The following is a 211,675-nucleotide window of genomic DNA, read 5'->3' as shown; positions in this document are numbered from 1 at the left end:
ATTATAACAGCCTTATATCAAGGTCTCGTCATAGTAACAAGTAAGTGAGCTAGATAAGCGCCATTATTCTAATAAATATTTTTAATTAAATTAATATTTTATTGATCTATAACTCACACCATTTCAAATCGATGGCCATTCCAGCCCTGGACTTTGCCCACAAAATACAGCGAGGTATTTGCTTCACTCAATTTTTGTCAAATTTTTGGCGTTGTTTTTCTATTTTTAGTGGTTTGTGCTGACAAAAGTGTGCGTATTTGTGTGTGTGTGGGTGGGTGTGTACCCAAGAGGCGACTGGCGTGGGTGCGAACATTTTAAATGAATTTTACGCTTGATTTTGGTTTCAATTTCGATTCCGTGAGCTGTCGACGCTCGACTCAGATGCATTTTCATTATACCCCTTGCTCTTAGAGTAAGCGGGTATGCTGGATTCGATGAGAAGAATGTAACAGGTGCATATACCTCACTTTATGAACTTCGGTATCTCGGGAACTATAGCTTATGTTCATTCAGTTAACATCTAGAAGACATACAAATGTATCCACCGCTAGGTGGCGCTTTATTACACTTGCTTTCCTACTGACATGACTCCCTTGAGCTGATTAACGGGTATCGGATAGTCGAGAAAGTCGAATGGATCTTATTTTCATTTCGGGAGGAAGGGAGTGGCGGTTCGGTTTGGATAGAGACGAATGTAGAAATGGGAGAACGAATTCAATGGGCCAACAAAAAGTTGCAGCAAATAAAAGTTGCAAGTGTTTGCCAGCAGAAACAGGACGACAGGACGGCAGGACCCATGGAAGCTGGATGGATGCTGCAAAGTCAGGTAGTCGGGAACTAAATCTGTGACAGGCACATGGATGGCGAGGGCTCCAGAGGGGAGGGAGAGGGGGGTGCTTCAGTGCTTTAGTATCGAAGGGAAATACTCGGTCGGTTGGAGGCAAGTTTAAATTGAGTGACATTTTGCCGCAATTGACTGTGCCGAAAGTTTTGTGACTCCCCCGCGCCATCCCATTTCTCCATTTCTCCATTTACCCCACGATTGTTGGCCAAACTGGACTGGGACCATCCATCATGGCCACAATTTGTAAGGAGGATTGAATGGCGCAGATAAGGTTGGCTAGTTGGTTGGGATTGTGGCCTTGTGGGCTTGTAGGCTGGTGGCGCTGGCATGGAAACCCTGTTGCATGTGCCAGCTGTCACACAGGCGAATGTTGCACATTATGCCCGTTGGATGCAGGAGGCGGGTGGATGGTGGTGCTCCGAAACTAGATATCAATTAAACGACCTCCTCGGCGAAATTCAAAATCCATGTAACCTCACTAGCACAGCAAACTTCGGTGGCAACAAGCGCAAAACTCTATTTGTGTTCAGAAGTTAGACAGATTATTTGTGGCACAGCAGGATTAAACCAAATACAGTCTACAGACTTTTGATCAAATTTCTTGGGATTGGAAAAGCTCTTCAGTTTTCAAAGTGGTGAAATGTATTATTTAGTTTAAAATCGAGTATGGCAACTACAGTGGTTACCCTAATATTTCTAAATCCCAGGCGAAAGGGAGCGAAAGGGACCTTCACATATTCCGAGTGATTTGTGGCTTACGACGTGTGCATGGGGATTTTTCAGCTGTCCAATACGCATTTTTCGGGGATTCGAACTTCCCTCACTTGGCTTACGTCCGCTTGTCCGTATGTCCGTTTGTCCGTATGTTTTTGGTTGTCCGTATTCGCGTTTTTGTCCGTGACGCGGCTTGCACTTTTGCTGCTCCATTTCCTTTCGGTTTTGTTTTTTTTTTGGCCATAGTCCCCAGCAATTATTGATTGGTTTTTTTTTTGGGGTTTCTTCGGTCTAGTTCGGTTCGGTTCAGTACTATTTGGTTTAGTTTGGCTTAGTTGGGTTCGCATTGGTTTCGATTCGGTTTCCTTGGATGTCCTTGACTTTTGCCTGGCTCGCACTTTGCGAACACTTTTTGGCAGCCTCATTGCCATCGACCCCCCGTCCCGCTTCTGCCGCCTCGTTATTGTTGGCTGACCAAGTTGTGTGAGAGTTTGAAAATAGTTTGCTTTCTTTTGCCTTCTTTTTTATGTTTTTTTTTTATTATTATTTTTTTGTTTTTTCTGTTTATTTTTTTTTTTACACGTTTTGGCCGAGTGACTTCTCTTTGTGTGTTTGTTCGAGAAGGTGGGGAAATAGTCGACTTTAAGACAGTTTTTCGGCTTTGTTTCGCCTGCAGTAAACATTTCATGTTGTTGTTGATGGTTTGAGGGCCAAATTCAGAATTCGCCTTTAAACGACGGTCGGGGGCGTGTGCCAGTGCCAATGCCAGTGCCAGCGCCTTTGTCTATTTTGGAAACTCTTGTCGAATTGTTGGGGGAACATTTTCAGCCGAGTTCAGGCGAACTAAAATGCCAGTCGCACAGTCTGCGGTCAAAGTCAACGCTCCACGGGTAGCCAAAAACTGAGCATAAACAAGTTCGTCTTCTGGCTATAATTGCCCATACAATAAACACTGCTGCTCAGCTCTTCCCTTTTAATGGCGAGTCAAAGTACTTTGATCATTTTCTTTATTGCTCCAAGAGCTCTTTTTATTACATGGTTACACTCGTTTTTTTTTTTTTTAACTGCAAAAAAGGCAATTTAAAAACTTTATTTATTTAGTTTACGGCGCATTCGCTGCTTGTCACGGTCAAATCTCGGATTATCTCGTTGCCATAGAAAATATCATATAAAATAAACTACAAGGATAAGTTGGCAGACTTTCAAAAGAAAGGTTGCTAAAAAAGTAAACATTATTCAGGAAAGCTTATAAAATGGGAAAAATCTTACCAAAACTCATATCAAAAATGTTTAGCTCTCGGAAATAATACTTTAAACAAGAGAGAACGCTATAGTCGAGTTCCCCGACTATCTGATACCCGTTACTTAGCAAGTGGAAGGGAGAAGGAGAGTCTTAAACACAGTTTTTAGCGGTTTGTAGGCGTTATAGTGGGCGTGGCAGAAAGTTTTTTGGCAAATTGATAGACATTTACAAGACTAATACAAAAATGAAAAAATATCAAAACAAAGTGCGGGCGTAGCAGCTTTGGGCGGTTTGTGGGCGTTAGAGTGGGCGTGGTAAAAAGTTTTTTGGCAAATCGATAGAAATTTACAAGACCAATACAAAAATGAAAAAATTTCAAAACATTTTTCAAAAGTGTGGGCGTAGCAGCTTTGGGCGGCTTGTGGGCGTTAGAGTGGGCGTGGCAAAATTTTTTTTGGCAAATCGAGAAAAATTTGCAAGACTAATAAAACTATGAAAAAATATCAAAACATTTTCCAAAAGTGTGGGCGTGGCAGTTTTTTGCGGTTTGTGGGCGTTATAGTGGGCGTGGCAACATGATTCGACAAACTTGCGCTGCGTCTATGTCTCTGGAATCTGCATGCTGGATCTCAACTTTCTAGCTTTTATAGTTTCTGAGATCTCGACGTTCATACGGACGGACAGACGGACAGACGGACAGACGGACAGACGGACAGACGGACGGACAGACGGACATGGCCAGATCGACTCGGCTATTGATCCTGATTAAGAATATATATACTTTATATGGTCGGAAACACTTCCTTCTGCCTGTTACATACTTTTCAACGAATCTAGTATACCCTTTTACTCTACGAGTAACGGGTATAAAAATACGTCTAAAATGATGGCACAATTTTCGTTGAACCAATGTAATATCTTTTACTGCACACTTTTACACTGTTGCAGATAAAGTATCTACCGGAATGCAGATACTGCTGCCCAGCACTGTATCTCGTACACTTTGCGAGCTCTGACTTGCAACTTTTTCCCCATTTTGCGGCCCTGCTCCGCGCATTTTGGCTGCTTTGCTGTTTTATATTCTCAAAGACATATGCCGCTACTGCAGGACTCGTAGATAAATTTTTCCTTTTTGGTTTTGGTTTGCGTTCTTTTCACTCGCTTTTTTTCCGTTTTTTTTCTTTCTTTTTTCTGCGCAAGGAAAACGTTTCGCTATGTGCGAGTGCGGTAACTTTATGAATACATATGTATATACATATGTACGTGTACGTGTATAGAGCTGCCCCTGCGCGTTTTGTATTAAAAATTATCAAAAATAGCGAGCTGGAAAGGAAAAGTTTTTGGCAAAGTTGACCCGGGTCACACGTGTGCTGTCGGTTTTGCTTTTGCCATTGCCTTTGACCATTCGCCCTGCTGTTTTTGCCTTTATTGTTATTTATTTCATTACGCATTTCGGTCGTTTTGTGACCAAGATTTGGTTTCCCCCCTTCCCCTTTGCTAATTATTCAGCTCATTTCGCTGCCTTTCTATATGCACACGTGTGCGCGATTGTGTCCTTTTGTGTGTGTGTGTTTGTGGGAGTTTGTGTGCCTGTGTGCGTGGAATAGTCCCTAAAAGTATGCTGTGTAAATGGGAGACGGCTGTCTCATAAATCTGCCCGCGCATGTGGACAAATGTCCAAACAATTCGCACACAACAAATTCATTTGCCACCCAAATGAGCGGTGGGGCGCGGGTTGGGGCGTGGTCATGCCGCTGGCATCATTTGTATTGCATAATTACTTATTTACACACACGGAAAGCGGAATTAATAAAATCGGTGGGCGTTCTTGAAACCTGTTTCCAGCGAAAGGCAATTCCCAAACATCAATCAATTAGTCATTACAAAACGATAACATTAAATTTCATGTGCTAATTACAATCGTAAACAGTTTTAGGTAAACAAATATTAAACATCTTAACTGCAATTTTTTTAATTAATATTTATTATTAAGTGAAGACTCTGTACATCATAATATTGTAGGATTGCTGTACAAAATGGTATTTCCGCATTAATTCAGCTTTATTCAGTCGGATTTAAATTCGCCGCTTGCCTTCGAACACCTAAGTGACTTTGTGCGTCTTTTCGGTGACATTCAGGTTCCATACTATCCCTTTTGTGTCCTGTGGGAAATAAAGGAGCAGGACAAAGTCGGCGAGGCAACCGTTTCCCAACGAGAGTGCGTGGGTTGCCCTGAAAAAGTGTGAAAGGTCAGAGGGCGGCGGGGAGTCGGAGGTTAGAGCAAGACGACAGCCTCAAGTTAATTGCTTAATAGTCGAGACATCAATAAATCAAAGAAAAATGCGCGTAAGCATAAAGCAAAAAGCGGCGTCGACAACAAAGAGAAATGGTTCTTTGGGGGCGATGGGGGGCGAGGTGTTTTGCGGCTGCCTGCGCAAATGCAAACAGACTGATTGATGGCGGCAAGTGATTTATTTATGTTAATGCAAAGGACTCGCGGGGGATGGGGGGGGGGGTGTGAGGCAGCGACATGGCATCGAAGCCAACGAGTGCTGACAGGACTCTCAGTTGGGCATAGGAATCCAGGAAAATATCACATTCATATTCCCAACTTCACTTGGCACTCCATGGTATCAATCAAATTGGTCTAAATTCGTTACAAATGCTTTGCATATAAAGGCCCTTACCGAAATAATATCATTCTTACAGTCATACATCAAATTCATGGAAAACGTCTTTGGAAATTGCAGAATTCCGATCGACGATAACCAAAAACGATAAAAATGACATGCGAATAACTAAAAAATATTAAACTCAAACCAAAACGAAGAAAACCAAACATTATTTCATTTTAAATCAAAATATTCTACACTTTACTCTAGTTTTTAAGCTGAAACATTTTTAGGGAAGTTTGATAACTGTTTCAAAACCCCGATAGGCGATAAACAACTTCGATAAGGTCGCTCGTGTTTGGCGGGAAAATGGCCAAGATGCCAGCTCACAGATGGGAGTGGGTCCGAAGCGGAGCTTATCGTCGCGTAGGGCTTCCACACCCACATCCAAATCCAAGCCCACGCCATCCCATTCGCATTCCCATTCCCATTCCGCGGGCACTTTGGTATTTTCACCTGCGACATTTGTCGCTGTACGTGATTCGACCGACGATTAATCAACTGCGTGGGCGCCGGCGGGATTGGGATTGGGATTGGGATTACGGGATGTGGGATGAACTTCGGGACTCCGGCGATAACAGGAGCCAGGTTCCAGGAGCCAGAAGCACACGCACGCTTTCGATGACGACGTTTGGCAGATTCGAGGAGCAAACCGGCGCAGCTCTCATTTAAATGAACAGCCCGTATTCCATGGAAGCATACCAATCCTGAGGGATTTACCATTATCTTTAGCAACTGCTCATCATTTTTTGAAGCTCTTGTTTTAGAGCAAATGACAGCACTGTTTGAACAACAATTTCACAAATATGTATGTACTTGCAGGCCCACTGATTTAGGTGCATATTTGATTTTGTTAATTCGACGAGCTGCTGGATCAAATGCCCGATAAAACACAGAATGGGGGGACAGCCAGGCGACAAGAAAGACATCAAATGAATTTTAATACGCGCCAGGGGAGCCGTCAATAATTAATCGAACAAATGGGCAGCGGCGAGGCCGAAGTTTTTGGGTATACCAAAACTCATCTGGCTGCTTTATTGGCGGCGCTTCAATAATTGATTATGGCGAAGTGGACGGTGGATCTGCGGATGTGGCGCTTGTTCATTCAATAATACATAATTCCAATTCGCCAGCGACAACTTTGTCGTGTTGGTGGCGCCTCCACGGCTGCCCCCGAAAATCGCTGCAAAATAAGATTGGGGCGGCGGAATGGGCATGAATAAACATCAATAGGAATTTTATTGTGAAAATATTTGTCGCTGCCGGTACGGTAGGTCAACAAGAACAAAAACAACAGCAAACAAATGACAAACTCTGCACGGAAAAAATTCAAATAATATACATAGGTACATTGAATATTAAAAACTATATTCGATTTTCGGCTTTTGATTTATCATCGCTGTCAATCTGATTTTCTTTAGATTTGTAAGATTTATTTATAAATCAAGTAAAATCGATATGCTTTTGTTCGAGTGTACAGATTCCAGCCTGCCAATGACCGCAGAAATACAGAAAAACAGCAAAAGGAAGGAGAAATTATAGCGCAAACGAAAGTCATGGGAATTTATTGCTGTGCTGTGAACAAACAAAAAGAAAGAAATATCATACAAACAGTTCACTTTAATAGCGTACACTAGCAAATAATTCCCAAAGCCATATACATACATAGTTATATGTATATATTTGTATGTTCAAATGTACATATTTGTATTCAATTTTTCTATACGTTTCATCTTTAAATTTTGTAGAAAAATAGTTTCATGCCATTCAATTTAGTTTACAAATAAGAGCCAAAGGTTTCTCTCTTTCTTCGGCCATTAATCTTATAAATATTCTTTGTATATTTTCTAGCAAGTGTGTATTTCAATAAAACGCTATAAAACAATATTGCAGATTTGCGACTCCTTCTCCATAGAAAAGTGAGTGCAAATCGTACTTTGCCAGACGATCTCGTATTCTTCTTGTGCCTCGTGTGTCTTGTGTGCCTTTAGCTTGACCTTTTTTTTGTGGCAACGCGTGAACGATGACGTATACGCTCCGTACGCCCGGCGGCAATAAAATTGATGTCACGTTTTTATGACGCCGTTGATGAGTCGTTATCTTTGATTTCAGCACGCAGGCTCGGTCTCCATTTCCGTCTCCTTGCCACGTTCCGCCATTATCCTGCTCCACGCTTGTTTTGCGTCCGAGGCGCAAGCTTACAAAGCCGCATCCCCCACACATATACACTCACACACACGAGCAGGACACCCGCACACACCCACACCCACACCCACGCAGACATCGACAATCGCGTCAGGTGGCCGCGGTCTTGTGGTCATCATTCTTCGCCTCTGCACCGCTTGGCTTTTGTTGCTGCTTTTTGTCCTGTTTTTAATTTACGCCCAGTTCAATTTGCGCTTTTTGTTTTATCTCCGCTCATAATTTATTGTCTTTGTCTTCTCTCCTCGTTTCGCTGGCATTTGCAAATTGAAAACAAGAAGTGTGTCTTAAGCCTATCGTTGCGACTTAGGGATACTTGGTACTAAATAGTTGCGAGAGCGGCACAGAAAGCCTAAGTAACCTTTATATGTGTTAACAAGTATTCTGCAATATATTTCTTGATTTTCGCATCTTCACTGCATACTTTTATCTGTAGAGGGTATATCTCTGTTTAGACGAATGCAATTCACCCATATTGATCCATGAGTAACCGGTATAAACAGATGCGCGACCTTTGTCGTTGGCAAACAACGGCAACAATTTCTGCCGCCATTTGGAAACGGTTTCTTTTTACACGTTGTTTGTGCTTTTGCTGGCAAGCATGCTTTACGAGCACGGCAGACAACTATAAAACGCAGCAGCATCGTCGGAGATACAGCAAGCAAGTTCGATAGAAAATATCACTACTTAGCGGTTGATTGCCCTTTTTCGTTAACGAACTAACTACACTTTGCAGAAAAACTAATATATTTATTTAAAAGGGGATATCCATTTCCAAATGCAATAATCAAACAAGCGATTTATCGTTACGCAATCCTTTAAATTGATTTCAGATTATTGACTACCCAAGCTCAGAGAGTCCTTGTGTGGCTTTTAATCTTATTGACACGTGTAGCTAAATAAAAAACTATACTTTTTAATAAATTCCCAGAAGGATTCGGCTGTAATTGAATTGGGCAGCACAGAGTGGCGTTCCGTGTTATGAAACTTGCCAGCAATTATGGCGTGCCTAATACAAATTGCAATTAATTCCTGAAATGCAAATTCGAACCGAACTATGTGCCTGCATAGCTAATGGCCAACATGCATACATATGTATAAATGCATATGTAAATATATGTATATGCATATAGTGTAATTTAATCACAATTATATGCGATGACCGGCTTTTAGTGACAACTGCCTGGTATTACAATTCATAAATGCAAATCGCTTAAATGCTCCCAATAAAGTGGGTGTATTTCAGCTGCTTTTTTGTGACGAAAAAAAACAATGCAGCCATTCATGCGCTCAGTGCATTCGATAAATTTAACTCAATTGATTGAATTATAATAAAATTGACGGTTTCGCTATATACAAAAAACTGCTGTTCGTATTGATACGTTATTCGAGTTAAAAATGTTATTTTGCAACTGCCGCCATGTAATTTTGTACTTATTATCGAACAGATAATAATATTTAGTTCTGTGCAATGAGGCAATCAGAAAACCTCATTAATTCTGTTATTGTTTATTTCAAATTTAATCATACGCCCGATCAATTTTATTGCCATTGTCGCCTTGTTTTAATTGAGTCTGCTATATTTATTTTGCACGATGATTGTACCCATGCAATTGTTTGTTGGTTTAAACATGAATTCGGAGATGATGTTTGATGTTAAATCGTATCAGGTGCACAATATTTGGGGCACACAGTGTCCGCGTTCGTCGCGGGCATAACCCCTCGCACAATGGCATCCCGATGGGTTTTTCCAGCACCGCTGGCTGAACTCCTGGCAGAAGGACTCGCATCGACAGATCGGATTGCTCAGGCGGCACTCGTAGGGCCCACATCTTCCGGATCCGTCCAGATTTCCCCGAATGGTCACCACCATTAGAAGAAGGAGAAACCGAACTGCCGTCGAACGACTATGCATTATGGCCGCAATCTGATTAAAGCAGCTAGCTATTTATATTTACCATTTATATTTACCGAAAGTCACAAAACAACAGTTGTCAGGTGTTGCCATAATAATACCATATACTCTTGAAAAATATTTTTATCAAAATTAAATTAGGCGCCCATTGCCAGTGCAACTCTGTTAAAATGAATACAAAAGTATCGATGTTTCTATGTCCATGCTAAATCAGGGTGAACGCATATTCAAGTAACGGTAATTGTGGAACGGTGGAAAGTGGAGCATTCGGAGTTTTCCTTTCATATATTTCAATTTTATCAATTATTCAATTAATGCCTTATAAAATGCTCTGGAAAAATTGTATTTTACTCTATGAGTAAAGGGTAAAATTATACTGCATATTCATAATAATAATTTAAAGCTTTCGTCGAAAATACCGAATATTTCAATCAGGTTTGTGTCACGGATTACAACTTGACATTTGGTTCGTGTCTTTGAATTTATCGCTTCTGATATTGGACTGTAAGTCGATTCTCTCAAACACTGTTTCTGTTAATTAAACGGAATTTTCAGAACGATCGTATTTTTACGAATACACTGACAAAAAAAATAAAACAATTAACCCACATATGAAGTTTACTTGTTCCCACACCTACTGTTTCTCAACAACCGATAAAACATCGTCGCTACTTTGACGCCCATCGATAAGCAAATAAAAATAAACAGACGATTCAACGGAACGGCTGATGAAACAGACGGCTATCGGAACGAAAGTAAATTGGGAAAAAAGCACAAACAGGCGCACGCAGCTCTCTTTCGCACACACTTTACTTCACTGTGCGAGCGTGTGTGTGTGTGTTATTTTTTTAGAAAAGCAAAGAGAGCACCAAAAGAACCAACACCGATGCAAATCATTTTGTTGGCTTTATGGTTAGTTTTCCGTGAAAATTCAATTCAATTTGTGCATTGCAACTGAACTTGGCGTCGAAGTCAAGCACGACTAGTGAAATAAACAAGTGTTTTTTCTTCATCAAAAGTGCGTAGAAAGACAACAAAAAGTCATAAGCTTTTCGAATGTGCCTTTGTGTGTGTGTGCGTGTGTGTGGTAATACACACGTAAAGTGCGCATGTGTGTGCGCAGTGTGCTGGTGTGTGTGATTACCTTGAAAACAAAATAATCTGCTCTAAAACAAAACTGCATTTGTGTACATAATTTTTTGTTTTATTTTTTAATTTTGTCTTATCGACTTTTTGTCGATTTTACATGATTAAACGTGTGGGCACACCACATAGACACATTTAACAGTGTTATTCTGGCTTTTCGCTGTTAAATCAGCAGTTTGCCCCTGTTAAGCGTGCATATCAGTGTGGCCGTCCTGCTGAAAAATACCGCCGCCAGTATGACCGCGACACGACTCAGCAGGCTCTCCTATTGTCATTAGAAAATCTGACATATGTATTTTTCATTTACCAATAAAAAAACAGCCAGCACGCAGCGTTTCAACCAGCAGAGAATAAAACAAGTTAGTGCACAAAAAGAAACAGGAGCTGTGCACGAACTGCACCGACCAAACGTAACTGGCCACGCCACTGTGAGGGCAACAACAATAACAACTGGCGAAAAGGGCTGCGCAAAAACGTAAACAAAAGCAAGTTGAAAACGGGGCAAAGGAAAAGTCAAAAGCAAATGCAAATGCAAAAGTAAAACCAAAGGAAAGCCAGTGGAAAACAAAGCCTCGAGAACTGAAGACAAAGAGGAACGGAAGTGGAGCGGGGAGGCAAACGAGCGCAAGAGGAACAGGAAGAGGAAGAGAGAAGAAGGAGCAGCAGCAACAGCAGCAGCTGAAGCAGAAGCAGAAGCGCAAAACAGAAACCGAAAAATGGACTCGGACAATGACAATGATTTCTGCGATAATGTCGATTCGGGCAACGTTTCCTCGGGCGACGACGGCGATGACGACTTCGGCATGGAGGTGGACCTGCCGAGCTCCGCGGAGCGCCAGCTGGACCAAGATGACTACCAGTACAAGGTGCTCACCACCGATGAGATTGTGCAACACCAGCGGGAGATCATCGACGAAGCCAATCTGCTGCTAAAGGTATGGCAAAGCCAAAAGCTAGCGAGTACAGTGAACACCCGCTAGTACAACTGTGCATCCCAAACTCATAACACATAACATTCAATCCTAGGGCAACCCTAGAGCTTCATTCTTTACTCAGTGCAGACAACAATGATAAGCAAGGTTGCTCATACAGTCAGGCCTTCCTAGCACAAACCTTGCAAAGAATATGTTTACTTCCGCTTTCGTTGGCGCTTGCGGATTGCAGTGAAAGCCAATGTGTACAACCATCTGTTTTCCCCCCTTATACAGTCTATATTTTGACATAGTTTAGTTGAGTATAGCTGCATCCGTCTATCTATCAAAACTATCTGATCAGTTCTAGAAATGTTCGTCTATTAGAGACATTACTGTGCTGCACACAGTGCATTTGGGCATGTGTATCCGCGCATCGCGCTCCCCACCCCTCGCTCTTTCCGCCCACCGCCCTGCATGGGATCTGGGATAAGCTGAAGGTCGTCCGCTGATGACTGCCAGTGCCAGTGAAATCGGAACACAAACACCCAGGCGCACCCAAGGTCGTCAGATCCGCATCCCATATCCGCATCAGCAGATGACTTGCCAAAAGTTCACTATCAAAGTTTTCACTTTCCAAGCTTTCGGGGGATCCCCTTAAAAAAACAGAAATTCAGGGATTGTATTTGAAATTAATTACTTAGATTGAACAATTTCATATAATCCATGTAGTATGTGGTATTACTTTTTTGTTTCATTGACTTTAGAAACATCTGAAAATCGAACATTGCAATAATAAACGAAATTCACTTAGCTTGGGTGTTAACTTTCAGCATTAACACGCCTTTAATTGATACAGAAGGTATCTAATTGTTAGTTAAATAAAGCACCTATACTTACATATTTATGTATTTTTTTCGATTTTCAAGAAATCGTTTAGATATCAAGCATCCCAACAAGACACGTAGTTTTCCCAGCATTTGTAGAGCTTAGATTGCCACTAGCAAAGTGGTAGTTATAGTGGCAGCCACATTCGATTATTGTTCATCCTGATGTACATAAGTAGCTTCTGCTGCTGATCGCAAATGATTTGGCATTGATTTCGAGGCTGACTGGGATGCAGCCCCGCTACTTTCCCTCATGCCAGACCCATATATTTGCCATCATCCACTGACATTCGCTTTCTTTCGTTCTCTATGGCCACAGCTACCCACACCAACTGCGCGCATACTGCTTAATCACTTCAAGTGGGACAAGGAGAAGCTATTGGAGAAGTACTTCGACGACAACACCGAGGAGTTCTTCAAATGCGCACACGTCATAAATCCTTTCAACAACGCCACCGAAGCGGTCAGACAAAAGGTGAGCCAAGTGACTAAGACTCCATTTAATATTATCATCTAATGCATTTTTCCCGATTTTCAGAACACACGAAGTCAGTGCGAAGAGTGCGAAATATGCTTTTCACTGCTCCCGCCAGATGTAAGTTGCCATGGAGAAGGGATGGGTGCTGCCATGACCTAATTGTAGTCTAGAATACATTTCCCGCTGACCAAGCACGAATATTTTGGGGGAAATTCGATTTTGTACCTAGTCAATGGTGCCTTATCTTATGCTTAGCTGCACAAATCTATAATATTCTAAAAGTACTTGATTTGTATTATATCAATTATTTTATTGGCTTACGTTATCAATAATTTACTTGATTGATTTATAATTGTGGATTGCAAAGGGACATAAATGTAGTGGTCTGAGTACATTTTATATTATAGACAAGCAGCAAAGCTGACTAACAAATACTCTGAGCGTGGGCGTATCAAAAGTTTGAAATTACCCTGAACTGTGTAGGTGTATTTAAATTGTTGTAAGCTACCGTATCAAGCTCCTATAGATCCAGAGATCTCGAAGTATATGCAAACCGACAGTGATTCCGAATAACCTATAATTTATAGAGTCGAAACACAACATTGTACCTGTTACAAGTGAAAACTTCAATATAACTTATAATTTGGACTAATCACTCTTTTCTCTTTGTTCAATTTAGTCCATGACCGGGCTGGAGTGCGGACACCGCTTCTGCATGATCTGTTGGCACGAGTATCTGTCAACGAAGATCGTGACGGAGGGTCTGGGCCAGACCATTTCGTGCGCGGCGCACGGCTGTGATATCCTGGTGGACGACGTGACCGTCACCAAGCTGGTGATGGACGCACGGGTGCGGGTTAAGTACCAGCAGCTGATCACCAATAGCTTTGTGGAGTGCAACCAGCTGCTGCGCTGGTGTCCGTCCGTTGACTGCACCTATGCTGTGAAGGTGCCGTACGCGGAGCCCCGTCGCGTCCACTGCAAGTGCGGCCATGTCTTCTGCTTCGCCTGCGGCGAGAACTGGCACGATCCGGTCAAGTGTCGTTGGCTGAAGAAGTGGATCAAGAAGTGCGACGACGACTCGGAGACGTCCAACTGGATCGCGGCCAATACCAAAGAGTGTCCCAAGTGCAGCGTGACCATTGAGAAGGACGGCGGCTGCAACCACATGGTGTGCAAGAACCAGAACTGCAAGCACGAGTTCTGCTGGGTGTGCCTCGGTTCCTGGGAGCCGCACGGCTCCTCCTGGTACAACTGCAATCGCTATGACGAGGACGAGGCCAAGACCGCCCGTGATGCTCAGGAGAAGCTGCGCTCCTCGCTGGCCAGGTGGGTTATTCGACTGGGCACTGTGTCGCAGAATTATAATTACTTTTGAAATTATAGTAGTTGTGTAGTATTTGTTTTGCTTTTCGTAGTTCGCTGATAGTGCTCTTTGTGCCTATTCATTACGGCGTATTTTATCTGCTAATTTCTTTTTTGAAAAGATAACGATTGAAAGCCGTAAAATGAAATGAATCAGCTAATATTTGTAATTAAATTTTATCACTGATAAACCTGAAGTGCTATAAATGACGAACAATGTTTAAACTAGTCAAGGCAAAACACTACGCGAATACGCATAAAAGTGAAAGTCATTCTGGAGCAGAACTCACTGATATATTATCTTTTGCTAAAACCACAGATATCTCCACTACTATAATCGCTACATGAACCACATGCAGTCGATGAAGTTTGAGAACAAATTGTATGCATCTGTGAAGCAAAAAATGGAGGAGATGCAGCAGCACAACATGTCATGGATTGAGGTAAGTGGTGAAAATTCGTGACCATAACAATGCATATTCAACAAACTCATTGCAATTGCAGGTGCAGTTTCTGAAAAAGGCTGTCGACATACTTTGCCAGTGCCGCCAGACTCTCATGTACACGTACGTGTTTGCATATTACTTGAAAAAGAACAATCAATCCATGATATTCGAGGATAATCAAAAGGACTTGGAGTCGGCAACCGAGACGTTGTCGGAGTATTTGGAACGTGATATTACATCCGAGAATTTGGCTGATATTAAGCAGAAAGTGCAGGATAAATACAGGTAAGAAAGCGAGACATGTCTTCGACATACATAGTACATACGAATCATGCTCCAAACATTTGTTTTCATTCGATTAGGTATTGTGAAAAGCGGTGCTCTGTTCTGCTGAAGCACGTGCACGAGGGGTACGACAAGGAGTGGTGGGAGTACACAGAATGACGAGAGTCATGGCTGGATAACTAAGCTAAGCCTAGCGGCAGGCAATCGGAATGTAGTGCCCGCTAAACGCCTCCACATCCAGCATCCGAAATGCACCACACACTGTACCCATCCACATAGCGACCAATACCCACCCACCCTCACACACACACACACCCAAAACCCACACAGAAATCGAAGCCGAAGAAGTTGAACAGAAGTTAAGGATAATGCAGAAGCTACACAGCAAGGCAAAAGGAAGGAAACACGGAACTCCCGCTTGATAAATCCCCACACAAGAGTTGCAAAGCAAAATTGAAGCCATTTCAGAACACTGTGAAGCCAGAAGGAAATCAACATAATATTGTAATATATATAAATATATATAATTATATATATATTTCTTCGTAACGAGCAGCAGCATCAGGATACGAAGCAGGACACGATCAGATAGACACTAATACACATACACATACACATACACATACACACACACACAGAACCAGTCACAAGGATCAGCAGCAGCAGCATAAATATATAGTAAATAATCAACAGTTACAAACTTATTTGATGTTAACCGATTGCAAAGAGATCTTCATGTTATCAAAACCTAAAGAAAAACGAAACAAAAAACGAATTGAAAAATTAGTGAATTCAAAGCTACACGAATGAGAAAGCAACAATAGAACCTAAATTTATGTGAAATAAACTACACATGTATGCAGAAACACTCGCCCAGCTTCCCTCCCACCTGCCCAACTTCCTTCGACCTTCTGCGCCCCGTTCTAAACCCGTTTAGGCTTGAGGTTAGCGTTATTGTTCTTTAGTTTCAATCTCAGACCCAGTTCGATTTTCAAATTCGAATTTCTTCCAGTTTTTTAAGCTTTTTTTTTTTTGGAATGATTTTCCCTTTTTTTTATTTTGTTTTCTGTTCAATAAACAATTGTGCCTAGCATATATGGAATGAAAATGTTTGCAATTCGATCGAATAGGCCTTGCCTTCGTGGCGGGAGCAGAGCTACGCCCCCATTCTTAGTACGTAATGGCCTCTCGAATATTGTAAATGCCTAACGGAGTCAGGTGGATCGGTGGATCAGTGGATCAGTGCTCCCAGCCGCGATAATCCAAGTGAACGTTGCTCCAGCACAAATCGAAGAACATGCCGAAACCCGAGACACACACACACTAAGTTATATAGACGAGGATTGTATAGTTGATGGGGAGGGAGATGGGGGTCCCTGGATCCTTGCAGTGTCCTCCTCCTCCTTCTCGAATCGTTGTATATAAGAGAACAGTTTTGTCCATGGTTTCCTAGCCCGCCCACAAAACACACAAATTGACGCACGTACATCACGTGCGATACGTGCTGCACACCCATAACATAACTCGACTTGCCACGCCCCGCTACGAAGGCGTCGGAGCCTTTTACCATGTTTCCGTTTTCAGCATTCTCTATATTCTTAACAACAATAAATGAAGAAACAATTATATTTATAAACAAACTAAAGCTAAATGGAAAACTCATTGACATTAAATTGATGTAAAAAGTTAAAAGTTGTTCGAATTGAATGAAAATGAAATAAAGAAAAAGCAAACAAAAAAATACCATAATGTGGAATACAAAAAGATATATAAAAAAGCTGTAAAAATTATGAGAAACTATGTATGTATAATTAAAGATGAAATGTTGCAAAAATTAGTGAAAATAAAAATTTAAAAAATCTAGCCGACTGTTTTGATGTGATTGCATGGTACATATATGTATATAAAAAAGCAACCCCCAATAGGTTAATCTACTCGTAAATCACATACTTATTATTATCACTGAAACACATATACCACTGGTCGTTTTCCAGGAATTCATACCATTTTTTACTTATTTCTTTATTGGTTTCATACTTATTCAATTCTTGGGGGAAGAAAAAGCTATAAGAATGGGTCACAATCATGTTTGCAAATCATTTGTAGTCGACACAGCAGCACCACAATACAGAAGCAATGAAGAGTAAGACGGTTTTAATCAACACATTGTGCAAATATTCATTTGTTTTAACATTATTCGCAGTTCTCGGAGTTATAATCCTGTTCGTCATATGCGCATGTGCGTTTGGATTGCCACAGCTGACGGGTATCATTTGGGCAAATAAGTATCCTCCTGGTTATGGCCCAGTAGTAACCGGCATAAAGGCAGCCATCGCCCTAACTCCATGCACCCCGGAGCGAACTCCCAGTACCTTTAGCTTCCGCTCCAATGACGAATGCAACCAGAAGTGTCCCGGACATTGTGCCAGCTGCAATTCGACGTGTATCTTCGGCCACCGATGCGTCTGCGGAGCTAGTATCTACTGTACATGGAATCCCGACACATCCAAACTTCAGCCAGGAGCCCCGATCCCACAAGTATGCGAGCCCATTGAGAATTTCATAGGACGCGATTAACGTGTACTAATAATTAAATACAAAACGATTGAGTAATAAAATCCAAGTGGGCAGCACAGCATTCTGTATTAACTGCACAAAATCTTGAGCTATGTCAAGTGTCTCGACTATTAGATACCTGTAACTCAGCTAATGCGCTTGTTTCCGAGATTTCGCACGGACTTCACCTGGTGATAATTACAATAACATACTAATACTAAATCTCATTTACACTTTAACAAATTCTTACTAGCGCCATAGAGATTTCGGTGCTATGAATATGGTTGATTTGTTTTCCGAACTAGCGATGTACATATGTATGTATATCTGTATTTGTTTATTTTTAACTTACGCACAGCTCTATGAGAATGCGCAACACTCATCTTGTTCAAATCAGTGGTAAAAATCGTTTTTAAAAAGAAAAAAATGAGACGTATAGTAATATATGTTAACCATTATGTCATGCATGTCACAGAAACTAACACGTAAAATGATAAGCAAATTCACAAAAATGCAGTCTTCTATGAACATGTTAGAATATGTATTAAATTTACGAAGAATGCATTTAAATCTACTTTCTTACGAAATGAACTTTACGGTCACGCGATTTATGTGAAAACATTTAAATAACAAAATAAGTATACATGGAATTTTGCCTATACTTTGTATGCAATCCGGATGTCTATAATCTAAAAACTTTCCGGCATTTCTAGCTGAATTAAACTTGTAGATAAATGTGATGGATTTTAATGAAATTAGAAGGCACTAAATCTGCTAACAAAATATTTGTAAAACAAAAGTTACACTGCAAATACATTTGACAATATAATGAACATCTTTATTATATACAGTCCTAAGGTTTTGTTTATAATATAAATTGTAAGTTAATATATTACCAACTCTCACGTATTCTCAGAAAATTCCTTAGGTCCTTCGAGCTTTTAGATTTTAGGAAGTCTTAAAACTAATGGATAATTTAGGTACTTTGTGCACTTTCGGTTGGAAATATTGAACTATTCTTTCGATATTATTTGTTTTCGGCAAACGCTTGTAATAATTGCATTAGCATTGCGGCCTCTAGGGCTTCTCTGGGCGACGATCTGGGTCTCGATTATGGGACGATGGCTGGTTGTTGCTTCTATGGCCTCTTACAATAGCCGCTGTCACACGCACAAGAGTCTTAAGTCTAATCTTGTGCAGTGGCCAGCAGCTGCAATAAGTACCTTTCGGTTCGCGACATGGTCGGTGAATCACTACCATTACTGTTCGACTGGCACACTCATCATTGGCGGGGATTACAGTTCAACGGACATTGCCGAACCGAGTGCTGAATAAGTGATGATGATGTGCCCACGACATATGGTCGAAATTCCAGGCTAAAATGCGGTGGGTCCTGGCACGTTTTTGAATAATATATACCAATGTGTGTATATATATTTTATGGGTCTCGTTGGGTTATTGATTTTCAATTGCTAAATGCATTTCCCCTTTTCGTTGTGCGATTTAATATCCTCGTCACTGAATCACGTAAAAAAAATGTAGAGTGATGATCAAGTTTTACTATTATCCTGCGGAGCACTTAAAAAAAAATGTATTCTTTCGCAGACGAGCAGGATCCTTTGGCTGGTCGTTGGTTGTCGCTTAATTAACGCTATTTAACTGAGACATTGTTCGGTGCGGCGTTCACCTTTTATAGTGGCAGGTGGTCAGAACATCCCTCTTGCTTCAGCTTGCTTAAGTACCTTCCCTGTACGTGTTGGCCGAAGACTTAGATGTGTGTGTGGTATTATTAGGGGCGCATTAGTGTGTGTCCCAGTCGCAAAAGGCTGCCTACTTTTTAGCGCTGCGTTGGGGAGGCTAAAGCGGCGAAACAACAACAAACATAGGAGGAATGAATCCCAAAAAATCGAAAGCCAGACATTGAGGCAGGTTTCCTTTACTCTATATGCCAAGATACATATACATATGGCATACACATACATATACTGTATACTTGAGGTTCTTGACCAGAAGCCAAAGTGCCGCTGAGCGAAATATGATCCGAATGGAGATATGCAACTGCAACTGCAACTTGCAACTGCCACAATCAGTGATGGTGGTGGGCTAAGGCCAAAACCCCTGCTTCATCCCCAATTTTCCCACCCGCGGGCGTCACAAAAATTAAATAACATTTTTCCCGGCGGCTGAGTGGTGGCACTTGTATGGCATCTCTGGGTTTGGACTGCTCTTTGCACTGGTGTTCTGGGTTTGGGTTTGGAATGCTTCGCTGCTCAGCGCCCGTACAAAAGTGTGCCTGTGTTTAGTGGGGAATCTCAACAAGGTAACGGTAAAGGTAATGGTGGTAATGGTGGTAATGGTGGCTTAGGGCGTATCAAGTGACAGATTGTCTGCGGCAAGGAGGCCGGCGATCAGTCGATTCGCTAGTCGTCTTGGGAAACCATAATTTCCGACAGCTTTTCACAACTGTCAGTTCCCGATGTTGTTCTAAACGAGAAATAATAATTGATATGTCCGAAATATATTACACACTTTTGGTTTGGGGGCCACAACATCCATTTAATTGGTCCGTGCTGTAAGTACATTTAATAATATTCATTAAAATTCAGAGAATCTTATAAAAATGGAGATTACAATAACAGGTAACTGCTCCAAAGGCAATGCAACATTATGCAATTTCGAAAAATCTGATAATAATTAGAAATGTAAAAACTAACTTAAGAGGTGTTTCATAATGAATTTGTATGTGCCAACATTAAATGTAGGCGTAATGCAATTAAAGAAATGTGAAATTTTACTAGAATATGAAAGGTAATTGTTAAAGAACATGAACAGTAATAAATGCAAATAATACAAATTATAAAAAGGATTAACTTTTAAAATTCCTAACCAAATGAAACAGGTGCTAAAGTCAAGTTCATTCTCTTGGCTGCCTAATCAGATATTTGCAAAACTTTTTATCAATTTCACATCAATTTTTCCTAGTAAATTACCTTGCTGTTCAAGGTGGTTCCACTAAAGAATATTCAAATATTTATGTAAATATATTATTTAAACTCCGTTGTCTGTCATTTTAAAGTAATGTTCAAAAAATTAGATGCTCTAAAAACTTGACCAAACCAATTCCATATGCAATCCATTAAGTCTTTTATTTTGACTGACTATCAAAGTTGATTATAATCAATATGTATGAAATAACTTTGTTATTAAATGGCCACATATACTTCTATAAATTCCTGTAAGCGCGTCACACGTGTCCTTTGCAGAAAGAGAGGGGTATAGGCCGCGGAAAAGGGACGGGACGTGGTGGGGGGAATGCAGGGAGTGGGGTCGGATTCGCGACCTTCGCTGCTACGTCACAGTGCTTCAAGATAATCGAGAGCGGAAAGAAATGGCGAAAAAATCCTTGCGATGGGAAAATGCAAATGGAAAACAGTGCGCTGGGCGGTGGTCGGTGTGGCGCGGGGAGTGCGTCTAAAAATAGCAGCCCCCGAAAATCTAGGACACCTCGCCCCGCCACCGTGACGTTGCAGACGCCCCTTTTGCTGTTTTGGCACTGAGAGAAATGGTTCAATAGCTCAAAATAAAACCAAACGCAAAATAATCCCGGTAAAAAAATATTTCAAAAAGCAAATTAAGTAATGAAAAGGGTTAAATCAATTTGTATTTACCTGGTCTTCAGTCGGCTTGCTGTGAAATACTTAAACATATATTTTTTACAATATTTAATAGCATTTAAAATGTGTAATATTCATCACATTTAATAGTGTGATGTAGAAATGGCATTAATTGCACATTCAAAGTGTGCTTGTAATAATTGCGGGTAATTAATTATTGCATACTTTTAGACATCTGCGTAAGTAATTCAATCACTTATAATAGATAATCTCATCTATTATAAATTAGGTTGTAATACCTTATGGAAACTACTCCATTCTTGGTCTGTGTTTTTGGATTTTCTCGCTGTGTGGCCTGCCTTTTTAGCTTTCACTTTCTCCAGGCACTTTCCCATCGCCCCCCTCTACCCCCCGTTCAACTCTCCGCAGCCGCCTCGTTTCGTCTTCGGGGGGACTTCGTCTTGGATTCGGCACTGGGTTACTGGGTCTGCACATCGCAGCATCTGCTCGGTGGCGACTATGACGTCAGCGGCGGCGGGTAAATGGCCTCTGCAGGCTCGTCACATGTTGCTGTTGCGCCCAGCAACATCCGCCCCACGGAAAAGGGGCGCCACACCGTTTCAGCCTCAACAACAGGAACAACAACAGCAGCGAGGAGGCGCAGGGTCAACAATGTTTGGGCTGCCCCTGAAAGTAGGCAGCGATTTTTTCTGCACCGCGCTCCACGGAGAATAAACAGAGAAAAATGTCGCAGGCGAGTTTAAATTGCTTTAGCTGGACATTGCAAGAGTTCGGAGTTGGCTACATAACTTTACATATTATGAACTTTCAGTGCAAGTGGTCTTTTTGTTCGTAAACAATATAATTAGGTGCCTGAAAGAGGGCAACTCTTCGAGCGGAAAACTGAAAATAGTGGATTTTAATTAAAAACTTTGTTCTGGTACTTAGATTCTCAACTATGTGTTTTGTCCCCTGCAGGTTGTCGGTCAAAATTGAAGAGCATAGACTTTTGAATAGTATATTTCACTTTTTGTACAATTTATTAACATTTTTGTTTTTCCTATTTGTTCATAAGTTTAGCTTAAGTATTTATTACCCTAAAATTACCCTTTTCTGGAATTTTTTAAACTATCTGGAAACACACACTGATTAAATGTATTGATTTCAAATTGAAAATACAAGTTTCTTTATTTATACAAAATATTCATTTTGTGAAAATTTACCTAACTATCAAAATATTAAATTCTATTTAATACATTCAAAGCTCAAAGAAACGGAACTTAACTTAGCTACGAATTAAAGTGTATTAAATGCAGCTGTTTAATCTATCAGCAATCAAAATGATAAAACTGTTATTTTAATACAAATTTAATATAATAATTTAATAATAAGAACTTAAAACATAGTTTCACTGCCAGGTTAATTAAAGGATAAAATATAAATATATTGGCATTTTTATTACTTACTATAAACACACATGGTATGGAACTTTTTTAATTAAGTTAAGTTAAGACCATCCCACAAACGAGCTCAACGTGTCAAGTTTTTGTTTTTAAAACGATCTCAAAACTTGCTTAGTGGAACTCGGACGTAGGACAGAGGTTTGGGGATACCCCGAACACCATTGATGACGATTTTGAACTGACATCACTTGCACTTTCGGCACACTTTGAAAAAAAATTGAAAAAAAAAATGCATATTCATATGTTTTGGCGCCAGAGTTTTGGGTTTTCAGTTTGAATTGCGACTTTTGCAGGCTGGAGCCGTTCACGACTGTTTGGCTTGGAGACGAGTTTTCGACTGATTTTCCCAGATGCTGGCACTGCGAATGTAAACCCATGACCAGGCTCAAATTTGTGGCGCCCAACGTCGGCTGAGGCGGCGGCAGAGGCAGAGGCAGCGACTGAGGCAACGGCAGCGGCTGCGGCAGAACCAGCATCACATCGCCATCTCTGATGTCGCAAACAGTGTCCTTTGCAGATTATGTCTGGGGTCGCGTTTGGGGTTCTCTTTTGGGGCTGGGCTGGGCTGGGTCGTCCTGTGCGAAGGATGCGGCCTGCTGCCTGCTGCCTGCTCGCTGGCTGCTGAATGCTGGCTGCTGGATGGATATCCAATACTTGCTTTACTCAATGAAAATCTCAATTTGCAGCCCAGCAGCGCGGTCGCCATTGGATGCATGCCTCACATCCTGTGAATGAATGCCAGCCGTGACGTCACTGAGCCCCAAGCCTTCGTGCTCCTCGTTATTTCGACTTTCGACTCGGATATTTCGGCATTTGGCATTCGGCACTAGGTCACTGTGTTAGCAGACATTACAGGGCGAACGGAAGAGGGACGGGGATGGAAAGAAAGAGAGAGAAACGTAGCGACAGCGGGGGCGGCAGGACGAGGGGCATGGCCGGATGGCAGAAAGTCGGTAAGTCCTGTACCTCTTGCAAGAGCCCGCCTAAGCCTCCGTCTATAGACAATGGAGGAAGACATTCTTTCAAAAAGCCACAAAAAAAGGACAAGGCATGAAAGAAATTCTCCGAAAGGAAAACCCGACTGCCGAAAACTTTTAAGTTGGCACGAATATATTCGTGATTTCCAAAGCCAAAAAAGGTTAGAAATATTAATTTAATTTTATATATTTAATGTCATAATTTAATTAATATTTTATTTATATTATTTATAGTTTTATTAATTTTTAGAATCAAAAAGGACATTTTTGCGCTTCGCCTTAAAGTTTCCTCAACAAATTATCTCTTAAACTACTTGTTTTAAATATATAGGAAAGCAAAAGAATTCACCAGCATATATTTTGAAAAATTTCTATATCTTGGGCCCCGAATACATATGTTATATATGCAAGTTATATGTCAGGGTGTATGATCTTTGGCCCTCCGAAGTTGGTAACGCTTTTTTTTTCTAGCTATAAAGAACTAGAATCTCGCAATCTATGGGATGCTACCTATGTTTTTTATAAGATGCATGTAAGAAATGCCCCTTTTCTGGGCACCTAGAGTGCGGCACTTGGTTATCAATTGGAGCACGACTGGGTCAAAAGTTGGAGAATGGAGGGGATGATGGAGAAGCTGGAAACCGATGGGAATGGTAGGTGGATGGTGCACCATGCAGCGGCAATGACGTCGACGGTGTCTGCACACCTGTTTGCCATTGCCCATTGGCCCCGCAGATGAATGGAGCCCGGATCCCAGGCCATTTCGTTTCGATCCGATTCGAATCAAACCGAACTTAACCAAACCGAACCGAACCCAACCCGATTCGCAACCGATACGGATTTTTATTCGGTGGCTGCTGATGCTGCTGCTGCTGCTGCTGCTGCTGCTGGTGCTGCCGCTGCTGCGGTTGCAGTTGGCACTTTGACCTTATGCAGTTCGCTTCCTGCTCCCTTCCCCTGCGAAAGTACCAAGCCGAACATCACCACCCCCCCAACCCCAGCAAATCCCAGCCAATTACGTACCGACCTTCGCATTTATTTTTAGTGCACTTCTAAAAATAGATCGGGGTCAGCTAGAGCGGAGCCAGAAAATCAAAACTTTCACTTGAGAGTCTCGCTTCGAGTCTCGCAAGGGCAAACAGTTTAGCAAGTTGAACAATGAGGATTCCCGGTGCGAATTCCAGATGCCAAATAACCAGGTGTATAGAATAGAGTAGGTGGGAATATGGCCAGGAGGTGGCTATATCTTTAGACAAACGGACTAGTTGTCGCTGCCAACAACGAGAATGAGACGGGCCAATGAGACGGGCCAAGAAAATAGAAAGAACAAAAGTGTAGAGCTGCGTATTTTTATTATGCCACATATACATTGTATGGGCGTCTATGTCTATATAGACCCCATTCTGTATACCACACCATCCCATATAGCTGCGCCCGATTATTCGGCGTTATGTGATGTGCATGCATGGATTTCGCTCTAATGCCAAACACGATTATGTGCGTCCGTAGATCGGACTATATGCTATATATATACATACAGTCGTATATAGAGCGGTAATCTGTGGGCGATTCTCTCCTAGGAATGCGTCGATTGCTGTTCATGCAAGTGTCTGGCGATAATAAAGGACTTCCTGATTCATATGCTGCTATATCTGTAGATTTAGGATTGCTCAAACCTTACAATAGTTTTATATAATATGTATAAGAAAAAAGATGACCATATATTAAGTACAAGTTTAGCCGATAGGTCAATGGCAATGGAGCATTAAGAAGAGAAGAAGATTGGATCAATTGCATTGCAGCTGCAAATGCAAGGAAATCTAAATTGCATTGCTGGTGTCCACCTGCCGTTTTCCCTGCCAGTCCGGCCAGATAAGCTGCTCCGAGTCAGAAGCAATTGAGTGACAAACGGGACAAAGGGTGCACATTTCCATGGGCCAGGACATGGGTTCAGGACATTGGGCATCCACATGGCCAGACAGTCAGCCCGGCAGCTTAACTCGCCTGGCATTCATCTGGCTTTTACATTTCTGTTGCCATAGCGCCACGCCCACCCACAATCGGCATGGGAGGAGGCCCATTGATGACGCTGGCGACTTTCATTCACAAAACTGCAGCATTTCAAGGCAGGAACGGAGTGGCAAACGTCAGCAGTGAATGGAAGTGACAGCCATTCCACCACCACCACCACCCCCCTTTGCCACTTAATGAAAGTGTGGAAAATTGTGCAGCCCCCTCTCCCTCCTTTCTTGGATGTCCTTCGTCGTGGATGTGGATGTGGAGATGCTGGGAGGCAGCTAATGAAGACCAATGACGTCCGACAACTAACAGAAACACTAAGAACAAAATGCTTAATTATTCTGGAATTTAAATCGATTGCATTCATGTCTTTGGCAATTGCATTCATGTAACTGGCATTCCTTTTATGCAAAACAAACATTTTGAGCTAAAATTACTTTTTATTAGTCATTCCTCAAAGCACAAAGAACTAAAATGGTACATTAAATGGTGCGGATTTTAACTTATTATACAAATTCTCAACTTGAAAAGCCACGCATAAATAAGTAGATACAATTTAAGTATATACATTTGATATGTTGTTCAGCTAGAATATTATCAGAAGTGTGAATGGAAAGGCTGTGGAAATTGGGGCCCCTTGATTGACCTCAGCTTATTGGACCATCAATCAATTAGGCGCCATTTTCCCTTCCACGAACGCGTGCAGATGGAATCCGCATCATATTCCTGTGCCTGCACCATGTTGCATGTTGCATGGACTGACCTCGCTGCCTCCTGATGACGTCTGCCGTGGAAACAATGACGTCACTGGCGGCGAAACTAGTGCAAATACACTACAGGCTGCACACGCATGCCATCGGTGTGAACACCGCTGTCTGTGTGCGTGCGGCTGCACGTCATCAATGTTGAATATGGAAAGCCATAGAAAAAATACAAGGGTATAAACACAGGTCCCTAAAAATAGGCGAATATCCGAGATACGAACTGCTTTATAAAAACCACAATGGAAAATATTGAGATTGTTTCAAAGAGACCACAAAAAAGTTGCCAAATTTTAACATTTGTAGCTAAACAAAAATATGAAAAATAAATATGAGCAAATTACTTGCTACTTTTACACAGAAAAACACGCTACATACTCATACAAGTATTTGTGTAATTAAAAATTATTTTGTATCTATACAGATATTTAACAAAGATCTCTGACTTTAAATTGCATATAATTAAGTAGACCTCAGCTAAATAAATGCCTTGTTAATTGAATTGCTTCACCTTTCTGTGAAAAAGGCCAATTTGTAATTATATTGCCAGTTTTAAATGTTCCTTTCAGCATATTTGATTAGATTTATTCCGCAGCACAAAAATTTCGTGCTGTTTATCTGCCCTTAATGCAACAAAATAAGTTACTTTGGCCGACAAAGTTTGAAATAAATGCACTTAATCCTTGGGGATGTGCAACCAATACATGTGAAACGCATTTGAAACTGTAATCCGGTTAGTTAATTTAATTAAATTTGCGAAAACTTTGCCAACTCTGAGGCCAACTTGGGCAGTGTTATTTAAATATTTCGCAGGACCTTCCGGAGTAAGCGAATTCTGACGGCTTTCATGAGTGCCAGTACCTACATACATACATGCATACGCACGTACATAGTGCGACTGCATGCAGCATATATAAATATAAATACATATACACATATTTATATATATATACATATATATGTATATATGGTGCAGGGAGGATAAGGATGCGAGTGCCTGTTTGTGTATATATAACCCTAAATGGGTCAGCGCCAGCAGAGGGGGGTGTATGGGGGAGTGCGGCGGGCAGACGACGACGACGACAGCAGCGACAAATAGTTGTCAGGTAGAGCGAACATTACAAGGCCACGCCCACAGTGGGCGGCGCAGGGGGGCATATGACGTTTGTTTTGCTTTGACGCACTCGCAGCAAGCTGACCATCGATGGCCTGCCTTTAACCCCGAATTAAGCTCGATTGGCTAGGCACATCACACAGCCTACCTTTAGCTGCTCAATTCGGGCGAAAATTCTGGCCAAGTTACACAGTTTTGCCTTATTGAAGTGTACATATTTCGTTTACATTTAGATTCTTTGCAGTGGCTTTAATATTTGTCGGTTTTACAGCACCCCCGCACACCAATATTTCCTGTTTTCCAAAGACCCAAAAATAAAGCACAATATAAAAAGTGTTTTGAAAAGAAAAACACATTTTCGAAATTCATAAATTAAGGCAAAAATTGCTTGGGCGCGCATCGGAATTGTTTAAAACGCTCGGAACGAGAATGAAGGCGAAAATAGATTCGTCCAGACATAGACGAACTGATCAAGTTCCCTACGAAAAACGAAAACATTTTGCCCCAAGCTAACCCACTGCCCTTCCGCAGTCGCCATTTCGATTTCCCCCCTGGAAGCCAAGTTCTAAATTTAAATGGGGAAAAACAAAATAGAAATCATCGAAAATACATTTCGAAATAGAGCTAGAACAAGCCATACAAAAATCAAAAACAAGAAACACAAAATGCCAAGAACAACGAGAAGAGCAGAGAAAAGGAACATTATTTTCAACAATATTTTGTTGTTGCTTTCCTGCAAAAAGTTTATAGAATCGGAACATACGTATAGCAGTCTATGTATATCTAAATTCATATACGATATATATATAGACACGGTTTCGTGGATCGAAACGTTTTATTTCGTCTTTCGCTCGGCGAAATTCGAAAATTACTTTCAACAAACGTTGCAAGGCGCTTTGTCTACGGGGCGTATGCGTGATTTTCAACTTGCGGGCTTCGGCTTTAGTAGGTGTGTTGCAGCGTCATTCGCAGCGTTTACCATTATATATAGATATTATATATATGTGTATTTGGTTATATTCCGTATATACATTATATTTAGACTGACGATGCCAAAGTAATTCAGCTAAAACATTGATATTAACAAGACGGGCATAGCCTATATGTTTATACGATTCGCTTGGAATACATTATTCGAAAGTTGAAAGTTATGTCAGCGGACAACATGCAAGATAAATAGCCGAACAACATGAAACAGATCGTTAAAATGGTTTTTCTAGATCAAGTCCAAAGTGGCACGGCCTAAGGAAAACCTTTCAAATGAACACAAACGTAATAATTCCGTTGAATGCTAATTACTTGGAGATGAAGGGATTAGATATTATTAATCTAAAAATGCAAGCCAGCCTTGTATCTATGGGATTCCCCATTTTAAATATTATTAGATTGTAAAATATGTATTTACTTTTTTAGATACGTAAAACTATTTATTTAATATCAGGATTATTTACCTATTTTTCCTATCAAAATCCAGTCGTCTGGTGAACAGTTTATTCATACAAACGAAGTTTTAAAACTTATTTAATTCCTTTAGTAATTGTTAACTTAAATATTTGAATTTTCCTAATCCTCCCAAGACTAGTTTATCATAATATTCTGTTCAGGGCTGGCGAAACACGAGGCTGCAATCAGTCGCCGCCCCTGATTTTCATTGCAGACCGACTGCACCGCCATTGCGTAGTCTCCCAACTGGAGCAAAACTTATTTTTATCCATTGCATTGAATTCCAAGCGGCTCCGTTTACACCAGCACACACAGCGGACTGCAGATACGATTTAGTGAACATAGATGCCGATACAGAGATACAGAGATACAAAGATACAGAGATTCTCCAATCGGTATTTTCGGAGGGGGTTTACGGGTTACAGTTCGGAGGGGGCGGGAGTTACGGCAACGGGATCGGAATCGAATTGGGGGATTCGGAAACGATTCGGGTCGCCACTCGGCAGCCGAACAGTTTTCGGTATCCATTTCGATTTTGGTTGGGCTCTGCACTGCCATGTCAGTATTGGGGGGTCTATTTTTGGACCTAACGCCCAGATACATAACCCCGACCCCCGAACCACTCTCGCTCTCTCTCGCTCTCGCCCGTTCGTGAAGGACGGTGGGCAGGTGGGCGGCTAACGGTTGGCTTTCGGAACATAACGGAACCGAGCCGAACGAGACGATGCGATACGATCAACAACGATCCGTATCCGTATCTGTATCCGTTGGATGGCTAGCCGCTAGAATATAGTCTGCCGTGGATCGTCGGACCGTTCAGTCTTTTTGTGTCGTTCAGTATCATCCGATTCGTGTGATCGACAGCACAGCCGAATTTTTTTTCTTTTTTTTCTAATTCCTTGAAGGTGAGTGCTTGAAGCGAAGCAACATTCAAAAAGCCAAGAAAAACATCACCATCATCGACAACGAATAACGAATAACAATGCAAGAACAAGCGGAAAGGAAAAACAGAAAACTGCAAAATGCAAATGCAAAGAAAAACAAATGTGCAATATTCAGTCCTTTCTCATATGGCATACATATCTGTATATATATATATATGTATTTATATATATGCATCTGGATCTGACTAAAATCGTGACTAAAACCCCAGAGGATTCAAACATTTTTTTTAACTATTTTTTTTTCCTATTTTTTTCAAGTGATACAAGTTACCAAGTGTCTAAAATTGCATCGAAATACTTTTCAACATCATTTTGATTTGATTTCGAAAGCTACTTTTTTCTTGGATTGGTTTGCCAATTACATAAGAAGTTGCCGTGTGTGTGCGTGTATGCGTGTGTGTGCGTGTATGCGTGTGTGTGCGTGCCGAAAGCTAAAAATGTATCCCGCAGATACAAGATACATTTCAAAAAAGCTCAAACCGCTCGGAAAGTGCCTGAAAATAGAACAAAGCGAGAACAAGAGATCCCGAGAGAGAAAAATCACACACACACACACGCACACATAGAAAAACATACACTCACACACAGACAAACAAACGCACAAATTATCTGGATAAATACTCTCCGAACATTTGGACTTAATATTCGATACGAATATCGTTGTTCCAATTTGACTTTTTTTTTCCGTGAACATATAAACAAATTGTACGGCAAATCATAAATAGCTGCCATATTTCTCGCATCCGAGATTCGTGTATCTATCAACATGTTTATTTTTAAATCAGACAGATACTAGATACAGCAAAAGCCATCCCATTCGCTCTCACTCTCAGTTGTATGCTAAATGGAGACTTCCACTATGCTTAAACTCGTTGTGCATTTCTCGCAGTGTACATAGCCGAAGGTCGTCATTGTCAGAACATTTTCACGCCTTACCTTCGCAAAGGTGCGCAAAAAATTCAAATTCTTGGGGCTAAATATACGCCTAGCTCCCTAGCAATTCGTTCATTTGGCATTGTAGGTGTGAAAAACAATAATGGGCCAACTTATTCAGATTTATTCGAATTCTAACAATATTTGCTTGGCAATATATACACGTTTTGCAAAGGATTAAAACTCTGTTACGGATCACTTTTTGAGCCTTTGTAACTTAATTTAGTTTATTTCCTATGCTCATGGGATATTGAATCCGTTAAAATATTACTTCTAAAATAACTAGTAGAAGTTATTTACAGCAATACATGCACTTTGCAAGGTGTTAATTCTTTGGCATAATTTCAGTAAAAATGTATACATATTCATACGCCTTTATTTCTTGCCCATAAAATTTTCTATTATACGGATAACCTAGCAAATGGAAGCTGAAAAATTGCTGAAAATGTTTGCCCAATGTTTACATAAAGATTTCCAATATTTCCAATGCCTAAAATCCGTATAAAATGTCTAAAAGGGTTATTAGTGAGTTCAATCATCTGATGAAGTATGCATATGTAAAAGTAATTGTATATTATCGATTGAACTTTTAGCCTTATTTTAACGAAAACACATCGTATAAAAGTTTCCATTAACAAAATCAGCTGGCTGAGATCGGTCAGTTGGGAAGTGCTATTCTCTCTCTACTCACCTGAAATCGGATATCAAAGAGAGAAAATACAAAAAGCCACAAAGCAATACATTGGTCTTTTTCTGGCAGCCAGACGCCCACGCCAAAGTAAATGTGCGAAAGAAAAGCTATCGAAGAGAGAGGGAAAATGATCGTTTGCTGGGGTTGCCCCCCATATACGGAGTTGACCAATGCTGCGTATACGTAATGTGCGGCATAAGCCAGCAATATTGCGCATACGCACTGTGGAACCCCGGTGAGATCGTAGGCGTGTGCGAATGGGAGAGAGAGCGACTGATTTATGGAACATATATATAAATACATATACAGATATACTTATATATATATATATATAACTGCGTGTATACCCACATATAGCCGTGTATATATAGGGCAATGGAAATGATGTCATCGAACATTTCCATTCCCATTCACCATTCATCATTAACCTCCAGTTCCAGTTCCTTAAGTTCATCTCTCGATTTCTCTTACTTTCAGTAACCAAAAACACAAATCAAAATGGCTGATGATGAGGTGAGGTGAGTATCGCTAACGGCCCCCCTCCTGCCGCCTTTAACATACGGTTGATTAACCTTTGACCCTCTTCTGCAGTTAACTATTTTCGGGCATTTATCGCAAGCACTGTGTTGAAACATGGAGATGATTTGGACGGGATTACCCCTGACTGGATGTGTATTGAGGTAAGCAGAGTTCCCGAAAGATCCAGAAGCATCCACTTGCAAATCCCCCACTTGCAACCACGCAACATGCAACCCAAGCCTTTCTTTGCCTTACTCTTGCTTTCACAGGATCGCTGCGCTTTGCAACCCTCGGTATCCCAGCCATTTCTTCCTCTCGATCAAGGAGCACAGATAATGATAACTGTCAAGTCTGATTGAAAGCCATGTCTGTTATCGTTAGTGTGTGTCTATGTCTCCGTGCCTTGCTCTGTCCCTTCATTGTAATCGGTGCGTTTGTGCCTGGAGAAATTTGTGATCTATTAAAAGTAGTTTCAAATCTATGAAATATTAAAGGCAAACTCTCATATATTTTGAATTTGATTCAATAGCTCATGTATTTACTTTCAAATTTGAACCATTTTTCTCCGAGCAAGACGTACTTTTCCGAATTTGAGAACTGCAACTAACCAGGATTTCTTTACCTTGATTTCAGAAAAAGGCAGCAGCTCCGGCCGCAGCTCCAGCGGCGGCGGCCAAACCGGCGGCTCCGGCAGCAGCCCCGGCGGCCAACGGCAAGGCTGCTCCGGCGGCCAATGGAAAGGCTGCTCCTGCAGCCGCCGCTGCCGCCGCTCCTGCCGGTCCGCCCAAGGATCCCAACGATCCCAAAGTGAAGGCCGAGGAGGTACACTTGTGTACGTGTGTGCCCGTTCAACTCCACGTCCACGTCGAAGTCCAAGTCTCGTGCTGTGCAGTGCTGTGTTCAAATATCATATCTAGTGTTGTGTCCAGTTTTGGATGTGAGCTAACCGTGCTGATACCCAAATTGTTCGTTCGTTTGCTTTGCAGGCTAAGAAGGCTAAACAGGCTGAGATCGAGCGCAAGCGTGCTGAGGTGCGCAAGCGCATGGAGGAAGCCTCCAAGGCCAAGAAGGCCAAGAAGGGTTTCATGACTCCAGAGAGGAAGAAGAAACTCAGGGTAAGTTGTAGCAACCATTTTTTGTATAAGAGCCTGCTAATAAAATCCTCCCACTTGCAGTTGCTGCTGCGTAAGAAAGCCGCTGAGGAGTTGAAGAAAGAACAGGAACGCAAAGCGGCTGAACGTAGACGCATCATTGAAGAACGTTGCGGCAGTCCCAGGAATCTCAGCGATGCCAGCGAAGGTGAGTAGCCTCGGTCCTCGAACCGAATGGTTAAGATCCCTGAACAGGCGAGGGGAAATTCCCAGAGAGAATTCCCTGCACCTGGTCACGGATCGAAAGTATAAAAGTTAAATAAACGTATAATTGAAATAAACGAGATCAATCAGTAAAACAGATAGGCGGGTTATACATGCAATATGTTGGAGTCCGCCTGTCGAGAAGCATAAACCAAAATCGATAACTGAAAGTTGAACAAGTGTCATCTATCGCATACATACATACAATACATACCACACCAACACGGTGACACCAAAAACACACACACACACATGCACACATACACAGGATAACCGACCTCCCACATCGGATCACATCGACGTCGCAGAGGAACCATAGTCTTATTATGCCTGAACCACTGTGTGCAACATGTATCTAAATGTGTCTCTATCTCTATCTCTCTTTTGCCGCACCCATGCCCGTTAAATATCCAATCGATCCACACACACACACCACAACCACAACCACAACCACCACCCCACTCCAACACAACCAACACCCCATCCACAACCACAACCAACTCCGAACCACTCCGAAAATATAAACCCCATTGTGAACAGACACACTCAAATCTCTGATCAAGCAACACTATGACAGGATTAATAAATTGGAGGACCAGAAATATGATCTTGAGTATGTTGTTAAACGCAAGGATGTTGAGGTACACGAACACCACCAACTTTTTATACGCCATCTAAATACGCCTAAGTCTATCCTCGATCAAAATCAAAAGCTAACGCTTAACCACTACAATATAAACACCTTCTGTCAGCTGTCTCTTTCTATATATCTAAAACACTATCTCACTCTCAATCTGTTTAATGTATAATACACTCTATATTGTATGTTCGTGAAAAGTGTTATTTGCCCAGGCACTAAAAACTGTACAGAAACTCAATAGCTCAATTAGCTCCGTATGCGTATCCGATTATACTCACCCGATTAATGCAGGTCTCTTTCTATATGTCCCTCAAGTGAGGATGTGTTCTGTTTAAGAAGGAAAGTTTAGGTGCCATTTCTCGTGTAGACTAGTATCACAAAAAACACACTCACCCACTCCCACACCCAGAAAAACCAGCACACACACACACAGTCAAACAACACCTATCCAGATACAGATCGAACCGTTTTGATAACCACACTTCGTTCCGCAGATACTATTCAGAGTGTTTGTAAGGACTACCACAGTAAGATACTGAAACTGGAGTCCGAAAAGTACGATCTCGAGCACGAGGTAGCCAGAAAGGATTATGAGGCAAGCAGCTCCGGTTTCCAATAGTTTCAATCTCTCGCAGATCGTAGAACATGTCGATAACTATCTAAATATATAGAACTACTTCACTAGCCGAGGCAGCAGCACAACCAGCCCAAAGATATATGCAAATATTTCGGAGCTCTATATACACTAGTGTGTGTGTTTGTCCGGCGGACAAAACAAAAAAAAAAAGACTAAGCACTTCGTAGAAACCGTAGTTAACACCATATACTTTTTGAATCTAGTTTTCATTTTGGGAGAGAGCTGTGCAAACGAGGCCCCCCCAATAATATCGAGGTGTTTTTGGCACCCGAAAATCGTATATACCATATAGAAAGTAGAGATCTAGTCAACGCAGCTAATCCATAGTATAAGAGCTTTAAGATCGTACCCAAGTTGGGGGGATCGAGAATAACTACGCTGGCTTTACGTACTAATAACCCAAGCCGACTGCAACAAGTGCTGACAAAACCTATTTTTGATGTCACCTTATTTGTGGGTTTTTTGCTTTTTACGGCTTTAGCTATAAGCTTTTTGTGGCTACAAGTTTTTTGGCTTTTTTATTGTAGCGGAAAACACATGTACTATTTTTTGAATTTTTTTAAGGCTTCTACTAATCCACCAAAACGAAATAGTTTATTATGAAAAAACGAAACGGTTAAGATAGGGAAAAGTACTTTACTCTAGTGTGACCAGAGCTTAGGCAAACAGTCATCTCAGAAGTACAGTCACGCACGAACAAACAAAAGACACTGACACTCTTACAGACACTTCATGTTGCACCAAGAAACGAAAGCACAACACTGTCTTACACTTAGAACATTTGTAGGTGATAAAGATCGAGTTCAATCAATAACTTTATATTAATCAAATCTTAATCTAATCCTTCTTTTTCTCGAAAACGCGCCAACCAATCACTCGAACAATCAAACAAACCAAAAACGAACCACCAAACTCGAATCGAAACAAATAATGCGTCGTTGTCGTCGACTCTATCCGTCTCTATCTCTATCTCTCATTCTATCTCTATCTCTCATTCTATCTCTATCTCTTTCTGACCTTATCTAACTTTGTTTCTTTGACTATATCTGTCACTATCTCTCTAATTTCATGCCACACCTAATCTTCTCCCTACAATCTTACTCTCTTTCTCTTCACTCTTCTGTCTATACCTCTTCTTTCACTCTATATCTATCTCTCTTCTTTGATCCGTTACTCCCACGCACACATACAAACAAACACCAATACCAACACACTCAAAAATACATACAATACCAATGCAAAACGAACACTGTCGTTAAACGTCAACCGTTTACCGTTCCGTAACCGCTACTGTTACCGCTACCGTTACCGTTTACCGCAGCCGAACTGCAAACAATATGCAAACAATATTGGCAACGCGTATACAGTTTGGAGGGCGATAAGTTTGATTTAGAACACGTGCAGAAAGTCAAGGCCCAAGAGGTAAATTCCCCAAAGATTTACATAGTTTTGCCATGCACCCAAAAAAAAAAAAAAACGAATTCAAAAAAAAAAGAAACCAAAATCGAATGTTTTTTTCTTTCTTATCAAGCCAAATAAAATATATAAGATATTTACATATATATAAATCGATTATTAATCATAACTCTACTTTACGATTATGCCCTTGATTTAATTATTTGATTTCATTTCTAAATATTTCCTAATCATATTTTTAGTTTTTTACTGCGATACTTCTGTTCGTTTACCTAATTTTGATATTGTTTTAACTGCGCTAAACTACAGAAAAAAAAACGAAATCAGAGAGATCTTCTCGCATCGGCGCGTGCTTCAAACAGTCCGGTTTTTGGGGGGAAATAGTTCCCGTTCCGCCGTGTATATAGCCTATCCGTCCGGAAACGGGAACCGTCTTCCCCCGCCGTAACCCCCAAGCCAGGTCTTCGGTTCGCCGGAGTGGAAGCTTGTAGCAGAAAATAATGAGGAACTACTTATATTAATTGTCAAACCCAAATAATAAGTCTCAGTTTATCAAGATGCTCATGGAAATCACGCGTATCCAATAGGCCAATAACGTAAACTGTAACGCTCGTTTCCGTTTCGTTTCGTTTCATTCCGATCCGATTTTTTCCGTTTCATTCCGTAACATAAACAGTAAGAGAAAACCAAGCCAAAAATCGAAGAATAAAAACTCATCGAACACATAACATCTAATGAAGCTGCGAAACAACAAACGATAAGATATCGATAACCAATATTGCGATAAATCAAAAGCAAAATCTATAAACAGTAAATCCAATCATAACTACTATTAGTCATACGTAGATTTAGAACATTACCAAACGTCGAACGTCGATTTAAAGTTTAAGTAAAACCAAAAACCCAATCTCGAAAAATACAAATATTTTTGCAGGCGAATTGCAAGAGATTTGCGAAGAGTATTACGAGCGTATGTATATTTGTGAAGGCCAGAAATGGGATCTGGAATACGAAGTCAGGAAAAAAGACTGGGAGGTACTGCAACAATTTCAATTTAAATTTTCCAATCGTTCTCAATCAATCAATAAATGTCAAAACTCTGAATACAAAAGAACAACCAATCAAAAAAATAAAATATTAATAAGACCAACTCACCCAAGACAGAATGCAACAAAATTGTATCAAAACTAAAATCTTATTTGATTATCTAAAGTATTCATTTGAGTTCTAGTATCATGTTCGTTTCCGTTCCGTTCAGTTCCGTTGTTTCTTTCTTACTTGTTGAATGCGCATCTCAAAAAATATGTCTCTTAGTTTGTATCTGTTTTACTTGACTGTTTCACAAAACAACAACCACCTCGTGCCCCCCTGCCCATATATATATACAGAAGCATATATGTGGGTCTCTGTGGGGGCGCACAATCGTGACTATTTATTTGTACTACTCCCTGTTTGATTTCAATTTCGAGTTCCTAATGCCGTTGTTACTTACGTTTAACTCAAAAACTCCAGACGGAAACACGTATCCGCAGAGAACGCGAGGATTGCCAACCTGACCAGTCAATCTTTATCGAATCTATCGAAAAGTCTATTCAACTTGAAGTGTGACCAGATGTCGTGCCCAGTGAGGTTATGTCCGAAAATACACATAGTGAGGTTAAGTCCGCTATCAAGCACACGAACAAACATGTCACATGGCACCTCCTCACTTCCTCTTTGCAAAAATATCAATTTAACTGGCAATCCAAGTATGCTCATTAGTCACACTACACCCCAGACAACCAGAATCACAAACAAATCGAACAACAACAAGAAACAAGCAACAGTTATGTAGTATTAGTAAATTGCACAATAGTTACAACAACAGCAATATAACTAATTTGTTGCACCATTTGTGAACTTTGTTTTGTGTGTGTGTTATTTCTCTTTTTTTCTTAACTGTAACCAACAATTTGTTTGTGCCGCTGTCGACGCGTTACGCCATTACTCAACTGAACCACAGTCTGTGCGTCCGGTTCACAAACACAATTACAACTTAAAATTTACAAGCACAAAATTATACAAGCACACTAGCACAAAAGTACACGATCACAATTTTTGAACAAAAAAAGGAAAAGTACAGTCACGCTCACACGAAACGCAACGCACGCAAGCACGCAACATTTTGCATGCAGCAGCACATGAAAATAAAAAACCGAAAAATAAAACACCGAAGCGACCGACAAGCAACAGCCCACAAACCACCAATCCCGATCAGCCACGCCCAGTACTGTCCACTGCCCACCGCACTTCATTGTAAATAATGTTTGTGTAAATTGATCCCATCGCCGCTCACACTCTGTCTCCCTCTCTCTCTCTCTCTCTGTCAGTCTTTCAATCTCTCTCTGTTTCTATCTCTGTTTCTTTGCCACTTTACTCTGTGTTTCTATACTATCCTTTCCGCGAAAAGCCGCAAAAAAAAACAAAAAGCATAGCTGAGTTCCAAGTTGAAAAGCATAAAAGCCAAGCGTCGATTACTTCTCTATTGAATCACTTAATGCTAGTCCACTAAACGTGATATACCGATTACTGATACCGTTAACCGTTACACGTACCCGCCAAAATGCCAATTGAAACTGCGTGCGCAGCCGAACAAACAAATCGAAAAAAAAGAGAAACAAGAAAGCAAAGCAAAGCAGAAAATGCAACACAAAACAAAAAATCGAAGGGAGCAAGCAGAGGAGGCTGTAATTAGTGTTCCGATAACGATTACGATAACAATATATACAAATACCGTTAAGCAGTACCTCAGCCCAGTCGCCCTATTGGGTTTCAGTTTCGATCTCAATCTCAATTTCCGTTCCATTTCCATTGTAGTTGCAGCTAGGCCAACGTCGCTCGTTCCGTCTCACTCACTCCGACTATCTAGCTATCTATCTCTATCACTTGATCACTCTGACTATCTGTCTCTGTGTAGTGTATATATGTATAAACGAACAATACTCTTTATAAAACTACAAATAAAGCATTAAAGCAAAAGCAATCGACATTTGGATGTTATGCTGTTCAAACAACAAGAGACGCGATTAAAGCGCCAATCTATTGAACCACCAAACCAACCAATCGAACCGAACCGAACCGCAACCACCATATCCTCGTCTCGCTCCCACTAGGCAGTTTAGAACGCAGAGAACTTGGCTCGCTCGCTCGCTCGCTTACTCGCTCTCGCACTCACTCACCCACGCACGCAAGCATGCCCTAGTTTTAGCACCTGGTACTTAAGACTTAGTGGTAGTGCCCATGGTAGAGTATGCTTCTATGTCTGCAACCCATGTTTCCTGTTTCCTGATGTTTCCCATTGCATGCGTAGAAGAACCCCAATTTAGTGAAAAGAAAAGAACTTCTTCTTGCAGCATTTTGATCTTGATAGTTGCCCGCCGTAGCTGTAGCTTTATGTGTCGATAGACCGATTGACAATTGTCGATGAAATCATATTAATCGCGAACCCTCTTTCTTTCCAACTCTCTCAACGTGTTTGGCGTCGTACCACAGATCAACGATCTCAATGCCCAAGTTAACGATCTTCGCGGCAAGTTGTAAGTACAATCGAAATAATCGACAAGAACGCGATAACTAATCGACTGGATTCGAATGCTTTTAGTGTCAAGCCAGCCCTGAAGAAGGTCTCCAAATACGAAAACAAATTCGCCAAGCTGCAGAAGAAGGCCGCTGAGTTCAACTTCCGCAACCAGCTCAAGGTGGTGAAGAAGAAGGAGTTCACGCTGGAGGAGGAGGAGAAGGAGGTAAGTGGGGAATTTCCCCATTAAATGGGAACTTCTACGTCGGGGGGATATACAATTTCTAATCTTTATACGGCGATGAACGAAACACTTCACCAATCTTTATATCTCTATCTTCTCCGTGACGTTTAGAAAAAGATAAAAGATGCCGCTGTGCTAAATAAGGCCAAAAAGTGTAAGAACCTCAGTGTGTGCGTGTGACCCAGATCCTTCTGTTTGCCTTGAGCACCTGAGTGCACCTGCTCTATATCTTTCTCTCTATATCTGTTGTCGCACACTGATCTGTCTTTGTCTTTCAACGATCGTAGCTGTCCCTAGTCAGTAGTTCTAGTCACACACTTTCTCTCTAAATCACACGATTAAGTTACAATAGACTCGATGTGGGGGATGTGAATTTGATTGCTCAAAATTAACCATGGAAAATGTGAACTCATTGCACTCAAAATCGATCAAATCGAGCATCCCCACCATAACAATTTAGTTTGGAGCACACGTCACTTGTACATGTAGATCACTATGTAGTTCTTAGTGTCGGCACCGAGCATCCAGATGTTTTATGTGGCCATTGGCATGGAACATGAACCTACTAATACCGATTTGTTTTCTCCTCTATTCCGCCATGATACCCACATCCGGATGAGCAGAAGAAGCCCGACTGGTCCAAGGGCAAGCCCGGAGATGCCAAGGTGAAGGAGGAGGTTGAGGCCGAAGCTTAAGTGTCCACACGTCCACTAGTGTCCACTGACCCGTGACTCCCGCCCTAAACAATAATTGAAATTATTTACAACAATTATCTGAAGCAATACAATTTATATAAATCTATTAATATATATATATATCCGCAAATATATATGCATGTATATATCTCGCCATATATATGTGTCCACAATGGATTTGATCAAAAATGAAGTCAATAAACAACAACAGCAACAACTAAAACAACTCAAAATCAAACTCAAACTCAGACTCAAACTCAAACTCAACTGCTATAAATAATTCAGATCAACGATTCAAAACTACAGCCAAACATCTGAACACCTTGATGAATTATTTATTATATTTCATTATTTACAAATTATATTTTTTAATGTAAATTAAATTAAATTACAAAAAAAAAAAAAAAAACAAACAGACGGAGTCTCGCACATTTTTTCTCTATAACATTCTATATATTTCGATTTTCGTCCGGCACCCAAAACCATCAATTCCACACAAACACTCAGGGGAAATAATCTTTAAAATGGTTGAGATTTTCAGGAGGGGGGATAGGTTTTCGTAACATGAAAGCTCAGTCTCCCCTATGGCCGAAAAGTAATATTTTTTTTTAAATTATTTTTTTTAATATTTTAAAATAGTTTTTAAATATTTGACACACATGTTTATTGCATATTGTGTTGTAATGGTAATAATGCATTTTTAAAGGGTATCTGATAGAAAAAAAAAGTGTTTACGAACTATAAACTGTCTAGTCAAACAGTTTCAAATCGTCCAGACGTTTAAGGATGCATTTAAGGCTCTCCAGCGTGCGAGTGTTTCCTTCGAACATGAGCTGCACCTTCTGCCTGGCGAATGTCTCGTCGTGAAAGTTCTTCAGAGAGTTATCCTCGGAGTCCACACCGATCATGCTCATCAGCGGGAAAAATCCGAAAGCGACGAAGAAACCGTAGGCCTCGCGCTTCCTGATTTCCTCCATGATGTCCTCATAGCTGGGCAGGTCCTTGGACCAGGGCAAATGCTTCAGGCACTCCACCAGAGACCTGTAGTAGATGTCGATGAGCTCCTGCCGCCGGTCACGAAGCACCTCCAGTTCCAAGCTGGTGTTCAGGAAGTAGTTGATGTCGAAGCCCAGGCTGCCGTAGAAGCACAGCTGGAAGTCAATCTAAAGTGGCAGTTAAATGGGTGTCTATAAATCAGTCGATACGGATGTAAACCAACATTTTATACTTACAATTTTCACCTGCTGCACCGTGTACTCCGCATCGTACTTGAAGAATATATTGTTCACCCAAAGATCGCCGTGATTGAGGACATTATGGTTGCCGCGCAGTGGGTACACCGCCTTCAGGACTCGATCGGTGAAGTGCTCGTGGTAGCGGTAGAGCTTCGTGGTGATCCCACCGAATCCCTCACAGTCACCCACCAGGGCGGCCAGTTTCAGGAGCTGAGTGCCGAAGAGCAGCTTGAAGGGCTCCGACTTGATGGCATCCATGTGGAGCAGACCGAAAGGATAACGGTCCACTATGATTTCCGGCTCCCGCTCAGCCATCACCATGGTGAGCGCATGGTATTCGGCCAGCTTGGCCAGCACCAGAGAGGCGTGGTCAAAGTCCAGGCCCAGCTGGCGGCACTTCAACTGGTAGCCCTCGGCGCACAGGTCCTCCAGGATGATCGTCTGCTCCGGCTGGGTGGTGGAGTAGTAGTGCCTGCAAATGAAGAAACGAGAGTTACTCGTGGATCTAAGGCACTTTGCCGCTTGGAACCCACTTGGGAGCCAAGGTCCAGGTTCTGGGGCTCTGCACCGCCCTCCACATGAGTGCCTCCAGCTTTGGCTTGATGTGCATGTAGAAAAGGGTCTCCTTGTTGTAAATGTGCAGGCGGGCTAGGATGGCCTGCTTCTCGTCCGGCATGGACTTGACAATCAGGGATGTCTCCAGGACGCAGTTCTCGGCATTGCGATACTTAATCTGAGCGCGGTAGATGTTGCTGCAGTAGTTCTCTCCGCCACGCGTAAGATTGGTCAACTGGACACCGATAACCTGCAGGTTCAGCTGCTGCAATCCGTGCTCCAGGGTGCGCCTAAAGAACTGCGGCGTGAGGTACAGTGGTGGCTCCTCCAGTGCGTCCGACATTGTGCATCCGTAAATTGCAATTGTGACGGTGAATAGCCGGCTTTTTATGCAAAATCTCGGAGAACACTTGTCGATGCCTCATTTGTAGTCTAATTGATCTTAATGGACAGGGCACGACTGGACCTTCCTCAATTGCCTTGATGGAAGTGCATTTGCCGCTGGATTAGCGGTTTGCAGATTGAAGAACATAGCCGATTTGCAGATGTTCGAGTGCAGATCGTGTGGTTGGAGTACAATTTTATTTTCATACTTAAAAATAACACTTAATATTGTGCAATTTCTAAGAAGTTAGTCCTATACATTTTTTTCAGTTTCAACATAAAGATTTCAAATATGTAAGTATAATAAAAAATATATTAGTCCTCCAATTTTAAACTTAAACTACATTATAAATTTTATGAATGCACATTCCAGTGCAACTGTTGAAAGTTGCACAAAAAACAGAAGTGCTTACAATTTCTAACCATAATTTAAAACGCATTCTACTCTTAAACGCAAATTTTGGTTATCTCTAGAGTTGAGGGCGTTGGTATCGTAGGCGCTGTGGTGGCCAGACTCCTGCTGGGCATAATTCCGGGTGTGGGGCCAATTTTGGATCGCTTGGGCAGTGTAGCCGCCCGCAAATACGGATTATCAATGTTGGGGTTTTCCAAAATGGCCTTGTTTGTGGTGGAATTTGGCTTGATCTCCAGCTCGGGCTTCTCCTCCTTGGACTTGTCGCCATCCAGCTCCTCGTTTTCGCTATCGCCCTCTTCGCCGTCCTCTGAAAGAGTAAAAAGGGTTAGTATTTCTGGGAGCTGCCTTTTTGGGAGAAGCGCACCTTTGCTAGGCACATCTTCCGTGCGATTGGCCACCAGATAGTGGTACTCCAGCTCCTCGAAGTCAAACACCTGATCTGTGGGATTCAAAGCGGCTGCATAGGGAGGAAAGGCGGGTTTGCAGGCAATTACTGGAAGAAAAAGGTTATTAAACGTTAACTGAAATATAATGATGCCTCTTACAAGGAAACATGTTGTCCTCGGTGGGAAAGAGGTTGTTCGTCTCCGTGGTCTTGCAAAGGAATTTAGTGAGCGCCTTCTCGATGTCCCGCTTCTGGCAGGCGGCCTTCTCCCTAATGGCCTCGTACTCCGTAACCGGCTGCTTGTGCGTGGGCGTCCGTATGTAGGCGTGCGGATCGGGCATGGGCGGAAAATAGCTGGGCACATAGTGAGGATGCGTGGACTTGCTGCCCGCCTGGAGCAGGCTCAGCGGGCGCTGCTGCGTCTGCTGTGGCGGCAGTGGAACGGGCACGTGCGTCTCCTTGCGCATGTACGGATCCAGGCTGGCGATCGAGATGCCCATGTTGATTAGAGACAGACTGACATCGCCAACGGTGGGCATGGTGCGACCACTCAGCTCGCAGTAGTTGTGCGCCGAGTTGCCAATCTCCCCGATCACTGGAATAGCGTGCTAAATAGTTATCATGGCCTAAAATGGCAATTCCCACATCCACTTACGAGCCTGCATCATCTGCGTGAGCGTCTCCAGGCACTGGTTGCTCGCCTGGCCGGCGCCCTTGTCCACCAGCAGCTGGGACACCGCCTTGTTCAGCAGCCGACGATACGCATCCACATTGGGCACTGTTACCGCCTCCACCTTCTCCATGGAGACAGTCTTTAATTTGTTTATGCCTAAATAAAAACCGAAATTAATTTTGCCCCTATAGCGGCTAGTGATGGAACTGTTGAGCACTATCGATTACTGCTATCAGGTGCTATGCTGCTCACGAGTTCTAGCGGAACTCCACTGACTTTTTCAATGTTTCAGTAGAAAAAAAAAATACCCATAGTTAAAAGCAAAATTAACTAATATAAATCTTAATTTTGCCGTTCTCAAGGTTGAAAACATGCCACAAAGATTGTTAAATTAATGAGACTTATTGTCTTAAACCTTATTTAACAATTTTTATTGAAAACCGTTCATCTTTAACTAATTTGTAGTGAGCTGAATAATTTTATAGAATTTGAAATATGAAAATATGATGGGGTGCATCCATCGATAGTCGGTAGTCGGCTAGGAACAATCGATATGTAGAAAATAGTGAATCGCAGGTGCACCATCCCGAATAAATCAGTGTAATTTTTGTTGTTCCTTGCCAAACAATAGAAGACGAAGGTATTCGATAGTAAGCAAATATAAAATCGGGCGACCGGATCGGGCGTAAATCGTTAATTGTTCAATTAAATGCAGTTAATGACGCGCCGGCCTGCATAGTGCGATCGCATAGTCACCGAGTGGACCGTGGCCCCCTGGCGCTATAGTCGTAATCCGAACCCGAATCGCTCCATCGGGAATCGTTAATTGTGTACGTACATATATATATGGATGGATGTGTGTGGATGCTGTGTTGACTAATGTTTTTTTTTCGAATGGGGTATAGTACAAATGTATAAATGGATGGGTGGGGAGTTGGGGGTGCCACTCGAGCTTCCTGGCAATTTGCACTTATAATTGGAATCGTGTGCGGCCTTTTTCGAATGGTTTCTATTTTTAAGCTCTGTGTGGTGCTCCACTTTGGTTATCAGCCGGAGTTTCCCCAGGCTTTTCCATATATGTACTATCCGTAATCCCCTTTCTTTGTCTGCGCGCCAAAGCCAAAGAGTTTCCATTTCGAAACCTTAGAAAGTGTGTGCACAGGGAAAAAAGATCTTAATTAATGATCGATGGGGTATTATAACTAAGAACATAACTAACAGCAGTTTATAGTAGTGGATATTATATTTTTAAGTTGATGTTGTAGAATATAGCACAGCTGTAGAAATAAATCAATTATTAATAATAGGGTGCACTTTTACGTAATATCATATGATAAACTGAATACAATTCTCTTCATTGATCATATAATGGCACCTGTGACCTTTTTTCTTTTTCTCTTTTTTATCAATATTAACGTCATACAAAAACAAACACTTCTTTGTTTATTTGTTTTGTTTACGGCTTATTCTTGGTTCGACTTTTGTTTTGATTTCTTGTAAACGAGCTTTTATTGCATTTTGCAGTGGGTTTTTGCAGTTGCTGGATGACTCAGAACTGCCGGCAGTCACCTAACTTTGTATATCTTATCAGTAATTTAATAATAAACATATTGACAATCAGAGAACCGAAAAGCTATAAAAATAAGAGTCATCTTCTCTATATTCAATTGTAAAGTGCGCACTCGAACGTGCGGCTGAGTTTGTTTACTTCACTTCCTCGGATACGTGAGCATGTGAGTGGTCAAAGAGAAACTCGGACCTGGCCCTGGTGGGGCGACCTACAAAAGAATGCCATGCAAAAAACCCAGCAACACGATCATGAATCACTGGTGTGGGGCGGGAAAAAGCACCACCAGATCACCATCAACAAGACCACCACCACCACCAGAAATTAGATATAACTCGGTACCGGTACCGGTTTATATTTCAAAGTTGTTTGTGCTGCTGCATAAGTAGTTTTAGAAAATTAATTAACTCTTTTTTCATATCGGTTATAAGTATTAATATATATTCGTTTACTGACTTCCAAGAAGTTCATTTTAAGTAATCTCAGTGTCTTATTTGTTACCGGTTAGGCCAAAAGCTCAACAAGGTGAATCCAAACATCCACTTTCCCTCCATAAATTATACACATAAAATATTTTTTACTAAACTTGCATATTTTGGAGACTAATTAGTTGATTTACACATAAAGAAAGTGAATGACACCCACAAGCCAAGTTAACTAATTGTTCTGTCTGTGATTTTGCTGCAGGAATCCGAGCGATGAACAAGGTGGGCAAGCACATCCAAAGCGGCATCGGCGGGGCACCAAACTCGGCATTGTCCACGGCGGCTCTACTGGGTACTCCGCTGGAGGCGTCCAATGGAGCCGGGTCGGCCAGCACCACCAATGTGTTCAATTCCATTATGAGCTTCCTGCCGGACAATCGACCCATCACCTCGCTGCACATCGTCGAGGATTTCGAGCGGTTAGTGTGGAGTTGCCCGTGAAAATGTGATTTGTCCATACTAAAAGCTATTTTTGTTTTAGCTGCCCGAAGAACTTCAGTGCCATTAACCGCACCTACGACCAGGATTCGGATGCGGACCTATGGCGCGACTACAGCCTGTTTGGACGCCAGAACACACGCTACCTCTGCCTGTCCAAGTCCGAGGGCCTGCCGGAATACGTGGTGGAGACCCTACAGTGAGCTCTTAACTCTTTGGATTCCATCTCCCTTCGATGAATGCTAATTATTTTGTTTTCAGAGTGATTTCGGATAAAACGCCGCCGCCTAAGGAATTCTCTCAGGTCTCCCGCACTGCCGACAGTGATCAGAAGGCTTGGCGCAAGCGGCAGGTGATCTACAAGCTCTCCAAGCGCGGCACTGTGACCCAGGCGGTTACCGACATAATACTCTGCTCCAAGTTGAAGGCAGCGCCCGATGGCTTTAAGCTGGCCGGCGATATCAATGGAGTGCTCATCTGCTACAAAACGAGCGCGATCCCAGTGCGCCTCTCGCCACCAGTGCCAGGTGTGGGAGTGCCAGCTCCAGCCACCTGCGAGGTGGAGCAAGCCCTGAACCGCCTGAATCTCCAGGGTCAACGCAACTCACGTGGACCAGTAAGTCGTGCTTCTTGTTAATCCCGTCTTCAACTACTGACAATTGCTTGTCCATTTTACCAAGCAGCTGCCACAACCACCGACTGAACACCATGACTATGAGGAGATCCAAGCCAATTATCAAATAAACTCGCCACAGCGACCGGCGCCACCTCGGCCGGCGGGAGTGGGTTCCGGAGGAGGACGCGGTACTTACGGCGGAACGGGCACCTTGGGCACCTACACTGAGCTGGAGGGAGTGCCTTTCGTCATGGACGTTAGGCTGCAGCGCAACCAAGCTGTGAATGATGTGAGTGAAGCATCCAATAGCTATATACCTCTCGCTCTAATTCGATATTTGCATAGATACCTACACTGCCTGAAATCTCTACGCTGCTTAAGTCTCTGGACTATGACTTTCAGCTGGAACGTCAGATCTTGTGCACCATGAAATCATCGGCATCTAAGAACCCGTTTTTTAAGTAAGAGTGCAAAACTTTCATCGGGAGCATCGCAAATTGATTGTTGGGCAAATGTAAACAGCAAAGCAACAGAACCGGAAATGAGTGGTTTTTATATTTAGTTTAGCGTAAGCTTGATCCAATCGCATAATGATGCGCATGTGGCAGCTGTCATAATAAACCCAGTAGTTATTCAGTTGAAATTAAGTTCGGAGGTCCCCGACCCCTTAGAGTAAAATATGTGTAATATTCCTGTGCCTTCGATATGTATCTAATTTTGATGCTTGCCCGAGCAATCCATGCATCTCAGTTTTGTAAAACCCCTCATTGGAAAGCAACCGAATCAGAATCCTACCTATTTACATCATAGAAATCATTCATATACATGCATCGATTAACCCCGAATTGTGATCAGAAGAGAGCCAGCGCAATGTGTTGTCATTAATTTAGAGGCGCTACATCAGATGGCTTTACGAGTACACAACACATTCGCATATGTATACCGAAAGGCCCACGCATAAGATATATGTACATATGTACACCTACCATATATGTCCAAAAGTGTAATGTTAATGTTGAATCAAGTCCAGAAAGCGGACTGCTAATATAAACCTAGTACATACAAGCATATATCTAATATATATATATATATACACGTTTATAGGCCACATAGCACTTAAAACCAGTTGGTTTTTAAAAAAACATATATCTATTACATATTAGATCTAGTGACTATTAGACTGTATTGCAAAATCATAGATTCTTCCCAACTGCCTCCGTCCCCGTCACCCCGCATTCCCAGCTCCTTTCCGCCCACCCCAAAAAACACCCCACCACGTTATAAAGCAGTTAAAATAGAAGGAAAATATATATACGCCCGTGCAAATACAATATTGAGTCTTCTTTCCTCTTTGGATTATTCAGCGGCAGATGCGCTTTGGGATAAACGCTGCTCGGGTCCTCCCGGAATTTCGTAAAACCATTTGGGCATTAGTCAGCATGGATGCAGTTGAAATGATTATTGTGAGTCATAGAAAGGAAATCGAATTGACCAAAAAAATACTAATTATACGCTTTGTAAAGGTGGAAACCCTTTTAGTTTATTAAATATAAGTACAAAAGTTAGTTGATAAAGTAAAAATAGAAAAAAATAAGTTTAGGACACAGTTGCTAGTGGGCCCTAAAGTCATTCCATATGTACAGTGCTCTCTCTGGCATGACGGATCCATGTCATTGGCCCAGATCAGAATAGATTGTGGAAGAGCAGGTCCGGCTGCGACAGAGTCTTCTTCAGGTTGCGCATGCTCAGGCGGCGGCGATCGGCGGTGCATCTGTAGGCGACGTGATCGGGATTGGGATCGGAATCGTTGGGAATGGGGACAGGTGTTGCAGGTACAGTGGGTACGGGTTCAGGTTCAGGTTCAGGATGTCGAGTGGTTAGCAAAGCGATCGAAACAACGGCACAGTAGGTGAGCGGTTTGGATGAGGCATAAGCGGCTGGGATTCGGGTTTTGTGGGTAACAGTAGCGGGCACCCGGACACCAAATGGACCTTCACCTGGGAGACTGGGGCTGCTCCTCCTCAGCGGGGCTCACTTACTCGAATATGCGCCCCTGGTACTCGATCATCAGCTTCACGCAGTCGGCCAGAGTTTCGCCCTCGCGCAGAAGTTGCTGGATGTCCTGCATGTGGATGCCCTGCGGCACCGTGTGGAAAATCGAGGGCGTCACCGATATGGACAGCGTCTCCGCGCTGATCTGCTGCAGCGGCACCTTGGTTATTCTGCAATTCACCATGTATATAGTCATGTGCGACGGAAATTGTATTATGGTGATTCACTAACCTATTGAAGTGCCCGAAGATGTAATCCATGGTGTCCCGGTTGCTCTCCGGTAGCGAGCGAATCAGTCTTTTCAGGGAGTCCAACTTCACAGAAAGATCGGTTAACACTGCGGGTGGGAGAGGATTACAAACAGGAACTTGGAGAGGAATACTTTCAAGCTTACACCACTGATTGGGCTGTCCAATGAAGGTCTTGGCCTCGTTGACACTGACCAGCGGACTCTTGATTTCGCGCAGGAAGAGCTTCAGCACACCGGTCAACGTGTGTATGTCCACGTCCGGCTGACGCAGTGAATCATAGTCATTGGCGTCGATGCTGAAGCGCAGCGTTTGGATTTTATTGTAATCGCCGCACTGACGATAGATCCCCTCAATGGGCTGCGTGGATCTGCGGTACTTTTGCTCGATAAGATCGCAGCAATCCACGACGATCCGCGGCACTGTGCGGTGCTGGTCGTGCTTAAGAACCATCTCCAGGTCCGTATCGAAGCAGGGCTCGTCGAAGAAGATGCGCTGTTCCCGCAGCGTTTCCACGCTGGGTCTGCTCTTGAACCAGTTGGACAGGTTCATCCAGGCGACCAGGCGCGAGGGTCGGACAATGGGACTGCCATGAGCAGTTCGCTTGCCAGGCGCTGCAGCACCGCCTGCTCCTGCGGAGCGTGGTTTATCCTTGTCCCTCTCCCTGTCGCGTTCCTGAAGCAGTTCCGACAATTGGCGACTCATTTCGCCCACCTTTTGCTCCAGCTCCTGGCTGTATGTGGTCTGGACGAGCAGATCCTGATTCAGAGTGTGCATACGCTGCTTGAGATCGTGCCAGCGCTTAGAGCAGCTGCTGCAGCACTCCAGTCCACTGCGGCGATCCCTGCCTGACTTGGACCTACCCACCGCCGGACTGCCGCCAGAGCTGGAGTTCGAAGAGCAGACATCGAGACTGGTGTTGGACACCAGTACAGCTGTGTTGGTTGAGTCGTCCAGGAACAGGCGGGTCAGATCCTTGGTGCTGCTGCTCTTGAGTAGCGCCAGCTTGTTGGGTCTGGTTTTCAGCTCTCTGAGAAGGACGACCGCCTCGGGCCGCCCGGAATCCTGTTTTCCCGCCTTATCCAAGGTGCAATTGGAGCCACCACTGCCCTCCAGGCGAAACAGAGTGCCCGAGGTGACGCTGTGGCCGCGCATATAGGCGTGTTGGGCCTGCGACGATGACGATGACGTCGTGGAGCGATCGCGAAAGCAATTCATCAGGGTCTTTCCGGGCTGGCGTCTCTCGTGTGCCACGAATCCCGCGGCGCCGATTACAATATGCGCCGAGTCTGGAGTTCCAGGCGTTACTGGCCGCTGACTTGTTGTCTGCATGATGCTGGGTTCGGCTATCGGGTTCCCAACGCTCTATCCACTCTGGCTTCTTTTCGATTGGCCGCACTTGGGCTTATCGCTGCTGGGTGAGGCAGCTGGCCAGTGGAGAACCCTTCGTCTCCTCCTCTTGCTTCACCGCCCGTTGCCCAGTGACGTCAAGTGTAGGAACTGTGCAAAAAGAAATAATCGTGTTTATAATTAGTTTATGACCATTGAATTTAAGTAAAGATAGCAATACACAGTGGGCACTGGCAACTACAAATTGTGTTTCAGACTGGCTCTATAAAAGCACAAAAACCATTAAAAAATGGATGAATATAACATGACAATGAGCCAAACTAGTAAAGCGATATGAATTAGAGTTTCTCAATAGAAGTCGTACTCTTTAGTCGGTGCACACTGTGGTAAGCACCCACCTCTTCCGCTTTTTAAGAGCCTATTCCTGCCAAATCACACAATGCTGCCCAATGAAGTTGCAATTGCAACAGCAGCAACACCTTGCACACCAGTTGACCACAAAACACTTTTGGGGCTTCCGATTATGAGTTTTCCTGGGGTAATCAAACTTTTCCTTCGGATTCGGATGACGCAGTATCAGAGGCGCGATAGCCGGTCGGTCATGGATAGTGGATAATTCGCAGGCAGCTCCGATTTCAACTGACTGGCTGGGGCGAGCAGTTGGAATTCTATAGGCGCTTATCGCCATTCCAATTGTTCCACAGTCGCAGGCCACTCCGACACTCCAGATAAGATAGCAAGAGAACCAAACAAATGCCAAAGCACTCAGTACACATATAAATAAATATAACTTACTGTCGCAGAATTGACGTTTATGTGTGAAATCCATTAGAGAAGTAGCTTTTCTCCCTATGCCCACGATATACGAGTATATCCCACATTCATATCGCTCTGTTTTCACTAGGCAATCGCTCCTGTCGAGCTGCCGACTTGGACTTTGGCAGTTTCTGGGTAACTGGGGCAAGTCAGGCCCTTGACCATCCCATGGAGATATAGCCTATCGGTCGTGATGGGTAGTGTAGTGCTTTTTATATTTAGGAAGTACGAAATGCCCAATATCCGGTGGTGATTAATCGCAAATAATGTGATAGGTGGCTTCAAAGTGGTGGATCATGATTAGCCCACATAAAAGTGTATGTTTTAAATGGTTCATTTGAGCAGCATTTGAGCTCTGCTGAAGTTTATTCTAATCATCTGGAGACCTCTTCATGGATTTAGACTTTCTTTCTGTCGTGCTACTTTGTGTCCCTTAAGTCCTGCACATTAGACGAATCCCACGCCTCAGGTCTTGAACCGGTATCTCTAAGCGAAGGGCAGGCTATCATCGTGCTTGGTTCACGCTGTTTACCAGTTTTAAACGCAAATCGCGCTGAAGAGGCCGTTGTGGTCCTCCAATAGCGCCAACTTCTCATGATAGCGGGAACGGGAGGCAAATAGCTTGCCCTCCCGCTTGTTCTGCCGTCAGCGCCATTTCTCCACAGGGAGCATCGGTGGACGCAGTAGGCTGGAAGGCGGGAAAAAGTTTAGTTTGGGGATCATTAAAATATCTTGCTGGATCCTGGTTAGCCCATTTACGCTGGACTACAAGAAAACGGTCTAGCAATCGGTGTGTGACTTGTCCAGCAAATGTCCTTGTTCTGCTTCTCTTGAAATTCAGCATCATTTTTGCTGGGGATTCCTTCCATTTAAATTGCTCTGCTCTTGTGTTCTCCAGGGTCCATTTTCCTAGACATCCTCCTGATCTCAGCCAGCACAGCTACAAAGTTCCCGGCTAAGCAGAGCTGATATGGCGGCATTATCTTTAGGAAAGCGATTTTCAAATGGACGTTGTTTACATTTACAAAAGGAGCTGCCAACTTGCGTGAACAGTCGAAAATTTATAAAGGGCACTGACTTAGAGATACCCTTTTATTCAATAAATATTTTCGCTCTAATCTATCATTCTATATATAAAATAAAAATTGATAATAAACTAGCCTCTTATTACAAATACATGTTTGGTGTAGAATTAATTTTACAAATATAAAGTCTGTAATAATATTGACCTCCACCTGTTGCAATGAATACTGCAGCCCAATACACTCCAGTTACCCACTAACCGGCTGGCAAGAAACCAGTGTTGAAAAGCGACAGGCAGACGCGCCTCCAAAATTTTCAAATGTGACAATGTGTGTTTAATAGCAATTATTACATAATTTCGGGACAGATAATAAAACTTTTCAGCTTAACCACTAGACAATAGATAAATGCAAACTGATCGAGCCACTTCCAGAGATCCAAGACCGCGCGCAGCCTAATCTAGGGCATCATGCGCAGGGCGCCATCGATGCGGATTACCTCGCCGTTGAGCAACGGATTCTCGTAGATGGCCTGCACCAGGTGGGCGTACTCACTGGGCTCGCCCAGGCGCTGCGGGAACGGGATGGACTTGGCCAGGAAGGTGCGCACCTTCTCAGGCAGAGCGGCCAGCATGGGGGTGTTGAACAAACCCGGTGCAATTGTGCAGATACGGATGCCCTGGGTGCTCAGGTCGCGGGCAATGGGCAGTGTCATGCCCACCACGGCTGCCTTGGAGGCGGAGTAGGCCGCCTGACCGATCTGGCCATCGAAGGCAGCCACCGAGGCGGTGTTCACGATCACGCCGCGCTGTCCATCCTGGTTGGGCTCATTGGCGCCCATCAGTCCGGCGGACAGACGGATCACATTGAACGTGCCCACCGTGTTGATGTTGATCACCCGCTGGAAGTCCTCCAGGCGGTGGGCCACGTTCTTGTTGAAGTTGTATGTCTTCACCGCGGTGGCCGTGCCCGCACAGTTCACCGTCAGATCCAGTCGACCGAACTTATCCTTGGCCGTCTGCAGGGCGGCACTCACATCCTTCTCGGAGGTCACGTCCACGGGCACGAAGACCACCTTGTCGCCCAGCTCCTTGGCTACTTCGTTGCCCTTGGAGGAGGGAAGATCGGCCAGGATCACGCTGGCGCCCTGCTTGGCCAGGCGCTCGGCGGTGGCGCGGCCCAGTCCAGAGGCTCCTCCGGTCACCAGGGAAACGGCGTTCTGAGAAAGGAAAGGAATGAACTTAGCATATACTTGTTGTTGGCGGGGATCAGGTTGGAGGAATTTTTGGGAACTGCCAGAATATTGTAATCTAAAGCACAAGAGGCTAAAAATGCACTATATTCCATTTATTCACTACACAATATCAATGTTATAAGAGTTAGGGCTACTAACAAAATAGGCTTATAGAATTCAGAATGTACGTCCTGATGAACTAAGATCTTTCACTTTATCTGGCATTCAACATCTTGCTAATATAATTGGCATTAACATAAAAAGCTGTCTGAAAAAGTATATTTAGATATAGAACGATCCTCACTTCCGGATAAAAGCCAAACTAAACTCATAGTCCGATGCCGGTTTATCGTATTCTTAGCGAGCAGCTGACAGGTGCGTTTTGTGTCCAGCTCCCCGATAAGCAGCAGGGTGTTATTGTATAACTTGGGGGGGGAAGTAATGCTAATTATTGGATGGGTACAAGGTACATCGCTGTGGGCACAGATACAGTTATTTATGGGACTCCATGTTTATAATAGACACGAGTTCAGATCCCAATTGGACTTTGTACCCCGGCCGCCGTGTCATCGCTCGCTTTTACTGCGCTAATTCCCCTATAATCGCTATGTGATCCTTATTTACAGCACCCCACGTACCTTGATCATTATTTTTCAGACGAGTTGTGTTGTGGGTGCGAAAAGCGGTGGTTACTTAGTGCTCGGGAAAGCTTTTAAACAAAAACTTGTTAAACGATTCGAAACCGTGCAGTGTGACCGTATATGCGCCGGCACGAAATACGGCCAAAGAATACTGACTAAGAGGACTCATCTCATTGTTCTACTTTTAAATTTCAGTTGATTTAAAATCATAAATTTGGTTATAAGTAAGCAATTTCTCCTTTTTCAGCTTTTAAGATTATCAAGCGATTTCTTTTCTTTCAGCTTTCAGCCCTAATTTTATATTAGAAATAACCTCGAGTCGACAAACACCCAAGAATGTTTACTGGCACCCACTATTTATTTCAAAAAGATCATTTTTAAGAACTCGAACTTATATGCTATATTATTTTTTAAGTTATTATGTTTGTTATAGCTTTTGCTGTGAATTTATATTACATTTCTACTTCTACTTATAAAATATTACAAATATGAATGGGTCTTAGTTTTCACCACGTATCGTGTATCGTGACACGAGGCCTCAAGAGCGTTCGGTCCATCTCTAGTCCGAACTCTTATTGATAATACAATAACAATAATAAATGTCATTTTGCTAAAAATCAAATGTTGAGGAGCACAAAATGTCGGTTGGTGGCAGAAACATGCACACGGGAAAGTCATCAAATCTCCGCCTTTTGGACGACGACGAGCGGGATAAGTTGATCACCACAGCACGATTGTCAAATGGTAAGATTTCTCCCACAAAAACTACGCCTTTTCCAGAAAGACCAAAATTCAACGCACTTAACCGTGCAGCTGTTCCAGGAACGGGTAAGCAGCCTGCCCAGGAGCGCCTCAAGCGGCTGCAGACCCAATTGAAGCGGGTGCAGGACAAGAAACCCATCAGCAACAATGAGAGGGAGCGGGAGACCATCAAACGGAGCACTCGCAGCTCATCCACCTCTCAGATTAGCACTCCCAAATCGTCACCCGTTCGTCGCTCAAGTATATACGCATCCACGCCCCATAGATCCCTGACGGAGCGCCTGAAGGTACAGACCAAAGTGGCCAAGAGTGCGTCACCTAGGAATGCCTGGGAAAAGCCAAAAGCTCTGGTCGATGCCAGCAATCGCCTAAAGGCGGGACCTTCACAAAGTGGTGGGTACTCTGTGCATATAGATTCTCTTATATACCAGTACCTATCACTTCCTTAGCCAACCAGCGACTCACGCAGTTAAGGACTTCGCTGCAGCAGAAGCAGGGGAATGAGGAGCGCAACAACAATGATGTGGCCAAGATCAACAAAGAGGTCATCGGAAAAGAAGCTAAGAACTGCAACATCACAAATTCAAGTGCATTTAAAGGCTCATCATCCAGCGAAATAGAGCCCGAGCCCATGGAATGGGAGGAGTCTATTGAAGATGAGCCCCCGAAGAAGGATCAGGATGAGGCTGAGAAAGAGGACGACATTCTGTTAATGCGGCAGGCAGCCGATGGCGAGGAGTTGCCCACTCGGCTTGTGGATCATATGTATTTCGTGCTGGACACCAACGTTCTGATGCACAACATCAAGTTCGTGGAGAGCCTGACAGAGGTGGTGCTGCCGGGTACGGTGGGAAGCATGTTGTACATTCCCTACATAGTAATCAAGGAGCTGGACAAGCTGAAGGGTCAGTACCAATCGGACGATCCAAAGCGACTGGTTGCCGTGCGAGCAATACGCTATTTAAACACGAAGTTCGATGGGAGTTTGGAAATACAAGGTGGGTCGTGGACATGTACATGTATTATCTCTGAAACTAACCGTGATTCCCTTTGCTGCAGGTCAATCCGCCGTGGAGGAGGCGGAGCACCTAATTAAAGTCGACTGCCCGGACGACAGCATTATAAATTGCTGCCTGCAGCTGCAGGAGCAGGTTCCCAGCATGATGCTACTCACCAACGACGAGAACCTCCGCCTCAAGGCCAACGCTTCGGACATTCAGGTGTCCTGTCGGTCCGATCTAATGTCCACCTATGCGGATGAGTTTGCTGCCCTCGGCGATTAGCTAAAAGCGACCACACTACATAGTACATATAGTATACGAAAGACTGTGACTGCGTTTGTGATATGGGATCCTGAGGCAGTCGAAAGGGATCCACAAGTCAAGCCACTGCACCGCAGCATACATGAAGTACAATCAATCTTTTACACCTACATACATCACCTACATTTAGAAGATGGCCACTGGAGTGTTCACTGAATACTAAGAAGTTTCGCGTATTAGATATTACATATTAATGTATATTGCTACCTGCAATAAAGTTTGTTTTTGGATATATTTGCCTGGCGATTAGCGATCGAGATAGGGAATCCGCGGTCCCCGGAAGGGCTTCCTCCGATCGAAGGGGCCCGCTTGTTTGGATTTAATTAGCCGCACGCCGGAGTTGCCGACTTTGATTGCGGCTTATCGGTTGAGCAAACAAGATCGGAGAACCGGAGGATTCCCCACATCCGCTGCAGTTCACTTGGCCCGTTCCGCCGGCCAGTTCGAGCTCAAAGCGTGCGTAGCGTTCACCCAGCGCGGTGGTTTCTCTCCTCCGAACTCCCATGGTGGAAAAACTCTGTGGTTTACTCTCGATAGTGACAACTTTATTGCCGCACGATTACTTAAGCTATACAAAGTGTATGTATTTGGGATTGTTACATAGGGTGGATCAATATTTATAGTTGCGAAAAACATGGGAAAAAATCTGGGGAAATTCCAGCAAGGAAAACTTTCAGTTCATTAAGCAATAATGAATCTATTGAGTTAAAAACAAAGCTCAATATTTATGTACACAAAACCAAATTTCGCATGTGAAATCTACGAATATATATTAAATTTTCAGGCATTACAAATAAGTTAGCAAAAACTTTTAGGCTTACGAAAAACGTTACTTTGTAAAGAAAGCAAAGCAAAACTACGATTTTTTATAAAAGAACAGTTTAAAATAACCAAACTCTACTAGAAGATCTTATCTAAATAACTAATTTCACTTTAATCTTGAACTCTACATTCTACAAGCTATATATCTTTGTTAATGTACAGTCTGGCGACAAAGATAAGAATACGTGTTCGGAAGCTGGTGGAAAAAGACTCAGATGTGGCGTTTGACTCGAAGAAACTAATGCAAAACTTTTTCCGCCACATTGAGCGCATTTTCCTAACCATCCCCACACCTTAGATTGCGTACACTAGATACTACGTGTTGAATATCTTGGCTAATTTACAGTCTGGCGAAAAGAAAGGAGGCGAGACGGAGGTGGAACTCCTTCAGACGCACTGCAGCTTGAGGCTAGCGTCCCGGACCTGCCTCTTTGCCTGATGCATGGCCATTAGCTGGCACCAGCCCCAGGCCAGGGTCCTGTCCTACATCTTTGGCTCGAGCAGGGAGCTGCCGGCGCCGCCGATGCAGGGCAGATGCATCTGCATCCGCTCCAGCTGATCCGCCAGCAGGCGCTGCTCGTTGGTCAGCCGCAGAATCTCCTGCTTCTCCTCGATGGTGTGACCCTTGCGTTTGGCCCGATACTGCAACATTCGCTTGTAGCACTCCAGTATCTCCTGGTCCACCGTGTCCAATTTTCGCTTGATGGCAATACGCTTGATTTCCTCACTGGCGACGGCACGCAGTCGCTTCAATTCCTCGCTGTTGAACTGCGAAATGGAGCTGATCTCGGTCGTGACACGCTTGATCTCCAGCAGCACCTCGTCCACGTCTTCGTGGGCCGCAAATTCACTGGCATCAATCAGTCCGTTCTCGATGAGTGTCTTCTTCAGACGCTGTTCGATACCCACGCCATGTTTCATCATGGCAAGGGATCGGAAGTTACCGGAAGCGGCTGCTGCGGCAGCATTTGCCGAGGATGAGGAGTGCGAGTGTGTGTTCTCGTTGCTGCTGCTTGTGGTGCTATTGCTGTGCTCGCCCACTGCGGCCTGTTCGCTGGGCAGCGTCATCAGCGATTCCTCCATCAAGGCGGACACCAATCGCTGGGTGAGTGGACCAGTAATGCTCTCCTCCACCATTCCTTCGGCTTTTTTGAGCATGCCGCTAGAATTGTGCGACTTGATACGTGCTCCGCCTGGCTGCAGCGCCTTCATATCCTCCTGGGCCCAAACTGTGGAGTAATGGGGACCCAGAGTGGGCACTGGCGGCACCAGTGGACCCCAATACTGCTCCAGCAGGTCATCGATTAAACGCAGATCCTCGTTGGTTAGCGGCATGCAGTATGGCTCTACGGATAGCCAGAACTTGTTAGGCGTATCGTTCTTGGGCACCGCCACCTTGGGTAGCTGCGGCAACGGCTGGTGGTGCGGCAGCACGGATCCAGAGGCATTGGCTGCCGCCAGTGTGGGCAGATAGTCCATGCTGTCGTCGGTATGCACGGTCAAGGGGCTGTTTTTGGCCTGGTGTTTCGAGGAGGCGCCGGAAACGCCCTGTTGCTTAAGAATGGTCATCGAGGAGTGCTTCTTGCGCACGCCAGTTGGTTCATCCCGCTTACGCTTGGACTGGCTGGAGGAGGAGGCACCTCCGCCACCCAACGGGCTGCCCAGACTTGTCGAGGAATTGCTGCCGATGCCCAGCAGGCCATTGAGCATGCTCGCCGGACAAGGTGGCGATCCAGGCACACGGTCGAGTTTTCTTCGATCCTGGCGCTTCTCATCCTTGTCCAGGCTATCATACTCCGCTTTCAGGACGCGCGTGCGCAGCGCCACATTGGAGAGCATCTGTTCCAGCTCTAGTTGCACTGCATCCAGATCCTCGGCCGCCAAATGATCATCCGCCGGACGCTGCAGTGCCGTGGCAATGGTGGGCAACAGTTTGGGCACGTCTCGGGTGCGAATTATGGGTATGACGACGCCTCCGGGCGTGGCCAGCACCTCGGACTCTATGAAGGAGCTCGCTGGAGCGGATTTGCCGCCACCCGTGCCATTTGTGGGCAGTTTTCCAGCTCCTCCGGATGACGCAGAGATGCCAAAGCCACCGGAACCGAGCGAGCCTCCGAAGTGGGCCAGCTTGATGTTCTTCAGGTTCGCACTCATGGGACGCGGCTGCGACTGGTTGGGGACCTCTGTGTCAGCTAGATTACGGATATAATTCGTGATTTTCCTCTTTTTCTTGTGGTGTTAAAATCGCAATTTGTTTTGCGTCGATATGGCAGTGTGAACGTAGCGGAAGACGCGTAAATACCAATATACAAGATGGTAAAGTACTGGAAAATACTAAAAGCGCGAGTACAGTGGATCAAAAAATACTTTTGTGTTCAGCTTAAAACAACGGCAAATTTTATTTAATTTAAAACATGCTTTATTGAGACCTTATTGATTATCTTCATCAATAATTTTAACAGTGATTGCATCTGTTTATTCGACTTTAATTCAATGATGAAATAGAAAGGAACATTAATAAATAGATACATTTTTATACCACCTTATTTTAACCACAGAATAATGAAAAATACTCTCTGCAACTGTAACAGTGATCGTGCATAACAGCGCTGCTCGAGCGCTGTGCAGCACTGGTGTGCGCGTAGCGCGCGTGTTTACCAATACTTGGGTTTTTTGTTCAGTTCTTTGTTGTTGTTTGGCGTTCGCATTTCGCCCGTCGTCGTCTGAATTTTTTGTGATATGCGCGCTATTTCGGTGATAAGCAGTGTACTTAAAAAATCAGCGACTGTTGACAATTAGTAATGGCCAGTGGAAGCAGCTTGCGATGTTAGAGTAGCCAAATTCCCCCACTGCGGACGAACTGCAAGTGCAAACTGCAGTGTATGTATGTAATTTTATGTAATTGAACAGCCATTTCCCACCCCCCAAATTCCCCCACACATTCAGTACCCCCAAAACCATACAAACATCCCAACATTCAAACATCCAAACATCGAAGCATCCGATAATCTCGGACTGGGTGCCTCCAATTGCGCCTCGTTTGTCCAATTGTGAAGCGAAAATCACAAGACAAGTCGAATTGACGCTTGCCGCCACGCCCCTTGCGCTGCTCACGCCCCTGACGGAAATCAACGAAAATCAAAAGCCAACATTCAGCGATTCAGTTGAGTTTAGTTGGGTTCAGTCGGCATAGCCATATGCACAATATCCCAGCCTCAAAACGCTGTCTTCATTCGTTTTCACTACACTTTCCCAAGTGGGCATTATCACTGCCAGAAGAGGTTTGCCATTCCACCTTCAAGCTATGATCTATCACCGATCCACCCCAAATAACTTGACATTGGCCTATTTTAGTAATACAAATACAAATTGTGTTATTTCGGAAAGTGCACTTAAGTGTCGGAACCCCATCGATCTAAGCCAACTTGATATCGACTGTTGATTTTACGTTTTAATGATACAAAAGTGTGTTTTTTAAGTTCCCTGAGGGTTTCACATCCATTAGCTAATGCACAGTGAATATTTGTGCAGTTAACCATTAAATAACTTTACATTGAATAATTTATTTTAAATGACACGATCTTATAGATGTTTTGCCAAAGTTTTATGTTTTGTGTTCCGTAAGATGTGTACATAAAGAAGTGATATAGGAATTTTTTTTTTAATACAAAGACATGTAATGTTTTGCGCTTACATCAACAATACTTCCCATCAATTATCTGAGAAAAAAGTGATAAAGTGAAAATCAGCCTATATAGTTCTTTGTTTCTTGTCTTAATTCTTTGTTTTCGCTGTTTCAATATGTTCCCTGTTTAAATCTTGCAGTGTATAAATCTGGTGGATAGGAATAACTGAAAGCCTTAGGTGTTTTGATTTTATTTCACGTCATAGAAAGGATAGTAGACATCACGTATGTTGTTTCAGATAATCCCAACGTGATTGCCTCAGATTGCGCCTCATAATGCACTTAAGTTCCACAAAAGTCGAACAATAACCCGTGGGTGAGGGTATTTGCAGTTCCCCCAAAACCTGAAGCGAACCCTCCATTCTTGTTTTATTGATCAAATATTTGCGTCTACGTGTGTCGTCGATGTGTTCCGGCGATGTCTCAGCGATTATAGGGCTTTGTGTGTCAGCTGTTGTTTTAAACGGCACTAGCACATGTTTTATAAGCCCAGTCGCAGGCCAGTCGGTTCGTTATCAGTGCCAATTAAACCGGAGAAGAGAAATCTGTCAACGGCGGCGATAATGGCGATAAGGTCGCAGCCCTAAGATGGTAGAGATAGCTTCAGATTCGCCAGCGATGCCGATCGATCAGAGACAACACCTATAATCCATTACGATTGTCATTGCTCGCTATTACGCTATTAGATGGTAGATGGTAGATGGTAGATGGTATATGGTCTAATCAATCAGCGAGCCAATCTATTTTTAGACTCACCTGTTGACGTTAATTGACCGCCAGCCAGAGCCACCCCCAACCCCTCCACCAAAACCCCTCATCAATTATCGCCCAGGTATTGAGCACGTTGCTGGGCTCCTCAACTGGGAAGGGCAGTAAACTAAGGAAGGGAAACATTATCAGTGTATCAAAACCGCATTAAATTCAATTGGATATACACCTGATAACAAATGTTGTAATTTTCATTTAATCAGCATTTGGTTGAGATTTACAACAAGAACTTAAACAGCCTACGTATTAGTAATCAATCAATTTGTTTTCATAAGTCAGCAAGGGATTAAGCCTATCAATGGCTTAATAGAAACTTATATTTTGGACTTCTTTTTAAAATTCCGACATGAAAAGAAATGAGCATTTACTATTGTTGATAAAGTACGTTGAGGTCTTTGTTTAATATCTAATGAGTAGGTCATTCAATTGAAAATTATAAATTAATATCAACATTAAACGGAAACGAAAGAGGACGTATTTATAACGTTTGAATATCTTGAAAGTGTTGATAATTAGATTTAGATAACGAAGTTGTAGTTACGAATCGAGGTTGTCAAGAAATTAACTAACATGCTTAAAAAGCATTTCAACTATAGGAACTTTTAGAAAATATTTCAATAACCCAATTGAGTTTTGTTTTCAATATTTTCAATGCATTTAAACACATGTATACACATTTTTTATTCCTGTGTAGGGAGTAGGGTGAACGGAAGTTCCGACCACAAATCGAGGAAGGGCAGCCATGAAATTAGAGGCTTAAATGGCAACAAATGCGACAGCAACAGTTGGCGACGCAAATATTTGTGCAATTGATTAAAACAGGGTCCCATCTAGATCTCTATCTGTATCTTATACGTTTGCTGTTTGAACTGGCGACAAAATTTTCCAATTTGTTTAACTCGTTATGCGGGCCACGTTAATGATATAGCCATGTACATATACATATATGTATGTCTATGTGTATTCTGTAAAGAATCGGGTGGCACAGACCCCAATAATTGTTATAATATTGCTTATACGTACACATATTTTTTCGGCGCTTGGGTGCTTATCAGTTGTGAAAAACACACACCCACCAGCGTTCAATTTACGATCGCCGGTAGTCGTATACTAGGTGCTTTAGTTAATACGCCCGATTAGCTACTGCACTGATTTGAGCCATTATCCATTAGTCCGCTCACTCGTCCGTTAAATTAGCGGCGGAGAAAGCTGGGCGATTGGTTCTATGTTCCTCGAGCACTGCCGACTTGAGTCGCAGCCCCACACATTGCTCATTCGTGGCGAAAACAGCTCTATTCGGGCGGTGAATCACTCAAAAAAACATCTTTCATAATCCTAAAGTTTACGTCCTAAGGTTTTCCCCATTTAGTTAAACCTACTCTGCCCACTCAAGTCTTAATTTTAATCCACTTGACTAGCTTTAAGTAGAACGGATGCGATATACGGAAGTGTCCTTAACAACTCTTCAATGCTATCGTTTCAGACGCGCTTCACTGCGGCGCCGATCAACGGAACGAATCCGATCTGGAGTGGATAGTGGATAGAGAGCTAGCCCTAGAATAGCCAGGTCGAAGAATCGCTAGCCATGAAGTTCGCCGAGCATCTGTCGGCGCACATAACGCCCGAGTGGCGCAAACAATACATCAACTATGAGGTGAGTGTTGGCTTTAAATGGAAAACCCAAAAATAAACCATGAAACCAACTGACAACTGAATTTTTGTGCCGCAGGAAATGAAGGCCATGCTGTATTTGGCCGTGGAGGAGGCGCCATCGGTGGAGAGCGTCGAGGACGACGTGTTGAAGCGGCACTTTGCCAACTTCGATGAGAACTTCTTTCACTATTGTGACAAGGAGCTGAAGAAGATCAACACGTTCTACTCAGAGAAACTGGCGGAGGCCACGCGAAAGTTTGCCACCCTGAATGCCGAACTGAAGACCTCCATCGAGGAGTCGGAGCGGAGTGCCAAGAAGTCCAAGGGCCAGAAACGGCATGCTGCCTTGCCGGATCGCAAGGCACGCGAGTTGAAGTTGGCCTTCAGCGAGTTCTACCTGAGTCTGATCCTCCTGCAGAACTATCAGAATCTGAATCACACCGGCTTTCGTAAAATACTCAAGAAGCACGATAAAGTAAGTCTGATTTACGGCAACCGCAGAGGCATTACTCAGCCTTGACCTAGTCAAGATCTTTGGAGATTACTTATTGTCTGCAGCGTAGACAATAAAACACATTTTGTGTGAGAAATAAATAATACAAATTTATAGTAGAGTTTTCGGGGAAAAAGTCGCTTTTAAATAGCCACTGTTATCGCCAGAAATGAATGTATTCGTATTGCACAAGCTAGAGCTGTTCAATTATCTGCTTTTTGGTGGTAGCCATAAACAATGCGAGTGAATCATTTGTAATACTAAGATAAGAATTTGTTAAATATGTTGCAAATACATTATTGGTATCACTGTTCTAAAATTTGAAATCTGTATATTCTTGGGCAGCTTTTGCGTGTAGACAGCGGCGCCAAATGGAGGCAGGAGTATGTGGAGGCATCGCACTTCTTCACCAACAAGGACATCGACAACATCATCAATGAGACGGAGACGACGGTCACCGGCGAACTGGAAGGCGGCGATCGGCAGCGAGCGATGAAGAGATTGCGAGTACCACCGCTGGGCGAACAACAGAGTCCGTGGACCACCTTCAAGGTGGGCCTCTTCTCCGGCAGCTTCATAGTGCTGGGCATTGTGGTGGTGCTGTCGGCCATATTCCATGAGATCAGTGGCGAGAATCTGAAGGCCACGTTCCGACTCTACCGCGGTCCCCTGCTCATCATCGAGTTCATCTTCCTCATCGGCGTGAACATCTACGGCTGGCGGTCGTCTGGCGTTAATCATGTCCTGATTTTCGAGCTGGATCCACGAAATCATCTATCCGAGCAGCACCTCATGGAACTGGCAGCGATCTTCGGCGTGATCTGGACAATAAGCATGCTGAGCTTCCTGTACAGCGCCAGTTTGGCCATTCCGGCGTTCATCAATCCGCTTACGCTTACGCTGATTATGGTGCTATTTCTGGCCAATCCGTTCCATGTGCTCCATCACGACGCACGATTCTGGCTGTGGCGGATTACGGGAAGATGTTTGTCTGCACCGTTCTTTCATGTGGGCTTCGCGGATTTCTGGCTGGGCGATCAGCTCAACTCGTTGGCCACAGCGATTCTCGATTTCGAGTATCTCATATGCTTCTATTTCACAAATGGCAACTGGACGGAGGCGAAGGATGCCTCTATTTGCATGGAGAAGGACTTCATCATCCGGCCGATTGTCAATTGCCTGCCCGCCTGGTTTCGATTTGCACAATGCCTGCGCCGATATCGGGACTCGCGGGAGGCCTTTCCTCATTTGGTGAATGCTGGCAAATACTCCACAACCTTCCTGGTGGTGATCTTCGCCACCCTGAAGAGCTTCAACAGTCGTAAGATTTACTTCTCCATTTACTTTATATATTTCTCAACGGCTCTGTTTCTTTAGCGAACTATGCCAGCACATTTGATAATCCTTATACCTGGCTGTGGATTATCGCCTCGATTGTGTCCTCTTGCTACGCCTACACGTGGGATATCAAGATGGATTGGGGTCTGTTCGACAAGAATGCTGGCGAGAATACTTTCCTGCGTGAGGAGGTTGTCTACTCATCGACGGTAAGTGGAATAAAACCTAATAAATACTTTATAATCATCTAAATATAAATGGCCATCCTTAAATTTTAGGGCTTTTACTACTTTGCCATCGTGGAAGATCTGGCGCTGCGCTTTATTTGGGCGCTGTCTTTCTACCTCACCGAGATGAAGATCGTGAGCTCAGACATAATGACCTCCATCACAGGCATCCTGGAGGTATTCCGGTAAGTGCACATTCCTAAATCAAAATCTGAGCACGTAATTTACAAAGAGTTTTCCTTCTCAGGCGCTTTGTGTGGAACTTTTTCCGGTTAGAGAACGAGCATCTGAACAACTGCGGTAAGTTCCGAGCCGTTCGAGACATCTCGATAGCGCCGCTGGACTCCTCCGACCAGGCGCTCATCCTGCGCATGATGGACGAGACTGATGGTGTGATCAATCGCTACACGAAGACGAACCGACCAAAGCCCAAGAAGGTCAAGGACCCGGAGAAGCGGAGCCTGCTGCAGACGCGCGGATCGCTGCCCGACCTCAGGATCGATATGGACAGTAAAAAATTGTAGGCAACGATCGCCGCCCACCGAATTGTGCTTCCTAATGAACGATTTTGCGGAACGTCTTCTACGAAAGTTTATCCCTAATTCAATTTACACACTTTTTTTCGTAATTTTTTTTTTCGTTGTTTAGCTAATTTGTATATTTAGTGACTAAGTACTTAAAATTGAGGAAAGACAATGTCCAGCAATAATTAGCGCATAAGATTTCTAACTAATTTAGCATTCCATGTATGCGGTTAACTAACGAAAAGACCAAACCTATACCTTAACCCATAATCCGTAACCGGTAACCCGTAACCTTTAGCTCCTAAGCCACAATTCCACGTTTCCAAATCCAATTTGCAATCCATACCTTCCACAAAAATTGGAGTAGAGAACGGCAGTATTAGTACTTAGAAAAGGCGAACAAAAAAACAAAAAAATCAGCAACAAAATGAAACTGCAGCGACCACATTCCTTTATCAATCCAATCAGTGTATGTTTATTGTTAGTCAATTAGTTAGACCTGCCCTATCTGTTATCTTTCTGTCCACCTGTTGATTGATATGCGACATAGACTGTGACAAAATCGAAACTTAAACTGAAACATTAACTTAAACTAAAGCTGAGCTCGAAGGGAATTGTACATAGTATACGAATGGTAGTGCCTGTGTGTGTTCTTCTCGCTCGCTGTGTGTGTGTATGTGTGTGTGTGCAAGGTTTAGAATTCCAAAGTAGATTTGATGAACAGACTTTAAACGTGCAATGTTGTATATACGAACAGTACAGATGTCTACATAACTATATACACGTAGGCTTAAGAACAACTCGTCAGATATTAATGAAGACTTTGTCAAGTTTTTGCCATAAGTAGTAGCTCGTATTTTGAGCACTTAATTGCCTTGTAAAATAAATTATTCCTATGTGTGAAAGCGCTTTTGATACGAAATCGGAACTATTTATGCGATGAGAGATTGCTTTCTAAAGCAGGCATGTAAATATTTCAGTGCCTTCTCTAGGGATTTTCAAAAACATCGCTCTGATTGCATTCGAATCCACAAATTACGACCTTAATCAGTATATTTAATTAACACCTCCCTCCCAACACACACACACATAAAATATGTATTGTACACCTAAGCAGAAAGTACCCGAAATTGAACATGAAACGAAATAAAGACGGCTTTAAGTATGCAGCATAAAAAGCAATAACCTGTCAATTGTATCTAGACCTAGCAAATATTTTCCAATACAGCGGAAACCAGAGCTGTGCCCCGCATAATCCAAAATTCCGGCTCGTTGTGGCTCCGCAAAAGGACGGCCAGTATGAAGTTGGTCGAATGGCCGGTGGTGGAGAGGACACCGGATCGCTGCTGGGTTTTGTACAGCGGCGCCTCATATCGCACCGTTGACGAAATCTCCAGACACGGCTTGAACCTCACCACCGGCATCCGGCAGAAGAGCTCTCCAAAGTTGGCGTCGCACAGGCCGCCTTTGCTCAAATCCCAGCGAGCTGCTTCGATGAAGATGCCATGCACATTGATGACCGCATCGGTGCACTCCGGCAGGTTGCCATATAGCTTCTGGTCCTGTACGTGTAAAATCGTGTAGAAAACATAACTTGAATCTGCTGTGGAGATACTTACGTTCATGTTGTTGATGTGCATCTCAAAGAAGTCCTGCTGCACCAGCTCCCTTTCGAACACATCGAAGTCGATCTTCAGCGAGTCAATGGGCAGGACACGGCGACGGGCGTATGTCTGCAGGACGCCGGTGAGGAAGGATTGCGGGAAAAAGAAACCACTGATCCAATAGGAGCGCGGTGCTCCGTTCTCCGCCCACTGTTGGATGAAGTCGATGCGCCGCTGGAAGTCGGATATGTAGCTGGGCAGCGGCTTGATCGAGAGGAAGCTACGTTTGGCCCAGGACGCGGGCACCTGGTTGGATAGCAGCGCCTTGAAGACGTTCTCCAGCTCCTCCGACATTACCACCAGACCCTTTATGGCCTTGGACAAATTGACTAAGCTGTCGTGAATGATGCCCAGTGCGATGTTGAATCGATCGATCTCCTGCACCAGCACAATGGTCAGCGATGGCACTTGACCCTTGGCGTCCAGCTGGGAAGAGGGTAAGGATTAAGACTGGACCACCATATTATAAGCTACCATATAACTTACCACAGAGAGCGTGTCGTGGATGGGTTCCCTCTTAATCTTGGTGGCCAGCGCTTTCTGGATGCGTGCGATTGTCTGCTGGGCGATCTCGTTTTCCATGGCCTGGCCCTCGTCGGCGGCGGATCTGGGCTGGCCCAGGAGCAGGGTGTTGATAAAGAAGGACGTCTCCTTGGTCTGGAACACGATGTTGGCGTTCTGGTTCATGCCGAAGATCTCAGGATCCTCGAGGACCGGAAAGCCCAGCACATAGGTTGAGTATTCGCTAAGCGTTTTCTTGCGCGGATCCCGATAGTAGCTATCGCCACGGCAGTACTTGTAGTCCGGCTGGATGATCCGCTTCGATGAGAAGATGGTCAGTATGGTGCGCAGACACCGCAGATCCCAGTAGTCCGTCACCCGGCCGCCCCACGTGATGTCACCGTTGATATAGAGTATAGCTTCCCATGGTATTTCATCCAGCACCTCGCGATCGATGAAGAAGTCGAGGGTCTTTAGACCGCATTCCCGATCGCTCTCGCTGAACTCGTAGGTGATGTTCCAACCCAGCGGTCCGAATTTCCTGCGCTCCAGTAAAACCGCATGGAACATGCACAGCCCAAAGACAATGGCCCGCCAATTGCCATTCTGGATGTGGTGCTCGAAGAAGTCCTGCTTCAGATCCGTCAGCGCCCCAAAGACATTCGCCTTGATACCCTTCGGCGGTTCGTTGGTGATCTTCACCGAGTTCTGGAGCACACTGATCGGGAACGTTTGGATGGGCATGGAGGAGAGATAGAGTCGGAAATCGGCATGCGCCTTGGTGATGCCCAGCGTCAGGTTACGCACAATCGTCTCCAGCGTTTGCATAAACGAGGTGGCCAGATGGCAATTCTGCAGGAACACCCAGTGACCCATTCGCAAGCTCTTTTCGATCAGGTTCTCCGCCAGTGGTCCCTGGCCCTGGCCCAGCGATATGGAGTAGTACTTGTCGGTGAACTGCATCTGGGTGGTGAACTTGAGGAAGCCGGACATTGGATCCGACCCGGTGGACAGCACAAAGATCAACGGCGTCACAGCAGAGGTGTCCAAATAGCTAAATGCGATATACAAAAATTATACAACTTTCTATAGCTTGGAGTTGGGGATCTTACACTGAGCTCAACTGGGTGCCACCTGATGCCTCGGTGAAGTACTTGCCCACGGTGGACTGTAGGTAGCAGACCACGTTTAGCAGGAATCTCGGCTTCCGGAAGGCGGAGATGAACATCAGCTTGTGGAATACCCGCAGGCGTTTGTTCCACTTGTCCGTTGGTGGCTGATTCGTCTGGGCGAAGTCAAAGACCTCCTTGTTCTCCTGCATCTGGATGAAGAAGGGCTTGTCCAGCTCGTCGGTGAATCCGCTGAAGAAGTTACCGAAGTTATCCTCCAAAAAGATGCATGAATCCCATTCGATTTGACTCATCTTGATCTTGGCCGGCTGACTCTTTGGCCGAATATTGCCAACGGGGCCGCGTGAAAGGAAAAGGAACTCCTCCTCGCTAACTCGACCCTCTTGCCGTTCCACCGACAACGCTAGCAGGAAGCTAAAGATGATCTTGTGGTTCTCGAACAAGCCGCGGGATATATTATCGAAAATGGCCTTCAGTTCGTCGGTCATCAGAGTGGAAATGCGCACATCCACGGCCTGTGGTGGATGGTCCAATCGCAGGACATTGCAAAATACCTGAGTGAAGTACTTCAGACTGTACTGGTACATGGGATCGATCTCGGCCAGGCCGGCGACCACAAAGTAGAGGATGGCTCCTCGGGAGGCCAGGATGCGATAACGTTCCCGGGAAGCGGTGATGACCTTCTCCGTCTCCTCGGTGTCAATCAGTCGAGCGGCAATGATCAGCGATGTTTCCTATAATGAAGTATGATGGACATTACAACATTTAATCGGAGTAAGGAGGAGCGACCCACCTTGGCATCGTTAAGGGTCTCCACCAGCTCCTCGTCGTCGAGAATGTTTCCTTCGGAGTTGAACAGTAGCTTCAACACCTTGTCCTCCAGCGCCAGCAATTGCTGCTTGTCCGAGTTGATCTTGACCACCAGATCGTTACGCTGGATCTCCATGGCGGGCAGCTCGATGGCCACAATGTCCCTTGGGTTACGATTGCAGTTGTAGAAGTTCAAATGCTTATGATAGGAAAAGTGAATACTCACGCCAGCAGTTGATCCTCCAGGCCGCTCTCCGTGACCAGAAAGTTGACCAGAGTCACGTTGATGCACACCTCGGGCAGGTAGTGAGGATTGGGCAACTTTGTGGTCATGTAGAGCTTAAAATTGTCATCGTAGTCAATCACCATGTCGCCCAGTTTCAAGTAGGTGCGACCCTCGAATCGATAGGTTTCCCGCTGAAGGATGGGCCGCAAACTGGGATCGATGGTCTCGTTGATCTCCTCGAGCAGCACCGGATACCCCTGGCGCACAGAGTTCTCCAGCACCCGCATCATGGACGCGTCGGTCATCTTGATTACCTGCAGATTGTTGGCCCGCTCCATGTTGCGGATCCAGCGATTGGCCTGCTCTTGAGGATCGATCATGAGGGCCCAGCGCAAAGCCCTGGTGGCATATATGCCATTCTCAATGGATATGTTATCCTTGGGCAAGCCGTCCACATTCCACTGTCGCATCTCGTAGGGGTCGCCAAGCACCTTGAGCAAGTTGAACTCGGGACTGGAGGGAATCTTGTGCTCACGGCACTTGGTCACCCACAGGGCACTCATGTCGCGGCGATATTCGTGCGAGAAGGCCCCCAAATAGGCGACACAGGCGGCGGCCACCAGGACATCGCCGGGCACACAGGCCAGATCTCCGGTGAGCGACTTGACCGTCTCGCGCCAGCGCACCTGCTCATCGGAAAGGGCAGAGGTCAAGCGACCGGCGCGATTGATCCGACCGTAGGTCAAGTCCACGTTGTCCTGGATTACTTGGAACTCGCGCTGCTTCTCCTCGAGACTGTCGCGAAGTCCTTGGATCTTGGCCTCCACGGCAGCCAGTTCCTTTTGCTTCTGCCTCAGCACTGTCATCACCTCCTTGAGCTCCGCTTCGGCGGCCTCCTTTCGCTTGATCTTCGGCTCCACCACCTTGTACACCTTGGAGAACTTATCCATCGATATTACCCACATGCTCATCGACTTGGCCACCTTGGAGACCTTTTCAAATTTCTGTAAATAGCGAGATGGTAAGTCAAGGTATTCTGCTAGCTGTGCAAGTAAACTTACAGCCGGGACAAAGTCCTTGTGGTCGATGTACTTCTTGACCTTCTTCAGGGTATCCTCCTTCATGTGCTCCTTATCATACTCAAACAGCCGCTTGATGAAGTTTATGTCCGCCATGATGGCCTTGGCGGATGCCCAGGTGGGTCTGCAAAACACAAAATAAGGGGATTAAGGAATTTGGAGGGAGATTACCCACTCACTTGACGCCCAGCAGAATGCAAACGGCCTCCATGCAGAACTGCACCAAAGCAGGCGGCGTGGTGAAGGACTTCAGTTCATTGATGTCCGCCTTGGTCAGACCCTTTAGTGCTTCCTCCGCCTCGCGCAGTGCGGGCATGGCAATCTCCAGATCCTTGCCGGCATCCTCGGATATCGCCTGGGCCACCGCCGCCTTCTCCTTGGCATTCATCTCGTCCTCCAGCACGCTCTGCTTTACGGCATCTGCCTGCTTGGTCTCCTTGATCAGATTGTCCACCAGCGACTTCATCATGGCGGATTTCTCATCCAGCTGCGGCACCATCACCTCCAGCTCTTTGCCCATCACAGCAATCTAATGATGGAAACAGAACTATGGATAAACCCTGTAAGGATAGAGGAGATTAGTTACTTACCACTTCGTTGGTCTCCAGTAGCTTGTTTAGACCATTGGCGATTCGCTTTCGCTTGGCTATGATCTCCATGTTTTTGATCTTCAGCAGATTCTGGTAGAGCTTTAACAACTCCAGATAGCTACTGGGTGTGGTATAGTAGTGCCGCTTCATTTCCTTGTAGAACTTCACTGAGGCATCCTCGACAGTCTGCAAAGGATTTCATTGGAACAGAGTATTCCTTAGAAGAAACCCCACTTACCTTATGCATGAAGACGGTTGTGCTGGCCAGCGAGACGCGATCCTCCATTTTGGGTGCGATCTTTGTGAGCAATCCGAGGGCCACCGAGTATAGGGCCTCCGTGGGCCAGCTGGTGAACCAGTCGATCGTGGTGCAGTTGACCAGCGAGGGGAACATGCGGCATCTGCGCCGAAAGGCATCGCCCACCGGACTCATCGACATCACCACATGCAGATTGTTCCTCACCCGGTTGATGAAGAACTTGTAGATGTCATCGCGTGTGCAGGGCTAAGCCATATAAAAGATAGGGTTTTATTCAGATTATATGAATATAATGGCCGTTTTGGTATACTCACATCATCTTTTCTGTTCTCATTGCAGCCATCACGAGCGTCGAGGATGATCTTCTCGAACTCATCGCCCTCGAATAGATTGGGCACCTCGCCGGAATTGAGGATGTTGTTGATATCCTCCAGGAACTCCTCCTCCACGATCTGACTGTCTATCAAAAGGAAGGTTACCGGTTTGTTTTCAATCTGTTGGGGATTAAAACGCAAGATGTTGCCAATGGAACTTGGGTAATGAAACTTAGGCACTCACCCCAGCGATGCGGTAGAGGACCCTGAGATCTTCATGGAAAGCATTTAGGTCGTAGTTGCGTCGCATCTCGATTTGCCAGCAGTTGTACTCGTTGACATGGGATGCCAGACGGGTGAGGGATTGCTTTCCCATTCCGGCCACGCCCACCAGCAGTCCATTGCCGCGATCGCTGCGCAAAAGTCGCGCCAGTCGGACCGTGTGCTCCATGGCGTCCTGGAAGAGGATCAGTTTCATCTGCTTGCCCACCGCCACCGAGTTGTAGTCCGAAATGTAATCGTTGAGTACGCTTTCCAGCTTGGTTTGATCCCTGATCTCATCGTATATACGCTCGTTCTTCGGCTTGCCAAAGACCATAAAGTCCCCGAAGAGGATCGGTGGCTCATTGTCATTGATCACCGGTCGACCAAAGTGGTCCATGCATACTTCCTTCATTAGGGTCTTGAAAATGGCCTTGTCCTCCAAGTTAATCAACCTGTCGTGAAACACACGTGTGGTCTCGTGGTAGAACAGGCGGAGTATCTGGTTCTCCTGGTTGTAGTGCAGATTGCTCGCCTGCAGGATACCCTGTATGCACTTGGATAGATCGCGCAGATTGAAGATATAGTGCGACTTATCCGGTGTGGGTAACATTACGGTGGCCACTCGCATATAGACATCCACACAGGCATTCACCATGGGCTCCGACAGAGCTCGTACTGCGGATGAGAACGTTTGCAGAAAGCCTCGCAGGATGCCATTGAAGATCTGGGTTAGGGTCTCCTCATTGGGTTTCGGCAAGGAGAACAGGGCAAAGTGGCGGACAAAGCGCGGAGTGAGCGGATTACGACCTCCGCCAGGCGGAGCGCAGGCACAGCCCAGGACCACGTCCAGAATCTCCTTCCAGTAGAGCTTCTCCCGATCGTAGAAGCCCTTAAAGTCAAGGAACTGGCGCAACAACTCAATCGCCGGCGAAGCACCGTAGGTATCCAGCTTGGGCATATTCACGTCGTCAATGAACACGATTACGGTTTTGCCCACCGGAGCACCCAGCTGGGTCTTCTTGCGCTTCTCCAGCGGCCCCTCGATCATCTCCTGGGTGCGCACGCTACTCGTCTGGGCGGAGAAGTTGAGGATCACGGGAATGACATTGCCCTGCGACAGGCGCTTCATGCAACTGATGGCCAGGACGGTTTTGCCCACGCCCGTATCTCCAGTCACCATTACGGGCATGCCTCGTTTGAATAGAAGATCGGACACATAGCTGGTGGAGATTGGGATTACTCTTGTGGAATCACGTATGTGGTGACCAGACAGCACTCACCCATATTTGGTGGTGTCCACCGTTGGCACCTGCATGTCGTAGTAAGAGGTTTCCGGATCGAAGACAAACTTGGCCATGATATCTATCCAGCTGCCCCAGTCCATTTTCTCCAGGTCGATGCGATAGTTCCACAAGGTGTAGTTGGGAAGGCTATTGGAATAGGTATAGGAACGTATAACTTGGTACTAAGTAAGGCCACCATTCTTACCTCATATTCGGATGTAGGGCAATGGCCTTGCTCCACTGCTCCTCGAAGGACACCTTCTCGGCATCCTTGAGATTAGAGGCAATGGCCCAGAGCACCGCCCAGGCAAAGATCTTGGTCACCAGTTCCTTGGCCTGCTCCTCACCCAGTGCCGACCACTTGACCGCCTCCAGCTGGGCAGAGGTCAGCTCACAGCACAGTCGCACCTTGGAACCGAGCACCTGGTGGATGGTGTACACCGCTCGCTTCCGTTCGATCTTCAGCGCCTTGTCGAAATAGCCCACAAAGAGCTGGTAGCAGAACTCAGCCAGTGGAGCGGGCAGCTTGTATTTCATGTCCACCTCCCGCCAGGTGTCGATCAGTGGTATCCAGCCGAGATCGCCGGGATCCACATAGACCATGCCGCAGCGGGAAACGGTTGCAGGCGAAGCCTGCAGTAGATCCTGCACCTCGAAGAGCATATGAATCCAGGCGGTCAGCTTGATGCGCTCCGAGTTGGCCAGGCACAGCATCTTGTTATCATCCAGCACCGTGTTCAAATTCTCGATCCATACTGCATCCACGGGGCCATCGCACATGATCCATTGGTGAATCTCCTCTGTATCGAAAGTTTACGATTATCTTTTAACCTCTGATTATCTTTTATCTCTATAGCTGATCATTACCTTCGACGGTGGTGGCAGTTCGCACCGCCAAGCCCAGTAAGCCATCCTGCCACTCCAGCGTCTTAAGATCCACATAGCCGTACAACTCGTTCATGGTCACCGCCTTGGGATTCATGGTCTGGATGACCACAGGCCGAAAGTTTGGATCCTGCACCTCGTTCTCGAAGAGATGTGAGAGGGCGAACTCCAGGGCATGCAGCACCACGGATTTGCCGCCACCCGTGGGACCCACCAGCATGACGCCCCAGCGGACGCACATCGTCTCGTACAACTGCAGACACTTTCGTATGGTCGTCGGCACCGCCTGGAGATTCTTCTGTCGCAGGCCCAATCGCAAACTGGCCTCCAGATGCGGATGCTGTGAGTCCGGCAGTTCCACGCCCGGAAACAGATCGCTGAGGATGCCACGAAACAGCACAGCATCATCAGCCAGGAACTTGGGTATATTGGAGTCCCTTAGTGCCGCAATTAGGGTGATATCCTCACGTTGATTGGGCGAGGCTCTCTTGAGAGCTCCGGCCATCACCAGGACAGACTTCACGGCTCGCATGCCGAAGTCATAGTGATTCTGTTGGCTGAGCTGCTGGCTGCACAGCTGGTACATCTGCACCATCTTGCGGGCCAGGATCTTGGGATCCTCGAAGCCCTCCGAGTACAGTATCACCTCCGAAATGAGCGCGTAGTCGGGCACCATCATCGAGATGGGCCGGAACAGGGCCTTCAGATTATCGGGCAGCTCAGTACGACCGGCGTAGCCGGGATTCATGGTTATGAAGACGCAGCAGGACCGATTGATCTTAATCTCTCGACCCTCGAAGACGAATCTATGGATGATACGAACTTTATCAATGGAGATAAACTTCTTTAAGTGCGTGATGTGTTACCGCTTCACCCTCGTGGCCTTGGCCGTCCGGATGGTGATCAACTGCTGGGCAATCACGGACAGCACTTCGATGTCAATTCGATTGAACTCGTCGAAGCAGCACCAGGCGCCGCATTGGGCCAATCCCGAGAAGAAGCGTCCCATCATCTTGTAGTCCAGGCCATCGGAGCAATTAAAGACGACGCACTGTTTGGCCAACGCCTTGGCCAGATCCTTTGTGGTCTCGGTCTTGCCTGTGCCGGCTGGTCCGGCCGGAGCACCGCCCAGATCCATCTGGAAGGCGCCCATCAGACAGAGGTAGCAGCGATCCGTCAGCGGGGTGAGCACCAGGACACCGCCGGCACCCAAGTACTCATAATAGTACGGAATATTGGCGGCGGCCATGCGGGAATAGACCGTTTCCGTCTCATCGGCCCAGTAGAAGCGCAGCATCTTTAGCCAGTTGAAGTCGGATCTGATGGGATGAATCTTAAGATCTTGGCTCAAACTTCTCCCAGTCTTGACACTTACGCTTTGCACACCTCCTTTTCGATGAGCATGCGCACCGAATCCTTGGCATGCACATCGATGGTGATCAGGGCGCACAGGATCTTGCGCAGCAGCGAGCTAATGTTCTTCCTGGTCAGCGCGGCAAGGGCGCCCAGATCCTTCAGGCACTTGATCTCAAACTTGGACATCTTTTCGAGAATGTTCAGGGGATTGCGCTCCTTGCCCTCGTAGATGCGATGAATGTCGGCGGCCCACTGCACTTGGGAGACGGTGAGCACCACCTGATTGGGATGATCCTGGAACCAGTCCTCGCGCTCCTTGGCCGGATAGCACTGGTAACCGAAACGCATGTAACGCTTGCAGGATACAAACATGGCCTCCTCCACCTTGCTGAGCCACTCCTCCACTGCTCCACGGGCCTTCAGCCCCTTGCCGAACTGCAGCTTCTCGCCCTCGGGTGAGAGGAAGGCCACGATGTCATTGGTGGCCACCATCTTGCCGTCGCCGCCCTCCTTTGATCCAAATTCCAATCGGTAGATGGCATCGAAGCACTTGCGCAGATGCGGCTGCACTGCCTGTGGAATGCGAGTTTGTGCCAGGATCTCCAGCAGCTCGTCGTTGGAAAGAAAGTAGAATCTACGGGGGATTAATATTTATATGTATGATTCTTTTTCTGGGTTACTTTTTTTTTTACCTGGGAAAGACCACACGTTTCACCTCCAAATATGCCTCCAATCCGCGTGATATGAGATCCAGCAAGCGGTTGTTCTCCACCAGCACCTTGTGCACATCCACGCTGGACATGGTGGGCAGGGCCAGCGATACCTTCTTTGCCTGGCGAACCGTCTCCTTGAAGCTCTTGTCCACCGTGAAGAACATCTTGGCCTCGTGGGGCAGCTGTCGCTGGATATCCGCCGAGGCGAAGATGGCCTCCAGGTAGATCCAAGCTCCCTGGCAGTCCATCCAGCTTTCTGTTTCAAAATGGGTTAATTAAAGAACTAAATCATAGTTTAATATATATAAGACCCACCGAAGGTCTTGGCAAACTGGTCCATGGCATTGATCCACTCGTCCACCTTGCTCTTGATGGGACCCACAAACTTGGATGCGGCTATCGTGTTGATATTCACATTGGAATCATCGAGAACGGCTTGTAACTCCTCCGTGCCGGCCAGTATAAAAACATCCTTGGCATCATGATGCGAGACAATGGACAGTTCCGTCTCCTTCCATGTGGTTTCGATGCCCTTGAGCATATTTTCCAGCTGCACCTCGCCGGTGGCCTGCGAGGATATTTGCATGAGAGCCTCGCCGATGGCAACATCGTCGAATGCGTGCACATCCTCGTATGTCTGGATTAGGATGTCCTTCTCTTGGAAGAACTTGCGATTCAGCAGATCCTCGATCTCCGCCCAATGCCGCTAAGTATTATATACGCTAAGTTGCTATATACATTCTAATCCAACTGAACCTTCAACTTACGGCTCTCAAATTGGGATTGCGCAGGTAACCGATCACTGGAAGTTTCTCCTTAAACGCCTCCGCGGATTTCTGGAGCACGGGGACTATGTTGTTCTCCGGCAGATACTTCTGGAACTGCAGGCAGTTCTTGATCGTCTTGGCATTCAGCTCAACCATGTCCACCACATTGAGGGTGTTGAAATCGGCCGCTATCCACTCGGCCAGCGCTTCCTCCCAGTCGACCCACGTGCGATAGAGATTCTGGCGCATCCGTATGTCATAGAAGCCGCTGGCCATCTCATCGTACATGGTCAAGTCAATCTGGAACTCCTTCTGGTAGCCAAGGAACTCGTCGGCTGTCTCGCGACATTTGTTCAGGTGCTCCAGCAGGGTATCCAACTTGTTTGTGACCGACAATCTATTGGAATTGGCCTATGGAAAATCAAGTTAAATAAGAGTAATGTACAAGTTCGTTTCGAATAACTCACATCCAGAAGCCAGGGCTGCACTGCTTCGATGGCCACCTCATGGATCTCCTCCTTGAGCGCCGCTATGTCATCCTGCATGGCATCCTCGAGTCGATTGATGAAGTCCTGCCGCTTCTCTCTGATCTCCTCCAGCGTTTCCCGCGTCCTATTCAAATAGTCCTCGGTGTCCATGTAATCCTCCTTGGAATCGTCATCGATCGGTATGCCAAAGTCCTTGATAATGAGCAGCAGATCGTGCACATAGTCGATGCCATCGAATATCCCGTCAAGTTCGGTGGAGCACTTGTCCAGGAATCGAATGTGGGCCACAATCTCCAGAGTTTCGCGCGGTTCGTAGCTGATCCGGCCATGGAAATCCTGTGCCTCTTCGTACAGCCGCGTGGTCTCCTCCTCGGCCAATTTGGGCAGGTATGTGGCCAAAACATTCTGGAGTCGGGAACAAACCGGCGTCACCGTATCCTTGAAGTTCGTCTGGTTGAGCTTTAGCAATCCCAGGTATACAAACTCCAAGATACCATCCAAAGCCCTCACATTATTGCAGTACCTATCGCAGTATGCTCGCAGTATCTGAAGATCTAACAATTACAGGATTAGGATAAGGAATCTCAAAAAAGGTTTCTTTATATTTACCTCTTTCCGTATTGAGAACCGTGGGATCGGTGCTATTGTCGATCTCAAAGTTCTCCCGGATTTGCTGAAACCTCTGCGTATAAAGTCGCGCTCTTTCATAAGCTTTACGTATCAGTATGAACATATTTTTGCTATTGCGGAAAAGGTATTATTATTATTGAAGTTCAACATTTTGGTTATGTTTATCTACCGGTTGAATTGGAATCTTTGATCGGCGCGCAGTAGATAGTGCAAGTCGGGAGCACCTTCGTATAGCACCTCCTCCTGGCGTCCCATAATCGAGGGTCTAAGATAACATAGTTCAGTTAGTGATCCAGTGATTCAGTTGGTAATCCAATTGAGGCAACTTACTGAGTGTACTGCGTGAAGAAGGGATCTGTGGTGAACGGGTGGATTTCGAGGACCGTCTCAAGAATGAGTCCTGTGATGCGCTGAAATATTATCCTGATGATATCCTCCGAGGGCTCGACATCAATGCGATCGGGCAGTAGACGCAACATGGCCAAAAAGAATGGACTTTGCGGCTTCTCCGCTGGTCGCTGCTTCTCGATCCTCTTGTCCACCCGATCATGTCTAGTGATATCCGTCTCCGAAGGACCAACTTCGTCGTGCAACTCGAAAGAAGAGGCCAAGTCATCAAAGCTTTTGATCGTGATGCGGTACAGCATTTGGTAGACCATCATGTCGCAGTAGGTGAGGAAACTAGTTTGGAGAAGCCATTGGATTAGGATCATTTCTAGAAAGGTCAAGTGTGTTTGCCCACTTGGTCAGGGTCTTGCAGAAGGCCCTCTTCCGTGCTCGGTCCATGAAGCTGTGCGCTTCACGCATCTTTTTCAGCGATGGATAGTAGTTGACCTCGTCATCCGGATAGAAGCCACGTGCCTGGATGGCATCCGTGCAGGCTCGAACTATTAAAACGCATTAACTAATGTTAAGTTTCTGGTAAGTGCAACTTACATATTGTTTTGGCAATAAACTCCCGAAAGTCGGTAAAGGTCTTGTGCAGCTGCTCGTAGATGCGCATGTGCATCTCCAGAAAGTAGAATGGATGCCAGTTCTCGATATTGGTCACATTGACGAAGTTCAAGCGCTGCAGTTGCACAATATCGCTGCGCATGCGCAGAATCGCTTTGGCCAGCTGGGGAATCACGATGAAGAGGTTGTTCTGCAGATAATCCCGTGCCTCGTTCAGTTTCCGCCACTTGATCGTCTTTTCCCATACCTTAAAAAAAAAGCATCAGTAGCGATTAAACCTTTACTGCCCAAGCCCACCTTGAAACCCTTCCACAGCCGGAAGATGGAGAAGGATCGTATCTGAATGATGCTGAGGAACTGCTTGAACTCCTGCTGCCACTGGTCCAGCGGGGTGAAGAAGTTCTCGGAGCAGTGCCAGAAGGTGACGCCGTGGCGGGTGACGGTATAGAAGGGTTCGTAGGTGTTCAGATCCTTGTACTCCACCTCCCGCAGGCTGTACGGCGTGAAGTACTCGCTGTCGTGTGGCAGCATGTAGTCCATGTAGACAAACGAATCATCCGGCATGTTGCGCATTCGGTTTATGATCAGATTCAGATCCGGAATGAGCGATGCCCCAGTGGTGATCTTTGTGGTGCTGGCAGTGCGCGATTTGGCGCCGGTGCCCGAGCCGCCCGATTTCGAAGTGGAGAAGTTAAGCCGGAACTTGGAGCTCCTCTTCTGCTTCCCGCTGATGCCAGATGGCGCCTTCCTTCCACTGCCATCCGCCGGACCCGTACTGCTGCCATCGTTGGCATCGCTGGCACGATCCATGATGGTGGTGAAGTCGCTACCAAGTCGATCCACGGACATGCTACTCGGCCGCTCATCGCCTGTTACGCGCTTGTTACCCATATCCACGGATGCAATGCCGTCTCCCGCCGACTGCCGCCTACTCCTTCTCCCTTCCCTACCCTTCCGTGAACCATCCTCGTCCTCCTCCTTTTCCCGCTCCTTGGCGTTGATCTTGACCTTGATTGTGCCTCTATTCTCGCCCTTGGGGAACAGCTGGCGGGACATTCCGGATATCGGGCTACAGAGAATCCGGCTGTATGTGGATAGGTTTCGATCGGCTTCACACCGACTGACAGCTGTTGGCTGTCCCGGATTGTTTTTCCGTCGCCATGTCTACTGTTGTCAGACATCCGGAAAAGGGGTGGAAATTTGTTTTCTAACACAAATTCACGTACCCTGTAATGTTTATGTTTATTTAATGACGACTTTATCTGAATGGCTGCTTGAGGTCCTAAAATTGTCCCTATATATTTATATTTTTTTCTTTAGGTTTTTAAATATATTGATTTTGTTTTTAAATCATTCTTATTTAAGATCTCTTGCAGAAAAGTCATTATAGTTTTATTTTTAAAGTTAAGGAGAAAAGCTTCACCCATCAAGGACTTTCACTCAAAAGCTTTAATGCAAGTTGTAGGTAGTCAGCTTTTTAGGAAGCTTTAATAAATGTAAAGGAAACATTTCCAGTTGACGTTAAATTTTTAAAATTTAATTTCTTACTATTTTTGTAATTGAAGAAATTAGTAAAACCTTCAAAAATTATTCTTTTTAGAGACATAAAGTATGCTTTTAACTATTTTTTTGATTTACTTGATTTAAAAATATATTAATCAAGTGCCCATTCATAAAAAATTGAATTAAGATTTAATGTACAATTTTAAAGGAAGAGGCATTGGAAAAATACCATTTACATTCATTTAACATTCAACAGTAATCCTCTAAAATATTCCATATTTTCTCTGTTTCTTCATTAATTAAATACTTTGATTGACTATTTATTTATGCCCTTAAATCACAATTCCACTTTGAGTGCCTATGATTTACTTTGCCATTATCCTTTTAATGGCTGAGAACGTGGGTGAGCTTTCTGGAAGAGCTTCGGACACATAGAAAAATGGAAATTCGAAAATCTGCTGCATTCCGCTGCGGTGGTTGCGTCGCTCCAAACTGGCCTGGCCCACTTTCCACCCGCGAGTCCACGGCTTCCGCAGAGGCTGCCACATGCCACATGCCACTTTCCATGCCGCGACCGGCAAATAAGAAGGGGCGCATAGAATGTGTGGCGATGAATGGAGGGCGGCGATTGTTGCGCCTGCCTGCCGCAGCTGACCTTCAAAGCTGCGCCAGCGAGCTTTTTCGACATCGAATCGAATTCATTCGCCGCACAAGGGACGGCAAGGTGAAAGCATCTCTTTTCGACAACGACGACGCTAACGCCGACGCTGACTGCGACTGCGACGTCGCTGTTGCTGTCGCCGTTGGCGGCTGCAGTCGGTTTTTGGTTTTTGGGCTTCGGTTCGGACAAGAAGCGCCATCGGATTTTCGGACCCGAATCCGAATCCGAATCGCAATCGGAATCGGTTGGCATTATTCGGGCGTTGCGATTCTGGGTTCCGCAGACCAAAGTCTCCAGCGCCTAGTCGTTGGGTATACGGCGCGATGTACAGAGCCGCGACACGCGACACGCAACCAGCAGCAGCAGCAGCAGCAGTAGCAGTAGCAGCAGCAGCAAAAGTTGTGGCAGCAGCAACAGCAACACTTGCAACACTTGCAACAGCAGCAGCAACAGCAGCCGGAAGACCAAACGACCATTGAGCCGCCCTTTTAAGCCGTGTTAGTAGTAGACCGTGGTCGTCGCAGTACAAAACCGTCGCCCAATAAAATAAATTTGAAAAAAAATCAAGCAATGAGAAATTACCGCTAAAAACGTCGCAGCCTCCTCTACGAAGTCTTCTATTCCTGCGTTCTTTTTTTTTGTACATTTTTTTCCAGTGCTCGCGACGCGAAACCAATTTGAAACCTAACAAAATCTGAAAATAATACACCCCCTTTCTAACTTCAACACAAGCAAAAAGAAAAAAAAGTCCTTCGGCCAAGCAACTTGCCTACTTTGAGGTAGGTGTTTGTGTGCCTCGATCATAATGTTATAACGTTTGCCATTCACCCAGCTTTTATTAATATTTAAAGAACCATCAAATTGTTGTGACGTAAATACTATGTCGAAAAATCACTGATTTCTTTTTAGTACTATTTTGTTTCGCACCGTTTTTGCTGTTTTATGTTTTTTTTTTTTTTGGTTTTTGTATATATGTATATTTTGCGCGTCGCGACGCATCGTTAAAAGCGATTTTCATATTCATAACACTGCAGGTCTGGTGTAATACATAATTTTCTATTATCGCAAGATGATTTTTGTATAAATATGTTCTTTAATGGTTCTCACATGTGTGTGCAATGTTTTTGGCGATCCATTGAGTAGGAATATTTTCCCTTCTTGCGCACTGCCATTGGAAATGTCCTTGAACATTTCCCCCCTCCCCCCTGCACATGTGTGCGTTTCGCCCGAGCATCAGTCAAGTGGGCCTGGTTTTTCCTTTGGTAACCCCAGCGTAAGCAAATGTTAAACCCTACAGAAATTAAGACAACAAGATGCAAAAAAGCCAAGTTAGGCCAATTCAGACGGCGAAAAGAAGCCAGGAAGGAAAGTTCAAACTTTCAGGCCATCCCCCGAATCTTTGGGCCATTGCAACTTGGGTGGGCGGATGCAGTACCGCCCCAAGTCCTCCCAAAGATTCAACACCACCTCGATACACAGATAAAATTTGGCAACACCTTTAGGTGCCTGCTTTATAAGGAATGATAATTGAAGTTATCTTAAGGCAATCTTTATTAAATGTGCCTTTCATCACAATTTGTTTATATAAAAATATACAGGATTATTAATTTAATTAAAGCAGAAAAATGTTAAAATTTTAAGCAGTCACTCTATAGCCACTTATTTCTCGCTCTGTATTAGGGCAACTCGGTGCCATTAGCGAAGCGAAACGAACTGAAATGAAATGAAATAAAACTACAAAAGACAAAGTCAAGTCGCGGAGCATTTTTGGCCTGCGGGCTGCCGGAGCACAGGAATTCACTTAAATTGCGAAGAATGCGAATTTGGTTAAAGACCCAGCGAAAGAGAGGCCTGTAGCCGGAGCGAAAGAGACAAAAGAGTGTTCTAAGCTCCCGTTTCCCTCCCCATTTAAATGTGCAAAAAAAAAAAACAAGAAATTTTGCACGCCCGTCAGCACCGAAGCTTCGCAGAAGCCACGGGAGGCGGCATTAAAAAAGGGGCGGGGTCTGTGGTGGAAAGTCAGGTGCGAGGAAATCGGAAAAGGGGTGGAAAAATGAGGTGGGAGGTTGGTGCTGACAGCATCTCAGGCCCTCGAGGGAACAAGGCGAATTCTTTATCAAAATGTATGACAAGTTTAAAAAGCCTTGCGGAGAACATCAACAAAATTAAGGCGGACGGGCTGGAAAAAGTTGAGGGGGTTCAGGAAACGGTGGTTGGTAAGCCAATATGCGAAAGGATGAAAGATAAAGTCATATTACGCCAAGGTACTTGCCGTTTTAGGCTTTAAGCCAAATAAATCAGGTCGCGAAAGTTGGTTCAAATTGGGCCAAGGGGTCATATATCATCAGGAATACCAAAAACTTTGTAAGATTGCGGAAATTCCAACAGTTTCCTTTGATCTTTTGGGTTAGCTGAAGGGTTTCATTTTGCCAGTACATCACACATGTGTTTGTAAAAATATTAAAAATAGTTAACATTTCTAATCGCCAACGGTTTTGTCCTAGAATGCAAGTAAAGTGCACAGTTAAAACGAATCCCAATGGTTTTTAGTAACAAATTTAGTAAGGATGTTTTGCGAAAGGGCATGACCTAATTGGCACCTGATTAATCCCCTTTATCATTTGATTGCTGCATAAATTTAGCGACCTCATTAGGGCAACTGCACTCGATCGATAGCCCCACTTTAAAGTCCTGAAACGCACTGTACCCAGTAGAAAAGAGGAGGCCTGCAAACTAGGTTTATTTGGCCAACCCCAATCCCATCGGCAGTTTGTGCAAACACTTCATCCATCACCCACGCACACGCACACTCACATGCACACAATCCCTTACACACACACACACATGGACTCGCAGACACAAACTTACACACACTTACACAGCCAAAACGAACATAATTTGTTGCAAATTTATTGAAAAGCCATAAAAGAATTTCCGTTTCCTTTTGCCATTCGCATTTACCACGATTGCAGGCGGAAGGAGCGTAACGAATCACACCCCTAATACCCCGCCAAATGAGCTGGAAATGTCCAAGTGGCCGGCGGCGATGGTGGATGGGCCATCAAGAAAGCAGCAACAGCAACAGCAGCGGCAGCAAATAAGCCAAATTAGCGAGTTCCCGGCCAGAAGCGGGCACATCTCAATCTCAGCCGAGAAACAATGCCCTGAAAGAAAGCCATTCAAGTCGCCCAAGTAATCGGCAAATAATCGAGTATTCGCATCGTTTCGTTAGGTTACGTTACGTTTCTTTCGGTTTGGGTTTTGGTTTCGGTTTCGGTTCCGCGAGTGCTATCACTTCCGTTTCCGCCCGCGTGTCGGTGTGTGTTTGTGTCTTTATCTCCATCTAATCTGTAGCTGAATCTGAATCTGAATCCGTATCTGTATCTGTATCTGAATCTGTGTGTGAGCAGTTGGCGAGATACGTATATCATATCTTGATTTTTTTTGTTTTTTTTTTCTACCCCCCCACTTGCAAAGATCGTTAAAGAGTTGGGAAACGAAACTAAATACTAAACAGAAGCGCAAAGTATGCGAATCAAGTCGGATAAATGAATAAAGAGTGTTGCGATCGAGGGTTCCATGGTTCTGGCCACCAGCATCGCTGGCCAACACTGTGCATCGTGAGTGGGACTCGAATCGCAGCCGTTCTCGCTCTTCCCGCCCTCTGTCCTTCGCTATCAGCATTATCAAGGCCAACTACGGATATTAATAGTTCTAATTGCAAATAATTATCAATAGCAATCTACGATTCAAGTAATAACACAATACATATTCAAAACATAACTACCAGCTCAGCCAGCACACGGAAAAGCATTAAGGTGAGTTCATTTATATTCTTATCATAAATCTCTAAAGATTTTAAATCAACCAAACCATGGAAAAGATATTATATCATATCAGATGTTTCTCAGTTCCGTAGATGGGTTTTCCTACTTTCAGTACTTTAAAAAGTCTCAAATAATTTGCGAATAACGTATCTTTTGACATCCATTTTCTGTGACACATAATTGCGAAAAAATATTCAATTTGTTGGCATTTTATGGTTCCAAAAGCGAATCATTGCCAATAATCAACAGGGAGAAAAGCCTGGCTTGGCCAGAGGCCAACCTGCCGCCAGTTGGCTATAGTTGTATAGTGGCTTGGATGGCGGAGCAGCGGATGTCCTCCAGCCACCCAGACACCCACATTTCTATTTTTCATGCCAAGCATACTGAATGCCGAATGGAAGCAACAGCCTCCGCTGACTCGTAAATGTGAATGATGCTCCTGATGACCGGGTAGGGATTCCGGCAGAGAACTACGGACAATGGACTACGGACTACGGACTACGGAGTACGGACTTCGGACTACGGACTGCGGACTGTTCCTTCCAGAGACCATTGCCCAGCTAAAGTGCTCATAAACATGTTGTGTCCAGTTTAGCCACTGCCCCCGGGATGCCCCTTTCGCCAAATAAATAAAAGGGACAACATCTTGCATGTGGCACTACACTGGGAATAATGTCGTATTTAAATAAATTTAGTTTTCAAAAATATTTCTCTCAAGGCAATCAAGATTTTTGTCATTTTGATGACATAAATAAAAAATACAAAGGAATTAGACTTTTGAATATCAGTAGGCTCTGCAGGTTATGATGATAATTTCTGTAATATATTAATTTTTTTAGTGTAGTCCCAGCTTACAGTTTATGGCCTTTTCTTTGTGTGCAAATATTTCAGTCCGCTCTATTTTTGCCTTCATTCCGCGAAGAAACCAAAAATTGCAACAGAGGCTTTGGAAATGTTTGCAGGCTTTTCCCCTCCCCCCAAAAAAAAGGAAACCTAACAAAAATAAGCCGAAAAAATCGCACACTACAGAGACCCAGAAAAATATGCGTACGTTCCCGAACATCCAAGGTCGTCCCACTTGGCAGTTTTGCCCATCGTGCCCATCCTGGGCATCCTGGCACTTCGCCTGGCACTCCTGGTCACCGCCTCCTTTGCGCACTTCCTTCATATTATTATTCGCTGTTGCTTTGCGCGTGCCATACGTTTTGCGAAATTGCTGTATTTAATTTGGCCAGCTTCTTGTGTCCATCTCGCCCTCTCTCTCGCACGCCCTCTAAACAATGCGGCCAGGACGAAAAGGACGAGCGGAGCGAGTCCCGTTTGCGCAATTTTACGACTCACCAGAGGCATGCAGCTCCCCCATTCCCCCCTACTCATTCCTCATCTACTCTTCCCACTTCACTCGCTTATTGTGGGTACACTGAGAATACCTTTGTTGGATTTTTAAATTATTTTCTCTTAGGATTATTTTTCTCCTCACCATAAAGTGCAATTTTAAAGAAACTCCTTTAAAGATTTTATAAAAATTTCAGCAGAATGAATGCATTCAAAGAGTTTGCTAGATTCGCCAATAGCGTTACTCTTTTATTATAAATTCTTTTGTATTTGGTCGCAGTGTTTCTTCTCAAAACTCTTGTTGTTGTTTGTTTTTCCATTTTTCGGTTGTTTTCCTCCCCACTTCGCTCTCTTTGCAGCTCCACATAATTTAAGCCGCCGACTGTTTTTTTTTCGTTGGTTTGTGTTTTCCTTTATATTATTTTTATACGCTCTGCTCCAATTCGAATAGAAATTTTGCAGCTGCTGTACGGAGTTGCTTTTCCAGCCGCATAACGGGATTGGTCTTAGTTGTTTTGCAACTCTGGTTTTGCCCCATTTCGATGCACGTATCGATTGCAAGGTCGACGAATCAGAGGCCATGCTTTGAAATGACTCAAACTTTGATCTTTACAAAGAAAGTGTTATAAATGTTTGAGTATGACTTGATTTTATACCTTTACGTTCAGGTACAGTTGAGCGGAGCCCTGCAGCAACTGGCCACACTATTTTGCTGCACAAGGGTGGCTGGTAACACTGCGATTAGCGGCAAAGTGCAATTTTTGCCGCTATTGTTTAGTGCACGACTTGGCGTGTCGAATGAAACAGATTTGCCTGTTGCTGCGTCATTTGTTGTTGCCGTTTCGACTGCTTTTGGCTTTTCGCTTTCGTTTTTCCAAAAATAAAGTGCGTTTTGGGAGCAGTGCGACAAACGACAAACGACAAACATATCCACGACTGCCCGCCAAGACTTCTAAATTTATGTAAGTTTTATTTTCGTTTTATGGCCGTCGTGTTGTTGCTGCTGTTGTTGTTGCTGTTGCATTTCGCATGTGCCGCTTGGTTGCGTATTTTTTTTTTGTTTTCTATTCTTTTTTTTTTTCTATTTTTATCTCGACACACTCACATACTCACGTGTGCGCCACTGCTATTTTGCATATTGGCTGCGCTTTTATTTTTATTTTGTATTTTCTGTCTCATTCCCCTTCAATCAATGAGATCGCCCGGAAAATTGGGTCGTAGGGATATTGTGGCCCAATACTTTGGCTTATGCCACCGCACACGTTCGAACAAAAGCCGGAGCAGCGTGGCTTCATTAAAATGGCTCATTTCCCCTTTATTTTGGCCAACAAAATGCCCGCATTTCAACTTTTTCGGTGGAGTTTGGTAAGATACATATGTATGTAGGTACCAGTGGCACTGGTCAATTTATTGTGCGGTTTTTAAACTGTGGCATCGTTGCATATTTAACGTACCAGCTGTGTTCCTATTTTATGTGCTCTCTCTCGTATGCATTTCCCAGTGAAGTTGCATATGGAAAAGCGCCGTGAACAAAATTGGGCAAAATCAAATTAAGGCACGTGCATGGCAGCGAAATGGGTGGAAAGCGGTAGAACATACATAACTTCGTTAAGTTTAATTTGTTTGTGTGGTCGGTAGAGATGATATAAAGTATGCGATACTAGTGATCCAATATACATACACCCAAGTTTAATTAAAAATACAGTTTCTGCTTGCAAAATTAAAAAATATACAATATTAAATTATAAAAACGAATTTCCCAGGACAAACTTTAAAAGGTATGCGCTCTTTTAGATAATATAATATTTGAAAATAGTTTCACAGTGATTTTATTAGAGCTTCGGTAAGGTCTAATAGGCCCATAAAATCGTTTATTCATGCATTTTAATTTAAGAAGATATAGATAGCTTCCAATACTTTGAAATTCAAGGGTAACCGAAATATAGTTAAGGTTGAATAGCTCTGGGAAAATAGCTCATTTGCCCATCTCTCTCTGTCGCCCTAATAAATTGGCAATACGAAATGAAATCAATTGGAAATGGGCCTAGAAGCGATCAAAAGTGGACGCTTCTGTTTCTAGCATGTGTTTTATGGGCCCACGCAAAGACGCACACATACGCACATGGGATATAGACGGTGGGACAGACATGCGATAAATCGCCGCTGATATTTATATTTATAGAGGAGTTTAGTTCAATGACACACCCAGCGAATCAAGCACAATAAAAAGCGGCGCGAAAGCAAAAAGCAGAGACCAGAAGAAAAATACAAAATACAGAATACAAAATCAAAATCAAAATCAAAACTGAAACTGAAACAAAGCACGAAGCGAAAACAAATAAATCGAAATAAACCGGGCTAAGCTACAGATGACCTTGCGATACCCTTCCATGCTGGCCGAGATCTTTGGCCATTGGAATCGATTAATTTATGGACAAGCTCATGGCCCACTTCCCCTGATAACGCATGTACTTTGTCGAAGGGAACAAATAGCGAAGGACAGCTCACCGATATCTAGCAAGACTATGTGGAAGTGCACAGAGAGAAATATCAGATCTAGAAACATAGATTAACCATGCAACTAAAATTGCGTATTATTATGTGTATTTATTAAGCATTGAAATCTGCAGTACTTTCATTGACATGTAAGTGGCATAAAGTAATTTCACAAAGTCGACTGGCCAACACTGCGTATACTTAATATTTTACGTTTAATCACAAGAAAAAAAGTAGCTTAGAGCCAATTACCTATAGAATATGTTTTCTTTGAATATTTTTTCTTTCCAGTTTTTAAACAATATTGTTTCCATATCGTGTATAAACATACACATTTTCCTCCAGTGTGCTATCTGCTTTGGCCTCGTCATCATCAGACAATATCCAAGACATTTTATAGTACGCGCGTGTCCATCGAGAAGCAGCCGACCCACCGCCCACCCCACGCCCATTTTGTTCCTCCGTTTCTCCAACTTTTGTGTCCTATGGCTTTGAAAATGTCGTAAAACGTCAGTGTAAGATGCGACATCGCATCGTAAATCGTTAACAAATTGAAAACCAACGAAAATAATCGCCAACTTTTGGCAATCCTTTGATTGTAGATGTCCTTGGCCAGAAACCATAAACCCTCCATTTCCGTTGCAAAGTAATTCTGCAGCAGAACTTATTGATTTAAAGTATTACTCTTTGCTCCTGAATTAAGTAAGAAATTCTTCAAACAATATAGTGGTCTATTATTTCCGTTTTAATAATATGTTTATGTGTGTAAACGAAAAAACTTTTATTGGCTGATCTATGATTTTGAGTCAATTTATATTATAAAAGTTCATAAAAGTTTTTGAATAGTTTTTTACTTAATCAATTAATATTTGAAAGTGATAGGTAATTATATTTCCTTGTTTTCCCAATCCTTTTTTTGTATTATTTTAATTTCTGCTTAATTTGTAAAGTTTATTTTAGCATTTAAGGTAAAAATGCAATGAAAAAGTTAGCAGTAGATTATCTGTAGAAAAAGACCAATGGGCTTTCGCAGTTTTTCCGTTTTTTTTTTAGTTTTTCACGCACAATCGATAAATCCGTCGTTCAGCGATGTCAACAGGTGGAATAGCTGGGAAATCGAGGGAGTTTCACGGGGCGAGAAAGTGCTAGAAAACGCAACTAAGTAAAAAAGCGAATAAAATTGCAGCTAATCAAAAGCTGCACGAATATTGTAAAACATTGCGGCAGGTGAGTGAACACTTTCGTGTGGCAAGTGGGTGGCTGTTTCGCTTTCCCGTTTTTCAGCTTTCAGTTTCCAGTTTTCAGTTTCGGTTCGGTTCGGTTCGGTTGCAACAATAACTAATCAAAAACTGGGTGACGACGGGGGAGTTGTGTGAATGGTTCGGGCTTAGGCTTAGGTATAGTTTTACGGATTGTAAACTTGGTCCTTGCACACGCACACACAGGCACACACAGGCAAACACAGGCACACACAGGCAAACACTGGCACACACAGACACACACAGGCACATAAAGGCACACATATGCACAAATGCATGTGCAACATGGCAGCAGCTGCAGACATTCAGCAGTTTGTTGCTGCGTTCGCTGCTGCCGCTAGAATTCATTTTAAATTGAGAAAAATCGCAGCTACACTGGCACGAAATCACGAAAAGTTTTAATTATTTTCTAACAGGCAAACACACACGCAGTTGGCCTACAAAAAAAAAAAAAACAAAAAAAAGCTAGAAAAAAAGGAAAAACCAGAGAAAAAAGCCAGCGAGCGGAAGAGGAGAAAAGTTGCTCGCGGCATTTCAGTTTTGCACAACAGTTTGTTTTTACACATTTAAGCAAGAATTTTGCCAGAAGTAAGCAAACTGCTTTTTCCCATAATTGTTAATTGGAATTCATGTAAATTTGCTGAGAGCATTTTGCAAGTTGCAATAAATGGTGTTTATTAAAAGCGGGTGCTTTAAATTAATATATGTCCTTATTCTAATGCCGTTTTGATGTTTCCAATTTTTACACATTTGTGCATTAAACTATTTAGTTTAAGCATATTTTTTGCTTTTTCCGATATTAACTTGTTTTAAACAATTGATTTAAATGGCGTTAAGGATATGAGGAATACAATCGGATGAGCACAAGTACATACTTGACCTCGAAACGTTATACCCGCAATGGGAGAGTTTATGGGTAGCTGTGGAATTTCGGCACGTCTTGAACGCAGAGATCCAAGGAATGGTCCTGCAAAATCGTGTCCTACGCTCTGCATGTGTGTGGGTGAATGGGAGAGGGAAATTAAATACGTTAAATAACCTATATACATGCACGTGGCCACACACACTCACACATTGCCACGGCAATTTGTGGTCATTTCCTCTTTCATCAGCTGCGGCAATAATTCCTCGTTCTCGTCCTTTCCCCCCTCCACCCTCACACCATGTCTCTCGCTCCCTCTCTCGCTCACTGTTCCTGTTTGTCTCTCTTTCTGTTTTCTGCTGGTCTTCTTTTGGGCTGTTTTTCTTGGTTCGCTTTGTTTACCGTTAGCTCTCTGCAATTGCGGTACGTGCAGATGCCCGACTTATCTGCGTGTGTGTGTGTGTGAGCGGGAGGCGCGATGGCACAGACAGAGAGAGAAAAACAGATATAGGGGCAGCCTTGCATAAATATTTTGTAGCTCGCTTCTCGACAAATATTTTTCCGACAAAGAAAATGGTGGAAAAAAAATAAAGAAGAGGAAAGTCTGAAATTCGACCATACTCTTAAATTAAGTCTGGTAGCGAATGGAGAGCCTCCATGAAATATTGATGCCGTGCACAAGTGCTTAGATATAGTCGATAAAGTCGCCCAAACTCCACAGAGCTTCTGTCACGTTCGAATTCAATTGGAAACAAGTTTAAAATGCTCACAAAACTTTCGGAGCAACTGTTCGAACCCAATTTTTTGGCAAGCAACCTTTCCATTGATATGTATATGAAAAGAGCAGCTCAACCTTCAAATATGTGATGGTTTTCAAGTGTCTGCAGCATAGTTTTTGATATTTCGCAATGGACTTAATTTTATAAAACTACAATGAAATAACGCACAGCTTTGCATTTAAGGTGATAAATAAAAGTGGTGCTAAATTTCAACCAAATAGCAACAATCCACACAAATAGGTGCAACTTTGCGTTATAAATTTCGATTGGGTTATAAATTGTTATTTAAAAGGGTAAGGCTTAGAGACGGCAACTCTTTCAATTTCGCACCCGCTGATTAAAGCCGAAAGCTGAACTCAATTCAAATGAAATACATAAATTTCGGAATGCAATTTAGTAGCTCATGCGGAATAATGCTCTTAGGACACCGCATATGCATCTCACTTGCTATCTCGCTTCAGCGTGTGACTTGGTGTGTGTGTGCGTGCGAGGACATGTGTTCGCATGCATGTGCAGGAACCGAAATGAATGACAAACTTTCGAGCGAGCGAGAGGGAACTTGTCTCTGGGCCATTTGCATAAATATTGCCTCTGCCGCTGCCGTTCGCTATCTCGCTCGCACACACATGCCGCGAGGAGCGCGCGACGGCCGCTAGGTGGCGCTGTAATCAACTGTGTCAAAATGCCAGCGCAGAAAGTCAAAAGTCGTCGCTGTCACAAGTGAAGAAAAGGGCAGAAAAGGGCCACTGGAAAAGAAGGAGGAGGAGGGGCAAGGAGCTGGGCAAAGGACTCGAGCAAGTCAAATTTTAAACACACAAAAACACACACACCCATACACACTCAGACTAACACATATATATAGATTTCAAGGCACACCTGCCCAGCATCAGAGACGTTGTAAATTGAGGTTAAAAACGAAACGAAACCAAAGGAGGCAAAAAAAAAAGGAAACAAGAAAAGACGAGGAGCAGGAAAAAAGAAGGCTGTCAACTTGACAAGCACGTAGGTGACTCGCTCCCTCTTCCTCTTGTACCCTCGATGAAAGGTAGACGAGATGTGTAAAGCGGCATCTCCATCTCGCTCTATCATTTGTCATATTTTTTTCTGACACGTCTCGCGCGGTTTTTGTTGCTGTAATTGACACTTAAACTCGAAATTTGACGCAAATTGCTGAAACACAATGCAAAAAATATAGGATCTATGCACAATGCCAGAGCAACTTTATTGCTACACTGCATATTCTTTTTTGTAACAGTTTTTACACTTTTGACTCGCTAGTTTCAAATTTAATAAAAGGCGTTAACATTTCCTAGTTCTTTAAGCCCGTTGAAAGTTGCCAAAAAGTTTGACGTAATTAACCTATAGGTATTCTCTGGTTCTTGAACAACTAATGGTAATGGGATTTAAAACACTAGTTAATTCTAAAGATAACTTAAATGGCCAGTTGAAAGGTTACAACATGATATATATTTGGTTAAAAGGGTTTGGTAACTGACACGATTTCAAGGATATCGTTAAAAGAGGGAGAGCCATTCGTTTTTAGTGTGCAATATGGAGGAGTTACTTTTCCATGCAACAATTTTTACTCTGCAGCTGAAGTGTCCTGCAAGTGTAATCAAGGCAAGCAGTGGCAAGCAGAAGCAGCGACATTTGAAGTGTCGCATGCGGAAGTCTCTGCCGCTGCCTCTGCCGCAGCCTCTGCCGCGTCTCTGTCGGGGCTTAAAGCCTGCCTGCGTCATAACCCAGCTGCCTGACAAAGCTCCATCTCAGTCAGATCGCACAAATACACTGGGGATAAAAGCTGTAGCTGAAGATTACAGTCGGAGAACTGGAAAATACATTCAATTTGTATTCCCACTGATTTGAGGAAGATGAATTTGATCGAAATAGGTACCATTGATTTCTTGAATCATCCAAAAAAGTGTGCTTCTGTCTTGATAATTTTCCTATGTCTTCTGTGGTTAAATGAACGACTAAGCTGGATATTGCAGTGCACATACTCACCGTGTGCACACACACTCACTCGCTCGCCACCTGTACATAATGAATTGTAATTTGAACAGACGCGGAGCTCTGAATGCGTGCGTGTGTGTGTCTCTCGCCCTCTCTCTTTCGCGCCTTTTGTCTGTGTGCGTGTGCAAGTCGGCTATTAACTTAAATTACGTAGCATACTTTTGTGCGCCGCCTGCGGATTTAATGGCATGTCCTCGTATGTGTGCTACAAAAGCAGAGCATTAAAGTCGCACACCAACACATGCGCTCAGTTGTTAAGATTGTGCAGAAAAATACAAGTAAAGAAGTGAAATAAAATAAAACGAAAAACCAGATTTATTGTAGATGCCAGGTAACAAGAATTTCAGTCTTGATTAAAGCACCAACATTACTAACGCACACACATCCACGCTCTGTAGAACATTTGCATAGTTATGCTCTGCACTTAACACATGTAATATGCCAGGCAAATGCCGGGCATCGAAATAAATAAAACCCAAAAATGGTCATGCGATCCCACAGATAATTTTGAAAATTGTGGAAAATATTTAATTTATGCAAAAAACTGTTTAGACAAGCCAAACAAATGTTTACAACCCAAATTAGTGTAGCCAATTGGAACAAATGGGGAGCCCACACAAGTTCAGCGGGCATCCGACAGGTGTATGTGCGGTTAACGAAAAACTGGAAACTGGAAACGGGAAACGGGCATCGTTTGCAGGTGTCGAAAACGGAAACGGAAACAAAGTTCACACTTGCCTTCCGACCACCACACCGCATCCACAAAAAATCAAAAGCTGCCACATCAACGGTAATTCATATGCGATTAGGCCAAAGGATCGCAGGGCATGCAGCTGAAAAGTGGGCTGCAAATCCGTGTGGCTTACTATCCTTGTTGTTGCACAACAGCCCGAAAAACAAAACCGCAAATGCTGCACACACATCTGTCCAAGGGTAAGCGGTTATGAGAAAAGGTTAAACGGCAACGATGGTTACAAAAGGTACTCTTTAAAAATTCATAATTATTACGAAATAAAATGAGAAAGTTGATACAACAAAATAATAACAAGAATTATAATTAATGATTTAAAGGCACATTAAAAAGTTGAAAAAAAGATAACATTAATTTTAAATACTTTTTTATTAAGTTTTTAGAGTACTTCCTAATTCTTCATTGAATACTCTTACCAAACAGCCGCCCTGAATTCCTAGTTCGCATTCAATTGAATTTAGTAAAGACAAATACTTTTTAATTATTTATTTATGCATATGGAAAACGGCGCTGCTGGCGGGGCATCGGGGGGTTGCGGGCGGACATGCTCATTAACAAAACAAACGATAGCTGAATAAGGGGCGGGAATGGGAAGAGGAGACGGAGGTGTGGAGGTGTAGGTGGTGGTTGAGGAGGGGGGGCATTTCAGTTGACGCAGTTGTCAGACAGCTTGGCGCCAATTGCGCTGTGCGACCTTCACTGGCGGCCACAATAAGCGGGAAGTTTACCCCCAGCCTCCAAAAAGTGAAGGAAAAAAAAACATAACAGCCCCCCACACGCAAGTTGCGTATACGCAGTGTGGTCGCTTTGGTTCTTATTTCTGCTACGCGACAGTTGTGTTGTTAGAGGGAATATGGAATTTGTGGAAATGTGTGAACTGAGAAAGATACTTTTTATAGAAAGAATTCTGAAATTATAGTTTGAAGAAATTGTAATTTAGGTAACAGTGCTTTGTACCTTTAGTTTATGTTACTTTTTATTTAAATTTTTTGCTTCTATTTTGGTTTAATTCAAGAGCAATTTAAGAGTTTTTGAATTTGGAGGGTATTCAATGGTCGTTGTGCTTGGCTATTTTCCTCTCTTCCTGCTTCTTAACCGCTTCTTCCTCTTTCGCCTGGGGCCAAAAAGGGAATGACGGGCAAAGTGAAAAAATGGCAAGAGGCCCAGGCGAGCATTAAAGGATAAGCTAGCAGTGAATATGTTAATTGTGCTGCCTTTGAACCATAGTGTGTATATATATATATATATAAATATATATGTGTGTGATTCTGGGAAGGGACTAAGAATGGGGACTAATGGGCGGCATACATATGTATAAGAAGGGTCCATAAGGGAAGCGACAAACTGATGACAATGGAAATGTATTATAATTGGAGAGGGAGGCAATTTCAGTGGAGATTGATGATTCCTTTGTGGCTAAGCGCTATTCCTAAGTGGATAAAAAGCTGAATTATCGATATGGTCTGCATAACAAATTTCACGTTAAGTTCCAAAGCTTTTGTATAAGACCATTAGCATTGTAAAAGGTATTCCACAGGTATGAATGGCACGGACTTCTGAGATGAAGCGACATTTAATTTTATTTCGGATTTGAATGTATTTAGCTTAGATCAACACAAGCTGAGCGGTCGAATGGCCATTAAAATCTTGGCCACATTGTCCCTGAGCACGGGATTCATGGTCTTCTGTTTCTCCAGACTCCCAGGCTGAGCATGAGCCTGCGATAGCTGATATAGATCGGCGTAATACTCCATGCCCGGTATACCAACGGCATTGAAACTGGCGGATACCTCCGTACAATCGATTATCGATGTCTTTAGTGGGGTCACCAGTAGAGTTGAGTAATATGGCACCTTCTTGCCCTCGATTAGCTCGCGAACCAGCAGCACAGCAGTGCGGGATCCGGCCAAGAGGTTCCAACGTGACCAACTGAAGTTGTGCGACTGGGCCAAGGTGGACAGACAGGCATAGCAGTGCATCTCCATCACGTAGTTCTTCTCGCAGGAACCCTCCGTGTAGCAGAAGGCATCCTCGTCCGGGAAAATGTCCACGGCGGACAGTATCAGGGTGGCCTTCAGTTCCGCTAGTGATAGTGTTTTGCCAATCATATCGGTGATGCCCTGCGTACTGCCACCCTGGAAATTATTCACCGTGTAGCCCGATTTGGTTATCGTCATGTCCAGACTTATTAGGGAGGCCGTGAAACTGAAGATGATGGTGCCGGGACTGGAGAATTTAAGAGTTTGATTATAGTTATTTTGCACTAAATCGACTTACTTTTTCATATCTGGTCGCAGGTCCCAAGTTTGATACGGCATGTTGCTGTACTTATTCAAAGCAAATCCGAAAATACCTGTTAATTTTAATGGATTGATTAATAATGATATTTGCTATGTCAGCGTAATACATTTCTTACCCAATCTTCCCGTGCGAAACTGTATGGAGAGTTTGTCCTCATTGAACTTGGTATCGTGGACATCGCGGGTGCTCCACTTGCCCTGCGTTATGGCAGCCACATTGCTCATTTTCTGTTTGCTATAAAAATGTGCTATTTAAATTAAATATAAAGTATAAATACGGCATGCACTGCAGGTGCTGTTTCCAAGGATTTCAATTTCCCGCTCAATCATTGAACAGCACTCAGCATCGATCAATCTGTCAATCTGACCTACGGACATACATATATACCCCCCCACATATATAAATTGTACCTAGAAGTACGGGTATATACCTTTCGCTGTCGCTGTTGTCACTGTTCGTCACCGGACCCAGCAGGTCGTGCAGCGTGTTGGCCGCCGTGGAGGCTCCTTCGAGCAGCTCCACCAGGCTGTCCACGTCGTCGTCGTCGTCCTCGCTGCTGTCCATGCTGTTGGAGCGTTTGGCCGAGGCCTCTGGATCCGGTTCCGCCGGAAGCTGTGAGTCTCGGACAAAGGAGATGCCCGTGTAGTAGGCAAAGGCGGCTGCTGCTGCGGCCGGTTGCAGGACATCCACCAGCTCCTGGCTAAGTGGTTGCATATTCTCTGCCAGATCCCCATCGTTTTCCACCTCCCGGGGCTCCTTCTCACCTGCAGATATCAGTGGATTGAGTATGTATGTAGTATGTATATATGTATATATAACTCACCTGGGTCACTCGTTCGCGAGCCAGTGGGCGATAGCTGCTCGGATATTTGCTGGATGAGCTCCTCCTGCTGATCCCTGGGCAGCTGCAGACGCCACAATCGATCCATGTCCTCAATTAGCTGCGAAAATAGGTAGCCCTGGAGGTGTACCGGTGCCCGGGAACGTGGCGCCATTTGGCGGAACTTCAAGAGCTTATCGAAACACAGCGGTGGAAACATCTCCGCCGGCTCCTCCGTGTCCAGAAACTCAGCACCCAGACCCGGTTTGCAGTTGAGCTGCAGTTTCTGCAGCTCCTTGGGTATTTCCAGTTGATCATCTGTCACTTCCTTGGCCTGACCCAATCGGATGTGGGCCTGTCGAGCCAGGAACATCACTTTTCGTTGCCTCAAGCCTGTGGACAGGATGGGCGTCGATTGCTCCAGGCGAACGCAGAATCCCTGTGGCAAACGTGGCACCACAAAGTCCTTGACCAGGCCATACAAGTCCACGTCGCTGGGTATGGCACGCAGATCAAAGTCGTTGATTTCACGGAGCACCTGCTGCCGGCACTCCCCATGTCCGCCCATGTCGGATTTCTGGGAGCGCATGCGAGCCGGACACCGGGGTGAGCTCTTCAGCGGACTGGGCTGGGCGTGTGTGGAGAGGGGTGTGGCCTCGGTGGGCGTGGCGGTGGTGGCAGCCGCCGTTCCACTCACCGCACCCGTGCCGTCCGCCTCTCCATCAGCATGTGGCTTCCTGTCCTCCGGCTTCATGCCATCGGCTAGCTCCATTTCCAGGGTTTCCACATTGGTTTCCCAGCGACAGGCCACAGGTGGCTCAAACCAAATCACCGAGTCCGGCAATCTTTTGGGATTATATTCGAATGGCATGAGTTTGTTTGCTTGGCTAACATCAATACTCACTGCAAGGTGACCAGTGCCAGCTTATCCAGTGCGGCTTCAATCATTCGCATCTCGGCTTCAATCTCCTCGGGCAATCGTCGCACTCCCGGCAAAACGGGAGGTGGTGGCTTGTACGTCTGGTAGTACTCCTTGTGCACCAAACTGTTGGCCGAGGTGACTGCAAACGTTGAAAGAGGGTAATTCTTTTGCTATTCGATTAAGATTCTTTAGTAATGCAATGCTCAACTGGTGCGAATAAAGGATCTGGCATTTAGCTGCTTATCCTGCTGCGGAGTCTCGAGGAAGTCGATGCAGTAGACACCGCCAATGATGCGATACTTGCGCAGATTCACGTCCGTCTCCAGCATTCCATAGGCCTCCGGTCCAATGGCCCTGCGGTGGGCCTTGCTCAGCTCATCCTCGTACTCCGCATACAGCTTGTCCACGTCGTAGGTGCGTTCCCTTGGCGGCTGCGAGCTGGCCGAGTGCTGGTCCTGGGTGAGCTGCTCCAGCTCCGAGAGTGGAATCTCCCGGCCACACTCGTCCAGCATCGCCTGCAGGATCTCCTTGCGCTTGCGCCACTCGCGCTTCGTTTGCCGCAGGATATCTGCAAATCAGATCGTTTTTAACATATTTACAATTATATCACTGTGTTTATAACTTACTGGCATTTGCTGAGCGGGCATGTTTCAAGCAGTAACTGCCGCAGTAGTCACTGAAGTGATCGTAGTTCAACCAGAGTCCTCGCAAAGCTGAGCTCTGCAAATAAACCGTGGGAGGTAGTGAGATTTGCATTTCGATGGTGGGAAAGTCGATCTCGTTGTGAGCCGACTGTTCCCCAATTCGCGCCTTTGGGTTAAGAGCTCTGAAATATATAAATCACTTGCAGATTATTGTTGGATATTCTCAGCTTTATAGTTTACATTTGAGCATCCTTTGAAAAGGTCCACACGAAACTCTGAAACACATCCGAGCTGTAAATGTGCTTTGACACACCAGGTCTATCGGTTCTACATGAATCATTATTATCAGATCGTTTAGTAAATTGGATTAGATGAATCTTACTCCATATCCCTCTCGATGTGCGACATGGTCTTGTAGGTGAACTCGTCCAAATGCTGTTTGAGGAACACCCTCATATCGGTCTTCAGCTTCACCAGATCGGCGGCAATAAGGGCAGATTTCTGTTTGAACGGCAGCATTTCATCCAACTCATTGAGGATCTAAGATTAAAACATATCATGTAAATGTGTAGTAAGTGACTGAAATGAAAGGTGTTACCCCCAAAACCTCCTTAATCCTCTGGGCGTAGACATCGCCCAATCTGCCCTGCTGTTGGCGCAGTGAGATCCTCGTGAGATCCGGCACCTGGGCATCCTGGGTCAGCAGTGTGCGCTCATCGGTGCGCAGTAGCCAGTTCCTGGACTCCAGATGCCGCTTGGCTATGTCCGTGTGCCACTGATGGATGTACTTCCTCAAGTCACTCGGACTGGCCGCATTTGGCAGGCCATTGCAGCGCATAAACTTCTCCCAGTCCCGCTCGTGCCGCTCCCCATCCTTGATGGCCTCGATGGCGGTGCGCACCGCGTCGAAGAAGAGCATGCTGTCCTTGAGCTGGGCCCTCCTCTGGCGGTTCTCCGCCACCTCCTGTTGCTGGCGGTGCTTCGCCTGCTCCATCTCCAGCTTCTTCCGCTGACGCGCCTCCTCCAGCTTCTTGAGTCTGCAGGGGATTTGTTTTCATCATTGGGTTAGGTTAATTAGTATAGAAGACTGTGTCTATTTTCCGTAAATTAAAAAGGGTAATTACAATGAATACTGGAATAGTGACAATCAGTGTAATATAGCTTGGCTAAAGAGTTCGTACGAGTACGTTTCCTTTCATAAATATCTGTGGTACTTACTTCTCCTTCTCCATTTCAATACGCATAAGCTCGGCCTGCTCGGCCTCCAGGCGAGCCTTCTCCTTCTTCGAGAGCTTCTTCTTGGGCGGCTGTTGTTGGGAAAAGTTGCACCGTCGTCATCATTATGGTAATTAGCATCTTCATCAGCACTAAGCTGAGCATTTGACCCGTGGCCTACCATCTTATCCCGTGCAGTCCTACGGCGCAAGTGGAAGTGGAAGTGGACATGGATACCTATGCCACGCCGTGGTTGCTATTGATCCAACACAAGTGAGTCCTGGCAACCTGAGCGTCTCTTTCTTTATGTATTCTTTTTGTTTTTGTTTTTGTTGGGTTTGTTTCTTTCGCCAGCTGCCCGGGCAACTACGATGGCAATCCTTTTTGGCCACGCCATAATTTCCCTAATTAAATATTCAATGGGGAGCTTAGCTCGTTGGCCAAAAATGTTTACCGAAAATCCCCCGTCAAGTTGCGCGTGGCAGGAAAGCAGGAAACTATTCCCCGATGGGAAATGTCGGTTGACACGCCGGATTCTTTAGGGACGAGGATGGGTTTTTGTTGGCTGAGTAGTTGAGTTGAGATGGCCATGGGAATTCCATATTCCGGACTCTGGACTCTGGATTCCGGATAGCGGATTCGGATTACGGCCGAGGTGAGAAGACACCGATGCCACGGAGACCTTGGGGCGCACCAACATCGCTTAATGCGGAGAGTCAGCGGAGCGAGTATCGATTAAATCGGAAAATCGGATTAATCAGTAGGGTCAGAGAATGAATATGAAATCGGGGAGAGTTTAGATTAAGTGGCTGCTATTAATTTATGTGCGATAAAAAATTCGATTAATTATACATGGGCATTAATAAATGGGTTGTAATAAATGCAATAAAACCTTTAAAATCGTTGTATTGATGGGGACAGTAAAACCTTTAAAATCGTTGTATTCATGGGGACAGTTGAATATGCACAAGAAATATTTCGCATTTCACATGCATGTCAACTTATGCATTCATATCGAATTTAATAATTAAGGTAAGCGTTAAGCACTTTCCGATTGAACTTTGCCAACTTCTACCGTATCCACTTACTTTCATCGTCGAATTTTTATTTTTCCACTTTCCACCAAAGTTTCTCCCATGTGAGTCCTTGTCTTGGCTCCCTTTTGCTCTGGCGGCGGAAAGGATATGGGCTGCCATTTTCCCCATTTTCCCATTTCCCCAATCTCCCAGGTGTCAAGCAGACAACGTCGCTTAATTATCAGCCTATTTAAATTCTGGGCCGGGCTGTTCGAGGTTTCCCGGCTAATTGCAGACCCATCTCTGGCTTATCAAATTAATAGCAGGTGCAGGAATAAGGTTGGCTATGTAAAAAATGGGTTCAGGTGACTGTTTTGCAGTGGGGAATCAAATCGGGAATTTCTTCCTTTAATATGTACAATATTTTCATATGAAGCTATTTTCTAAATGGAGCACAAGAATATATTAAATCAATTCAATTAAAATGTTGAATTTTAAGTTAGCTAAGTTTTCATTTTCAGTATTGCATTAAATGCCCTTTCTTTTGCCACTTTTCCTTCGTTTCATTTCATTTATAATCTTTTTTTTAAATTTTCCTCTACCGATTCACTCTTTACGCCAATTTTGTATTTCCTTTGTTAGTTATATATTGCACTTGCTTCACAGGCGTATTTGGCAGCCGCAGGACATGCCTTATAATATCGTCCTTTGGCCGCTAGTTGGTATCCAATATACCAAGCCCCCATCCTCCAGTTTGACCGGGTGCCGGGGCTCATAATGCGATATAATTTTTGTGTAAATAATACAGATTGTGGGGCCAGTGGTTGGTTGGTTGGCATGACAATATAAATATTACAGAGACTGAAGTGTAATTAGTTTAAATTGGTCGTGGGGCAGCGAGTGCAGTGGCCAAGTGGAAATTCGAGAGTGGAAAATGGGTAAATGTCAAATGGCGGGCGGATGGGATGGGGAGGAATCGTGCCATGGTGGGACTCATGGCAGATGCACAATAAAAATTTATCATACGCACCGTTGACGTTGACAGATCGTCGAGCTGACGCGTTGCAAGTTGGCTGGCTACAGACTACAGACTACAGACTACTGGCTACAGGCGACAGGCGACAAACTGCAACAAAAGCGATAAAAATGAAGAAGCGCAGGCAAGGGCTTTAGAATCCGCAGCTCATCCTTCATCTCCATCTCCATCAGCATCAGCTTCTCCATCTGGCTGCATCTCCTTTCCATCTCGTGGAGCTGAAGCTCTGAGTCCTGAATGCCACACGCTCGAGTGAACTTTGCAATCTGACAAAATCGGTGAATGGCGAACGGTTAAATGCTCCGTGTTGCAGGCGCACAAGCTGTACAAGCTGCACATGCAACTGCCGCTCATCCGGCAGCTGCAGTCTGTGCTGCCTTTGTTTAACCCATGATGCCCACCATGACTTTGTGTGCGACTCTTCTTTTGCTTCTTTCGCTTTTTTTTTGCTCCTCGGGCGTGAAAGGCATTTCTGAATGCCAAATTGCTTACAAACCGAATCACAGCTGCGAATTAGCATTTAGCTGCAAAGTGCTTGTTGTGAAGTAAACTTTTAAAGGAATTCCGGATTTTTCAGCCAGAGAGCTTATTAAATATATATGTTTTGAATGAAAGTGCAAAAGTTTGACAATGAGATACAAATTAAGTGTCTGGAGGAAAAGAAAAGTAAGAAATTGGCAGAAACGTGCGCGTAGAAACCATATTGTTGCATTTTGGACACATTTGGAAGTGAATCGAAAATCCTTTGAAAATATCCTTACATTTGTAAACATTTTTCTTCCCTGTTTGCTTAAATTCCATGTGTATTGTATTATCACCTCAAGGTGTGAATTAAAGTGTGATTATATTGTTGCGTCCATTTAGGCACCTTTATGATGAAAATCAAAGTCACTGCAAAAAAGTTTACTTGAATATGATAGTTTTTAACATTTTCTTCATTGTTTATTTATTCGCTATGAATATTCAATTATCTTTTTGGCAAAGGTTGAAACCATAAAAAAACTGTCACATACAATTTTATTTGTTATTTTTGTCAGTTAAAATAATAAATCCATTTAGTGAGTATCTCACAGCGGGATACTCGATTTTTGCGCTCTTGGTTGTCGATTTTATAATTATGTATTCTGAGGTTATAACTGCTGTCCAGCTGGGCGGCAATGAGTTTGCTAACAGCACAGCCAGACATCGTTTGCTGGATGGAAATGGAAGCGGATGAGGATGAAGACGAGGATGTGGATGAAGACGAGGCGATGACGATGACGATGACGAGGGAGAGTGTGATCCGAGGTGGAATGGTTTCTTAATGTGCTCGATGCGACGTTGATGGCATTGCAAATGTGCACACGCTCGAGTCCCCAAAATGGTGGTTGTGTGTATGTGTGTGTGTGAAAGTGTGTGCTTGTGTCTGTGTGTTTCTGTGTGTGTGAGTCTGGGTGCTTGAGAGTACTTAGCAGACTGACAGAATCGGACAACCCCTCGCACTCCTGCCACTTGCTGCTGTCAGATTTTCAGTGGAGGGCTGAAAATTACTACACTCCCCGCAAAATTTCCCCCCTCCCCCCACCCTTTTGAGCATTGAAAATTGCAAATATATTGAGACATTCCCATAAGCTAAATGATGATTCCCAGCTGAAGATGATCCTAGTCGTTGACATAATTGAACCGATGGAGAGCTTTGTATTCGGCTTCTTGGGTCCTCAATCCTCAATGGGAAGCACATGGTAACGATGATGGCTTTTGTGTGCTGCTAGTATAAATTATGAACTACACATAATCACAATCATATATTAATTACATTTAAGAGGGTGTAAGAGTGATATGAATAATACTATTCATTTTGTAAATTGTTATATAAATTATGAACTACACATAATCACAATCATATATTAATAACATTTAAGAGGGTGTAAGAGTGATATGAATAATACTATTCATTTTGTAAATTGTTATTTCATTCAACTATAACTAATTTGTGATTTCAATTTATTTATTTTTTCCAGCTGCCCGTGCACGTAATTCTTCATATCGTCGTTTAATCGCCTTCCTGCCCTATGCACTATATATCAGCAACAACTACAACTACAACTAAAGTCTCAAACAAAAAGCAATCGTAAAAAGCAAATAATAATACCAAATGTCCTAATTGGAACAAATGTTGTACATACCTACGGATAAATTGTAAATAAATAGTACGACATTGCGAAATACCCGAAATAAGTATGACGAAACTAAAACAAACTATAGCGATTAGGTTTTTTCCAAATTAATTTTATGCCCGTTTTGACATAAAGCCATGATTTGGTTTCCAGAATTGATCAAATAACTTAACTAGCTTCCATTTAAATTAAAGAGTTTCGGGTATTAAATAGTCGAACTAGTCGACTATCAATAGTCCTAAATTAAATCAATAATCGGACTCTTTCATTCGTTAGAACCTTTGGCCAGCAAAATTTAGCTAGAAGACAAAATATACAAGGAGAGAAATTTTTGCATACTAAATTTAATGAAGCTATACGAAAATTGAAAAATAGCAAGAAAGGACAAACAAAGCAGAGACCCAACAATAATTAGCATTAAAAATTGGTTAACAAGCAAAAGACCCAGAAATATCGAAGTAAAAGGATTAGTTGTACGCCCATTGTGATTATTAATTTTAGACATAGGCCAAGAAACCAAAACCAACAGCAAGTCGAGGGGAAACGTTGCTATCAAAAATAAAACAGCAGCACAACACGACCAAAAAGCAAAGCAAAAGCAACAGAGAAGCAAAGCAAAAGCAAGAAGCAAGAAGCAACATTAGCCGCCCAAAGAACCTTGAAAGCATTAGCCAAAAACTCTTAGTTCAATTCCATCCAACAACCAAATACCAAACTCTTGGCTATGACAAATTTGAGGCGTTCAAACTGAAAATAAAAAAAATGAAAAAAACCTATTGATGCGGCTGCCCAACCCAGCAACAACTCAGTTTCAACTCTTGCCCAGCGGCATCTGTCCTCTATATATATTAATATAAAATATATATATATATCTGATCTGAAGTTCCAATTCGCGAGTGCGTTTCCGTTTCCGTTTGCGCATCCATATTCGTTTCGGTTTCGTTGGAAAGCTAGTGCGCCTGCTGCCACTGCCACTGCCACAGTTTCTTCGATCGGAAACGGATTTGGGAAACAGCCGCCAAGATGACCATGTGGCAGAGTGGCGGCATGGGAGGCCATGGCTCCCAGAACAATCCATGGATGAAGCTGATGGGCATCGTCCACAAGGAGCGGCGCCACACGGAGAATGTCCAGAGTCAGTCCGGCTCCAACGAGCGCAACCTGAACCAGTGAGTATTGCAAATATTTTATAAATAACTATCTTAAATGAGAAATCTATATATATTTATTTAAGAAATGAAATTAGATATATGTTTGCTGAAGAAAGAATAATATGTGTAGGTTTGAGAAAGAGTTAAGCTAGCAACTAGTGGGTTTTATCACATCTCTCTATTCCCATTTATTACATTTTTCCATGGGGCTCAATAAGCGTAATTTTGCATAGTTCTGCGAGTGAATCGGTGCTTTAATGGGCTTTGGAACAAGGATATTCGACGCTGCTTGCGCAGAAAAGTATGCGGCACTTTTTCCTTCTTTTTTCTTCTATTTTATTGCCCTCCTACCGACTTTTGGATGTCGAACGTGGATGCCATGTTATGCATATTGGTCGTAAAACATGCGCCAACTGCGCAATTAAATGGCCCGCAATGCAAATGGAATGCCGAGGACCGGCACCAGGAGCAGGACATGTTGCCAGGACACAAAGTGTGCGGCTCAAGGCGGGTTTTTGGCGCGGGGCGAGTGGGGGACTTATGTCGTAGAGAGTCATTTACCACAAATCAACGCTGCCAACTGCCTGCTTCTCCCCCTCCCTTTAGTTTTGTTTTTTTTTATTGTATGCAAGTGAAGCGCCCTGTAAATGATATATCCAACCGGTCAGTGGCCAACTATCATTACCCGCCCACCGCCACTGGCCACCAGAGGCGACCAGTAGCCACCAGTGGCCACCAGTCTCGGAAAGTGCAGCTCTGTGGGCTTTTAAATTGGCTATAAATGCGCTGGAGCATAAATGGATTTACACACATGCAGCTTGTTGCTGTCCCCATTTGCCCACCTTCGCCATCATTCATTTCCATTCCATGTTGCATGCAAATACGAGCTACTGCATCGACACGCCTCCCTTTTTCCGGCAGCCCCTCTGCCACGCCCGTTTTCGCATCCATTTCCCGCACTTTTCACCAAGGAGTCCCTATAAAAATTGTACAACTCGCCATATTCGTACTCGTACTCGTACTCATGTGCACTTTTGTGCGAGTGCGAAGGAAGTTAAATGGAAAAGGCACTTCCGGAATTCGGATGAGCGAACCGGATGCCACATAGATTGAAAGATGGATCGAAGATGCGGAGAGCGGCAATCTGATTACTCGGCTCTTGAGCCACAAAATATATTTGATTTTTGCCAGCCTTGATGGCATTTCTGCATCTCCGGAAATTGAGAAGTAAAACGCCAAAAATCAAGTCTCAGTATATGATTAAATATTAAGTTATGTCATTTGCATTTATTAAAGTTGAGTACGAAAATTATAAGAGAAAGCCTTTAAATGATATTGCAATATAACTAGGGCCTCCTTGGTAATTATAATTATTTTAAATTTTCCGAGTGCAAATGTCGCGTTGCTGGGCACCGCTAAACTTTTCCATTGCCGCACAGGACTCGATGGAGTCCTTTTTGCCATTGCGCGCGCTCTCGAAACTTCACTCGAGCGGATTAATTGAACTAGTTCCCCAATTTGCCAACTAATGTGGCTGCCAGAATCCGACAATTCTGCATCCTGCATCCTGCAATCTGCATCCTGCGACCTGCATCCTGCGCTTTTCCATGGGGTATCATAAATTCATGCACCCACAACGGCGCACATACCACTACTGGCACACACAATGGAAAGCACTTGAAAATGAAAGGATAATAATAATATTTTTATTTTATTATATTTTAGTTTTTCCTTTCCGCTTTTTGTTGCAACTACAACACCGGCGGCAGCATCAACATATGAGGCGGGTGGCACATGGGGGTCAGAGTTCGGTGGGCGGGGCAGGGCTTAAGTGCTCTCAAGTGCCATTGGTGTGTGTGTGTGTGTGTTGGTAGATTGCAACTGCAACTGTGTGCAAGTGTTGGAAAGTGCTCGCAAACTGTGCAATGATTTCGGGATTCCGCCGGATTACTTTCGCCCAAGTATTTCGCAATTTATGTCCAACTCGTTCGCATTCTCACTTTGCTCTTTGCTCCTTCGCCCTTTTGCCTTTTATTTTCTCCATTCCCTTTCTCCGTTCTCCGTGTATCTTTCCTTTTCAATTTCCTCTTCTGCTTTGCCTTGCACTCGTGTCCGACCCTCGACAAAAGTTATGAATTATTTTATTACCTTCCAAATGAATTTGGAATTGTTCATATTTTTTAAGTGCCATGTTTGAGGAGCATTGAAAATCAAATGGAATTTTTTGTACGCAAAAGAACAGAAAAACAAAAGAAATGGTACTCGAAATACTGATTGATATTGATGTCTTATTTTGAGGTTCATTGATAGAAATCACTAGTTTTCTAGATTTATATCATTTTAAATATACATATGTACATAAATATTATGCTTGAATTTCTATTCTGATGCTTCCCTCAAAAATAATCTGTAACTTGGCTACAACAATGGAAATGGTTCATACATGGAAAAGGGTTTCTTCTGTAAATATTATATTTGTATTGCAAATATAAAATAAAAAACTTAAGAATTTAAAATGTAAAGGAAGATAGCGAAGTTAAAATCTATAGATTGAACCTTAATCAAAATTCTTTCAAATAAAAAATGAGCTCAACATTGTCAGATTAAAGGGTATCTGATAGGCGAGGCACTCGACTTTGGCGTTCCCTACTGACATGTCTCTTTCTTGGGATAGAGAAAACAATTATATAGGGCGTTCATGCATAAATATTGCGAAGGTCAGAGATGCCAACATGAAAGGGTTACGGAGGCGTGGCAGCAGCCTTGTTTTCCTTTTTTTTTCCCAAACCAAATGTTGTTTGCTATTTTACCTATACATGGACATGCATACGTACATACATCGCTTTTCCCCATCTTCTTGGGACCACCGAGCAACAGTTGAACATTTGGAAATTTGCATAAATTTCACAACACAGCACATGGCCTTCTTCTCGGCAAACTTTGTGGGAATTTATAGAAATGTGCACGAAACAGTTTCCATTTGCCTGGGCAGTGGGGCTCTTTGTTGCCCTTCAAAGGCATTTGGGTCCAACATGTTCAAATGAATACTTTATAAGCCCCTCTTTATGGCCATAGCCCTATCTCCCTCCCTCTCTCTCTCACTCTGTCTCTCTTTCTCTGTCTCGTAATGTGCTGCTGTCTCTGTCACCGCCTCCCTTTCATTTTCGCCCTGCCAATGTGTAATATTTATGCTGCGAAATGTTTGAAGTTGACGAAACCGTCGGCGTCGTTGTAATATTTAACGCCAACTCAGTGGTATTTGCACTAACAAAAATAAATTTAATAATACGTAGGAATACTTTTCAAGTAACTTTCTGTATTGCGGGACCCCATTTAATGAAACTAATAATATTAATTATAAAATGCTTCTAAGAACCTTTTAATTTACCAAATATGTATTTATGCAACACCTACTAATTTGAGTTTTTTAACTAATTTAAGAAAACAACTTGTTTTTCTCAGTGCTTGTCATTCCACTCGGCGGCATTATCTCCCCCTTTTGCCCATCATCATGGGCGTCCGAGCTATTTTGCATTGAAATTGAAATGTCCGCAGCTTTTGTGGGGTGCGTCCGCTTTTGGCCAGGTGAAAGGCAACCGCCCAACTGAGCCAAAATACGTACATTACCTTTGCTACCCTATATAGACTACTATATACTTAACATTTTATCAGGAGCGGCGTATTAATTGAAATTTCAAACATATTGACCGACATAAATAGGTGGATAAGGTGCCAGTGCAGTCGTCCAGTTGATTACTACGGCCAAGTGGTTGCTGCAGATTTGTCAATGTCCAGAGTTAGTGTGTGGCCAACAGGGTGCTATTTATCCTTCCACGTATATCCTTTGGCAATTAAGAGATAACAGTCAAATTCTCATTGGAAACATCGGTTTTTGTTGGAAAACAAAGGTTTTCCCTTAGTGAGCAACAATGTAGAACTGATTCTAGCAAACTGTGCAGCATTTTGGGGTAACTTAAATCTTAGCATAGATAAAAAATCATTCCTTGTCATTGGCATGAAATAAAGTGGAGTCCTTTTGCCTGTGGCACCCTGTCGCCATATGTCGTTCCTGTCATCGATTCCGCATCGCATGAGACTCCATAGTTAGTTACTTAACCCAGCCCAAGACTGCCGAAATTTTATTTTTCCCAGCCCATTAACCCATTAATTATTTGTGGGCGGAAAATCGCTCGCTGGTGTTTAAGTTTAGTTATCTGCCAAATTTATGTAGCAATACTTTATTTATCGGTATATATTCAATGCTAATAAAGTAGCAAATAATAAATTTCTAATTAAATGAAGAAAATAACTGTATTAAGTGTTAGTTTTAATTTATTATTTGAATCAATTTGAGTCAAGTTAAGTTATAAAATGTAATAGATCATTTATTCATTGAATATCAGTTTTTAGTATATAATTAAATTTTTAAATAGCATAGCTAATAGGTGAGACTTAGATATTAACAAAATTAGTTACCAAGAATCAAACTTTGTTTTGCCAGCGAATTTGTAGCAAATTCGTTAGACAAGCCCCATTTAGTCAAACCCCATAGGAGCGTAATAAATTTCCGTGGGCTTGTCATGGGTTAACACCACCGCTCCTCCCGCTCCCCCCGCTCTCGCAACTCCACCCCCAAATTGCCGATGGCGTCTTTGCCTTCTGTCTAATTGCTGGCCATTCGTTTGGGCCACGTTACTTGGCCAGCCGTCGCTTATCAGCGCCTTTTCACTGGAAGCCGACTTATTGCCACACCCACGTAGCGAAAATTGCGACCCATTTGTTAGCCGCCTTCTGGCAAATCATTTTTCATTTGCCTGTGCAAACTCGCAGCACTTTGTCTGCCACCTGGTCAGGTGGGTGGTTTCCAACCCCCAACCCCCAACTCCCATCTCCTTCTCCACTTTTTTCTTTTCTGTACGGTTGCTTGTCCTATTGAACTTTACTCAGGCGAAATTAATGAGCGCATAGGGGCATAACACTGCCCATTTCCACCGGTCAGCTGGTCAGGTGGTTGGGTGGTCATCTGGTCAGGTGGTTGGGTGGTCATCTGGTCAGGTGGTAGAGTGAAATGCGAGTCTACTCCCGTGCGTTCACTGAAGTGCACCTGAGCGCGAAATGTTTGCGGTGTTAAGATGGGTGTCCTTGTGCCGATCCCAAACCGTGCCACCACCACCCATTCCGATCCCCCAGAGGGGTGGGGTTCTATTGGCGGACCCATAAAAAACCCCAAAGTGTCAAAGCGAAACGATTCAAAACACTGGCGGCCAACAAGCGGGGGCAACATTTTGGCCAACATTTCAATTGGCAAGAGCATCGAGAATGCTTTGGGCTGCATTACTCTGTAGAAAAGACTCTAAGGTGTGCGAATATCTATGTGATTTGCAATTAAATGTCATGTAGTTAAAGTTAACAGCAAACTACAAATTTAAATGGATAGACAAAGTGGTACTTTGTAAAGGTAAAATATTCATTATCAAAAGGGGCATGCTGCAGTAATTCCAGCATTTTAAAACTGTATCTCAATTGATATAAATACTGAGAAGTACAATTTAAAACTTGCCAAAATCCAGCGAAGATTGAAGTATTTGCTTTGCATAATCATAGTTACACAAATAAAGGTTTAAAAGCTATTTACTTTTCGATTTTAAAATACTTTCACAAATAAATGTACAGTTCGAAGATACTTTCAATTAGTATTAAATTGAGAGTAATACAATTAAAGTGAACTTGTCTAATACTTTCTGCCTGTGCTCATGGCAAATTCAAGTATTTTAAATGCAATACATTTCCGAACTGCCAATTTAGACAAAACAAATTGAATTTATTCGCACTATATACGAGTATATTTAGCCTTCGGTACATTTATCTATGCTCCATTAGCTGGCACGAAATAATATGTTTATGTGTGTGCTTGGAGTGTTAATAACGAAATGAACTGCAATTTCAATTCGAATTTTATGATATGTTAAATACGGACTAATATCCCAACTTAAGCATCCCCCTTAACCCCATTGTCCACATGCAATTTCGAGTGTAATGATGATGGTAACCATCTGGTTGTGTTGTGTTGTGTGTGTTGTGTGTTTTGCCTTTGCCTTTGCCATCTTGTGTGTCTCGTTGACCATTTGACTTTGATTTGTTGTTTGGCTGCGTTGGACTACAAGTGCCGAATGTGCCTCTCTACAAAAAGCAAAGCAAAAAAAAAGGAAAAAAGGAAAAAAAAAACGAAACTAGAAGGAATGTATAAAAAACACACACAATGGATGGCAAACAAAACAGAAGGCGGTGTGCAAGTGGCGAAAGACAACTCGTAGCACTCAATTAACGCATTTAAAAGTACAATGCAAGAGAAGCTCGGCGGCGGGCGGGGTCAGAGGTCGCCACTTGTCGGGGTTTATTTTCGAGACCGTCGGGCTGCTCGAACACACGGCCATTGTGCATCCGCCCCATTGTCTCTGGCACGCGGCGAGGGCCATCGGTTCATCGGGGCATTGTCTAACCCACAATGGACACCCCATTCCCCAGCGGGCAGCTCCTACAGCTCCTGCATATCCTGCTGCTCCTCAGGTTCCTCAGGTTCCTCAGGTTCCTCGTGCGCCTCAGTTTCAGACACTCCAACCCACTCCGCCCATTTGGCTAACAAACCCCCAATCACCGAGAGCACCGACGGCCGGCACAAAATTGAATTGGAAGCAGCATGAGCTGGATAAGAGGACTTGCCATAACCGAAAGCAGTCAGGACCATCAATTGATTGGCCAGCCCATTAGGAGCACCGGATCAAAAGAGATTTCGTTTTATGGAGAAGTAGAATAACAGTTTAAAAACAAGAGAGAACGCTATAGTCGAGTTCCCCGACTATCTGATACCCGTTACTCAGCTAGTGTAAGTCCGAAGGACAGTTTTTGGCGGTTTGTGGGCGTTAGAGTGGGCGTGGCCAAAAGTTTTTTGGCAAATAGATAGAAATTTACAAGACTAATACAAAAATGAAAAAATATCAAAACATTTTTCAAAAGTGTGGGCGTGGCAGCTTTGGGCGGTTTGTGGACGTTAGAGTGGGCGTGGCCAAAAGTTTTTTAGCAAATAGATAGAAATTTAAAAGACTAATACAAATATGAAAAAATATCGAAACATTTTTCAGAAGTGTGGGCGTGGCAGCTTTGGGCGGTTTGTGGGCGTTAGAGTGGGCGTGGCAAAAAGTTTTTTTGCAAATCGATAGAAATTTACAAGACCAATACAAAAATGAAAAAATATTAAAACATTTTTCAAAAATGTGGGCGTGGCAGTTTTGGGCGGTTTGTGGGCGTTAGAGTGGGCGTGGCAACCTGAATCGACAAACTTGCGCTGCGTCTATGTCCCTGGAGTCTGTATACTTGATCTCAACTTTCTAGCTTTTGTAGTTCCTGAGATCTCGACGTTCATACGGACAGACGGACAGACGGACAGACGGACAGACAGACGGACGGACAGACGGACATGGCCAGATCGACTCGGCTACTGATCCTGATCAAGAATATATATACTTTATATGGTCGGAAACGCTTCCTTCTGCCTGTTACATACTTTTCAACGAATCTAGTATACCCTTTTACTCTACGAGTAACGGGTATAAAAACAGCACTAGGAAATCAAAATTGGTAGATTAAATGTCTTAAAAAAAAATGCTATGCTCTTAATTAATATATTTATCATATTAAAAAGAAGAGCTTTTATATTTATATATACTCACTCAATTTCAATCAGTTAAAGAGTGTAGTAAGTCTTAACCAAGACAAGTCAGCTAGTAGACGGCATTAATGGTTGTTTGGACCAAGTTATTGGCTTCCCAAGTGATCTCTGCCATTTGACGGGCTCATTCATTAAAGTTTCACTGGACACCCTACGGCATTTATACGAGAAATAATTTAACGCATCAGCGATTGGCAGCTTTGGCCATGATTATTGGCCACTTTGCCACTTGGACGCTGGTCCCTTGTAATTGCCGGCACTGTCTCTTTCGCACACACTCCGCACCTCTCTTTCACGCGCTCGCTTTTAGTTCTTTTTGGTGCTGGATTTCTGGCTATTTTCCAGTCAAATTCGATTAGCTTAAATGATAGTTGCTAAGTTTTCACTTTGTACGAGGTTTTAATTGGTAAACCAAGAACGCGTATATACAACTCATATTAAATAGTTATATGTTTCATCTGTATATTATAATTTCAAAGTGGTTTAGTGAGCTGGAATTACTAAGCTAAACTGTAATATAGAATTTAATCCATTAGAAAGCTTCCGTTGCTTATTGGCTTGAACAGCACTATTTGTTTTGGTTATCGGTGAGGGAAGCCCTTGTGAGTGACGGCATGAAATTGTATGGGTCTTTATGGCCCAGTGACCTGCTCACGTTGTTCATGCTGAAATTCCAAATTACATTTTGCATTTTGATTAGAGCGTGAACACAGTGACCTCTTGCCCCATCTATTCCTGCTGCTCCTCTTGCTCCTCATTTTGCCCTGCTCCTCTTGCTCCTCATTTTCCCCTGCTCCTCTTGCTCCTCCTGTTCCCCTGCTCCTCTTGCTCCTCCTACTCCTCCTGCTCCTCCTACTCCTCTTGCTCCTCCTACGTGTGCTGCTCCCAATCCTCGTCTATGTACTAAGTAGTGCTGGTCTCGAGAATAGGTTCCCCCCTTTGGATTCTGCAGCTCATTCCCCCCACGAGACACTGGATTCTTGATGCTCGTTTGCAATTTAATGAAGCAAACTGTTGCTAAAGCGAACGGGGAGGGGCATCAACTGTGGAGCGGGGGGGGAGTGATGTGGTGGGGGGTTGGCGTTCGAGCATGAAAATTGTTTGTCCACGGACTCGAGCGGATTCCGGCGGAATGAAATCGACTGGGGCAGCCGAAAGGCGCTTTGCGTCCAACAGCTGTTCCAAAGCCCGTCCTCGTCTTCATCTTCATTCGCATCCTCATCCTCATCCGCATTTTCATCCTTATCCACATTCGCATTCGCATCCATATCCCACCCGCCGAGTAGTATCCTGTGTGGCGTATCCTGCAGCCGCCACTCTTGGCAATTTGACAAGAGCGCATTATCCTTACAAACGGCACCAGATGGGCCTGCCCCAACAAAGCAACAGAGCAACAAACAAAACAACAAAGCAGCACAACAAAAAATGAAAAATGATAGAGAGTCGGAAATTTTCGATGGAGAAGGTGGCAACTGGACGGGTGGGGGTGAGGGGGTCTATAAAACTGGGGATTAGCCCAGTCAAACGATTCCGCTGGCACTTGGCCAAAACTACAAAAAATCCAAACTGAGAGCAAACAGAAAAGTAAGGAATATACATACACATACATACATATATATTTAAAACTGCATAAATCAAAACACTGGTGGCGAAAGGCCAAAGGTCGACGGTGATAATTGATGGTCAGTGCCAACTGACGGTGATTTTACAGAGCTAATGACGAGAATAGCCGTCAAATGGGGATTTGATTATCGCAAACTAAGCAGGTTTCAATAAGTTGGTATAAATGCATTTCTAGAATTAAAAACGAGAAACTGCATCTACTGCCATCTGAAAACTTTTAGCAAGAAGCTTTGATGTTCAGGTCATCGAATCGAATTAAGCTCTATGTCTTCTGTTTGCTTTCTATAGCTGTACGATAGCTCAAAGCAGATTTTATTTCACCCAGACTCACACTGGTGTTGGCATTGCTATCACGGGAATGCAATGTGGATTGCAATCGAGTAAGAAGGAATCCCTATTTAGGAGCCAGTGCCATCTGTGTGACTGCCCTGCCTTCGCCAATTTCCCCATTTTTCCTCAGTTTCCCACACAGAACCTGCCGCAATCCGTGACGCATTCCGGAACCCGAAATGCCTCACGGTCGCCACGATGACAAAGGGAATCGAGAAATGCAACTGAAATTCGTTCAGACAATGGGGGCAAGGGGATTTGATAGAGGGGCAAGTGGGCAAGGGGAAAGGGGCAAGGGGCAAGGGGGCTTATGGCGACTGAGGGTGGCAGACAACGAAAAATGCAAATTGTCAAACATGCAACGCAATTGACGAGAGACGAACTTAGAGGCACAACTACAGAGTAGCTGGTCCTATGTGTAGCTACACACCGAACAAACCGAGTTACAGTGTTTTACTTTTGATAGTTTTTCACAACGAGTTACATAAATAACAATAATTCAAAAACAGACCATAAACATCAAGTTTGCAATTTACCTTTCTGCTGAGTTAAAAGAAGCACCAAACTCTATTTCTTCTTTGTTGCCTGTTTTAACAAGAGGCTAAAACCTTTTTTGGAAATTCATGAAACTACAAGATATAACCAAAAATGAGGTGCAAGTCTGGGTTACTTGTTAACAAGAATGGAAAAACCACGCACATTTTCCAACCGCTTTTCTCCGTGTGCTTCAGGGTAGTGGCACGTTTGGGGTGGCTCAGTGGGGTTGAGGTGGTGCATGGATGGTGCTGGCAAACATGGAAACGCTTTCGTGCCGAGCTCAGTTGGTTTCCCCTATTGACAGGCCGTCACTCTGCCAGTCCGTCAATCTGCGGAGCTTCAGCTCGTCATGTGGCCTATATAGCCGCCATAGTCCCGTTGGTCCCCTTAACAAATCCCTAACCGATCGGCAGCTGGGTTGCACGCCTGGAAATTAACTGTAGCCTTTGCCTCGTCCTTCGTATCGTGGTCCTTGGTCCTTGGTCCATCGTTCAACGTTCATTTCGCATCCTTGCTGTTCCATCAACGGTTTGGCTGGCACATCCACAAGGTGGACTTGTTGCTGCAATTGGCAGAGTGCCCTGCGCCCAGGCATTTTTGAGCAGGCATAATTAATGGAGCCCGGCCCGGATAATGTCAACATTATCGCAGCTAATTGACAATGGAGAGGCGTGGAGCTGCAAAGTGGTTTTGGGTCGCAGCCGAGATGTTGAAACGGAATTTAATGCTACAGGGAATACAGGAATACAGGCAAATGGGGATAATGCTTGTATGCCTAAAGGAGCATTTTTTCGCTGGACATGTGCACTAATTAACCAAAAATGCGCAGGACCATTGCATTAAATGAATGAAATGAATCTAGCGGAAAAAGAATTCAATTATATGACATGATATGAGTGTCTATCTGAATCGGAAGTGTTAATAAATATTTCCCCACCTGAACACACATCACTTCACTGCATTGCACTTCAAATATATATATAACACTTTTTTATTTTTGGCTCCACCTTTGGCAAATTAGCAGTTCACACCCAACTATTTTCGCACACTTTCCCTTGCTTTTCCTTTCAATTAGTGCATTGCCAGACATGTGAGCAAATTGGGAAAACATGCCAGCGATCTCCAATATTGAACGAGAGAAATGTAGATAGAGATGAGCCATTTGCATTAGGAAAAAAAACAGTTTGCATTTATTTATTGTGCCTTAGACTAGTTAGATTTGAGCCTCGACTCTGCGGATCTTTAAGATCGTCTTGTGATTAGCGACTCCTAACTATTGTCGGAGATTAAGCGCTGCTCATTGTAGCGTATGGGATATGTGAGTGCGTTGCCCTTGTCCCAGGAGTAGAGTTCCTAAAATATACAAAATATAAAAAATAAATATATTATTAGATATACATACATATATGTGAGATATACAATATTACTTACCACAGTCAGGGGATTGTAGCCCACGGTGGTGGTGTGGCTAAAGGGATTCGAGAAGGGCAGATTGGTGTTGAGCAGCTTGCCCTTGTACAAGTCCACCACATATCGAATCTGGGTGTTCTTATCCGTGCCCGAATCGATGGCATACAGATTGCCGCACACGATGAACATCTCACCGAATTGATGATGGTCCAGGGTGATGTTAAAGTTGTACTGCATCTTCAACGTCTCCGCATCCAACTAGATAGAAATTTCTTAGTTGGGAGAAGTTTTCTGAAGGGACTAGCATATTTACCTTGGCTACCAGCGTATTGTTGGAGTGGTAGGTGCTGTAGATCACCCACAGGCCCACCTCATCCACATTGAAGTCCATGTAGTTGTAGTCCGTGGTATACAGCCTATTCGCAGCGGCCACTCCAGCATATGGCAATTGTGTGGCTAATGATAAAAGATAGTAATAGATAGTAATTTCAATTTCAACCATTGCAATGCACTCACTTATCTTTTTGAGACTGGTCAAGTCCAGCTTGACCACCAGATCCGAGTTCTTTTGCTGATAGTAAAACGAACCGTTGAAGACCACATGAGCATTGCCCTAAAAATGAAAAGCTAAATTAAGAAGGGCAACATCTTATAAGTTTTTATAACTCACATGAAAGCCTTCTTGAATCTCGTATTTCCTCCTGGGGATGCTGTTCATTCGGTACTGAATGCGTGTGGTGAACTCGAACAGATTGTACGGATCGTTCTCGTTGGTGACGAATGTCTTCTCGCGATCACTATCTGGAGATGGATCTCGTAGCCACGAGCCGAACTTCTCATTGACCACCTTGTGGAAGACGGGTTTGCCCACCGCATACAGATAGCAAGCTAATGGAAGAGGTATTACATTATTTGTTTTAGGAGTTTAATACTTCTACTTACTCTTTGGTCGCTTGGGTAATCCCGGATAACTTAGGTTGCCCGTAGCCTGGATCTCAAAGTTATTCAGTATGGAGTCCTTGCACTGGTACAAGCTGCATATATGGATTGAATTTAACACTTATCGGCGAGTTTATTACGTAACCAACCTGGGATCCGGACACTGATCGCAAACGGGGCACTCGCTCTCCGGCGGTCTTTGGCCATATACCTTGATGTTGTTGCCCACATACGGCGTCTCACTATTCGGATCTTGTGCTGTAAAAGAGAAGGGGATTAGTATGAATATTTCAAACATTCCACATAGTTTGCAACTAACGTGCTATTTCAAAGTTGACCATTGTGGCATTCAGTTCGTTGCGGGCCACACAATGATAGTAGCCAAAGTCATCCTTGCGCAGATTGCTGATAGTCAAGCGCATGGAGGTCTTGAAACTATAAAACTCCATAATGAATTGGGGATTACCAGGGATATGATGGTGTATGAACTCACCCCTCTGGGTACGATTCAATGCCGTACTTGTCGCTGGGATCGAGGATCTTGCCGTCGTAGGCACGTTCCCAATACTTAATGGCTTCGGGGAAGGCCTCTACCAAGCACTCGAGTGTGGCACTGCTCTGGTACTCCGCGTAGATCATTTGGCGGTACACCGATATCATGGGAGCAACTGGGGGATAGAAAGTCCTCAGATAGTAGTTCCTAGCAAATGGCACACACTTACATTGTACTTCCACGAGATAGGTGGCATTGGCCACGGGAGCGATGCCATTGTTGGCGTAGCAGGTGTAGGCCGCCATCTGATGTCGGGTGATGTTGGTGAACCTCAGGAACTGTCCGCTGATGGAGGCCACTGCATGAAGAGGATTATAATTGGGCAGAGCAATTGGAAGTAGTTATACGAATACTCACTCTCTACGCCATTGACGTTGATGGTGCGACCATCCTCACGTCGCCATTCCACCTGCGGCGTGGGAGTTCCCGTGGCGGTGCAGCTCAAGTTCAGGGATCTTCCCTCCTCCACAATCACCGTGCGCTGGAAGTCCGGCATTTGAAGATCTTAAAGGACAAAAATCTCGTTTTTTGTTATGTATCGACTCCTTTAACCTGCAGTTAGCTTACCTGTTATGGAGGGCGGTATAAGCAGATCGTTGGAGGAGCTGCCATTGGGATATTGCAGCTTCCAGGCATTGATGCCGGGCACTCCGGGTATGCCATTGGTGCCCGGCTTGCCAGGACGACCACGTGGCCCAGCAATGCCTGTCCAGAAGATGGTTAAAGGCAAGGGATTAAGGAGTTTTAAGTGGATAACTCACCCTTGAGTCCTCGTTCGCCTGGTGGTCCCTGCGCACCCTTGGGTCCCGTGATGGACAGACCATCTTTGCCATCCTTGCCATGGAGCCCATCCTTGCCATCGCGTCCAGCCAGGCCATTCTTTCCATCAGCACCAGCGCGACCTGGCACGCCGTCGAGTCCCGGCTCCCCGGGCACTCCATCCCGACCATCCAAGCCGGCTCGTCCGGTGACCCCGGCATCTCCCTTAGGACCGCGCGGTCCGGCGGGACCCAAATGACCCACGCCATCCACTCCGGGTGCACCCGGTAAGCCCACATCACCCCGGTTTCCCTTGGGACCCGGTATGCCTGGTAGACCCGGGTTACCGGCTGGTCCCTTTGGACCCACTTCTCCGGTCGGTCCTTGTGGTGCCGGCGGACAGTAGTCCTGGGTGCCCTTGCAGAAGCCCGTGATTATCTTCTCCGGCACCCGGCAATAGGTGTTCAGATAGATCCACTCATCTCCGCCGGGAGCGGCGCCCTTTTGACCCGTACGCTTGCGGATCTCGGTGTCTTGCTCCTCCAGAACCTTGCGATGGTTCGGATTGAAGAACTCGATCAGCGGATCAGCTGGAAAGGGAAGAAAGGATGAATAGTTATGTGAATTTCTGGCCAGGATGCCTGAACTTGCCATGCATGGAAGCCGGAGCGGAGGAGGCGATGTCCCGGCGCACTCGCTTCCCGGTGGGACGTGGTGTGTGGCTGATCAGGTTGTCCGTGAACTTGCGTTCATTCTTCAGAGGATCCCTCGATTGGGTGGTGCTGCTCGTGGTGGTGCTACTTGCAGAGTACATATTCATGTGTCAAAACTTTGGGAGTAAGGTGAAAAGTTTGTGATCCGCCGCACCTGCCAACCAATTGCTGTTCCTCCTCAATGATCCTATTGACCAACCGCCTTAATTCCTCCTCCGATCGCATTAACTCTGCCTGGAATTGCACCCGAAAGGACTTGGACGAATAGCTCTCTTCCACCTGCGGCAAGGACTCGATGTCCTGGGTGTGCGTGTAGAAGACGATTGAGAGGCTGGCCAGGATGAGGGTGAGGGCGCCCAGGTAGATGTAGACCAGGGTCAAGGACTGTCGCCCCGGGCACTTGCACACCCGACAGGTGGCTCCATTACCGCCGACCAGCTGGTCACTGGACGCACTGGGCTCCAGGCGTGGCACTGGTGGCGTCCCATCCCCAGAATCCTCCTGTGGATCATCCTCGCCCGTTCGCCGCTTGCGCTTCTTCTTGCTGGTGTTCTGCAGACTCTGGTTAACCGCCAGAAACATTTTACCGCGTCCGAGTGCCTAAATAAGTGGGAAAGGTCTTAGTGCAAAGTTAGTTTTTACAAAATATAAAATATAACTTAACATAGGAGGATCTTTGTTTCTTATTTTCTTTTTTTTTATTTGCAATTTAAATTTTGAAATTTTCTTCGAGTGCCAATCGAAAGCGATTTCATTGAAAGACGCCTTCAAAATTTTTGATATTCATTTATTTTGATTTATAGCCGGCGAGTGCAGTTTGAAAATAAGATGCCATATTTATAGATCGCATTTGAAGCGATGCGTCTAAAATTAAACGACTGCCCACTGCTGCTGGATTCGGATTCGAATTTGAATTTGGATTCAAGAGTGATTAAACTGACATTGAGCACACGAAAACACGGAATTCCGATGCATTTGCCTGTTTTTTTTCCCGCATTTTACATACTTGTATACATAAGAGCAGAGCCCCTGGCCGCACAACTTTTCACACTGTTCACACTTTTCCTCTGGAGTCCGTTGAAAATGTGAATGCGGGCGGGTGTGAGATTCTGAGAATGTGAGAAGGTGCGACGGAGATGGTGCAAGCGAAACAGAGAGAGAGAATGACAGAGAGAGAGAGAGAGAGAGATAGTGTGTGGGAGAGAGAGAGAGAGAGAGAGCTGCTTCCGAACGCGTTGGCGTCTAATGCTCGACTGAGCGAGTTGTGCGGCGACACTTTCCTTCGCAGCGGTTTGTTTTCCACGCTTTCGCCGGCAACTTTCCCACGCATCCGGTTGGCTCTCTCGCTTCATTCCGTCCGGCACTCTCTCTCTCTCTCAGTTGGGGAGAGAGTCCGCGACTATATCCTATAGCTTTATAGCTATAGCCTTACACACATCATAAATAAATTGGAAAGACTTTCGAATCGTTTGATTTCAGCTACGACATCTAAAAACTAAAATAAAATCGCATAAATCATGGCTGGGAAATCTTTATGTTTGTTGACTACAATCTGAATGGTATATCCCGCATATATCTTTAAGTTTTCTATATTCCATATAAATATGCGGGAAATCACAAGTTTGTTTAGCGAGAGAGTTAGTCGCTCTTGAATTTCACGCCTGCGCCGGGAAAGTACCTCTGTTTTTATTTCACTTCTTATATCCTGCAGTAGACATGGATGTGCTTCTTTAAGAGTCCTGTTTCGCTGGACAGATTGAGTGGTGGGAAGAGGGGGGAGGGGGGTTAGACGGATTGTTGGCTTGGAAAATCAACAATGAATGCACACGGCTCAGGAGGGAAAAACTGTCTTGGCTTGATTTTGCCTCCTCGGAGAGGGAATACTTTGCGATATCCTCAACAAGTACAAAGTTTAATGGGCCAAACTTGGCCCATGGCAGCCGAGAAAGTTTTCCTATTCGCAATCATGGGTTTCCCACTCAAGTTTTCCACAAGACACTCCATTTGGCATTGTATCAGGTGTGTTTTCCTTTATTTCGCAACTGCAAAGGTTGATTAAAAAATATGTATCTTTTGGGTTGGTATGAATGATTCTTTCAATTAATAAATTTCTGCTGCTTATTTCTTGGCGTTGCTATTTCAAACTATTAGATATTAAACATCAATATTTAATTTAATATTGTATTTCCTTTTTTGGTGTTGCAGAAATAGTTACTCTTCTCCAACTAAATCAATTTGAAATGCGCTTTAAGTATGAATTTATTTTCTGAGAATGTCAAGTTACTCCATATTTATTTTCGGTTTCGCTCTCCGGCTTACTTAGTAATTATCGCAATTAGCGCTTCAATTCTATCGATTCAAATTGATTGCATTTGCTCAAATAATTATATGTTATTATGTGCCATTCCGAGTGCCACTCGATTATTATTGCCACACCTTTCGCCCACTTCTACCGCCCACCACCCACCGCCCACCAGCCAGCGCACAATTGTTAGCACTCTGCGCTTAATTTGCATTTATGTTTCTGTTTGGAAGGCGGCGCCTGAGACCGAATTCCATTTACATTGGCCAAATGCATACGAGAGCACGACCTAAAGGCCAATGAGCCGTAACGAGCTTGTTAACTGGATCCGGAATCTGCAGTCCGGATTCCCTGTATTCCGGGTCCAGCAACTCCAAATCGTAATCGGTCTAGTTCCTGAATCTGGATTTTGACCATTCACTTTGTTGTCAGCTGCGCGAGGCCAGTATAATGGCCAGAAAAGTGGGTGGAATGGAGCCATTTGCCGTCACAGGCCAATGTCAGAAAGTTGGCAGCATCATGTGCACTGAAAGAAATGATTAGTGGCAACTGTTTTGTATCGCGTTGAGTGGCATTTCATGAAAATGCTTTCTTAACCAATTATTATCCGTTCGCGCGATTTTCCGCGTGTAAAACCAACTGGGAGTTTGGCGCTGTGGCAGCGAGCGTTTGCCAGGCGGGCCAATAGTTGTAAGCGGCTTAGTGCCAAACATCAGCCGAGCAACAAGCCACAAGGAAAGGAAAGCAACAAGCCAAGAAGCCAAGAAGCCAACAGGCCAATAAGACAAAGTTAAAGCCAAAGTGAAAGCCGCAGCCCAAGTCGGCAAACAACAGCAGGGAAGCCAATAAATCAAAATGTCAAGATGATGGCCTTTGAAGTGCTTTCGAGCTGACTGAGCGCTGAAGGTGAGATGAGGTGCCATGAAATGGGTCAAAGGTGGCATCTGAGCCCAGATATCCAACAGGCAACAGACAGTGCCCGTCAAAAAGCAGAACACAGAGACGATACACAGACACTCAGACACACAGACAGCGGCCAACAGACGTCGCTTAATTTCGAACGAGTCGTGGATCTCCCCGGCAAATGACAAATTAAATGACAAGAACTGTCGGCTCAAAATGCCGACATTTAGTTAGGCCCCGGCTTAACACACACCTCCGCCTCTTGGGCCACCGAATTTGGGGTGGAGCTAAGCATATTGATTGTTGTTAGTGCGCTCTGAACTCGGCTCACGTTGCGTATGAGTAATAAATGCATTGCCAAATCATTTGCATTTGCAAGGAGCAAGTGGCAGGGAAAGGGGCTGGTAAAAATTGTAGAAGGAAAGTTAAGCAACCAAAATCGGGACTCACTTGCAAAAAGAAATTCACAGCTCTTTGATTGCCATTAATGGGCTTTGACCGCGGGTCACGTTGCGTATGAGTAATAAATGCAAGCCAAATTATTTGCAAATGGAAGGAGGGAAAGGGGGAGGGAAAGGGGCTGGGGAAAACAGTTACACAGTTACTAAAAGGAGTTCGCATAAAAAAGTCAACTGATATTTTACTTACTTTACTAAAAAGTTAATTATAATACTATTAGGAGTTTTTAAACATTTTAACTCATTTAATTTTGATGGGTTCTCATTATATGTTTTCTGTTCATTCGCGTATTTAACATAACTAACGATATGAGCATTTAGTATGCTGCAATTAAAACAGTTAAAATCGGTTTTTATGACTGACTAACTTGCATACAACATTTCCTATTTAAATCAATTTATTTAAATTCCTTTTCACAATTTAATTTGGCACAACGGTGCGTTTGAGTATTCATTTATTTTGCCAACGATATTCCGCAGAATCACTTAATACCTTTATGAATGAATAAATCATCGTTTGTAAATGTGTACGAGTTTTTTTGTAATGGCCATTTTTATTTTTAATCCCTTATAATAAGCATAAACAGTCAATAAGTGCAACCGTGGCACTCTTTTTTTCCCCCTGTGCAGCGGTTTTTTTATGGCCCCAGCAGACGCACGTCCAAAAGTGCATTCGGAGCTGGCTTCTTTATGGCCCAGTTAGCAATAAAACCCCGAGCTCAACAACAAAACGCTGCCAAAAATAAACACAAAAAAAAAAAGGAGAAGAAACAATATGCTTTGCTCCCTTGGAGGACCTGAAATTGAAATTTTATTAGCATATTTCCCAAGCTTCCTTCAAGGAATTCGCCTAGCTTCAATCGATGATTGGAGCGTAAGGTTTCTGCATAGCAAAGGACCTTAAAATTCTTGTTAAAATCGGAATATTTTCGGCAATGCACAAACTATTTAAGTAAAGGATTGCATTTAGATTGATGGATTGAATACTCACTGAGATACATAGTCGGAATATTTGAATATGTGTCCTTTGGATTTCAAAGGCACCAGAAAGCATGAGTTAGAATATGTATATGACATTAAAAGAATATTTGTAATTTGATTGAATAATTTAATAAGAGTATATTTTCAAATAGAATATATTATTTAAAGAACATTGCATTTATTTCTTGCATTATTCGCTTGCTTAAATTCTGATAGTGTGGTAAAAAATGTAACAAAATAACTTTTTGAGGATTATTTCGAGCGCCTAAAAGTCTATGAAAAGTGATTACCGGCCCTCAGATAATTGCTTAATTGCCGCCCATTGCGGAAAACGGAAATGGGCGTGGCACTAGACACTGAAATTTCTGTCAGCATCGCCTTACTTCATCTTCAGTTGTTTGCGGTGGTCGGGGGCGCTTTTCTGATGTTCGTTTGCCACGGTTTGCATTTCCTTTGCATATTTATGAGGGAAAGTCAAAACGAAACGGAGGCATTGAACACCATCGAGTGGCGGTGCTTATCTCCCAACAAGGAATCAAACGAAAAATGAAAAAATGAGGGAAATTCGAGGCCTGCGGTGGCTTTTCCTTTCGCATTTCCATTGTGAAAAGCCACAACAACAAAATCAGCAGGGGAAAAATGTTTTCACAGTTTAACTGAAGCGTAAGAGCTAAGCTGGTTCAAGTTAGTAAAGTTTAAAGTACATGTTCTCCTATCTGTTTCGTTTAGTACATTAAAATATTGGCAAGCAACTCGTACTTAAAAAAAAGGTTTCTTTAATATATATATATAAGAAATTAATGCTTCAATGAGCAAATAAAAACAATGTACACAGAATATTTTAAAAGGCAAGTTTTCTGTTATTACAAAAGTTAATTTTTATAAATACATTTATAGCAAGAAAATGTAATAAAGTCAGTACCTATCTTACATATAAATGGTATGTAATACATCGCCGTGCTTCTTTGAAAGCATTTTTGTGCAAATGAATATTTATTTTCGGTACAAATCATTTTCGACTTAAAAAGAGCTACATTTTAATTTCTGTAGACCGTGGACTTTGTTAACCCATTATGCACCACCCTTCGTTTATTTCAATTGCGCTCCTTTTGTCTTTGTCGTTTCAATTGCCTCCGAAAAAAGGAGGAAAATTTGCAGAAAAAGCAGAGATGTTGGAGCTCGACTTTCAAGGGGGTGGTAGTGGGTGGTGCGTGGTGGGTGATAGGGGGTGGTGGTGCAATCTGCCGCTGATGCCGAGCGGTGAGCACGTGCTCGCCTTTAGCTCCTGCTGAGCAACAAATGCCGACGAGCCGAGCGAATTTCGTTGCCGCTGCCGACGTTGGCGTCTCTGCTGCTGCCTCTGCCGCTGGCTCTGCCGACGTCGACGTTGCCTGTTGAAAACTTCGAAAATTCAGCAGCAGCATTGGAAATTCGAAGAAGTGGAAAAAAGCTCTCGGAAAATGCTTTAGGGCTTACAAAAGCTTCGTTTTCCTTCAACTTTTTCACACTTTTAAGTTTAAATGGAAAGTAGGTACTCAAACCAAAACAGAAAAAAAATTAAGCAACCAATTCGAGTTCATAACCGTAAGCGTAACGGTCACCATACCCGGTAACGACCAATTCGAACTTGAATCCTACTAAATGTGAAACCAAACTCGGCTTTGCTTACAAAAATCGAAATTCGAGTACTGAATAAAAACAATACGCCTAAAAATACTTAAAAAATTCCTCAAAATACATAAAACTGGTTTTTGCTATTTTAATGTCGACCATGTGACGTCATTACCTATGTATGTATGTATGTAGTGACTGACCTTTTAGGGAAGAGCATTGACGTCATCAAGCAAAAAGCTTCACCTCGATCTACGACCATCTGATAAATGTGAGCGTGCAAGTGTGTGGTGAAAAGCGTCACACTTGCGCCAAAGTCACGTTTTTAGCCTTTTATCCCTTAACGTGGATTGTGTCAATGACATTTTAGCCAGCGGAAACGCGGTGAAAAGAAAGAAAGCGGATGGGAGCTAAAAAGAATCCTGGCAAACGAGGTCATGGGGTCACTGCGGCTGTGACGTCAGTGTCCGCAATTAAAACTAGAAAAGTATAGGCGAAACACTGGAAGACTCTAGGATGCTAATGAGGAGGGGGAGCTCGCCAGTTCACAGCAATATATGCATATTGGACCAATATTTCAAAAGTTCTGATCAAAATACTGATATTTATAGTCGCAGAAACACGATTTTCGACAAACATTACAAATTCATTGACAAAAACTGGAAAAAAAAAATTCTTTAATTCAAATTTCACTTTTGAACACAGTTCGATTAGATATTTAATTACGAACTCAACGAGGTATGCCATTCCATATTCGGACCAATATTTCGAAAGTTCCGATCAAAATACTGATATTTATAGTCGCAAAATAACAGAAAAGCGGTTATTGGCAAAAAATCATCATCAAAAAATGGAAGAAAAATTAAAATAATATTTTTTTTTTTTTGAAAACACAGTTCGATAGGAAATTTAATTACGAGCTCAACGAGGTATGCCATTCCATATTCGGACCAATATTTCGAAAGTTCCGATCAAAATACTGATATTTATAGTCGCAAAATAACAGAAAAGCGGTTATTGGCAACAAATCATCATCAAAAAATGGAAGAAAAATTAAAATAATATTTTTTTTTTTTGAAAACACAGTTCGATAGGAAATTTAATTACGAGCTCAACGAGGTATGCCATTCCATATTCGGACCAATAATTCGAATGTTCTGATCAAAATACTGATATTTATAGTCGCAAAATAACAGAAAAGCGGTTATTGGCAAAAAATCATCATCAAAAAATGGAAGAAAAATTAAAATAATATTTTTTTTTTTTGAAAACACAGTTCGATAGGAAATTTAATTACGAGCTCAACGAGGTATGCCATTCCATATTCGGACCAATATTTCGAAAGTTCCGATCAAAATACTGATATTTATAGTCGCAAAATAACAGAAAAGCGGTTATTGGCAACAAATCATCATCAAAAAATGGAAGAAAAATTAAAATAATATTTTTTTTTTTTTGAAAACACAGTTTGATAGGAAATTTAATTACGAGCTCAACGAGGTATGCCATTCCATATTCGGACCAATATTTCGAATGTTCTGATCAAAATACTGATATTTATAGTCGCAAAATAACAGAAAAGCGGTTATTGGCAACAAATCATCATCAAAAAATGGAAGAAAAATTAAAATAATATTTTTTTTTTTTGAAAACACAGTTTGATAGGAAATTTAATTACGAGCTCAACGAGGTATGCCATTCCATATTCGGACCAATATTTCGAATGTTCTGATCAAAATACTGATATTTATAGTCGCAAAATAACAGAAAAGCGGTTATTGGCAAAAAATCATCATCAAAAAATGGAAGAAAAATTAAAATAATATTTTTTTTTTTTTGAAAACACAGTTCGATAGGAAATTTAATTACGAGCTCAACGAGGTATGCCATTCCATATTCGGACCAATATTTCGAAAGTTCCGATCAAAATACTGATATTTATAGTCGCAAAATAACAGAAAAGCGGTTATTGGCAAAAAATCATCATCAAAAAATGGAAGAAAAATTAAAATAATATTTTTTTTTTTTGAAAACACAGTTCGATAGGAAATTTAATTACGAGCTCAACGAGGTATGCCATTCCATATTCGGACCAATATTTCGAAAGTTCCGATCAAAATACTGATATTTATAGTCGCAAAATAACAGAAAAGCGGTTATTGGCAACAAATCATCATCAAAAAATGGAAGAAAAATTAAAATAATATTTTTTTTTTTTTGAAAACACAGTTCGATAGGAAATTTAATTACGAGCTCAACGAGGTATGCCATTCCATATTCGGACCAATATTTCGAATGTTCTGATCAAAATACTGATATTTATAGTCGCAGAAACAAGATTTTCGGCAAACCTTCAAAAACCATGGTCAAAAATTGGAAAACAATTTTTTTTTTAATTCAACTTTTATTTTTGAATACAGTTGGATTGGAAATTTAATTACGAACTCAACTAGGTATGACATTCCTAATATACATATTATTAATTTACTAAATTAATTCTAACAATAGTTGAAAGTGTATAGTTATGTTTTAGCATTTACAATTCACTAATTATGTGCTTACATTCTTCTTTTTCTATTTTCAGGTGAGTAAAAAATAAAAATACACTTATTTACAAGTTGAGATTAGCCAAGCAAAGGTTTTGGATCTATAAATTAGGTAACTGTGGTTTATTCTTGTTTTTCAAATGTTCCATCTTTTAACTTATTTTGGTTTCTAATCAATCATCCTGACTTTGTTATATAGAATGGTCGGAAAAGTGTAATTACACTTGTAAAGTGGTTACCAAATATACAATGTACCCCTTTCTTGCACAAAACACCGGAAATAATAGAATGCCCAATTAAATTAGAAAAGTGAGAAGGAGGTTTGGAGATTATTCACTTGGCAGATGATGATCCGTTCGGATGATCCATTCATGGCGATCCATCATCGGCGCAGCCCCTTCAACATTTTCCCAACATTTTCTGCCACCTACATTTCCCACCCGCGATTTTCCCAAAAATTCGTGTTGCTCGCAGAAAACGGTTTTTCGAGCGAACATCATCAACAGCAATCAATCGGCAAATGAAAGGCAATGCCAGGAATTCGGAATTGTGAAAATGCATTAAAATGTTTTTCTCGCGGAAATTCACCCCGTAGCTCATCAAACCACCCACTTGGCACTGTGTTCTGTTTTGTGCGATTTAATTTTTAAACATTTGAACATTTTCATGAAAGCAAAGTCCCTTGAGGATTTGATATAACATACGAAACTTAATTATTCAATGTGGTTTCTACACGAAGGAGTATTTAAATTTGTGTAATGACAACTATATATCATGCTATTCAATAATATAAAAAGCCAATAAGACTTTTTTGTTAAGAAAATCTTATTTTCTTTATAATATCTAAGAACAAGAATATCTTATAAACAAATGTTAAAGGGTACTTTGAGCTTCGAGTGCCCGATTGCTGACCTTCCCCTTTGTTAGTCCTCGATCGGTTTTATCGTTTATATGTTGCTTTTTTGGTGAGTTTTCTTTCTAAACAAATAAAGAGGAGCATTAAAAAAGATATTGTCGACAATTGACGAAAACAGGGCTACATGGTCAACGGCTCTTTACGCAATCTTCACTTTTCGCCTCTTCTCAGTGAAATTGAAATGAAAATGAAAAACGAGTGAAGGTCGCGGCGAGAATGTGTGAAATTGTGTATGTCGATGTTGTTAATCTGGAGACGCGATTCAAACGCATTTATAAGTGTATTAACATTGTTTTGTGGCCCATTCAATTTATTTTGGTTGCTGCTTTCCATCTGCCATCTGCTGAATGCAAATATTTGTGATTAATTGATACTGTGCAGAAATTGCACTTTGCATTTGCGTCGATTCGCCGCCAGTCGGAAGATGAAAATCACTCGTGCATGCCGTGCCATATTGCCATCTTGCCATTTTGCCATCTTGTCAGAAGGCGATTCCCATTTTCCTGGGCATTTGTCATCGATTTTCAGTTGCATGTCATTTGTGTAATCGATATACCCCCCTTAAAACAAGCAATGCCTGTCTGTTTGCTTGATTTTTTTGTCAAATACTTGGCTGGGTTTCGTTTGCCGTGATTATTTGTGTCCTCCTGCCCGCCCACTTGTTGCTCTCGAATCTTTTGAGGGTTCGAGGCATTTTGGACCAAGGCCGAGGACAGTCATCTACCGCCCCCTTGTCCAACCCACCCCCACGTTTTCCGCTTTCCCACAAAAATCCTCAAATGCAATTCGAGAATGGTTCACAGGGCTCTTGGCCATGGCACTAAGTGATTGGTTAACGATTTGGGTAAATACTTCGTTTATACGGCGAAAGCACTCAAGGTTTTCGTATTAAATTACACATATTCTTGAAACTCGTAAAAATATTAGTTATATATGTATTTTATATTTAACATTCTATACTAATATTCATTTGAAATATTAAAAATTAGAGGGTATTTTATTTTTACAAACTCAAAATCGGTATTTTACCCTTTATTGGCTATATTAAAATATTCTCCAAAAATTTGCTAGTATCATATGAATATGTCACTTAGTTAAAAATTCTCGTTCTTTGCCGACGCATAAACGAATTTTCTGACCGCCGCTTCTTTGGGTCGCCGCTGGCCGTTGACGTTGCAAACAATTTGCGTGAAAAACACTTTTCACACAAACGCATTGCCAGATAGACAGTTTGAATCCCACTCACCCACAATTCTCAGACGTTCAACATTCGCATTTTCAAATTGCTACAGTAAATATAAACGCCAATGTGATTCGAAGGAACATATTTCCCAAACACGTTAGATGAAAATTTATGGCCGTTTAACATATAATTTATTTTGCATTAACAAGATGCTTTTTAATTAGAGATACGCGTTGAAGAAATTATTAAATTATTATAATTACTTTTAAAAATACTTTAAAAAATTTAGTTTCCATTTTAAATATATTTAAATGCATTTATTAAGTTTATATTTTTATTACATTGAAAGATGGAAATTCTATATAATATAGGTTTTTCTGTAATATTAGCGGTTTTTAACTATTTGTTATTGGTTCTTTTAATGCTTTCTCATAACCTATAGCTACTGTAGGATCGGTATATAGACTGGATATTCCCGATGCTGCTGACTTCGCTGCCTCTGCCGGCGCCTGACGCGACTGCGACGCCGGCAGCATTTTGAGGCCTGCGAGCAGAGCGATTTTCAGTACCGCGCACGCCGGTGATCGCTTCGCACTTGTTTAAACAAAAAATAAATATTTAAACAATTCCAAAAAATATAAATACTACAAATTCGAAATATAGCAATATAGAAATAGCGGGTAAAATCCTGATCATATTTTTGTTGTTGTGAGTGCAGTTGATGATCGTGCGGTGAACAGTGAATGATCCGAAGATCATCTTCATCGTCTTCGGATTCTCATGTGAAAGGAAAAGTGTCGCGTTGGTCGTTTTTGTTGTCATTCTCGTTGATGACGTTGTCAATCTGCTAATGCCCCTTCTCCCTCTACCTATCTGTAGCCCTCTCTTTCTGCCACACACTGGCCACAAAATTATATCTAAAATTCTTTATTTTTTTTCGTGAGTGCTGTGCCTTTCTGTTTTTTGTTTTTTTTGTTTTTCATCCAATGTTGGATCCACCGCGCGGGGCGGTGGAAAATGTGAAAAATGTGTGCGACAACTGTGGCCCCGCCCCCTCAACCGCCCCTCGCCACGCCCGGCCTCTGCCTGCGTCGACGCCGGCGTCGCTGCCCGCTGCGTGGACAACAAATAAAGTGAAAAATAAATGAAAATTGTTTCGTTTCATTTCTTTTGTCATTTGAATATAAATAAGTATATATCTAGACGTCTGTCTATTTGTCTCCCCTCACAACGGTATACATATATTTAAATACAAGTATGTACATATGTATATGTATATACTCGTATGCGAACGCATATCGGCCGATCTATATACGATCTATAGAGTCTTAAGTGTTTCCCGACTTGCCAGCGAATCAAAAGGAAAAGCCAGACAGATTTGGAAAAGCGATTAAAAGACGCCGAAAAAAAAAGAATAATCCCAGTGGAGATCAAAGTGCAAGTGCAGAGAGAGAAAAAGTGGAGTAGGTCGATGAATGGATTGCCTGCATGGCCCACATCACGACGACGCACGGCAGCTTAAGCCAAGCGCCAAGGTAAGCGTACCGCCTTCCGTACCGCCTCTGCCTCTGCCACTGCCAACGCCTCCGCCGCCGTCGCTGCCTCTGTCGCCGTCGCTGCTTCAGTCGCCGTCGCTGCCGCCGCAAATGATCGATGAGATTTATCAGATCTGCAGATCCAAAGTCATTGATTTAACTCCCTATCGGTAATGTCGATATTATCAATTTCCCACTTGAAATAAGTAGAATTAAACTAAACGAACTTAAAGTGGCTTATGTTTTTTTTTACATTTTACGTTGTTTTGTTTGGGATTTTACTTTAATTCATTAATTTTTAGAGGAAATAATAATCGTTTCTGTAGAACTCGGCGCTTTTATATTCAAAATATTTGTTATATAAATAATTGTTGTTAATTCCACTCTAAGAGTTTCATTAGCAAATATTCTTTTCTTGAAAGAGTTAATTTGTATATGATTATTATGAAAACCTAGTAATCAAATAATCGTAGAAAACCTTGTTGTCTGTGTTGCGGTCCTTGAAACTCGAAAATAAATCATAGTCGAATCAAATGTTGTAGAAACAAGTGGTTTGTTGTGTTTCCAAGCTATTAGCGATATAATTAAAAAAAAGTCCTTAGTCAGTGTGATTTGGGATTATGAAAACTAGTCGGCCCCCCTAGCCGGAAAATCTCTTTTTCACATTGTTTCGTTTTAGTTTGCCACGCGATTTCAGACTTTCCTTTTCCTTTTCGTTTTCGTTTTCATTTCCATTTTTTCTTTTTTTTTTTGTTTTTCTGCACGCGCCTCGACCAAATCGTTGTTTTTTCATTCTGCATTTAAATTTGGTTTTATTATTTTCTAAATATTTACTCTGGAGCGAGCATTTAGCGTTTACGACTGGCAAATATGTGCAGGTGCCTCGGGGCAACGTTTGAGTTATGATCTGTGGCATTTAGCCCCAAAATAGTTGACCAGATGATCCATATCTACGGTCATGTAATCTTTCTTCTTGTCATTTTCACCCAACCTCGTATTGTCAAACTATTTAGGTTTTCCCTCGTTCCTATGTATTATGTTATAGTTTTCAGCTTTGTGCTACCATCGATTGGCGTGGCGGCTAATTAACGTGGTCTAAAAGCGCATATGCCTTGCATTTGTTGTCACTCGGTGGTGCGAAAGAGACAGACTGCGTGTGCGTGAGAGAGAGGGCATGATGGGTGATGATTATTAAGAAGAAGGCTCAACCTTGGCGGCGACTTAAAATGCGCTAACAAGCAGACCGCCATGTCTCTCAGATCTTAGCCCACCTCATCCCCTTTCCCCCTGCTTGTTGGCCATATTTTCTCTCTGGCTGCCCTCCTTTGTCACTTCTCACTCTCTCTTACCTCGTTTTTAGCTGAGAAAACCTCTCTTTCTACACCTTCAAGGCGCTCTGCTCTCGGGCATTTCCTACTTTGGCCAAAGCCGTTTGAAAATTAAATTAGAAAGCTGGCCTGCCGTTGAAAGCAGTCCACTAAATATACTAACCAAGCTACCATTAAATATAGCAGTTATTCTACACTATACCATTTAATCATTGGAAAAGGATTTGACTGGCATTTCATAGTTAAAGAAAGTTTAGAAAAATAAGAAGCTATAAGTTGAGATAAGCAATGGGTATGGATGAGGAAAAAGTAGCCAGCTGCGATCGTTGTGAACCACCAAGTCGAGCTGGAACCACCGAGCCACCAAACCACTGAACCACCCACTGTCGCTGTGGCTGTGTCAACCCGCCACGCTGTTGCACTTTCAAGTGGCGCGCGCGCCCGTACACATCGCTCCCACATAACCCAAAACTCAAAAAAAAAAAAATCAAAAAAAATAATCCGTGGATTTCGAGCGTCGCGTGGGGCCCCAAAAAATTCACAAAACTGGTGTCTGGAATTATGCATGCGGCGCCACACGTGCGCTCGCCAGCAGAGATGCGTCACAAGAAGAAGAGGTAGTGAGCTCCACACTCCAGACTTCAAACTCCAATCTCCAATTCTCCGGAGAGTTAAGACTTGCTCGTTTTGCATATAGTTGGCTAATTTTTTCGAAATATTTTTTTCAATGTGTGTGCTGTGTGGCTGTGTGTAAATTTGGATATGATTCGCATTGGAATGGAGACAGGCAAAAGCAGTTTGTCATGCAGGATAATTTTAAAATGATGTAAATATGCGCCAAGATTTTTGACTTTTTCTTAGAATCGCAGTGTAACTTTGGTATAGATTGCAGTAGTACAAAATTGCTAGATTGTATTTCTGTAGGACTAAGCCATTTTACTGCTCTGTGATTGTGCTATTTTATTTTGGTGTAGTGAATTAATAATTATAAACAAAGAAGATATCAAATGATGATTATAACAACTATACTATTATACAAATATGTATTGCTGAATGAGGTTTTCTTTACTCAAGGGTTTTACGACCCAGAAATATTTAGAATATTGAATCTAAGTTTGATCCCACAATACTTTTAGCAGTGTAAACATATGCCATCTCTAGACTTTGTGACCAACCAGGGAGTTTCGAGTTGGCAGCTGAAGTGGGAAAGCGGATATGTTAGACGTCACGATACAATCGCATCAGGCTCTCCTTTTCGTCCTTTTCGTCTTTTCGTCCTTTGTGAGTGAGTGGTGTGTGGCTTTTGATTGCCACAGCCTTGACGTGAAGCGGAAATATTTGCCCAGCACTTTTCGTCTTTGGTTTTTCTTTGTTCGGTTTCCATTTTCCGCTGCTGCTGCTACTGCTCTGTTTTGTTTTCACGAACATTTTTTAATTGATTTGCCTTTGTTTGGTTGTCGTTGTCGCCTTCACCGTGGCCATGACCAGTTAGCCGCAAAAACAACCGCCCCTTCAATTTCCCCCACGTAATTTGCCCCAACTTTCTTTCATTTATTTTGTTTTTTTTTCTTCTTGATATATATTTCGTTTTGGAACACACACGCACACGGCTCTCCGCTTTTTTGAGTGTGTGTGTATGAGTGTGAGGAGTGAGCGGAGAAAAGGCCATCAATTTTGTTATTTTTAGCATGCAAATCGTTTTGTCAGCCTTCGAGGCAAATGACTTGGTCGAGAGGGTGCCCTCATCCATCTGACTTCCAGCTGGGCAAGCAGATGCCCCCGGATTTTCCAGCTTCCGATGCAATCCGTTGCACTCGTGGTCGTGGCTTTTTGCCGGATATTATTTGCTTGGCTTTCACCTCACCACCACCCCCTCCCCCCAAAAATAAATCTATATCTCACTGTGGCAAACATTTGATCAATAATATTTTGGAGTAGCCCCCTCCGGAAAACGCTTTCGCCATTCTCCTCACGTGCCGTGACTGCTTATTAGCCATGAAGGTTACCAGCACCAGCTGAGTTAAGTTCACAGTAAGAAATATATATGTTATTGAAATGAAAATTCAAGAAAAGTCCAGCTGCGCTAAAGAATGAGGGAGCTGTGTAAAACAGAGTGTGCTATGGAAAGTGCTTGGCATTCATGATTTGCTTCACAATGATTGCGCATTTTCGCTGAGTGTTTGCTTGGTTTGGTTCAGCTTTTGCCCCATGGTCGTCGAGCATGCAAGCCACCGGGAGCACCACCACCACCCTGCCCCACTTAACCACCGAACGACCAACCACTGACACTGGGCCAGGCCAATTTGCATGGCAACACCAGCACACCCAGCAACAACACCAGCAACAACACGCCGCATATGAGCAGCACAGAGAGCCGGCCATGATCCATGGGCCAACATTGCGTATGCGTCATATGCTCAATGTTGCTCCGTTCGTCGACAAATTGCAATCGCACATGCAATTGAATTCCATTCCCGTTCACTCCATTCCATTCCCAGCACCCAGCACCCAGCACTCGGCAACAATTGTCCTTCGTCCTTGGCAACACCCTGCCACCGAATAGTGTTGCTCCAAATGATATCGGAATTTAAATTTGAATTTGATTCGGAATATGAATGGGTGCTCGGATTTAACGAGCTTGCTGCTGAGTCCAAGGCGGAAATTAGGCAAATGGTATATTGTTAATGGCAATGGGCTTGGTAGACCACATATTCTACTTGGTTTATATAAATCAACTTTTCTTATGGGTACATCGAAGCTTTGATTAATTTCAAAATGGAACAGCATTTTTAGCCGCAAGTGAGTGGCAAAAACACTCGAGTGTCTGTGGCAACATAATTACTGAAAAACGAAATAGATTGTGCCCAAAATCTGAAGATAGCCTTCTTTTTAGCCTTAATTTTACAAAAATGTAAATTATAAATGTTTTATTTTTCCTTTTAAAAATGATCAAAATAAAACAAACAGCCTCAGAAGCCGCAGCCAAGAGAATTAGAAAGTTAAGCGCCCCTCTCCATTTTCCCCAGGTACTCACCCCTCTCCTCAAGCTCTTTCCACGTCAGAGCTAACAGCTGGTTGTAGCTCCTGGAAAACAGCTAGCTCAGGCACTTCCTCCAGTAGGTCGAAATCACATTTAATTGATATCCTCTGCTGCCACATAAAATCACTGCACCACTCACTCACATTTAGTATTTTTTTTTATAAAAACATCGAAAAAGTGGTTTGCTTACGTAGGACTTTTGAGAAGCGCAGAGGAGGGCACTTATTTTTTGGTATTATTTAGTATTTTTTGGTATTAAGTACTTAGTATTATTTAGTATTTAGTACTTAGTATTATTTAGTATTTAGTACTTAGTATTATTTAGTATTTAGTACTTAGTATTATTTAGTATTTAGTATTATTTAGTATTTAGTATTTAGTGTTATTTATTATTTCCTTTTTATGTAACGTAATACTTTCAGCTATCTTACTTATAATTTTATAATTTCACTTTGCATGCCAGCTAGAACAATAGAAATAGAAATAGAAATAGTTAAGTATAAATATTATTTAATAATGTATGAGATTGTTTTTTGTTAAAACATTTTGTGCAAGTGTTTTGCCACTCTCTGTTACGTACTTTGTTTTCGATTAAAATGTAAAATATTTTACGTGAAATATCTTTCCAAATTTGTTGTTAGCTCAATATTCGAACTCTGTTCATAATAGTTTATAGGCATATAATAGCATGTTGTACTTTGCACCATCTTCCATTGGCTTTACATTAAAGTTGGCCTTGATTTGTCGCCGTGCATTGTTGCCGCTGCTGCTGCACACACATTAACATTAATCGTCATGCGAACGCACACACATGCACACACTAGCACACACGGCACACACACAGCGAGAATGTTACGAAACCGAGGGACCAGCAAACGAGCAAAACAAACTAAACTAAAAATGACGAACGCGACAACGACAACGACAACACAGCGACAACACAACGACAGCAAAGCGACTGCGGCAACGACGACGACGCGAAGCCGAATTGAAATGTTGCCCTCGGCTGTCAGACACTCACACTCACACACTCGCATACGCACATGCACGGCCAAGATTATAGGAGTTAAGATAGCAGCAAGCGCATGGAAATGTCTAAAGTTCTGCCAGTTGAAGTAGATAAGAAATATGTGCATTTTGGACTACTCGCTGTGTTACCATTATTCACACTTTTGCGTAAAAAAATCATTGAAAAAAAGTTACATTTTGGTCTTAAGAGAAAGAATTAATCAAATACCCAATTATTCGCTTAGTAAATGTAGGAAATATGTTCATATTTACCAATCAGAAGTTAACATCGATTGTATTATAAATTTAAACAAAGCAATTACCTTGCTATCATAATTATATATTAATATATAATTATTTTTAAATTACGTTAAACAGTTTATTTGCAAACCCTCAAAAGTATGCTACACGTTTAGTCGCAACTGTTCACCACACACTCGTAACTCGGAGTTCACGAGCTTTGGTCCTTGTTGTTCCTGCAAGTTGAGTTAAAGTCGGGCCGCCAGCATATGTGTGCTTGTGTATATGTGTTAGTGCACTCGCGTGAGTGTGTGTGTGTGTGTGTTGCCACCATCTGCAGCATTTAGTTAAGTTAAGCAATGAAGTGAACCCAACTGAACCGAAACTGGCCGAAATTGAAACGACGACAACAGCGATGAGGAATCGTTGCCATGCCTGTACTATATAGGATATGTATATATATATATATATATATAAATATATATATATGCATGTTTGAGAAAACTTGTGTGTGTGTGTGAGCGGTTCAAGTGGTGCTGCTGGCTTAGATTCCTGTTCTTTTTTTTTGGAATTTGTTCGGTGCCGTTTCTGGCTTTTGGTTCTGGTTTTTGGCGAATAGTTTGTCCCGGCCAGCCAGCCAGGAAGCCAGTTAACAGGGCTCTCTCTCTCTCTCTCTCTCTTTCTCTAACTAGCTCTCTCTCGCTCTCTGTGTTCTGACGAGTGTGTGTTTGTGTGTGTGTGTGTGCGTGTGGCAACTTCGTTGTTGCTAGTGGAATTGCTGCTGCCACTTCTGCCACTGCCACTGAAACTGCTGCTGCTGTTGGCTTTTGGCATTGTCAACAACGCGGCACAAAGTTCATACAATTGTGACACGCGGCGCGTTAAGCACGTGGCTCTGACTGATAACAGAGCGCTCTGTCTGTCCCAACAAAATATACGAAAATTAATAAAAAAAAATCATATGAGTGTGCCACGTAAAAACGGGCAATGCATTTTTTAAACAATTTTTTTTTTGCAAGTGTCTTTGCCGTGCTGCGTATGTGTGCGTGCCCAGTGATAAGCTTCATTGACCTCCTGACCCCACTGTCTGTGATTTTTGTTCGAGTGCCGCGAGAGGAAAGTGCGTAAAAGGTCCAGCAAAACTGTGCGATTAGCTAACGTCTGGCCATAACCGTTTAGTATTCGCCATTTACCATTTACCATTTACCAGCAAGCGGAGCAGTGCATTCAACTCCATTTGGATGGCATCCAAAAGAAAATGCATGAATTGTGATATGTAAAAGGAGGGGTCCTTAAAGGAGTTAAAGCAAGTGAACTATGCACAATAAACACCTAAAAACAATCTGACCTAAAACTATTCGCTGTTAAACATTTAATGCAAATTAACTTATAATCAATGCACCTTGGCTAAAGTCTTACGAAGTGAACATTAAATCAAAATAAAAATCAACTAAAACGTTTCCTTTAGAAAACCATTATTATTATTATTAATCATGGTTAGCATTTAACCAAGAAAACAAAAAACTATTCTCAATGTAGCGTTAATAAAGTTAAAACGAAAAACCTGCCTTAAAAATGTTAACTCGTGTTCAGTATCATTATTAACAAGCGAACAAATTGTGCTTAAACCAACAAATCACTTTCAATCACAAGAAATTGAAATAAATTACAAAAATTTAATGCGCTTTAAAAATGAGTTATAAACATTAATGAGGAATATTTAAAATCGAGAAATTAACCCATAAAGAGTTGTCAAACAACCACAGCAATGAGCAGCAACAATGGCAACGATCATTCGCAACAGCAGCAGGCGCCGCCAGCCACATCAGTGGCATCAACAGCTGCCGCAGCAACAACCACTGCCAATTCGGAGGCTAATGCCGCGGGATCCGGATCCGGATCAGGAGCAGGATCACAGACAACGCGACCTGCAACGGCGCCAGCTTGCTCCAGCAGCAATAACAACAATAATAATGCCACCAGCAGCACCAGCTTTTACAGGGTCAACCTGAGCAACACGAACAGCAGCAGCATCAACAACAACACCAGCTGCAGCAGCAGCAACTCGAACCAGGCCAGCAACAACAATCACCATGAGAGCAACAGCAACAGCACCTTGGTGGTCAACACCAGCAGCACTGCAGCGGCAGGAGCAACTGCATCATCGGCCAGCGCCAACAACAATCACATCTATGTGAACCCGCACAGCTACGACAGCAGCACCACCGGCAGCGTGAGTGGTTCCACGGCAGTGATGCTGCCACTGCCACTGTCCCTGCCACTGAGTCTGCCGCTCAACCTGCAACACCAGCCATCAGCAGCAGCTGGATCGGGATCAGGATCAGGATCGGGATCAGGATCGGGAGCCACAGGAGCAGCAACACTCGACGCGCAGCAGACACATCCGTTGGGCGGCAGCAATACGGGTGCCATCAGTCGCATTGGAACCCTGACCGGAACTGGCACCTCCACATCCACCACCCTAAGCACCCTGAATACATATCTGTTTCCCTGTGGCGCCGACTCCGCCAGCAGCTGCGATCTGGACAGCAACTTCAGCCAGATGCTGGGAGCCGGCAGCGAGGGTGGCGCTAGCAGTTCCCTCAGCCAGACGACGGCGCCCGCGGGTGCGGCTGCAGGATTGGGATTGGGCGTGCAGCTGGGACTGGGCTTCATCAACAGTCGGCGGCGCATCAGGCGGCTGTTTGGTGTGGGAGACATGGTGCCGCCGGTGGCCACGCCCACACCGTATGCAGCCGCCCTCAGACGGCGCAGTTCGCAGTTGGTGCAAATGACCAAGAAGCGGGAGAAAGAACTGGAGGATCTGGAGCAGCAGCAGCGAATAGCCACGGTGGCCTCGGCGAATGCCGCCTTCCTGGAGCGCCGCGAGCAGCAGCAACAGCAGCAGCAGCAACAACATCTGCAACAGACGCAGCAGCAGCAGCAGCAACATCTGCAGTTCGCCTTTAATCCCTTGCAACCGGAGGCTGGGAAAAAGAAGAAAAAGAAGCCACCTGGACCGCCGGCGCACACGAGACAGCAATCGTCGCGCACCATGGACGATCCCATGATGAATCGACCCAGGAAGAGCACACCAGCGGCCAGCAAGAAGAAGGACAAGGGACCGGAGAACCCCTATGAGAAGTACCCATCACCAAAAATCCAAAAGCACCCACCGCTCTTAAGCCTCACCTATACGAAACCAAAAAAACCAAAAATAATGAGAAAAACAATTATCAAAATATTTCTGAAAATTATGCGGCAAAACAAGTGCTTCTATTACCATTTGATTTACGCCATTTGCTGCCATTCGTTTGATTTTCTCGCTTGTAACGATTTGAATAAAACGATTATGATTACCTGCAAATACATAGTATTTTAATTAGTTTGAGTACCGCTTTGCTTTATCGCTTCTCAATGCTTTTTCGCCTTGTTGATTCTCCTCGCCTCAAGCACCAAAAAGTTGCAAATTTGATTTTATGACCATGTGACACCAGTTGCAATATTTGCAATTTCCTAGGACATATGCCATTTTAAAATCAATTGTTCATTGTGTAAGGTATGCATTTGCTATAGGGTATTGTGTTAAATTTTTAAATATTTATTTAATTCGATTAACTTGCCTTTATACACGTGTTTAAAATATTAAATTTAATTTGTTCAAATCCCTTTCAAATTTTAAAAAGGCTTTCATATGTCACTTGAAATCTGAATAGATTTTTTCTGTATTATTGCGGACAATAGCAATTTGCCAAGAATTGTAAGCGAGTGTCACATGGGCATAATTAGCTTGCTCACCGAGATTTAGCCGTCCCACAGGGCGAATGCGTAATGTCCGCAACAGCGGACTCATAGCAACGCCAAGAGATGGCAGGGAAACGCGACGTTTTTGGCTTGGGGTCAGAAACAGAGCCAAGTTGCCGCCAAGTCAATGCCCGAAAGTCACAGACACAGAAACAGACACAGAAACCGTAAATGAATCCAGAATCTATAACCGAATCTGAATCAACAGACAGTAGACGGCGCCAGCTCCAAACTCCGGCTAAAAAAACCAAAAAAAAAAAATAATAAAAACAAGCGCTCTGTGAGCAAAAAAACTAGTTCTGAAAAGTTCGCAGAGAGGACGGGGGATGGCGAGAAATAAATGCGTAGTCATCTGTGCGTCTAACTGGAGCCAGCATAAGTCAGTGTCCTGGCCATCGAGTTATCCTGTCTGCCAGCAGGCGTTACGTATACGCCACCGTGGCTGAGGAAATCGCTGTTTCCCCTTTTTGTGCGATGTTAATTGCCGTAGGTCAGCACAAATCAGAGTGTGTGCTCCGTGCTCCCAACTCTCAATGCTCAACTGAGGGATCTTTGACAGCTGTTTCTCCTTTAGCCATTTGATTCTGGGACTTTGGTTTATTTAGCCATATATATATATACGATATATAGTTACCGCCTTTATGTAATGCCTTGGGTTTTTCTTTTTCGGGCACTGGAATGGGGTGTGGAATTGCTTTAATGTGGCTTGCGTGTCGCTGTGGACTTTTGTTGTGCCCTTTGTTGCTCGGCTTTCTTTCCTCCTGCTGCTAAAAAAGAATTTATGTCAATGCCAGAAGCGACAAACAGCAAACAGCGAGCAACAGCAACAAGAAAACAATAACAGAAGCGAATATTATAATGGCATATTGTGTGTGTGTGTGTGTGTGTAAGTGTGTGAGTGTGGGGGCGGGTGAAATCGGGAGTACTGACTTGGCCCGAAAAACATTACTCTGCAGTTTCAGTTAATTGGCACGGCACACACACACACACGCACACACACGCTCATTTCTGGGGCCGATCCCCCTTTTTAGTGGCCAACACGTGGGCGACAAAAGCAGCGTGCACTGAGAGAAAAAGCATGCATGTTTTTAACATATATTCAAATAATATATTTAATGGAAATCTTCATTGATTATCTGTGGTGCACATTGGTAATGCTGTATAGTACAAATTATATTCTCTATTACCTCGATTTATAAGAGCTTTTTTGATTATTTTATTAGACCAGAAATTTAGGAGAAAGTCACATTAGTTGAAAGACCCAATATAGAATTCACCCTTATTTGTAGTATTTTTTTTTCAGTGTTGCGACTGAGAGCTTTAGGTGTGGGAAGAGTGAGAGCGAGAACACGCGACGCCAGCGCTGCGACATGTAGCCGCCATTTAAATTGCCCGGCAAGGCGACCTCGTCACCCCACCACCCACCGCCCACCAACGACCACCCACCACTCCGGCCATTCTCAAACCCCTTCCCACTGCCCTTACCCCCCTCCGCCCCCCTGGGCTACCCCAACGTGGGAACAGACCCGGAATGAGACATGTTGCCCTTGATTTGTGTGCACGGCATGTGGCGGCGTGTTGACTATTTGCATTGCATGTCCTCCTCCTCCTCCTCCTCCTCCTGCCCCCACCCACCACACACACACACCCTTACATGCGCTTCCCGTTTCCCGCTGGTGTGTGTGCGTACTCGCATGTGTGTGTGTGTGTGTGTCCAATAATTTCGTAACATGGCCTTTGTGGCGATCTTTGCACAGCGATAAGCGAACTGGGAGGAGAACTCATTGAGTTGGCCACTCGCAACTTATTTTTCCCATTTTTATGCCATATTTTTTTGGGCCAAGTGTAAAGGCCTTTGGCGAGGACAAAACAATATCATTTGGCCCATTGCAATTGTATGTCCATGTATTAGTCGCTGTGTGTGTGTGTGTGGGTGTGTGGGTGTGTGTGTGGGTGTGTGTGTGGGTGTGTGTGTGGGTGTGGGTGTAGTGTTCCAATGCCAAGTGATTTGCATTTTTGTTGCTTGCGACTTCTTGTGCTGCGCCTAATGACGGGGTAATTATTAATTATTCGATGCCTGTAATGGCCATTGTAACTCTCGCTTTTGCTGAATAATTCCCACTGGCGATGGCAAAGCAATTGAAAAGGTGCGCAAAAGTGTGTAATTAAATTGTATTTACCGACGAGTCAAGTGGCGGCTATTATTAGTTTGACATGTTTGAACGCAAAACCGTTGCGGTTGACCTACATTTTCTGATCCATTAGTTTGGTTTTTATGTAAGATACGCCATTTAGATATCTATATAAATTGATACTCAACATTTAAATATTTTGTAGTCCTTATGAAATAGTTTGGCTTGAATTTAAGTAGTGATTTATACATATTTTACGTAGTAAATGTATGCTTGTTCTTCTCAGAAGATTTAATAAAATTATATCTTCAAAGGCTTATATTTAAATTGTTTATATTAAAACAAGAACTTAAATATGGCTTAACTTGCATAATTGAAAAGTTTCTCACGAGTTAGAAACTCTTGAAAGTTTTCCTTAATTAGGCTGATTGCTGGGCCAAGTGTTTACCATCTGGTTGGGCTAATAATCTTGGCAACGGAAATGAATTCAAATTTGCACCGGTTTTTCGCGGAGAAGAGGGCGTTTTCTTTTTTTTTTTTTTTCATTGGGCCACAGGAAAATAGGCTACGGAATCCATTCACTTATAAACTGCAGCAAGAGCGGCGTCTCGCACACACAACTCTACCGCAAGGGCCACCAATTAGTGGAGGCAGCCACCTCATTGCCACCCCATTGCTACCCTCCTTGCCACCCCCCTTGCCACCACCCTGAGGCAGCGACCTTGAACTCGCCGGCAAATCGAAGCACGAAACGAACACAAAGCGAATGAAAGTAAAAGTTGCACGTGCTTCGTCTTCTGCGGCTGGTGCTTTGGCTTTGGCTTTGGCTTTGCTTTTCCAGCTTTTCCTGCCTGCTACTTGCGGCAGCTGCATGCATAATGTGCAAAATATATGCCACATCACCCACCACCCACTGCACCGCAGCCATTGGCGCTTTGGCGCGAAGGTCGCCACTGCAGGCTAGATGGCTAAAAAATCCATTAGGCCCTGTTGATGAACCTGCTCCACCTCCCAGAGGCGCTGACGTCACCGAAGACACTCACCTGTTTCTCACTTTACTCACTTCTCTGCTGTTTTCTCACCTCTGCTCGCTCACCTGGCCCTTTTGTCTTTGCGCCCTGCATTTTACTTATTTATTGAGCGCTGCGACAAAAATTCGCATGAAATATATACATATATGTATATATTTTTGTGTATGTATATAGTGAGTGTATGGAAAGAAGGGGGGCGGCGCGAAGTGACGACGTCAGCAGCGATTTATTTCGCGACAGTTTGTCGTCCATCTTTTTTTACGACCGACGACTCTCAGATTGCTGTTGTCATTTATTTGCCGTCATAAACTTTCAATGGAATCACGCAAGCGATTTTTGCCAACTTTTCTCATACTTACGAGTATCCTTCCTTCGCCGCCCGCTGCTTTCTTTTATTGTGCCGCATATGACAAAAATTGTGACATCGACAGCAGACTTATTTTCCGCCCATTTTTCCATTTTTCCATTTTTCCATTTTTCCATTTTCCTATTTTTAGTCTTCGTTCCCTCTTTTTGTTTATTTATTTTTTTCGCTGTACTTTAAAAGCGGGCGACGCATTCGCAGCCCCACTTTCCCATTAACTTCCCCGAGTGGACTTTAAACTTCTGGCTTCTGGCTGATGTTTTGCATGTTTGACACACAAAAAAGGGGGGCTTCTCCGCTTCTCCGGCCAAAAGGGAAAACGGAGCCAAAAGGCGAACAATAAGCAAATTGGCCAAAGGGCGAACGGCAACAACAAGCAATCAACAGCAATGGCAATAACAAGTTCCACTTACCAGCTACAGCGAATCACCGATGCCCTGACTTTGAGAAAAACTTTCAAATGCTTATATTAAATATATTAAATAGTTATGTATTAGAGAGGAATTATGGTTAAATTATGTTGCAACTTAGCATTTTGTTTCAAATGGGTGAGGTGTACTGCCTTTACATACTTTCCAGCTAGCTATTTTTCAACAAAATGCCACATTTTCTTTTTTGAATGCCTAGCTGTGAAGTATTTGTGTCCTAATGAAGTTTAACACTAAAAATAACTTAAAGTATTAAGTATAGATATCTAGATATATTACCGGCATGCTTTTAGGCTTCCTAAACAAGTTGTTGGGGTTCCTATGATATCATATATATAAAGAAATGCCTTATTTAGCTAAAAAAAAAAAAAAGTGAGGGTTTCGCTCTAGTCGTTGCACTTGGCACTCGATGTTGCCTGCTGTTCTTGCCACCGCTCAGTGTGTTCTTGCCCCGTATAAATAACATTTTTGTCAAGCGCCTCGTATGACAAAGTGTCAGCTATAAATGTGTTGCACACACACTGAAAAGGCCGCACGAACACACACATGTGTGTATAAGTGTGTACATATATGCATGAGTATATTTGACTAGGCCTTTTGGGCACTCAAGTGGCTGCAATTGCTGATGTTGCTGCTGTTGCTGTTGCTGCTGTTGCTGTTGCTGCTGCTGCAGTTCAAATGACAACAGCAACAGCAACAATTGCCGCAGCAGCAGCTGCTGCTACTGCTGCCACTGCCTCTGCCGTCGAATTTGCTGCCCTCGGTGTCTCCACTGTCTTTGATTGTTGTCGCTGTGGCAAGTGTTGTTGTTGTTGTTGCTGCTGCTGCTTCTGCTGCTGCTGCTGCTGCCTTTCGGCAGTTGGATGCCCAATAATTGTGGCGTCTGCGTTGCCCTTTTCCACTTGTTGTTGCTGCTGCTGGAAATTTTGAAATTTTTACTGCCTAGTCGATTGGTGTTGTTGCTGGTGTTGCTGCTACTGCTGCTGCTGCAACTTCTGCTGCTGCTGCCACTGCTGCTGTGGCGACAAATATTGTTGTTGCCTGGCGTTTGAATTGAGTCTCTGCCCTTTTGTACTTGTTGGTTTTGCTAGTTTTTGCTTTTTACATTTTTCGGCAGTCAGGCAAAACATTTTCGGTTCTGGGTTTCTGGTTTTCGGCTTTTCGCCCTGATGTTGCTGCCGTTGCAGTTGCAGTTGCACTCGGCGCGGAAAGCGGAAGCGTTGCCTGCTCCTCGCTCGGTGCGGATAGAAAAATCCAAAAAGAAATTATTTGTAATTACTTCCAGCTGCTGAGTGGAGCAGTGTGTGTGTGCTTGATCTGATCCTCGATCCTGATCACGGATCCTTTATACCCCATACCTATACCGTGAGTGTGTGTGTGTGTGTGCTGCTGCCTTTCGCTGGCAGGATAATGGCCGTCGACGGCTTCGGGCCGAGCAAAACGCATTCTGGCCGGCCAGCGGATTGCCGTTTTCTTTTTGTTCAAGTTTTTCACATTTTTTTCACGTGATTTGTGCCTGGTGGTTAAGTTGTGCATTGTGGTTAAGTGGCAGTTAAGTTGCAGCAACAACAGCAGCCGCAGCAGCAGCAGCAGCAGCCGCAGCAATATCGCCAGCTGCTCCAGGATGTTCGTGGTCAATGCCATCAAGGATGAGATCGAAAAAATGTAAATATGATGGGTTGTGTTGTGGCCTCAATTTTTCCCTTTTAGCCTTTTGCCATTTTACTCGATTTCGCTTTCTCAGGATTTAAGCATTGATTTTTTTTCCTCTTTTTTTTTTTTTTGGTATTTTGTGCAACCCCCAACGATTTTGTCCATCAGATAAAATTAGAAATTAAAAATTGATTGAGCAAAACAAAGGTAAAAAGCAGTAGAACAGCTAAATTATGCAGTATTCCTTGATTTGATTTGATTTGTTGCACGGCGGGTTAAGGGGATTTCCCAGTCGCATTTCGCATTTTCCTTCTCGGAAAATCAATTGATACGCAAATTCCCCCACTCCCCCTCCCCCTCCCCCACCCGCTGACATGCTTGTGTGCTGTGACCCAGCCAAAAATAAACTCCATTGACCGCTTCCACTTTGCTTTGACGCTAGTTCCTAAAAAGTCCATCCATTTTTGGGGTAAAGCTCCCCAAAAAAAGGGGGACATAGGTGCAAGTCCTGAAGCTACCTTTGTTGCACTGTAAAAAGAGTTTCGAAAGTGAAAAGTGCCGAAAAAGATCATTTCAATTTGTGCTAATTGTTTAAAAGTTATGTTCGAAAGCAGATTGAAACAGAAAATACGAGTTTTTTGGGGCTTTCAAGCTGTGAGAACCAGAAATGGCCAAGGATGTGTTTTTTTCTAGATTTATGGGTCAAGTAAAGACGTTTGTTTGTTGGTCTTGAAATCGCTTTGAAGCACGTACGTATGGCACACATGTGCAAAACTCATGTGTTTATCGATAAAGTGAATCCATATCTTTCGTCCATTGAATAACATATAATTTCCATTATTATTTTCTGCTTGTGTGGCCCTCGTTTGCCGCAGCAATCGCCAGTCAATCGAATTGATTGATGAACCCACCGATGGCCACCGACCAATCAATGTCAATTGCTCTTCCTTCTTCCATCTTCCTTTTTGCTCTACTTGATTTCTTCTCTTTTTTTTCGCCTGCCAACTTCCGCTTCCTTATCTTCCACCCTCCTACGCGGCTCCTTTCCCCCCTCTCGCCTTCCATGTTCCGGCTCCTTCTGTCCCTCTGTCCGTCCGGCTGTCTGTCCTGATATCTCCTTCGACTTTTGCTCCGATAACCAAGTTTAAACGTCATTAGAACACTTTGCGTGCCATGTTTGCCACCAACACACACCCACCATTTCGGCACTGCGAGAAAGTTTTCGAATTATTATTTATTTATTTTGGAGATAGCTAAAGAGTGCGATTTTTCAGGAGAAACTGCACAGTAATTTTTGTATACTTAATCATGCTTTAAATCGTAATGTTCTGGTTTAAAGTAGTTTGCGATAAAGTATGCCAAATACTTAATTACATTAAATAGGTAGTTGCATTCCAAACACTTATCATGGATTCCGAAACCTAAGATTATATCATATAACATATTTATGTACGTAATTTTTAATAAGTATGCTAAATATTTCTTTTTTATATATAATAATAGTAGTATTGATCGAATTACGCCTCCAAAAATGCACTCCTTTGCGGCAAGCTCCAAATCTTTTTCGGTGTGAAATATTTTAACAGATTCGTTCGGTTTCTTCAAGTGTACTTCTTTTTCTTGCAACGCCTCCGCGTTTGCAGCGTTCCAGTTCCTCAGTGGGTTTCGGTTTCGGTTTCAATTTCGTTTGTCTTCTGCTTTTTGTTTGCTGGCTGTCTATGGCATTTGGCACTAGTCTGCTAGTCTGCTAGTCTGTTTTGTTTAGCCACCTCAGTTCGGCGGCTAGGTGGCGATACACGTATGTCTTGCACTTTTGCCTAAGCCTCAAGTCGCTCGAAAGCCAAACGCTAAATGCATATCTCTGTGTCAGAATGTGGAACAGTTGGCTATAATTACAATCACACGCACACACACACACACACACACACACACACACACACACACAGAGACACTGTGGCAACTGAATTTGGAAGCCCCGATCAACTTTCACCTGCCGCCTGAAGTCGCAAGTCTGAAGTCTGCCGTTTACCGTTTACCGTCTGCTGCCTTTCACCTTTCAACCCGCTGGGCTGACAGGTGGCAGAGGGCGGAGCGGAGAAGCGGAAAAGCGGAAAAGGGGGAAGGTGGTGGTTAGGTGGGAAAGCGGAAAATGGGAAATGTGGTGGTTCCGGTGGCGCCAAAGAAACGTTTAACGTTTTATTCCCATTCTCATTTTCGCCAGTTTCATTTGCATTGTTTGCCATCGCTCCAAAGTCATTCCACAGTTTTAGTAATCAATTTTTGTTCTTGCTTTTGTTGTTGCACCCAAATGCTGTCGCTATCGATGTGTGTGGCTCTGTTTGCGTGTGTCTGTATATCAGTGTGGGTGCCCCTGTCTCTGTGTGTGTGTGTGTGTATGTGTGTGTGTGTGCGTGCTGGGGGAAAGCTGGTGAAAATGTGGCATCGAAACAGCCAGTTGCATAAACGTCGCAGTCGCACGCGGAACCAGTCGAGAGTAGCAATCGCATTAAAGTCCCATTTTTAATGTTTTAATCTGGGTTGAGCCATTGAATTAAATGCACAGACACATGCACACACATCCTGCGAGTCCTTGAAATGGCTCCCAATTCACAACCGGTTCTCCGCTACCACTCACACTTGCCGAGAAGCGTGCTCCTTTATTTTTATCAAAGGAATTCACGGAATTCACAAGAAATAACAAACAAATACGTGTGTGTAGTTTGTGCGTGTGTGTATGTGTGTGTGCGTGATGCTGCTGCACTCTCAATAGCTCTCTCTCTCTCTCTCTCTTTCTCATTCTTTTTTGTTTCTCTGCTTGTGTGTGTGTGTGTGTGTGCGTCTCTGGCTCTCTTTTAATCGCCGTCGCTCTCTCTTCGGGGGATTTACCATGGAAACGTTTTGGAAAAATGTGAAACATGAAGATTGGACCTTCCCCATAGCCGCTTTCAATTTTGTTGTGATGCTGCGTTGAGTTTCCGTTCGCCAGTTTGCCAGTTGCCAGTTGCCATCATCATAACCATTATCTTTACCGTTAGCATCGGGCTTCAAGTGTTTGGTTCGAGTGCAATAGAGGAAATTCAATTTTCCAACCATTTGTGATTTTGTCCTTTTTTTTGCTGTGACTCTCTTTTTTTTCGAAGTTTCCAACTGTAACCTAGTTGGCCAAATTCGTGTAATTTTCAGCAGATAAATTTCAGTTTGCTTGTGCGTAATATCTGTGCAAGTGTGTGTAACAATAAATAAACGCCATGCGGTTAATCTAAGCCATTAAAAATAGATTTCGTGACTAGCAATCTGGGATAGCAGAGTTTTCGTGTCCTCCGTCAATGAAATATAAATGAAGTGACATCACATCATTGTGAATTAGGCCCACTTAGTAATTTGTTTCAACACTAGAAATAGCTGTATACATTTTCTATTGGTTTTAAAAGTATGATTTTAAAAGAGTTAATTGCTTTTCTCTCCATTTTATGATTGTGCTTTTAAGGCATTTATGTCTAAAAGTAAACATTAAATTAACTTTGTTTTAAAAGTTGTGATTTAATGTTGGAAAGGCGATCTATTTTTTTTTTTAAATTATTTTGCATATTTAGATGTCCCACTTTATAGTTTCAAGGATGAGGAATGGTCATTTCCGAAAGCAAATAACTTAATGTTTAGTTTTGTGTGCAGATATAATTGTGATTTATTATTTTAAATGCTGAAACATAGAATAAATGTATGGATTATTTATTGTATGTGTGCACTAAGCTTAGTGTATAAATAATAGTTCACGAATCTGTTTTAATCTTCAATGTATTTAGGACTTAATGTTTGGTTTTCGATTGTTGATAAAACGCGAAGATTTATGGACTTTCCTTGTGGTGCGTTTGGTTTCACTCCCTTTGGAAGTGCGACTCTAAACGGTTGATTGATAAAGTTATGAATTAGTTTATGATTAGATTTCTGTACCAATAATAGCATTTTCACTTAGTCGCAAGTTTCCGCTTTAGGAAACCGCTTAAAGTTGTGGATAATTTGAGATTATTTATTTAGTTTTGCTTACTTGCCCCGCTGCAGCGTTGAGCTGCAGAAATGGAGTGCTGCATAAATATTGGTTTGTTGCCAGTTGCAACACAATTTGCCTAACTTAATTGAAACAAAGAGTTAACTCAGTTCAACACTCTGAGGCAGGGTCAAATGCTGTCCGAATCGTATTAACTGTAAAAGCTTTCCATAGTCCTTTTACTACGCTACGCTGCCTCCAAACGCCGCCCACATTTCCCACCCACTCCATTTGCCACCCACTATCCCCTCGCCATCGCCTTACCATTTTACACGTTTTCCCGATGTCAGTGTGTCAGTGTTACAGTGCCAAAGCCGGGTCCATGTCCGTGTTTTTGTGCTGCTGTCTGTGTCCGTAAGATGCCGACATTCCACGAAGCCTTTCTCACACTTTCTCTCTCTCTCTCTCTCTCTCTCTCTCTCTGGCTTTTGGTGCCATCTCTTTCTGCTGCTGGGCAGAAACGATTTGGCAAGTGGAACACGGCAGCACATTCACATTTTGGACCGCGCTCATTTCGCGGCATTTTCGTTACGTATACGCAATGTGAGCCGGATAAGCGAATGGGAAAATTGTTCAATTAAAGTGCAAAAATTTAAGAAAAAAAAATATTCTAGGATTTTTTTAAGGTATATCACCACAATTGTGTGTGTATATGGGATTATTAAAAACGGCAATGTATTGCTTCTGTGCTGTGTGTGTGTGTGTGTGTGTGTTTGTGTGCCCACTAGTTAACTGCCTTCGATGGCCCGGTGTTTCCTTTATTTTCCCTGTCTCCGGCCAAATGTAAACAAATTTCAATAATGGAAAAAATGCGAGCAAGGAAAACGGTATGTGTGCCAGTGTGAGTGTGTGTGTGTGTGTGTGTGTGTGTGCGTGTGTCTGTGTGGGTCAGGCGCATGTCTGCAGCAGAAGAAGAAGAGCTACTAAAGCAGCTGTGCGAAGTTCTCGTTTTATTTACATTTATTAATATTTCCGTCTTTTTTTTATCACTCTGCGACTTTGTCACTGTGTGTCTCTGTGTGTGTGTGGCTTTGCTCTTGGGAATCGTGGCGTCACCATGGCGTATGCGTAATATTTTGTTTTGTAATTATATGCGCGGCGAGCAAACGAAAATTTGTGTTTAATTAATTAATTGAAGCGCAGCAGCAGCAACAGCAGCAGCAGCAGTAGCAACAGCGGCAATAGCGTTTTCAGTTGACCGCGTGGCGCCAACTTGAGCGCAACTCAACGGCAGCTGCCCCGCAGGAATCGTTCTTTTTTTTGGATTTTTTGGATCTACATATACCTAATGTATATGCATTTTTTTTCTGGTGCCCAGTCCCCAAAACAGCTGCTTGCCACAGCTGAGTGTGTGAGGGTGCGTGAGTGTGTGTGTGTGTGTTTGTGGAAGCGAGATGGGCATATATAAATAGAATTTTTTCCGCCAAACAACGACCTTGCCGCCCGAAAAACAAAACGGAATGAAACACGCAGCGGCGGCAAGTGATAAATGAGATACTAGAATCTCAAATGAGAATATCAATTACAATTTTTTTTGTTTTTTAAGTGCCCCCATTATTGGGCTATACGTTCGGCTCAAAGTGCATTCACTCAACAAATAAATAAATAAATAAACAAACAGCGACAATTGGCAGCAACATGTGGCCAAAACCGCATTGCCAATGCCACTAAAATGTAATTACAACTGATAAACCAAACCGGCAGTGAAAACGAGTAAGCCCACAACGAATCAACCGCAATCATCGACGACAATAAAATCGACAAATAACAGCAATTCAAAGTGAAATGAAATTTTGGTTCAATTTTATGGAATTATTTAAGGGGCTCTTAGCTGTGGATCATCTGGTCACTTGCAATTGATTATTTGAATTATATTATATACTAATTGTATTCAACATCTTAGTCAGTTGGTTTCAAGATTTAGTTTGGTATTAATAGAGTTGTAATGAATTGACAATTTTTCTGCCGACAGATTAATTTTCCACTTAAATAAATTCCCAAAAAAATCTTGGCTACTAAGTTATTAACCGCCCAAAGCTATTTTCCATAGAAATCAATTTATTTAAATGTCCGATCAGAAGCCCTTTGCTACTCATGTCTACGTTTTTAGAGCAATACAATACAATAGAGCAATACTAGACAGTTTCGGGATTTTTGAGTGGAGTATTCATTTCCTAAAATTTGTTATGCATAGTCAGATCAGCAATGTGCCCAGATAATCGACGATGCCCCCCAACCAAATCAAATAGAATGGCAAACCGAAAATAAATAGTGATTAAATAAGTAAATACCAAATGACGATCTGCAAATGGCAACTAAACGAGCAGACGAGCCACAGACAACGCTTCCAGGTCGAGTGCCAGTTTTCGTTCGTGCAGCAGCAGCTGCAGCAGCAGCGAGTACAGTGAGGCAGAGCTAACAGCGACGCGCGACTATCAACGCGGGATTCTCGGAGCCCGAGAGGCCAGGAGCGGCCCACTCGGTGGCCGTCATGCAGCTGCAGGCGGCCGGGGCCCAATTAACCAGCAGCTGCATTTAGCTCACCCATTGAGCACCTAGGAAGCACGTACTAGAACACATACAGTCATATACTAGACACGCACACACGCACGCACACGCACACAGACTTACACATACACATACACATACAAGGATTCAGTGAGGCAAGGATTCAGTGAGCTCATCGAAGCAGACCAGAACTACGAGTATAAAATCGAAACAGAAACCAAAACCGAAACTGTAACAGAAACTGAAACAGAAACAGAAACTGAAACCATGCAGATGATACTTGTTGCTGGCGGGTAAGTGAAAAGCCAAGCCCCCACCGCCCACTTTCACCTTCCGATTATCCTATCCAAATCCAAATCCCAATCCAAATGCAAATTCAAATCCAAATCCAAACGAAACCAATCCAAACCAAATCCAGAATCCCCAACCCTCGATGTGATATGTGTGCCTCTGTGTGTGTGTGTGTGTACTACTCGGAACTACTCGTACTAACCAAACAGCAGCATCTGAGATTGTGTATGTAATCCGTGTATAACCAGCAGGAATAAAAGATTTCGAAATCCTGTTCTTCATATTTAGTTATAGCTGTAAGCCTTGACCTGATCGGTCAGTTCTATATGCCACATCTTTCTGTACAATCATGCCTTAATAGTACTCTATATGCTTATTGTTTCGCCTTTTTTGCCACTCGCACTCGTTGCCGCCAAATGCCTTTGCTTGGCACTTGTATTTAGAATTCTTAGATTATGATAACTCGTAACTTGTACTGTGTATTGTGATCTATGATATGACTTATATATGTTTAACAATTCGACTAATCACTGTTTTTCTTTGTTTCCTATTTGCAATACTCCACGATTCCTGCGATACCCAAACTCGATATGATCCCATACGTTCAACTTGCAGGTAAGTCACAATATATAATTTTCTTACTTGGGAGATTATGTTAGGCTCTTGAGGTCCCAGTAATCCATAATGTTTAATATTTATTATTTATATATTTATTGGTAAAACAATTAACTAATTTTACTTCATTCTCTGGAGGTAATAAGTCATTAAATAGAAAAGAAAACTAAGTTCGAAAACGAGCATTTTATAATCTTCGAAGATTATTTAAATAGGCGATACTATTCGAAATGTTGGGATGGGATGTTGTAATGAAAACCTAGTCATCTGAATGCACCAAAATATGAGAAACCCTATATAGTTTAATAAACAAGTAAATGCCACTATTATAAACTATCAAAGTATAGTTAAAATTCCATAAGCGACTATATTTATTTATTTTACCAACATTTTCAACAAATGCTTTTGTGTGGCTATAAAAGGTTGGCGTTCTGATAAAGTTTTATGCACATATTTTTCAAAACCAAAACCTCCTTTAGCCAGGACAATGAAGCTTAAAGCTTTTCTGGTTTCATAAAGCTTAAGAGCTTGAGAAAAACACAGTTTAAGAAAACTTTCAAGTAGCTTTAAAGCTGGGAAAACCAATAGCCAGCGTCAACTTTGATGAGTCGGAAAACCAGAGCTTTAAGCTGCGCTTTAACCAGCTTTCCTTGGCCCTTTTCTCTCGCGTTTTTCCCACGTTTTCCTTGCCGAACTTTCCCATGCTTTGTTTGGGCGCGCGTTTGTGTGCGTGAATGTGCCATGTGTTTATTTATTAATAATTGCATTACTCATACGCCACGATGTCCCTCGCTGGAAGCATAGCGTTCAAGTGCACACGTGACACGTATATGCGTGTGTGTGCATTACTTGTGAACCTTCACGTGGGCATGTTGGTGTATGTATGTGTGTGTGTGTGAGTGTGCAGTTATTCGCATTATTATAATCAAGTGGAGCCAACGAAAGGGAAGCGAAGGAATAGACTGAGGCAGAGGGAACATAACGAGCCTGGCGGCGTTTTAAAGCACACATTAATAATAGAGGAGCACACCTTTGCCTCCAAAGGGTGGTGATGCGGTGCTCAGGTGGAGGTGGAGGGCATGGGGTTGTGGCTTTTGTCGTTTCTGCTTCGATTCGATTTTCTCCTGCTCCCGTATGCATGTGAGTGTGTGTGTGTGTTTGTGTTTGTATTTGGTTCATTTACAGTTTTCACCTAGTTTTCGTGTTTTGGTTGTTTTGCCTTCGGCCGCCGCCTCAGCGGCCCCAAGCGGCATTTGCTTTGTTTGACACCGCCACCGCCACTCATCCCCGTCGACGTTCCCCATTTCCGAGCCCAGCCAAAAGCTGGAGCTCCATCTCCAGCGGCCGGTGCCCGAGTGTCGCCAGAGACGCCAGTGTCGCCAGTGTCCCTGTGCCCATGGCTCCCGCTCTTCTTGCTCAGCCATGTTCACCCTGGCTACTCTTTCGGCCAGCTTTGTTGCTGTGGCGCTGCTTTGTTGTTGCTTTCCATTTTATTCATTTCGTTTCCTACTTTTTTTTTTTTGTTGTGTTCTTTGGGCCTGCTCTGGTCGCTGTGTTCGTGCCAAGTGGCACTAAAACTATTTGCCTTTTGCCCAGTTTTCGTATGCTTTTGGCCAGCGGGAACAGGAGCGGTACCTGCCACACAGCACAGCACAGAACAGCACATCACACATAGCACACACTCGGCTCAGGACACAGCACACAGCACACAGCACACAGCACGCAACACGCAAGAGGCGCCATCGGAGTCGGGAGTGCAGCAGTGGAAAACTCCGTATAGCTTTAGCTATATAGCTATACGATCCAGTCCGCTGACAAAGCCGGAGCCAATGCAGCAAAGCAAATCGCACGTGCTCGCCTCGGCCCAAAATGTTCGTGGCGAGTTCGTGGCGCCCAACGTGGGGCGTTCGTGCCACCGCATTTGACTCGGCTCAGCTCGTCGTTCGGCGGTTCTTCTTCCATCGCTGGACACTTTTGCAGCGCCTCAGTTCGGTTCAGTCGTCGCAGTCGCAGTCACGTCGTCACAACGTAATCGTGCAACGCGTTCCGCGCTTGGCGGCGACTGTCGTCAGTCAGTCAGTCAATCAATCAGTCAGTCAGTCAGTCAGTCAGTCAGTCTGTCAGTTAGACAGTCAGTTAGTTAGTCGGCCAGCTATTCAGTTAGCTAGTCAGTCAGTCAGTCAGTCAGTGAGTCAATCAGGCAATTGGAGTTTTTAACCAAACTTCAATATTTTTACCTCGCTCAAAACCCCCCCACTCGCACTTTAAATAGTAATAAAAAAAATAAAAAAAAGCAGGTGGTGCGTGCCGCGTAGTCGCGCGTGATTATTGTTGTTGTTTTTTTTTTTCGGTGACTGTGAGTGTATGGTTCTCTTATTTTAAATGGTAACTCTTGTTGTTATTGTTATTCCGAGCTCGGTGCGTGCCACAAAATGCGCAGCACAAGGAGAAACTCCATTTAAGAAGGTGTTTAAAACAGCTTAAGAAGCCATTTAAGCACCCTTTCACGCGCCACAGAAATGGAATGAGAAGAGAAAAAAAATACGCCAGGACATGATCAGAGTCCCTCGCCAACTGTATCGCCCTATCTCCGACTGTTTCTGTGTTTGTTTACCTTAATTAATGCACTGGCAAGCGGTAAATGGACCCGGACACAGCCAACATAATTTGCCTAGAGGGCGCCACTCGAACCCACGCCGCTGCAGCCTCCGGTGGAATGGTGATTCTGATGGTAGTGCTGGTAATGGTAGTGGTGGTGGTGGTGGTAGGGGGTTGTCCATGCCAACTTAGCCGACTGCAGGTCCAGTTAATTAATATTTCACTCTAGTCAAGGAGGTGGAGAAAGTGGAAAATGGTTGGGAATGGTAGGGAGTGGTAGGGAGAAGTAGGGGTAAGAGGCACCAGTTAAGTTTTGCTTACATAAGCAACTTCAATTCCTATTGCCTTTTGCCATTTCCATTCCCATTGCCATTCCCATTCCCATTTCCATTTCAGTGCAAGTCGAGTGGCCCAAAAGAGCCAGAAGGAGCCATACCAGTAGCAGTAGCAGTAGTAGCCTAAAGAGAAACTGGCAAATTGCTCATACGACGCATTGGCGCCGTCAAAAACTGAACGAGCCACAAAAGCGGAGTGAGGAGTGGCATGAGCAGCCGAAGCTGAAAGAAAAACAAGTTGACCCAATTTGCAATTGTAAATCAAACTTAAAATCACAGCCAAAGTTAAACAAAAATAGAATGGTCAGTGGCAAGAAGCGACGGAATGTTTAATTTACCATAAGCCAGCCTCAAGGATCGAAATCGCAGATCAATCAAATGCCTTAAAATAAAACTGAGCAGTGACCTTAATAATATACCAGAAGTGAAGGAAATGTACATATAATATGTGTATGTCAAAAACAAAAACCAAGAAACAAGAACCACATTGATTGGATTAATGGCTTAAGTTTCGTCGCTTCAATTGTTTTCTTTCCATTGTCGTACAGAGAGAGCATATATAAATAATAAATACACTGGCTTTGCAACACAATTGTTGTTGAAAACAGGCTTTTCTAGCAATTCAAGCACTTCAGATTGCAGTGCAAAACTAAACAGATGAAGAGAAACATGGGACTAATTATATTGGGACTTTTGAAATGCATTCATTTTGTGGTTTCATCTTTCCGAAAAGATGATAGGCTTACCATAAGCTTGCCATCCGTTTGTTCGGCAAGCCACTTGAATATCTGGGAAAACTTTCCGCTTTCCGCATTCCGCTCTCCATCATCCAGTCAGTTTTCCTATACAAATTAGTTTGGATTTGGATTCTCGCTGTGTTCATTAATTTGTCTAAGAGCAGCTGAGGTTTTTCCCTGTATTACAACTCAAGCACTTGGCCATGTGGGGTTATTATTCAGCCTCGTCTTTGTATTTTTGTTAAGCTTCTTTTGTTTTCGCTCCTCCTATTGTTTTCCGCTCAACGTTCCCCGCTTTTTTACGCCATGTTCTCATTGTATTTGCGATTAAATTCAAGTTTGACTCGCACACGCCAAAATTAATTGGGCACTTGAAAAGTTGAACAAGTCGATCGAAAGGAGGGTTTGCAGGGGGTTGGATGTGCCGTGACGGCTCGACAGCTCAGCCTTCTGTTAACCCTTATCCACTTGGAAAAGTGGAAAGAACGAGGAAAGAGGGGGGATTGGGGAAAAGAGGAAAGGGTGGGAACCCCCTTTGTAATGTTCTAGGCAACTGATTTATTTTGATTGAACTTTGCATGCAAGCAGCTGAGGCAACAGGAAGAACTGAACTCCTGAGCTTTCCTGAGCAACAACTGGCAAGTGAAACATCATAAAACAAAGCCAGTTTGTGGTTGAATACGAGGCATGGGAAAGCCCCTTTTTTTTGCCCAGCCACTGGAGTGGGGTTGTTGGGGTTTTGGTTTTACTACTAGATTGAGAGGGGATCGGTGGCCATTCGCACGCACATTGCCTGGTTTTTGGGCGCCGTGGCTTAGGCTTAGCTCCAGCTCAATCGTAAATGCGTCGAGTGTGGTTGCTGCCCCGTTCGCACTCTTAACCCCTTTGTGCCAACGCTCCTCTTCGGTGTATGTGCGTATATATGTGTGTGTGTGCGGGCTAAGTGGTTATGGCAACAACAGCGCTAATAAATCCCCTCTGCCCACGCCGCTGTTGCTCGCTAAGCTCTCCTAATGCCACTGAGGCAACTCGGCTTTGTCTTTCGAGTTGAATTTGCCCCATATATGTGGCGCGCATACATCGAGTGGCTTTAAAGTGGTTGTATCTTTATAAAAAAAAATATCGCCAGCTTCTCGCCCCCTGATTGAATGGCGGCGAATTTTTATTCTTGCCACAATTCCACATTTCGATATATCTGCCAACTGCTTTGCTCCATTTTGTCTTTCCTGCCACGCTTGGCCATTTAGTTTTGGCCCAATTGCTAACTTACATATGTGTATACATATTTATGCGCATATGTTTGCGGTCGGGCATATGAACACACACACTACAAGAAAATGCTGTCACCAAAGATATACACCGAATGAGTCGTATTTCATATGTGCTATGTACTTGTGTACTTAATGCCGAGTATACGAGTGCATATGTGTATGCCTTCCGCAACTATAAAACATTTAATGTTGCAGAGAGAGGCTTCCTGATTTCCTTTATAAAACATGTTCCCTTTCGAAAATACTTTAGGTCTCTATGGAATAAAGTGACATATCTTAACCAAGTACATTGAATTTATTTAACTTAAACGTAACGAAATGTTCCAATTAAATAGCTGAGCTTTGCCAAGTTCGAAGTTGAAATTGCCATGGGTTTGGGTGATTTGTGTTAACCTGAATTAGTTCTCAGTGTGCCATCTATCTATGGATATTATAAATTATTCGCTTGGATCCGGAATCTCCTGCCAGTGGATTTCGGTGCTCCGGCCAGAGGCTGTGCTGCTTGCTCGGCTTCGAGAAATGTGAAATGTGAATTTCGAATGGCAAATGGGAAATGTAGAAAGTAGCACGGAGAGCGGAGAACGGAGAAAGGAGCACAGAGAACGGAGAAAGTTACGCACTGCGGCGATGGCGAGTTTTTGGGCTTTTAATATGCTGTCGAGAGGTGGAAATATATGTGTGTGTGTATGTGTGGATGTATGGATACATGTCTGTGTGTGCGTGTAGATTGCACGTGCGCTGCGTGATTTTAATTTGAAACAAACATAGCCAGAGCACCCAAACACACACACACACCAATTTTCTTCAGCCTCGCTTTGCGTTCCTCTTTTTTAGGTTTTAGTTTCTTCTCGTCGCTTTTTTTTTATTTAATTTTGTTCATTTTTTTTTTTTTTGTGGCCCCGGCTTTTCACAGTTTTATTTGGGTTTTTCCGTTTTCGCTCGGCTCTCATTCTCTTTTTCTGCCGTTTTTATTTGTTTTATTTTTCGTAATTCTTTTTACGACTCAACAAGCAGCAGAAATATAACAAACCAAAAAGAAAGAACACAAAAAAAAAATAACCAAATAGGGCGGGTGGCACCAAGAGAAAACATTTATTGATCTGCGGCCGCTCGAAGCCAATTTGAAGGTCAAGCATACGCACTGTGTGCCCACCGAGATGATGGGGGCATCTTCGCAGTGAAAGAGTTCTGCAGTGTTACATAAACATATGCAAGCCGCAATCAATTTCCACTACCCCCAACCCCATACCCCATTCACCCGCTCGTGACGTCATGGTAAATTATTTTCAAATTTGCGCCCAAAGGCCAAACAAGAAGCAGCTGTGCAGCGCAAAGCGGAAACGGAAGTAGCAGCAAGGCGACAGGAGGCCACAGCACGGCAAACATAGCATACTTTTCAGGGCGCTGTGGGTGAAAGGCCGTGAGGCTGTACGGAGTTAGGCTGTGGGGATTGGAGACTCGGAGGCTTGGAGCCTTGGAGGCTTGGAGGCTTGTAAGCACGGAGCCTGTAAAGCTGCGACGACTGCAGTTTGGCTCCCGCTGCTTCGCTTGTTGTTCCGTGTCAAACATTTTCATCCACTTGTTCGCATTATCCTGCCAGACAGCGCACAGCGGGCGAGGGCATCAAAAGATGCCGCCAGCAGCAGCAGCAGCAGCAAAACCAGTGGCAAAAATGGTTACAATTGCCATCGCAGGGTGGTTACGGGAGAAGGGGGGTCTGAGGGCTGAGGGCCAAAGCCGTGCGAGCCAAACGAGCGAGAGAAAAATGAAAAGAATAAAACGGCAATAAACAGGCAGGAAAATGCTGCCGATAAAGCGAAAGCTATATACACTTTTCATGTCAGACAATAAATTGAAGGAGCAGTTTTGCAACTATTAAAATTCAAGTAGTTTATGCAAATGTATCCTTAAGAATATATTATTAAATAGCTCAGAGGCAAAGGATCATTTGAGTACATTGGCGTCCTAGCAAAGTCGCTAAACTGCTAGAAGTTATATCATTTCCAAAGTGTTATTATTTATCTAAAGATTCTATACGCTTCGTCGCATCAAACAGCAAAAAAAATGATATACCTACAAAGTAATATCCAACGATTAAATAGAATTTCCTATTGACTGCACCCCGAAGTTTATCGTTAGCCTGCACAGAGAAGGAGCTAACACCGGGATTATCCCCTACTTGCAGGGTATTCCCATCAAGCCAAAAGGCTTTTCTTGCCCCCCAACGAACCCCCCCGCACTCGTGAAAATTCTTTGCGAAATCATGCAGAAAATCGCTAAAACCCAACAAGCAACTGAAGCTAACTGAAGACGTTGGAAAGCACGCACATTTTGCTCGTTTTCCTCGTTTTCTTCGTTTTCCTCTTTGCTTTTTCGCTTTTGTTGCTGCTGGCTGGGTGCAAAAAAAATGTCATTAATGCTTAAATAGAATTTTGAAACGCCTTTCGAAATTGATTAGCATTTGTCCGGGTGCTTCAGAAGTCACGAAGGCACTGGATGCATTTTAATTATGCAGCAGGAGCCAGCCAATAGCCACTGCATTTCGATCAGAATGCGAAATGAAAATGAAGGTGGATTTCTAGCTGAAAAGTTGCATTCACAAGAGGTAGTTTCAGTCATATAAAACAGATAAGATTGCATAAATTCAAAATAATATTCCGTTTGGCATTTTAAGCATACAATTCGGCATCGCTCATCCGCCACGTAATCCCAGTGAATTAGTTAAGCTCTCTGTACTAATAACATGCTGAAACTGAAATAGCAAAAACGAATTCAAGACTTTTAAGTCAAGAAACAAAAAATGGCAAATATATATCTTTTATAGCCAAGTGGTTGGCGTTTTAAAATCCATCTCAAGATCTCTGTGCCGCTAAGTGGTTTTCTCATAGTGGGCGTCTATACAAATACTTCAGTGCCAAATTAGGCAAAAATAAATAAACAACTCGCCAAGAAAGAGAGAGAGGATGAGAGTGGGAGAGAGAGGGGGAGAGGTTGAGAGTGAGAACAATCGCAAATGAAATAAAATTAATTCAAATGGCAGCGGCGGCAGTGCCAAGAGCAACCACAACAAGCAACAGTAAAAATGAGAAATAAAAATTAACATAAAAATTCGCGAATTCTCCCTCTCCCTCCCTCCCTCTCTCCCTCCCTCTCTCTCTCTAATTCGACTTTGCTGTGTGGGTCTATAAAAATCGTGTTGTGCTTTAGCTTCCGCTATGGCTTTGGCTATATGGCTTTAGCTAACCCCAAAGGCCCAGCGATATCCCCACTTCGCTTCAAAAGCGGCAGGTGCAACACACGCTCTGGCCAAAAGGAACTTTCCTTTCCTCTCTCTTTTTCTGCTTTTTTCATGTTTTTTTCCTGTTTTCTTTTTTTGCTTTTCCCTGCTTTTTGGTAAGCAAAATCGATATAACCACAGTCGAGGAATTAGAACTTGGCTAACACACACACACATATACACATATACATGCACAGGTGTAGCACGCGGCGAAAACGGATTGCAAAGCTAAAGGACTTTTGTTCCCCTAATTAAACTAGAAAAGCTAAAGCTAAGGCACAAAAAATTGGTATCTTTTTCCGGCCGACTCCCATTGATTTCCACTGCACTTAGGCTAATTACATTTTTGTGCGGCTACATTTTCGTATGTCAATCGATTTGCATATGCCAAGAAAAGTTCATTAAATGGAACGCGTTTCCTGTCCTCTTTTGTTCTTTCAGCCAAGCAAAAAGAATTGGGGGGCAAAAACTTTCGATCAACTTTGAATGTCACGTGCCCGAAGTCCGAGAGTCCAAAAATGAAGGCAGCCCAAGTCTCGGTTTACAAATTTTCAAACTTGCGGCGGTAAAAGAGTTGGAAATTGTCGGAAAATGGTGCGACATAGTATCTCTATGGAGAGGGGGGAGGGGGGGGGGGGGGGGGGAGTAAGGCATAGAGAGTGAAAGAGAGCACCTCATAGACAGGGACTCAACTCAACTCAACTCAACTCAACTAAACTCGACACGAAACTATAAATGTTAATAACAAGCAACATTGTTACTAGTTCCTCTTCCTCTGCTCGCTTCCTGTTCGCCCGCTTTTAGAGGGTGTCCTTTGAGGTATGTCCTCGCAGACGGAATGTTTCTCCGAAAATGACAGTTTAGCTACCCCTTAACGAGTTCTTGTTGAGTAGTAGTCGCACAAAGCCAATAGATTTTACCTCAAGCTCTTGTATTTTGAGAACTATTTTGAAGCTGTCTTAAGAGTATTTACAGAGTGCAGGACATAAAATCATGTTAATGTATCATACTCTTGAGCTCACAAATACGTTATTTTACAATTCCAAGTGAAAAGGCATTCCTAGCCTTAGTAAGGGGTATTTTTAGCGTCGTCAGAAGCTTTTTGGTGGCAAACTTAATTGTTCGCCTGTATCCTGACTGGAATACCCGAGTTGAGTCCTTGCTCCTCTTGTTGTTGCTATTTCAGCTATTTTCCTGTAGTTGTTTTTATTGTTCGCCGCTGGTAGTGGTGCTGTCGTTGTTGTTGTTGTTGCTGTTGTTGGTTTTGGGTATGTTAGACAACAAAGTTTTAATGGTATTAGCAAGCCAAAAATAACACACACAAAATGTTGCCAACAACAATGTTGAATTTGAAGCGAGAAGAGTAATACACACACACACACACACACACAGAGAGAAGTATAGAACAGGAAATGAGTGAAGTGAAGGAAATGAAAAAATCCATTGCCTACTTTTTGGAAGCGAGGCAAAGAGTTTTCCTTGAATTTGCCACACTTAAATCGAAATTATCGTAAATTAATTGTGAAAACACTGGCCAAACAGACGAAGCAACGAAGTGACGAAAGTCCAAGTGGCAATATACTTTTTCTACGGCCCTTTCTATTATTTTACCTTCTATTTTCTATTTTTTTTGTAGCCAACTGTCTGTGTGTGTGTGTGTGTGTGAGAGCTGTGGTCAGTGCATGTGTGTGAGGGTGTCGTCCTCTCTATGTTAGTGTCAATTATCTGTGTCCATGTAGACAAGCAAAGTAAGCTTTTCGGGCGGCCAAAAAAAGAAAAAAAGGGTTGGCAAAAAGGAGGGGGGGGGGAGCTTGGCAAGCAGAAATTTAACTTTGTCAACCTTTGCAGTTTTATGAATTTCAAGGCCCCACCCAAATGGGTGGAAGTGAGAGGTTAAGAGTGGAAAATTAGCTGATAATGCTGCTGGCTCTTGTGCTTGTGTGACTTTTCTCGAGGATTATGCGATGGTTTTTAGGGAAAATTGGTGAAAATTACGCAAAATACACAAAAGAGCAACTTCAAAGCCGCACAAGTACAAGTTGTGTTTGTGTGTGTGTGTGTGTGTGCGTGGGCGATGAAGTATGAACGAATTGCAATTTTAATTTGCACTAAAAATGAATTTATTGAGCGTCCATAAACAACAGAGCACTGAAAATGGGAATAACAAAACCAGAGCAATTGCCCCATGGAAAATTGAAATAAAATTCTATTTCGCATTTGTTTACACATTGTGCATGAAATATATATGCTTTACCAGGCCAAATAGACCAACAACTCAGGCCGCAACCGCAATCTATGCATATATATATATATATATATATATATATATATATATATATATTTACTTAGATTTCGGACAAAATAAATGGTTGAAAATTAAATGCTGAAAAAATGTTTATGCTATTGTGCTTGCTGTTGTTTTTTTTTTATTTTGCCGTATATTGCATTTGCAAATGTTTGCATATACGGCATTTGCATAGAGAATTTCAATTAATATTTTAAGGGTATTTCCATTCCTACCTTCGGTTTTAGCTGCCATTTTGGGGCGACTTTCTTTCACTTTAATTGGAAAATCATATATTGGGGCATTGGGGCGATTCCTCATGAATCATTTCCTGGCTCGGATTCTGACATCTGGCAATTAATAAGTTCAACTATGAACAGGGCGTGTAGGTTAAAGTAGGCTAAAATTTTCACCACCGCTTGTTTACCCACCAAATGATAGGGGTGGGTTGCTGGCGGTGGTTTGGGTGGTGCAGGTGCCTAAGGGGAATGACCAAGCACGCACACGTACACCACCCCCACCGCTCCCTCTCCCCTTCTCTATCCCCAAGCACTCAAAGCCAAAAACAAGCCCAACTCGCGTTTTTTTCCTTTTTCCCGCAAGTTTCCAGGAATGTCAGCTCTGATATTTGTCGGCGCTTGTCTGTCATTTTCAATTTGTGGTTCCCTCTCTCTCTCTCCCGCTCTTTCTATCTATCAATCTGTCTCTTTCTAGCGCGACTGGTAGCCCCAACCTTTGACCCCCCCGGGCAGACCCTCCATCGCATTGGCATTTCCGCTGTCATTTAGTAATCGATAAATTTTGTATTTGCCCTCGGTAAATGCTTCTCATTTGCCTTCAGCCGTTGTCAATGCCGCTGGCCGGCGATGCAAATGCTTTTCCGCTCTCTATGGCAAAACTGTTCCGCCCATATTTTCACATTTCTACATTTCCACCAGCTTTTCCACATCCACACCTTTTAACACACGCAGCGCGCGAAGATTTGCGCGCAGTGCAAGAAATCACACAATCATTCCAATTGATTTCTATGAAGATATATATTAATAACATTAAATACCGAAAGTAATTTCATTGAACTTGAATCTAGTACTAAATATTAGTACAACTAGATTAGTGTTCTATATTTGTAATATATTTTGATTATTTTGCATATATCATTTATTATTTAAACACAATAAATACTACGTTTTTGTGCACTGTGCAACTGCTTGGCTGCATCTGCCGGCAAATCAATCAATCAATCAATCAGTGAGTCAGATTGTCGTGCTGAGTGGATGGAAAACTGAAGCGAAGTGAAACCGCTAGAACCGCATCGGTTTTAACCCCTTTTGGCCAAAAGTGGGGAGGGGGCTTAAAGAGCCAAAAAGCCGAGTCGATCCGCTGGAATGCGAAACCCCTTTGGTGTCTGGTGCGCATTAAACAATAATTTGTGCAGAAACCAAGCGGAAAGCGTAGCGTTTGGAAATGTTTATGGCACCGGCGGGAATCCCGGCCAGCTCCAACAATCTCAACTATTCCATCTTTCTATATATATATATACATATATATGGCAGCAGGGGGGCAGGGGGCGGCCCCAAAGAGATTCTTGTCATTAGTTTGAATAATTTATTTGTGTGTATTTTCTAGCTAAACTCACAGTTTGCCGGCGAGCATTGTGACACAGCACTTTCAATGCAGCTCCACAGCTTAACGCATTGAATAGTGAATCAGGATGTGAATTTCGGCATTCAGACGACTTATATGTACATATGATTATAAATATTGGACAGCAAAACATGTGCACAATAAGGTTTAAAAAATATTATCCACTTTGTTTGCTTTCATTTGAAACAAGGTATTTCCGCAGTTGTTAATGCTAAACAAGCAGATGGAAATATAACTAACTATATTTAGTTTATTATGCTGTCTTATTTGCTTCGCGTTCTTGCGTTGCTATTTGTGCTAATGCAAATTTGCAAAACCAATTTCAGTTTCAATTTGCCCAACTTTATATGACATTTGCATCCATTACCTGTGCGAAAAAAGATGCTGCAAGTGCATTAAACGCGTATTATGCGGGCGGCTGTTCCTCTGCATTTTCCACCCACAATTTTCCCCATTTTCCTGGCTTTGTTCTATTGCTTTCAAATTAGCGCAGAACTCAATTAAAGGCAAAGGAAGTGGAGAGCTGGTGGTTCGGTGGTTCAGTGGTTAGGTGGTTTTGGGAGGTTGCTTTTGCTCGTTTTTTTTTTTTTTTTGTGGGTGGTGCGTGGCGTGTGTATGCGCTTCAACACCCACGCACCAACACATACACACACATACGTTCGCACACTTACACACACTGAATGCAGCTCTCGCATTTAATTTAGTTGATTCTAATTTAATAATGAGTTGAATGGGTTTTTGTGTGCGCCGGCAATGGACAGCACTCCGCAGCCACGCCCACCTCAATTGTGGCCAGCCACATCATGTTCTTATTAACGATAATACTGATGAGCATTGAAATTACGGCCACAAAATGCCGTAAAAGTGGAGGGAGTGCATAAAGTTGGCCATTTCCAAGGGCCACCTGAATGTGATAGCATTACGTTGTATGAAGCCGATTAAATCGCTCGTTTTACCCGTGCATAAATACACATCGAGATTTACTATTTTTAGACGCCGCAGCTTAATGGCTTACAAGTTCCGTAACTCAGGGTACAAAAAGTCGAGAGGATAAATATTGAAATACCCGTTGAATAAATATTACTTTAAATATTGTTTGGGTGCAAACAATGCTACTAACGATTTGCTTTTTTAAATCGATAGGCTTTGGAAAATAATTTTCTTTTAGAATAGTGAACATTTTTAGTGAAAATCAAAAATCCCTTTAATTATATCGCATTCAAAAGCTTCAAAGCTGAATTTAGCCAAACACCTGAAACACCTGATGGTGTTCTGCAAATGCGAGTGTCAGGGTCAAATTGACCAAAATATCCCAAGCAATATGGCGGCAGTATGGAATCCATAAAGACATAACCTCTGGCCTTAAGGTCTGGCATATGTGGGCTTGCTTGTAAGCCACCAAACGAAGCGATGGCCCAGGGAGACGGTGGGGGAGGGGGGGGGGCTCCCTTCTCCCTCTGTCGTCGTAATTGAATGGCCAATGGACTGATGGTCTGGATAGCCCACACTCTGGCCGTGACCTTGCCGGCTGGCCGAGGCCTATGCCATCCCATCCCATCCCGTCCAGCCAACGCACATACTACTGCCACCCCCTGTTGCCACCCCCCCTTGTTGCCACCCCCTGCTGCCACCCCCCTGCTGCCAATTTCGCCGCTTGCCGTATGAGTTAATGCGCTTACAGGGACGTCAGCGTCAACGCAAGTGTTTGGCATTGCACTTTAAGCCTGTGCAGCCGGGCAACTGTCACCTAATGGCCACCACCAAACCCAACCCAAACCAACCCATTCCAAGCCAAACCAAACCAAACCAAACCAAACCGAGCCGAACCGCAACCAGCGACTGGAGGAGATTAGTGCAATGGCAGCAGCGACAGCAGCAGCAACACGGGGCGTATACGTGATGCGAGGGCGCATAAATCAATAAAACCCGAGCCACTCAGCATGGAGCTCTCATCTCTTTGCCGCCTGCCGCCTTTCTGTGCTGTTTTGCGGCACCTGAGCACCAGCCAAGTAGCATTGTTAACTCAATTTCAGCACGGAAGCAATTTGCAAGCCGCTTTAAGCCTTTCTGGCTTATTAAATGCTGCCACCTCAGCTGCAATGCAAGAAGCTGCATTTTGTTATCTTGCACGAATGGCTAAATCAGCTGGGAAAATGGGCACTCATTCATTTAGAGTTTAGTTCGCTTTGCTGAGACTTTCGTCTGCAATTGGTGACTTTGCACTGTGTGCATTCAAATATTGCACTCAGGTTGAGAGATTGAATAAATATCAATTAGCATAATTGATGAAGACATTAATCTTGTGTGAGATTTATGGCCGATTGCATTTGATCAGTGTGCCATAGTGAGTGTATAGATTTATGCACTGATAATGCAAATGGAATATCTATTAATAAGCCACTGGAACATAACACTTTAATTATTGTATGGTTTCAATTTCGATTTCTATGCGCAGAGTTAAGATCTGGCATCTCTCGCCTTTCAAATCAAAGTCAATTTATTAAATCAGAATGGTAGGCGGAGGTTTGCGAGGCTTTCGAATTCCAATTGATAATAGATAATGGCGCATTGAACATGCCACATGCGGCACAAACGCCAGCTTTGTTTGCCTTTGCGAGTTGATTTCGATTCGATTCGATTCCATTCGATTCGATTCGATTTGATTTGATGTGATGTGATTCACTTTCCTGGGGGGAGAGAATTGGAGTGTGGGGTTTGGTTTTTTGTTTGCTTTCCCGGGAATGTGCTTCAAGCTAAACAACCAACAGCCAGCAGGAACAACAAAGCCGAACCAACAGCGATGCAATTATGGCTGGCATTACGCAATGGTTACATAAGACTCGGGGCTCAGGGCGAGGGCACGCTAATTGATTTGCCAAGCGAGTGGGATGGGTGAGTAAGAAGGGGGAGGGGGGGAGGCAAACGGTAGCCGGAAAAGCGGAAAATCGAAAATCAGAAGAGTGCCGTGGTGGGGCGGGCGCTGCAATAAGTAGCTATACATAGCATTAATTACAAGCCAAACCCAATCACCATCTTAGCCAGAGATTCGCTATCACTTACCAGTTACACAAGCCTAAGCCCAGCTATCGATGGGATATAAAAATATCACTTGCGTGTGAGCGATATTTATATAAGCATTGTTCCATAGAGTCAAACACTTGTTGGCCGAGAGCGAAGAGCTAAGCTTGTGGTGCCAACACAATTGAGTCACCAGACCATCGAAATTAGCTATCGAAAGTGCCTGCAATCGAAAAGATCGATAAATCTAGCGTTGCATTCTCCCCCCCTCCACCACCAGCTGTGTTAACCATGTACCGAAGTGTATTGCCGCGCAAACTAAAATGATAACGAAAGTGAGAATGAGCAAATGGCAGTCGCGGCCACAGCAATCGATCCATGACACAACCAGTGACAAGCAATCCCCCAGTGAAACCGCATCCGCATCCGCATCTGATACCGATACCGATACCGATACTGAATCGGAGTGAGTGCCGCGTCTGAGTGCGTCCCCTGTACCCACGTCCACCATCGGCGGAGCAGGTGAGCCTGCGGGCCACCTGGTGGCATGGCCGCCGTTGCCGGCCTCTACGGCCTTGGGGAGGATCGCCAGCACCGCAAGAAGCAGCAGCAGCAGCAGCAGCACCAGAAGGAGCAGCTCGAGCAGAAGGAGGAGCAGAAGAAGATCGCCGAGCGGAAGCTGCAGCTGCGGGAGCAGCAGCTCCAGCGCAACTCCCTCGACGGTTACGGGTATGCCATGCAAAATCAATTAAACATTATTCCCAAAAAGCTCCTATCTATACATTTTGTAACTATTTCTTGGGCTGAAAAATAAGCTTAAAGAAAATGCATGTTTTCAGTTCATAGGAGCATCTTTGCTACACACACAGTTCCCCAACAATATAGCTTCTTTACACATCCCACCACTTAAATCTTAAATATTTTACTAGTCTTTATTAAAATCAACAAATAAGTGTCTAGCTTTACATGGCAAAAAACTTTTAAAATTTTTTTCCTTTTCTAAAAATAATTCCCTTCAATCCGATATTTGGCAAAATGCAAAATGGTTTGCATGCCGCATTGCTGACGGCTTCATCAGAGTTAAGCCTCCGCCCATGCGGAACCATCCAAATGCGAAATAAATAAATAACAGGCGACGGAAGCTGTGTGCCATGAATGTAGCTTGAAGGATTCGTTTTCGTTTATCTGCCCCTACAGCTGGCACAGATCTCGGGCCACTTGGCTGCACCACCTGAGCCACCTGCACCACCCCGAGCCACCCAAGCCAACTGAACCACTCGAGGAACGCCCCCAAACTCAAACTCCAGCACTCGAATTGTTTACCTCGACCTGGGAGCTGAGGGTTGGGGGTCGTTGGGAATGAGGATTGGGGATTGGGTGGTGGCAAACTGGGAGCCACGAGGTGCTGGATGTGAAGATGTCTGTCCTAAAAGCGCAATAAACGTGACTAAAGTAAACTAAATCAAGAACGAAGCACACGGAGAACTTTGAGTTGAGCATTTCGTGTTGCACTTGACAGCGAGAAAGGAGATGGAAAAAGTGAGAAATAGAAAGCGAGCTGTAACTTAAACTTGTGCCTTGCACTGAGCGAAATTCGAGGTCCCAAATTGTTCATAAAACTGGTGTTAAGCCATTTATGGAAGCAAAACATATATATATTCACTGTATGCTTATAGATATGGCATTAGATATTAGCTTTTATAATATGGCATTATAGATATGGCATTAGATATTAGCTTTTATAACTACAAGTCTACGTTTTTGTTTCCTGTGCAGATGGATAGGTGAAAAGCAAAGATCTCTTGCTGATTTCTGTTCATAAAGAGAAAGCCAGAAACCACAGTAATTTTCATAATCAATATGAAACACCAAGCAATAGCTAAAACTGCTATGCCAAATATTGAAATTAAATCAAAATTTGAGAGTAGCTACCAAGTGCTGACTTTAAATCAACTGCTATAATTCTAATCAAAGCATTTTGCTATTTTGCTATTTTGCTGCAATATAAATATAAATAGAGATTGCTAGTTATTCGATATTACAAAATCCAATTTGCAGGCACTCGTAGATATTCCTGCAACGATTCTGAAGCGTTGTTTAAGTGGCTTTTCTTTGTATCTGCATCTGTGCAATTGAAGGCAACAAAAACGGAAAGCCATTGAGCAGTAAGCAAAAATAATGGCAAGAAAAGCGAAAACACAGCCTGGCAGGGAAATAGAAATAAAAATACGCCTGCAAAATATACAAAAAAAAATGGGAAAAAGTGAAAGCCAAAATGTTATTTTGTTCAAGAGTTGCAGGGCGCCAGGCAGTCAGGTCCTGTCAAGCAGGACCTCTACCCCCTCCACCCCTCAACCCTCCCCCTCAAAATAAAAGCAGAAAAAAAGTTGAAACGCCTGTGTGCCGTGTGTAGTAGAACCCGGAAAAACTCGTATGTGTGGGTGGGGAAATGTGTGGAAAAACTCTCTGGCTGATTTTTCAGTGCGCATTTCTTTTTGTTTCTCGCTTTTCGGCGAAGTTTCTTATTGGACTTTTGTGTGCCTGCGCTTAAACTCGTATTTTATAGAATGATATTTTTGGCTGAATGCCAAGAGGCAGTTACCAAGTGGAGTAAGGGGTTAAGGGGGCTGCTGCTGCACGTGTGTGTGTGTGTGTGAGTGTGACTGTGACTTTGATGTCGAGTGTATGCCTGCATGTATGTGTTTTCTGTGCACTGAAAGCCTTTTGGTAATTACATTAAACATGCCCAAAATGCAGCAGCAATTTACACATTTCCCTCAGCCAGCCACGCCCCTGTGGCGCCGCCCCCTTTTTTTTTTTGGATAAATCCAACTCCATTTTCCCTGTGGCGCATATGTGTGAATGTATGTGTGACGTCACACGCTGCAGCAGTTGCCAAAAATTGCAACTGAACTCTGGCGGCCATAAAAAAGGATAAAAAGAAAGCGAAACACAGAGCTGCAATGTTGCTGATGCCTTTGGGTTAAGCAGCGATATATATATATACGTATATATATGTATTTTGGCATCTGTGTATGTGCCTGTTACGTGTGTGTATGTGTGTGTGTGTGTGTGCAGCAGCAGCCTCAAGGACATTTCCACTTGCATCTGCTTCAATTTTGTTGCATTAGTGTCAGTATCTCTCGCTCTCTTTTCGTCCTTTTTTCCTCTTATTTTTTTGTTTATTCCAGCAAATATGTTAGGCCTTAGGGGGCGGGTATATGGGCGAGGGGGCGTGGCCGCTGACCAGACACAATGTCGCTGCAAACGAGCGAAACTGAAATTAAATTCATTTCCCCCGCCTTGAAGTTCACATAATTGTCATTATTTCAGTTTTAAAAGTACTTACAAGATGGCAAGCGAGTGAAGTGGTAATCAAGGCAATTTCAAGGACCTCCTTGAACTTTATTACATTTTTTGAATCGTTGTCACAATGCTGGTCGATTATTGTGTTATGAAAATATTTATTAAGATTCCTGGTTGGTTCTTAGTTGGCATTTAGGTATACATTTATACTCATTTATAGTATTTCCTTTTAAATAAAAAGCAAGAGTTTAAGAGTAGTACCCATTATAGCATTTTGTCATTCGAGTTTCGGATTTACCAAATAAAACTTCAATTAGTTACAGCATACAACGTTGTTGCAAAACTTGGTCCTTTTTAGTTTTGGCATTGCAGTGTGTGCAGCGTGCAACTAATGACGTTGACAAACGCTGCAAATCGTAGTCTACAGCTGCAGATACGGATGCAGTTGCAGTTGCAGTTGCAGTTACAGCTGCAGTTGCACTTCCAGCTGCGGTTGCCAACTGCCTGTCGTCCTGTCGGATTCGTATTCGGATTCAAAGAGCCGCAGACACACTGACGACAAGCCAAGCGTCGCCAGCTTCTCCTTTTGGAGCCCAATGCCACAAGCCTTATTTGACCGGCATTTCCTCGGCTTTTCCCTTTAATTTTCCATCCGTTTCGGCTGGTCCAGACGATGTCACCTACTGGCCAGTGTTGCAACTGCCAAACCGAGTACCACAAGTAGCTAGAAAATATATATTTTTTTAAAGAGTTATACAAAAATAAGCATTCTGGCATCAAAATAAACATTTGGCTTCTAGGATTATCACTAGTGAGCTATTTATTAAAATATTTTCACTGAATATATTTATATATAATTTGTATTATATATAAATATTATTTATTAAATAGCATACATTTGGTAAGAACTGAAAGGGGAATACTGGAAGTTTGGGAATGCACTGCTACAAACTTCATTTGAATTATGTTTTTTAATAATACTATTTCACGTATGATAACATCTGATAAAATCCAGAGTCAGGCTGGCAACACTTGCCCCATAGGCGGCGGTGCAGCAAATTAACATCATGACACACATTTAAATGCAGACAATCAGAGGAGGGTGTTGGGGAGAGCGGCAAGTGGCAAGAGGCAAGGGGAAAGTGGCAAGTGGAAAGTGGAGAGATTCTGCAGTGATACCCGGGGACTTGGGAAATTGAGGCCACACAAACGAAGCAGGAGATATACGAGTATGTCTATGTGGCCGAGATGGAGACCAAATGGCGGGGCAGTGGAGTAGGCTCACTTTCGCCAGATGATGCCACATTTTCCCTCCCGCATTTCATTCCATTTCCCCCCATTCCCCCTCATGTGAGCTGTGTAATTGCCCATGAATTGGCAGCTCACTTCGTGTAACTCAGTTACCAATAAACTGACATTTAATTGGCTGTAAAAAGCACTGAAATGGATATCGATAACAAATTTGAATAATTGGTAGGCAGTAAATACACATTTGCACAGGCATTTTAATCACCGAATTATGTGAGCCTTAAGTGATTTTAAAATTTCTAAATTGCAGACAATTAATCAATTTTAGTGGCTTCATAATTACACCTTTCTCTGTCGCCCCACTTTGCTGAAAGCCATTGAATTATGAATGCACAATCGATAAATCCAGCGGAAATCCCTTTCCATTTCCTTATTTATGTCTTATTCTTACAAACTTGGCCAAGAGCGAAAAGTCGCTTGCATAATCGCTGGCAAATGTGGGATTTTTGGGCGCCGAGTGCCCAAATAAATATGCAATTGTTATAAAAAAATCGAGAGGCCAACTTTCAAGTGTCTGGCCATATTTCACACTCTCTTTTCGGTGTGTATGTGTGTGTGTGTGGGTGAGAACTGCAGAGAGAGAGAGAGAGACATGCCGGAAGTGGCAAGCAATTTGGGCGGCAAAAAGATGCAGTACACACAACGAAAATTCTGCATCTTTGTTAATCAAATAATGTCACATTCAAATGAAATAATTATATATAATAATAATTTAATATTAGTTTTTAAAGATTATAATTTGTTCAGTGGATAGTGCATCCATAGGATTTTTTTTATTTGAAGAGATGCATCATAAATAATCCAGTTATACTAAATACGCAAATAACTTCCGAAAATTCAATTCTAAACTTCTATGGCTCGAGGTGGATGCAACTTTTCTCAGTGTAGACTTCAGCTCATCAGCAGCATCACACACACATACCAAAAAATGCCCAACTGGTCGCTAGTTATGGCGCCAAGATGACGCCCCCCTTTTCCGGCTTCACCTCGATGTCCTCATCCATGTGCATGTCCTTTTTGCCCATCCTTGCAACTTGCAACTCGCTCAAAGGATGCGCTATAAATTTTGCAGGTTGTTTTGCTGCGCTGCACAAGTTTCGGCGGTATAAAACTCAGCCCCGTCGTTTACCAACGATTTTCCCGCAGTTGTCCACCCATCGATGGCTCCAGCATTTGTCTCGCTTCTTTTTTTTTTTTTTTGTTCGTATTTTATTCCTTGTTGCGGCCCTTTGCTCGAAAATATGTATATTTTCCATGCTCATCCCCCCTGGTCGCATATTTTATGCAGCTGCCACGGGTTTTACTCGGATCCTGCGAGTCCGCCGTTGGGCCAGGACGAAAAGCAGGACGAACTGAAGCCGGAATGTTGGCCAAAGCTGCGGGCCACATTTTCCACGCTCGCCCCTCATCCATTGACGTTTGAGGTTGCATTGTTGCTGAATTGTCCTCGTCGTGGTCCTGTGTCCCGTATACCGTGTAATTGAACCAATCGCCTCTCGCCTCTCGCCGCGCTGGAATATGAAATTCCAGCGGCAGCCCTTTCATCCAAAAGATATTTTAGCTTTTTTTCACCACTCTTCTATCTGCCTGGCATCTCATAAATCTCATTAAAAATGCGGGTGGCAAAAATGATGCCATAGTGCTTTGAGTGGCTACTATTCAAGGGGATCTTACATTTTTTTTTGCATAATTTTTAACCATGCCAAAGGAATTGCAAACTCAAATTATATTGTCTAATTTCCGTATTTTATGCATAAAAAATACCTTATACCTATATATAAAATTCCATGTATTTCCTTATGGCAACAATAATAGACGTTAACAACTTTAGATTTTAGCATGAGTTCTGCTAATCTGTGACTTTCCATAGTTATCTTATATAAATGGCAGTTGTTTAGTTCAGCAACTACCGAATTCAACCTCTTAAATTTTAGCTTATTATTAGATGTTACATTTGTGTATATAAAAAACCTATAGAGTTCGGCTTGCGTGTGTGTAAAGAAATCATACAAAATAGATAAGCTTAAAACTCTAAAATTCGGCATTAGGTCCACTAATTTGTGGCATATCCTAGTTAGGATAACTGGTCGCCTGGTTACCGCAGATATATCCTAGTCACCGCCTTTATTGTTATCCTCGTTAGGCAGGCTCACCGAATTCATGGCCAGCTCCTAGGAAAATATGCATTTTCCGCGTTTTTCCGCCCCATCCGACCCCTCGCTGGCCATAAATTTGGCTAGCAGCTTAACAAGGGAGCTGAACAGCAATGAAAAAAAAACAAAAAAAAAAAAATGGAAAAAACGTATAGAACAAGGCAGGAAAAAGTGCAGCACCACGGAGCTGGGAAAATCCGCGCAAAACGAGGGGGAAAACCCAGCAGGCCGATGGGCTACAATGTATAACATGGCACTAAAAATTTAATGGCTCCCACAGCCTTTGACTTCAGTTTCGGCCTTTTGGTTCTGGCTTTCGATTTGGAATTTGAAATCGGTTAAGTGCAGGCAGGACTAAGCCACGACATTATTCCATTATGGCATTACGACATTATACCAGTTTTCTATGGGAATTCGGTCCCATATCCGCAGAAACGCATTAGCGTCACTTCGGGCCCTTTTGTTATTGTTTTTTTTGTTTGGAGGCCAACATAGTTGCCAAAAATTAGTCAATGCGTAGCATATCCCAGCGCTGGCTAATTGATGTAGTACGTGTGTTCCGCAACCACATTTCCAGCGTTCGATTTATTATACCAACGTGTATATGTATAAGTATATATCCTGTGGCCGGCTTTTCAGCTCGGTTCTAATCGATCGAAAGCGACGGCTACAAAATGCACAAAATGCTCAACTTCATAATGAATATTTTAGCTTGATTAATTGCCAGTCGAACAATGCAGATTGCAACCTCGAGTTCGAAACACACAACTGCCAAAAGGGAAGTGTTGTACACTTCTGGGCATCTGGTTGGCCAAAAACACTTTGGTATTGGCATAACGAAGCATTTGATGTACTTGTTAAGGCCACAAAAATTGACCGCATTTTGTGAGTCCTGCAATTGAAATTGCGTTTAAGAGATGTGCTGATTATTTAGTTGGCACTGCTAGGTTTAGTAAATAATTGGGTAATAGGAATTGAAATACTGTAGATTTTTATACAACTTGAAAATGTTTAAATTGCAAATGTGATGTATTCAATTTGACATCGGCAATATATCTCAATAAATATTAAATTACGTACACCCACGTTGACATGCAACTGCAACTCAATTATTTTACGATTGAACTGCCAATTATTTTGTCGTTCCTTGAAAAAGTGGCGAGTTTCGCAATAAATAATAAATAACACACGGACGTATGTAAAATGCTTATGATTGCCTGGAAACTTCCGAGTTCTCCACTAGAATTAATTTATACCTCTTATGCGTCAGTTCCCATTACAATTTCCTTATATCCGATTTACATACGTGATTTTTTGTATATATATATTTTTTTTAGATATTTTTCAAATGAAAAATAATCCATAAATATTGGGTACAACTGTTTTGTTTAATTTGAATATAATATACCTTCGTATGACGGTTTAATTCAACTTTCCCCCGAAGTTCTCGCCACTTGCGAAGTATTTTTTCATGCATAAATATTTGTTAATACATAAATATATATATATTGGAAGTGCTCAATGGCCAATGGACCTAACTAATTGATTTTGTACACGAAATATGAATTCAATTTGCGTTGTTTATCATTCCGGATGGCCCGAGTCGCATGTGCCGGATTAATCCCATTAGGTGGTCGTTCGAAGGGCATTGTGGGTGGGAGTGCGAAATGCGGAATTCAGCCTTGCTACTCTCTGTCAAGGATACGCGGACGTCAGGCCAGCCCACTGACGTCACACGGGGGCGGTGAACTGCGCCGATTGCAATCGATGCGGATGACATGACCCAACGACCCATTAACCCACCAACCCACCAACCCGCCAACCCGAAGAGTTGCCAAAGTCAGCTTTTTCGATTCAATCACCTGCGTATGGGATCTTCGCGTTTTCAAGTGCGCGCCCAGCATCCGCAGTGGGAGCTTTTGGTGGCGCCCTCTGTGTGCCGAGCTTTTGGCTGGAAAGTGGAATAACCGCAGACGCACAGCTTCCGGCTTCCAGGCGAAAAGCTCACTCCGTTGACAGCTGGCTAAGTGACAGTTGACCATGTTCCGTTTCCGCTGCATTCCGCCAGCAATTAATGTGTGTTTTTAGCTAAACAAATAAATAAACCACATTAAAAACGGATGTACCATAAAGTAACCTGTTGGAAAGTTTTATTCGGATATTCATCATATAAACGATTCAATTTAATACACCAAAAATTAATAAAACTAATAAAGTTTTGGTTTTCTACAGCATAAAACCTTAGTTTTATACTATTCACTGAATAGCTAAATAACACATCAAAATATCAAATAAACAGTCACCTGAGTAGTTATTTTAGTTGATATAAATCAACAGGTTTAAATAGATTCAATAATTAGTTGTAGGCCGCAAACCTATTTTAAATTCTTTTCATATAAATAATAAGCCTATTACACCCTATTCCCAATAAATCTGATATTCAAAAAACCAAATTAAATTATCTGTCAAAAATAAAATATGTTTGACAACTGACACTATGAAATCTACAAATAAAATTTAAAGATAAAGGTAATGAAAAACCACAATATGAATTATTCGAAATAATGATATTTAAAATATAACAGACATAGCACAACTAAGCCCACTTTGATTTTGACAGCTGTCAGCGGGTGGACCGCTAGTCCTTCTGCCCGTGAGCTTTATTCATTGAGAATCTTAAGCGAAGCTCAAGCTCGCTCCTCGGCATGATTCCCAGCCTGGAAGCTGGAAGGCCCAGCTGACAGCTTCCAGCCTCCAGCGGCGGAGCAGCTGTCCCATCCGTGGGCGCAAACGGAGGCGTGTTGGGCGAATGGTTGGGTGGCTGGGCGGTTGGGCGGTTGGGCGGTTGGGAGGACCTCCGGTCAGGGGAACGCCCGAGAATGGAACGCCAGAGGAACAGCGGGCAGCGGAACCGCGGGGAAACGAGCGGACCGAGTGGAACGCCGAGTGACTGGCCCAGTACACTCTGCCGAGAGTCAGTCTTTGGCAGTCAGCAGCCGACGGCAGATGCCGACGAGGATGCAGAATAACCGATATCTGAATGCGAATGCGAATCCGAATCGAAATCGAAACCATAACCGAATCCCGAGCCAAAATCGAAACTGAAACTGAAACTACAACTGGGCAAAGTGCGCGGAAGTGTGTGTGTGTTCCATTGCCGCCGATTCGTGGCGTTCCAGTGGCAGTGCATCAACAAGGGGGCGGGCGCCGCGAAAGGGGGCGGGGCAGGACACAAAGCCAAAGACGAACTAGAAACGGCCGCGGGCAACAAAAATAAATTCGAATAAAAGGAGAGCCGTGAAAAAGCCCAGAAAGAACTTACAAACGTGTAAAAATCTACTTGATAGCAAATAAATTGCATTTTTTTTTACACTTTTTTTTAAGATAACAACATTTTTTTTCTACTGTGTGTGAGTAAAAGACCAATCGCATGGAAGATGGAAAAAAAGTGCGGCAAATGGAAAGATTAAGACCGAGGGATAAAGATACATAAATCTATGGGATTGCGTACGTGTGCTTAACCTTGACATATCAAACAAAACAACAAAATTAGACCAGAGTGTAAAAACAAAATAAAAAATTAAATCTATTGTGTCTGCAGTGCGGACTCTGCGATTTTTAGCATCGCTGAAATTCCGCTGACATGCCATTCAATTCGACAGCAAATCGAACAAGCGAAAGAACACACAATTTTAGCTAGCAAAAATAACGATAGAAATATATAAATAAATACATATATAAATAAAATGCAAGCAAGAAAATGCAAATGAAACCAATAAGCACTTAAAAACCATCATTAAACAAGTGGCCGCCAAAGAGAAAGTAGTGCAAGAAGAAAGGTGAAAGGCGGTGGGTGGGGTGGTGTGTACAAATAACATATTGCTAAGCAGAAGAAAGAATCACAGAGAGAAGGAGCGAAGGAGGGAGAGAGACAGAGAGAGAGAGAGAGAGAAAGAGAAAAAGAGGGCTCAATTGTTGTTGTTGTTGTTTGTAGCCTACCTGAACAGCAACAACAACAGCGAGCATCAGCAGCAATTCCGCTGTAAGCAATATTTTTGAGGTATATCCTTCTTAAGGACGTTCCAAAGGCAATTTGCTGCTGCTGATGCTGCTGCTGCAGTGTGTGTGTTTGAGTGTGTGACTGTGTGTGTTTGACCCTCTGCCTTTGCCCCAGCATTCCTCTCTTTTCGCTTTGTCTTCATCTTCACGTAAACACACACACACACATACTCACACAGAGAAATGCCCAAAGAAACTGAGGCAGAAAGGAGAAAATCAGGCGTATACGTAAATATCCTTAAAGCATTGGCATTTTTTTAGATATTTGCAATTATTATTATTACTATTATTATTTTATAATTTTATCTCAGCTACACAGGGCGTATGAGCTATTTTTTATTAAACCATGTTGCCAAACATGCCTTATTTAATAATACTTTTTAGGCTCTACATTACTTAATTTTTCTTGCTAGTTTGACTATCACGCAACATATTTAAAGCTTAAGCGCCTCCTAATAGAACTTATAAAATGTTAAATGCAAGTCAAGCTTTTTATTTTATTTGTATGATAATTAATTTTATGCAAATATTCGCATTTTATGCAAACAATAAAATCCGATTCGTAGAAGCTTAAACTCAGCATTGAACGAATATTTCCTCTTGCTGTTCGCATCACTCATACGCCGTGGTGTTTCAACGTGGAATGAGATTTTTCATTTAAAGAAGTAGGGACAGCAGCTATCCAATCATAAAGTCCCCTTGGAGTTGAATGTAATCTACGGCAAAGCTTCAAGAATTTCATTTAGACCAACGATTGAATTCTTCAAACTGTCCACGTGGCGTATGCGTTATATTCGTCATATTCACTGGAGACAACAGTGCGGATGATTTTTTTTTTTTTGTGCTGGCCAACGGGCTGTAAAAATTGCACACTAACCACAAATCTGCCCTAGATTGAGTCCTTAATTCATCCTTTATCCATGCGGCCTCTCACCTGGCTGCAATTTGCCCCAAACTTTTGGCAAGTGCTCAATTTTTGTGGCACACAGATGCTGGATGCTAAATGCTCTGGATGCCGCCAATGTTGACCTTTCGAGGCTGCCAAAACGCCAAAACGCTCACACAGACAGTCGAAATTGATGGATGAGCCAGATGGTGGGTCCCTATTTTGATTTCGCTTTTGGTTTACACCGAGATTGGCAACGTGCGAACTTCAAACTGTTGCCAAAAATACAACACACACACAGCTCACGAAAGTACACGGATAGCTAATCAAAATTGATTAAAACACATCGATGACAGCGAGTTTTGTGCAGTGAATGCCGGGGAAATGGAAAACACACTAAATGGGAAATGTGATTAGAGCGGAGGTGTGTGCGGTGAGGTGTCAACACAATGCAGGTAGAAGGTAGACCCATCAATCAATTAGCATAGGCAGGTGACGGCTGAACAATAAGGCACTTGAATACCTAAATAACTGGGCCTAAATCGGTAACGAAATTTGAAGTTTAAACAAAAATTCAACTTAGTTGTGGAAGTCGATTCAGCAATGGACGAGTCGTATGTATTTTATTTTAGTTTATTATGTTTATGTATTATGATCAGTTTTGTTATATTTTCTTTCTTGTTGTTAATTTTCGAATGAATTTGTTTAGACCAGATGCAAAAACAAACATACTGTCTTTCAAACTATTAACTTGTTCTAAAAAGCTTTATAGTTTTTCTTATGTTTTGGTTTAATTCAATTTAAAAATGACTTGCTTTATATTAAGTTTTTATTATTAATTTATTATATATTTGGTTTGGCATGTCATACGAAATATGTGTGCTACTAGGTCTGAAAGTTGAACTACCGAGGGTATTGGTGCTTGTGCAACTTTTTCCATAATGTCTTCAGTCCTCAAAAGTTCAGTTTAGTTTGGCCAACTAGGGAAAAGTAAAGTAAAGTGAAGTGAAGTGAAGTTAACTGGAGTTGCGTTGAGTTCAGTTTCACAAAATGCGTGACAAGACAAAGGCAACAACAGAGGCGTGAGTTGATGTCTCTTTCTGGCCAGCTCTCCCCGTCCCCATCTCTCTCTCTCTCTCTCTCTCTCTCGCTCACTCTCTTGCCCCCTTTCTCGCGCTCTACCTTTCCTTACGTTTATTTTTTTGTTTCTGTGGGAGGGGGTTAAGTATTTACTGCGCACACCGAAAAAATAGAAAAGCCAAAGGAAACGAAAATCGTGAGAGATGCGAAGAGATGAAAGAGGGCAGGCAATGGGGACCCGGTTCACTTTTTCCCGGCCTAGCAAAATTCCCGGCCCCAAAGGACCCTCGCACACACACACACACACACACACACACACTGGTATATCTATGTATATACGGCAAACACGCAGACGCAATAGCAAAGAAAAAAAAATAAAAACGGACAGCTGCTTAACACTTCTGAAAGAGGGAGAAAGAGAGAAGGAGATAGGTGTAGCAGAGCTGTCTGATAATAACGGCAAAGATAATGGAAAAGCGCACAATACGCTAGGCTGCGAAGCCAGCGAAGCAGCGGGCGAAGCAGGAAACGCCAATAAACGAGACAACACAGCGGACAAACGGCAAACGCAGCCAGGACACGCACTCTCTCTCCCCCCTCTCTCTCTCTCTCTATCTCTCTCTCGCTCGCTCTCTTGATTTGTGCGTGTGTATGGGTTGCATAAATCCGCCAACAAGTTTCCCATTGTGCAGGGCCTTAGAATTTCCCTTTTTGCCTCAACATCCTTCGCGCTCTCACTCTCTGTCCCCCGCCCTCCCTTTCTCTCTCCTTGCAATGTGACTCACGAGCTTTGCCCTCGTATTGGTGTTATTTTGTTATACACACACGCCACACGTGCGGATGTGTGTGTGTGTGTGAGTGTGTGCGCGCAAGAGAGCGTAAGTGTGTGTGCGTGTGTATGTGTGTGCGTCGGTGTCATTACATCGCCAGTTAAGCGCTTACACGCTTCAATTTCTCGCTTGCCACTTATGGCCCAACATTCGTCGCCTTTCGTCCTTTTCGCCTCGCTGTCCGTTTCGGTGCGTGCCATTTCCGCCGTTCCACGCGTTCCACAGCCACTCGTTTCACTCCGCTTCGCCGTTCCATTCCCACCTTGTGGCGGGCCACGTTTTTGCGCGCTCTTCCAGTTGTTTGTTCTGCTGGCCCTCGAACTGGAAACCAAGCGAAAGGCGAAAGGCGAAAAGCAAAGAGCGACTAGCGGGATAAGCCCGCTCCCTTTCCCTCATTTGCTTAAAAAAAAAGAAAATGCTGAAAAGAAAGCCTAGGGCAAATCAAAGAATAACTCTACTTTACTTTATTCCAAAAATATCATAAATATATATATATGTATATACATATGTGTGTGTAGACCCGTGCAAAAGTTGTTTTTCTTTTGTGTGTGTGTGTGAGTGTGAAGTAAGCTAAAATAAAACACCTCCGAAAATAAGTTAAGGCGTGGGCCATTTACATTCGAGGATATGTGTGTGTGTGTGCGTGCATGTACGGTTGTGTGTGTGTCTCGACTTCACCTGTTCTACCTCCCCCATCAATTCTGCTGCCCAATTTCTCTCTGCCGAACCGAAAGGTTCAAGGTTGTTGTTCTCAATCGAAAAGTCGCGCCAAAAACAACAAACAGCAGATTGCTCTCCATTCGCAATCAATTGCAATTATTCCAAACAAAAAAAAGGTAGAAAAGAGAAAACGGCTGAGAGTTGTGGGCTGAATGAAAACGCTTTAAATGCGGCCCATAAATAAATTGTGAAAAATCTGGGCTCCAAGAAAAATCAATAGGTAAAGGACATCTTGCAGGCCATTTGCTGCCAGCCTATTTTTACCCAATAAATTCAAAACAAACTAAAACTTGTATGAGTGCTTTCTAAAAGCGGAAATTGCCATTTTCACTTGCTGTTTCCGGTTCAAATGAAACGATTTCGTGCATGCGTGTGTGTGTGTGTGTGTGTGCTTCCATCGTTTTTTTTTTTTTTTTGGTTGGAAAAATAAATGGTGAAACAAAAAGCTAACATAAATAAATAAATATCCAACTGCAGCTAAAAATATATGTGACAAATAACGCCGAAAGCAATGTCAACAACAAAGTGGAAAGTGCATTGCCTAATTGCCAGTGAAAAAACAATTCTAAAAGCCAAGCAAAACAAGCAACTTTAATACAAATAATACAAATACGTATATATACACATTAATTGAACAACAAAATCCCAGAATCGTCTTCAACTAACCCGAATTGAAAGCAAAACAAAAAACCCAAAGGACTTCCAAGCCATTGCCAAATGCTAGCCGCAATAGGAGCCAAGGCAATCTTAATGGCCAGAAGCAGCTGCACGGAGGTGCCGAAAGCCAAGGAGCTCGCCAAATAACAGAAGGTGCTCCGGACTAGAAGCATCAGAAGAAGCGGCGGTAGCAGCACCAGCAGCAGCACCACCACCCCCATCACTACCACCAGCATCGCAAGTGGATTACCGTAAAGTGGAGCAGCCGCAGGACGAGGTCGAGGGCGCGGCCAGGATACGCCATCCGAGAAGCCTGAGCATTGGCGCAATTAGCGATTCGCACCACTTGCTCGTCCTCAACCATTTCCCGCATCGATTTCATCGAGCGATGGGGCCTCACACCGGTCCTGCGACCGCGCCAGGAGCAGCCGTTGAGCGGTGAAAACCTATCCAACGCCTCGCCCCCTCTTCTCTGCGATAGGTAAGGTCCTTGAACGATCTGCTTACCCAGATACCATAGCGTTTATCTTGGGCAAACAGTCGGAGAACTGCGATAAACTGCCTTCTTTGCTTGTACTTTAGATCTACGAACATGGTGGCAAACATGCTTATGGTCACTGGTTTAGATTTTACATTTTCTCCAACTAGATAAACTCAGTTTTTTTAAGGACAAATGTATCTTGTTGATTAAAAAGTGATCCGTCTTTTCGTTACGTATTTCCTTGAACTACCTCTGAAAAATTAGCATTTAATAAATAAAGAAATGCAGTACGATAACAATGCCATAAAAACTAGGAAAATAAAACCAAGGAATGCCAGTTAGCCCGAGAAGTTGAAATGTAGAAGAGACGCAATATGTCAACCGCTGGTCACGAAATTCATAGCATACCTTAGGGCGTGCATCCCTTTGCGATGATGATGAATGACAAATGATGAAGCGCCAGCCGCAGAAGAGTGAATGTAAATGTGAATGCAGATGGAGATGGAGATGCACAAACAGACAGAAACACAGACACCCATATGACACCCACATGCGGACATAACACTCACACACACTGCGGTGCGAGTGTGATGGGTGGGTCAATGCGGCGTATGCGCAATGTGACATTGACAGCTGCCCAAACGGCAAACACAAAAGTGGCACAGCATCAATATCATTAACATTCCAATGGCCCCAGACCGGAGCCCTCACCGCACACTCACCATCATTCATTCATTCAGTCATTCAGTCATTCCCCCGCTGCCTTTCCAGCCGATTGAGACATAACAATATCCTTTGATGATATCCTGTAATCGTCTCAGTGAATTGACATGAGCTTGACATCGATAACGATGTGCGGTGTCCTTGTGGCTCCCTTTCCTTTGAGCCTTTGCTCCACCGCTCCTTTAATTTTCCTTTGTGTGGCGAAAGCATTTTCCCCGCGCAGAAGTTCAAGAACAAATGAAGAGCGAATCCAATGCATCTGGCTAAATTGGTAAATTGATGCCCGACGCTGGCGAAAGCAATTCAAGACACTAAATCCGCTGACACCAAGTACTTTCTTGTATCCTCCTGCAGAGCGAAAAAAAGCTAATTCTAAATGTTGTATAAAATAAATCGTTTATTTTCTAGACAATTTTCATTTATATCACATATATGTATGCACAAGAGCATTTCAAGAGCATTTAGCGCCACATTGTGGCACACAATTTCTGATCTTTGAGTAAAAGCTCAAGAATTGACAAGATATACAAAATATTTTGGCCAGTGTCCTTTCACATCAGTCTGCTCCTTGCTGCTCTTGTTGTTGCTGATTGACGAGGCTTACACTTTCACTTTGCCTTTTACCCAAGCAAACAATTGCCGCACATTTCAACTTGCAACTTGACTTTTGCCCGCTGCTGGCTGCTTGCCGCTTGCTATTTGCTTTCATTGTTCTTGACTTTTGATCCCGACCGTTGTTGTTGTAGTTGTTGTAGTTGTTGTTTTGGTTGTTGGTGCTGCTGCTGTTGCTGCTTTTTTTGCAGGCAATAGTGTTGGTAGTAGTGGCAGTTGTAGTTGTTGCTGGCAGCGACAAGGCGACAAGCGCCGTCAACGTCAGCAGCAAACAACGAACAACAAAGCAGTAAAGCCACCGAACAATGGACACCGAACACAGCCAACAATGAGGGAGGTGTGTGTGCGTGTGTGTGTGCTTGGGTGTGCTATAAAGACCTTCCCCCCTCTCTCTCAATACCCCCAGTCCCAGCATGGACACACATGCATGTCTCGCCATTTTCGCTTTATGTCGCTTTCACTCGCTTGACTTTCGCCAAACGAAAAACCGAAAAACCGAAAAACCCCACCTCAGTTTTAGATTGTGCGGTGCATTAAAATTAAAACCACACAATGGATTGGGGGGGGGAGGTGTTTGATTTGTATTAAACGGTTTTAAGGACTTGACAAATTGAATGGGGATTACTTTTGATTGTGGCCAAGACGATTGGAAGCTATCTCGAATTGCAGGGCTGCTCGAAAAGGGAGAAAAGCTTGTGGGTTAACTACTCCTCTTTTATTCTGCGAAGCCTTTGACCCTTGGGTATTTTACTGATTTGTTGAGCTAAATGAAATTCGAAACATTTTACTCACTTGGAGTCCATAAGAGTCCTCATGCTCTTCCTTATAAGATTAAAATGGATGGAATATGAATTGGTAGCCACTCATTTAATATCTAACTTAAAACGTATAAATATGAATATGGATGTTTGCCATTTAAAAACCTTAAAATATCGATTAATGAATATTCCGCAGGACCCTTTGATTGTCTTATGCCCACTGAAGGACCATGAACTGATTGCACTTCTGAGAGCCTCGGCTGAGGGTCCTCGATCTCCTGCTATCTTTCCGTAGTCAAGTGTCCATTCTGCAGGTCCTTTTCCACCCGCTTTTCACCCCTTTCACCCCCTTTCATCCCACGCAATCACCCTCTGCGTCCACTCTGCTAACTCCTGCGCCTTTGACGCACTTGAGACATTTGAAAAGTTTCACCTTTGGAGAAGTTCGCTTCGCTTTTAAATTGCGCGCTTAACAAGTTCGTTTCCTGTCCTTTTTTATCCTGCCCCCCACCTGCCGCCCATTCCATTGTTACTTTTCTTTAAGCTAAGCCTGCCTTTTTCGAATAATAAACGACGAAAAGTTTCAAATAGCGGAACCTGTTTAAAATGCCTGACGTGCACACTTTTCCAGCATTTTTTTGCGCCACGCCAGGACCCTTTCTCCGTAATTTTCCCCAACGCCTTCTCCATTTTCAGCACACAGCCCCTTTCATTCATTCTTTTCTGGCCACACGTGCATTGGTAAATGCAAACAGCACCGAAAACAGAAAACAGTAGGCGACAGGCAACAAGCTTTCGCCCACTCCTCCTGCCACTCCCACTCTCACTCCCCCGCCCACTTTCTCCACCCACTCCGCTTGTTGTTGGTAGTTGTTGAGGAACGGCTTGCATGTCGGTGCACACGAGTAGAACCTGAGAATGGTTGCCAAAAATAAAAAAAAATAAAAACCCCCAAACGGAAACGGAAAATGAGAATGGAAATGAAAAACGAGAAAGCAAAGTGCCGCAGATATGTTTACAACTTCTACATACCCTCTATCTTACGATCTTGCAATGTTACCATCAAATATCTTTTGCTGATTTTCCCTTGCTTACTCGGCAAAGCTTTTAAGCTGAATGCAATTGCATTCTGTTGTGACTTTAAATAAAATGCTAATGTTATTTCACATATCATCCAAAAACTCCCAATTTCCACTGACATATACCCTATATGCTGAAAAGAGGTAAATCACGAATGGCATACCAACAGCCCACACAAATTGTGCACGCAACTGCCCAAGGTCACAAAAGGGCAGGCCAGTTGGTAGTCACTAGTGGGTTAGTCCGTCCGTCTATCCAACAGCCGTCCAGCTATCCGTCCGTGAATCTTTCAGCCAGGGATTTGCATAATTCAGCGCTGCGGCGGCCGTGATTCCCGATCCCCCGTCTGGCAATTGATGGCCCCGGATCCGGATCCGGCTGCAAATAAAAGTCCGGGTGCAGGTCCGCACGGCAGGTGTATTTCCAAGGCAAATTGGTGAAATGCAATGCAGTTCTGGACACAAAAAAAACAGGGGTAGTGTTTACACAGTGCACAACGATTTCAAAAATATGCAATTGATGAATATAGTGCAAAAATATGCATTACAACGAAATAATACGCTATAATACTACAATAATAATAATAGAAAAAGATATATCTTTATCATATGAAAATTCCGGGGTTTTTTTTAACTGATTTAAAAACTTGAATGCTGCATTTAAAGTTTCTGTATAACATACGATTGGCAATCTTGATAAAGATCCTTTTGCCATGTGCATTTTCATTTATTCATATTCAGGTTCAAAACTTTGTCAGTCGAATGCCGTTTGTGACGTCAACAGCGAATCGAGTTTCCCATTCGCATTCGCATTCACCTTGCACAGCCTGCGGCGCCTCTCGTTTGACGGCGTTGATTGAATCATGTTGACACGCTTCCCTCGTCCGATCCCCAACCCCCTCCCCCTCCACGTACGCCCATGTGCTGTGCCCCAGCGGGGGGCAGTGGCAAATCAGCTTTATCAATGCTATTTCCCATTGAGGAATCGACTCGGCCGTGGGCCGCACACAAAGTCGCGCCTGAACAATAGAAATATCTGGCTTTGTGTTTATAGCAAAACTTGCAGGATATGTCGGCGGGCATTCTATTATCCATAATAATGAAAGTGATCATACAAAAATTTCGCCATCTTAAAACAGTTCGTATAATATGGATATAGGTCGACTAATAGTTTCTCTAAAAAGTAGAGCCGTTCTCCGCGATTCTCAAGGTGTATACTTAAGTGGCGGAAATTTAATAAAATATTTAAATGTTTTTGTAAATCTTTAAATAGTGCGTTATAATATTTCTATATTTCTTCGTCTGATAATATTTCTAAGAGCGCCGTTCTCCGCGATTCTCAAGGTGTATACTTAAGTGGCGGAAATTTAATACAATATTTAAATGTTTTTGTAAATCTTAATATAGTGCGTTATAAGTGCATATACATAGGTCATCTGATAATATTTCTAAGAGCGCCGTTCTCTGCGATTCTCAAGGTGTATACTTAAGTGGCGGAAATTTAACGAAATAATCAACTGTTTTCGTAAATCTTAAAATAGTGCGTTACAAGTGGATATAAGTCGTCTGATACTTTTTCTATGACCGCCGTTCTCTGCGATTCTCAAGATGTATACTTAAGTGGCGGAAATTTAATAAAATATTTAAATGTTTTTGTAAATCTTAAAATAGTGCGTTATAAGTGCATATACATAGGTCGTCTGATAATATTTCTAAGAGCGCCGTTCTCCGCGATTCTCAAGGTGTATACTTAAGTGGCGGAAATTTAATAAAATATTTAAATGTTTTTGTAAATCTTAAAATAGTGCGTTATAAGTGCATATACATAGGTCGTCTAATAATATTTCTAAGAGCGCCGTTCTCCGCGATTCTCAAGGTGTATACTTAAGTGGCGGAAATTTAATAAAATATTTAAATGTTTTTGTAAATCTTTAAATAGTGCGTTATAATATTTCTATATTTCTTCGTCTGATAATATTTCTAAGAGCGCCGTTCTCCGCGATTCTCAAGGTGTATACTTAAGTGGCGGAAATTTAATACAATATTTAAATGTTTTTGTAAATCTTAATATAGTGCGTTATAAGTGCATATACATAGGTCGTCTGATATTTTTATTAGAGCGCCGTTCTCTGCGATTCTCAAGGTGTATACTTGTGGCGGAAATTTAACAAAATAATCAAATGTTTTCGTCATCTTAAATTATTGCGTTAGAAGTGGATATAGTTCGCTGATACTTTCTTTAGGAAGGAGAGCTGTTCTTGGTGGCGTTGTAGGTGGATTTAAGCGGAGGGTGTAAGTATGGCGGAATATAAAAAAATAAATTTTTAAATATTTCCATCGTTTTAATAAACTTCGAACTTATTCGTAGAGATATGTGGCTTTACAGTTTTGCTCTTCTTGGCGATTTTCAATGAGCGTACTTAAATAATGCAGAGTGTGTGATAAACCATTATCCCTATGTTCAAAGCAGATGATGGCCAAGCCTAATATATTCAGCTCATTTAATTTCCCCATTAGAGGCAAGGGCTCTGCCCTGCGCTTCTTAAGTGGCGAAAATAATCCGCAGATGCGGTCCCAATGCTTGATTAACTTGCAGATGCGCAGCTGGAATGTGCGGCATGCATAAGCAAATCCTCAATGAGGACCGACTGGGTGACTGGGTGCAAGTGCACTCCCCCAGTTCAAGGCTCATGCGGCGTGTGTGTGCGTGTGCATGCCTTAAATTTCCTTTCGCCATCGCATTAATTCATAAATTTCAGCATGCCGTTGTTGACGCTTCTAAAAATAGTCCACAAAAAAGGAGAACTGGAGGTTGGGTCTCGGTTGTCGGCTGTTGGTTCTCGTTTGTCGGTTGTCGGTTCTCGGGGTCTTGGGAGGTCTAAGGACTGAGGACTGAGGCTGACGTTGCCTTGACCGGACAAAGTGAAACTGGCATCAACACACAACCACACACTCTATGCACATGCCAGATACCCCACGATACTTACACATACATACCAGTGAGCGAAAAGGAGGGGGGAACCCATGATCCCCAGGACGAAATTCCACTTCGATTTTGCGACTTTGCATTGAACTTCAGCCAGCGCCGTTTTCGTTTCCGTTTTAGTGGCAGTTGCACTTGCAGTTGCAGTTGCAGCTTTTCGACTTATGCAATCCACCTGCAGCACGATGCGGAAGTGGGTGAGACTCGACTTCAATCGACTCGACTCGACTCGACTCTACTCGAATCAACTCGATGCACGTTGCGACTTGTGGATACATATGTATCTTGTAAATAGGTCGCTGCAGCAGAACACCGACTCATCGACAAAGGCGGCATCTAGAAAAGAGGCGACAATGACGTCACAGCCGCATCAGGCCGTGCCGCTGACCTATATACACGCCATCAAGTGCAACCGAGACGGAGACAAACTGAGAGTGGAATAGAGAGAGAGAGAGACAGAGACGGAGCGTAAACGTATGCATAAATTTCTCAACCGACATTTGCATATAGTAGATAAACAAGAAATTGGTTTCCATGTACCACACCATACATGGGTTCTCCATCCATGATTTAAATGGCATAAAGTCGGCTAAGAACAGAAGCCCAGCTAACCTGGGCCTAAATTGTTTGTTGACATTTCGTTTGAACCGGTCTTTCTCACCTTGCACTCTATTTTTTGCGGCTAGCAACAGCTGTTGACGTCACACCGAACAATATGCCAATTAAAGGTACATAAACTGTATATAATTAGCAGAGTTTAGAACACTTTAATCGACTACCAACGCCTACGATGTCAATTATTTATACGTCAGTTATGGGTGTACTGTGCCACTTTATAGCTTGCCAGCTTGCAGAATCAAAGTAACTGGGTGTAGTAAAGTCAAAAATTACACTTAAGTGGGTAAGTCATGCTGAATAATTGTTACGTTATTGTAAAGGTTTTTGAACGATGAAACAGAAAAATAATGTTGGGCCTTCCTCGGCGCTTCTCAATCGCCGCACTTAAGTGCTCGCATATCTAGTAGATACTATTTAAATAAAGTATTTTTTTAACTCAATTGTGTGATGGTATTTCATCCGCTGCGCTTCTCAAAAGTCCCACTCAAGTGGTGTAAAGTGGCTCAAGTTACAAACAAGTGTTGATCTGGTTCTCGGACACACAAATTACTTTATTTTATCGTGAACAAATATGCTATGAAGGGGAATTTATAATGCCATTACATTGTTGACCACATGTGTGACCATAAATATGAATAAGCGGCGACTGTGCCAAGATGGAGTTGCAACCGGAAAAGATTTATGCCGACAAACAATTTGTACGGGCAGGCGCGCGCCATTATTTCAGTCGAGTGGAGGGGATAACTGATGTGGGTGGTGGATAACGATGGGGATGAGGACAAGGCTATGGGTTTTTGAGGGTGGGCCAGTGCACTTACACGCTTAATTAAATGCCACGGCACGGCGCCAGAAAGCAGGCAACGGCAACGGCAACCTGCCATGCAACGCCAAAAAGTTGCCAGCAGCAACAATTGCAGCTGCAACAGCAGCAACAATTGCACATTGTCAGCAACATCAGCGATAAGGGCGGAAAATGTTGGGCATTCTGCCAGCAAATGGGTGGTTCGCTGGATGTGAGTGTGAGTGTGAGTGTGAGTGGTTCGATGATGATGATGATGGTGTTTCTGTGGTTGGGCCCCACTCGCTGGGTCGTTTTTATATGCGATTGTAATACAATTTCAATTACAAGTGTAAACATAAGTATATTGCCGGCGTGGGCGTGTTGTGTGCCCAGCACATGCATACAACTATATATCTATAAAAACTTGAAGTGCAATGAATTTAATTTGAACAAGGCCTAAGCCAAAAGGAAACAACGGTGTAAGAGTATCTGCTGGGTATCCACCCACTTGTTCTCGTATCTATAAAATGGGTTGGCAACGAAATTGCGAAATGCAATTTGAAATCGAGAAAGTGAGTCTGAAAATCCCCGTCTGCCGCCGGCCATGCAATATGCATGGCCATTGAATATTCAATGGCATAGCATCTGGAAATTGATTCCAGCCGATAAGTAATTAAAGACCAGGCCACTGGAGAGCTTAAAGATCGAAGGCATTGAATAATGGAGTCGCGGCTTTCAGTTAAAAAGAAAGTCAAATGTAAATTGAATGACTGTAGGCCAAGTAATGGCAAAGTAATTACTCTTGCCGTTATTTTAAGTAATCAAATCTGATATTTGATATATGTATAAAACGAAAAATGTGGGGTGTCTTCCTCCGCGCTTCTCAAGCTCCATACTTAAAGGATTCACATTTCCATTTCATTTAGTTAATTGGTGTTTAATTAAATGGGACCTTTTTCTGCGCTTCTCCAGTGCCCCACTGAAGGTAAAATAGGCCTTTCCCTCAAAGGTAGTATTACTTTAAATACTAAACACTTGTAAATACTTATAGATATGTCTTGTACACCTCGATTATAATCACATGCTTTAATTACTTCTATTATTTTCTCAATTCACAGGTCTTTGCCCAAATTGAGCAGTCAAGACGAAGAAGGGGGGGCTGGTCATGGCTTTGGTGGCGGACCGCAACACTTTGAACCCATTCCTCACGATCATGATTTCTGCGAAAGAGTCGTTATAAATGTGAGTAACCCAAACGAATTGTGGATACTCATAACTTAACCCACACTTCCTCCCCACCACTCCAATCCAGGTAAGCGGATTAAGGTTTGAGACACAACTACGTACGTTAAATCAATTCCCGGACACGCTGCTTGGGGATCCAGCTCGGAGATTACGGTACTTTGACCCGCTTAGAAATGAATATTTTTTTGACCGTAGTCGACCGAGCTTCGATGCGATTTTATACTATTATCAGAGTGGTAAGCATACAGTGCATTCAAATATTACCCCCCGCCCGAAAATCTAATGCAACTTTTGTGCAACCAATGGCTAATGTTTCTCTATTTCTCTCTCTATAAACCCTCGTCGTCGCCGAACAACAAACAATGAATACTTGACTTTATTCATACACCGCCACCAACTCACCACCACCCCACAAACAAATACACACCCATCACGTTCATCCACAGGTGGCCGACTACGGAGACCGGTCAATGTCCCTTTAGACGTATTTAGTGAAGAAATAAAATTTTATGAATTAGGTGATCAAGCAATTAATAAATTCAGGTAAGCCCACGTGTTGCCCACTAGAAATTCCACCACTACCCTACTAAAAAAAAAACAAAAAAAAATCAAAACAAATATCAAAACAAAACCCCAACCAAAAAGAAACTAACAAAATATAAGCAAAAAAACTAAAGCAAAACAAATATAAACAGGACAACAATTTGGTTCGGTTTATTTCTATATTGGTAGCACGGCAAATTTTTTATCGAATCAGCGTAATGAGGCATGCAACACGGCAAACAGACCGACACACGCACATACTCGTAAAACATAGACGTAGAATAGAATTAGACTTGGCTTGAATACAAACATACCAATTTTTACATGTTTTAACATTGCATTGGTTGGCAGGTCGGTTCAAAGGGAAAGCCTTTTTACAATGCAATAATGAATTGTCAAGAGAACACAGTATGCTAGTCGTATAGCTTTGGCTTAGTAGTCATTAAATAGAACACATATGATCATTGTAAAATTAAGTACCTTGTTGGCCGCTTTCCCTGAGAACTTAGGCATCTCCACCGATGGCAAGCTGCAAGCAAATTGTATAAAGCAACAAAAAAAAACCCAGATCTAGATGGACTGTTGGACTAGTTGGACCGAGATCGACTGCAATTGCGATTGCGAAAGTGAATGTTAATCACTTGACCACCAGCCTAAAATTTTGTTGATACGGCACGGGGGGCAGTGTGGCCGGACCCGTGAAGCGAAGCGGAAATGGAGAACGGAATGCCAGCCGAGGATGGGAGGACGATCCAGGATGCAGCAGGAAGAAGCCCACTTAATCTATTTCAACTCTTTGCTAATTGCCAATGCCATAAATGAGTCAACGCTTCTATTGCGGCTTTATTTCTTAATTTTTACTCAAGCTTAGCTTTCGATTTAAGCCCTTTGCCTGCTTCCGATTAGAGTTGCGAACCAATAAACAAAATCTGTGCCTAAAAGAAACCAAATATACTCAACGAACGCCACACTCAAAAACACACACACACCCTAACATCACTCTCACATCATTTATAGAAAAGTTAAATGTCTCGTTTAGTACTAACAATAAGTCGTAAATATGTTTTCTACTTGCAGAGAGGATGAAGGCTTTATTAAAGAGGAAGAAAGACCATTACCCGATAATGAGAAGCAGAGAAAGGTCTGGCTGCTCTTCGAGTATCCAGAGAGTTCGCAAGCCGCCAGAGTTGTAGCCATAATTAGTGTATTTGTTATATTGCTATCAATTGTTATATTTTGTCTAGAAACATTACCCGAATTTAAGCATTACAAGGTGCGTACGAATCAAGCCAAACCGCCGGATCTCCAAGGGATACAAATCCATATCTTTCTTTCCTTCTTTTCCCTTTGTTTCTTTCTGCCCTACTTTCAGGTGTTCAATACAACAACAAATGGCACAAAAATCGAGGAAGACGAGGTGCCTGACATCACAGATCCTTTCTTCCTTATAGAAACGTTATGTATTATTTGGTTTACATTTGAACTAACTGTCAGGTAGGCCAGCTCTCTTCCATAAAAAAGCAATTTATGCATACACCTAGTCATAAGCTAAGCGAACGAAAGAGAAATATTAGTTTGATCTTAAACTCGAATACAATATCTCTCTATCCATTTTTCTTGCAAAAAAAAAAACGCTATGTTTCTAATTGAGTACAAACATTGATTGATTTTCCGTTCTCTCCTCTGTTTTGCCTTTAATTTGTTTATATTTTACATACAAATATTATACTTATATTTCTCTGTCTGTTGCTTTGCTTTTCTTCGACACTCATGGTTTAATTCAACTGTTTCAATCTGAAATCTTCTTACTCTCTCTTACAAATCTCCCTCTCTCTCTTTCTCTCTCTTGCTCTCGGTTTCTCTATCGCGCTGTCTGTGTGAATCTTTAAACCAAACCAATCGCTGGTCGTTGTATCGATTTTGTGTGTGTTCAGGTTCCTCGCATGTCCGAACAAATTAAATTTCTGCAGGGATGTCATGAATGTTATCGACATAATCGCCATCATTCCGTACTTTATAACACTAGCGACTGTCGTTGCCGAAGAGGAGGATACGTTAAATCTTCCAAAAGCGCCAGTCAGTCCACAGGTATGAGATTTCTGTTTGCCCAATGCCAACTACACCAAAGATATCGATATTTATCACCCACACACGACCACACACACACACACATGCATATACAGTTGAACAGATTAAAGTAATAAATGTTGCCATCATCATTTATAAGTTGCCTGACATGATAAAAAAGGGGTTGCCTGCCCGCCCCGAAACCCAATAACAAACCAACAAGTACACACAACTTTCAGTCAAAATTTTTCATTTCTTGCCATGCTCAATTCATAACCAACCAACTTATCCCAAACTACCAGTTATATCGATAACAAGTGTTCATTGTTGTATATTACCGATACTTACACAAGCCAACATCCGCTTACTCATTTCTAAATACAAACATACGATCGACCTATGTAAATGAACATCCATCATGTTTATATATAAACGATAGACACCAGTACATACCAACACACATATATATATGCATAACACCTATTATATATATATATATATTTCGATAAAATTTTTAGGACAAGTCATCGAATCAGGCTATGTCCTTGGCAATATTACGAGTGATACGATTAGTTCGAGTATTTCGAATATTTAAGTTATCTAGGCATTCGAAGGGTTTACAAATATTAGGACGAACTCTGAAAGCCTCAATGCGGGAATTAGGTTTACTTATATTTTTCTTATTTATAGGTAAGTTCCATACAGTCAAAAAAAAAAAAAAAAAAACAACATTACCACATTTACTTATCGATTTACGAGTTTTATTCAAACAACATCAAAAACAGAAGAGAAAACAAAATACTGCAAAACGACTGCGACCATCCAGACAGACTTACTCTCGCTACCCTGCCCTCTCAAAAGATATTTTTCCATTTTTCTCTTTGTCCCAAAGTCCTGATACACGTACTTACAGTAACTTGATCTAAAACTACATATAACTACTGCGGAATCGTCCAACAATCGCGAATTAAAACAACCACAAAAGATACATATATATATCTATCTATGCTTACGTCTGCCTCAAGCCAGCACATTTATGTTACCGCTCATCATGAACCTCCAACCCTAAAGCCAAAAGAAAATTAAAAAAAAAAAAAAAGCGAAAAAAATGCATTGCGCCACAGACAACAACAGCCAAACAAGCCACAAATAAACCAAACAACAGATACAGAAAAGTGTTATGCTTTTTAAGAACTTATCATTTTCAATTTGATTTGCCTCACGAAACTCGGCGTAAGCCAAAAATGCCAGACCTAACACTAAGTTATACCGAAAATACGAGAGCCCCCAGTACTTGCTTATATCAAGTATCTATATCTAGATATAGTGTATCTGCAGACACCCCTTGCCCCGCCGTTCCAAACAAATAAACGAAACACCCATATGAATACCCGAAACGATAGAGATTAGACCTAAAACATCAAGCTAATCTAAAGTAAACTAAAGTAACGTAAACTAGTCATACTACCTATATAGTTACAACCATACACACACACACACACACATACCCAGAACTCTCACACACACGCTAAATAAATAAATAAAATAGTGGGAGGTCCTTAGAACGTGTATCCGTATTACCTAGGTGTATAACTTGTATAACTCACCCATTACGTATATCTTACTTAACTAGTGTCGTCTAATCCTAGCGATAAGTAGGTACGAACTATCAACCAATGGAGCAGCGATACGTTAGCGACCGAATCCGATCCACCGGATCTTTTAGTATATCCCGATATATACGATCTATACACAGATCTGCTACAAAGCTCCCTAAGTATCGTTCACTTTGGATACGTTCGTTGAGTTCTCTTCATTTGCGTTTTGTATTACGAATATCAATTTAAATTTGAGTTTGGTTTTGGCTAGCTTTTTGGATAAACAGCAGCAAAGTCTCTCAATGTACTCGAATTTTAGTCTATTACTCCTGATATACTTTGACAAAGTGCGAACGGCAGACCAGGAAGTTGAAAATGATCGATTGCTTTATTGCATCGAATCGTTTCGGGATTCTCCACAATGCCGCGTTCAAGTCGTTGGCAATTTTAAGGACCTCAAGCATTTTGTGCGCAGATCTACTTTGCTTTCTCAATTCTTTGATCTATTTTATCTGACTTCATAGCCAAACTATCTATCTCTACTGATTTATACCTCAAATCCTTTCTATCTTTTCGAATTCTCCATTTTCTATGTGCCCAAACTGCGTTGAAAATGCCTTAAAATTGGCAAACTTCTTGGCATTGAAATTGTTCAATCAAACCATATAGCAACTAGAAATGGTGATCGATATATGTTACAACCTTATACATACAGAAAGATCAAGCGAAATGAAAAACCATGTGTATCCAATTAATTATATATATTTTGTATTGTTGTTCATGTTCTATCGCATTCCAGTTGTTCGTAAACCGTATTCAGTAACCGTAATTGTAACCGTAACCGTTATCCGTATTCAATAATCCGTAAACCGTTTTCAGTAATCCGTAAACCCTACTCATCATTAACGTTGTCGTTTCGATGTCCATGTCCACAGATTGTGCCGTGTTTTGAATTTTGCTTTTAGTTCTATAGTTTTTAGCTTCTAGTTCCTAATTTCTAGTTGGTAATTTCTAGCTTATAGTTTGTTGTTGTATCCTTTGACCGATTAACGTATTAACTAATCATAAGTATACCATATGTATAATCTATAGTGTACCATATTTAAAATGACATGAACATGAACACATCTATATCAATATATCGTTACCCAAATACTCTCAACTATCTGCATATCTAAATATATAAATATTTTGTATATATCAGTTACGTTGAGTTCTGTGTCTGTTACGTTTCGTTACGTTATGTTATGTTAGATACGTTTTCTTTGGCTTTCCAAATTTCAGACTCGCCAGTGCGCAGATGTTGATCACTAAATACGATATTTAACTGATATATACGTGTATAGTATACCAATATTTCTATTAGACATTCGATGGTTGCTTTCCACTCGTTTCCGTTCCCGTAACCGTATCATTTGTCTTGCCGTAGTGTAGCCTTATCATATTCAGCTGTACGCATATACATATGCATCGATATATTGATATATATGTTTGGAATTCCATTGATATGACTACTTACCTACTACAACTACTTATGAACCGACAACGTATGTATATTGTATTTTACAGAGTACTTAGCTAGTTTCATGTTTAACTCTAATCAAACCAAAAATCAACAAAGTAAAAATATTCTCTATAAATAAATAATCCTCTGTATAGCTAGTTTCCACCGATCAAGTAGTCGTACTAACTTAACTAATACACACACTCTTACACATACACACTCTCTCTCTCTCTCTCTGACAATCTCTCTCTCTCTCTCTTTCTTTCTCTTACACACCCACACATGTGAAAGCGCAGAGATGTAGGCAACGATTCCTGATCTCTGCTCTTTGTGTGCTTCGGTTTAAGCCGAGGAACATGCCAATTTTTGGTTATCGCCTTTGTAATATTTTGCTAACTTTCGTGTGACACCCACACAAGCAAACACACCCACATATACACCTCTAACTACTAATACATACATGTCTAAAACATTTTTAATTACATACTTATATCTATAGTTTTCTTTGTCGTGCACTGAACTCTGTGAGAAAGTGAAGAACCATCCCCAAACATTTACTAACTCATACTCACAGTCTAATGTATATCTTGTAGTTGTTTTAACGAACTAATAAAAAAAAAAGAAAAGGGGACCAATCCACCTTGAAATCTGACGGGATTCAGATATACATACGTATCAGCCCCTGTGACCCAAAAAGATCCAAACCCGACCATCTCCCAACCGATTCCCAAGCAGAAAATAACATTTAATTGCACTGTTATTAACGATTGATCTCTATATTTAAACGATCCGCATTCGGATCGTAATTCAGGCGTGGTCCTGTTCTCGTCGGCGGTTTATTTCGCGGAGGCTGGCAGCGACAGTTCCTTTTTCAAGTCGATACCGGACGGCTTCTGGTGGGCTGTGGTGACCATGACGACGGTGGGATATGGTGATATGAGGTACAGCCCACGTTTCAGCTCCACACTGGTGTGGTCCCGGCACTAGCTAATCTCGATCCCGCCTTCTATATCTACACTTAAATCTCTATCTCTCTTTCTTAATCTCTGTCTGTCTCTCTTCATTGTCTGAGTGTTTGTTACTGAGTGTTGTACAGTCTCTCCCATATCTCAACTATATGTCATTCTAATGCTTTATGTGTGTCATTGATGTTTGTTGCTTTCGCCACTCTTAATGCTAATGTAAATAAGTCGGGCAAAACGGTGGTTCCATTCCCATACGTTCCGCGCTCAGGCTGTGCCCGGTGTACAGTTGTGTCCGTCCAAAATACGGCCTGTGTAAAAAAAAGAACGATGTGAATATGCATACATATGCCATAGATGTGATGTTGTGGTGATCTCTCGCTTCTATGGACCTTAACCCCCAAACTCCTTACCTCCCACCCTCCCTGTGTTTTTTGTCTGATTTTTATTTTGATTTCCTTATGTGTTTCTTCTGTGGCATGATCAGTTCTGCGTTTTGCGTCGCTGTCCATTTCCATTTCCCATTCCCTTTTACGTTTTCATCTGTTTTGCGTTATGTTTGTCCTTAGTATGTACCTACATCCCCCCCACTCCGCATCCCACTTGACCCGTATAAATAAAATAAAGGAATGGAGTCTAATTTCGATCTCAAGACGCTCGATCTATGGTCCACTATCTCCGTTTGTTCGACCCCAAAAGTATCACCATATATCTGGGCCCATTGCAGTAATGCGAACAGCGGGAGGCTCACCAGAAACCGATATCCTCCATTGATCCTCCGCTTTATCCCCCTACCAATATATAGGTGTTTTAGAAAAGCGAACCCCCGAGGTAAGCCCTGATTTTCTGCTTGGGAATGCCGCAGGATTGTGGTCAAGTCGATCGAGAAAACTCACGTATCAAAACCGAAATCTAAAATCTAAACACTGAAACTGAAACATAAACATAAACAAATGCCGCCATACCTGGGCTGCGAAATGTATTTTGGAACACGAATACCCCACCATCACATACGTACACCACCTTGACGAGCTTCCGACGCATCCAGACATAAAAGACTTACTTTCAAAAAACACTCTTTGGTTAAATGTTAATTTTGAAAACAAAAGAAAAAAAACAAAAAAAAAAAAGAAAAGAAAATAAAAATGAATAAATAAAACCAACAAAAAATCATAAAAGAATATATTACCAATGCAAAGCAATGTTTCTCCCATCAATTTTTTTAGGCGTCGTACTCTTCTCATCGGCGGTTTATTTTGCGGAAGCTGGAAGCGAAAATTCCTTCTTCAAGTCCATACCCGATGCATTTTGGTGGGCGGTCGTTACCATGACCACCGTTGGATATGGTGACATGACGTATGCAAATCTATACAATTCTAACTTTTATGATTACGTTTACGATAACTCCAGTTTTGATTTTACGTTTCGTTTCCGTTATCGTTTCGTTTCCGTTTCGTTCCCGCCTTGGGAGCGCCTCCTTTCTGGGCGCTCCATCCTTCTCCGTTCCACCTCTCTATTCTATTCTAATTTTCATTTTCAACTGTTTCGTTACTTGCGTTATGTGTGATTATTGAAAGCCCGCCCAAAAAGAAAACGCTAACCCCACTAAAGCTATTTACCGAAATGTATCCAAAACTAACTGTACTTCTTGTTAACCCTTTGAGTTCCGTATCTCCCGATTAATAATATGCAAAACCAAACTTAAACGTTGTTGTCTCTTACTTTGACTCGCTGAGCTGTTTGTTTGTATTCGTATTTGTCTATAACAACTTCTATTCGTATTTGTATTTAACCTTTGTCTCAACTCTTGCGTTCCATTCATTTCCGTGTTGTATCATTTAACGGTTTTCAGTTTGGCATCAGTCTTTCTTTCTCGCTCGCACTAGCTCACCCTCCATCTCGCTCTCTCGCGTGTTCCGTTGCCATCACATTGTGTTTCCACCATTAATCTTTTAGAAGTTTTTTTTTTGCGCCAACTTTGAGTATCTCGCTTTTAATTTTCTTATCGCAAATTACCTATGTAACGTTGTGTCGTTGTTTAGTTCACAAGAAATACCGAGAAAATACCGGAATTACATCGAAATATACCGAAACAAGTCATCATAAGTTCAGCTCCATTTTATTCTCATAACGGTCGCTGAAACTTCGTAGTACAGTGCTGTCCATAATCACTATCATTTAACACGAAAACAAGAACTATACACACACACACATACACAAGCAGACACTGGGCGATGGATCCACGCCCACCGAGCGATAACGATAACTTCATTTGCTGGCCAAACAGTTTATCGAGCTTAACCCCCCCAATACCATCACATCGAACACAAAAAAACTGAAGGGAAAAAATAAAGGATGAAGGAGAAGAGGACGAGCATGCTGCATGTGCCCGATAAACACACTTACCCACTTACACAACACACTTACAGCCACACCCACACCAAGGCGCCCTCATCCACACACGCACACAGTCACACAAGTTTAGCTACAGCCGCCTAATGAGCAACAAAGCCCAGCCGCCTGCCAAATCCAATTGCCTATGAAACCAAGATACCAGAACCCCTCCAAAAAAAAAGCCCCCCTCCCCATTTTCCCACTTTCCAACTTTCTCGGGAAGAGGAAAAAGTTTTCGCCACACACATTTACACACATGCACCGGGGGCCCCCCCCTGCCCCCGCTTTAACTCCCACGCACACACACTCTTACACCTGAGCCAGTTGCTCGCACTTATGCAATAATTATGTCTGTATATTAGCACACCAACAAGCCGCCTCAGAAACTGCAAACAGAAAAGAAGAGAAAAAAAAAGAACTGTACAGAATATACCAAATATACCCAAAAATATACATAGAAACGCTTAACACACCCGTTGTTCTAAGTGTTGTGCCTTCTTCTTTCGACTTTCGTACTCTTTGCGCCACTTTGATTTGATTTGAACGTTCTCTGCTAGACTAATGCCTACTCAAGCCCTCCTCTCTCTATAAATATTTACTTATATAAGCGTATACCTATCGATATCTATATCTATACCTGTATCTGTATCTATATAATGCGTAATGCCGTATAATTTTGCCAATGCATACCGTATATATGATAAAAAAAAAAACAAAAGAACCCAACGCAAAAGAAATTCTAAGAAAAAACGAGAGTTTTACTTTACATTTCTTATATATTTGTATTTTCATTTTATTTATATCGTTCGTTCGTTAACATCGCTCGCTTCCATCCAAACAAACAAATACCAAAAATCAATTAAAAAAAAAAAAAAAAACAACCAACCAACTCCAAAATTCTCAATTCAAATAAAATATATATCAATTGTTAATCAAAACCAAAAACAAATATTCCCAACAACCAACAACAACAAATTGCACCAATATCTTACCATAAATAAATTATATATAACAATAATCAAAATAATGAAATGCAACCCTAAAACGCCCGGAAAAATTCAATGTGCAAATGATTGCGAATCGAAAATTGCATTGTAATTGTATCGTTTATCGTTTGACACACGATCACGACTATCGATTGAAATCGAATTCGAAATTGAAAAAATTGAATTGAAAAATTGTGAAAATATGTGAAAACGATTGATTGATTGATTGACTTATTGAATGATTGAACGATTGATTGTTTGATTGATTGATTGATTAATGGTACAGACCCGTCGGCGTTTGGGGCAAGATTGTGGGATCACTTTGTGCCATTGCTGGCGTGCTGACCATCGCACTGCCGGTGCCGGTCATCGTCAGCAATTTCAACTACTTCTATCACCGCGAAACGGATCAGGAGGAGATGCAGAGCCAGAACTTTAATCACGTTACTAGTTGTCCATATTTGCCAGGTACATTAGGTAAGTTCAACACTGTGTGTGCACACACCTTCCACTCCCACCCCCACCACCTCCACTCCGAATCGAAGCCACCGCCGTGTCTCACAATCTCTATCGCTCTGTGCCGCCTGTGATATATCTGTTGTGGCCTTGGCTCGAAAAAACCCTATCATCCCACCGTCCCCACCTTGTACTCGATTCGCATTTACCCAAAACAAACCCAACGTCCCACCAAGAAAAAGATAAAAAGAAAAAGTATATATAAAAAAACTCGCAACAAGCCACCCAAAATACGAACCACCCACTACCGACAGAACCACCAAAACCCAACCACTAATTCAAGTAGAGCAACAAAAAGTAGAACCCGTCGAATAAAAATAGAAACATTTACGAAGAAAGAAACGAATTGTGGATGCCGATGCTGAAGCCGAAGGCAGTGCCGTGTGTTTCAAGCCACTGAGACAACCACCACGAGAAAGTCAAATCCGAATCCGACAAAACCACCATCCATCCTACCAATTGGCACCACCAAGCGGATGGATCTCAAGCGGATGGGTTGCGGCACTGCTTTCGAACCAGACACGCTGTCACACAGAGAAAAATATCACCACAAATCGGTCATCGATTTCTACACAGCCACCTTTGATCTGAGGCATATCATTGATTATTGAATCATTAAGTAATGGTTTATACAAAGGTCTATGACCTAATTACCTGTCCACAGCACCTATTATACCATACAAACGTTGTATGATGAAAGTCTTAAGTAGTTAGCCTTCAGATTGACCTTGTTACACATTGGAACATTATGAATTGAGGATGTTTTCCAATCCCACCTCACTGAGCAGCCAGAATGTGATCATTTTCACAATGATATGCCAAAGATGATTGCCATAGTTTAAGGTATTTGCATGATTGAAAAAGTCGAGATGATAATATGAAACAGATGTTATGTTTTTTCTCTGTGCACTGCCGTGCACCCACCACCCCCCCGGGGCAGCACCTAATTGGTCGCTGGTGGGCTGGTGGGTGGCGTGCTGCAGCGCCGGTGGGTGGCAGCCCTGTCGGTGGGGCAGCGGTATGCGGTATTGACAGCGGTGCCACAACCAACGTGCACGTACTGTGTGTGTTTTGTGTGTAAGCGAGTACTACAGCAAAAAACATTACTGTAACCGATGCATTACAACTGTATGTGTGATCTCCTCTTTCTCTCTTCTCTCTCTCTTCTTTTTGTTTCTCTCTTTATTCCGTCAATTGTATGGCCAATTCGAATATCGAAACGCGACCTCCACACAAATAATTTCCCCAATTAATACCCGATAACCCAAAAACCAAACCAAACCAAACCATCCAAATAAAAAAAATCCGCTCCTGCATCCCTGGCATTGTGTGAATCCCCTCAAATCAAACTCACGTACACATGTCATATCTACACACACACACACATACGCATAAAACACGCTCTGTCTGCCAACGCGTGATATACACTGCGACAAAACACACTAAACAAATGCATACAAACCACCAAGTAGGTCAACACATGAAGAAATCATCGTTGTCTGAGTCCTCATCGGATATGATGGATTTGGACGATGGTGTCGAGTCCACGCCGGGATTGACAGAAACGCATCCTGGACGCAGTGCGGTGGCTCCATTTTTGGGAGCACAGCAGCAGCAGCAGCAGCAACAACCGGTAGCATCCTCACTGTCGATGTCGATCGACAAGCAGCTGCAGCATCCACTGCAGCAGCTGACGCAGACGCAACTGTACCAACAGCAGCAACAGCAGCAGCAAAACGGGTTCAAGCAACAGCAGCAGCAACAGACGCAGCAGCAACAGCAGCTGCAGCAGCAACAGTCCCACACAATAAACGCAAGCGCAGCAGCGGCAACCAGCGGCAGCGGCAGTAGCGGCCTCACCATGAGGCACAATAATGCCCTGGCCGTTAGTATCGAGACCGACGTTTGACTACTGGGTAAGTGTTGGAAAACGGCACTCGCTTGCTGCACAGACCCGACCCCCAACCCCTCACCAACACCACCAAAACAACCCCCCCAACAACTTCCATCTTTGCCACACTACCTATCTATATCTTGCTACGGCACACTCACTTATCTGACCCCAACCCAAACACCAACAAACACCCACCACCACCACCGGAACCCGTGCACCCTGACTCGTAGAGCGTAACTAGGTTTAAGTGTTGCAAAATGCGAAAAGCAAAATGCAAAATTCCAAAACGGATCGTTCGCACTGGCCGCCACAGCGGAAACAGTTTGTTTTGCTTCAAAAGTGGAAAATACAAATGGCAAAACTATTTTGTTTTTAACTTCTATTAAGTAAATAATTATTACAAATTGCAAATCAAAAGCTCCCCTCAAATAGCGAAAACAATTTATATATAGTAATTCCAACTTATAATTTAAAACCCATAAACTATTTTTTCTGTGCAGTGCGAACATCCGATCAAATAAATTGAACTGAATTGAATTACGATTTGATTAGAACATAACTTTTTCTCTCTTTTCTCTTCACGTGCGCGCTCCTCTACCTACGCGATACACATGTTTGCCTATGTTTACGTATAAACCTAATCCTAAAACCTAAACCTTTGCCTACGTCTCGATCCCCATGTATGTATTACCATATGTTTGATCTATATGTATATATGTATGACGAATGAATCAGTGCAAAAGACGTTGCGTGGTATAATTTTGGCCTTGACAGGAGTTACGTTGGATGCCAGAAACGACTACAAAAGCTGTTTATATTTAATTTAAGTAGAACAAATAACAAAAACAAATTTAATCTATTGCTAAATTAAATTAAATCTAAATTAAATCCTAAATTAATTTAATTAAATTATACATTTAATTATAAAGAACACAAAAACAAAATTCAAATCCAAGCCAGAGAAAACCAAAGAAACAAGCAAGAAATGAACGATATGAGAGTTCCAATAAATTCGAGTAGTAAGGCATAAACCAAAAAAACCAAAAATTAATGAACATTGACAAATAACACTACAAAACAGAAGAAGGGATATTAAAGCAACAGCATCGAAGAGGTGATGGCGGAATTTAATCAAATTTGCAACAACCAAAGCTGAATAACAACGCGATCAAGCTGCAAGAGCAAGTGGAAACTGTAAATAATGCAATAAAATCACAAAGCTCACATGCCATTAGCCATTTAGCAAGCATAATACTCGTACAGTGGAAAGGCTTTAGAACTCAAACTACAAACTGCAAAGGACGAACAATGAAGCCAAGCACAGTGAAGCAAGTCCACATATTGAGGGATGTCCCTTTGAAGAGCTGAAATAAAAGAGACAGTCACCGAACAGACACACAGATACACAGACACACACATTATTACACGCATTACTAAAAAGTATAGTAAAACTGCCGTTATATTTAACTGAAAAGTAACAAAGAAGAACCATAAACTAAAGTAAAACCAACATGTATAGTCATCAAGCGAAACCCGAGGCAATATCTGCTTTTTAAATGTGACAGGAAATACTATCGTGTAACTAACTTAGACAGCAGGCCATTTAACTGAACTACTCGATAACTGAACTAACCAAACTAAGCATATACACACACACATACCTATATGTGATAGATGTACTATGTGTGTAACCTAAACAATATCGTTCGTAACACTACTCAAGACCCTTTGTTTTTTGACTAAAACTTAAGAGATATCCAGAACCCTCCACCTATGCCCACCCAGCCCACTTCAAACCTCTCTAACCTGAACACATATTAACTAACTGAACCCATGTCAGATATCAGCTATAACTTCTGCTTCGATCCCCCCGAATTAAAACGAAATAAAAAGTACAAATATTCAACTAAACGCAAAGCAAACGCGAAACAACTAACGCTCTCGTCAAATATTACGATTGCTGAAAGGAATTTCGAAGACAGGTAAAGGCGAAACGACTGCAATTTAACTACAAGACCGAACGAACATTAATGGAAACATCCAATGGAGATTGCTCGTATTCCCCAGTCACAGATCCGCTCAATCACAATAAATAATATCAGAAAGCAAAAGATAAGGTGGCGACAAGAGATACAACAAAACCGAAAACGCTCTTATGATTTTTGTAATGAATGCAAACTATATATGACAAGAAGACAAGGAGAAAACCAAAAGATATCAAACCAAGCCAGCGATGATTTCTTTGACTGAATTGCGGGGGTTGGTCATTATACCCCATTCCCACCACAAGAAACTCCCCCTCATTCACAGCAAACAAAATACAAAAAATCGTTGACTGAACTTTGCGAATTCAACTTTTGCATTAAATGTATTATAACAGAGACACTATAGTATGAAGATATATATATATGTGTGTGAATGTAACTTGCATAGATGAATATTTATCATATATATGGATTCCTATATATAGGAGACCTGTACATAAGAAGGCTTGCTCTAGTCGATGTTAATTGATGGCAACAAGATACCGATCATATTTGAGTGTAAATTTTAAAATGCTTCGAAAACCGTCCACACACACACACACACACACACGAACGTACTTACCACACACACACAAACACATATAGATATGGTCGGGGCAATACCCAAAGTCAGGGGCGGAGGGGCTAGTGGGGGTTTCAGAGTCCCAAGCCAACAAAAAGATCCGGAGGAGCAGAGCAGAGCAAAGTGCCTTAAGGAACATTGTAAGCTGGCCGATTCGACCCCCTTTGTCGACTCAGCCCCTGACTATTGGTGTATGACCCCCCTTTTTTTTTGCGACCGCCCCTGCAACCCCTAGCAATTCAGTAGAACCAGCTGAAAAAGCGAACAATAATGCAACGTTTCCAAGGTGCCACAGTGGAGGCCAGATATGAAGGGCCGAACGATACGTGGACACCGTGTAAATAGTCGCTACCCAGATTCCCAATGAAATAGGGTATCCCCACTGTGGCTGCTAACTGCTGTAAATACTCTCCAAATACAAATACATCTTGCAAATGCAATTTTGTACAAAAAAAAAAAAAGTGAAAACAAAAACCCAAAAACTAATCCTAACAATAAACCTAATAAAAGCTAATTATATTAAGTAATAAATAAATTAATTGAAATGAAATGAAAGAGTATAAAACACTTAAATGTCAGCTAATTGTACTGTAT

At 43.0% G+C, this 211,675-nt stretch overlaps 16 protein-coding genes and 1 long non-coding RNA gene across 49 annotated transcripts; 8 read left to right on the top strand and 9 right to left on the bottom strand.

The window, feature by feature from the left end:
- Positions 1-9,258: 9,258 nt before the first annotated feature.
- LOC120456635 lies at positions 9,259-9,571 on the bottom strand. Its single transcript, XM_039643558.1, has one exon. It carries the CDS (start codon positions 9,546-9,548, stop codon positions 9,342-9,344), a length of 207 nt encoding a protein of 68 aa, XP_039499492.1. The 5' UTR covers positions 9,549-9,571; the 3' UTR covers positions 9,259-9,341.
- A 775-nt stretch (positions 9,572-10,346) lies between these two features.
- Positions 10,347-15,974, top strand: LOC120455765 (E3 ubiquitin-protein ligase ariadne-1). Of its 2 annotated transcripts, none has more exons than XM_039642218.1 (8): positions 10,347-10,502; positions 11,058-11,671; positions 12,854-13,009; positions 13,073-13,129; positions 13,692-14,341; positions 14,697-14,820; positions 14,882-15,108; positions 15,186-15,974. In XM_039642218.1, the coding sequence occupies exons 2-8, from the start codon at positions 11,453-11,455 to the stop codon at positions 15,265-15,267; spliced, it is 1,515 nt and encodes a 504-aa protein (XP_039498152.1). In that variant the 5' UTR covers positions 10,347-10,502; positions 11,058-11,452; the 3' UTR covers positions 15,268-15,974. The 2 variants fall into 2 exon arrangements, with proteins under 2 accessions (XP_039498152.1, XP_039498153.1); XM_039642219.2 differs by having other exon boundaries at positions 10,368-10,608.
- Positions 15,975-17,226: 1,252 nt separating this feature from the next.
- On the top strand, positions 17,227-17,813 carry LOC120456263. The gene is made up of 2 exons (XM_039642987.1): positions 17,227-17,251; positions 17,312-17,813. The coding sequence occupies exons 1-2, from the start codon at positions 17,245-17,247 to the stop codon at positions 17,683-17,685; spliced, it is 381 nt and encodes a 126-aa protein (XP_039498921.1). The 5' UTR covers positions 17,227-17,244; the 3' UTR covers positions 17,686-17,813.
- Positions 17,814-29,814: 12,001 nt separating this feature from the next.
- Positions 29,815-40,918, top strand: LOC120455281 (troponin I). 11 transcript variants are annotated; one of them, XM_039641308.1, is made up of 10 exons: positions 29,816-29,960; positions 32,101-32,136; positions 32,776-32,964; positions 33,129-33,257; positions 33,318-33,441; positions 37,125-37,225; positions 39,722-39,765; positions 39,831-39,972; positions 40,102-40,144; positions 40,614-40,918. In XM_039641308.1, coding segments are annotated over exons 2-10 (789 nt in total). In that variant the 5' UTR covers positions 29,816-29,960; positions 32,101-32,121; the 3' UTR covers positions 40,616-40,918. The 11 variants fall into 11 exon arrangements, with proteins under 11 accessions (XP_039497249.1, XP_039497248.1, XP_039497240.1 ...); XM_039641315.1 differs by lacking the exons at positions 32,776-32,964; positions 37,125-37,225 and adding an exon at positions 36,096-36,196 and having other exon boundaries at positions 29,815-29,960; XM_039641314.1 differs by lacking the exons at positions 32,776-32,964; positions 37,125-37,225 and adding an exon at positions 34,038-34,138 and having other exon boundaries at positions 29,815-29,960.
- A 431-nt stretch (positions 40,919-41,349) lies between these two features.
- On the bottom strand, positions 41,350-43,003 carry LOC120456697. Its single transcript, XM_039643662.2, has 3 exons — positions 42,454-43,003; positions 41,918-42,392; positions 41,350-41,848 (listed from the first exon to the last, which is right to left on the bottom strand). Exons 1-3 carry the CDS (start codon positions 42,816-42,818, stop codon positions 41,435-41,437), a joined length of 1,254 nt encoding a protein of 417 aa, XP_039499596.1. The 5' UTR covers positions 42,819-43,003; the 3' UTR covers positions 41,350-41,434.
- Positions 43,004-43,150: 147 nt separating this feature from the next.
- On the bottom strand, positions 43,151-44,549 carry LOC120456698 (transcription initiation factor TFIID subunit 8). The gene is made up of 4 exons (XM_039643663.1): positions 44,315-44,549; positions 43,820-44,254; positions 43,639-43,767; positions 43,151-43,581 (listed from the first exon to the last, which is right to left on the bottom strand). Exons 1-4 carry the CDS (start codon positions 44,460-44,462, stop codon positions 43,307-43,309), a joined length of 987 nt encoding a protein of 328 aa, XP_039499597.1. The 5' UTR covers positions 44,463-44,549; the 3' UTR covers positions 43,151-43,306.
- A 389-nt stretch (positions 44,550-44,938) lies between these two features.
- Positions 44,939-48,771, top strand: LOC120456595 (multivesicular body subunit 12A). Its single transcript, XM_039643504.1, has 7 exons — positions 44,939-44,982; positions 45,048-45,162; positions 46,587-46,803; positions 46,866-47,021; positions 47,084-47,438; positions 47,506-47,727; positions 47,784-48,771. The coding sequence occupies exons 3-7, from the start codon at positions 46,598-46,600 to the stop codon at positions 47,901-47,903; spliced, it is 1,059 nt and encodes a 352-aa protein (XP_039499438.1). The 5' UTR covers positions 44,939-44,982; positions 45,048-45,162; positions 46,587-46,597; the 3' UTR covers positions 47,904-48,771.
- Positions 48,772-48,953: 182 nt separating this feature from the next.
- Positions 48,954-52,931, bottom strand: LOC120456523. Its single transcript, XM_039643392.1, is given in 7 exon segments — positions 48,954-49,301; positions 49,303-49,375; positions 49,478-49,660; positions 49,722-49,827; positions 49,885-51,238; positions 51,487-51,810; positions 51,884-52,931. Coding segments are annotated over 5 exon segments (1,728 nt in total). The 5' UTR covers positions 51,071-51,238; positions 51,487-51,810; positions 51,884-52,931; the 3' UTR covers positions 48,954-49,121.
- Positions 52,932-53,239: 308 nt separating this feature from the next.
- Positions 53,240-54,950, bottom strand: LOC120456719 (3-hydroxyacyl-CoA dehydrogenase type-2). The gene is made up of 2 exons (XM_039643700.1): positions 54,799-54,950; positions 53,240-54,145 (listed from the first exon to the last, which is right to left on the bottom strand). Exons 1-2 carry the CDS (start codon positions 54,805-54,807, stop codon positions 53,387-53,389), a joined length of 768 nt encoding a protein of 255 aa, XP_039499634.1. The 5' UTR covers positions 54,808-54,950; the 3' UTR covers positions 53,240-53,386.
- Positions 54,951-55,358: 408 nt separating this feature from the next.
- On the top strand, positions 55,359-57,119 carry LOC120456730 (transcriptional protein SWT1). 3 transcript variants are annotated; one of them, XM_039643717.2, is made up of 5 exons: positions 55,361-55,545; positions 55,615-55,956; positions 56,013-56,561; positions 56,623-56,860; positions 56,891-57,119. In XM_039643717.2, the coding sequence occupies exons 1-4, from the start codon at positions 55,440-55,442 to the stop codon at positions 56,844-56,846; spliced, it is 1,221 nt and encodes a 406-aa protein (XP_039499651.1). In that variant the 5' UTR covers positions 55,361-55,439; the 3' UTR covers positions 56,847-56,860; positions 56,891-57,119. The 3 variants fall into 3 exon arrangements, with proteins under 3 accessions (XP_039499652.1, XP_039499651.1, XP_039499650.1); XM_039643718.2 differs by having other exon boundaries at positions 55,359-55,545; positions 55,624-55,956; positions 56,623-57,119; XM_039643716.1 differs by having other exon boundaries at positions 55,362-55,545; positions 56,623-57,119.
- Positions 57,120-57,364: 245 nt separating this feature from the next.
- On the top strand, positions 57,365-66,535 carry LOC120457337 (xenotropic and polytropic retrovirus receptor 1). 3 transcript variants are annotated; one of them, XM_039644846.2, is made up of 7 exons: positions 57,365-57,464; positions 63,644-63,814; positions 63,890-64,288; positions 64,652-65,627; positions 65,684-65,853; positions 65,923-66,056; positions 66,119-66,535. In XM_039644846.2, exons 2-7 carry the CDS (start codon positions 63,746-63,748, stop codon positions 66,393-66,395), a joined length of 2,025 nt encoding a protein of 674 aa, XP_039500780.1. In that variant the 5' UTR covers positions 57,365-57,464; positions 63,644-63,745; the 3' UTR covers positions 66,396-66,535. The 3 variants fall into 3 exon arrangements, with proteins under 3 accessions (XP_039500780.1, XP_039500779.1, XP_039500778.1); XM_039644845.2 differs by lacking the exon at positions 57,365-57,464 and adding an exon at positions 60,380-60,587; XM_039644844.2 differs by lacking the exon at positions 57,365-57,464 and adding an exon at positions 60,380-60,591.
- On the bottom strand, positions 57,471-59,996 carry LOC120457338 (transcriptional adapter 3). The gene has a single exon (XM_039644847.1). The coding sequence runs from the start codon at positions 59,859-59,861 to the stop codon at positions 58,191-58,193; it is 1,671 nt and encodes a 556-aa protein (XP_039500781.1). The 5' UTR covers positions 59,862-59,996; the 3' UTR covers positions 57,471-58,190.
- Positions 66,536-67,569: 1,034 nt separating the features above from the next.
- LOC120455696 (dynein axonemal heavy chain 6) lies at positions 67,570-82,378 on the bottom strand. Its single transcript, XM_039642104.2, has 28 exons — positions 82,325-82,378; positions 80,606-81,472; positions 80,291-80,555; positions 80,097-80,241; positions 79,685-80,035; positions 79,524-79,619; positions 79,334-79,464; positions 78,704-79,278; positions 78,237-78,647; positions 77,785-78,175; positions 77,449-77,725; positions 76,776-77,390; positions 76,267-76,719; positions 75,383-76,206; positions 74,721-75,315; positions 74,513-74,662; positions 73,213-74,452; positions 72,969-73,148; positions 72,634-72,900; positions 72,396-72,581; positions 71,985-72,334; positions 71,788-71,929; positions 70,727-71,730; positions 70,484-70,664; positions 69,673-70,424; positions 68,546-69,614; positions 68,015-68,485; positions 67,570-67,957 (listed from the first exon to the last, which is right to left on the bottom strand). The coding sequence occupies exons 1-28, from the start codon at positions 82,376-82,378 to the stop codon at positions 67,601-67,603; spliced, it is 12,399 nt and encodes a 4,132-aa protein (XP_039498038.1). The 3' UTR covers positions 67,570-67,600.
- A 411-nt stretch (positions 82,379-82,789) lies between these two features.
- On the top strand, positions 82,790-106,744 carry LOC120455763. 3 transcript variants are annotated; one of them, XR_005616767.1, is made up of 4 exons: positions 82,790-82,969; positions 83,129-83,251; positions 105,749-105,926; positions 106,181-106,744. It is a non-coding gene; the product is annotated as an uncharacterized LOC120455763 (long non-coding RNA). The 3 variants fall into 3 exon arrangements; XR_005616766.1 differs by having other exon boundaries at positions 82,790-83,251; XR_005616765.1 differs by lacking the exons at positions 82,790-82,969; positions 83,129-83,251 and adding an exon at positions 86,208-86,290.
- LOC120455758 (dynein axonemal intermediate chain 7 homolog) lies at positions 97,383-101,861 on the bottom strand. 2 transcript variants are annotated; one of them, XM_039642195.1, is made up of 13 exons: positions 101,850-101,861; positions 101,700-101,788; positions 101,080-101,518; positions 100,864-101,021; positions 100,722-100,808; positions 100,464-100,663; positions 100,046-100,405; positions 99,820-99,976; positions 98,919-99,760; positions 98,526-98,859; positions 98,211-98,329; positions 98,072-98,147; positions 97,383-98,020 (listed from the first exon to the last, which is right to left on the bottom strand). In XM_039642195.1, the coding sequence occupies exons 1-13, from the start codon at positions 101,859-101,861 to the stop codon at positions 97,405-97,407; spliced, it is 3,489 nt and encodes a 1,162-aa protein (XP_039498129.1). In that variant the 3' UTR covers positions 97,383-97,404. The 2 variants fall into 2 exon arrangements, with proteins under 2 accessions (XP_039498129.1, XP_039498130.1); XM_039642196.2 differs by lacking the exon at positions 100,722-100,808.
- A 72-nt stretch (positions 106,745-106,816) lies between the features above and the next one.
- LOC120455760 (potassium voltage-gated channel protein Shaker) lies at positions 106,817-210,674 on the top strand. Of its 15 annotated transcripts, none has more exons than XM_039642205.2 (13): positions 135,867-136,025; positions 136,196-136,234; positions 195,884-196,007; positions 196,078-196,246; positions 196,457-196,553; positions 197,631-197,826; positions 197,926-198,047; positions 198,488-198,641; positions 199,139-199,310; positions 203,911-204,040; positions 206,351-206,541; positions 208,050-208,496; positions 209,210-210,674. In XM_039642205.2, the coding sequence occupies exons 1-12, from the start codon at positions 135,970-135,972 to the stop codon at positions 208,487-208,489; spliced, it is 1,890 nt and encodes a 629-aa protein (XP_039498139.1). In that variant the 5' UTR covers positions 135,867-135,969; the 3' UTR covers positions 208,490-208,496; positions 209,210-210,674. The 15 variants fall into 15 exon arrangements, with proteins under 15 accessions (XP_039498137.1, XP_039498138.1, XP_039498147.1 ...); XM_039642210.2 differs by lacking the exons at positions 135,867-136,025; positions 136,196-136,234 and adding exons at positions 181,481-182,337; positions 183,932-184,057; XM_039642203.2 differs by lacking the exons at positions 135,867-136,025; positions 136,196-136,234 and adding an exon at positions 106,817-107,073.
- On the bottom strand, positions 118,439-122,910 carry LOC120455759. Its single transcript, XM_039642197.2, has 16 exons — positions 122,652-122,910; positions 121,800-122,245; positions 121,584-121,729; positions 120,935-121,522; positions 120,741-120,878; positions 120,531-120,677; positions 120,343-120,471; positions 120,114-120,288; positions 119,940-120,055; positions 119,770-119,878; positions 119,624-119,715; positions 119,352-119,569; positions 119,198-119,294; positions 118,995-119,137; positions 118,703-118,939; positions 118,439-118,624 (listed from the first exon to the last, which is right to left on the bottom strand). Exons 2-16 carry the CDS (start codon positions 122,225-122,227, stop codon positions 118,541-118,543), a joined length of 2,847 nt encoding a protein of 948 aa, XP_039498131.1. The 5' UTR covers positions 122,228-122,245; positions 122,652-122,910; the 3' UTR covers positions 118,439-118,540.
- Positions 210,675-211,675: the final 1,001 nt, after the last annotated feature.

The sequence above is a fragment of the Drosophila santomea genome, chromosome X, assembly GCF_016746245.2.
Source record: "Drosophila santomea strain STO CAGO 1482 chromosome X, Prin_Dsan_1.1, whole genome shotgun sequence".
In the NCBI taxonomy this organism is placed as follows: domain Eukaryota; kingdom Metazoa; phylum Arthropoda; class Insecta; order Diptera; family Drosophilidae; genus Drosophila; species Drosophila santomea.
Note: the sequence above shows the minus strand (reverse complement) of the source record. Positions and strands in the feature narration are given on the sequence as shown.

Bases quoted from the DNA above. Each gene is read 5' to 3' on its own strand.
- LOC120456635 (XM_039643558.1), bottom strand. From the start codon at position 9,548: ATGGTGGTGACCATTCGGGGAAATCTGGACGGATCCGGAAGATGTGGG.
- LOC120457337 (XM_039644846.2), top strand. From the start codon at position 63,746: ATGAAGTTCGCCGAGCATCTGTCGGCGCACATAACGCCCGAGTGGCGC. The intron at 65,628-65,683 runs GTAAGATTTACT...CTGTTTCTTTAG, and splicing joins CCTGAAGAGCTTCAACAGTC to CGAACTATGCCAGCACATTT. The intron at 65,854-65,922 runs GTAAGTGGAATA...CTTAAATTTTAG, and splicing joins AGGTTGTCTACTCATCGACG to GGCTTTTACTACTTTGCCAT.
- LOC120456595 (XM_039643504.1), top strand. From the start codon at position 46,598: ATGAACAAGGTGGGCAAGCACATCCAAAGCGGCATCGGCGGGGCACCA. The intron at 46,804-46,865 runs GTTAGTGTGGAG...TTTTTGTTTTAG, and splicing joins ATCGTCGAGGATTTCGAGCG to CTGCCCGAAGAACTTCAGTG. The intron at 47,022-47,083 runs GTGAGCTCTTAA...TTTTGTTTTCAG, and splicing joins TACGTGGTGGAGACCCTACA to AGTGATTTCGGATAAAACGC.
- LOC120455281 (XM_039641306.1), top strand. The intron at 32,965-33,128 runs GTACACTTGTGT...TTTGCTTTGCAG, and splicing joins CCAAAGTGAAGGCCGAGGAG to GCTAAGAAGGCTAAACAGGC. The intron at 39,766-39,830 runs GTAAGTACAATC...GAATGCTTTTAG, and splicing joins AACGATCTTCGCGGCAAGTT to TGTCAAGCCAGCCCTGAAGA.
- LOC120455759 (XM_039642197.2), bottom strand. From the start codon at position 122,227: ATGTTTCTGGCGGTTAACCAGAGTCTGCAGAACACCAGCAAGAAGAAG. The intron at 119,570-119,623 runs GTAAGTAGAAGT...CTCTTCCATTAG, and splicing joins ATTACCCAAGCGACCAAAGA to CTTGCTATCTGTATGCGGTG. The intron at 119,295-119,351 runs GTGAGTTATAAA...TTTCATTTTTAG, and splicing joins AGATTCAAGAAGGCTTTCAT to GGCAATGCTCATGTGGTCTT.
- LOC120456698 (XM_039643663.1), bottom strand. From the start codon at position 44,462: ATGGAGAAGGTGGAGGCGGTAACAGTGCCCAATGTGGATGCGTATCGT. The intron at 44,255-44,314 runs GTAAGTGGATGT...ACGCTATTCCAG, and splicing joins CACGCAGATGATGCAGGCTC to TGATCGGGGAGATTGGCAAC. The intron at 43,768-43,819 runs GTAAGAGGCATC...TTTTTCTTCCAG, and splicing joins CGAGGACAACATGTTTCCTT to TAATTGCCTGCAAACCCGCC.
- LOC120456730 (XM_039643717.2), top strand. From the start codon at position 55,440: ATGTCGGTTGGTGGCAGAAACATGCACACGGGAAAGTCATCAAATCTC. The intron at 55,546-55,614 runs GTAAGATTTCTC...TTAACCGTGCAG, and splicing joins CACAGCACGATTGTCAAATG to CTGTTCCAGGAACGGGTAAG. The intron at 55,957-56,012 runs GTGGGTACTCTG...TCACTTCCTTAG, and splicing joins GGCGGGACCTTCACAAAGTG to CCAACCAGCGACTCACGCAG.
- LOC120456697 (XM_039643662.2), bottom strand. From the start codon at position 42,818: ATGTCGGACGCACTGGAGGAGCCACCACTGTACCTCACGCCGCAGTTC. The intron at 42,393-42,453 runs GTGGGTTCCAAG...CTTCATTTGCAG, and splicing joins ACCTGGACCTTGGCTCCCAA to GCACTACTACTCCACCACCC. The intron at 41,849-41,917 runs GTAAGTATAAAA...CTGCCACTTTAG, and splicing joins CGGTGCAGCAGGTGAAAATT to ATTGACTTCCAGCTGTGCTT.
- LOC120455765 (XM_039642218.1), top strand. From the start codon at position 11,453: ATGGACTCGGACAATGACAATGATTTCTGCGATAATGTCGATTCGGGC. The intron at 13,010-13,072 runs GTGAGCCAAGTG...CCCGATTTTCAG, and splicing joins CCGAAGCGGTCAGACAAAAG to AACACACGAAGTCAGTGCGA. The intron at 13,130-13,691 runs GTAAGTTGCCAT...TGTTCAATTTAG, and splicing joins TTTCACTGCTCCCGCCAGAT to TCCATGACCGGGCTGGAGTG.
- LOC120457338 (XM_039644847.1), bottom strand. From the start codon at position 59,861: ATGAGTGCGAACCTGAAGAACATCAAGCTGGCCCACTTCGGAGGCTCG.
- LOC120455696 (XM_039642104.2), bottom strand. From the start codon at position 82,378: ATGGAAAGTGGCATGTGGCATGTGGCAGCCTCTGCGGAAGCCGTGGAC. The intron at 72,901-72,968 runs GTGAGTATACCA...TATATGGCTTAG, and splicing joins ATGAGAACAGAAAAGATGAT to CCCTGCACACGCGATGACAT. The intron at 72,335-72,395 runs GTAAGTAACTAA...TTCCATCATTAG, and splicing joins TACTGGAGACCAACGAAGTG to ATTGCTGTGATGGGCAAAGA.
- LOC120455758 (XM_039642195.1), bottom strand. The intron at 101,519-101,699 runs GTAAGTACCACA...AATCCCCTGCAG, and splicing joins ATTGAAATGGAGAAGGAGAA to ACTCAAGAAGCTGGAGGAGG. The intron at 98,021-98,071 runs GTAAGTCGATTT...TAAATTCTCCAG, and splicing joins CTGCGACCAGATATGAAAAA to TCCCGGCACCATCATCTTCA.
- LOC120455760 (XM_039642200.1), top strand. From the start codon at position 141,951: ATGCTGCCACTGCCACTGTCCCTGCCACTGAGTCTGCCGCTCAACCTG. The intron at 196,554-197,630 runs GTAAGCCCACGT...TTCTACTTGCAG, and splicing joins CAAGCAATTAATAAATTCAG to AGAGGATGAAGGCTTTATTA. The intron at 199,311-203,910 runs GTAAGTTCCATA...CAATTTTTTTAG, and splicing joins TATATTTTTCTTATTTATAG to GCGTCGTACTCTTCTCATCG.